The sequence below is a fragment of the Perognathus longimembris genome, chromosome 2, assembly GCF_023159225.1.
Source record: "Perognathus longimembris pacificus isolate PPM17 chromosome 2, ASM2315922v1, whole genome shotgun sequence".
Taxonomy (NCBI): Eukaryota; Metazoa; Chordata; class Mammalia; order Rodentia; family Heteromyidae; genus Perognathus; species Perognathus longimembris.
In genome coordinates this window covers 53438105-53672149 of record NC_063162.1, presented here as the reverse complement: position 1 = coordinate 53672149, position 234045 = coordinate 53438105, and the positions used below count along the sequence as shown (strand labels likewise).

Genomic DNA, 234045 nt, shown 5'->3' with positions numbered 1-234045 from the left:
ATTGTTATTTCTTTTTTTCCCTCATATGAATCCCTTTAATGTTCTTTTCTTGCCTTATTGCTCTGGCTAAGAGTTCTACAACTATGTTGAAGAGGAGTGAAAAGAGTGGACATCCTTGCCTTGTTCCTGATTTTAGGAGAAATGGTTGTAATTTTTCCCCATTCAGTATGATGTTGGCTCTTGGTCTGTCATGTATAGCTTTTACAGTTTTAAGGAATGTTCCTTTGATTCCTAGCTTCTCCAAAGCTTTTCACTTGAATTGATTTTGTATTTTGTTGAAGGTTTTCTTCTGTATCTATTGAGATGATCATGTATATACCTTGGTTTTTAATTTACAAATATATTTTCACTTGCAAATATTTTTGGTTTGTATTATAAATATACAGGTAGGCCAGGCACAATGAGACATACCTGTAATCTCAAATACTTGGAAGGATGAGATGTGATAATCACTTGAGCCTAGAAATTCAAATTCAGCCCTGGCAATAGTGAGCCCCTATCTCAAAACAAGAATAAAACCTGAAGATACTGGATTGCATATCGAGTTCATTAAAAGTCTTCGTTTTTAAGGACCACATAATAATATATTTTCTGGACATACCATCACTAGCCTATCCATGGATATCTGGGTTGCTTTAATTATTGTACTTAAAAATACATATGGTATGACCCAGCCATACCATTTCCGGGCATCTACCCAGAACATCACAAGCCAGGTACCATAAAGACATTTGTATAGCCATATTCATTGCCACACTACTCACAATAGCTAAGCTATGGAAACAGTCCAGATGCCTCACAATAGATGAGTGGATCAAAAAAAATGTGCTATCTATACACAATGGAATTTTACACCATGGTTAGAAAGAATAATATTATGTCATTTGCAGGGAAATGGATGGGCCTAGAACAAATCATGTTAAGTGAGGTAAGCCAAGCTCAGAGAGACAAATGGTGCATGTTCTCTCTCCTATGCAGAGGCTAGATCTAAAATACATAGAACATGATAAATTATTCAGGACTCTGGGCATTCACACCCAGTGAGACCAAAGGAGGATACTCTTAGAAGAGGAACACAAAGGTGCAATGTCTATGCGTCTCTGATCATATAAAATAATATTTACCCAAATTCCAGGAAATGGAAATAAGAGGTTTTTTCCTTGGTTGCTGTTTTCTTTTCTTTTCTTTTTGTCTTGTTTGTTCATTTATCTGTCTATGAGAGGGTAAGGGAGGCACAGAAATGGAGGGACAAAGGGTGAACAAATGCAGCAGTGGTACTTACTAGACACTATGAGGAAAATGAACTATGCAACTTGTGGGTGAGGACAGGCAGGAAAAAGTGGGAGAGAACCAGGGAAGGAGTGACATTGTCCAAAAAGAAATGGTACTCATTACCTGATTTATGTAACGGCCACCCCTCTGTTCATCACCTTTTTTTTTTGTTTGGCCAGTTCTGGGCCTTGAACTCAGGGCCTGAGCACTGTCTCTGGCTTCTTTTTCCTCAAGACTAGCACTCTGCCACTTGAGCCACAGCGCCAGTTCTGGCCACTTTCCATATATGTGGTGCTGAGGAATCGAACCCAGGGCTTCATGTATATGAGGCGAGCACTCTTGCCACTAGGCCATATTCCCAGCCCTGTTTATCACCTTTATAATAACAATAAAAAATTAAAATAAAAAACAACAAACACTCACACACACACACACACACACACACGCTTATGTTATCCCTTTTGTAGTTGCTCTACAATCATTGTTAGTCTTTTTTTTTTTTTTTCTCAAGACTAGTATTCTACCATTTTGAGCCACAGCTCCTCTTCTGATTTCTTTCTTGCCTGGGTTGGCTTTCTCAACCTCTAAAGTAGGATTACGTGCATGAGCCGCCAGCACCTGGCTTTTGTTTCAGAGTGTTTTGATCGCTAACCTTTCTTTTGTTGTCTTAGAATTTCCATCTACACTGACATTTTGTGTATGTCTTTGCATGCTATGGATTTGAGCCATTGCAGCTCTTAGTCTATCCGCCAGTGTTGTTTCCAGTTCTCATTCTGATCATTTCCACACTCCTCCATGTCTGAGTCTGGTTCTGAAGCTTGCCCTGTATCCCCTGACTTTGGTTTTAACTTTTCATATTCCTTACATATTTTTTCTTGATACTTTGATGGAATGTGCTGTAAGTAGCTATTTTTTGTAACATGATGCTGAAGTTTATTCCTGGGAGGGAGGGGAGGCACTCTGAATCTTTTAGCAAGCCCCTACCTCAGGATGGTGACTCTACAAAAGCTCTGTCTCCTCTCTCCTCCTTTGATGGGACAGGATGGCCAAAGTGAGCTAATTCAGGCATTTCTCATGCTTCTGGTGGGTTAGGCTCTAAAAAAGCCCAGCGGGGTTTTGTTTTGTTTTATGATGGTCCTGGGGCTTGAACCCAGGGCTTGCAATTTCACTTAGCCTTTTCTGCTCAAAGGTGACAACTGTATAAATTGAGTCATACTTCCCGCCAAAAATTATGGCTTAAATGATCACTTCTATGTAAAGCAAATTTTTATTGTGGCCTGACTATCAGCTTGCCAAGACAGAGACAACACGCAAGACATTAAGTTACAGGAAGCAGGTTTATTATTTACAGATAAGCCACCAGCAGAAGTCTAGAGTTATTGTGAGCAGTTCTCCTGAGTGCTCGGAAATCTGCCCAGTGTAGATGAAGTCTTGTCTCTGAGTGCTCCATTCAAGCTACAGTGGAGGGACCTCAGAAAGCAGCCCCCTCCCACCCCAATGCTGTGTCCCAGGAAGACACATCTCTTGATTCGTTGTGCTAATGCACTGAAGGACATTATTTTGCTCAGAACAGAGCCTAGTCTGCTCTGGAAATTTCCTCCTTAAGATGTTGGACTCCCAGAACATTCCACAGTTAATTCTTGAGAACTATAAGTGAAAAAGTAGGAAAAGCTGAGTCTGTCTGTTGTACCCAGGATTTTCCCTGTTGAGAAGCAAATCCAAGCAGAGGCATCAGCTGAGGCAGGAAGATCAGAGTTTGGGACTAGTTTGAAAGACCTAGCAAATTTAAGACCATGTGTTCCTTCAGGTGGCTCTGCTGCCCCCAGCCAGCAAGCCTCTATTTATGTTTCTGTATACCTGGAGTGTTGATCCAGGTGTGAGAGGAGGATTTACCAATCTCACATACTCCTCCAATCTCAGCTAAAAGAAAGTTTAGAGCAACTCTGTGATCTTGAAACAACTTACATGTAGCCTGAGAAACAAGAAGTCGCATTGTATGCCTTCAAAACTATATATTATTATTAATTTGTAGAAGCTCATTACATATTAGGTATACCAGCCCTTTGTAGTATGAGCTTCAATTTTTCCCCCAGGTATCTATTGAACTTTTGACTTGGCTATGGCTATGTTTGCCCTTTAGGCTTTATTTTTGACTGAGGGCTAGGCACTGTGAAAGGTACTAAGGAAACCAGCAGGAACAAGGTCAACCTTTCTGCTTTTCTGGCATGTCCAGGCCACTGATCCAAAGAGAAAGAGGAGGGTAGCAACTGTACTGGATGCAAAAAGAGCTAGGACTCCAGATTTGGCCCTGCTGAAGAGTCTGTATTGTCCATGATGGCCAAATCCAGATCACCTGCAGCATGACAGATGGAGAAACAGGCCTAGGAAAAGAAGGGACCAGTTCCACATTTCATAGTAAATAGTCTTAGCTCTGGAGAGTTGACTTCAGAGCCCTTTAATTACTTTAACATCATTGCTAAGGAGGTATTTCCTCCCTCCTCCATAAAGTGAAATGGTAGCCAGGAGCCAGTGGCTCACACCTGTAATCCTAGCTAGTCCCAAAACTGAGATCTGAAGACCATAGTTTGAAGCCAGCACAGACAAGAAAGTCCATGAAATTTTTACCTCCAATTAACCACCAAAATGCTGGAAGTGGAGCTGTGGCTCAAGTGGTAGAGTGCTAGCCTTGAGCACAAAAACTCAGGGACAGCACCCAGGCCCCAAGTTCAAGCTTCAGGACTACAAGAAAAAAAAAAGTGAAATGGTAGAATGTAGATTTTGGTTGACTCTATCTGTGCTGTGGGAGCCTTTGAAAGTAGGAAGCAGGAGCTGCAAGGCTTGTGGAAAGATGAGAGTATAACTAGAGGCATCACCTGAAAGCTGTGCAGAGGGCTGCCTTTTGGACAGGCCCAGAAAGACATTTTTAGGGACTCAGGCCTCTCTCATTCACTGCATCTTGTCCTCCTCCTCCCCTTCCTCTCCCCTTCCTTCCCTCCTCCTCCGGTTGGTCCTGGGGCTTGAACTTTGAGCCTGGGTGCTGTCCCAGAGCGTTTCAGCTCAAGGCTAGTGCTCTACCACTTGAGCCACAGCATCACTTGCTCAGTTACTTTCAAGTAGCAAAGTCAGGGTAAATGTTTATTGTTTTCCCCTTATTATCCAGGCTTCCAAAATTAGTCCTTTCCACTGCCCCCCTCCTTTGCACTAACCAAAGATTTGGTTCAATCAGGGAACTCAATATATAATCAAGCTGGACTTGAACTTGTAATCTTTCTGCCATAGCTTCTTAAGTGTTGCATTTACAGGCATGCAACATCATGGGCAGACTTCCTGACTCCTTTTCTTTCTTTCACTTCTCTTTCCTTCCCTCCTTTCCCTTCCTTCCTTCCTTCCTTCCATCCTTCCTTCCGTCCTTCCTCCTTCCCTCCCTCCCTCTCTCTCTCCCTCCCTTCCTCTTTCCCTTCCCTCCCTCCTTCTTTCCTCACAATGATCTCATGGGTTTAAACACATCTGGTGTGTTTTAATCCACCAATTATCACTCTTGTTGATGCTCAAATCACCTCATCGTAGGTCTCCTGAGTCTGTGTACTACCCCAGTGGGTTTTGAATGTTTGCTTGATATCTGGTATGACGTGCAGTTGCACACTGTGTCCAAGTTCTGCCCCAGCCTCCAGTCAACCACCTCTACAGAGAGCTCCTTTTACTGGAGGCCAATTAATACTAGAAGGCCACAGCGTGGGCTCAGCCACCTTTGCAGACAGTTTATTCATATTTTCTGGTTGGCCATCATGGAATCCAAAACAGATGTTGACCAAGCTTTTGGTATATGAGGGGAAAATTCCTTTTGCTTTTCAAATATTCCACAATTGTTTCTCAATTTAAGGCAGTGGTTTTCCACCTTGCATGCATCCCAAAATCCCTTAGGGAGATTTTGTTTATTTATTTATTTATTTATTTTGGTGCTGATCCTGGGGCTTGAACTCTAGGCCTGGATGCTGTCCCTAAGTTTTATTATTTTGCTCAAGGCTGACACTCTACCACATTGAGCCACAGCTCCACTTCAGGTGTTTTTGTTTTGTTTTGTTTGTTTTTGTTTTTGGTGTTGTTTTTTTGCTGGTTAAGTGGAGATAAGAATCTCACAGATTTTCCTGCCCAGGCTGGCTTCAAACTTGAATTCTCAGATCCTAGCCTCCCGTGTGGCGAGGATTACAGACATGGGCCTGTCCAGCTACCCCCAGGGAGTTTAAATATGATATCATAATGAGTAGATCCATTTCAGAGATTCTATTTCACGGGACTAGGGTGTGGTCTGAGCAATGGATTCTTACAAATGTGAAGTGCTTTGGTGGGGCTCTCAATCCTGGCTGCTTTGATCATTCTATATTTGTCTTTGTGCTTTGCCTACCTATTCAATACTTTGAGCGTGTCTTAAACATTTCTATCAACTGTATCCTGTTAAATGCGTCATTCCTTTTCTTTTTGGGGGGAGGTGGGGTGTCAGTACTGGGTCTTGAACTCAGGGCCTAGATCCTTAGCTTTTTTTTTGCTCAAGGCTGGGGATCTACTATTTGAACTGCAGCTCCACTTCTGACTTTCTGGTGATTAAGTGGAGATAAGAGATTCATAATTTTTCTGCCCAGGCTGGCTTTAAACCATTATCCTCAGATCTCAGCCACCAGAAAGTGCTTCCCTCAGCATTGTTCAGTGTGTACAGGTTGATTCATGTGCCTCTAGTTATTTCTTTGTAACTGTCAGCAGCTTGTAAAAATTCCCATTGGCAGAGCCGGGCTCCTGTAGCTAGCTGATGCTTGTAATCAGGAGGCTGAGATCTGAGGATCCCGGTTTGAAGCCAGCCTGAGCAGAAAAGCCTGTGAGATTCTTCTCTCCACTTAAGCACCAAGGGAGAAGCAGAGATGTGGCTCAAGTAAAGTGCAAAAAAAAAAAAAAAAAAAAAAAAAAGCTTCAGGTTAATGCCCAGGTCCTCAGTTCAAGTCCCAGCCAGAATTAAATAAAAAGAAATGAACAGAACCACAAGCAAATCCTTCTCCTTGAAACCTAGGAAGTATTCAAGACTTCAAATCAAATGCATGAATACACACGGGCCTGCTTGCCCCAAGGGGCTTTAGCAATACAACATGGTGGAGCCAGATCTGGGAGGCTTGTCCAGTCCATCCTCTGTCCTCACCACCCCTGCACCCTTCTCAGCAGGGCTTGTCTTCCCTCCTCCTCCAGTCCCCAGTGCCTCCACAACACAGTGGAAAGAAAGCCCTGCTCTGTGGAAAGAGGGAATGTGTAGACATGCTTTGGAGAAAGGAGATTAGGGGGAAAGGACATAGAGTCAGGTAATCAGTGTAGAAGGATCTTCATATTCTCCCATAACTACAGTCTGCTCTTCAAATCTTTTCCATCTTCAAGCAAGGCCTAACCCACCCACTGATATCCACACAACAAGTAGTTCTCAGGAGCTTACATTGTGGATTTTCCAATCAGCATCAAGTAAAAACATGCTAATCGTTATAAAGCTATGAAGCTTCAAGCCCAAAGACCACAGCACACATGAACACCTTTGATGTGCAGGGTCTTTTGCTTCGCAGAGCAACCCATGTACTAGCATAACATCAAAATTATCTGTAGCTGGCTAGAAATTCAAAGCCCCAATCCTACTCCAGAAAACTTGCTCAGCATGCAAAAGGCCATAGGTTCTACCACAAGAAAAGAAAAGAAAGCTCAGCACTGGTGTTTTACACCTGGGATCCTAATTACTGAGGAGGCTAAGATATGAGGGTCATGGTTCAAAGCCATCTGGGGTTAAAAAGTCTGTGGGACTCTTACCTCCTAATTAACTAGCAAAAAGTCAGAAGTATACGAGGCAAGCACTTTACCACTAGGCCATATTCCCAGAAGTAGAAGTATGGCTCAAGTGGTAGAGTGCTAGTCTTGAGCAAAAACAGGTGATAAATAGTACCCAGGCCCTGAGTTCAAGCTCTAGAACTGGCACCAGAGTGGGGGGAAGGTGAGGGATGAGGAAGGGGAAGAAGACAGGGAAGAGAAAGGAAGGGAAGGGGAAAAGTGAAGGGAAAGGAAGGAGAAGAGAGAAGGGAAGAAAAAGGGAGGGAACAGAACAAGGAAGGAAGAAAAGCAGGGAGGAGGTACACATACAATTGTGAATCCTTTCTTTATCCCTTTGAGATATACACATACCTCTTAAGCCCAGGGTTTTGCAAGGGCTTGGGTGTCGTGCCTTTGAAATAAAAATTACCAAGAAAGGCAAGGCTAACTCCCTGCCTAAGAAAGGCAGGCTGACTCCCAGGCTTGTGGGAGGCTAGGAGTCTAACTTCATAAACTTGCCAGTCACCAGAGAGCCTGGTCACTTGGCCGGACCCCGACTTCCATTTCTCTGACCTTGAGGTCCCCTCCCCCTCCCCTACTCCCTTATCCTTCCTTTAAAATTCCCAGTCACTTACTTTTGCACAGATGAGAGCTCTCTACACAGTTCCATGCCATGCCGAGGACTCTACCTATTGTTCCCTAAAGACAACACAATCTTTCTACCACCTTTTAGCCTTCATTTCTATTTTAATGAGATACTTAGGTGATTTGCATGTACACTGAAGTTGGAGAAGCACTACTTTATGTTTACCAACCCTTCAGGAATTTCTCACTAATGGCTCTGAATAGTAGGCAGGAGCTTTGTGAGTTGCTTTCTGTTTTGTTTTTTGGTGGTACTGGAGTTTGAACTCAGAGCCTCTAGCTCATTTGACTTGTTTTGTTTATGGCTGGCACTCTACCACTTGAGGCACAGCTCCACTTCTGGCTTTTTTTTTTTTTTTTCTCCTGCCTGGACCGACTTTGAACTGTGATCCTCAGATTTCAGCACCCTGACTAGCAAGGATTACAGGCATGAGATGCCAGTGTTCAACTTGGGCAGGAATTTTCACTCTCGCTTTAGCAATGAGTGATGAGTACAGGGGCTTTTATTTAAGATCACAACGAACTGCAAACTGAACTATCTCATGACGCAAGCCAGAGCCCTTTCCACACCATGGGACAGGGGCTACATGGCCTGTGCAGACAGCTGATCCCGACAACATCTACTCAGGCATTGGTGCCAGGTGCTCTCAGGTACTCACCTTCCTTCTGAACTTGCAAGAGAGCTGTTTTAGATTAATTTTTAATTACCCAGTCTCGTCTGGGCTCCAAAGAATTCATTTGGAGTCATCCTATCATCATCAGCTGGACCCAGGGACCAGAGCTTCTTGGGAAGATGTCATATCAACACTGCAGGTACTGTAGAGTGTTTCCTCCGACTGAGGAAACCTAGCCCTCCACATAGCCACCAGCACCTGAAGCCTGACCTAGGCCTATGTGGTTTGAGCCCTTCCTTACTCAGCATACTTAGTTCCTACACCTTTCCTACTTTCTCAACTTGACAGGGATCTGGCCAGGTAGCCCAGCTGGCCTCGTCGCCCCGTGGATCTAGGTGGATCTATAGTTTGTGTCTTCCAAATACTGGGATTACAGGTATGTACCACCACACTTGCCTCAGTCTCCATTTTTGCTTTCCTAAGTGGTAGACCCCCTTTCTCCAGGCTGAGCTAGTTCTCTGAGTAAATCTTCTCTTTCTGATTCTCTGGATTACCCTTCTATTCCTGGGCCAGTTCAGTGCCTTGGGGGAAACTATTGGAGCAGAAGTCCCCTAAGAGTCTGCTTGCCTTGCACTTTTATGACACCATCTGAACATAACAAATTCATGAGTGAACTGTATTTCATCTTTCAGGGCCCTTCTCCTCCTGACTTACCAGATTTAAATGCCAGTCTTTTTCCAGAAAGGGTCAGACCACTAACATGAATGCTGGGATGAATCTTTCTAATCATTTCTAAACCTCTTAGATCACCAGGACTAGAGTCCTCTCCCCTTATTGTATACCTATGGCAAAGACTTTTATTTGATAAATTTATTATCATCATTATCATTATTATTGGTACCCATTCTGGGGCTTGAGCTCAGGGCCTGGATGCTGTCCCCAAGCTTCTTTTGCTCAAAGCTAGTGCTCTACCACTTGAGCCACAGCTCCACTTCTGGCTTTTCTGGTAGTACTTTATTAGAGAGAAGAGTTACATGTACTTTTCTGCCCAGGCTGGCTTTGAAGCACAAACCTCAGATATCAGCCTCCTGAGGAGCTAAGATTACAGAGATGAGCCACTAGCATCTGACTACCATTCATTTTTAAAGAAAAAATTTGCATATACAAGGCGATTTCTGATATACAATTTTATTAAAGCCAGAGATGATTATTTTTAGAAAATCAGATCTCTGAGGTTAGCACTGGTAAAACAATAAAACAAGAGATCTCATGTTATAATTTTCCTTTCCTGAACTAGCTCATAAAACATCAATCCCTTTGTGAGAATTACTTGGACATTCTATAACAGGTCATTAACAGAAGGTAGATAAGCCAAAATCCTTGTATTTCCCAATCTTCAAGTCAATCACCAGTTTTCCTTAGGTTGCTCTTGTTTTGTTTTTTTGTTATTTTTTCAGTGCTGGAGCTAGAACCCAGGACCTTGTGCATGCTAGGCAAGTACTCTACCACTGAGCAATATCTTGGCCTCGACTTTTCCTAGATTTGTAAAGATGAAAATAATAATCTTAAATAATAGCATTGAAACACCGTATAATTTGTAATGAGTTGCTATAGTTGGCTTTAAACCTCAATCTTACCTGCAATTAACTCTCATTAGTACATTCGATTTTTATCAGTTTTGTTTTGGGGCAATTTGCCTTGCTGAGATTAAACAGGAAATAGTGTTAACTACACTGGGGTCCACAGCAAGAATGTGGTATGAGCAGGCTTCTCCCTCCTCAGGGAGGAAACAACAGCTCTAGTGAGCCCAGGTGTATGCCCATGCTTATCCCTGAGCCAGGAACTTTTCCTGTGATCATTTTTTCTCTGAGGCAAGAGTCTCTGGTTTGATCTTGGCAGCAGCTTCCAGAACAGAACGCAATTCTACTTTGTCTCCAAATTCCTTTTCTCGGTGCTCGAGAAGAATGCCCTAGGAAAAAGCAAAAACAAAAAAGAAACATCACTTCTCCTCAGAGCCACATGACACAGACATAAGCATAAGCTGTCCACACATCAAGCCCTGTGTGCAAGCAGCTGAGAACACAGATCTTAATCAGGCTCAACACTGCCCTGATGAGACCAGGCTTCTGGGGAAGAAACATTAGGGAAAGACACAGCACATTGTCTACACTCTACAAACAGCACTTCTGTAGCATGCAACCAGGAAGGAATGATGACAAGGGGACCGAGGAAGAGTTCACAGATGACAAAATATAGCAGATAAACAGGATGTTTATAGATAGAGACAGCAGGTAAAAACATTTTGCCTGAGCCAGGGACTGGTAGCTCAGCCCATAATCCTAGCTACTTAGGAGACTGAGATCTGAGGATCATAGTTCAAAGCCAGCCCAGGCAGAAGAAACTTCATGAAACTCTCATCTTCAATTAACCAGTCAGTCAGAAGTGGAACTATGGCTCAAATAGTAGACCACCAATCATGAGCAAAAAAGCCAAACCGAGAATGTGAAACCTTGAGTTCAAGCCTTAGTATAGGCCCCCCCCCCCAAAAAAAAGGAGGAGGAAGAGGGAGGAGGAAGGAGGGAGGAGGGGAAGGAGGGAGGAGGGGGAGGAGGAGGAAGAGGAGGAGGAGGAGGAGGAGGAGGAGGAGGAGGAGGAGGAGGAGGAGGAGGAGGAGGAGGAGGAGGAGGAGGAGGGACGGACATTTCAGCTGAAGAGAAGACCCTGGTAAACACAGCTCAGAGGCTAGATTTGGCAGGCCCTGGATGGCAAGCTGAAGAGGGGACAGAGGCCTTCCTTTAGTTTTCCTAAGAAACTGGAGGCCACACTTTGATATCGAAAAGCAAAATGCATGAAGATATAGAATACACCACCTTTATCCTACAATGGTAAAAACAAAACATTATAAAACAATATGCTTGAGATTAGCATTAAAGAATCCTTCTTAAAGAGTTCTTTACTCTGGAAACACATCAAGCTGCACTATGCTCTGTTATTATTTATTTACTATTTGTCAACTTATTTTATTTATAAATTAATTCAGTGTCGGTCCTGGGGCTTGAACTCAGGACCGGGGTGCTTTGCTTTAGCTTTTTTGTTCAAGGCTGATAGTATATAGTCCACTTCAGGCTTTTTTTGTGTGTGTGGTTAATGGAAATAAGAGTCTCATGGACTTTCCTGCCTAGACTGGCTTTGAACCACATCCTTAGATCTCAGCCTCCTGAGTATCTAGGATTTCAGGGGAACTACCAGCACCCTGGCTTTTTCTGTCATTATTTATTTATTTATTGACAGTCCTGGGCCTTGGACTCAGGGCCTGAGCACTGTCCCTGGCTTCTCTTTGCTCAAGGCTAGCATTATGCCACTTGAGCCACAGTGCCACTTCTGGCTGTTCTCTATATATGTGGTGCTGGGGAATCGAACCCAGGGCTTCATGTATACGAGGCAAGCACTCTTGCCACCAGATCATATTCCTAGCCCGTATCATTATTTATAAAGACCAAAATAAAACAAAAACTCCTAGCACACTGAGAAATTAAGATTTCCTTGCTCAATAAAGTAATCTGGTGGTAAAAACAAACAAACAAAACACCAAGGAAGAATGCATAATGGCTTGGGAAAATGCTCATGATACACTGCTAACTGAAAAACAAGACTTAGTTTAGCAAGGTATCATTTCGGAAAAATAGAAAAATAAAGCCAAAGGCCACATCCTGGGTGGTGGCTGAACTCACAGCATGCTCTAAGACTTTCCATTGTTCTGCTGTTCTTAATTTTCTACAGTACAAAATCACTTTAAAGCAAATATGCTTCCCACAGTCTTAGAAGAAAAGAAATTCTCGCCAAGTGGCACCTGGTGCAGTGGAACTGCAAAAAGGTTGGAACAGGTGGGTAGCTCAGTGGTTCAGCACTTGCCTAACATGCACATGGCTCTAGGTTCAGATTCTGGTACTTCCAATAAAAGAAAGCACAGATGTTGGGCTCGGGGCGTACCTCAAGTGGTAGAGTATTTGCCTAACAGGTACAAGGCCCTGGGTTTCATCCCAGTAAAACCCCCTCCCTCCGACAAAAATATACACTAAACCCTGATCCTTTACAGTCCACTAGGAAGGGAAGGACAGACTCCAAGGAGAACCAACACAAACGCCACACCTACCAACACCATGAATGTAATAGCTGGGCCTGTGAACACCAGTTGAGTCATGACTAGGCAAGGACAGGCTGCCACCTGTTCCAACCTTTGCCCTAGAGGCCACAGGAGGTAAAGGTAGGAATCCAAAGGCCCCCATGGTGCCAGAGTGGAAAGGGATCTGGAGATCTGGAAGGGATCATGGGACTCACTGTGTGTGTGTGTGTGTATACACACACATGCACCAGTTTGGAGGCTTGAACTCAGGGCCTGGGTGCTGTCCTTGAGCTTTTTGTGCTCAAGGCTACTTCTCTAACCACTCGAGCCACACCTCCACTTCTGACTTTTTGGGCGTTGAGGTTAAGAGTCTCTCAGAGTTTCCTTCCAAGCTGGCTTTGAACTGGGATTCTCAGATCTCGGCTCCTGAATAGCTAGGGTTACAGGTGTGAGCCACCAGCACCTGGCTATGGAAAGCACTTTTGAAGACCATTTATGGACAAAGTAAGCAAGGTCTGTGGAACAAGAGGCATTTGAATTCCTGTTTTATTTCCTCTGTGTTTCTTACTAACCGTCCCTGCCCTTCCTCATAGGACTGGAGCCTGCAAATATGGGAAGTCCTGACCCCAGGCCAGGGCCTCCTCCTCCCCCTGTGACCACTCCATCGAGCTGCAGTGACTCACGATTTACCTGCTTTCCAGACCCCATCACAAAAACTCCCCCAAGGATGATGCCTTCTCCTTCCAGGTTGCCCGAGAAGCCTCCATTCCAGGCCCGGAAGAAGTTGCTCCACACGCCCAGACGGATGAATCCCATAAACAACATCTTACGCTTTTGGGGACCGTAGAATTTTTTCTATGGAAAAAGAGAGATCTCGGGTGAGTAGGCTTGTAGTCCTCCCGGTCTTCCCCAGGGAAGGAAGGTTTCCAACAATGCTTTGGTTCCCAGCTGTAGATGCAGTCTGTAGCTTCAGCTCCTCCCTCTGCACCCCCAGAACCCCATTCAGGACCACATTCAACTGCTGGAGGAAAGAGAGAGCACTGGTAGGTTTAGCTTTCTTCTTCTTCTTTTTTTTTTTCCCCTGATACTGGGCTCCACCCTTGCTCATAGCTGGTGATCTATTACTTGAGCCACACCTCTACTTCCTCAGTTTTGCTCCTTAATTGGAGATAAGAGTCTCACAAACTTTTCTGCCTAAACTGGTTTCTAACTGTGATCCTCAGATCTCCTGAGAAGCTAGGATTACAGGCACTGTACCCCCAAACCAGAGTTCAACTTCCAGTCCAACCTAGTAAACAACTCTGTAACTTCTCGTGTGCCCACACAGTAATAGTGCTCTTTTCTGCAAAGAGGGGAATGAAAGGGAGAGAAAGACACCGCAATAATCAAGGGGACAGGAGCTTGTGCTATAGCCCCAACCAGTAAGGGTAGAGGCACTGGATGGGGTTTAGCTACTTTTTCCTCTCCTTGATCACACTGCAGGAAAAGTTTGTATTAACAATTTTCAAGAGTTTGATGGCTGCTAGGGCACTGGTAGCTCACACCTGTAATCCTAGCTATTCAGGAGGCTAAGATCTGAGGATTGTGGTTCAAAGCCAGCCCAGGAAGGATAGTCATGAGTCTTTTAACTCCAATTAATCACCACGAAGTTGGAAGTGGAGTTGTGACTCAAGCAGTAGAGTGCTAGCCATGAACAAAAAAGCTCTGAGTTGAAGCCCTAGTACAAGATAATTAGAAAAAAGAGTTTGATTACTTTAAAGAGTCTGTGTTCTGCTCAGAGGGCTGGTGAACCCCTGCAGGCTCAGGATAGCTGAAGGGGAGGCTGGCCTCCAGCTTCACGCCAGACAGGCCCTGGTCCACTGAACTCTCCACAGCTGAGCATTGTCCTCGCCTGCCTGCATCTATCCAACCAGCAACCCACACTCATATCCCACACACACCTTTTCATCCAGGAAGATTTCTCCTTTGAAGTAAGGCTGGAAGTCCTTCACCTCGGTGCTGATGTCCTCCTTCACAACTGCATAGAGAGGGATGCCCAGCTCCTCCAGCTTCGGTTTCAGAGAGGACAGGCTGGAAGCCTCCTGTGGAACACAGGGAAGTTCAGGGAAACAAACTCCAGGAGGCTCTGCAGCCAATAAACCACCTCTTTCCCCCACAGGCCCAGAGCATGGTTTGCACGAAGCACCAGATGAACAGCATCAACAACATGCCAGAGACAATGCAGGCCTGGGAATCTCTCTCCTACCTTGTCTCCCGGCCCCTCTCCTGTGCTGGACCAAAGTAGCACAAGGGCCTTTCAGACATGTCATGTAGATCATGTGACCATGGCCTCTACACTTCTGCTCCAAGAGCTTCCATCCCCTACTATAATCTTCCTTCTTCATCCAGATCAAAGTGACCCCTGGAAAGGTATCCACATTCTAGAAAGGTCTCCCTGGCTTGTCCATCATGGAGTAAAACCTTGCTTCTCATGCATATTCTGTCTTCCTTTTTTGTGTGTGCTGAGTCTACATGTTGCTACTATGTTGAGTGTTGTTGATCAGATTCCCAAATGTGTCTCATGGTTCAATACAAGGTCTTCCCCATTTCTTGGGAGTCCTCAGTGCCTAGAACACAGCTGGACAGAGAGAAACAGCACTGGAGAGCAGGTGGACAGATCTGCAGGTGGCTACTGGGGAGAAGGTAACTAAGCCAAGGAGCACAGATATCCTTGACACTGAGGAAGCAGGCACTGGATGCATAAACTAGACTGCGGGACTCATGGACAACTTCCACCTTAAGAATTAATTCCTTTCTCACATTAGGTGTCAGAATTAAAGCAAGGGCAAGAAATCCTTTCAAATGTCTCCTGCTAGTCTCTGGTACAAATGTAAGTAGTGGCAAGTACATTTATCTTTAAAAATTTTGTTTTTGGGGGCTGGGAATATGGCTTAGTGGTAAAATGCTCACCTCATATACATGAAGCCCTGGGTTCAATTCCTCAGCACCACATATATAGAAAAAGCCAGAAGTGGAGTTGTGGCTCAAGTGCTAGCCTTAAGCAAAAAGAAGCCAGGGATAGGGCTCAGGTTCTGAGTTCAAGCCGCAGGACTGGCAAAAATTTTTTTGTTTGTTTATTCATTTATTCATTTATTTATTTATGCTAGTACTAGGGCTTGAACTCAGGGCCTACATGCTGTCCCTTAGCTTTTTCCCTCAAGGCTAGTGCTTTACCACTTGAGCCAGAGCTCCACTTCTGGCTTTTTGGTGGTTAATTGGAGATAAAAGAGTCTCATGGACTTTTCTGCCCAAGCTGGTTTTGAACAACAATCCTCAGAACTCAGACTCCTGAGTAGTTAGGATTACAGATGTGAGCCACTGGCACCCAGCAATTTTTTTATTTTCCAGAATGAGAAAAAATATACCCAGCACAGTGGAAGGGATCATGTCTCTCAAGGGCTCCAGTGATCGAGAGCAGAAGAGGGCCAGACTACAAGTGACTAATGTGGTTAAAGAACATCCATGGAAGATGAGCTTTCCCAGCTTTCTCTGGAAAGTACACCATGCAAAGTCAGAGTAGAAATCGAGTCACCTGGCTTTTCCCTGGGCCTCTCCAAATAATTCAGATTACCATCTGCCTACTATTTTGGCAACAGTAAGTTTCCACAGAATGTTCTGGAAGGGCCAGACTTGCAGAGGAAACTAGGCTACAGCACTCTGTTGCTCTGGGAACCTTCTGGGCTTTACTGGCCTTGTCAGATCAAGCCAAAACAAGCTTTTAGTTGGTATTTAGAGACACAAGAGAACTGGAATGAATCCTGAATTTAAACTTTGACTCCAGCAGGAGGCAGAATAAACAAGCCTGAAAAGATGACCATATCCTAATGCTTAGGACATGTGCACATGGGTTACACAGCAAAAAGGAATGAAGGCTGAGGTGAGATTTAGATTTCTAATCTATAGACCTTAAAAAAGAATGAACCTAGGTTATCTGACTGGTCCCAGTGTAATCACCAAGTTCCTTAAACGGGCAAAAAAGACAGAAAAATTGATGTCACAGAGACGCAGCATGAGAAGAACATGGCCAGCTATTGCTAACTTTCAAATTCAAGGAAGGAGCCACAAGCAAAGGAACACTGGCAGCTTCTAGAAGCTGGAAAAGACAAAACAGCAGATTCCTGCTTCTGCCTCCAGGGGGAATGCAGGCAGACTCCACACTGGAAGTTGGACCTCCAGCACTATAAAATAATTGTATCTGATAAAGTAATTTGTTTGAATGCAAGAAGCAATTAGTACACATCTCCAGGCAATGTGGCTTGCCTACAGCTTCTGCAGCACCAATCTTCTTCTTTTTCATAAAAATGGGAATAGTACTTGCAGGTTGTTCTGCCAAGAGATAAGGAGGAGGAAGAGCCTACAAGTTAACAGGAATGCAAGTGCCAGAAAGGAAGGCACTGAAGGGGATCTGGGGCCTTCAGCAAGATGAAAGACCAGCAGGGCTGACAAGGAAATCCCACTGGGTTGGCCAGGACAACCAGAGGAATGAGGATGACCCCAGACAGTCAAGAATATTGTCGATGCCAGCTTCCTCTCAGACAAGACAGAAATCCCTGAACCAGAGGCTTTTGCAAATACCTGGATTAGTCCCCAAGCCACTCTGGCCTTTATTCCTTTTGTTCTTTGTTTCTTCTTATGCCACTACTGGGGCATGAACTCAGGGTCTGGGTGCTGTTCCTTAGCTTTTTCACTACAACTCCACTTCAAGGATGTGTGTGTGTGTGTGTGTGTGTGTGTGTGTGTGTGTGTGTGTGTGTGTGTGTGATTAATTAGAGATAAGTGTGGAATTGCTTTCCTGCCAGGGCTGATTTCGAGTCCTGGTTCTTAAATCTCAGCATCTTGAGTAGCTGGGATTACAGGCATGAACCACCAGCACCTGGCTCTGACCTTTGTTTCAGTCATCTGTAGAGAGACAAGACTGAGTACAACCCCTGCTTTCCCTTGAAAAGCTTACCATAGACGCAATGATGGCTTCCAATTGAGGGGCCAACCTGAAGCTGACCCAGCTAATGAGCTCTACCAACTTGGTATATTCCAACTTGGTGACAGATACTAGGCATGCCTCTGAGGGGAGGGCAGACAGATAGGTGGGTCCTTAGAGTTCGACCCTGAGGGGCCTCCCTACATGCTGCAACTTCACCATAGACCAAGCAGCATAAGCAGTGCTACAGACCCTGCTGGTAACATGCATGTGTCTGTGCCCACCATCAGAAACCCAGAAAAGGGACCCATGGCTGCTGCAGTCCAATGGGAATCTTGTCCAAGACACAGGTAAAATGCTTGCAAGTACCAGAGGAAGTATGTTGCTAAACCTAGGAGGAGATGGTGAGATGTTAAAAGGCAAGAACAGAACCTGTTAAAGTAAGTATGGAGAATAAGAAACAGAAACCAGCTCAGGAATGAAGGAAACGAATGCACTACGGGTGGCCCAGGTCCTGGCTGGATGCTCCTAGGGACATTCGTTGGGATCTTTCTCCCTAAACAGATCCTTAAAGGCACTCACCTCTCGACAGAGAAAACAACCTGGCCGACGCACAGCCATAATCACAGCGCCACTCTTCTGCCATAGTTCCTTTGCTTTGAAAGTTCTTGGCTCTGAGGGAGAAGAAATGGAAACTTGTGAGCTCTTCCTAGCCTGGCCCAGCTCTTTCCCAAGCCCTACTTGAAATACACCGAGTGAAGCCAGGCATAGGAAAGGACCAGATGGAAAAAGATAAGCACAGAAGAGGAATGCTCATCTTCCTCAGGGAAGTTAGTAAAGTTAGTAAGAATCCTACTGTCTTTATATTCCAAAGCCCATTCCCCCAGAAAAATTTATTTTCAAGGACTCACTCCTATAATACCACCCACCTGGGATGTGGAGATGGAAAGGATGGACGTTAGCAGCTAGGCCAGGGAAAATGCTAGTGAGACTCCATCTTAATAAAAAAGCTAGGTGTGAGGCTGGGTGCTGGTGACTCATACCTGTGACCAGTAAACCTAGCCACTCAGGAAGTGAAGATCTGAGAACCAATCAAGGTTAGAAGCTGGCACAGGCAGAAAAATCCATGAGACTCTTATTTCCAATTAACCAGCAAAAAGCTGGAGGTAGAGCCAAGCAAGAGCTTGAGCCACTAAATTCAAGCCCCAGTACTGGGCACAAAGAAAATATAAATAGCTGAGTTATGATGGCACTCAGCTATCATGCCAGCTACTAGAGAGGCACAGGCAAAGGGATCAGTCCCAGATCAGCCCACAAAATGTATGAGTTCTGGGGCTGGGGATATGGCCTAGTGGCAAGAGTGCCTGCCTCATATACATGAGGCCCTGGGTTCGATTCCCCAGCACCACATATACAGAAAATGGCCAGAGGGGGCGCTGTGGCTCAAGTGGCAGAGTGCTAGCCTTGAGCAAAAAGAAGCCAGGGACAGTGCTCAGGCCCAGAGTCCAAGCCCCAGGACTGGCCAAAAAAAAAAAAAAAAAAATGTATGAGTTCCTATCTAAAATGTAACTTAAGCCCTGAGTCAAACCCATACACCGAACATTGAAAATTGTGACATTTCTGGCAAAATGTCATTCCTTTTTTTTTTTTTTTTTTTTTTTGCCAGTGCTGAGCCTTGAACTCAGGGCCTGTCTCTGGCTTCTTTTTGCTCAAGGCTAGCACTCTACCACTTGAACCACAGAGCCACTTCTGGGTATTTTCTATATATGTGGTGCTGAGGAATTGAACCCAGGGCTTCAAGTATATGAGGCAAGCACTCTTGCCACTAGGCCATATTCCCAGCCCAAAATGTCATTTCTGTTAATAGCCAATGTTGGTAGACATGTAATACCTGTAGGACAGAAGTACTGCCAAAACCAAAAAGGTCTTATACTTTGAAAAAACCTTAAAACATATTCAAAGGAATGAGGCATAGTAGTACATACCTGTAATCTCAACTATTCAGTAAGAAGAGGTAGAAAAATGGTAAGTTTAAAGTCAGACCAGGAAAAGGTTAGGGCAAAGATTAGGGAGATCCATTATAAAAAGAAAAAAATACAGAAACCCAAAAAGAGCTGGAAGTGTGGTTTCAGTGTTAGAACTCCTGCCTAGCAAGCATAAAGCCCTGAGTTCAATCCCCAGTATTGAAAAGAACCTCAAAACTTCCAAACAAAACATCACCCCAACACCCTCCCCCTCTCCCACTCCCCATATTCAAAGGGAGTAAGTCAACATGTTTTTCATTTTGTTTTTGTCAGACATGGGACTTGAACTCTGGGCCTGGGCGCTGTCCCTGAGCTCTTCAGCTCAAGTCTAGCACTCTACCACTTGAGCCACAGCATCACTTCCAGTTTTCTGGTGGTTAATCAATCTTTCCTGCCAGGGCTGGCTTTGAACCATGATTCTCAGGTCTCAGCCTCCTGAGTAGCTAGGATTATAAGCATGAGCCACTGGTGCCCAGCTGGGTGCTGGTGGTTCACACTTAAAATTCTAGCTACTCAGGAGGCTGAGATCAGAAAATTACAGCTCAAAGCCAGCCCAATCAGATAAGTCTGTGAGACTCTTATTCCCAATTAGCCACTAAGAAAGCTGAAAGTGAAACTGTGGTTAAAGTGGTAGAGCCCTAGCCTTAAGTGAAAACACTAAGGGACAGCACATAGACTCCGAGTTCAAACCCTAGTGCCAGCACAAAAAAGAAAAAAAAAAGTTGAGACAGGTATCTGTGGCTCACTCCTATAATCCTTGCAACTCAAAGAGGCAGAGATCTAAGGATCATGGTTTAAAGCCAACCCCCAAAAATCTGTGAAATTCTTATCTTCAATTTACCAGAAAAAAAAGCACTGAAAGTAGAGTTGTGCCAGTCATGAGCAAAAAGGCACTCAAACCCTGAGTTTAAGCCTCACCACCCACACAAAAAGAAAAAAAAAATACTTGGACTTGGGTTCCTAGTCAGAAGATGAGGTGCCAAGAATTGCAGTTTGAAGAAAGCTTGGGCAGAAAAGCTCATTAGACCCCATCTCAAAAATAGCTAGCAAAAGCAGTGCTGGATGCATGGTTTGTGTGGTAGAGAAGCATCCATAAACAAGCAAGTTGGATGAGTACAAAGCTCCTGAGTTCAAACTCAAATACCACCCACCCTTCCAAAACAAAGAAGGAAAGAGAGAGGTTCTTTTAGTATTTCCCAGGGGCATCCATGTGCCTGTGAGATGTTACTTAAACAAAAAGGCAGGAGGAGGAGATGGATATCAAATAAGGCTGGAAAACCTTGTGCTGAACAAGCTTTAGTGGGTAAAGTGTACTCCTCAGGCCAACCTGACTCACAGCTTCTTCTATTTTTTATTTATATTTTTGTGAAGATCCCACAAGCTGGGATTCTTTAGAACACTCTTTGGAAGGGCTGGTTTATTAAATGATGGTAGACTAATATTACATATTATGGGGCAATCAATTTATCATGACAGAGAGACAACAATAGAGTAAAAAAATGATTCTGTTTTGTCTTTTTTAAAGATAAAACAGCAACTTATTTCAAGAGCACACCTATTTAATCACGTGGATTCATGGAAAGGAATCAGCCCAAATCAAAGTGTAAGGGAAATGGTACTGCCAAGGTTCTACCAAATTTCCCTCAATCTGTTGCCTTGGCTTCTTAAGTAAAAAGAGGTGGAGAATACTGGAAGGGGTAGCACTGATCAGGATGCATTGTACTCATAAACTGACCTGCTGAACTTTGTACAACTACTCAAAGATAATTTAAAAAATAAAGAAAAGGGGGGAAAAAAGGAATTTAGGAAGAAAACAGGAGCAAGCCTGTATACTAGGTCCTTGGAAAAGTACTGAGACTAGCAAAGCGGCTCCTTACCCTTCTCCAGAGTCTTTAAATCGATCTCTTCCAGATACTCCAGTGTGGCTTTCTTTGGCTTGGACAGAAACAGGTCTGTGTTGGCCAAGAGCAGTGCCAGGGCTGCAGCCCCCAGGGCACCGGCACCAATGGACCACATCCCCATGGTGAAAAAACTTGGATCCTGGAGAAAAGACATTTCTGGAGATTGAGAGGAAGGAAGATGTTACTGCTCTCACAGGACAGCTGGGATCTGATCTCCTCTGCACAAAGCTCTGGAGGGGCATCCACCAAGAGGCCATGGAGGAGGGGCCAGAGCATCAGAGACTGACCAATCAGAGACAGGCTACTCAGAACCCTTCCTACCAACTCTCCCAGAGCCAGCCCATAAGCACACACAGGTTCTTGGTCCCATGCCCTCTCCCTTTTTCTGTTAATGCCTCATATACCAATCACCTTCTCCCCCCTACAAACACCCTTCAGTAAGAACACCTTTCTTCTCTGTGGTTGCAGGACACTGGCTTACTTTTTAGTTTAAGAACCCTCCACAAGCAAGGACCATGTTTTATTCAAGACCCCAGCCAGCACCCAACCAGTACCTCTTATTCACTGTAAGAGGCAACCTCACTGAATTTCTCCTAAAAGAAAATAGCTTCATTTCAGACTCATTATAGAAACAAAGTAGGTTCGTGATTTAAAAAAAAATAAACCAACAATAAAAAGTAAGCAATACATAAAACCACAGCCGATAAGAAAGCAAGTATCTTTAAAAACAAGCCAGCAGTCGATGCATGTTCAAATCTGGCGCCAGATCTGAAATTTCCGCTAACCTGGGTCAAGGCGAGAGCTTCTCAATGGGCCTTTCCTGTCTGAGTCTGCCTTGTTCCTGGCTGCATCTTAGATGCCCAAGTAATAAAGCTCCCTCTGGGTGGAAAATCTCACGAGTACCCAATCCTTTCCTTCCATTTGGCTCCCCAGCCATTGTAGGGTGGACTCATCCAAGTGCCTTCCTCCCTAAGGCTGAGGCTGACTCCGCATGCTTCAACCACTAGGGACAGGTGTTTGGGGTGTGACCCATCAAGCTTAGACACAACTTCTTCCCTACAGGATCCAGCCAGGAAAGGAGGAATCTGGACATAAGACAAGGATTGGGAAAAGAATTCTGCCAGTGGTTCACAGCTGTAATCCTAGCCACTCAGGATCTGAGGATCATAGTTTGAAGCCAGCAGGAAAGTCATCTCCAATTATCCACCCAAAAGCCAGAAGTGGAACTGTGACTCAAATGATAGAACTCTAGCCTTGAGCAAAAATGCTAAGGGACAGCACCAAGGATCTGAGTGCAAGTCCCAGTGTATTAGCACACATTAGTCCACGTGTGCACATGCACACACGGGCACACACATACACACACACAAGCATGAACAGACAGTCACCTCTCTCTGGGGAGGTAGCCTCACTGCAGGCCCTTAAAGCACGAAGCTATAGAGGAGCCATATCTGCCCTACTGGTGAGAAAGGTTTCTCTCAGGAAACACACTGTTCCCAGGGGGCTCCAGCAGGGGGCTTTTCTGCCAGAACTGAGCAGTGAAAACAGACTATTCCCACCACAGGAAAATAAGGACAGGTTGAGGGAGCTTTAATATGCAGATAGAACTCTCCATTTCCACATGGGTCTCCCAGATCACTGAAAGCTGGTAACCCTGATTTCCAGTCAACTTGACTGGCATGGCTTGAGTTCATTCCCCCAGTAGTCTGTGATGCTGACTGTTCATTTGTTGCTACAAACACCAAGGTTTGGAGAGGTAGGTTTGCTTGGCCACACAACTGTAGAAGTGCCACTTGGGCATGGCCAACAGGACCTGAAAACTTGTCATCTATAATATGCCGTCACCCCTGGCTCACCACACTCACCACACAGTCAGAAATGACTTTGTGAAGGTATGATTCCCCTCTGCCTTCAAAATAATTAAGAATGATCTCTGTGTGTGTGTGTGTGTGTGTGTGTGTGTGTGTGTGTGTGTGTATGCACCAGTACTAGGGCTTGAACCAGGGCCTGGGAGCTGTCCCTTAGCTTTTTCGCTGAAGGATGCCACTCTTCACTTGAGCCATAGATCCACTTCTGGTTTTTTGGTGGCTAAATGAAAATAAGAGTACCATTGGCTTTCCTGCCCAGGCTAGCTTTGAACCCCTATCCTCAGATCAAAGCCTCCTGAGTAGCTTGGATTGGAGGTATGAGCCACCAGTACCCAGCTGCAACATTTTTTTCCTTTCAGTCATAAAAGTCAGTGAAACCATGTCTTCCCTAAAGGAAATTTACCATAAAGCAGCTGTCCCTTCTCTTTCCTCCCCTTCTGTGCCCTGAAGATTGTTTACAGAAGAGCCAGCCCCCACTTGTCATCTACGTCTACAGTATTCCCTTCCTCACTGGGTACTTTATCTGATCTTCCTTCTCCCACAGAAGGTGAGACAGAATAAGACCACAAACAAACAACAGCTGGAACAGCTCAGAGTGGCAGCTGGGTTGGGAAAAAGTTAGCCTGGTAGGAGGAAGGGACCCAGCTGGGCTCCCTAGGCTAAGCTCATTGGATCTTCCCCTAGGCTCCACTTATTTTTTTCCTTCCAAGTAAGGGCAGTCAGGGGAGAGGGGGCGTTCGTTCTGGAGTCCAAACATACTTGGTTCTTCTTCACCTGCATCTCTACACCCACCCTGCCCAAACAATTTCAAGCTCTGAGCCCATCTCTTACACAAGGAACTCATCGGTCCTTCCCACATGGACCTTACCCTCAAGTATCCCACAGGCGAAACCTGAGCACAGGTACTCACCGTGCAGCGCAGCGTCCTCACTCTGTTTCTGCTGAAGAAATCTGGCAGACTCACAAGTGAGCAGACAGGGCAAGAGGAGGCAGGGAGTTTTGCCTAGGCCCCTAAGCTAAGTCACTCCACAGGCAGGACTTGGCTACACAGTAACCATTGGGCTTCACTCAGCTGCCAATAGTTAATCTTCTAGAAACATAGAAGTAGAGGGCAGCCAACCCTCCCCGTCACCTCCCTGTCCCCCCCCCCCCCAGCAAAGCATTGAGTCATTTGCAGTCAGGCAGACTATACCATTTTCTAAGCACCAGCTGACCCCCCCCCCCCTTTTTGCTTTCTGGTGCAGACTAATGAAGTGAAGCCCTTAACCCAGCCCACAAATCACACAAATAGCATCGGAGTCTCTTTCTCCACAGCTCCTTGTGCAGCCAGCTCTATGATCATCCCTCACCTATACCCAGGGGAACTCTCGAAGGCCTTTCTACTGTCGGCTTCTCCTTTCCTCTTTCTCTGCTACTCCACTGGCTTCTCTATCTCAACCCCCACACTCTCCCATTTTCCACCCACTTATCTGGGTTATTGACTTCAAAGTCTTCATTCCTATTCTAACTCAAAGTTTCCATTGGGGGTTTTGTATGGATCTCTGTCTGCACCCTATTCAATAAGGACCATCTCTCCACTAAAGTCAATTTGAGTTCCCTGCCTCATTGAATAACACAGTATCTGGCCCTCAGCTCCAGTTACAAACTAGAGTCACGTTTTACCCAGTGCCCCACACTAGCCAACCAGGAAGCTCTGTGCATTGTGTAAATGTGTTTGCTGGCCAACTTCTCTCACGTCACTGCTCCCATGCTGTGCCTTGCCTATTTCAATAGCCACAGAAGTGAATGGATTCAGCCATAGTCTACTGGGGCTACTTAGTTTGTTCTCCATCCTCCAGCCAGAGAGATCTTCACACATCCCTCTCTGGTTTCAGACTCTCGCTGACAATGAGCTTCTCAGCACAGATAACAGTGCCCTCCAATGCCTTTAGCTTCAGCTCATCATTTTAGCCTCATCCCTGGCCACTAAAGTGCCTTCACCAGACCATTCTGGGTTAAGATTGCACAACTATTCATGATGCTTCCTTTATCCAGAATGCTCTGCCCATCCATGCCAGCTAAACATCGGTGGATTTGGGAGGTCCAGCACAAATAACACTTTCTTCCCCCACATCCTTTCCCCAAAGTCATGCCATATGACTGCTCTCATATCTGGTAGTGCACACATATGTGTGAGCATACATGTACCTTTACACACTGAGCAAATGGACTGTGTAAACTATAGGTCCTTGCACAGAATGAAGACAAGGGCTGTTGTCTTACTCATTCTTGCATCCTAGCTCTTAACATGGATTCTAGAAAATATGTCTAATGTTTAACAAAGAGATGTGAATTTCATTCTCTGATTTTCACAGTGAGGCAGAAATGGAACTTACAATCATCCAATTTTAGCTCAGATGGGAGGCAATTTTGGATAGGTTTGATGGGGCTGTGGTGACCTTACATTGAGTCCTAGCTCCACTGCTAGGTGATCTGACATAAACCATGAAAATATTCTGGGCTTGGGTCTCCTCATCTGAGGAGATGGCAGAGTACAATCTAACTGTGACACACTAAAATACCGAGTGAAGGCACAGGGATCTGATTTCTAGAAAGCCATGGGAGTGTCTGCAATTATTGCTTGCCAGCTGGGTGTACACACTCACTTCTCTGCCGTAACTGCTGCCTGTGGAAGAAGCTGCCTCTGCTCAGGAACTGATAAAGTCTTAATAAGATAAAGCATCAGCAACGTGTAGGTTAATTCCTGTCTGAAACAAGTAGAGACAGCAAGGGTACACCTGCCCAGCTGGCCTCACCCAGGAAATCCTCCCTCCACAGAAAGAAGGGGCCTGAGGCAGACAGGAGACTGGGAAGGAGGGGTGAGGGAAACAAGGGAGAGCAAGAGCCTCTTGAGCCTCCTTGCCTCAGGCCTTAGTGAACAAGGCTGCAAGAATGCTCCATCTGCCCAGCTTTCCTCCACTCCCTTCTCTCAAGGCTCTGATTCAGTTTCTCTTAAATAAGAAAACAGCTCCAGAGGAAGGACTGGTTAGTCCGTGGTCAAATGCACAGGTTACCTGTCACTGGGTCTGGGTCTCCCAACACCCAACCCATGATTCTTTTTCTGGAGGGGCCACTTCTGGGGCTTGAACTCAGGGTCTGGATAAGGTCTCCTCCTAGCTTTTTCTTTCAAGGCTGGTGCTCTACCCACTTGAGCCACAACTCCACTTCTGGCTATTTGGTGGTTAACTGGAAATAAGAGTCTCAGACTTTCTTGCCCTGGCTGGCTTTGAACCCTGAACCTCAGATCTCAGAGGCCTCTTAAGTAGCTAGGTTACAGGTATGAGCCAACAGCACCTGGCCTCTTGGCCCTGCCCACAGGTTTTTTTTTTTTTTCTTTTCTGTCAGTCATGGGGCTTGAACTCAGGGACTGAGTGCTGTTCCTAAGCTATTGAGCATTCTACCACTTTAAGCCATAGCTCCACTTCTGGTTTTCTGGCGGTTAACTGGAGATGAGCATCTCAAGGACTTTCTGGCCCATGCTGGCTTTGAATCAAGACCCTCAGATCTCAGTCTCCTGAGTAGCTAGGATTACAGGCATAAGCCACCAGTGCCTGGCTGCCCATAGTTTTTAATACAGCATCAAACACTCTGGGTACTAGGCCTCTATAGCCAGGGGCTCAGGAGAAGGGAGCTTTGCAGGTACTAAATCTTGATCACTGGCCACAAGCAGCTGACAGTGACAGCATTCTTAAACCATGCCTGGGAAATCTGGTACCAGGAGCAAAGCCCAGCCTCTCCATGGTCCAATCCTGGGCAAGTAGCTTATAAACCAATGTCAAATGTTATCTTAAGGGCCATCCTGTTCATTCTCAGCTGAGAAGCTGGTAACAAAACTCTGGCAAGTGTAGATGCTAAAGAGACAGTTCAAAAGCAGCAGTGTAGAGCCCCTGGGCTCTGATGACTCACATCTGTAATCCTAGCTACTCAAGAGTCAGATCCACAGCATTGCAGTTTGAAGCCAGCCCAGACAGAAGTCTCCGGAGTTCAAAATAACCACCAAAAAGGGAGCTTAGGCTCCCTACCACAGGCATGGCTCAAGTAGTAGAGTACCAGCCAAGCAATCAAGTCCAAGCAAGTATGAGGCCCTAAGATCAAACCCCCAGTACCAGAAATAACTAACTAAATAATAAATACATCAATATATAAATAAATGAAACCAAGGCCAGCTCAACAGTGTAATAATACAGTAACCAATAGGAGACACCCTCAAACCCACCTTTGTCTTCAAGTAGAACCACTCACTTGCACTGAGCTCTCATTTACATGTCACAGCCTCCAGCTCTCAGTGCTGTTCCTTGGACTAACTGGCTGTGGCTCAATCTTCTCCCTGCTCACATTACGAGTCCAGAGAATTTTGAACAAATGCTCAAACCAAGCAAAAGAGACATACCTGAGGGTGGGGTATGTGTAGGCTACCCCGGCCCCCCACTGCACAATGTGGACTTAGAATACCAACCCCATCGAGTTACCTAAGTGCCAGCAGAAGGGCAAGGACCATACTAGAAAGGACACTGGACTACAGTGTCCATTCCTAAACTCTCCCTCCTCCTCCCCTACATGTGATCCTAACCCTCTGTACCTCAGATCTTCTTAGAAACAAGGACATTGTAAAGGCTTTCAAAAAGAATGTTCAAGAAAGGCACATGTGAGAATTAAAAGGCAGCATTGTCTGGTCCCTTTTGTTGTTGTTTGTTTTGGTTTCTGGGACAGAATTTCACTATGCAGCTCCAGCTGAACTTTTTTCCTTGAACTTTTTTTTACTCTAGCTTTTAAAATTATTTTTTTAAAAATCATAATTTCATCATCCTCTCCTACCTTTCCTTCTTCACAGACATGGCTCTCTTCCTAACTTAGTCCATTTGTGTTCCTGTAACAAAATACCTTACATTGGATAACTGGGGACAGCCACTGGCTTCCCCAGTGCTGGAATTATAAGCACACACCACCACACTTTTTCTCTTCTTTGTAAGGCTCCGATTCACTCACTGTCCTATAAGGTCAGGACAGATACCAAATGCTGAACACTCTCTACAGCTGTGACACCACATGTCTTCCTCCTGGGCAGAAGTTCGGGATGGATGGAGATCCCTGGCTTGTCTCCCCTCAGCTGACATTTGTACAGACTTCATGCCACCCTTGAGGCAGCTCCACAGTGCCTTCTGCTCTAGCAAAGCCACAAAAGGCAAAGGGCACTATCCAGTTGCAATCTCCCATGGTAAAGGTCACTGAGCTCAGGGGGGTGATGCTGGCTCCCTTCTCACCATTTCTGGACAGTTCTTGCCATGCAAGTCACAACCAATGGGACCCTTGAAGCCTTGTCCAACATTTTACAAAAGAGCAAGTACCCAACTGGCAGGAGAGTTGCTTTTTATCTTGAGCAACTGATAAAGTCTGGACTTGAGCCTTAAAGTTTCCAGTCAGAACCAAACCTTCTGGGTGCTACAAAAGATGAACAGATGATCTTTTGTGCCTCTTCAGGGGCAACACAGAAGGTCTCAATTAATTCATATGCTCTTATAAAGGAATATGGGAAAGGAGAGGTTCTAATTTCTAGAAGCTGTATGAATAACTGAACTCTAATTCCTACAAACTGTATGAACCTGAACTGTTTTGTATTAGTAATGGGGATGATTCTTGAATCACCTCTATAAGAGACTTTAAAAAACACATAAAGGATTAAAGGAATAAAATGCCATAGATTTGATGTACAATTGATTCTTAGGTCTAGACTTGTCAATGATTGGCCCAAAATACTACTTGTTCAGGGCGGGGTTCCTTTTAACTGAGCAAGATCTCAGGACATCTAAGCTGTATAAGCTGACTCTATGACATTTCTTCTCAAAACTTTCCTTTTCGGTTTGTTTTGAGCCGTGTGTGTGTGCGCGCGCGCGCGCGGGCCTCTCTGGCTTGAACTCAAGGCCTAGGCACTGTCTCTAAGATTTTTTTTCCTCAAAGGTAACGTTGTAGCACTTGAGCCACTTCCAGCTTTTTTGATGGTTAGTAGGAGATAACGAGTCTCAGAGACGGTCTTGCCCGGGCTGACTTGGAACCTCGGTCCTCATATCTAGCTAGCCTCCTGATCACAGGCGTGAGCCAAAGGGACCAGGCAACACTTTCCTTTTTAAGTAGATCATCTGCGGGGTTTAGAGGGAAAATGATTCGAGGGGGCTGGGTAATCGGGCTGTGGCGTGATAGGGGTAAGAAGAACCCAGTGGTTTAAGTATGAACTCTCAGTGCGGCCTCGGGGGCCTCCCGAAGTGCGCCCCCCCCGCCCCCGCGCCCCCCCCCCCTCGGCTCTGCACCTGCCCAGGGTGTCGCTTCGGCCCCGCGGTCTCTGCATTCCCACGCCGCCTCTCGGCACTAAGTTTGGAAATTCGGGGGGGGGGGGGGGGAAGAAGAGGGGCGTCCAAACTTGAAATCGGGGTTGGGGTGAGGGTGTAACTATACTTGGGGAGGAGGACGAGCGCCTCCGAGGCCGGAGAAAGTTCCATTACTTGCACACGGCTGCGGGCACAGGCAGGACCGGCCCCTTGTTCTCTCATCTGAGGTGGTCAGCACCCCTCCTTTCTCCTCCCCCAGCCGTCCCCCCCTTTACCCCAACCCTTACCTCTTTAACCCCCATTCCCGACCCAAGCCCAGGCCAGTCCCTCGTCCCAACAATTCAGACCGGTCGGTGTCACCAGCCTCACTCCAATCATGGGGGCCCCCGAAGCCCAGACTTCGTCCTCAGATCGGCGCCAAGTCCCGGGTCTTCCCTCCGGGAAGGTGGCGTGCACGGTGCTCAGGGAGGATCCAGTCGCTAGACCACTCCGCGTCTACCGGCGCTGCCCACCAGCCCAGCAGGGAGCCTCACCTGCACCCGGCCTGCCCCGCCTCCGCGGACCTCCCAGGCTTGCAACGACTTGCGCGCCACGCTTCACCGCAGGTGCGCCTCTCCTGCCCGCCTACCTCCCAAATGGGGTCTGGACGCCGCGCTCCGCAACCTCCCTAGGTCCGCGCCTGCGCAGTACGCGCCGGCTCCCCACGCGCTCCCACGTGACCTGACCCCGCCCCCGCGGAGGTTCGCGGCCCCGCCCCTCCGCGGGAGCGCTCGCAGCAGCAGCCTCACAGGCTTTTGGCGAGCGAGTGCTCCTTAGACCCCCCCCCCCCCCCCAGCGTTTGTCCAGCCCGGCTTTGATTGACGCCTCTGCAGACGGGGAACGCAGGTCCCCAAGCCTCGCCAGAAGCACCTTTTAAAATCGATCCAAGCCACCAGGTGTGCAGCTGAACAGTGTGTTGTTGTTGCTTATTTGTTTGTTCAGTGTGTGTTTGCTCCCTGGACTCAGGGCCTGAGTACTGCCCTGGAGCTTTTTTATCCAAGGCTGGCGCTCTACCCCTTGAGCCACACTTCCACTTCTGGCTTATTGCTGTTTCATTGGAGATGAAGAGTCCCAGGGATTTGTCTCCCTGGTGCTGGCTTTGAACCCTGATCCTCAGATCTCAGCTGCTGAGTAGGGGCCTGAGCCGTTAGGGCAGTGCCTGAATAGTTTAGTTTTGTGTGTTTGCTTGTTAATGGCTGAGAATATTGTGGAATGATGTGTTTGGTGAGTGTCCCCTCCAGAAGTGACCATCAAATTTGGAATTAGTCTCCCTCCTCCTTCCACATCCCTACTCTAGGAGGTCAGTGGCCAGTGTTACAGGTACGAGGGAGGGGATTTCCCATCCCTCCAAGAGTCTACCACGCGGACACAGTCTCAAGCTAAAAGATGAATTTATTGGGGAAGTTCCAGAGGGACTGGTCCCAGGTTTCAGAAAAACATATAACACAAAACAGGACAGATTTCTAAGTACCCAAAATGATACCAACAAACCATTCCAGCTCCAATGGAGAGCTGAATTGGAATGCCATGGGGACGAGAGATGAGCCAGGAGACAGGACACAGGACACGAACATGGAGACACCTGGCATGGCATAATGACACCTGAGCTGGCCTGGCCCTAAATAGGGTTAGATCAGGGGGCTGTGTCACAGGAAACCCCCAGTCCCAAGCACTTGACTGACAAGTTCAGTAACCTAGAGGGCATGTGCCCACTCCTGTCTCTTGGGATTCAGGAACACCCATTACCTGGGGATGGGACTTCCCTTCCTGTAGGAATCCAGGCACACCCATCAAGACAAGATGCTAGATACAATTGCCATGTGGCCAATATGGTGCTGGCCAGATCTGGCCTCCACAGCCAGAAAGAGTGCTGAGCCTCAGTCCAGAGAAATGGCTTTTGGGAAGCTGCCTGCTCCTCAGATTCTGACAGGACTTTGACCCCCACACATTCAGCTATCTGGCTTTTATTTTTTTCCTTGTCTTACCACAAATGAGTTGTACATTGTGGTATTTTCTTTTTCCTTTTCCTCTTTTCTTTTTTTATTTTTATTTTCAAACTGATGTACAGAGAGGTTACAGTTTCATACATTAGGCATTGGATACATTTCTTTTACTGTTTGTTACCTCCTCCCTCATTCCCCCCTCCCCCCTCCCTTTTTCTCTTCCCCCCAAGAGTTGTTCAGTTCAATTACACCAGTTTTGCAAATATTGCTTTTGTAGTTGTTTGTTTGTTTTTTACCCTGTGTCTGTCGATTTTAGTATTCCCTTTCAGTTTCCTAGTTCTAATACCACATTGTGGTATTTTCATACATACTTATAATATTTTTGATCAAACAACTCCCTCTATGACTAGGTTTCAGCCCTTCTGTTTCATTAAAGAAACAGAAAGAAAAGATATAATACAAGAAAACACCAAACGTCTTCCAAACCAGGCTGAACAAAACAATGATACCCCCTTCCTTTCATTCCCTCAAACCCCAATCCTACCCACACTCACACCAGTGAGAGGAAAGAGGGAGAGGAAAGAAGGAAGGAAGGAAGGAAGGAAGGAAGGAAGGAAGGAAGGAAGGAAGGAAGGAAGGAAGGAAGGAAGGGAGGGAAGGAGGGAGGGAGGAAGGAAAAACTGGGGTGGGGGGGAGGAAGATGGCTTATTTGAACTTGAGTCTCAGCTACGTTATTTAGAAAACTCTACCCTTTTACCTAAGGCAGTCCTTTCCAAAAACCTTGGAAAACAGGATAGTCTAGTGGAAAAGGGATCTAAGGGATAATGTTCCATCTGAGTACTACATTTCAGCCAGTGTAGCCCCTCATCTGGAAATAGCAGCTGGGTTTGTGTCAGGCAGATTCCTCATTCTAGAAAATGGAAGCCACTCTTGCCTTCAGGAACTTTCATTCTTAGAGAGGAAGCCGAGTTTACACCTACAGTTCCAGTTGGGCTTGCAGAAAGAGCTGTTAATACCTACAGGTCCTGCCGGAAAAGAGCCTCTATATCATGCTCACCAGAGGAAAGCAACTAGACCGTGACCTAATTGCCAGTAAACTTTAGGAAGGGAGCTGGAACTGGATTTTTACTCTTTCTTAACCACTCCTTTTTAGATTTTTAGTGGGTTTCAATTCTTTGTGTATATAGTGTATAATACTTTGATTATATTATCCCCATAACCCTTTTTCTTTTCCCTTCCTCCCTCTCATTGGTTCCCCCTCCCAACAACTCAACTTTTATAGTCATGACATGATGTTGTTGTTGTTATTTTAGGTCTACATTCTACATATGAGCAAAAGATAAAAGATGCTTTTCTGAGTCTGGTGGGAATGTAAATTAGTATAGTCACTATGGAAATCAGTAAAAATAAAAAAACAGAAACATAAAAAACTATGGCAGGCACAGTGGCTCACAGTTTGAGAGTGAGGTTCCAGGCCAACCTAGAAAAAGCAATTAGCAAGATACCCCATCTTAACCAACAAGCTGAGTGTGGCTTACTTACCCCTGCGGTCCCAGTATGAAAGAGGTTCTGCTATATCATACCTGGGCATATGTCTGAAGACATATAAATCAACATGCTATAGAGATTTCTGCACATCCATATTTATTGCAGCACTATTCACAGTAGCTATGAAATAAGCCTAGGTGTCTAATAATCAGTGAACACATAAAAAAAGCATACATGTATATGTTGGAGATTATTGTAATGTTTTGTTGTTGTTGTTGTTGTGGCAGAGTGTTGGTATGTATCCAGGCAGACCTTGAACTCAAGGCCCTTCTACCTCAGTGTCCTGGGTATTGGGATTCCAGGTGTGTACTACCACAACCAGATTGACTCTTATGCTCCTCAGGTCAGCCCACACAATTTTTTGAAAGTTAGGTAGTAAAGAGAACATAGTTTTAGAGATTGGATTAGCTAAGTCACGATGAAAGATTTAAAAATATCAGTAAAGAGAGGGTGGGAATGTGGCCTAGTGGTAGAGTGCTTGCCTAGCATGCATGAAGCCCTGGGTTTGATTCCTCAGCACCACATAAACAGAAAAAGCCAGAAGTAAGTGGCTCTGTGGCTTAAATTGGCAGAGTGCTAGCTTGAGCAAAAAGAAGCCAGGGACAGTGCTCAGGCCCTGAGTTCAAGCCCCAGGACTGGCAAAAAAAAAAAAAACCCAAAACCCAACCTCATCATATATGAAGATAAACTGGACAAATCATGGGGCAACTTTTGAAGAAGTAGCCACATAGGCTGGCATGTATACATATTGACCAAAGGTAGTTAGTTATCTGTCTACAGTACCCTCTCCCCTTTATCTCCGCAGGTCACTGGTGTACATAGTACCCAGTGCCTTTCTTGATTTGCCTCTCTGACTTCCAACTCTGGCTGACCATCTTCCATGTGAATTTATGGCAATACTAGAACCATAGAATCAGTTCAAGGGCTCTTTCCCTAACAAGATAGTAAACATATCTTTGCTTCACTCCAGGACCTTAGAACCAGGGACAGCATCCAGTTATACCTGGGAAGCTTTGTGAAAGGAAGGGGTGGGTCTAAATTCGAGAGTGAGAGAAATCAGCCAGACCAGAACCATCATGCAGTTTCCTTTCAGGAGTAGGCCTTTGTTTAAAGGCCCAGAATATGATGGATACAACTCAGTACAACCTGGACATAGTCAAAAGAGGTCATTTACCCCCAGACACCCTTTTCCTGTCTACCTCATTTCTTCCTACCCTGTAAAGAGGTACAAAGAAGGTTCACTGTCTACATTTTGACATAGGAAATTTGCTCAAAGTTGAGGAAATTTGCAGGGAAGTCCACTTAAAACAGGAAGTCACTTTTTTGGGCACCCAGAAATGACCCTAATGACAGCACCATTTAGGGGTTAAGAATAGCAAAATTCTGGGTTGGGGGATGCTCTGAGGCCTCTGCTGGAATACATTTACCAGTCAAGTGCAGAATATCATGATTATATTTTCACTTCCATAATATCCCAAACCTCAGGACTTAAGAAACGAGATGAGCACAGAGAGCTAATTAATATGCATGACACATTCTCAAGCTTCTCTCTGTACAAGAAGGCACAGGCTGAACTCATTAAACTGCCATCAGAACACAAAAATGAATTATGGGCAAGCAGGCACAAGAAAATTTATTTATAAAACTCCAATATATATGTAGAAAAAAGGAACCCTGAAAAATAACCAAAGACCCTAGACAGCCTGCTGAGGTTTAAAGAAAAAACGGAATTCTGAGTTGTAAATATCATAGCCTTGTAGCCTTAGATTATTATTATTTTCAGTGCTTGGGCATGCTATGAAAGCACACTACCACTGAGGTACCTCCTTAGTCCTTTGTTTTGAGATAGGGTCTTTCTCTGTGGCTCATGCTGCTTTTGAATTTGTGTCTCCTGAATGCTGGAATTACAAACATGCATTGTTATACCTGACTAGACTTAGATATTGAATTTTAAGAGGGGTAGAAATTAAGGTTCACTAGATGCTCTGTGACAACTTATATATGCAGCCATCTTGATGAAGGTAGGACACTTTTTCATCACTTGCAAATCTCATAGGCTAGCAGAAGTCAGGCCTGGGTAAGGACTGTGCTGCACTCACCGGTGATCTATGCTAGCACATAACATGGTCTTCTTAAGTTGATAGCCCTGATCTGTCTGCTGCTCAGAAAGAACAGTTCAGAAATCATCTGGCATCAAAATGCAAATTAAAACTTTTTTGGGGGCTGGGGATATAGCCTAGTGGCAAGAGTGCCTGCCTCGGATACACGAGGCCCTAGGTTTGATTCCCCAGCACCACATATACGGAAAACGGCCAGAAGCCGCGCTGTGGCTCAAGTGGCGGAGTGCTAGCCTTGAGCGGGAAGAAGCCAGGGACGGTGCTCAGGCCCTGAGTCCAAGGCCCAGGACTGGCCAAAAAAAAAAAAACAAAACTTTTTTTGGTTGACTCCATTGTCTTAGGTGCAGATTCCTATTCTGTGGATGCATAAAAGCCAAATCATGATCAAGAATCGTAACTCACCAGGCACAGGTGGCTCGCACCTGGAATCCTAGTTATTCAGGAGGCCAAGTTCTGAGGATCATGGTTCAAAGTCAGTGAAGCAAAGAAATCTGAGAGACTCTTATTTCCAATTAACCAGCCAAAGTGAGCCATAAGTGAGCCAGGCACCAGTGGCTCACACCTGTAACCCTAACTGTTCCTGAGTAGCTAGGAGGATTGTGATTCAAAGCCAGTTTGGGAAGGAAACTCTGGGAGACTGTTACCTCAAATTAAGCACCAAAAAGCCAGAGTGGAGGAATGGCCCACGGGGTAGAGCACCAGCTTTGAGCAAAAAGCCAAGCAAGACCAGAAGGCCCTAATTTCAAGACCTAGCACTAGCACACACTTATACACAGATACACAAACAATTGATGATGAAGCACAGACACAGATGATCATAGATCAGCTTCATCTATGTGTGTGTGTATATGTGATGATACTGGGGCTTGAACACAGGAGCTGAGCGCTGTTCTTTAGGCTTTTTGCTAAATATTGGCACTCTGTTACTTAAGCCACACCTTTACTTCCTGTTTTATCTTTTAAAGAACAAAAGATGCTCTACTTCGTTACTATGCCCCACAGCAAAGTCTCTTTCTAGAGCTTGGCCTGTGCTTTGCCAAATTCACTAATGGTGAACTGAAGGCTTGGAGGTGGAGTTATTCTGTCCCAGATTGAGGAAGAAGGGCTACTTCAGTGTCCTCACACCATTTGCACTATTTTGTAACATATTTTATTTTTGTTGGTCATGGGACTTGAATTCAGGGTTTAGGTGCTTCCTCTAAGCTTTTTTGCTCAACGCTAGTGCTCTACCACTTTGGGCCACAGTGCCACTTTTGGTTTTTTGGTGGTTAATTGGAGATAAGAGTCTCACAGACTTTCCTGTCTGGGCTGGCTTTGAATGGTGATCTTTAGATCTTAGTCTCCTGAGTAGCTAGGATTACAGATGTGAGACACTGGTGCCCAGCCCATTTGCAGTAGTAACTAACATTCATTAAGCCATTATTCAGTTTGAAAGTTAGGTTTTCAAATAACAGAACTCAGTCAAATAACAGGAAAACTAAGTCGTATTGTGTTAAAGCAATCCTGAAGCTCAGTAACATCAGCAGCAGCCGAGGTTCTTTTGCTTTGCTGCTAACCATGTGTTGGCTCCCTGCTAAGATTGGTTCTCCTTGTGTGGTCACAGGACACAGCCAGCATCAATGAAAGTATTAAGAGGCTCAGAAATGAGCAAGCCCAGAGTTTGGATCTAATTAGCCAATCACTGTGGCCTAGGCACTGCTGCACTCTGATTGGTCTGTGTCACTGTGTGTATTCTTTTCAAGCAAGGCTTGAACTCGGGGCCTGGGTGCTGTCCTTGAGCTCTTTTGCTCAAGACTAGCCTTCTACCACCTTAAGTGACAGTTCCACTTCTGGCTTGTGAGTGGTTAATTGGAGATAAGAGTCTCACAATGACTTTTCTGCTCAGGCTGGCTGTGATCTCAGTCTCCTGAGTAGCTAGGATTACAGGTGTGAGCCACCAGTGCCTGTCTTTCTGTGTGTATTCTTAAAAAAGAAGTCAAGCAAAAATGTTAAGGCATTCCTTAGATAATTTCACATTCAAAGCACAACTCTACATTTTTTTAGACAGTTACTGTTTTCTGGATTTGCATATACAGTAATATTATCATTCGATCATCAGGGCTGTTCTTTATAATTTTCTGCTAAAAGTTTATAGGAAGTTTCTGTTAAAGAGATGTTTTAATGAGAGTCCTTCAAAATACATGAGTTGCTTAAAGTAAACTGTCATTCTTCGGAATTCCTTTTATGTATCTCAAGAGATGTGGCAACTTTGTCAGTGCTTGCAATTCCTTTGTATGTGTCTCAACACCAGAACATAATACACTTCATTTTCGTGTATATGTCGTTCTTTCTTACTGCCGTAAATCTCTGAATTGTTGCTTTGCAAGAAAATAGGAAAACGAAGTCATTTCTCATGACCAAATTTGCTTTTTTATTATTATGATCAAATTTATGTCCACTGCTCAGATTCCATGAACTTGTGTAGTAACTTTCATTTCAGTTGGTGCCAAATCATAATCATTTAGATTTTATACAGTAATTGAATTTAACTCATGGAATATAGATAGCTTAAAAGTTCAGAGGGTTAAGAATCTCAGTAGCTATGACAACACTGACAGACGTCATCCATGACAAAAATGTCATACCCTCTGTCCAGTCAATACTAATTGTAACATATCATTAACTGCAATGTAGGACCCCATTTCAGAAGCATTAAGATGTGGGGGCAAAGGTGAAATTTGGAAGTTATGAGCTATGGCATTCTATAACCAGGTAAAGTTTAGTCTAGAAATACATGACTATCATTATCTGTAGATCTATCCATCTATATGAACAAAGTAAATGCAACAAAGCTGTCTACCATAGTCATTAGAAAAAGGGATAGGTTAAAATATTTACAGCCTTTCCTAATAATAGCCTAAGTGAAACTGGGATAAAAGCAAATCTCCTAAATATAATAAAGATCATTTACCAAGACCTGAAAGCATTTGCCTTCCATGATACAATGCTAATTTTAAGTTAATAAAGAACTAGCTTTCTGCATCCATGAATTCAATAAATAATTAGTATGAACACTAGAGAAAAGCACTATCTCTTTTTACTAATGGTATGACTGTTTTCTGGATAACCTAAGATGTTCTATTTTAAAAGACTGGAATTAAAGGGCTAGAGATGAAACAAGTGGTAGAACACTCGCCTAGCAAAAATGAAAACTTGAACCAAATGAATAAGATACTGTTTTCTAATAATAGAAAATCCTAGTGCACAATTTCCTATGTGCCAAAGACCATTCTAAATCTGCATTATTGTGGGGCACTGGCCTGCATCTTTAAGAGGCAGTCCTAGCCGGCCCGCCTCTTCTCCAGCCCTGGGGCCAGGTGGCTGTTAGCCCCACCTGCCTTCTCCCAGTCCGAATCTGAAAGGCGGTTCTAATCAGCCCCGCCTCCCGCCTCGGACTGCGTGTGAGCCAATATGGCCCGGGCTGATGAACCCAGAGGCGGTCCTGTGGGCCTTGACGTCAGCTGCCATTAGGGGAAGTCCCTTGACGCCCCACCCTTGGTGGACAGTCCAGCCAGCCTATCACAGCCCCTAGTGAGGCACGCCACATCCCTCCTCTTCCTGGAGCCATTCAGCCTTTATAAGTGCGTTTTTTCTATTAAAATTCGGATGAATGCTTGACTTTCCCCCGAATTGCCTGCATGTCTTTTCTTTTCTGGAAGCGGGCGGTTTCGCGGCTCTGCCTCATGTCGGCTCCACTCCGCGGGATACGCTCCCCGCTTCTCCCGCTGCCCAGAAGGAGAATCCCGACACATTATGTGTTAGTTTATTAAATATTTCTAACAAGTTTTACATCTGTATATTGAGTAATATATACAGAGTATATGTACAGAGTAACATGTCCAGGTCACAGTGAAAAAGTAGTGGGATTGTAATCAAACACCTGACAGTTTAACACCATAATATTAAATATTGTGCTGTATTACCTCTTGTGAGATAATTTTCAAAGATGGTGGGATACAACTGGTATGTGCCAGTAGATAGACATTAGAAAAGCTAGGTACAGCTAGCTCATGCCTGTAATTCTAGCTATTCAGGAGGCTGAGATCTGAGATTGTGGTTCAAAGCCAGCCTGGGAGGAAAGTCCATGTGTCTTCAATTCACCAGCAGAGATTTGGAAGTGGAGCTATGGCTCAAATAGTAGAGTGCCAGCCTTGAGCAAAATAGCTGAGGGAGAAAGTGCTGGCTCTGAGTTTAAGCCCCAGTACTAGCACACACATGCACACACACACACACACACACACACACACACTCAAATACATTGGAAAACGATTTCATTCACATATGTGAAAAATACTGCAAAATATTTATATGGTCCTATACTGTACCAGAGAGATGTGGGACTTATGTTAAGGAAACAGGGTATGTTATTAAAGTAGATATATATATATATATCTTGGGGCTTGAACTCTGGGCCTGGACTCTGTGTCTAGGCCCTTCAGCTCAAGGCTAGTGCTCTACCACTTGAGCCACAGCACCATTCTGATTTTCTGGAGGTTCATTGGAGATAAGAGTTTCATGGACTTTGCTGCCTTGGCTGGCTTTGAACTTCAATCCTCACATCTCAGCCTCCTGAGTAGCTAGGATTACAGGCATGAGCCACCAGTGCCCAGCTTCTTAAAATATATTAAACAATGGAAAATATACCATTTCTTGATGAAAATACTTGAATATCATAAAGATGTACAGTCATAATATTGAATGTACATATGTAAAAATAGAATCAGGTCACTTGAGTGGATGGGTAGAATTGGGACAGAGGTGGGAAGAATGATGGCAGGGGTGACATCAAAATGCAGTGTATTTATAAACTCACATGTAAAATGGAAATCCCTTTGTACAACTACTAAGATAAATCATTTTTTGTTTGTTTGTGTGTTTTTGGCCAGTCCTGGAGCTTGAACTCAGGGCCTAGGCACTGTCCCTGAGCTTCTTTTGCTCAAGGCTAGCACTCTACCACTTGAGCCACAGCACCACTTCCAGCTTTCTCTGTGTATTTGGTACTGAGGAATTGGACTGAGGGCTTCATGCATGCTAGGCAAGCATTCTACCACTAAGCCACATTCCCAGTCCCTAGATAATGTCTTAAAAACAAAATAAAGTCGCTCTAAAGTCACATGTGATTCGAAGTAGAAGCCTTGTTCATTTATTAAAAATACTCTTGAGCCGAAGGCATGGCTCACTTGGTAGAGTGCTTACCTAGCAACTACAAGGCCCTGAGTTTAAGCCCCAGTACTTTGAAAATAAAGAAGGAAACTGTAGGGCTGGGGATATAGCCTAGTGGCAAGAGTGCCTGCCTCGGATACACGAGGCCCTAGGTTCAATTCCCCAGCACCACATATACAGAAAACGGCCAGAAGCGGCGCTGATGGCTCAGGTGGCAGAGTGCTAGCCTTGAGCGGGAAGAAGCCAGGGACAGTGCTCAGGCCCTGAGTCCAAGGCCCAGGACTGGCCAAAAAAAAAAAAAGAAGGAAACTGTAATATTCTTAAATGTATATTGCAGCAAATACAATTGCCTAACTAACTAGATCCTAACCTAACCACTAGATTCTTTCAAACAGAACTGAAGTTGGGTTCAAGAACATATAAGTGAGGCCTTATCCTCAGGGAAAGTTGATTCCTACTTCAGACTGACTAGTGACAACTTGTCTCAACCAGTAGCTGCAGTTTCTATCCTCTTTGAACAGTGATTTATCCAAGACTTGCTGGATATGAAATAATCATGAAAAATATTTCAGTTTATGCCTTTTATTAATTCATACATAATCACTTGTCTTCTGGTTTGTTGAAACAGTAAGTTAGACAATACTTAAAAATATGGAATGCTTCACGAATTTGCGTGTCATCCTTGCGCAGGGGCCATGCTAATCTTCTCTGTATCGTTCCAATTTTAGTATATGTGCTGCTGAAGCGAGCACTGAAAAATATTTCTTATTCTTAGGAAAATGATGGCCTCACAAGGAAGTGATTTCTTTGTCATGCCTTTGGAAGTGAATGCTAGCCACAGATCTGGGCAGCCATGTGATTACAATGAGGCAACAAACCCCACATGTTATCTAGTAAGCTGAGGATGGAACAGGAGGAGGAGGCCCAGCATAGCTCACAGATGATATGCCTGAGATTCTGGTCTCAACCTGGACCATTTACCTTTAGGCATTTTCTAAAGCGAATAGTAAAAACTTGTTTTGTCCGAAATCATGCTGGGCAACTTTCTATTACTTATAGCTGAATGTGACTGGACAGAGTTTAAGAAACAATGCAGCTGGGTACTGGTGGTTCACTTCTGTCATCCCAGCTGAAAATTGAGGTTCAATGCCAGCTTGGGAAGACAAGTTTGTGAGGCTCTTATCTCCAATTAACTGGCAAAAAGCTGGAAGTTGAGGTGTGGCTCAAATAGTAGAGCAGGGGCCTTGAGTGGAAAAGCCACGTGAGAGCTTAAGGCCCTGAATTCAAGCGCCATGTCTGACACCAGAAACATAAACAAAAAGCCAAACCAAGAAACAGTGCCTGAGAGTATCGTTTATTATCACCAGCAATGCATGGGAGTTCCAGTTGCTCCACACCCTTGTCAATCCTCAATGTACCAATCTTCCCTGGTGTATTTCCCACTGATAGCATACTTGCTACTAGGCCTTTGAAGCCACTCAATGCTTTAGTGCTGGTGGCTTCATCTCTACAAAAATCCTGTGGTGATCCAAGCCCTGATAGGACTCAGTCCCCTTCATCAGGCTGTACATGTCTGATTTCATCTCTCCTGTTAGTCTTAGAAATCGTAACATCTGGGCTGGGGATATGGCCTAGTGGCAAGAGTGCCTGCCTCATATACATGAGGCCCTGGGTTCGATTCCCATGCACCACATATACAGAAAATGGCCAGAAGTGGCACTGTGGCTCAAGTGGCAGAGTGCTAGCCTTAAGCAAAAAGAAGCCAGGGACAGTGCTCAGGCCCTGAGTCCAAGACCCAGGACTGGCCAAAAAAAAAAAAAAAAAAAAATCGTAACATCCCCATGAGCCTCTCGTAGCATCCAGTCATTGACTTATTTCTTCTTTCCTGTGAGGATGCCCCAGTGTAAGTCCTCTATGCTGTCTGGGAAACATCTACTCTTGGCTTTCTATTCCCCAGAACATCACTCTTCAGCTCTTCTATTCCTGCACCACAGGTGGAAGCCACAGGCATGAGTTCTGTCTATAATCCACTTTTGTTCCCATCTCTAGCCATCAGTGTGTGATTAAGATGCCCATTACCAAGTCCCTTCCTTTCCTTTGCCACCTCCACTTGAGACTTTATCTGGAAGACACAGGACTTGCTCATCCTGTCTGCATCCCCAGACAAGAGCTTGATGGTTCTTTTTATAATTGTCATTATAAAGGTGATGTACAGAGAGGTTACCATTTCATAAGTCAGGTAATGAGTACACTTCTTTTTGTCCCCTCCTTTGTCCTTGTTCTCTCCCCCCACCATCCCTGCCTAAGTTGTATAGTTCATTTTCAACATAATATCTAGTGAGTCCCACTGCTGCATTTGTTCACCCATTGTCCCTCCATTTCTGTTCCTCCCATGCCCCCCAAAAGACATATAAAATGAATAAACAAAACAAAAAGGAAAAATAAACCCTCTTGTTTCTATTTCCTAGAGTTTATTTCAATAAATATAGGCATCACACCTTTGTGTTCCTCCCTTAAGAGTATCCTCCTTTGATTACAATACCCAACTTCAACCTGTATTATAAAGCTATAGTAATAAAAACAGCTTGGTATTGGCATCGGAACAGGCCTGAAGACCAATGGAACAGAATTGAAGACCCAGAATTGACCCCACAGAACTATGCCTACTTAACCTTTGATAAAGGAGCTAAAACAATAGTATGGAAGAAAGATAGCCTCTTTAACAAGTGGTGCTGGCAAAACTGGCTCAACACATGCAACAAACTAAAACTAGATCCTTATATATCACCCTGCACCAAAATCAATTCCAAATGGATTAAAGACCTTGAAATCAAAACAGGCACCCTGAAAACACTAAAGGAAGGAGTAGGAGAAACACTTGGGCTCCTTGGTGCAGGACGGAACTTCCTTAACAAAGACCCAGAAAGGCTACAAATCAAAGAAAGGTTGGACAAATGGGACTGCATCAAACTGCAGAGCTTCTGCACGGCAAAGGACATAGCTCGCAAGATAAACAGAAAGCCCACAGACTGGGAGAAGATCTTTACCGGACATTCAACAGACAAAGGCCTCATCTCTAAAATATATGCAGAACTAAAAAAATTACCTTCTTCCAAAACAAATCCGCAAAGAACCAATAGCCCCCTCATCAAGTGGGCTAAAGACTTACAAAGAAACTTCTCTGATGAGGAAATGAGAATGGCCAAGAGACATATGAAAAAATGCTCTACATCACTGGCCATAAAGGAAATGCAAATCAAAACAACATTGAGATTCCATCTCACCCCAGCAAGAATGTCATATATCAAGAAAACTAATAATAACAATTGTTGGAGGGGATGTGGCCAAAAGGGAACCCTACTTCATTGTTGGTGGGAATGTAAACTGGTTCAGCCACTCTGGCAAGCAGTATGGAGATTCCTCAGAAGGCTAAATATAGAACTCCCCTATGACCCAGCAGCCCCACTTTTGGGTATCTATCCAAAAGACCACAAACAAAATCACAGTAATGCCACCAGCACAACAATGTTCATCGTAGCACAATTTGTCATAGCGAGAATCTGGAACCAACCCAGATGCCCCTCAGTAGACGAATGGATCAGGAAAATGTGGTACATATACACAATGGAATTTTATGCCTCTATCAGAAAGAATGACATTGTTCCATTTGTAAGGAAATGGAAGGACTTGGAAAAAGTTATATTAAGTGAAGTGAGCCAGACCCAAAGAAACATGGACTCTATGGCCTCCCTTATTGGGAATAATTAGTACAGGTTTAGGCAAGTCATAGCAGAGCATCACAAGGCCCAATAGCTATACCCTTATGAACACATAAGATGATACTTAGTGAAATGAACTCCATGTTATGGAAACAATTGTTATATCACAGTTGTAACTACTTTCAACGTCCTATGTGTATCTGTAGCTTCTATTATTGATAATGTTCTTGTATCACCTTCCTGTGGTTGTGTGTACACTATCTCTGTAATCTTATCTGAGTATATTGGAAACCGTGTTTACTGGTATTGGAAGTAGGAAATTCAAAGGGAATACCAAATTTGAGAGACACAGGGTAAAAAAAGAGAAACAACTACAAAAGCAATACTTGCAAAGCTGTTTGGTGTAAGTGAACTGAACACCTCCGGAGGGGGGGGAAGGGAAAGGGGGGGGAGGGAGGGAGGTATGAGGGACAAGGTAACAAACAGTACAAGAAATGTATCCAATGCCTAACGTATGAAACTGTAACCTCTCTGTACATCAGTTTGATAATAAAAATTTGAAAAAAAAATAAAACCTCTTTACTAAAAAAAAAAAAAAAAAAGAGTATCCTCCTTTGGTCTCACTGTGTGTGAATGCTTAGAGTCCTGTATGATTTATCATATCCTAGTATATTTTAGATCTAAAAAGGAAAGAAAACATGCATTGTTTGTCTCTCTGAGCTTGGCTTACATTTGTTCTAAGTTCATCCATTTCCCTGCAAATCTGTTATGTATAAGTAACACATTTTTATTTTTGATCCACTCATCTGTTGGTTCTATTGAAGAAGAAAAATGGCTTTTAGCTCCCTCCTTACCACTGTCAGTGGATCAAAAATTCCTACTGTGGACAGGAACCTAGAAGGTTTCAGTGGATCCACTCAAGTTCTTGCTGTACTTTCTGTTCATGAGGATTCTGTGATTGATGATTAGTTCCTTCTGGACCCCATCCAGCAGGCACACCTATAGTCACATATTAATCACCTTAATCATCTGACAGGCCCCACCAGCCCTTTGAGTCACTCTGCTGGAGGGGCAGGTTCTTGTGTTTAAGAATGTGCCTTCAAGTCTGATTTGCAGCCAGACCTTTCAACAATGCTACCCAGGAGAGAAAACGAAACCTTTCTTTCAAAGGAGAATGGATGGGTTTGAAATGTTCCCCCCTGGAGGGTGGTATCTATGACTGAATTTGGAACATATTTTTCTGCATACCTGGCCAGCAAGTAATTGCCCATATTTCTGACAAGTCAATGCATGGCTCATTTAGAGTATGGTTTATATGAATAGATACTTATTATCGCTGCTCAAAGGGTTTCCTAGATACTGTTTGTGACCAAAGCTATAATTAAGCTGCACCATGCCAGAATTTTCTCTGCAAGGCCCTCCTCAGCTCCTTCTGATGATACATCTTTAAGGGTTTTATCTAATGCTGAAATCTTATTCTTGAGTCTCCAAATTTCCTAAAATCAATGTCTGTTTGTGGTGTCCAAGATGTCAGTTTCAATTGAGTCACTCTTTGAAAGGCCTGTGATTATTGTGAACAAAGTAATAATAAAACTTGTAACAGAACTCATTCATCACATCTTAAACCTGAAGGTTTAAGCCAAGCCAAGTCACACAAAAAATATCTTTACACTCATATTCAGAGTGGCATCAGTCACGCATCCCAGAGGCAACAGCCATTCAAAGGTCCATCAACCAATGAACACAAACTGTAACATATATCTATTTGTATCATACTCCTCAGAGTGTTCAAATGAACTCAGAAAGTTTTAGTGGATTAGTTCAGCTTTTGTTATGTTGTTTTCTAAAGTGGCTTCAGCAATTAGTGATGACTGACTTTTGCATTCCAACCAGGAAGTAAACCTATGCTCAAATGTTCATCATTGTAGCCTGAAGCCAGTGGCTCATACCTTGAATTCTAGCTACTCTGGAAGCCGAGATATGAAAGTTAGAGTTCAAAGCCAGTACAAAAAGGAAATTCTGTAAGATTCTTTTTTTTGTTCTTCTGTCTGTGGTGGGGCTGGAACTTGAGGCCTGAGCACTGTCCCTGAGCTCTTTTGCTCAAGGCTAGCTCTCTGCCACTTTGAGTCACAGCTCCACTTCCGGTTTTCTGGTGGCTAATTGGAGATAAGAGTCCCAGGGACTTTCTTCCCTGGACTGACTTTGAACTATGATCTACAGCTCCACGTCCGTGAGATTCTTATCTTTAATTAACCGCCAAAGACTGGAAGTATAGCTGTGGCTCAAGTGGTAGACTGCCAGCTTTCAGCAAAAACAACAACAACAACAACAAAAAAACCAAAACCAAAAAGCTAATGGACAGTGTCCAGGTCCCTGAGTTTAACCTCTAATAGCACCAAAAATATTGTTAATCATCTAGCAGTTCCACAGCCTTATTGAGGCAGAGTACTGAATGGACATGCTTCAATGTATATTGTATTGGATGTACTCCAGTGTAATGAATATATATATATGTATATATACACACACACACATATATACATAGTCTATGTGTGTGTTATATGTGTGTACATATCTATAGACAGGCAGATAGATAATGAGTCTATTCATCCAGCCATACACATATATGTCCCTATCTATATACAAATTTTATCAGTCTGTTTATCTGTCTTAGCATTAGTCCTAAAAAGGAAAGAAATGTGGATGTATGCTTCAGAATGGATGAATCCTGAGAACTTTATGTGAAGTGAGACAAGCCACAAGTGTCACACGAAGACAATTGTGATTCTGTAGATGAAGTACTTAAGGAAGTCAAATTCATAAAGACAAAGCAGGTGAAGGGGTTGGGAAAAGGAAACATGGAGAGTTTGGGAATAAATTTCAATTTTGCCTGATGAACAGCTTCTGGCAATGCAATGCAAACATATTTAATACCACTAAAATATACACTTAAATCAGGTTAAGGTGATAAATTTTGCCAGTCCAAGCAGAAAAATTTGCGAATCGTCTTCTAAACCGATAGTTGAGTACAGTGGTACTCGTTTGTCTCTCTAAGCTGTGTGAAAATGCTAGAAAAGTCCACAAGTCTCCATCTCAATGGAAAACTGCTGAGTGACATGTTGTATGCCTGTCATCCCAGCCAGGACAAGAAATCTAAAATAGGCCAATAACATTCCAGGCACACATCCAAGCAGGAAGTGAGAGCCTATCTTAAAAATAAGTGTAACAAAAGGTGGTGGTGGTGGTGGAGACATGGCTCAGTGATAGAGTGTTTACCCAGTAGTGGGGAAAAAAAGTAAATAACGTTGGTAAATCTTATACTCTATTTTTTTAAACCCATAAATCACTGAAGGTTATTCAGGGTCACTCAGGCCATTCTGGTTCCTAATAGTACAGAGACTTGCTCTGTGTCATCATCTGTTAATCTAATGTGGTCTGACTCAGTGGGGGTGCTCATTATACCCCAACAGCTATCCTCCTTCCTCAGTTCTTATGGTATCTCTGCCATCTCTCTGTGAAAGGAGGAGCCCAAGATCCTGTAGTGCTTCTGAACAAAGCGAGGGTATAGGAGTGAGAATCTGTTAGCCTCTAGGTTCTTACCAGTCCCTCTTTCTTCTTTCCCTCTTTTTTATTTAATTAATTATTTATTTTTTTTTACTGAGCACAAATACATGTATCATTGGAAATAAGTCAAATTTTGCCTTGATTGTTGATAATAACCAGAAGCCCAGAGTGTGGCCAAAGAACGGCAGCGTGAAGACCCCTAGCACTCCATGGCACTTTCTCAGCCTCGAATCTCGTCTCCTAACAAGACACAGCGCAGCTCAGCTGAGTTTGTCTGGCCTCCCAGTTAGGTTGGTTGTTGGCCTGGATCTTCTTTCTACTTAGGCTTAGAGAGACTGCTACAAAACTTGGAATTCTTCAAATTGTGTCCACTCTATAGCATTAGGATCAGAATATGAAAAACTCTTTGTGAGGTCTTTCCAAAGCACACCCGGTTGGAACCTTAATCTGCTTTTCTAATCTTCTCCTTTAGAAGGGACTATGGCATAGAGGCCATTACATTTTTGGGTTGGGGGTCAAGTTCTAACTCTCCATTTAACAGACATAACATCTGCAATATATAGCAATTGATTTCACTAAGCCTCCAATTCTTCAAACAAAAAAAAAATTCAGGATAAGAGTATCTGCAGTATGAGGGTTCATTGAGATAGTCACATTCCAGACCTTAATCCCAGAATGTGGGATTACACAAGCACTCTTTAAAACACTTGACAAATCTGAGCCTTTGTCACTGGCAGAAAATATGGAACCAGCCCAGATGCTCCTCAGTAGATGAATGGATCAAGAAAATGTGGTACATATACACAATGGAATTCTATGCTTCTATCAGAAAGAATGACACTGCCCCATTTATAAGGAAATGGAAAGACTTGGGAAAAAAAATCATTTAACTAAGTGAAGTGAGCTGGACCCAAAGAATCATAGACTCTGGTTTCCCTCATTGGGAATAATTAGTACACATCTGGGATAGTCCTAGCAGATAATCACAATAACTCAATAGCTATGTCCATGTGAACACATAAGATGATGCTAAGTGACTTGAACTCCAGGTTTTGGAAATAATTGGCTTATCTTTGTTGTTGTTATTTTCAATGTACCATGTGAAATTATGCCTTTTTCTCTTGTCTTTCTTCCCCATGGTTTTAACCCTGATGTTACTGTAACTGACTTTGGTACCATGGGTATTGTATGTATGTTTATCAGAATTATGGAAGGGAAGAGGAACATCAAAATGGACAGACAAAGAGTAAAAGGTGAACTAATGCAACAGCAATACTTAGAAGACAATATGCTGTAACCCAACTGTACAACTTGGGGGAGGGGATCGGGGAAGGGAGAAGGTAGGAGACAAATGAGAGAGGAGGTAACAGGTTTGAAATGTACTCACTACCTTATGTATGAAACTGTAACCTCTCTGTACATCAGTTTGACAATACATTAATTAATAAAAAAGAAGTGCCTTATAGAATACTTATTCCCCACACTTATACAGGGTCTGCCAATCCAGCCTCTGTCTCTGCTCTGCCTGAAGCATCTTCCTCAAATCCCACAAGGGAGTAAGGAGCTGGTGGCTCACACCTGTCATCCTAGCTACTCAGGAGACTGAGATCTAAGGATTATGGTTCGAAGCTAGCCAAGGCAGGAAAGTCCATGAGATTCTTATTTCCAATTAACTGTCAGAAAAAAGGAAGTGGAGCTGTGGCTTAAAATGGTAGAACACTCTGGCCTTGAGCAAAAAACCTCTGGGACAGTCCCAAGCTCTGAGTTCAAGTTCCATCTCTCTCTCTCTCTCTCTCTCTCACACACACACACACACATACACACACACACACACACACACACACACACACACACACACACACACCCTCACCAGGGCCCAGATCAATGCTTTCCTCTTCTGGAATCCTTTTCTGACTTTCCTGAGAGAAGGGGCTGTATGAGGGGGCTGATTTATAGCCTCTAGGATAGTATGACAACTTGGGGTTGTAATGGGCTTTGCTACGTGTGTCCTGGGGGTAGAGTGGAATTTATGGAATGTAGAGACTCTGAGACTTCAGGTAAGACCTTCACTTTCACTGGGTCTATTGGGAAGTTCCCTGAGCACATTCCACTACTTCTATCTTCACACCAGGTCCGGGAGACCCCAGGGCTATATCTTTAGTGACTCAGTGGTCTGATAGGCCATTGGCAAGCCTTGGAGGAAAGAACACATCATTTACAAAAGTCTCTCTTGAGGACATTTGAGCCTTCTTGAGGTGCTATGTTCCAATTTACACAGCAAATCACACTCAGAGTGGTGAGGCTAGGAACCATTATAGGCCTATAGACTTTACTTCTGTCCTTCCATCTCCTGGCTGTGTTAGACCCCAAAGTCTAGGTCAGTTTTCTTTCCTATTTTCACAATTAATGCCTTTGCCTTGAATTCTTGAGATTTGTGGTTTTTCTCGTGTGTGTGTGTGTATGTGTGTGTGTGTCTTTTATTGGTCTTGGAGCTTGTACCAGGCACTGTCCCTGAGCTCCTTTGCTCAAGGCTAGAGCTGTACCACATTGAGCCACTGCTCCACCTCCAGTTTTCTGGTGGTTAATGAACATAAGAGTATTACAGAATTCCTGTCTGGGATGGCTTTGAACCTCAATATTCAGATTTCAGCCTCTCAAGTTGCTAGGATTACAGGCATGAGCCACTGGCACCCACCTGTGTGATTATTAAAGTGTACAATTTATGCCTCTATTGGCTTAAAAGCTTCTTCGGAGCAAGGACCAAATTTTCTTCCAAGGGCAAAGCCACGCACGGCATTTGGTTCATGCTTGGTATTCAGTGGTTAGATTCTCAGTGGTTATGTGCTGATTTAATTGTTATACTAATAAAAATGATTACTACTGTTACCACATACCTGTTATTTGTCTGGCACAGTGTGAAGTGTTTACCATGTATTTTCTCCCCTATCCTTAGTTCTGTGGAACAAGCATGACTACCAGCTGGGAAGCTTTGAGAGGTTAATTGGCTTGGTCCAGGCCCTAGAATAAGGAAAGGATAGTAGTTCTCACTTCATTTCCATATGAACAAATAGATGAATGGATGGCCAAGTGAAGCATGCACACAAAGCATTGCTGCATTTGCAAAATTTCTATGTCATTTGGGCACTGGTGGCTCACACATATAATCCTAGCTATTCAAGAGACTGAGATCTGAGGGTCAGGATTCCAAACCAGCCCAAGCAGAAAAGTCTTTGAGACTCTTATCTCCAGTTAACCTCCAGAAAGCTCACGTTGAGGTGGTAGATCAACAGCCTTGAGCAAAAGAAAGTTAAGGAACAAGTTCTAGCCCCAGTACTGGCACGCACGCATGTGTGTACACACACACACACACACATACACACACAATTTGACATTACCTCCTAAGCCAATCATGCAACCCTGAAGACAATTGGCTTCCCACAGACAGCTTGGTTCAGCACCAGGGTGCAAGCTGCTGCTTTCTGTTTGGTTTTATGCCATTGGGGCTTATACTTAGGGCCTGGACACTATCCTTAAGCCTCTTTCCCTCCCTCCCTTCCTTCCTTCCTTCCTTCCTTCCTTCCTTCCTTCCTTCCTTCCTTCCTTCCTTCCTTCCTTCCTTCCTTTCTTTCTTTCTTTCTTCTTTTCTCTCTCTTTTTTTTTTGTCTTGCTTACTGCACTGAGCCACAGCTCTACTTCCAGCCTTTCTCCAGTGTTTAATTGGAGATAAGTGTCTCATGGACTTTCCTGCCAAGGCTGGCTTCAAACCTCAATTCTCAGCTCTTAGCCTCTTGAGTAGACAGGATTACAGGTGAGCCACTAATGCCTGACAAGGCTGCTGGTTTGGGGTTACCATTAGCCCAGCTCCAGTCTGAGGATGCTGCATTTGTAGGTGCATGGCCTTCCCGCATCTGCAGATGCAGTGGCTTCTGTCCTTTCTCTAGCTTTGTCCTTGTAGTTGTGGTACTGGTGCTGAAGGAAGCATATGGTGAAGCTGTTGGCACAGCAATAGTGCTGCACAAGCACCACAGATTCTAGGATTTTGATGGGGACCATGATGGACACCTCTGTCTGGACACTGGCCCCAGGGAAGTACCGCACGGGTGGAAAACTGCTCGTCATCTGCCACTATTGCCTTCCCACTTGCTATCATCCCTTCATCAGCCCTCGAACCAGGGCCGAGGCTCATTCACACAATGGGCCCCTTTCTTGGGTGAGGATGAAATCTCTGGATTCTAAAAAGCTGCTTTGGGTAGGGGGCGTTAATATGCAATAGAAAAGTTTTCATGTTATTCAGAAACCTAGTGATGTGTCCATGATTTCTCATTTTATAGATTAAAATAAAAAGTGAGCTTCCAAGAGAATAAATGATTTCCCCAATGTCACTGGCACTGCTAGAGCCAGGCGACAGCTCAGGACTCCGGATTCCTAGACCTGTGTTCTAGCCACCACAGCGCACTTGCATAGGTTTTTGTGTGTTGTTATTTTGGATTGTGTGTGTGTGTGTGTGTGTGTGTTTGTGTGTGTGTGAATGTGTGTGTGTGTTCCGGTACTGGAGCTTTTGTTTTTCTTTTAAATTTTTATTGTCAAGGTGATGTACAGAGGGGTTACAGTTACATACGTAGGGCAGTGAGTACATTTCTTGTTAGACTTATTATGGAACTGGAGCTTGAAGTCAGGGCCTGAGCACTCTTCCTTAGCTCTACCACTTGAGTAACACCTCCATTTCTGGCCCTCTTTTTCTTTTTTTTTTTTTTTTTTAAATTTTTTTTTATTATTAATTAAGCAAAAAAAATTTTTTTACAAGGTGTTGTGCAACGAGGGTACAGTTACATAGTAGGGCAGTGTGTACATTTCTTGTGATATCTTACAACCTGTTTTTCCATCCCTTGTCTAGGTCAGGTAGACCCATATGCAATTTACAATGTCTCAAGCACATATACAGTGTTCACAGACTTGGTCTCTACTGTCTCTCCATCTCCCTTTGTTAACAGTCATATATCAGGGAGATGATGCCCCTTTGTTTTCTGTGTTCTAGGCTTGTCTCGCTCAACATTATTTGTTCGAGATCTGACCATTTCCCTGCGAATAACAATATTTCACCATTCCTAATCGCTATGTAGTATTCCATTGTGTATAAGTACCATATTTTTTGGATCCATTCATCTGTGGAGGGGCATCTGGGTTGTTTCCAAATTTTGGCTATTGTGAATTGTGCCGCAATAAACATGGAAGTACAAATGTCCTTTTGATATCTTGGGTTTTGCTGTTTAGGATAGATGCCTAGGAGTGGTATGGCTGGGTCATAGGGTAGGTCTATATTGAGCTTTTTGAGAAACCTCCATACTGTTCTCCAAAGTGGTTGTACTAATTTGCATTCCCACCAACAATGGAGAAGGGTTCCTCTTTCCCCACAGCCCCTCCAGCATTTGTTGTTTCCTGAGTTCAGAGTATAGGCCATTCTAACTGGGGTGAGGTGGTATCTCAGGGTTGTTTTTATTTGCATTTCCTTTACTAGCAGGGATGTTGAGCATTTCCTCATGTGTTTCTTTGCCATTTTTATATCTTCTCTTGTGAAGTCTCTCTTTAGCTCTTTTGCCCATTTCCTAATAGGTTTATTGGGCTTGGAGGGGCTTAGTTTTTTGAGTTCTCTGTAGATGACAGATATCAGGCCTTTGTCTGTTGCTGTGCTGGTAAATATCCTTTCCCATATCGTTGGCTGTCTTTCTATTTTGGTGGTTATGACCTTAGCTGTGCAGAAACTTTTTAATTTGTAGTAGTCCCATTTGTTGAGTCTTTCCCCTATTTGTTGTGCCCCTGGGACTCTATTGAGGAAGTTCCTTCCTGTGCCTATAAGTTCTAGTGTCTTTCCTACTCTGTCCTTCAGTAGTTTCAAGGATTCAGGTCTGATGTTGAGGTCCTTGATCCATTTTGAGTTGATCTTGGTGCATGGTGATAGGCTTGGGTCTACTTTGAGTTTTCTGCATATGGCTGCCCAGTTCTCCCAGCACCAGTAGTTGAAGAGGCTATGTTTATTCCATTGTATGTCTTTAGCTCCTTTGTCGAATATCAGTTGGCTGTAAGAGTGCGGTTTTATTTCTGGGTCTTCAATTCTAATCCACTGGTCTTCCGATCTGTTTTTATACCAATACCATGCTGTTTTTGTTATGATGTCTGGCCCTCTTTTTCTTTGGAAGTTAATTGGAAATTAAGAGTCTCACAGACTTTCTCACCCAGTCAGGCTTTGAACCTTGACCCTAATATCTCAGCCTTTCGAGTAGCTAGGATTAAAGGCTTGAGCCACTGGCGCCCAGAGAAGTCACATAGTTTTAAAGCCTGTTATAGCTCTGCTTATTTTGGGCAAGGCTATCGGAAACAAGCCACAGTCACAAAATCTCTGAAAACATAGGAGCATTTCTAAACACAGATGCCTCTTCCTGTCTCCCTCTTTGCTGTGAGTTGGGCTTGCTTGATAGGAATAGGGTCAGATGATATTGGAGTCAGATGGGCTGGGGTTCAAAACCTTGGGCTATGGGGGCTGGGGATATAGCCTAGTGGCAAGAGTGCCTGCCTCGGATACACGAGGCCCTAGGTTCGATTCCCCAGCACCACATATACAGAAAACGGCCAGAAGCGGCGCTGTGGCTCAAGTGGCAGAGTGCTAGCCTTGAGCGGGAAGAAGCCAGGGACAGTGCTCAGGCCCTGAGTCCAAGGCCCAGGACTGGCCAAAAAAAAAAAAAAAAAAACCTTGGGCTATGACCTTTTTGAAAATTGCTTTCCCTCTCTAAGCCTGAGATTGTTGCCTGGAAACAGGGAATATTAATCTACCAGGCTGGACAGGCCTATTGTTCTTGCTTACATCTGGATCTCTGGGCAGTATCCCTTTCCTCATGCCCTGACCACTATTGAAAGTGACTTCACTGGAAAGGTTTCTGTTTCAGATATGTAAACAGATTAGGAGTCATTATTCCCATCGTTACAACAAGAAAAAGATGGGAAATTGAAAAAGAAATGAGTTTTTGTAGATGCATTAGCAAACTGAGATTGCACCTCCAATCTGAAAGTCTGCCTGAAAGTCTGAAGAAATAAGCATGAGGCCATTGGAGACAATGCTCCAGCTACTTCCTGCCCCCTGTGAAGAACTGCTGCCTACATTATGACTGCAACCATACCACATCTTCCAGTTGAAAATTTCCCTTATAGCCAGGCGCCTGTAGCTCACACCTATAATCCTAGCTACTCAGGAAGTTGAGATCTGAGGATCATGGTTCAAAGCCAGCCCAGGCCCCTGCCGGAAAGTCCCTGAGATTCTTATCTCCAATTAACCTCCAGAAAACAGGAAATGAAGATGTGACTCAAACTGGTGGAGCACTAGTCTTGAGCAACAGAGCTTAGGAACAACAGCACCCAGGCCCTGGGTTCAAGCCACATGACTGACCAAAAAAAAAAAAAAAAAATCCCCTTATGAAGGAAAAACAAAATCCTTGTAAAGTATGGCCAGAACATTCTTTGGAGTTTCCAATTCAGGGGAAAAGGCGTTTTCATTCATTTATCCTTGCTGAGGAAGGTCACTGATATCCCTCCATTTTCTCTAGCTTTCCTGGCTCACTTAAAAGATGGACTGAGATAGGGTGCAGTGGGTGGGGTACAGAGTTAACAAGAGTTGGATCAAAAAGTTCTGCAACCAGGAAAGAAAGTACAAAGCCAAACTGTCATGCCATTGGAGAAACACTCAAGAAATCCACAGCCCCTTTACACAAGCCCCACAAGAGCTGAGGTTTAACCCAGGGCTGGTAGCTCACACCCTCAATCATAGCCATGCAGAAGGCTGAGATCTGAGGCGCAGGGCCAGAAAAGTCTGTGGAACTCTTGCCTCCAATTAACCAGTGAAAAAGCAGATGTGGAGGTGTGGCTGAAGTGGCAGAGTGCTAAGCCTTGAGTGAAAAAGCTATGGGACAACACCCAAGCCCAGAGTTCAAGCCTAAGTACTGACAGGATAACAACAAAAAGGCTGGGGTTGAATTGAAAGGTTGTAAAGTGCTTCTTTTCCCTCCCACCACTTTACCACTGATCCAACAGGTCTCCAGAGAGACAGAGAACTACAGCTAAGAGATGCAGGCTTTTAGGAAGAGTATGGAATGAAAATCAGGTGGAAGGAGAGAGGCATGAGCAAGGATATTCTGGGAACTTGACATCTGTAGCACTTACGGCTACTGCACACATTAAAAATACCCCAACTGCTACTACTTCGTGGATGGATCTGTGCCCTCATGGTGGGTCAGTGAATTATCTCACCAGTGGATTCTTGATAAAGGAATGAGTGTGACTCTTTTATTTTGCTTCTTTCTTCTGTGCAAATACTGGCATATTCACTTGCCTTCTGCTTTGTAGGGGGTTTGGGGGGGATGCCGAATCATGAAGATCCTCATCCACTGCAGGCTCCTGGACCTCAGATTTTTAGTCTGTAGAACAGTATGAAATAAACCTGTTTTCTCCATAAGCTACCCACTCTCGGGTATTCTGTTATAGTAGCACAGAATGAAGTTACCAACTAACAGAACTGAAAAGAGAGATTACTAGAGATCTATAGTATGTGGGGCGAGGAAGGCTTCAAGGTCTCTTTGTTAGTAACGTATAAGTATGTAGAAAATAAATAAAGATAAATAACTCAAGCAGCATTACCAACCAAGTGGATTTGATTGGCATTTGTACACTATTCCAATCACATGACGATGCATATTATTTTCAAACTACTTGATCTGATTTGATCTAAAGTGGCCTCCCTATGTGGGTAAAGAGTAAATGAACTTATAAACAAACCTCAACATTGAGAGTGTGTTCTTATAAGGAATAATAGTCTTGACTAGCCATAGCCAACTTTCAGCCAGACACAGGCTGGAAACTATTCAGGAATATCCAAATAAGGCAAATGTCAAGCTGAGTCCAATTAGTCTATTTCTGTCCTCCATTTCCTTTTCCAGCCTATAAATACAGCCTGTCTATGTTGATAGGCAAAGTTCTTTGACGTGTGTGTGTGTGTGCATATGCACACACATGTGCACCCAAAACTTGAACTCATTTTGCTCAAGGCTGGCACTCTACCACTTGAGCCACAGCTCCACTTCTGATGGAAAGACTCTTATCTCCAATTAACCTCCAAAAAGCTGGAAGTAAGGGGAAAAAAAGCAAACACTTCTGAGGTTCATGGAAGGTTCAACTGGTGTAGATTGGCTCTTTGTATAAGCCACAAATGTGGTTTCCAAGTCACGGTTTTTGAAAGGCCTGAAATTGAGCACAGAGCATTTCTAGTGGCCGCTACCAGAAGCCAGGCTGAGGCTGTGTGTTGGGGAGATCTGGGTGAAAGGATACAAAATTGCCTTTAGAGGAACAGTAAGTTCAAGAGATCTATTGTCCAGCATAGCTAGTTAATAATAATGTATTACACACTTAACTATGGCCAAGAGAATAGATTTTTAAGTTTGTATGTGAGGTAGAATATATGAGCATTAGGTATCTTTAGTCATTCCTCAATGTATACATATTAGAAAACATTATATTGAACGTTGTAAATATATATTATTTTTGTCAGTTACACAAAAATCCAGCCTTCTAGAGGAAGGTGTATGAGGTGCTACTGCCACCTCATGGCTAAAAGAGGAAAGACAGCTGGACTTTACACTCCAGCAGTGAGGGAGCATGGGGACAAATATTTTCTATCTATGTATCTATGTATCTATCTATTCACCTACCTACCTATTCCTCTCTATATATGTATAGAGAGAGGTATGTATGTATATATAGAGAGGTAGCTATACATATGTATAAAAGAGGAAGATTGTGAAGATGCTAATGCTGAGGAGTTAGGCTGAAGTCCTGTATGATTGTTCTCGCTTCCTGCTTATACAAAGACAGGAAGGGACAATTGGAAATAAAAAAGCAAGGGACAAAGCATCAAGGTAAGAGGAGGATGGAGATCATACTCTGAGCACATTTAAAATGTTCAATTGTTCAAATTGTCTTTTTTTTTAGTGTATACATGAAGTTAGGCAACAATTATAGTTATCTAAAATCTTATGTGTTTGTGTCAGTACTAGAACTTGAACTATTATATTTTCCTGCATTTTTGGCTGAGATTCTGTTGAGAAGTCATCTTTCAATAATGTCACCCCCAGGAGCTAGGAATATGGCCTAGTGGTAGAGTGCTTGCCTCATATACATGAATCCCTGGGTTCGATTCCTCAGCACCACATATATAGAAAAAGCCAGAAATGGCACTGTGGCTCAAGTGGTAGAGTGCTAGTCTTGAGCAAAAAGAAGCCAGGGACAGTGCTCAGGCCCTGAGTTCAGGCCCCAGGACTGACAAAAAAGACCCCAAAAACATAATAATGTCACCCCCATCCTTCATGTCTAAGGACTCTCACTTCCCCATAGTGAACATATCACAGTTGTCTATAGAATAATTACCCCCAGTGAGGGATTTGACTCGGCTCAGTTTTGCTCAACAGCCGTGAGGAGTCTTGTCTCCTGGGGAAGTGTGCTGAGGATCTTTTCTCTTTCTCAGTGGTTGCTGTTTACCAGCCACCTCCAGTGTTCACCTCTCCTGGAGATTCAATCCGTAACACAATGTTAACCTGAGGTGGGGACCCTTGGTGTCTTCATGGATGTACTGTACTGGTGTGCAGGACGCTGAAGGAAGGTGACCTCTGAAGATCTTAGGTTAGGCAACATCAATGGCAACAGTCACACTTCCAGAGGACATCTGCTGGTCACTTTACCTGCATTTATTTGCCTTTGTACAATGAGTAATGTTGATTGTTATCTTGAGAGGATTAAGGGGAGCAGCATATATATATATATATACACATATATTCTGAAATAGAATGTGTATCTCATATATATTAGATAGATAGGAGAGGAATTGAGGCAACAGAAGATACCTCAGCAAAAGACTAATTAGTGAAAGGGACAAAGCATCAAGATTAGAGAAGGATGGAGACTGAAGGATTGACACCCCCCCCCCATGCTGTTGCCTCAGGCCATACAGACACAGGTGGAAACCTCACTATGAGAACCTGCTTTGATATGCAGTCACCAGGCAAAACCTCAACATGGGAACCTGCTTTGATATGCAGGCAGGACATCTCATCTAGGCCCAGCTGTAAACAATCCTTGATCAGACCTCATATTAGCCTGGTCCCAAATTCACCCCCTTGCACAATCTCCAAACCCCTGGGAAGGTCTGTACCCCTTGCTGTTCCTCAATAAACAGTCCTGGCCTGTTGATGATACAGTCCAGCCTATTCTTTTTCTGTTCTCCTCCATTTCCCCTACAGAGACCATACACAGAGCACATTTAAAGTGTTCCATTTAATAGATTTTTTATTTTTTAGTATATTCATGAAGTTAGGCAACAGTGTGGTTATCTAAAAACCTCTGTGTGTGTGTGCATGTGTGTGCACACGCGCGTGCCAGTATTAGGACTTGAACTCAAGGCCAGATCACAGTTCCTTAGCTTTTCCACTCAAAGTTGACTCTATCTCTTGAGCCACAGCTGTACTTCTGGATGCTTGGCAGTTAATTGGACATAAGAGTCTTACAGAGTTTTCTGCTTGAACTGGCTTTGAACCATAATCCTCAGATCTAAGCCTTCTGAGTAGCTGGAATTACAGGCTAAGCCACCAGTTCCTAGCTTTAATAACTTTTTTATTATCAAGAAAGCCCACAGCCATTAGTCATATGTTATAGAAATGGAATCATATATGTGGTCTTTTGTATTTGGCTTCTTTCACTTACTTAGCATAAGTCTTCAAGATTCATTCATGACGTGGTATTATTTACTTTTTCTTTTTCTTTTTTGGTACTAGTACTGTGGCTTGAACTCAGTGCCTTAGGCTCTTGCTTGGCCTTTTGCTCATGGCTTGTGCTCTGTTACTTATCCCATAGCTTTACTTCTGGCTTTTTGATGCCTAATTTGATTTTTCTTTTTTCTCTCTCTCTCTCTCTTTTTTTTTTTTTTTTTTGTCTAGGCTAACCTAGAACTGCAATCCTCAGTACCTGGCTTTAGCATAATGTTTTGAAGATTCATTTACAGTTATGCCGTGAATTAGTATGAACTACTTTTGTCATGGGTGAACAATATTCCATTTTGTGGATTATGCAACACTTTTATCCTTCCATCAGTTATTATATTTTTGGATTGTTCCCACCTTTTGGCTATTATGAAACAATGCCGCTATGAGTATTTGTGTACACATTTTATATGGATAGGTATTTTTATTTCTTTTGGGCATATAATTAAGTCTAAAATGGCTGGGTCATATAATAACTTTGCTCAACTTTTAGAGGAACTGTTTTCTAAGAAAGCAACATGGTACATTTCTAACAGTAATATGTGAGTACTCCAGTTTCTCCACATTTTCACAAAGACTTTTTATTTAAGGTAAACAGATTATATTTGTTTGAAAGTGAAAGCAAAATGGCAGGATTCTCCATTCAGAGAGAGGCCCAATGTGGAGTCTAGTGGAGTCCTTTCACAGGGTGGTTCTTACAGCATGGGGCTCCTCCCAAATCTCCTTCCCTGGGTTTTGCATTGCTTGCTTGATGGCCTGCGTATGCACTGCCCTGGCTCTTTTCATGGGTTGAGCAAATATCCTGGGCATTATGGAAAGAAGTGTTTGAGCAGGAGCCCAAAGCACTATGGGAACAGGAAGTGCCATGATGGGACACGTTATCTGTCATTTGTCATCTCCCTTTTCTGATGAAAGCCATTCTAGTTGCTATGAAAGTGCTACCTCCGCATGGTTTTGATTTTCATTTTCTCATTAATAACGAATGTTGGACATCTTTCACATGTGTAGCGGTTGTCATTTTATATTCGCTCTGGGTAAATGTCTATTTCAACCTTTTGATCAAATTAAAATTGAACTGTCTCCTTATCAGAATTATTTATATATGTTCTAGATACTAAGCCTTTATCAGTTATATGTTTTGCAAACATTCCCCCATTCTGTTGGCTTGATTTCGGAATTTTTGAATGGTGTGTCACAAGCATAGACACTGACAGGCACTGATAGCTTAAGCCTACAATCTTAGTCATTCAAGAGGCTGACATCTGAGGATCAGGGTTCAAAGCCAGCCTGAGCAGGAAAGTCTATGAGATTCTTATGTCCAGCTAACTAGCAAAAAGCCAGAAGTAGAGGTATGGCTCAAGTGATAGAGTGCTAGCCTTGAGTGATTAAAGCACCCAGGCCTTAAATTCAAGTCTTAGTACCAGCATCATAAAAATAAAAGTTTGTATGTTGACATGAGACTACACACATGTGTGTGTCTGTGTGTGTGTCTTGGTATATGTGTGTGTTTTCAGGATCATTTCCACAGAATACAGAAGAAAAAGGCTCAAAGTCTGGGTTATCTATTTTAATTCTTATTCTGAGTCAATTATTATCTTACAACTTAGTTCAAGTTTCACATGATTCAAGGGGCTTGTGGCTAATAGAGCAGCCCTCAGACTGGAGGGTCCCTACAGATACCTCTTTTCTTAGCCTAGCCTGTCTTGCTTAAGGGGAGAATTGTTGTGGCCATTTTCTCTGCTTGAAGTGTTGAGGGTGAGGTCCTTAGAATTCTGTCCGTTCTGAAAGCCTAAGGAGACATGGAACCAGAGGACATTTCATGGACCTAAAATTTTCTAGGCATTTATTTCTTGTGGAGTTTTGAGGTTGAGCTCAGTCTGGTGGGCTGGTGGTGTAGGCAGAACCTGTTGATGTGTTCCTGAAATTGCATTGGAGGGACCTGGTAGCGATGCCTGATTCAAGGCCTTCTCAAGGGATTCTGTGTCTTCCTTCATGAGGACAGCCTGTGTTGTGGAGACCAGCTTCTAAATAGGAAACAAGAAGCAGAAAAGTCATTTATATGTGCTAAACACAGGCCAGGATGGTAAGAACACTAGTTTTGCTGTTTTCATGCCTAAGATGAAGTACAAAGCTATATCACAGAGCAAAAAACAGAGCAAAAAAAAAAAAAAAACAGAGCAAAAAACAAAATTTGCTGGGATTAAAATGAGTTGCCAATAATCTAATAGTGTGTCAGGATAATCCTCAAATTATTTATTTGTTTGTTGGTTGGTTGGTTCTAGCACTGGGACTTGAGCTCAAGGCCTGAGTGCTGTTCCTTTACTTCGCTTTTATGCTCAAAGCTGGGGCTCTTGAGACAAAACTCCACTTCCCCCCTTTTTGGTAGTTAATTGGAGATAAGAGTTTCACCAAGTTTCCTGCCCAAGCTGGCTTCAAACCATGATTCTCAGCCTCCTGAACAGCTAGGATTACAGGCATGAGCCACTGTGCTCGGTTCTACTACTTTTTCAATACATTTACATTCACTAGACTAATGGTATTCAGCTTAAGGAACTCAAAGGCTTGCTAAGGAATACACAAGACGGTTTAAGAGATAGCAAAGCTTTTCCTATGTGCATACATGTCAATCAGATCATCCAGCAGGCTTGTTGAAATTTTATATAACCCATCTTGATCCTCTCTGAAACCAGGTTTTCAGACTTTCTGAAACCAATGGATCAGAAATCAGAACTTGGAGTCTTGTCTCCTTTTCTGGATTCCCTTTCTCTGTCTTTCACATTTTACTTGGAAATTAACTCACACTTTCTTGCTAGGTAAACAATGTGTTCAGTTTTGTTTGAGATCAGAACTTAAACTCTTGGGTTCTGTTTGTTTATTTCTTCTGACTCTGTCTTAAAACAAAGAACAGAGCAGGCATTGTGCTGGCTCTTGTTTCCTATCTCCCCCTACAATTGTCTTTGTTTTGCACTTGGCAAAAGAATGGTAGAGACTTCTACTTATCTAACCCTTGCTAAGAAACATTGCTACAGGGTGTAAAAACTCCAGAGTTCAACACAAAGGGACAATAAAAAACTTTAGTGTGAGCTAGTGGCTGGTAGCTGGTCACTATAATCTTAGCTACTCAGGAGACTGAGATCTGAGGATTGCAGTTCAAAGCTGGCTTGGGCAGGAACATCTATGAGACTTTTATCTCCAATTAATCATCCAAAAAAGCTGTACCACTCCAACTCTACTTAATTAGCAGTTTGGGTCTATTATCATACACTTGTAGAAGAACCATCAGACTTGGCACATTAATAGAATCTAACACTAAAATGCTAAATATGAAATAAAATGGCATATTGGAATTATGCCCTGACAACAACCATGTCTGATTTCTGAAATATACTGAGAAAATTTTGAAAAGGGCTCAAAGGAACTCACATGAAAATATATTTAATTCAGGTGAACGGATTAATTTTTTATTTGTTTTGTTTTGTTTTGTTTTGCCAGTCCTGGGCCTTGGACTCAGGGCCTGAGCACTGTCCCTGGCTTCTTTTTGCTCAAGGCTAGCACTCTGCCACTTGAGCCACAGCGCCACTTCTGGCCATTTTCTGTATATGTGGTGCTGGGGAATCGAACCCAGGGCCTCATGTATATGAGGCAGGCACTCTTGCCACTAGGCCATATCCCCAGCCCTGGATTAATTTTTTAATTCTTTCAATCCAGTAACATCAGTGACATTTCCTGAAATCTGAAATAATCTACTTATTTATCTATTGAGGTATCAGGAATTGGATTCAGAACCTCATAAATACCATTTGAGTCAAGCCCCCTAGTTCTCCTTTCTTCCTCACTGACAAGGATTTCATGGATGAGACTAAATAAACATCGGTATGTCCATTAAGATGTGACCATGAGGAAAGGGCAAGCTGAGGGGAGCTCACACACTTGCCAGGCTGCCTCATGGGTTCCCTGCAGTGCATCATGGGAATATGGCCGAGTGCACTGGTTAGCCTGCCTTCTAACCTTGTGACACCGTGCACACCTCCGTTGTGTCTGATGCGCTTCTTGTTTCAGCATTTCTTCGTCCTTGAGGCCGCAGTCACATTCCTCTTGCAGCTGTATCATCTTTTGCTTATTCTGAGTGATGGGACAAACACTAATAGAATGAGGAGCCCTGGGAAGTTTTACACACAGGCCCTCCCTTATAGGGAAGAGACTGGGATGGTCTTTTCCACACACTGGGTGTCTTCCAGTTACTAACTTCAGCTCTAAACTCACCATCTCTACAACCCACAGAACTGAAATGCCATTTTAGTCCCCAGACTTCCAGCACTTTAGGAATACCTGAGCCTAAGCTATCCTTGCAAAGAGGTTGAATTGAGAAAAGGCTTGGCCAGCCCCAGGATTCTGTCTTAGGTTTCAAATTACTCTGGAAAAGCTGAGCCCTCACTAAACAGATTCAGTACACACACACACACACACACACACACACACACACACACACACACACACACACATACCTCTTCATCTGCTTTAGTAATTTTCCTATAATGATAAAGCCAGTGAGCCAGGTACTCTATTGGGTCACTGGGTCGAACCTTTGCCACCTCTGCCAGTGCTTGGGTTAGGGAATTTCCAAAGCATCTCTTCAGGTAGGCACTTTCCATCCTGGAGATCTGAGCAACAACAACACAAACACTATTTTACACATATAATCAGCCTTTTCAAATAGATACATGGTAGCCACCTCAGATTTATCTCAAGAGAAATATGAGATGATTTGGAATCACACTTGTACCAGTCAACATTCAGTATTGTGACAAAATATCTGAGACAATCAATGAACAGAGGAGACGTTTTAGGCCATGCCTTCAGCAGCTTTGGTTACTTGACGGCATTGCTTTGTGCCTATAGTGAGGCCCAAACACCATGGCGGGGAATACATGGTGGACTAGAGCAGTTTACCACAAGACAGCCAGGAAGCAAAGATAGAAACAGGAAGGGGTCAGAGTCCCTCAAGTCCCTGCAAGGGCACACCCTTAGCAGCCTAACTTATCTCCAATAAGTAACCCCTCTTAAAGATTCCACTACTTCCCATAGCATCACAGCCTGGCAACCAAGGCTTTTGCAACCAGTCCTTGGACAACATTTAAAATCCAAACTCTAATATTATGCTCCTGGCTGCCAAAGGTTTATGTCCATCTCACAATAAAAAAAATGTCCACCTCCAAGAGACCCTGAAGCATAATAACAACTCTAGCTTTGCTCAAAGATCACAGGTCTGGCTGAGTGCCTGTGACTCACACCTGTAATCCTATCGACTCAGGAGGCTAAGATACAGGAATCACAGTTTGAAGCCAGCAGGGGCAGGAAAGGCTGTGGAGACTCTTATCTCCAATTAACCACCAGAAAACAGGAAGTGGAGCCGTGGCTCAAAGTGGTAAAGCCTAGCCATTAGCAAAAGAGTTCAGGGACAGCTCCCAAGCCCTGAGTTCAAGCCCCACAACTAACAACACAACCACCACCACCAAACAAACAGACAAACAAAAAACCCTAGTACTTACTCTCCTGTAAAAATTAAAAGGAAATAAAAGGTATGGTGATAACTGAGTGTAATCCCAGCATTAGAGGGTGAAGTAGGAGAATCAAGAGTTGAGGTTAGCTTGACATAAGACTGTCCAAAAAAAAAAAAAAAAGTGACAGACTAACATACAGTTCTAAAGGGAAAAAAAATAATGAGAATTTGGACCAAGAGCAGCAAGACTGAAACCCAGAAGGGCAATATTAAATCCTGTAATGGTGTCTTTAGCAAACATGGCGCCCAGCAGTGTTGTGTGTTCCAGGCAGCTTTTGGACTGCTCCTCACCCCCTAGACCCATGACCTTTCTGGCGGCAACCCAATGGCCTCTCTTTTGGGTTGACTTTACTACTGTTTACATTTCTGGCATCTCCACTATCCAGATCTCTATTGTAGCTTTAGCTTTACATTCACAGCTTCAAGATCATCCTGTGGGGGCTGTTGGCAGGGACTCTGACCCTGCCAAAAAGCCTGGCCTCCCGGGATTTCCTCTGACATCTCAGTGGAAGCCTCCAGAGCCCAATAACTCTGCCAATCTGCATTTCTGCAAAACAAACAAACAAACAAACAAAACCAAATGCAACTCTAGAACAATGTTAAAATCTGACACCTGGCCTGAGTAGTAGCTGGAGCCACAGTTAGCTATAACACAGCTTCTCAGTGCCTAGATGGTTGAAATAGGTAAATGAATCCCCAGGACACAGGTCCTTGGCCATTCCAGTGCTGAGAGGGCACCTCGGGGATCCTTTTTTCAAATGTGAGTCTTTGAACACATGATAAGTGAAGTCTTCTAGATTCTTGAGATGCCCCTCCAGAGATCTTTCCTACTGTGCTAGTATAAGACTGCTTCATTTGTTTCTTTGCAGTGCTGCGGACTGAACTCAGGTTCTTTCAAGTTCATGTTCACTGAGCAACATTCCAAGCTTTCATGGCTTCTTAGCTATTCTAATCTCTTGCAAATACACCTTCGTTGGCCGTAACTAAACACATTCATTTTTTGCCAGACTGAAAGTGTGTGTATGTGTGCATGCACATGTGCATGCGTGTGTGCATATATGTGTATATGTGCCAATACTGGGGCTTGAATTCCAGGCCTCAGGTTCTTGCTCAGTTTCTTCACGCATGTCTAGCACTCTACCACTTAAGGCAGGGCTCAGCTTTTTGGCGATTAATTGGATGTAAGTCTGATGGATTTTTCTGCCCTGACTGGGCTGAAATTGTAATCCTAATATCTCAGCCTCCCGAATAGCTAGGATTATAGGTGTGCATCACTGGTACCCGGCCCACTGTATACCCTGTAAATCTAGCCTAAAGCAGACAGCAATACCCAAGTCATAGACAGACAATTGTGCTGCCTTGAAATTTCCTCTATCGGATCCATTGATTCTTCTCTTTTAAACTTAGCCTCACAAAAATCTCAGGATCAGGATGAACTATAGATAGGTTCTTTGCCAGATTATAATACAAATGGCCTCTAGTTCCATTTCCAACCCCCAGTACTCACTTCTACATGGAATTTCATGAGTCTTCTCTCACTGTCCACATTTTTATCAGCATTCAGGTCTTTTGAGCCCTTACCAGAATCAGCATGGGCTTTCTCTAGCCTACTCCTCCAAATGGTTCCATATTCATTCCACAAACAAATCCTGAAGGCTTCTGGACCACACTGCCAAGTAGAGCTAACTGCACTGGTAACGTTTTATTTTATCTTTGTGTGTGTGTATGCTGGCACTGGAGCTTGAACTACTAAGGGCATCTCACTATCACTGGACCTTTTGTGTGCTCAGGTCTGGTACTGTACTACTTGAGCCACATATGCAGTTCCATGATAGCATTTTTTATGCCAATTTTCCTATATCAATAAGGCTTCTGTGTTATAACAAAAATCCAGAGATAATCAGCTTAAAGAAGCAAGTGTTTATCTTGGCTCATGGTTTCCATCCCCAGTCATTTGGCTCTAGTGTTTGGAGACCTGTGGAAAGGCAGAACATCATAGCAGATAGCAGGTAAGTAAAGAGAATCTGTTCACTTCATAGTAGTCAGGAAGCAAAAAGAATGAGGGGCAGGGGAAGGGAACAAAGAGAAGGAAAGAAAGGGTTAAGGTTTTATATTCCTCTTCAAGGTCCCATCCCCCAATCACCTAACTTGTTCTCGATAGGCCCCACCTCTTAAAGGTTCTTCCACTTCCATTAGCACTCCAGGTAGGCAGCCAAGCCTTTAGCACATGGACCTTTTGGAGGACATTCAAGACACAAACCATTACACCATACTTTTCAAAGGAGCTAACAAATGCATACTTGCCAATAGTGCTGATATTCAAGTGGACTCTTTCTTAAGGTTCTCCAGTTAGGCTACATTGGTACTCTCATTAAGCTTGAGAGGAGCTTGATCCATCTGTGGTGTGGGCCTTGGTGAGGTGCACAAGTCCTTCCAGGTGTCTACCTCTTTTTCTCCACTCTTAAGAGAAAACAGCTGATCAGGGTAGGGAGTCCCTGGGAGCGGCTCTGAGTACCCCACAAACTATGTTATTGTGAGGTTGGTGGCTACAGTCTATGACACAGTAAATATAGGCTCATTTACAGGGGGCCCTGGTAAATCCCTGGGGAGAAGAAAGGGGGGGGATGCTGGGCCATGCAGCTACTGGTAACACAATATTCCACTGTCTAGTCCTTAAACAGGTTACTATTAGTCAAATTTCCAGAGTCAATGCTAATAAAATCCAAGTTAGAATGGAAAGTTAGGAGCAGCAGGGAACCAGAGCAGTAAAAATAGATAGATGCCAGGATCAGGCAGGCTAAGTTCCAGTCCTCGAGTCACTGGTAAGAGCTGTGTGATCTCCAGCAAGTTGTTCAGACTCTCTGAGCCTAAGTTTCCTTCTCCTCTTGATAACTGAAGCACAGGCAGGGCACTTTTTCATTCTTTACCTCTGTCAGGCCTGTGAAATCATTTAGTACATGATGGACAGACAAGTAAGCTTGTCCTTGGCTGCCGGAAGCCCATCTGCCACCATTGATAATTCAGTATGGTCACAATTGGTGTTATAAATACCCAAATGGTCATTGGCAGCAAAAATATCTGCCACCTTGAATTAAATGATTAGTAGAGATAATAAACACATGAAAGGCACTTAGCCTAGCAGCATGTAGTAAGAATAAATCAGCTCTTCTAATAGAAGGATTTGGTGTTGTAAATCACTAGTGTACCTCTGATCAATTCTATAGCCCCATTTTTCAGGCTAAGAAAGGAAAGTTAAGTAGAGAGACCAATATATATGGACTTAGAATATATATGTCCTAGCATACCATAGCAAGGGCCTAGAATACCAAACATTTTGGGAGCAATGAACACTTCGAGAATATGAAACTTGTTTTTGAATAGTCTTCATCACGTAAAAGAAATCAAGCTAGGCTCCAGTGGCTCACACCTGTAATCCTAGCTACTCAGGAGGCTGAGGGCTGAGAACTGTGGTTCAATGCTAGCCTGGGCAGAAGAGCCCAAGAGATTCTTATCTCCCATTAACTACCACTCCCCTCCCCACCAGAAGCAGAGGTGTGGTTCAAGTAGTAGAGCTCCAGCCTTGAATGAAAAAGCCAAGTGAGAGCATGAGACCCTGAGTTCAAAGTCCAATATTGGCACTAAATCAATCAATCAGAACTCTTTAAAGAAATGGCTGATACCAGAGCTGAGACAGGAGAAAGACTAATAAGCCTGAACCATTTTGTTGTTCAAGCAAAAATCATACATACAAATAAGTCTAAAAAATAAAATGTGTGTGGCTTGCATCTTGAAGCCATCTTGAAAGCTTGTCCCAGGACTAAATGATGGTTGCCCAAACCTACCCATGTCCTAATACATGGAACCTGAATGAGTTACTTTCTAGGGAAAGAGTGCTTTTCAAATGTGATGGCATAAAGGATTTGGAGATGGGAAGTAAACTGGACAAGTAAGGCCAATGGTCTCATAGAGTCTTTTTAAGGGGGACATAGTAAGATCAGATGACATATGGTGACAGGGCAGAGAGAGAAGCAATGTGACCAAAGCCATGAGCCAACAGTACCCACTAAGAGTTGAGAAAGACAATGGACTCTGCACAGAGCCAGCCCTATCCAGACTCTGGGTTCAGCCTTGTAAAACTTGTTTTGTACTTCTGTAAGAGAAGAAGTTGGTGTTGAGGGTATGGCTTGGGGGAGCATGGTGTCTTTCTGCCACACTGGCCCAGATGAAACCATGTGCTGCATTCGATGAATAATGATAGATGACTGGCAGAATTCCAGCCTCTGTAGGATTGTTGAAATGCTGATTTCCAGGTCTCTTGTATACCCATAGATTCAGAATCTGTATTTTAATAGAAGTCTTATGTTATTTTGAGCTGCTAATTTACTGTGCCTTTGTGCCTCTGGACCTGTCTTTTCCACAGAGGAAAACCATCAACTCTCAATTCCCTGATCATTGAGTGGCTGCCATACTGCTTAGATGTGATTAAACCCTGAGCTTAGCACTGAGTATTCTTCTTCTTCTTCTTCTTCTTCTTCTTCTTCTTCTTCTTCTTCTTCTTCTTCTTCTTCTTCATCAATAAAGATTATTAAACTTATATGAGCATGTTGATTTATGCCTACAAATCCTTACTACTGGGAAACAGAAATCAGAAGGATCATAGTTTGAGGCCAGAAAGGCAAAAAGTTAGGGAGACCCTATCTCAACCCCAAACCCAGCTGCAGTGGCTTGTACTTGTGATCCTAGCTACATGGGAAGCAGCAAGAGGAGGATTTAATCTTTTGCAGCTAACCCAGGCAAAGATGTGACCCTGCTTGAAAAAATAAGTAAAGCAAAAAAAAAAAAAAAAAAGAGGGGGAGAGGGCTGGGAGTGTGTGTGACTCAAATGGTAAAGCACCTGCAAGTGCCAGGCCACAAGCTCAAACTCTAGCCATGAAAAAGCAAGTTTGGCTTAGGGCTCTGGTCATTGTGATGGTCACTGTGAGCCCAGGGCGAAGGCTCATGCTATGATGTATCCTGTCCACCCTGACCCTTATTCCTCAAGCCCGGTTCCTTCGGGCTTCTCCTTAGAGCAACGTCAAGACCCTAAGTGAGAAGGAACATGAGAAATCCTTCAGAGTGTTCTGCACACAGGGTGAGGCTAGGAAAGAATGCAGATTCCCAGGGCCTGGTGGAGGGTGGCCTCAGGCTTCCTCGGGGTGAGAGATCCGAGGTCAACTACCCAGCACAGAGGCGCACAGTCACCGGCAGGCCTCAGAGCTGGGGGTCGCCTGGCCGCCTGCCTGGCTCCATAGCTCTTTTCCTCCTCTCCCTCATCTTGGCTTCTAAGCTGCAATTCTTCCGCCCTTCCCCTGGATGCTTCCTCCGCTCCCCCACCCCGAGCTCCCTTCCCCGCAGGCCCTCCCCTCCCAGGTTCCGTCCCCTCCCCCACCCTACACTGCGCACCAACTTACAGTTCAACGCCTACTTCAACAGAGCTCCATCTGCTACCTAGCAACGAGACGGACGCGCAGCCGGCCGGGAGGGCGGTGCGTTGGGTGTGAGCACTTGCGCAAAGGAGGTTGGGAGTCCTGTAAGTCTTACTGAGATCCTCCTCCCCCTCCTCCTCCTCTTCCTCCTCTCCCCTCTCTCTACCTCCTCCCCTCCCCTCTCCCCCCTCCTCTCCCTTCTCCTCTCCCTCCCTCCATAGGAAAGGTAACCTAAAAATGCCCCAGGTCCAAGGGGGCCAGATAAAATACTGCACCTCTAAATTTCAGATAAGCCATTTGCTTTGTTTACTACAAATAGAGTAGATAGCAAAGTCATTATTTCTCTGACGTTCAAAATTGACTTGTTAAGTTTGGCTCCCTTGCTGCGGGCCTTTCTCTTCCCGTTTAACTGGTGGACTATCTCCCAAGAATGGATAGAGGACTTCTATCGATCACTTGTGGCTTCTTCCAGCTGCTGGCAACTGTTTCTGTGGGAAGGTTGTGTGTGTGTGTGTGTGTGTGTGTGTGTGTGTGTGTGTGTGTCTGTCTGTCTGTCTGTTTGTCCTAGGACTTGAACTCAGGGCCTGGGCACTGAACTTTTTTTGCTCAAGGTTAATACTCTACCACTTGAGTCGCAGCTCCATTTCCAGCTTTTTGTAGTTAATTGGAGATAAGAGTCTTATGGACATTCCTGACTGGCTGGCTTTGAACTGCAACCCTTAGATCTCAGCCTCCTGAGTAGATTGCCTTGCAGAGCCTGGCTGGAAGGGCTTTTGTATGTTGGGCTTAGATACCTGCAGACATACGTGAGAAATGGCATTATTTTCAGGAGGAGAAGTGATGTTGTCATTGTGGCAAGGGTAAGAAATGGAGGTCAAGTGAATTGAGCCTAAGTGCCCACTGATAATACTACTGAACTCCACAAACCCCAGAGAGACCTTGGACTTGACTGACCTTAAGTCTAGAGACTTTCTTCCCCTTGGGAATCACAGTTCCCTCCCTATATTTCATCTTTCTACAGCAGTGTCACAAGTCTCAGTGTAACTTCCTTTTCAATGACAGAGATGTCTGTCTGTCTGTCTCTACAGCATATCCACTAGAGAAGCACAGTGAACACTATTTCAGAACCTGTTGCCACCATGTTTTTCTCTGTGTGGCTGGGACACCCATGCCAACTTCATTAGTTCCTTTGTGCCTGGATGTGGCCAGCTCTTGGAGTTTTTAGGAGGACATTGTACATACTCATCCACCTTCCTTTCCCCACTGTGTGTGTATGTGTGTGTATGTGAATCCTGAGGCTTGAACTCAAGGCCTGAGTATTGCCTCTTAGCTTTTCCACTCGAGACTAGCTCTGTACCACTTGAGCCACAGTTCCAATCCCAGCTGGAGATAAGTCTCACAGAGCCCAGCAATTGAATACAATTTATCAGTGTCTCAAAAGAGTCAGGATTTCTTAAGCTATGAGGAGTAAATTTGAAGATGACCACTATTTATCATATACATATATGTACAGTACTGGAATTTGAACTTAGGACCTCATACTTCACATTAGCTGGGCAGCCCAGTGATCGTTTTTTTTTTTTTTTCCTTTTCCTAAACCATATGCAGAGATAGTAGTTGTTGCATTTTATCTATTTTTTAAACCTGGTCTGAAATTATTACAGTTTTTATGATGCAAAAGGCTGGACCATAACTAGGAGAATGGAGAAACTCATTTACTTCTGAAAAACCTAGAGGAGCCTGTCCCCTAGCAGAGGGCAGACATGTACTTGTGCATACAACAACAGGTAATTCTCAGCAAGACAAGGGTTGCAACAGCTGTTGGAGCAAGTGGAAGTTCCTGGCATTTCCTAAGAAAGCCCAGGAAAAACCATCTACATCTTTTTGATAAGGAAATATTTTTTGGAAGTAGAGAGGAATGGGTTAGCAGGATGAGGCAAGGGTGTCTCCAGAGAGATGGACATGATCAGAAGAAAGGCATGAGTGGAGTGAGAACCTGGGATGTATTGGAGGTGAGGAGGGTTCTAGAGATGATCCTAGATGGCCTAGATGATTCTAGAGGCCCAAGTGCGAGTAGCCTCTTATACAGTTCTTTGGAGGCTGAGTTTTTAATGCTCTAGCCTTTAAAAAAATACATGGATTTTAAAAGAGAGGTAAACTGTTGTGATATTTTATAAAAAATGGCTTTCAGGTCTTAGAAAAGCATCTTTGTTGTCATTAGAGTGAGGGTGTGGCGCTCTGGTGGGTAGAGCCCTCATCTTCTTCATCTGCCAGCTGTGTGCTCTGAACCATTTTACTCCTGCTCTTTGAAGGTGGAATTCCTCGTCTGCACATGGGGGTCATGCTACTATTTTCAGGCCTGGTAAGAGGATTGGCTGACAGAAACCAAGCTGGGCATAAAGCCATCACACATTCAATAATGAGAGTGTGTTTTCTGACTTCTGGACTGAACTTTAGAGCCCTTCAGGCTCTCATGACCTCATGATTTCTGAAGAGCCCTTTTGGAAACTATTAGATGTTCCCTGGGGTTGGACTCTTTGTCCTCCTTGGCTGGTGAGGAGGTGGAAGTGCTTTGTTAGCCTCCTTGGAATGCCATTGTGCCTTAATTGAAAACTTTCTACACGAATACACATTATTGTTATTTTTTTATTTTCTAGAGATCGTGGTTTAGGAGTTAGAAATGGAGTCAGCATATCTCCAAAAGCACCTTGGTACATGTCTAACTCAAGGTCTTGCAGAAGTGGCAAGAGTTCGTCCAGTGGATCCAATAGAATATTTAGCACTGTGGATTTGCAAGTATAAGGACAATATAAACATGCAACAGCAGGTAAGCATAGGCCTCCTTAAGGAAATAGGAGTGTTCAACTTATCAGCTGTGTGTGTGTGTGTGTGTGTGTATGTGTGTGTGTGTGTGTTTTCTTGCAGCTTGAACTCAGGGCATTGCATGCTTGCTCATCTATCTTGTACAAAATGGGTGCTCTACCACTTGAACCATGCCTTCATCCTGATTTTTTTCAAAAGTTTAATATTTATTTCTATATATAGAAGATAATATTTATTTTGTTAAAAACTTGGAAACATTAAAAAGTAGAAAGTTTTTAAACATACCCAAAGAAGATTTCTATGTAGGTTTTTAGGGCTTTTCTTTGTTTAATTTTGATTTATGATGTGTGATCATGTCTCCCTATATATTTTTCTGAAGATTTTTTCCCCCTTTTTCCATACCTGTGGTCATACTCAATATAGAATGTTAGGTTCCTTGTTCAGGTAGAATGCATATTTCCCCAAATTGTCATACAGTTTCCAAATGGATAGACTATAAATATGCTTACCCCCTTTTCCTGTTATTGGTGAAGATGTTTTCAAGGTTGTTTTTTTTACAGATAATTTGGTCTCTACTATGTCATGGTACTCTTGCTTTTCACTATACTAGAGAGAAAAGGAAATGGTTGACTTGGAACGAGAAAGAGAACGAGCACTGATGGAGCAGGAAATGCTGGAGAGGCTCAGAGCAGAGGAGCTCTTGTTTCAGCAGGTAAGATGAGAACCAGAGGTAGCTGGGATTAGTGGGAGGCATGGTGGGGGGGAAGTGTGTTGATGCTAGAAAACTCTTCTCTGGTCTCTAGGATCTGACTTTCTACTATCATCATCTGTCTGTCTCAGTCTCTCAATCTCATTCCGTGTGTGTGTGTGTGTGTGTGTGTGTGTGTGTGTGTGTTTATGTGTTGCTTGAGAAGCATCAGTATTAAGACAACAACTCAGTCTGTGTACCATCATGGAAGCCTAGGGAAGAAAGCCTTGTGGTGGACTAGATTGGTCAGCTGCTCTTCAGAGTGCTCTTTCAAGGTCACCAGGAACTGGGTGGGACAGCAGCAGTCCAGTGTGTGTGTGGGGGGGGGGGGCGGGTTGTGGTAAAGCAGAGAGATGATAGGTGAATGTAAAACTTTCAGGAAAACTTGGGGTGGAAGGAGAGCCATTTTTATTCTCATTTAGGAACACAGCTTGTCTTCCAGGAAGGCAAGGTGTCTCTGGCAACAACCCCAGCTTTGTATGAGGGCTTGTCCTTGGTCTCACAGCTCCTAGGGGCTGGTATCTGTCCCATGTTACATCTCACAATAAGGAGAATTCTCAGCATTCTTGTTCCCCAAGGCAATTCTAACCACAGACGGAACACATTAACTGTTTCACTTATCAGTTTCATCTTACCTAGATAAGATTTGGCAATAGTACAAATCAAATATTTCTCAAGCCATGTGGACTAGTACAACTAGTCAGCCGTTCACTGAGCCTGATGCCGTGTCTGGAGGGGTGGAATATAAAATAATGCGCTATAGGAGATGTCTGAAGAGCTGCAGAAGTAGATTGGTGGGTAGAAGTGGATGGCAGGGAGAGGAGAGATCCATCAACAGGGAGGGAGGCTGAGAGGGAGAGACAGAGACATCTGTTTTAAACTTGGAGTTTTTCTGACCTTTTCTTTTATGTGGCTTGAGAATATCATGATGTGTGCTTAGTCTGCTGGTGTTGTTTTCTTTTACCATAGTGTCACTGGATAATTAAAAAATTTTTCCACTTAAGATAACAAAAAATCCATATACCATTGTGCCTTAAAGGTTCAACATGCAGAGTTTATTTCTTTTCTGTCTTTGACATGATTTGGATAATAAGGAAATGTCACTGCTGAGGTACAGTGGGCTGAGCAGCAGGACATAAACCCCACATGGCTTCTGCTGTAGCTTCTCAGCTCTGTTGTCACAAAGGAATCTAACAACTGAGTGAAGGAGCACCACTGGGTGCCAATAAATCTGCCTCCCTCCCTCCCTCCTTCCCTCTCTCCTTCTCTCCTTCCTTCCTTTCTTCTTTCCTCCTGCCCTCCTTCTGTCTCTCCCTTCTTTCCTTCCTCCTCTTCTTTTCCCTTCTCCTTTCTTCCTTCCCTGTGTTCCCCTGCTCTCCCCTCCCCTTCCTACTTCTCCTTTATGCCCTCTTGCCCTTTTCTCTCCCTCCCTCCCTCCCTCCCTCCCTCCCTCCCTCCTTCCTTCCTTCCTTCCTTCCTTCCTTCCTTCCTTCCTTCCTTCCCTCCCTCCCTCCCTCCCTCTCTCCTTCCCTCCCTTCCTTGCTTCTTCCCTTTCTTCTCTCTCTCTCCCCTCTCTCTCCCTAGTACTGCCAAGCAAGTGCTCCACCACTTGAACTTCTTCCTAGCCTTTCCCGGTGCCAGTCTTTTCTTCATTTTCATATGCTATGGATTGTATTATTTTGATTTTTTTCCTCAAACTGTTTGAAAATGTAAATAAATAATTCTGTTAGCTCCTGAGCTGTACAAAATGAGCATGGACTCAGATTTGGCCACAGGCTCCCTTTCTGACTTGTCATGTGACACCTGTGTTGGGGTTGGGACCAAAAATACGGTTGGTCATTTCTAGTTTCTGATATTCTTCAGATTTGCTTTGGTTTTTGTATCCAAGGCTTGGCTCTTTGATGAACCATCTATGCTTACAGATATTTTATCTGAAAGAATTACGGCAACCTCATTTCTAGCTTCAAGAAAAACAGGAAAATGAGATGATTTTGCACAAACTATACTCTCTAAAATTAACAATTAAATAGGTTTCTGCCTCTGTTTTGTACTTCAGGAAACATTTGGAGAAGCAAAATATTATGTGTCTGTAACCATTTATTTTTTTAAGTTTCTGAAACTTAGATGGACATAAATGAAATCATCCAAGGACACTTCAAAGTGTTCAAGCTGTAGGCTGGGTGCTGGTGGCTCATGCATAAAAACCTAGCTACTCAGGAAGCTGAGATCACAGTTTCAAGCCAGTTCAGGAATTAAAGTCAGAGGGATACTTGTCTCCAATCAACCAGCAAAAAACAAGTGGAGCTGTGGCTCAAGTGATAGAACTCCAGCCTTAAGAAGGAAAAACAGCTAAACAAGAGTGTGAGGCACTGAGTTCAAGCCCACTACCACCACACATACAAAAAAAAAAGGGCAATAGAGTTCCTTCTTTGAATTTCATCTGACATAATATGGCATATATATTTCTGACTATTCAGCAGCAACTGGCATTCCAGCTGGAGTTAGAGATGCAAGAGAAGGAGAAACAGAAAGCTGAAGAACTTCAGAGAGCCCAAGAGCAACTGGAGAAGGTAATCTGAAATTTTACAAATGTCTGCTTGTTTGCAATCCTCCAACTGTTTCTTTCAGCTGTCATAGCAGAAAGGCTATGGAATTCACAGTCTCACGACCTGGCCCCCATTGTCTGTGGGACTTCAACAAGTCTCATAACCTTTGCAGTTTCAATTTACCTGATTTCAAAACAGGAATGGCAGTGTAACATTATGAGACTGTCATGAGTTTCCAGGACAGTTATGAATGTGACATTTCTCTGTGGGTAGTAATGTTCTCTTGCAGAGACCTTAACAACATTTCAGTCAAGTGCCAGCTGTTCCTATGTATGGCTGATGTTCAAGGTTAAGTGTTTGGTCAAATTGAGGCTATTTTGATCTCCCAAATAGCAATATGTCTCTTTGCTTCACCTTAGATGTATTAATAATAATTTATACTTCCAAACTATGCTTTGCATGGATTTCCATGCCTTTGATTAAAAATAAACTATACAGTAACAGTTCAAAAAGTAATCTAGGGCTGGGAATATGGCCTAGTGGTAGAGTGTTTGCCTTATATACATGAAGCTCTGGGTTTGATTCCTCAGCACCACATATGTAGAAAAAGCCAGAAGTGGCACTGTGGCTCAAGTGGTAGAGTGCTACCCTTGAGCAAAAAAAATAAAATAAATAAATAAATAAATAAATAAATAAATAAAAACAGGGACAGTACTCAGGTCCTGAGTCCAAGTCCAGGACTGGCCAAAAAAAAAAAAAAAATAGGAATCTATCTCTCATTATTGTATCTGTAAAATGTCAAATCTCCAGTTTTGCTAATATTGCTTATGATCTAGAAAGGATATGACATATAGACTTCACTTGGGAATGACTGCTTTCATATTTATTATCTCCAAGTATTTCTCCACTTATCAATTCTATAATTAAAATTCTCTAACTAAAACTGAAGTAAAAAGCAGGTTTTATACAATGTGTTTTGTATGTATATTTATGGTTTAGAGGCAAGTATCATTATTGAAAGCAAATCATAAAAAGTGTGGAGGGAGAATTGAATTAAAAAGAGACTTTATTTTATTTTGAATATAAAACCATTTATTGACCACTGTTCACCATTATTTACAATAAAGTAAACAATATACAGTTGGGTAACATTCTGATTACTACGAAGTTGTTTCTCTGGCTTTTGTGGAACCAGTAACCCAATACTGAAAAAAATTGAGCCTACATGTAAGGAATGAGTTGGGGTAAAGAAAAAGCATGCAGGTCAATAATAATAAAATTCTGTTAAGTCATTTAGGCCAGCAAGTCCTAAATAGTCGACATCTCTAAGCAGCTGATTTTACATTTCCATAAACTGAGTGTTAGATAGCCCATGACCCAATCAATATTCTGTAAAGGAATGCTCACTACAGAAAATTTTAGTGTAAGGAAATCAAAATTTGTCTTTTTCATCTGGGTGAGGGAAGTTGTTGGTAGTGTAAATTTTTTCCTTTCAAGAAGTTTTGCAAACCTATTAAATTTGCATATCTATGGCAGAGACAGGAGGACCTAAAGTTTGAGGCTAGCTTGGCTACCTAGGAAGTTCAAGGCCAACCTGAGCTGCCTAGAGACCCTGTCTCAAAAATCAACAAAAAACTAAAACAAGGGCCAGGGATGTAACTCAGTGGTACATCATTTGCCTACATATGCAAGGCTGTGGGTCTGATGCCCAACACCTCTAAACAAGCAAAATCTCCAAAACAAAAAACTACCTATGTAGTTTGTTTACACACACACAAAGACAAAAAAGAAAATTCAGGATGGTTCTTCAACAGAGCAGTTAAAGACAAGTTGTTCTGATTAAGTAATGACCCCCCCCCCCAAATTGCCTAAAATTAAAAAAAACCATAATCTGTTCCTGAATGCAGAGGAAATATCTCATGGTATTAAACATTCTTTTCTGATAAAGTCTTTATTATATTTGTTCAAAGTAACCAGTGCTATTGAGGAAAAAATCAAAAAAACTCAACTCCCTCAATACTACTTTCAAAACCAATATATCATACTTGATTTTCATTAGAATGTAGTTATTGTTTCATACCATTAATTCAAAAACCAAGACTCAGATTATATATGTGTGTGTGTGTGTGTGTGTGTGTGTGTGTATCTCAATGCAAACAATTTATTGAGCTTCATCTTCTGGACAAGAATGCCAAGTTAGTCTCTCTTCATAGAAAGCAATCACAATCTGAGGACACTTCAAATCGCCTCTTTTGCCAGTGCAAAGTCAGCTTCATCTGAATCTTTCCATTCCTTGAAAAACATCAGTTCTCCACTGCTGTCTGTGGCATCAATTATTTGTTCAGGATCCAGACTCCTGGCAAAGCCCCTTGGTTTGTCAGTAGTATCTCTTTTCTTCTTTGATTTGCTATCATCAGATTCACTGCCCAATAAAGATTTTCTTCTTGTACCATCCTTTTCTTTACCAGCTTTTTGAGAATTAAAAAATGCTTCAATTAATTCTGGACAATCTAAATTTTCTTCAGGTTCCCAAGTATTATCAGCATCTGTAAGTTCCTTTCACTTCAGGAAATACTCTATCTTCCCATTCACTACATGTCAGTCCAGTACTTTTTTTTTTTTACAACAAATTCTTCAGGCTCTGCTTCTTCCGCTTTTTTAGTCTTTCCATTCTGTTTCTTTCCCATTTTTTGCAATGTAGTCTTGTTAGAAGCCCTTTTTTAATTATAGACCTGAAGAGCTATTACTCATACTCCAGTCGTGATCCTGCAGCAGCAGAAAAGATAAGATTTTAAAGAACAAAATCAACCTCTCTTCACAGTTTGTGTGTGTGCGTGTGTGCAGACATGCACACTCATGTATGTTCACACAGTCCTGGGGCTTGATCTTGGGTCCTTGGATCTTGGGCACTGTCCCTAAGCTTTTTGAGTTAAGGCTAGCACTCTACCACTTGAACCACACCTCCACTTCAGCATTTTTGCTGTTTAATCAGAAATAAGAGTCTCGCAGGTTTCCCTTTCCTGAGTTGGCTTTGAACATGGTCTTCAGGTCTCAGCCTCCTGAGTAGCTAGGATCAACAGGCGTGAGCCACTGGTGCCTGGCCCTGTTCACAGTTTTGAGAACTAGGATGGTGCCATGTTAGGCTGAGTACTGGATCCCCATAGATGTGTACACGAACTCACCTTTTCCCTCTAGCAGTTTCAGTGAACAAAGATTAGAGCAAAAACCCAGAAAGATATCAAGAAAAAAATGATGAAAAGGGAATGTAACATATTTTTTTTATCATGATGACTTGACAGCTCTGTTGGGATGCTTGGGAAGTGGACTGGACTCCTGTTGTGTATCCAGAGGGTGCACTGCATTATTTCACTATCTCCAGACATCCGCAGCCCAGACACATGGTATTATTAATAATCCACATCTGGCTTATCGTCTACTCCCCCAAACACACCCCTGCTTTTCCCACTTTTCAGAGATGTGTGCATTTGTGTCCTTTGCCCTCATCATGCTGTGACTGCAGACACCTGATTTAGACTATGGCTCCCAAGAAGAAATTGATTGGAAAAGCAATGAGTTGAGGAAAGGGCTTAACAGCTAAATGGCATAGGACTCTGGTACATTTGGGCCTCTAGAACCTTGAGAGAAAGAGAATCAAACATGAACAGCACCCTCCCCTCTCCTGGCCTCTGGGTCTCGGTTTCAGCCTCTTTCATGATGCTCTCCTTGTCTGCACATGGGTGAGGATGTGCCCCCCTTACTGGCTCTTTTGTTTTATGTTGTGTCTCCAACCATCAGAGAGGAATAGGTTTTCTTTTTTTGGTTTGAGTTAAGAACTTTAGGGGCATGATTCTGACTATATATAGCTAGAGACCCTAGTCTGGTAAGAACATAGACATGCCTCAATCCTCATGAATTGAAGGTAAGAAATGCCTTAGAGAATGGAGTTGTCTTTGGAAAACAGAAGCACGTAAGTCTTTATAATTAGGGTAAGCATCCATGTGGTGACACGATCATGAGGCTCCCAACAGCAGAAATGAATCTGTTCAGGCTCTGACAGGCACCCTGCTGGATGTCACAGTGAGGTTTGGCTGGGATGTCACCTGCTGAGGTATTTCTACTGCTATGTTCAGGTATTAAAGACTGTGTTGCTGAGGTACCGTAGAAAGGTCTTGTGGGTGGACAGCAATTTAGACAAGATTAATTTCTTCATAAATATTCAGTTCCTATTATGGGTACAACTCTACTTAACTTGCAAATTCTATTTGAAAATCTCTTGGTCTGGCCTGGTCATAGGAATGCATGCCTATAATCTCAGCATTCAGGAGGCAGAGACAAGAGCTGTTCAAGAGGTCAAGGGCAGCCCTGACCACAAAGTCAAATCCAAACACTCTAACAGGAAATTTTATTTCTATGTTTTGTGACATTTTATATTTGTTAATAATTTGGATTTAGTGTGTTGGTGTGTGTGGGTGTGTGTGTAGGTCCTGGGGCTTGAACTCAACAATCTTCTGCTTTTTTTTTTTTTTTTTAAGATAAAGGCTTGCTTTATTTCAATGACTGATCTGTGTAACCAGAGGCCACTATGTACAGACTTGAGAAGGGAGCTTCATTTCTTGGTCTCTTCCTCCTTGGATATAGAGTCTTGATGATCTTCTTCTTGGCCTGAAGGCGCTCCTCACTACGCTTGCGGGCTTCCTTCCTCTTTGACCTGCGAGCCTCAGCCTGGTCAGCCAGGAGCTTCTGCGGGCCTTGTGTGCCTTCAGCTTGGGGGTGTGTTCCATGAGAATGTGCTTGTTTTTGAACACGTTCCCCTTTACCTTTAGGTACAGGCTGTGATACATGTGGCGGTCGATCTTCTTAGATTCACGGTATCTCCTCAACAGCCTCCGCAGAATCCTCCTCCTCCTCATCCAGGCCACCTTCTCCTGCACATGCGCGTTGGCTGTACCCTTCCGCTTCCCTGTGCCCATATGTCTGCCCTTTGGGCGAGCCAAGGTGTATTTCCAGCATCGAGCCCGGGAATGGACAGTCACAGGTTTGCAGATGATCAGCCCATCTTTGATCAGCTTCCGGATCTGCTGAGGAGAGTTGGCATTGGTGACTTCATTGGTCTCATTGGGGTCCAATGGAGGATGCTAGAGGCAAGCCTCTTCTGCAGCCTGAGCATACTCGTGGATGCGGCCGCAGCAGCGAAAGGAGCATCTTTCACTCTTGTTTGGCTTTTCTGCTTTAAACTGAAGTTCTTTCAGTTGAACCACAGCTCCACTTCTGGCTCTTAGCTTGTTATTTGGAGATAAGGGTCCCACAGATTTGTCTGCCCAGGCTGCCTTGAACCTCTGTACTCAGATCTCAGCCTACTGAATAGGTAGGATTACAGGCACGAGCTACCAACCTCCAGCCTTGGCTTTTATTTCAGTATTTTAGCCCACTTTTTAAAAAGTTTTGATTATAAATAAAACACTATTGTCATCTGTAAATATAGAGTATTCAATGAAACTCTGAAGTTTTATGTTAGTTGGAGTCAGGTGATGCCTTTAAGAGTGACAGCATGTTGCAATTAATCAAAAAAATAAAAATGCTTGACAATTAAATATGAACTCAAAATGAAATCTATTCAAAATAGTTTCATGACTGTTATGCACTCTAGGACCTGAGAGTAAGTCTGGATAGTGCAAGTCAGAGCAAAGAGTCTTTACTTTCAGAGGTGAGAGGACATTACTCTGTTGTGTGAAGTAAATATATATCCTGAAATATAAAGCTTAATTTTGATCCATCAGTAGGTAAAGTTTTAATAAAGGTAGGATAAAATATGAAAGTCCAGATTAAGTTGGTGGCCCCTGCCTTTGATCTCAGCACTCCAGAAACAGAGGGAGGAAAATCAGGAGTTTCAGGTCAGTTTGGGCTACTCAGAGAACCTCTGTCTCAAAAACAATACAAAGAAAAACCAGAAGTGTAAATGTATAATCTAGTAGCTGGTTACAAGTATGATGTGTTTCCTAGCAAAATCTCAATGTGTAATCTAAAAATTAGACATTTGGTGTGTGTTCATATTTTAAAATGCTAGAATGTTCTGAGATATTGAGCAAGACTTACTTATGAATTACATATTTTAAAATTATAAATGTATTTTAAAATAAAACTCAGCAGTTATTGATACTGAAAAAGTACAACATCTGCATCAGGTCCTTTGTCTTGATGATCTTGAAGAAGAAATCCACAGATACAGAAGGAGAGGCAAAATGTCAACATTGTATTGAAGAAAAAGATGAAACAGAGTTCCCACTAGATGGGAGGGGTCCCACAGGAGAGTACTACCTGGGATGCATTGTGCAGGGGTGAACAAGGTGTCTCTAGGAGATAACTATGTGACTCTCAATATGGGATAGCCTGTGGGCCATTTCAGTCCCCAAACCCAGTCAGAGGCTCTACACAGCCTGTATGAGCTTTCCACAGATCATTTGGTCTCACTTGGTGCCCATTCTGGGACATATCTCTGTGCTCAAGCCAGTCCATTGTTCAAAATCAAGTCTTCTGGGGAAATGGGTGGGGATGTGATGCCAAGGGACACACTTCAACTGATCAGGATGAGGGTCAGGGATGCACAACCTCTGTGGGAGAGGCCTGATTACTGAGCCAGGCCTACTCTCAATCATCCCTCTGATGAGAAGAAGAGGTGATGACTGCTCTGCTTACTTCCTGTTGAAAAGAGGTCCCCAAGGAAAGACATTCAGGTTACTCCCACCACCCAGGGTCTATCTGGAGTTTTATTACTAGGGTTCTTTTGCTAGTAACAGGCATTGATTCATTCCATTAATTAGCAATGTTGAAATTTGATGTTGTCATTCCAAAATTTCATATCAACATTGAAAGAAAAGTATTAAAATTGTTTTGAAAGTATTACTTTTTTTTTTTTTTTTTGCCAGTCCAGGGGCTTGAATTCAGGGCCTGCGAGCTGTCCTTGAGCATCTTTTGTTCAAGGCTAACACTCTACCACTTGAGCCACAGAGCCATTTCCAGCTTTTCCTGTTTATGTAGTACTGAGGAATGGAACCCAGGGCTTCATGCATGCTAGGCAAGCACTCTACCGCTAAGCCACATTCCCAGCCAAGAATGACTTTTATAATTATAGGAAGCAGCAGTGGACTCAGGCAAAACGCTGGCTGAAATTAGTGACCGATATGGAGCACCGAACTTGAGCAGAGTGGTCGAACTTGAGGAACCCATGTTGTCTGATGTAAGTCTCACAATGTCTTGTAAACACGGATTTTTTTTTAAAATTGCATTATTACTTTAATAAGCTATGGTACATATAATGCCAGGGTTGGTTGGCAAATAAGACTTGTTTGAAAACCAGTTTCCTGGTTGTTAATGCTGCTTGTCTGAGCTATAGCAGGGATTTATTTTAGTAGTAGAGAGAAACAGAAAGAGAGGAATATCTCCTGTGAAAAGGAAACCTGCTTTTATATTATGTAAGGGCATTTGCTCATCTCACAAGTGTGTCTTCTGTGTGCCAGGTGGGGCAAGAACAAGGCAGAGAGTTTTGATTTGTGGAGTTTAGTGTCTGGGGGAAGTGGGGCTGACGATTAGATAGCAAATCTATTGTCTAGACCAGAATGCTTATATAAAGGAGGAACTGTTCAATTATGCTGGATCAGCAGGTGGAATTGGGGCTGTCCTGGCAGGAGGGACCCTCAATCCACTTTTCTCCTTAAACTCTGACAGGGTGGGGCCTTCACAGGCTACAGTCAAGGAGTCCTAGAGAGGAGCTTAGTGGTGGCAGGGCAGTTACCTCAAAAACATAATTTAGTATTACTTTCTATTGGGAAATCATTGCAAAAGCATCAGAAACTCTCCACAAGCCTGGTGTAGCCTGGCCTGGGCGGCTGGCTCCTGTCATCCTAGCTGCCCAGGAGGCTGAGATCCGAGGATGGGGAAGCACAGTGGTAACCCAAATGCCATTGTGTGGATGCCTCCGTGGGAAAGTTCAATTCCAGTTCAATTCTTCTTTGTTGGCTCTTTCTCTGTCTCTGATTTCTTCAGAAAGAGAATAGAGGGGAAACAGATCTGGTATTCTGAAACCTGGGTTCAAATCTCATCCTGGCTCCAATTGCCTACAAACATGAAGAGAACTGCTTCTCTCACAGTCTTTACTAAAAACAAAAACAAAAACACAATAACAAACCAACCAATTACCCAACCAACTAAACAACAACAAAAACTGTCTCTAATCCTATTTACTTAGGAGGCTTAGATTTGAGGATTAAAGTCCATGAACCCCTTATCTCCAATTAACCAGCTAAAAGCTGAAATGGAGCTGTGGCACAAATGGAAGAACTCCAGCCTTGGGTCAAAAAACTAGAGGATAGCACTCAGGCCCTAAGTTCAAGCCCCAGTATTGGTGCGTGTGTATGCACACACACACACACACACACACACACACACAAAACAACTTAGTTTATAGTCATAGAAATTACTAACATTCTCTCTTCTTTGGCTTGTATTTTTATATTTCTTATTGTATTGAGTAAATTTATGTTTTATTTTGCTTTTAGGTTACATTAAACATTGATCAAGATTTGTAGGACTGATGGACATGAGAAAAATAAATATTTCTCCTTGTTTTAAGTTTTAAATTACCAGATTCCTGATTTGTATTTTTTTGTCTTCAAACCTAAATATTCTACTTTCCCCTCCTCTAAATACATATTTATAAGTGGGCTTCAAGAGTAGCCTTAAAATATGGTTTGGAAGCCAGGCTCTGGTGGTTTGCCTATAATCCTAGATACTCAGGAGGCTGAGATCTGAGGGTCAAGGTTCAAAGCCAGCCTTGGTAGGAAAATCTGAAAGACTTATCTCCAAATAACCACCTAAAAGGTAGAAGTAGAGTTTTGTATCATGTAGTAGAGCACAATGCTTGAATGATTTAGCTAAGGGAAAGCACCCGGGCCCTGAATTCAAGCCCCAGTACAAGGCAGAGAAGGTGAGAGGGAGGGAGGGAAGAAGAAACAAGAGACAAAGGCAAAGCAAGGAAAGCAAGGCTGAACCTGGGTGAGAATCAGTTCTGTGAACATTGGTTGTGTACATACTCAGTGCCAGATTGTATCTTGCACATGTGCTAGCCATGGTCCCTGCTTTCAAGTAATTGACAACATGATGGTTCACATATCAGAAGTGGGTTTGGCAGCTAGTTGGATGGAGATAAAGGATAAGGAGGGGTGTGGGTCCTGCCATGTTAGTGGAGCACTGAGAGCTCAGAGGGGTCAGGCAGTGACCTGCAAGCTGAGGGACACCTGCCCCACTGGGCATGGCTGGGTTCAAGGTAGAAGCCCTCACTAGCCTGGAGAGCAGCAAGCAAGGAGGGAGGGGGGCACCTGTTTGGAGCCAGGAGAACAAACATCACTGATACTTTTTCCGAGAAACCAGTAGCTGAGCCACACGTACAAGTGTATACAAGGTAATAACATTATTCCAGAGTATTACTTCCATCGAAGATATCAGGGCACATGAAATACACTGCATCTGTGGGTGAAGATGCTGAAACAAAACTCGCTGAAAGCGAGTAAGGGAGAGTTAATGTGATGATCACAGATGCACATGTGAAATGCCTTGGTGAAAGACCTCTGGACAATAAGTCTACACTTAAAAATGCCAGGAATGGGGCTGGGGATATGGCCTAGTGGCAAGAGTGCTTGCCTTGTATACATGAGGCCCTGGGTTTGATTCCCCAGCACCACATATACAGAAAATGGCCAGAAGTGGCGCTGTGGCTCAAGTGGCAGAGTGCTAGCCTTGAGCAAGAAGAAGCCAGGGACAGTGCTCAGGCCCTGAGTCCAAGGCCCAGGACTGGCCAAAAAAAAAAAAAAAAAAAAAAAAAAAAATGCCAGGAATGTAAAACAGATCCTGTCTGGGTTGGGGCTACTAGTGGGAGGGAGGAAGGCACATAGGCTGAGTATGGTCTAAAACTTCAGGTACGCACATGAAAATGTAACAATGAAGTTTGTTAAGATTATTTTGGGATAAGAGGGATGAAGGAAGGTGACAGAGGGATGAGTCTGATCACCTGGTATATTATACACATATAGGGACCTCTCAAATCGAACCCCCCTTCCACAACTAATTGGTGCTAATGAAAATGTGGGGAAATTTTCATGTATGGACTCTCAAAAACAGAAAATGAAACTAGGAGAGCCAGGTATGGTAGTGCATGCCTGTAACCTCACATATCAAAGCAGAGGCATGAGGATCTCAGTTCAAAGTTAACCTGGGCTATGAAGCAAATAAAAGGCCACCTAGTGAAACACTGTCTAAAAATTAAAAAAGAAAAAGAATGAAGTTTTTGTACAACAAACGAAACCAAACATTCAGATGCAACCAAAATGTGTTTCTAGTTCTGTATTGAATTGTAACAGTTTAAGCTGCCACTAGATGTCACAAAGACTCAGTTTTTAGCAATTGCTCCAAATACTCTTTTTGAACCATTTCTTTTGCTGTGAATTTCCTTGGTGCCCTAGTTAAAACGTTCTCTGTCTCAACTTTTTAACTTCCCTCTTCTTCCAGTACAATGCATTCTTCATTGGAAAGCTTTTCAGCTTGAATGCTAGCAAGCATTGAGAAAAACCTCTTCACCATCTTCCAATACTAGATGCTTCCAAAACATGAATATTTTCTTTATTGCAGCAGCTGTAGAATTTTCGTAAACCTTTCAAATGTGTTCACAAATGTTTTCTATTTTTCCAAATGCCATTTATGTGTAACTCCCCCTCCCCCTGATGCTGCAGCAATATTTCAGATTGCATTTCAAATGGTAAGGTCATTCCAAAATTCTAGGAGCATCCAACCACACAGTCACTTCCAACAGCCGTTACACCAAAGTGTTTGGTGTAAATATGATGCTTTGAACTCCGTGATTGAACTGTGGTCCATTGGCTGACTGAATGCCACTGTGCTTAGGAAGAAAAGCACAGTAATTACATTGGACTTACAGTGGGCTGCCTAGTTGCTGCCAATGCCCTTCAGAATACGTGAATATTGAATGAGATGTGGTTTTTGCCCATAGCATTTTTCTTGCTGGTGGAATGAGCTGGTTCCAATCCAGTCTTCAAATAGTGCTGATGTTGTCCTGGCTTTCTTGTCATAGTGATAATACATGGATGTGTGTGCCTGCTCATGTACTTGATGGCTCGGTCTCTGAGCAGAAGATGAAGAAAGACTTTAATTTGAGGCGCAACAATTGCACCCCAAAGCAGCATCACACAGTCTAGTCTGAATGCCTAGAATATGGCAATGTTGTGTATACTTCACCACACGCTTCCAGGAACAAGATCATTTCACCAACGCTAAGTATTTGGTTTTGCAAACACTTGTCATCTACACATATTCTATTCTGCTCTTCCTTAAAAGCTTTTCACCTTCAGTCTCAGCACTTGTTATCTTGCTAACCTGCGTCATCTACCAGTGTTAGGAATACTTGTCACTTTCTATAAACATTTGTGGACTCATAAATGCTTCCAAATGCTGTTACAGTGTTTAGAACCGATTTCCAATTTCTCCTCCTCCTCTTCCTCCTCCTCGTCCTCCTCATCTTTCTCCTTCTACCTTCCTCCTCCTCCTGCTTCTCCTCCTTCTTCCTCTCCTTCTTCTCCTTCCTCTCCTTCCTCTTCCTCTTTGTGATATTGTAGCTTGCTTGAATCTAGTCTCCTTTCTAGGCAAGTACTCTACCACTCAAGCCATGTCTCCAGCTTTACATTCATTTTAAACTTCAGTTCAATCTGTCAATTACCCTTCCTTCTATCGATGGGTATTTAGATGGTTTTTAATACCCGATTATATATATACACACATTTGTGTATATGTCTATATATCCCTTTGTGCTAAAGCATTCTTTTGAGGAAATCAGGTTATTTTTACACTTTCCTTTGACTTTCAAGCGACACTGTCTCAGTAGACCCTTCCCAGAGTCTGAATCAGGGACTGTTTCCCCAGCAGCCTTCTGATGCACACTGCTGTTGGAACAGGCAGAGTTTGGCTTAAAGTTGCTATAGAAAATGGATTCTTGTCTTTTTTCTCCTGAGTGTTGGGGTTCTGGACACCCCCTTTCTCCCCCCACGGGGAGAATGGTAACTACAAACTCTATAAAAGAGCACCCAGCCTGGCCCTCCGCCAGCGGAAGGCCAAAGGCGTGCTCACATGGGCAAACGCTAAGTTGAGGACGGGTTGCTGAAGCTTCCCCTCCCCCCAGTTCCCCCCACATGTTACCGAGGGCGGAGGCGAAAGGAAGGCATCAGGGACACGCTGCGGTGGTGGAATGCGTCTCAAAGACTTTAATATGGAAGGGCACTTATATAGAAGTAATGGCGGGAAGGAAAGGGGGCTGGCCAAAGGGTCAGTCATAGGCTAGGGGTCACGTTCATCAAGTGACATCACGAAACTTCCCTTTGTGGGCGGGACAACCCCATCATGGTGGCATGCACGTGTTCACCTCCCAAGGGGTGGAGGTCAAAAGGTGGGAGGGGCTTCTATTGTCCCAAGGCTGGTGGAAGGGCAGTCTTTCCCAGGCCCTAATAATCCCCAACATCTCCCCCTTTTTGTTTTTTTCAATAAGCAGGGGATGCTGTAAACACATGGCATGTGTGGGCATAAGGCAAATGCTGACATAAGATCTGTGGGGCCCCTTCCACAAAACTGGGGTGAGGGGTAGGTAAGGGTCCATCCATCTGGCTATGTCCAGAAGTCAGAATCCTCAGCTGGTTTCTGCCAAGTGCAGGAAGGTGCAGACAGCAGCCCTCTTTTGTTGGTGAGGTAGAAGCTGAAACTCTGGCATTCCCGGCAGTTCACAGTAGCTGATAACTCAAACATAAGTGATTAGTAAAACATTCTTTTATATAAACATTGAAGCCAAGGTGTTAAACCTTTGCATTTACCCTTTTAAACATTTCTATCATAAAACATTGGGGTTGAGTGTCAATACCCTCAGCTCCTATTTTCTTTCCAACGGGACTCCCCAAGTCTAGCAGCAGGGGGAGAGGAAAGGAAGAAGCATGGTGCAAAATTCCTTTGGTTTCTTTGTGTGACGCTGTAGGCAGTATTGCCACAGCAAAACATTGAGCCATGAGATGCTCAAGAAGGAATCTAGAAAGCAAACAAGGAAAGGAAGCTTGGTTGCTTCCTACCATAGGTAGTCCTACTTTCCATGAGCCATGAGATGCTCAAGAAGGAATCTAGAAAGCAGACAAGGAAAGGAAGCTTGGTTGCCTCCTACCGTAGGCAGTCCTACTTTCCATGAGCCATGAGATGCTCAAGAAGGAATCTAGAAAGCAGACAAGGAAAGGAAGCTTGGTTGCCTCCTACCGTAGGCAGTCCTACTTTCCATATTTTCATGGGAGAGCAGAAGTCCAACATGGTCCTCCTTTTCCTGGAGAAAACAAGAAAACATTTCTCCAGAGTGGGTGCTCTGGGTTTAATTTTCCAATCTGGAAAAACACATATACTGTACTCCATCCCACACTGATTCGGGGAAAAACACATATACTGTACTCCATCCCACACTGATTCGGGATGATTTAAAATTTCTGGATAATTAACATAAGCATAACTAATCCTTAATTAATCCTAGGGAATCCTTAATTAATCCTGGGGAATGCCTCCCCCTTTTGTTTTTTAAAATTATGACACCGGCGGCCACCAGGCAGGGAGTATGGATGGAGGTCTCGTCTTCTGTAGCTACTTCCTGCTGTCAAGGGGGCGACGTAAATCAAGGGCCCCTGGTCAGCCTGGCAGTCCGGTGTAGCTGGCAAAAAGTCCCCATCATTACCATGAGTATGGTCACTAGGGCCAGAGAGCGCTATGGTTTTCTCCAGCCCCCCCTGAGTCTTTGGGCATACCCAGAAGTTTCCAAGGCTGGTGCCTCCAGGGTTCAGGCCTGTGTTAGGGTGACGACTGTGAACGGCAAATTCCCCATTGGTGATCTCAGCAAGAGATGTTATTCTGTCAAAAGACACTTTTGAAAAGGTCAGGCAAAGTATCGACAAGTTCTCAGAGCTGGTTGGCATGAATGGCATAGAACACACCCTGGGCATAAGCCAGGAACAGTTCCCTTTTGGAGCATAAACCCAATTGTAAAGTGAACGAGTAAGGAGAAACGACTGAAAGAAGTGGTTAATGATAGAAAACTGGTTTGGCATAGCCAGTCAGAGGCAAAATAAATAAATATATATATACACCTATATACAACTGGCAAAAGAGAAGGAAATGGACAGGAATTATCTCTCTCGATTTCCCGGCTCTGATCCATTTTGAAAGGGTGAAACAAGGCATCTCCCTTTAGGATAATATGGCACCATTCTCCTCTCACTCCACTCCACCTTTCCGTCTCCTGGACTGGCCAAGTCCCAGGAATTTCAACGTTTGTGGCTGGAATTGCATTTTTCCATCCGCATTTGAACTCGGGGCCTGAGCACTGTCCATGAGCACTTTTGCTCAAGGCTAGTGCTCTACCACTTGAGTCACGGTGCTGCTTCAGCCTTTTGCTCGCTCTCTGTGGTTGAGCTCTCAATCTGGCTCTTTGCTGTTTAACTGGGAGGTGGGATTTTGGAGAGATTTTTTCCTTTTGCCCGGGCTGGCTTTGAACTATCCAGGGAGTCATAGTCCTACAAGCCCTTTTTATTCCCAATTGAGCAACAAGGAAAAAACACAACAGAGATAATCCATTTGTAGGTCGTTGAGAACTGACCAAAAACTGCTTGTGAAGGTTTGGCTATAACACTTAGAAAACATGAGATTTACATGCCATCAACTTGAATCACGCCGTTGAATCCCACTGGCAAGTGAAAGAGAACACAGATAAATGACAACCAAGGGCAAAGGGTTAAAGCATTGTGGAATCCTCAGTCTCGGAAGTGGCTGCGTCCCTCATCCCCATTTGGCAAGTTCCATGCCATGCGATGGGGAACTCGAGGCAAAGCTGTAGTGGTATCTCTTGCTCACATCTTGCTCTGGGTTGCCTGCAAAATTTCTATATAGATTGGTTAGGGTGTTCAAAATTTTTCAGCACTTCTGGCTCTGGTATATCGAAGCCCTTCTGGTGTAAGCAGGGTGAAAGGACTTTCTTAATCACAAAATTTTAAGACTTTTTTAATCCCAAAATTTTACCTGGCTAGCTGTGACCACTAACATAACTATGGTGATTTAACCTGGAGTAACTGTTAAGATGGAACTATTCACATCCTACTCAAGGCTCATAAATCATTCGAGCAGCTTCCAATGGGAGAGAGAGCAAAGAATCATTAGTAGTGAAACAAGGCAGTTCGGGAACAGAATATGGTGGCATCTTCCTATCCAGGAGCTGCGACCGTCCATGCGGCTAGAACATCTGTCCACCTGTATCCTATAAAGCAGTATATTAATCCTGGGTCAGGAAAGTTGAGGTTAATGGTCACATTTGTATGAAGCAATCTCAATTTCTTGATCTTGAGAGTTTATGAGAACACAGGAGAGAAAATGGGAAGGTAAAATCTTAATTTATGCCAAAGAGTTGTTAAGGCTACATGCACACTTAACTTTTAACACACTGAGTATAAAATAACATACTGGTGAACTTTTACCACATGTTGCATATTTGAACCTTATGGAAATTTTTATAGGCACCTTTATCTCCATCGAACACCGGGATGGAAACCTATTGTTATGCTTTTAAATCTTACCAACAACCACACGCGTGCACACACACACACACACAAAAATACCTGAGCGCTCTTTAAAATTGCTTTGATTGGCCATTTAAATTTTCTGGAATTCCAGCGGCAAATGATATTAATTTGCCCATTATAGAACCACGTGGTTGAATAAAAAACAAAAGGGAAACCTGTTAATTACACACTCCCAACATGACAATTTTTAAATCACAGTGGACAAGCAAACCCTTTTATCCATCTAGAAAAACTCCAGTTGATTTTATCTCTTTGAACCGGTAAACATGGAAGTTTAATCAAATTACCTATTGCTGTATCAAAACTCTTTGTTTTCCTTTCAATATTCCATTTTAGTTCATAACTTCAGACTTAACCCCGTCTGCAGCTGTGAGTCTGACACAGAGAACGTGCAGGCAAGCACAGCGGGGTGCTTGCCTCTCTCACCTGCAGTGCAATCGGCCGGCCCAGGCGAGCCTGGGCACGCCCCTCACCTGGGGGGAATGGGCGGGGCCCCGCCTCCAATATGGCGCGCCCCATTGTGCTCCACGTGTGTGTTAAGTCAGAGAAATCAGGATTCAACCAACTCACCCGAATTTCTGAGCTTAACGACCATCGGCGGGCATAAAGCAGTTTGCCGGGCTGCAGCCGCCGCTGCCGCCCGCGCACCCCAGCGGGACACCGTCCCATGGTCTAAACTGCACGCCACGCCTTCTCCTTTTTTTTTTTTTTTTTTTTTTTTTTCCATCCGCGGGCTGGGGCCGCACTGGCTCCAGCCCAGCCATTGTAAATACAAGCCTTGCCAAAGCAGCAGCCATCCCCAACGCTCTGCCGCCGCCATGCCACAGCTTCCCACATGGCGGAGGCCGTACTCGGCCCGCCACACTCGGCTGCCGAAACGCTACCGCAAAGGACGCCTGGTGCCACGCGGGCTCCAGCGCACGCAGCTCGCGAACCCGGGCCGCGCAGAGCCCAGTGTACTCAGCTCAGCCCGCGCAAGCCAAACCGCTCCGGCGCTCGGCCACCCACTGCTTCTCAAGCGCCACTGCGGGTGCCTGCCGTCTGGCCCGGGGCGCACAGAGCAGAACTAACCGACCCCAGCCCGGGGTCGCATTCCTCTTGCTCCGGCCCCACTGCTCCACTGACATGCTTCCGCGGGAAGCGCGCCCCGCTCCCTCCGCCGCCCGGCGCCAAATCGCCACAGCGGGGCAACTCTCTGGCGCCGCGTCCCGCGAGCCCATGTCTCCATGCTTCTGCCCCGTCTGGATGGGCAGGACCCTCCTCTAAAATCCTACTTAGCAATCTGTGGGGATACTGTACCCCGAACTTCTCGGCCGTACAATTCGGTCCCCGTTCGGGCGCCATTTATGTTGGGGTTCTGGACACCCCCTTTCTCCCCCCACGGGGAGAATGGTAACTACAAACTCTATAAAAGAGCACCCAGCCTGGCCCTCCGCCAGCGGAAGGCCAAAGGCGTGCTCACATGGGCAAACGCTAAGTTGAGGACGGGTTGCTGAAGCTTCCCCTCCCCCCAGTTCCCCCCACATGTTACCGAGGGCGGAGGCGAAAGGAAGGCATCAGGGACACGCTGCGGTGGTGGAATGCGTCTCAAAGACTTTAATATGGAAGGGCACTTATATAGAAGTAATGGCGGGAAGGAAAGGGGGCTGGCCAAAGGGTCAGTCATAGGCTAGGGGTCACGTTCATCAAGTGACATCACGAAACTTCCCTTTGTGGGCGGGACAACCCCATCATGGTGGCATGCACGTGTTCACCTCCCAAGGGGTGGAGGTCAAAAGGTGGGAGGGGCTTCTATTGTCCCAAGGCTGGTGGAAGGGCAGTCTTTCCCAGGCCCTAATAATCCCCAACACCTGAGTACTTAGAGATCTTAACACCTGACCATCATAAATAGTCCAATTGTTGATAAATGATTGATGCACAGATGAAAAGATTGCAATCTGCTATTTACTACCATATTAAATAAAAGCGACCTTGTTGAATACTTTTCTTCTTTTCTTGGTGATGGTGCTGGTGTTTGAACTCAGGGTCTAAATGCTGTCCCTTAGCTTTTTCACTCTGGCATTCTACCAGTTGAGCCACAGCTCTCCACTTCCAGCTTTTTTGGAGAGTAGAGTCTCAATTTTGTACTTTTCTGCTAGAGCTGGCTTTTTTTTTTTTTTTTTTTTTGGCCAGTCCTGGGCCTTGGACTCAGGGCCTGAGCACTGTCCCTGGCTTCTTCCCGCTCAAGACTAGCACTCTGCCACTTGAGCCACAGCGCCGCTTCTGGCCGTTTTCTGTATATGTGGTGCTGGGGAATCGAACCTAGGGCCTCGTGTATCCGAGGCAGGCACTCTTGCCACTAGGCTATATCCCCAGCCCAAGAGCTGGCTTTTAACCTTGATCCTCAGAACCCAGCCTCTTGAATATTGAGTATTACAGACAGGTGTGAGCCACTGGCAGCCAGTTCTTGAAGACATCCTTGACAAAAGGAATAGTAGGTGTCAATTGTAAGATTTTTTTGTTCTAAAGAAAATAGTTATGTTCTATAGACATAAATTATCTAAGTTAAAGTTGTTTTATACCAAAAATTGTTTTCCTTCAACTTTAGTATCTATCAGAATCTGCAACAGGGTTGCCCAAAACCTACTCCCAGTTAATTCAGAACATTTGCTTTAGGGTTGGAAATTTGCATTTCTAACAAGCTCTCAGATTCACCACTTCTCACTCTGGAACTGAATATACAGGCTGTACTGGTGAAAGCTGGGAGCACAGGTTCGCTCCATTCTCATCATATCCCATAATGGTAAGTGGTGGTCACGTGATTTTAAGCTCTTCTGGGAGTTCCTGCCATGGCTTCCTTGCCAATACTCGGTAAATTAGACATTTCGGCTTTGCTGCTATCGTAAGCATGGAACACATTGCTTCTTTGTGGCTTAATTTGCATTTTCTTTGACTGCTAGTGGGGTGCTGCCTCTTTCTGTGTATATTGGCCAATGGACTTGCTCTTCTGGGAATTCATATCAGATTTTTGTTTACTTATACTAGCTATTGATTTGTCTCTTCTTGACTTGCTTTGTTGATGTATTGGGAAATTATTATGCTAGTGGGATGACTTTTAACTTGGCTTTCAATGTTTTGGAGATTTTTTGTTGTTGTTTAGCAATGCATAAGTTTTATTTACATGAGTCACTGTTTCATTCATGTCATAAAGCTTTTTAGGTTTTGTGTTTCATAAATCAATGAGTTTTTATTCTATAAAAGTTTTGGGGCATGTTATTTGATTTAAGGCTTATCTTTTCAAGTTAATTCTCTTCAAGTAGAACCAATAATCAAACTGACAACTTAAAACTTGAGGCCAAGGTATACATAATGTATACAGTATGGTTAAAAACTAAAAACTCTTACTAGGCACTGGTGGATCATGACTGTAGTATTAGCTACTCAAGAGACTAGGATTTAAGGATCAAGAGTCAAAGCCAGCCTGGACAGGAAAAGTCCCTGAGACTTAAATCCAAAGATTATCGACATGAGCCATCAGTTCTCTGCTGGTCCTTTTCTTTTTTAAAAGCTTTGGTAGCAGAAAGCATTATAATATTTGGTAAAAAGTAAATTAGTGATCACAACCAATGGGCAGTTACTTTTGATTATTTTAAAAATGGCATTAGTAGGCAATACTAAAATTTTTGGAAGAGCTGATTTCAAAAGACTGTGTTTTGTGTGACCCCCAAATAAACCACCTAGTGTCTGTAGTTCTCAGCTTCGTCCTCTATTAAATAGAGCCAATATTACCCATGTAATAGTCATGGCTGAATAAATCAACATTTGTAAGAGTGCTTTAAAAACTGAAAGACTCTCTCTCTCTAGTTGTAAATACTGGGTGATCCTGGGGTTGGAACTTAGCTTGGCTCTTGCCAAGCTGGCACTATAACCATTTGAGTCATGCCTTCAATCTTGCTTTATGCTAGCTTTTTTGAAGGTAAGAGTCTCACTGGCTTTTCTGCTACAGCTGGCTTGAAGCATTATCTCAGCCTCCTGAGTAGCTAGTTACAAGTGTGAACAACCAGCACTTGGCTTTCTCTATATAGTGTTATTAATATAGAAAACTGCTTTCAGAGAAGGAATGTGAGTAGAAAGCTGCCTTCTACATGTCATTTTAAAAAATCTGCTCTTAAATATGCAAATGAGATAACTGTAAAGGCATTTCTAAATATGAAATCGTTTCAGCCAGGTTTTGTGTATATTTTGCAGTGAATGCTTGGGTAGGAGAGACAACTTGGATTGAATTATTAGCTTATTTCACTTAAATAAGACTCCACAATGGCACTATTTATTAATATGAAATTTTCTGAAGCAAATAAGGACATGATATAATATCAATTATCACTTCATGGCTGTCCTCTTTTTTTCTCTCTGCAATTCTTGCTTTTGTAATGTCCTAATTTCCCGTCCTGTTTGGGATGGGAATTTGTTTGGTGAAGAAATTGATGGCTTGCTTCTTTCTGCCATAGCCTTTGGTGTAAACTTAGGCCAAAGACATAATCTCAGCATGTGAAAATGGACTGAAATCATTCCTTTCTCTGTCAATCTTTATTTTCAGATGTCTTGAATTTGCTGAGTGGGCTTGGAAGGAAGGATGGATAGCATCAATAAATTTAGCAGAGTCAATTGAGATCATGTATGGTTTTGATAATATAACTGACTTAGGGTGAGTAGCTGTGGCCATGATTTTATTTCAAATTAGAAGTTGTGTATGGACACATACATCTCTAAGGATACCAGAAGACAAAGAATAAAAATAGAAAGGGAAGAGGTTTTGAGTTGACAGCTGGTGGCTAAGTCCCTAAGACCATGTGTAGCACATTTAACATACTGATTGCTACAAATTGATTCACAGGTTTGATCCAATTATTTCTCTATTTTAAAAATGCTAAAAGCCATTCTACCCCTGGGCTAATGTTAGCTGAGAGAAGAAGTCCACAGGGGCATCCATAAGTCATAATGTTCTTATAACATGTACTTCATACAGCCCTCCTTCTTGCTCCCCTCCCTCGAGATTCCTTGAGTTGGGAGATGAGCTGACCAATTATATCCTCTTTTCCTCTCCCACCCAAAGGCATGATCCTCCCTCTGAAATTACTGGCTGATACAAAACACACCCATGCCGGTTCCATTTTGACTTCCTCAGAATGTTTATCTTGGTGAGCATGTTTGCTTATGCAAGATGAGCACGATTGGCTAACCTAGACCAGCTCACTGACAACATCCCCCCTTTCCCCAAGGGCATGGAGAACTCACATCCTGGCCATGACACATCCTGGCAACACACAGCGTTCACGTCTATTTTCATTATTACTCTGTTCTGGAACCTAGCATATTTACAGAAACTTGGATGTCCTTCCCTAAATCCTCCTATCCCCCTTCTTAGCAATATTCAATGAGACATCACTTGCTACTTTCTAACTATGCCATCTAGTCTTCCTGCCTCCAGCAGCAAGCAACATAGCTTCTACATCCGATTCTATGTCACACACATGCACCTGTTTGGGCTTCAAGTCTTTCATTTGTTTCTCTCGGTCATCATGATGAAGTCCAAACTCCTTATGAACCTGCGGAGCTCTTACTGAACTGACTTTTCTCACTCTTCAGTATTGTCTATTGTCAGTTGCCTGCCCCAGTCTACACCTGGGGCTCTCTGAACCACTTGAAATGTCCTGAAAGTTCCATGTGTTGTCTGTCACATTGTTTCCTAGTGTCACCTAGAGTAGGCCCATCTGCTTATCAGGCCTTTTAGTTGTGGAGAGTCTACCCTGGCTAGGTGTTTAGTTAACCTTCAGAGAATGACTGGGTGGAATGGAAGAACGGGAGGATGAGTGCTTGATTATGCAGCTTGAGCAGAGCCTATCCTGTTCAGGGCTGCCTATGTTCCCTTCCCACCTGCACAGCCTGTCCAGAGACCACCCTCCAGTAGGGCTGGATGCTTCCTCAACATCCCAGCATTGACCTGGCTTGCAGAGGCCAGCCTGGCCTCTGACACAGTCCAACTCAGAGTCATTGTTCCTATGAGTCAAGGTCATGGACTTCCTCCTAAAGATTTGCAGTCTTTGATTCAGGAATTGTCTTTGTTTCTCTTGGAAAATCATGGTCCTCAGTGGTCAAATTGCCAGATTATGTAGTGTTCAATTTCTCATCCAGTAAAAAGAAAATTCCTCAAACATGGATCAGAGATCTTTGAAACTATTTACAGGAAAGCATAGGGAAAACATTTAAATATATAAACACAGGCAATGACTTTCTTAGTAGGACTCCAATAACTCAGGAAATTATAGCAAGAATTAACAAGTGGAATTGTGTCAGATCACCAGAATGGGAAGATTATAACTTATTTCAGAAAAGTCCCACAGTAATGATGCATATCTTGAAATTGATCCTAAACAGGATTGTTGAACACTCTTTCTTTGATAAGTGAACAAAAGCACAGGTTATTTCAAAGGTCCAGCACTTATTAATATATACTATGATTGGAAAACAAATATTTGATTTCAAATTTTATAAATTTATCAAGAATCATTTTTTGGCCTATTGTACATATAGTCTTTCCAGAAGCATATTTCATGTGTGTTGTATGGATTATTTATAATTGTCCATTTGATTGTTAGTTTATAAAGTTGTTCAAGTTATTTTTTCTGTCTTTGTATATTTTTTATTTTTATACATCTTTGATGGTTTCTGCCTAGTTTTAAGCATAAATTAGTAGGAACTGAGTAATGGAATCTCTTTTCCTTTCCTGAGCTGTTTATCCCTCCTTTCAATTTTTTTTTTAGGCCTTTTGAAGCCCTGTTGTTAGGTGCATAGGTTTATTATATAATGACTTTGACCCATCTATTATTATGTTACTCTTTTACTTTAACTTTTTGAGACAGAGTCTCACTAGGTAGCTCAGGCTGGCCTGGAACTTTCTTTGGCTTGACTCAAACTCATGATCCTTCTGCCATGGCTTCCCAACCACTGACTGGGATTACAAGAATGCATCACTGTGTTAGGCTTGACTTCAGTATTTTCATTTTAAAATGTATTTCCATGGCATTCATGTTTCTGTAGTCTAACAAAAGTCTAATAGTTTAACAAAATTTAAATTTAAACGTCTAACACAATTACACTGAAATGGGAGAATTTTCTATTTTCAGTAGATATCCATGTGAAATCATCTTTAATATAAATACATACAGATACTTTCTATGCCCAGCACTGATGACTCAGGCCTGTAATCCTCGCTACTCAGAAACTGACTTTTTTTTTTTTTAACAAGATAAGAGATGGGAGTCTATGTTCAGTCGTCTACATAGGTATATCCAGTTTTCCCAGCACCATTAGCTGAAGAGGCTGAGTTATTATCGCCTGTATCTTCTATATATATTTTTTACTTCTTTGTTGCTGTATAGGTTCACTTCTAGGACCTCTATTCTGTTTCCTAAATAGAGGTCTAAATGTCTGTTTCTGTGCCAGCACCATGCTGGTTTTGTTACTGTGACTGTAGTATAATTTAAATTCAGGAATTATGCTACCAGTGTTATTCTTTTTGCTCAGGATTGTTCTGGCTAGTTAAGAGTCTTTTATGCTCCCATATGAATTTTATAATTATTTTTTGTGTGTATCAGTACTGACTGGGACTTTAACTCAGGGCCCCTGTGCTCTCATTCAGCATCTTTCCTTCATCACTAATGCTCTACTACTTCAGCCATGCCTCTACTTCTGGCCTTTTGCTGGTTATTGGAGATAAGAGTCTTGCTTGATTTTTCTGTCTAGCCTGGTTCCAAATCATATCCTTAGATAAGCCTTCTGAATAGCTAGGATTTGGTTTACGTCCCTCGCATCCAGCTTTTAAAATTATTTCTTGTATTTCTGTGAAGAATGACAATAGAATTTTGATCGGGATTACACTGAATTTATGTGCATAGCTTTTGGTGGTAGAATCATATTCACAACATTAATTCAGCAAATCTGTGAGCAAGAAAGGTCTTTCCATAATCTAATGGCTTTACTTTTGCTCTTCAGTATTTTATAATTTTTGTTATGGAGACCTTTTACTTTCTTAGTTGAGTTTATTTCTTGGTATATTTTTTCGGAGGCTGCTGTAATTGGGATTGTTTTCTTCATTTCTTTCTCAGTCTGCTTATTGTTAGTAGAAAAAGCATTGATTTATAAGCGTTTATATCCTGCTACTTTGCTGAAAGTGTGTATTAGATCTAAGAGGCTTTTGTTGGACACTTAGGGTCCTTTAATTACAGGATCTACAAGAAGGGATAATTTGATTTCTCCTTACCTATTTGTATCCCTCTATTTCTTTCTCATGTCTTTTGGCTCTGGCTAGAAATTAAAGAAAAATATTGAATAGAAGTAGAGAGAGTGAATACCTGCCTCATCCCTAATTTTAGAAGGAATGATTTTAGTTTTCACCAGAATTCAGTTTAATAATGTTGGCTACAGATTTTTCATGTATAGTGTTTATTGTGTTGGACTACATCCATTATGTTCCTAGATTCTTCAGGGCATTTACCATAAAAAGATGTTGAATTTTGTCAGTTAAAAAAAAAATCTATAGAGATGGCCATATTACTTTTGTCCTTGATTTTGTGTTACTTTACGTTTATTGATTTTTCATATGTTAAACTATCCATACATGCCTGGAATAAAGCTAACTTGATTGTGATGTGTGATTGTGTGTGTGGGTGGGTGGGAGAGGAGGGCCTTGACCTCAGAGGCTTGCACTCTCACTTGGCTTTTATGTTCACAGCTGATGCTGAACCACTTACGATATACTCCCAGTAGGGTAACTATTTTCATTGGTTTCTTTAGAGCTACAATCTTTTGGTTTTTCTGCCTCAGCTGGTTTTGAATTGTGTTTTTTATTGTTGTTTGTTTTTTGTTCTTTGTTTTTAGATCTCTGCCTCCTGAATTGCTAGGATTACAAGTAAGAGTTCCCTTGCCTGGCTGGGTGTGATTTTTTTTTTAATGTGTTGTTAGGTTTGGCTTGGTAAGCTTTTTATTGAGGATGTTTGTATAAATATTCATCAAAAAATTAGCATACAATTTTGTCTTCTTAAAATGTCCTCACCCTTTTTGGTATCAATACAACACTGATTTCATAAAATTAGCTTGGTATCATTTCATCCCTTTATATTTTAGAGAATAATTTGTGTTAGCTCTTCCTTATAGGGCTGGTAAAATTTTGTCAGTGAATTCATTCTGTCCTGACCTTTATTTTCTGGGAGACTTTTATTGCTGCTTCAATCCCATTGCTTGTTATAGATCTACTGAAGTTTGTACCTATGAGGGTCATTTTAAGAAGATTATGTTCATCTGTTTGTTCTAGGCTTTCCAGTCTATTACAATATGTTTTTAAATCATTCCATAATTATCTTCTGAATTTTGTTATCTGTCTCAATATCTACTTTTTCATTTCTAATTTTATTACTGTGGCTTATCTTTCTCTATTTTTTTATTAGATTGGCTAAGGGCTTATCAATCTTGTTTGCCTTTTCAAAGAACCAACTTTTTGCTTCATTATTCTTTGTACTGTTTTTCAATTACCATCTCATTAATCTCTGCCCATGTGGTAATTATTTTAAACCACTAACTTTGGATTTGGCTTATTCCTGTGTTTCTAAGAGTTTGGAGTACAAAATTAGGTTATTAATTTGAGATCGTAGACTTTCTTGGTGTTTGGTGTTGGAGATTGAACTCAGGGCTATGTGCTTGCTAGGCAGCTGCTCTACCACTTACAGCCTGTGTTGCTTTCATTATTTTTCAAACAAGGCCTTTCTTTTTTCCTGTGCTGATCTAGACTTCTATTTCTATTTCTCATGTAGCTGGGATGGCAGGCATCGGCTATCATACCAATTATATTTTTATTGTTTGAAATAGGATCTTATGCCCAGACTAACCTCAAACTGTAATTCTCCCAATGTTATTCCCATGTGTAATCTAGGTTTTTAAATGAAGAAGCTCATACCATAAACTTCTTGTCACTGCTTTTATGTGTCCAAAATATTCTGCTAAGTTGTGTTTTCATATTCATTTGAGTTTAGAAATTTATTTTGTATTTCTGTAGTTTTCTCAACCACTCATCATTCAAGAGTGAATTGTCTATTTAGTTTGAATGTTTTTTGACAACATTGGGATTTGAACTCAGAGCCTCACACTTCCTCAGTGTGACCTTTTAGTGTTTGAATATATTTTTTAGTTTCTTTTGTTTTTTTATTCCAATGTGGCCTGATAAAATACAGGTTATGTTAATTATCTTGTATTTGCTTGAACTTACTCAATGTGCTAAAATATGGTCTGTTTTCAAGAAATTTTAGAGACTGCTGAGAAAAATGTGATTTATGAAACTGTTGGGAAGAAATATTCTAATATTTTAGATTTAATATTTTTCTGATATTTTTAATATTAAAATATTCTAAACTTTTTCCTGAATAATTACTTATTTATTGTCACAGTGATGTACAGAGGGATTACAGTTTCATATGTAAGGCAGTAGGTACATTTCTTGTTCAATTTACCTCCTCCATATTCTTTTGTTTGTTTGTTTGTTTGTTTTGTTTTTTCTGCCAGTCCTGGGGCTTGAACTCAGGGCCTGAGCACTGTCCCTGGCTTCTTTTTGCTCAAGGATAGCACTCTACCACTTGAGCCACAGCGCCACTTCTGGCTTTTTCTATATATGTGGTGGTGAGGAATCAAACCCAGGGTTTCATGTATACTAGGCGAGCATTTTATTGCTAGGACATATTCCCAGCCCACCTCTTCCCTATTCTAAACTTTTAATTGTTTTTGCCTGGTGACCAATATAATGCTGATAGTGGGGTTGCTGATAGTGGGGTATTGAAGTTATCCACTGTTATTTTGTTGGGATCTATGCTTTTATGTCCAGTACTGTTTTTTCATTGTTGTTGTTTACAAAATTGGATATACCAATGTTTAGCATCAATATAGTTACTAATTGTTGGAGAAAGTTTGCTTGTAGTAGCAGCTGGACATTGTGCTGCTGGAGCTTTAGTTCATCAGAGTCATGCTTTCTTTGCTGTGTTCACCAAGCATGGCATTGCAGTATCATTGAAGGAACCATCTGGCCAGGTCTTTCCCTCTAGCTCTGCTGCCTTGTGATACTTCTGAGAGTCAACTTCCCCCTGCACTGAACTTGTTAGAGTGATGTTTATGCACTGCTTATTAAAAATGATCTTCCATTTTAAATCGAAACTCACAGGGATAAATTTGACTGAAAGTGTGAGCTAGTTTCAAAGCCACATTTGTTCAGTGGGTTTTCTATGACATTTCAGAGTTGAAATTTGAGTTTCAGAGTTGAAGGTTGCTGCAGGGAAGTGAGATCAATTGTGTACCTTTGGCACATTGAACTTAGGCAATCAATGGGGCTGGGACACATGAGAACAATTTATGTGTAAGAGAGGCCAGGACAGTCTGTGCATAAGAGATAGAAAATTAGGGCTGGTAGGTCCATTGTGGGTCTGGCTCACAAAATAATATCTTTGCCAAGATCTGCTGGTTCTTTCTGTAGACTGAACCTACTATTTTAACTTGGGTAGATTGCTATTTATTTTATATAACTGGTAAACATTTCTTATAGAAGTGAAATATTTTGGCTAATTCAGCATTGTCAAGCCTTTCCATTTGTATATTTTACAAACAACTCCTGGGATAAACGTTGTGACATTAAATAGTTGGAGAAGTAAAAAAATAGTTTTGAGAAATAAGAATGCATAGGTAATTTTGCCTAATATGACATGAACAACTCAGAGCCTGTTCCTTATTAGGGTATTTCTGAATCAGGCCTGAGTCTCAACTCTTTTTTCTGATTTTGAAGTTTTAAACTAGCTTCCAACTTCTATTTCCCTTCCTTGGTGGAGATGAAAATAAGTGATTAAATAATTTATGATGGAATAGTATTCAAGTGTTGAAAATGAGTTCTATCTGTAGAAGTGAAAAAAAAAAAGCAGGGCATCAACATATCATGGAGGAAAAGCAAGTCACACATATACATACACTATGATTTCATTTTGTTCAGAAGAAAATCACATATATTCATGACTGCTTAATAATAGTAATCAACATTTATTATATTTTGATTATTTGCTAGTGGTATGACCTGCTACCTAAATGGCCTGATGTGTGTGTGTGTGTGTGTGTGTGTGTGTGTGTGTGTGTGTGTGTGTGCTGGTACTGGGGCTTGAAGTCAGGGCCTTAGCTTTTTTGATCAAGGCTAGCACTCTACCACTTGAGCTATACTTTCACTTTCATCTTTTTGGTCATTAATTGGACTGTGCTGCTAGGCTGGCTTTGAACCACAAGCCACCAATCTCAGCCTCTTGAGTAGCTAAGCTTACAAGTATGATCCTCTGACTTTGATTTACTTGATATACAATGCTGTAAGATGGATAATTATTCATGCTGATTTATAGCTCAGGAAGCAGTGGCATGGACAGGCTTAGGAACCTACTCCAGAATGTGCAGTAAGCAGGTGCATTGTGGCTCTTGACTTGAAGCCTGTACTCCCAACTGCCATGCTGCCTTTTCTGTTCCTTGAACATTTATTTTCTGAAAGAGCATAGTCATAGTATGTAGTAAGGGTGCTGGAAGTGGAGGCGTGGCTCAAGTGGTAGAATGACAGCCTGAGTAAAAAAGTCAAGCTAAGTGCAAAACTCCGAGTTCAAGCCCAGTACAGGCACAAAATAAATAAGAAAGAAATGTATCATCTGACCCATGAGATGGGCCCTGAACTGGATGACTTCTAGATCCTTCCCTCCCTCTGAATTGGTAGCAGTCTACAGAAGCTTCCCCCCAACACAGTTCTGAAGCCCCACTTCTGAGAACAGGATGTCCCTTGTCAATCCTGGGGTCTCTCCACCTATCACACTACGACTTACTTTGGAATTCAAAGAGGTGGGTGTGGGACGGTTGTTTTCTTTCTAGATTTAAGAACTTTGACAGATTTGACACTTGAACTTCAACTTGCTCTTTAGGACATAATAGCTCTCAGACCATTCTAACTGCTAGAGCAAATGAGGTCTATGGTTCAAATTAAATATTAGTTCATATATTGTCTCTAGGCTTGAAGCTAATGTACCCAAAAGAAAATTTCCAAAGGGACTAAGATGTTGAAATATTTTAGGTATAAACAGGAACAGTCTTGTGTGATAACAATGACAATGCCTTTTTGTGTTTTTTGTTTGTTTGTTTGTTTTTGTATAGTCCTACTTTGAGTCCATCTTGGTCCAAGCCATCCATCAGCCCTTTCCTCTGTAGTTTTAGCAGTCTTGGGACTGAGCTATTCAGTTCACTCACTGTTAAATGCCTTTGTTAACTATGCATATGTAAATCTCTCACATTATTGCAAAAGACATCATTCTAAGATAAGTTTAATTCCCTGGAGGAATTTTACTGTCACTGCTGACCAGTTAGCAAACTTGGAACTTGAAGGCCCTGGAATTTATGCCAGAAAAAAAAAGAATCTCAGTGATTGTATACTAAACCTAGAGGAGATTTGTCATCAGAATTGTTTGTCAGACCTATTGCCTAACTTTTTGGCTTTTCATATTTCAATGCCGATTCACAAAGTTTTAGTAGATTACCTTTTCTATGCTTATTTTCAGATTTTTATTTTATTATTATTGTTATCCATAATTATTTGGACAAAGGAGTTTCAATTCATCGTGTCAGCTTTTAAGTACAATGCACCTTGATCGATGTCACCCCTGCCCTCGTTCTGCCTCAGTGGGAACTGGCTTCTCCCAACATTTGTATTCTCTCTAATCTCAGTTCCCTTCATTCTATGAGTGGGAGATGCAGCCAAGTAAGAGAGAGTGAGAGAGAAGGTGAGGGATGCTATCCTTCAGGATATGAGCTTAAGTTACAGCCCATTTCTGCTTTCCTTGACTGAAGCAAAGCTTAATGCAGAAATTATGTGGACAAGATGTTAAGTATTTAGAACCAAATATATAGGTGTTTTACTTCTTTCATCTGGAAGATTTGTGTAACTGAACTGATGATTTCTCTGTAAAGGATATGTCCCTCAGAAAACCTTTATTTAAGAAACAAAACATTTTCTCTGTTATCTGCCCAGGTGATTTAAGACAAAAACAAACAAATATCAAAAAAAAAAACATTGCTTGTTAATTTTCCTAAAGATCTCTTAAAGTTGACCACTTAGGTGATTTATCTTAGCAGAAAAATATGAAGACTCGGAAGTTTCCCTCTAAAATGAATGTGTGTGTAATATCCTAGCTAGCTGGGAGTACAGGTGGAACCTCCTGCTTTGCCCTGAGGTAGTAGAGGGGGATGAACCCAATCCAGATAAGATAAGGGGGGTAAGGGGGGAGCACTTGCCAGCCAAGCCCCAGGGTTGCAATCTTAGTGTCTAAACTGTGTCTCTGTGAAACGGTCCCTTACTGCCTACCTGTACCCTCTTGTCCTCACATCAACCACCCCCCTCCCCAAAGTGGGATGTTAACTCTAGAGCAGTTCAAAGATCAGAGTTAAACAGCTGGAGGAAGTCCCAGAGAGACCTTTGGTTCTGCAGAATCTGTACAGCCTTCTTGCTCTTGAATGAACAGATACTTAGCATTTGGGACATCAGAGCTAAAGACTAAACATTCCTCAAGGTAAGAGATGACTCCCCTCCAGGAAATGGACTCCTCCAATGTTCTCTCACATGATTATTCAGGCACTTTCACTTTTCCTTATATAGGAGCCACTCAGGAGCAAGCTCTGACCAGCCAGAGGGAGTGACAGGTCCATCGATTATATTTCATCCACTCCCTCCTTGCTTGCCCATCCTCACCTGGCTCTCACATGGGCACAGGCAATTGAGCAGAGGCGATCCTGGCTCTGCTAAAGACAAGCCTGCTGGGTTTATAGGAAGAAAAAAAAAATCTCAGGCAAAGTCACAGCATTGAAATTGTCACCTTTGGAGAAGCCAAGTGGAAAATTGTGACACAATGAATGGACCTGTGGATGGCTTGTGTGACCATTCTCTGAGTGAAGAAGGAGCCTTCATGTTCACATCAGAATCTGTAGGAGAGGGACATCCGGGTAAGTAGGTTGTCCTGGGTTCATTGACAATGTTGCCATTCCCAGCTTATGCTCAGGGAAATCACTTTTCTATTAGGTATCTTTGAACAAATTTGCAAATTACTTATCTTGGAGAAACCATGTGAAATTGTTTTGTAAAACAGTCATACGTTTTGAAACCGAGGGTCCTGATCCATGTTGGCCCACCACCTGCCTCTCAGAATAGTGTGGGCCAAGACAGTGAACCAGGGATTGGTTATGTGCAAAGATCCTTATGTTGTACATACTTTTTTTAAGTAAAGTTTTAGTCTATTATCAGTGATCTATTTAAGTCAACAGGAAATGTTTTCCCAAATAGGATCCTAAATAATGCACATGCAGTTCAGAAATGAAACTTCCTACATTGGAAACTGTATATACTGGTATTAAAACTAGGAAAGTGAAAGGGAATACAAAATCGAGAGGCACAGGATAAAAAGACAAATGACTACAAAAGCAATACTTGCAAAACTGTTTGGTGTAAACCAACTGAACAACTCGGGTGTGGGGGGAGAAGGAAAGGTGGAGGGGAGAGGGGGCAATGAGAGAGGAGGTAACAAACAGTACAAGAAATGTATTCACTGCCTTACGTATGAAACTGTAACCTCTCTGTACATCAAAAATAAAAAAAATAAAAAGAAATGAAACTCCCTGAATCCTGAGAGAGGCTGAGATGAAACTCCAGGCACTGAGCCATCTCAGGGATAGTCTCTAATGGAAGTAAACGAATGGCTTCCCAAAGAAAAAAATCTTGAGTATTGTTTAGATTCCCTGAAGGTGGCTGGACCATGGTGTGGAGAAGTGAGAGGGACTTCCTCGGCAACAGCGAGGACATTGCCCAGATTTTCGAAGTTTCAGATGGTAGGGCAGATGTTCTGAAGCCTTGGGGTGCATCAGTATGACCCACAGAGCTGGTTGAATCAAACTGTTAGACCTCATCCCTAGAGTACCTCTATTCAGTAGATCTGAATAGAGACTAAGGAATTTTTGTTTTTAACCAGTTCCTGGGAGATGCTAGAAGTAGTGTAGGAACTCCACTTGGAGAACTATTGTAGATACACTGATGCATATACATACATATGTGTGTCTATGTATGTACGTATATATACATATATTTGTACATATATGTATACATATATTTCTGCAAATTAATTGGAGCATGGAGGTATATGGTAACTTGTTTCTAAGTCTATCTGTTCCCATCTTTGTTGTTGTTTTTGCCAGTCCTGGGACTTGAACTCAGGGCCTGAGCACTGTCCCTGACTTCTTTGTGCTCAAGGCTAGCACTCTACCACTTGAGCCATGGTAGCACTTCCAGATTTTTCTGTATATGTGGTACTGAAGAATGGAACCCAAGGCTTCATGTATGCTAGGCAAGTACTCTACCACTAGGCCACATTCCCAGCCCTTCCTTGTTTTTTAATAGTTTTTTTTGTGTGTAGATGATAATGAGTATCTTTTGCTTTTGGGATGTATGTACTGGTACGGGGGCTTGAAGTCAGGGCTTTGTGCTCTCACTTGACTTTTCCTCCTAAAGCTAGTGCTCTAGCCCTTGAGCCACAGCTTCACTTCTGGCTTTTTGCTGGCTAATTAGAAATAGTCTTATGAACTTTTTGCCCAGGCTTGCTTTGAACTTCAGTCTTCAGATCTCAACCTCTTGAGTAGTTAGGATTAAAGGTGTGAGCACCGGCGCCTGGCCTCAAGGCCTCACACTTGTCAAGCAGGCACTCTACCACTTGAGCCATGCCCCCTGGAATTCTCAGAGGGATTTAATTTTGTAACGTGGGTTTGGGCATTTCAAAGTACCACCACTCTTTGTGTGCATTAGCTAGTGGTCCTCAGCTGGTGTGTGTGTGGGAGCAATTTTGCCCTCTTTTCTTTCTAGAAGGGCTGGGTAATGACTAGGGATAGTTTTGATTGTCACAGCTTTGGGATGGGAGAAGAGGCGTACTGCTAAACATCCAGCGCTGCAGAAGACAGTCTTACCACAAAGAATTATTTGGTCCAAAATGTCAATAGTAGTGCTGTTAAAAAAAAATCTTGGGATAGATTGTTCTTGTATGAGACTTGTAAATAGCAATTGTGTATTACGTTACAGATATATTATTTAGCTTTACTGTATTTAAAATCTCAAGTACCTTACTGGTGTCTGACAACTTAAAAAGTTTATCTACAGGTTAGGAGAAGGATTTACTCCACCCTGTTGCACACAGTAGCTCTATGCAGCAACGTGTTCAGTGTACAAAGAATGAAAATTCCTACCAATCCAATGATTCGCAAGTCCATCAGCTTGTCTGATTTTTACTATATATTAACTGTCCACATAGGTCATTTTCCCCTTAAGGCTTGGTGACTTTCTGCTTATCATACTATTGCTGATAAACTTTGTATTTGGTTTTTCAGCTTCCAAGATAGCAAACAGTTGGCTATCTGAAATCTGTTGGGTGCAGATAGCCATTAGGAAGCCTGAAAGAACTGCTTTAGGCTTCACCTATCGGTGGAGCTATCTTGATGTCCTTTCTGAACTCTAGCTTGTCCCTTTATCTATTTTATTTTCCTACACAATTTGTGGGACTTGTGATCTGCACCCTTGAAATAAACAGACACTTCCAGATCAGCCGAAAATAGCTTCTCAGTTTCATGGTGGGTAGGCCTGAAGTGGCTACTGTAGTTTTTTTCAGGCTATTTTTGGAGGCCTTTATTGGTTAGGATCTACAGAAGGTATGGATCCTGACAAACCTAGATTGACAATCAGGATCTGCCACTGGATAGAAAGATGCAAACATATGTTTTGTAGTCATTTCTGAGGGAAAATTTGGGAGCTCCCATTTAATGGCAGATTAGCCAATGTCCTCAGTTATAGAACTTCATATCTCTTCTTGAGTGTTGAACTGCTTGATTCCGGATTAACTCCAAAGCTAATGAACCTATTCAGAAACTGGCTTCTCCAGTTTTCAATACTTAAATAAGATGCAATACATACAAATAAGGTCACTTTTATCTTTTTTCATTAGTGCATATTCAGTTTGTAAAACCCCAAAGTGGAGTACATTTTTCCATAGTGCCATTTAGACCATGTTGAGACTTTTAGGCTCACAGCAGAAGAGTGAGATCAAATCCCACCCCATATTGAACCCTTCTCAGTCCCTGTGTGGTCCAGATTGTGGTCCAGATGTCCTAGTAAGGACACCTGGCTTTCAGGGTACTGAGTGACCAGGGGAGGATTTTTTTTTTTTTTTTTTTTTTGGCCAGTCCTGGGGCTTGGACTCAGGGCCTGAGCACTGCCCCTGGCTTCTTTTTGCTCAAGGCTAGCACTCTGCCACTTGAGCCACAGCGCCACTTCTGGCCGTTTTCTGTATATGTGGTGCTGGGGAATTGAACCCAGGGCCTCATGTATAGGAGACAAGCACTCTTGCCACTAGGCCATACCCCCCGCCCCCAGGGGAGGATTTGAGAGCTGCTCGTGGAAACATTCTGTGAAACAGCAGTGGTTATGTGGGGAGGTCCTGTAGAATTTCCTGAGCAGCACTGATAACTTAGGTGTGGTATTTTACATACAATGCATCTGATTTTGTAACTGCAGCTCATCTGGCTGTTGTGATTAAAGACTTAACTCTTGTTTCTGGGGCCTTTCTAGATGTTAGAATTCATGGACTAAGTTGAGGAATAGGAGAATTTCTCATTAATAAAGAGAGAGAATTGCTCTAAATACATGCTCAGTTGATTTTGACAAACATTTTTTAAGGGAAGTCTATGTTTGCATATAACATCATCTATAATTAGGCAGAAGTTTGCTGAAATGAAATTTTTACAAATTAGGGGCTGGGAATATGGCTTAGTGGCAAAAGTGCTTGCCTTGTATATATGAAGCCCTGGGTTCAATTCCCTAGCACCACATATATAGAAAATGGCCATAAGTGGTGCTATGGCTCAAGTGGCAGCGTGTTAGCCTTGAGCAAAAAGAAGCTAAGGACAATGCTCAGGCCCTGAGTCCAAAACCCAGGACTGGCAAAAACAAAACAAAACAAAATTTTTAAAAATTATTTTAGGTAGTTGTACAAGAGTTTTGAGTCAACATATCAGTTTGTCTTGATTAGCCTTACCCATCTTCTCAATTTATTTCATACTTCTTTTGTTTTGTTTTGTTTTGTTTGTGCCAATCCTAGGGCTTGAACCCAGTACCTAGGCACTGTCCCTGAGGTTTTATGTTCAAGACTAGTGTTCTGCCACTTGAACCAGATCTCTACTTCCAGCTTTTTGGTGGTTAATTGGAAATGAGAGCCTCATGGACTTCCCTGCTCAGGCTGGCTTCAAACTACCATCCTCAGATCTCAGTCTATTGTGTAGCTAGGATTACAGGCATGAGCCACCAGCCCCTGGATTATCACCTTTTTATATTTAAGAAAAGTTTCTCTTGTCTTTGGTAGGTAGATTTGACATGTAAATGGACAGAATAATTACTTGTTTTAATATTTCATTTTGTTCTTCTCAGACAAGATCTGTGACCAGATCAGCGATGCAGTGTTGGATGCCCACCTCAAGCAAGACCCCAATGCCAAGGTGGCATGTGGTAAGAGATGTGATCTCTCTTCGTAAAGACACAAGGGTGGGACTGACAGACTCACATGTGCATAAAACCACAGAGTTGCACAGTTTCAAAGTCCCTGGTGTCTGGACTGCAGGGGGCTACTTCGTTTCAGTGACTTTTCCTATGTTGCATGGTGTGTGTGTGTGGGGGGTGTGCATTTCTGACCATGAAACAACTTGTTAATTATTCCAGTAAGTATTTGGCATTTGATTTCTTAGCTACCATAGGTAGCAGTGTGCTGGGTGGGAACCTTGCCTTGCTGCTACCTAGTCTTTCCAAGAGCAATGCTTAGACCAAGCCTCCAGATGAGATACAAGAGCTGCCCAGCTGGCCATGACCTGGGGCCCTGTTGCAGGTGCCTTTGATAGCGCCATACAAAGTCTGGCCCCTCCCACTGTTTTCCTTCCTTGTGCTATGACTCTGGGTTAAGTGATTCACACCTGCCATTTCACAAAACAGTAGGTAACTATTTTGCTGATCATCCATAGCTAAACTCCACAGCATTCCTAAGAGATTTAATATTGAACTAAAACATTGAGCTCTTCTGCCCCCCTAAGTCCAATATCATTTGGAGGCTCTTGAAAGCTGAAGATCTTCACTATGGTATACATCCTCTAACAGCCGTTCTTGGCCTGGGTTGAAGGTCTCAACACAGTAGAGCCAGGAGCTCTATGGGGTCATGGGTGGGATCATAGGGCTAGCTGGACCAAGACCTTGGCCAAGACCATGGGCATTGGGTGCCCAGCACCAAGATCAGAGCCTTCACTGCCCATACTCTGTGCTGTCCACTGCACAGACTGATTCTTTATCTGGTGGCATCCTGGCCTCGGTCTTGAGTACTTCAGAGCCCCATGACCTTCTGAGAGTAGATCATACCTTGACATCCTTGTAAATGGCTCAAGAGAAGGTTGGTCTGTCTTTATCCTTTAAGCAGGATCCCACTGCCCACAGCCAAGGATGGAGTTGGGATGGCTCAAATACATCCACTAGGATCATTATGACAGCTTTGTCAGCCATTGTCTTATTTTAATCCACATAGCAGTCTATTATCCTCATGGGATAGTTAAGGAAACTAAAAGGTTAAGCAACTTGTGTAGCTCTCTGAGGAATAAGTACTTGACACAAAACTCAAGTAGAACTGATAATTCCTGAAGTATTTGAAGATGCTCAGTTCTTAGTGCTGGACTTAACATGCTTATTGACATTACTATTTTATCTCTGGAATCTGTTGCTCATAAATAAAACCCTTGCAAGTCTTCCTGTTGGTGTTATGAAGAGTCCAGGTATTTGGCATCCCTCTGCTGGCCTGTGGTGGCTATCTGCCCTTGTTCCATTACAGAGACAGTGTGCAAGACAGGCATGGTGCTGCTTTGTGGAGAGATCACCTCAGTGGCCATGGTGGACTACCAGCGGGTAGTGAGGAATGCCATCAAGCACATTGGCTATGATGATTCTGCCAAGGGTGAGTGTGGGTTCCAGGGACTGGAATGCATGTAGGTCTTTGCTGAGAGAGCTCTCTACCCCATGGCAGGAGCACTCTGAGCATTGGGTTTTATGAAAGTACATATCCTGCCAGGATAAACAACGCCCCTATACTGAAGCCAGTGGAACTGGCACATACTCACCAACTTTAAGATCCTGACATCTTGGGGCTGGCAGAAGCTTTGGAAAAGCAAGAAGATCCTGGTGATGGGAGATGCCCTCTCCAGATGGGGTGTGTGTGTGTGGGGGGGGGAGATGTTCTCTGCAAGACACTGATGCTAGACCCCCCTCATGAGCTGTCTTGCTCTATCATTCCAGAAATTCTGGCATGCTTTGCTGCAGATAAAGACAAAGTGACTTAGGAAAACCATTCATGTGAGGTACTGCAGCCAGTGACAGGTTACCACAATTGGAATTCCTGTGCTTTTCACTAATTTACACTGCTTCCCATCACCCATGGCATCGTTGTGGGACATAAATGAGGAGCACTCATGACAGTGTAGAAACTCAGTCCAGCCATAGTTCTGATATGGCCCAAAGCAATCATAAGCAATTACATTCACTTAAATTAATAAAACCTGGAGGAGAAGAGGTGTCACGAATCACAGGGAGCAGGCACCAGTGGCTCATGCCTATAATTCTAGCTACTCATGAGACTGAGACCTGAACAAAAAGCCAGAAGTGAAGGTGTGGGCCATGTTGCAGAATGCCAGTTTTGAGTGGAAAAGCTAAGTGAGAACACAAGGTTCTGAGTTTGAAATTCAGTACTGACAACAAAATAATAATAATTCTTTAAAATATCACTGGGAAAAAATAGTCAATGTAATCGAAAATTTCCCAGTCAAGATGTGAGGGATTTACAGCAGAATTCTATTGTCCTGAGCATCTGAGATGTCATCATGTGTAGAGAGGCTCTGCCCTGCTATGCCCAGAAAAGCCTGTTTGTTTGTGTATTTAGAACTTAACAGCAAATCTTGTTCTGTCTCAGATAGTGGGGGACATTTCCAGGGGTGCTATCCTGTAGTAACAGAGGAGTGACAGACAGCCCAGCACTTGCTGAATTGCACTCAGTTCTCTGGGTCTCCCTATACTCAAGCTAGTCAGTGGCCTGGGCCAAATGGACTCTCTCTGGATGGTTTATGCACATGGCTTTGATCCCTATATCAAATACTTGGGCTCTACACACATCGGGAGTTCTGAATTGGAATGCTTTTGGGTTTCACTTCCTCCAGTCATTTTTCAAATGAGAGTCTGGGGACTTGCTCGCTGAGAAACCAAAGGGATAGGGTCACAAATCTGATTTGTCAGCCAGAGCACCTTTGGTGCTATATAGTTTTTAATGTCACAGTTCTGTGCAGAATATAGGATCTTACCAAAATATAATTGAATAGTAAAGAAGATTGAGGATAACTTTCTTTCCTCCTTTCTTTGTTTCTTTGTTTGTTTCTCCCTCCTCCTCCTCCTCCTCCTCCTCCTCCTCCTCCTCCTCCTCCTCCTCCTCCTCCTCCTCCTCCTCCTCCTCCTCCTCTTCCTCCTTCTCCTCTTCTCTTTTTTGTGTGTGTGCTGGTCCTGGGATTTGAATTCAGAACCTGAACCCTGTCCCTTAGTTTTTTTGTTCAAGGTCGGCACTCTACCACCACTTCCAGTTTTTCCATGGCTAACAGGAGATAAGGGTCTTGCAGACTTTCCTGCCGAGCTGGCTTCTAACCATGATCCTCAGATCTCAACCTCCCAAGTAGCTAGGATTACAGGTGTGAGCCACTGATGCCCAGCTGAATATTCTTTAATGAAAAAGTTCCACATGATCATGGGGGAAGGAAGGATCCATGGCTTTCCCATGCCATCCTGGCTTTCAGCTGTGGACCTAGAAGACCTCAGCTGGTTACAGACCTCCTACTTGAACACTAAACTGAACAGTCCCCCAGGAAGCTCACAACCCTGCCCCGAGTGACCCCTGGCCCTGCTCAGGCTTGCTTTCCCTCTGCTCAGGCTTCGACTTCAAGACCTGCAATGTGCTAGTGGCTCTGGAACAACAGTCACCGGATATCGCCCAGTGCGTCCATCTAGACAGAAATGAAGAGGATGTCGGGGCAGGAGATCAGGTGTCAGCAATGTGGGGAGGGAACCATAAGGGGGGAACTTCACTCCAGCATGGTCTGTCTTGGTCTGAGCTATGACCTGCAGAAGAGTGAACCAGTAAATTCATGAGAAATGGATGCATGACACTGGAGGGTAGAGCCATCACCCCAGGATCAGAACTGAGGAAGAATATGCTTGCACAGAATGGCTCTGCCTTGTGGCAGCCCATTCAGAATCTGGCTGCTCTGTGGCAGGCTGTGGTTCTAGTGCCTGCTTCAGCTTGTCTTCCGGGTTCTTGAGTACTGACTGGGGGGGGGGGGGCGGGCGGTCAGAGACCATACCCCATCCCCCTTTAAATACTTGGTGTCATCTGTTCATGTAGGAGGCACCCAGTAAATGTTGAGCCATCAGGAAAATTTGGAGACACCTGTCATCCAGCTGGTCTGAGGTGGGTGTTGCTCAGTTGGCCCTGATGTTCTGCTGCAGGGTTTGATGTTTGGCTATGCCACGGATGAGACAGAAGAGTGCATGCCCCTTACCATCATCCTCGCTCACAAACTCAATGCACGGATGGCGGAACTGAGGCGCTCTGGCATCCTGCCCTGGCTGAGACCCGACTCTAAGACTCAGGTGAGCAGAGCTCTCTGCAGTAACTATAAGCACTCCCTAGCCAGTTGAATCTAGTCTTTATTTTTAAAGGTCTGAGGCTGAGATTTGAACTCAGTACCTGACACTTTCACTCACTGGCTAGCAGTCTACCGACTGAGTCACACTTCCAACCTCAATTCTTGCCATTTTTAAGATCAAAATATCCCATCTGGGTACTCAGCATACTGTCCTTTTGAGTAGATTTAGTTATTTTAAAATTCCTCTAGTCTAACTATATCCCCCATCCTCACTTTCAAGTTTATTATAAAATTTTTTCAAAAATTTCCAGGCACTGGCAGTAGCTCATGCACATAAACAGTAGCTACTCAGGAGGTTGAGATTTGAAGATCATAGTCCAAAGCCAGCTGTCAGAAAAGTCCATGAGAGTCTTGTCTCCAATTAACCACTGAAAAGCCAGAAGTGCAGGTATGGCTCAAATAGTTGAGCACCAGACTTGAATGAAAAAGCACCCAGGCCCTGAATTCAAGCCCCAGTACAGGCACAAAAGAGAGGGGAAAAAAGGTTTTCCCTTTGCCGTGTTTAGTTCCAACCCCATAGGCCCTGACCTCTCTACTCCCTGTTCTGTTGAAATCTGTCCTGAAGTCCCTATTTGAAGGCTGATGGTGATGCAAGTGTTAGCATATGTGGAAATGTCCTGTCACCATTCACTGCCCATGTCACCCTCTGTTTAACCCTGCTGACCTTTGACAATGGCCCCCACCTTGGCTCATTTCATGTTTCAACATGTGATGCCGAAGGTCTTAGCACTTTGTCCCCCATGTGCTCTGTCCCTCTATTCTGCTGTGGATTGCTGTTCCTCCATATCCCACCCATACATCCCTCTAAATCACTTCATTTCTTCCTCACCCTGCAGGCACACATGCCTGAGAGCTTTGCTTGTGCTGCTCACTACCATTTCCTGCTCAGCTGAAGGAGTGGATTGAAGAAAAACCAGTCCCTGAGTAGGACTAAGGACATCTTACTTGTGCCCCTTATTTTCTCCAGCTGAGCAACCTTTGCTCTCAGCACAGCCTTTCCAGAGCTGCCCCCATGCCTGCCAGCCAAGCATCAGCCCCCTACCCTCCCAAAAGTTCTTCCTCCATGGGAATTCCAGTTAATTTCTCCAAATCTCCTAATAGGTTCTCTGTTTCCTGCCTTCTCTGCAGGCAGAGGAAGAGCCACTCATCATCCTGTCATTCAGTCTTTGATGTCTCCCCAAATTACCTTCTGCTGCCTGCCCCATCCACAGCATCATTCCTTAACCCATGTCATTTCACTCAGGTTCCTATTGTTTCTTAGAGCTTCCTGGGTATGCCCCACCCTTATTTAGTTATTTAGGGTCCCTTTTTGGTCCTCATCTGTCCACAGGTTTTCAGCAAAGCTCATCACTTTTGAATGTCATTCCCAGCCACCACTAGACAACTTATTTTTCCCCTTGAATTTGGAATTGGTACTTCTGGTGCTTTAGCTCAGTGTGGTCCAAGTGACTGTCCTGTGATCTCGGCCACACGGAGCCACACATCCTTCTCACCCCAAATGTAGCGCCATACCCAGGGCAGAGGCCATACCTTGGCTATATTTGGGGCAAGACCAGATGCTTGTGGCCCAAAGACACCCCTTCCCTGATGCTTCCTGTGCTATTCCACATGACAACCCCCTCCCAAAGTGGGAGGTGTATCCACTAACACCTCTCACGTGTCATTGGAGGTTGTGGGCAGGTTGTGGGGGCAGGAAAACTAATTTTGTAGATTGTTATAGTGCCAGAAGAAAGTACACAGAAATATTGGTAACTTCAGGCCCAGACTGTACTGGGATGGTGGTACCGTCTAGAAACAAAATGGAAAAGAAAATTCTTGAACAGGTGTGGAAGAAAGCCAGTAGATTTCACCAGGCTTTCCTTTTCCTTGGGTGAAAGAAAAGAATGGAAGAACAACCCGTCAGACTAACCAACCTTCATTCTGTTTAGCTAAGAAAAAAAAGATGGGTCACACCTGTAACCCTAGCTACTTACAAGGCTGAGATCTAAAGATCATGGTTCCAAGTCAGCTCAAACAGGAAAGTCTGAGTCTCTTACCTCCATCCAATTAAACAGAAAAACAGTCAGAAGTAAAGCTGTGGCTCAGGGGGTAGAACACTAGCCTTCAGCAAAATAAAAAAGCTCAGAGAAAGCACCCAGGCCCTGAGTTCAAGCCTCAGGCCCAACACCCACCCACCCACCCACACACACACACACACACACACACACACACACACTCACTCACAGTAGATGCCTGCATAGGTCTGAAGTGGACATCATTCTCCCACCATAGGAAGCCCTACACCAGCTTCAGGAAAAGTGTGCTGACTGCTGGTGGAGTGCAGTGCAGGCCACAGGGCAGCCAAGCTCTCCATCCATACTACCTCCATGCAAGGGCACCATGTGCAAGGGCTCCATGCTGGGCCCAGTGGCAGGCCTCCTCCTCCTCCATACCCTGTTTGTAAAGGATTTTCATCATCTGTCCATGTGGACTATGAACAGGATGAATCTTTCCACCTGAACAAATTCTTGCTGCTGATATTGACAACCGGGTGGCTGTACAAGGGCTATTTTTGTACTGGGTCAGAGCCGTGTTTTCCATGCTGTATTTTTCCTCCCTTTGCTGACATGATGAGATAAGAGCAGAGCTGGGCCTTTTGCTCTGTCACCCAGTTTTATGTTTCTACAAAGACGCCACATGGGGTTTATTAGGGGTGTGGGGGTAGGGTTGGAGTCATCCAGGGAGCAATAGAGCCAAAGTAAGAAGGGGTAACCTCCTCCTTGAGGCTCCATGAAGCTCCCCTCATTCTACAGCCTGCTACAGGTATCTTTTCCTGAGACCCACTGCACCACCCCTCCCTTTGACTCCAATTTCCTTTGGAGTCCTATGTATGAGCATCCCAGAATTTAGAGTTGATCGTAGATGATATGTGCAACCCACTCATCTCTCTAGGGTCACGCAATTGGCGATGAAGGCTTTTTCCCCCTTCTCTGGAACTCACCCCATTGAACCCAGAAGAGAAAGCTTGATAAGATCCACAACTGATGGCTGGCTGACAGGCCTTGGGAAGGCCAAGGTGTGGCTGCAGTATAGCCCTGGGGGAGGGGGAGGACAGTACTGTGTGCAGTCCTGTGGTCCTCACCGGCTGTAGGAGGGAACAGTCCTGTACAGCCAGCGGCATAGGTAGTAGCAGACTTAAAACACCTCGCACACTCTGGGTACTACTATCTCAGATGACTTAAGTAGCATCGGGCTTGTGGGTTATGGTTTTATGTGGTAAGCTTCAGCTAGGCAGTGCCCCTAGCTATCAGGCCACAAATTTGCAGGTCAGACAACTCCAGCTCACATGTGATTCTAAGGCCTTTGCATTCTGGTTCCTTCACCAGCCCTGGCTTTTCTTCCCATTGTTGTCTGCCATCTTCACCACTTCCTCACACTCTCCCTGCAAAGCCAGGGTTTCCAGGCACTTTCCTTCATCCCCACAGGCAGTCTGTAATGACAGATTCCTGGGCTCAGAAAAGGACAGGGAGGGGCAGTTTGCAAGCTTTCAGGTCACACTGAGTGGGGTTCAGCTCTTCAGCCTTTTACAAACTGACTGTGACAGGAAGGCACATTGTTTTGCTCCCCATTGCTTTGTTCTGTAGGGCTAATCATGCCTTCTCCATTGCAGTTTCTTAAATATTAGATAATGCACAAGTTGGGCACAGAACACGTCTCTGGGGGTATATGTTCAATTCATGCCATGGCCTGACCTTCTAGAGCAGCCTCCCTCCCCCACCAATGCACTCTCCTCTTCCTTCCTTGATGAAACACTCAGGTGCTGGCTTTCTTGCTGTCCTTTCTTATGTCGGCCACTCTTGCAAGGGTCCCTCCCATCCCAGTAGGCAAGTCTTCTAAGTCTGTATACACATTTAGGGCTCCTCCATCTGTCAGGCTCCTTGCTTCTGTCTCAGAGGTTCTGGATATTAACAACTATTTCCCGTCTAAAGGCCTCTCTTAACCCTTCATGGCCCAGGGCTGACAGACCCCCATCCCTGTCAGCAAATGGCTATGAATTCCTGCACTTACTGGTAGAAGCAGGAATACTTTGGTCCAATGCCCTGGAGAGGCGGAAGAAGTCTTGGGCTAGGAGACATTTGTTGGTACCCTGCAGCCTCTGGAATATCAGGGGAAGAACCTTGTTGGATCACAGATGAGAGAAAATGCAAGTGTCCTGGTAGTACTTACTGTGGTGACACATGGGAATAGCTATGTCTTATCCCCAGTTATCCCATAATGTGGGGCAACTTTTCAAATGTGTTCCATTAACTTTCCAAAGGCCCTCAGAGGAGAAGAGGCCCTAGTCGGTCCTGGGAGCCCTGGCCTGCTTCCCAGGGATCTGTGACCAGCAGTGATGTGCCCCCAGCACAGGCCTGGCTCTCACAGCTCCCTCCCCCTGTCCTTCTAATGTGCAGGTGACTGTTCAGTACATGCAGGACAATGGCGCTGTCATCCCCGTGCGTATCCACACCATCGTCATCTCTGTCCAGCACAATGAAGACATAACATTGGAGGCCATGCGTGAGGCCTTGAAGGAGCAGGTGATCAAGGTTGTGGTGCCTGCCAAGTACCTAGACGAAGACACCATTTACCACCTGCAGCCCAGCGGGCGGTTCGTCATTGGAGGTCCCCAGGTGTGCCCTTGCCTCTGAAGGAGGCCCTGTTGCTGGGTCTTGGTTACTGGGGCTGCTTGTATTTCTAAACAGACAGCAAGAGATAAGCTCTGAGTGGCTCAACTAGGTCTGGCTAGGCACTCAGTGTGCAATCTCATTGAATAAAATCTGGGAGGGTCTCCTAAGGTCAAAGGCTAGAGGCTTGCTCCAAATAGTAGGCCTGCCATTTGAAAGGAAAGAAGGAAGCAAGCAAGCAAAAAGGTCAAGTTTAGGCTGTGGAAAGGAGTATTTGAGTAAGTGGAGTTTCACCTGATCATTTAACAAAGAGTCCTCCCCCACAACCTGGCTTCAAAGGCATCCAAAGGCATGTCCACTGATGGCTGCTGCACAGGATACCTTGGGAAGTGGGCCATTTCTGGTAGCTAGGGTGAGAGCCCGTGCAGTGCAGTTTCTATCATAGGAAGATGGCTCCTTATAATATTCAAAAACAGAGGTATGAGCCAGATGCCAGTGGCTTATGCCTGTAATCCTAGCTACTCAGGAGGCTGAGATCTGAGGTTCCAAGCCAGCCCAGGAAGGAAAAGTCTGAGACTTTTATCTTTAATCAACCACAAAAAGCCAAAAGTGGAGCTATGGTTTTTGAGTGCCAGCCTTGAGCAGAAAAGCTCAGGGACAGCACACAGACCCTGAGCTCAAGCCCCATATCCAACAAGGAAAAAAAAACAGGGACAGTGCCCAGGCCCTGAGTTCAAGTCCCAAGACTAGCATAAAGACAAAACAAAACAGGCATGACCCGAGATGGTCTGTGGCTTATCTTGTGCATTTTTCAGTCATCTGATTTCCATTATGCACCACTGAAAGAACTCGGATGGATGAGAGCCAGGTGTTTCTAGATAATCCCCAGGCATGGAGTCTTTGAAAAGCACCTTCAGGTGGCTTTGGGGCATCCTTTCTGGGAGTTGCAACTCCTCAAACAATTCAGGGGGTCTCTGTTTATCACTGTTCCTATTTCTTTCCCTCTGTAGGGGGATGCAGGTGTCACTGGCCGCAAGATTATTGTGGACACCTATGGCGGCTGGGGGGCCCATGGCGGTGGGGCCTTCTCTGGAAAGGACTATACCAAGGTAGACCGCTCAGCAGCGTATGCTGCCCGCTGGGTGGCCAAGTCCTTGGTAAAGGCAGGGCTCTGCCGGAGAGTACTTGTCCAGGTAAGTCACCCCCTCTTACCTTCCTGTCCCTGAACACCCACTCCTGGTCTCACCCTGCCTTCCTGTCCCTAATGAGTATCTGGTTCTGTTTCCACCAGGAGTAAGGAGATGTTGGCCTGGTGGGAAAGCCAGGCATTTACCCATAGTCGTGGTTCTGTGTGTATTGAGCTGGGCACTGTAGCTAGCCAGCATTCTGGAAATCTAGGGAGGGAAAATGAATGTTGGGGAAGAGATACACATGCAGAAACAGCTCTCTGCAAAGACAGCAGGGCTGCTGGACAGAGAAGGAGAGGAATCTGTTGGGTTGGGGAAGCATCGGTCTGGAGGTCTCCAATCCCTGATCCTGCCCTTTCTGCAAGGTGTCCTATGCCATCGGTGTGGCAGAGCCGCTGTCTATCTCCATCTTCACCTACGGGACCTCAAAAAAGACAGAGCGCGAGCTGCTAGAGGTGGTGAACAAGAACTTTGACCTCCGGCCAGGTGTCATAGTCAGGTAAGAGAGTTCTGCCACTCTGTGCTGTGTAGACCTGGCTCCTGCTCTGCCCAGAGGAACAGCTCAACTGGGAGGAAAGCAGGAAGAATACTTTCCCAGCCTCCTATGTAGGAAGGTCTCAAGAATTCAGCCCAGCACTATGCATACCCCTGCTAAGGAGTGTCTGCTTCTCAGGTTGAAGGAGGCTGTGTGAGATTCCCCACTGGTCCAGTAGATAAGAACTTCAGTGGAGCATGTTTAAAGGGCTGGGGGATCTCAGAAGTCTGAGAATCCAGTAAGCAGGTCCATTCTCACAGACTCTGGCCCCATCCCTGATTGGAACTTGGTCCCTGATGGAACTTGGTTGTGAGGACCATGGCTCTGGGCCAGGCCAGTGAAATGAAATGGAGTGGAGAAAGGTACCCTAAGGCCAACCAAATGTGGGTCTCTGATCCCTGTGTGTGCTCAGTGGTCCTTGCACCTCAGACCCTCTGTTGCCTAAGTTACAAAGGATTAGGCATGTGGATGGTACAGTTCCCCATAAGGGCTGCTCTTCCAACTGTCAGTGGCTCCTGTGCTCAAACTGCAGAGAGAGCTGTGTGTTGGTGGCTCATACCCACTCAGGAAGCTACTCAGGCTAGCTACTCAGGAAGCTGAAATATGAGGATCATGGTTCAAAGACAGCCTGGACAGAAAAGGTCATAGCTCCAGTTAAACAATTAAGAGCTGGAAACAGAACTATAGCCCAAGTGATAGAGCACCAGCCTTGAGAGAAAAAGCTAAGTGAGGCTCTGAATTCAGCTGTAGTACTGGTGGATGGGAAGATGAATGAAGGAAGGAAAGAAGGAGAAAAAGAAAGGAAGAAGAAAGGAAAGGAGAGGGAAGGAAGGAGGAAGGAAAGGAGGGAGGGAGAGAAGGAAGAAGGGAGGTAGAGATGAAGGGAGAGAGAGAGAAGGAGGAAGCGAGGTAGAAAGAGAGGGAGGGAGAGAAGGAGGAAGGGAGGTAGAGATGAAGGGAGAGAGAGAAGGAGGAAGCGAGGTAGAAAGAGAGGGAAGGAGGCAGAGAGGGAGGGAGGGAGGGAGGAGAGAGAAATGCAGAGAGAAAGAACCTTGGCTATTGTCCAGCTCCAAATGACCTTGTCTTCTGCCAAACCTGCAGGGACTTGGACTTGAAGAAGCCCATCTATCAGAAGACTGCCTGCTACGGCCACTTTGGAAGAAACGAGTTTCCCTGGGAGATCCCCAAGAAACTTATGTTCTAGAGTTGATAGGAACTTGGCCTAGCCCTGTCTCTGTCCTCCTCTCCCCAGAACTCTAGCTTTCAGGTCTCCCAGCCCCTCCTAGATGTACCACTCTCCCCCCTACCTTCAGGGCAAAGCCACACCCCTCTAATTTCACCCGATTTTATAATCCTTGGGCATGCCTGGAAGCAAGGTAGCTTCTCCCTAATGGGAGGAGAAATGTTGCCTTACAAGTTTAGTCACATTGATCAATCAGCCTGTCCCTCAGACTAATGCAATGTTGATGTAGTGGGAAAGCCACCCCTGTCAGAAGGGAAGTGTTTTACTCCCCTCCTCTCACAACCAGGACTTGACCCTTGGCCCTCCTGGGCTATGCCCAGGTGACTGAATTTCATAGGTCCCAGGGCTCCTATGGGCCTGGGCACACTGGCCTCTTCATACATGGTCCCAGCATGCCTGTAAAAGGCTTCTACCTTTCTGGGCACTGGTGGCTCATGTCTGTAATTCTCACTACACAGGGGGCTGAGATCTGAGGACCACAGTTCAAAACCAGCCTGTGAGACTCTTATGTCCAATAAACTACCAGAAAGTCTGAAAGTGGTAGAACACTAGCCCTGAACAGAAAAGCTGAGGGACAGCACTCAGGCCCCGAGTTCAAGCCCCAGGACCAGCACACACACAAAAAGGCTCCTTCCAAGCTGGGCTTCCATCAGAGGTAACAGTTGATTCCTGAGTGCCTGCAGTGCTCCAGAGACTGAACTAGTGACTGATCTCATGCCTTCTTCACCCCAGTGAATGATACAGTCTTCTATTACCCTCTTTTATAAGTAGAGAAAATTAAGGCACTGAGTCTAGATAGCTTTCACAGGGTTCCACAGCCATACATGTGAGGGTCTAGATATGAATCTAGGAGCTTCATAGCCTTTCCCAAGCCAGAAACAAACCCGAGCAATGGTAAAGCAGACTGAAGTAAGGGCCGGGAACTCTGTCCTGCAGACTTGGGCCTGGGCAGACTGCAGATTAAGAGATTAACCCCTCAGCTCTCACTCAGTCCTGGGCAATGCTCTATAAAGCCAAAATGGAACCAAGGGACTTTTGTATTGCTTGATCCAGAAGAGAGTTCATGGCAAAGTAGACAGGCCTGCCCCATCAGGCTGGGAGCTAGAGTTGGGAATGAAGAGGCAGCCTTTCCATCCCAGCACCCCCCCTCCCCCCATCAGGGTCACGAAGGCCTTGGCTATTTGGACCTCTGGGGCACAAGGGAAGTCACTGCACCCTGTCCTAGGATGGTTGCCAGCCCTCAGGCAGACCTTTGAGTCCTTCACGTCTCTCTGTCTCCTCCTGGAGTTCCTGAGCTACTTGCTGAGAAGCCAGGCCTCCCTCAAGCCCAGACACCTACTGTTAACCAGTGACCCTGGCTCAGGGCTTGTCTCCTAGTAACGGTCAGGTCACAGGTGGTAGGAGATTCTGCCTGTGTCAGGAGAGCTTTGGGGGATGGTTGCTTCCTGAGGAGCCAGAGTCATCCCAGGGTCTTCTAGCAGGGGCCTGGAAGCTGCGTGCTCTTTGACTTGCATATTGGGGCTGGCCCTGCTTGCCTAGCTGTCCCCTGCTTGGGCCTCACAGAGCAGACATCCATCTTCTCCTCAGCCTCCACGGGAAGACTCAGCAAGGCATTTATGGCATCTATCCATGGCACACAGTGCAGGTTCTGGCCAGGAGGGTTGGCCCTGGAAGCCTCCCTCAGAAAGCATACAGGCATCCATGCCTTGTCTGGACCTTGGCTCTCCCTTTTCTGCCAAGGAAAGGAAACTGCAGGGGCGTGGCGGGGGGGTGAGGAGGGATGGTGGCAAGTTCCAATTGCTATTGAATCCTGAAGCTTAGCTGGGAACTGGTGGATCACACCTGTCATCCTAGCTACTCAAGAGGCTGAGGTCATGGTTCAAAGCCAGCTTGGGCAGGAAAGTCCATGAGACTCTTGTCTCCAGTTAGCCACTTAAGAAAATTAAGCTGAAAGTAGAACTGTGGCTCAAGTAGTACAACACCAGTCTTGTGCATAAAAGCTAAGGGACAGTGTCCAGGCCCTGAGCTCAAGTCCTAGTACTAACACTCACACACACAACCCTGCCATGTGTGCATGACAAGGAAGTTCCAGTCTCTCCCCAGAGCTCCTGGCTGCCACAAGATGTCTGAATTCCAGAAGTTTATACTTCCCTCACCCTCTAGAGAAATACAATTTTCCTTGTCAACATTGTTTATGTAAAACTAAAACCTTTATTTGATAACATTGCTAGGATGATGAATAAAAAAGTCAAGGAGAAACCCCAGAAATGCTTGAGTTGTAAAACAATACTGTGATCCCCACCAACCTCTCCCCCCACCCCCCCACCCCCCCCACACACCCGGAGCTTCTTAGGAACCCCATGTCACATGCGGGGGACCTGGGGACCAAAGAGGGTTGGGAATGTGACACTGATGGCACTAATGGCCAGTAGCTCCTCAATCTCAGGGTGCGCTCTTAGCCACACATCAGCCTTGTCTGCCTCATTCTCCAGCTCTTAGACATCTGCTGAATGGCTGAACAATTGATTAAAGTTGAATGCAAGGCCAGGTGCTGGTGGTTCATGCCTGTAATCCTAGCTACTCAGGAGGCTGAGATCTGAGGATCACTGTTTGCAGGAAAGACCGTGAGACTCATATCTTCATTTAACCACCAGAAAACTGGAAGTGGTGCTGTGGTTCAAAGTGGTAGAGCACTAGCCTTGAGTGCTAAAGCACCCAGGCCCTGAGTTCAAACCCCACGACCAACAACAAAGTTGAACTCAGTGAGTGAAGGAATGTGAACTATAGTGAGAGTGTGGGTGTGGCCTAAGTGGAGGGGTGTGGCCTGCAGTTAGTGAGGGGAGCATGGTCTGTCATGAGTGAAGTGGTAGGACATACCCTTCAGTGAAGGAGTGGAAGTGCATGACCTTCTGGGAACGAGTGAAGGGGCATGGCCTGAGCAGAGGGAAAGGGCCTTCAGTGATTGAGTGTGGCCCAAGTGGAGCGGCGTGGCCTGCAGTGAGTGGAAAGCCTGTTCTGCCTAATCTTTCTGTGGGTGCTCCCTTTTACATTTCCCACATTTTCAGCTATGAGGAGAAGGAGCGAGTGGCTCTTCTTTATTAAAACACTGTCCCTGCAGTAACTCCTGGCCTGGGGAAGCTTGGTCAGGCCAGGGCAGGAGCTGGAACTTACCCAGTTGCCACAGGAAGGCAGTGAGGGAGGAAGAAGTCTGGTTGGGGCACCGGGTGCAGGCTGAGAACAGGTCTACATGAACCTCCCAGCACTCACTACCTGAAGACCTGATCTGAGTTCCAGGAAGAACAGGTGCAGCAAAGCCCAGGACAAGAGGAAGGCAAAGGCCAAAGATGGTCAGTTCCTCTTGAAGTTTTGTGTAACAGAGCTGTGTGCCCACAGCCACACTGCTACATGCACTGGAATACTGCACATGACAGAAAGCAGCACCCATTTTGCCAGAACTCATATGAGCAGCTAGACACTCACAAAACGCATTGGAGTACCTGTCTAGTTTTGTCTGTATTGTTTGCTGTTTCATTCCTGGCTCCAGCGGGGGGCAGGGGGCTGCACAGACCCAAGCTCCATGTAGTACTGGAAACTCAGGATGAATTTAAGAAGGGTCCCTTTTTCCTGCTTCTTGAGTATCTTAGCAACCAGATTGTGCAAGATGAGGAAGCTGCTTGCCCTACGATTGGCACCTCCAAGCTCAGGTGTCCAGAAATATACATTACAGTCATTCTAATTATTTTATAAAGGTGTTTGGTTTGCTTTTAACACCCGTTAAAAGGTAGCACTGAGAGCAAGGGGTGTGGCTCTAGTGGCAGAGCTTTTGTCTGAGTTCAAACCCCATGCCAGAGAAACAAGAGACAGACAGTGAGAGAGTTCTGTGGAGTTAAAACTGGAGTTTTAGATCCCACATGTCATTTCCAGCCTCTTCTTTCTACATGAAAGACAGCTGTGGTATGGGGCAGAGAAAGGAGACTTGTTGCATGGCAGCCATGGGAAGACAGCACTTGGGCCCATCTTCAGTTGTCTTTGGAGTGCAGACATAAGCAATAGGTTTTACAAAGAACGGATGGGGCATGCATTATAAAAAGGCCTTATCAAAGTATGGCTGGCTGGTCATTATTTCACTCCTCTGGGAAGAGCTTGGGAGAAGCTGCTTGCACTGTCATTGCTGATTGGGATAAACAAGTCATCATTTGCCTAGTGGGTATCTGTCTTGGCTCTGCTGTTCCTTAGGGCTAGTTTCAGTCCCTTGTCATGAAGATGTCATTCATCACTCCTGTCCCTTCCAGATTCCAAGGTGACTGCAAAGTAACCTTGCAAAGTAACATGGAAGCAGGGGCATCAAGCATTTAGTTAATTCATGAGCCAAAGGAAGTCGTAGAATTGTCACTCATGGATCTCGGGGTGCAGGGGTGGGGGGAAGACATCAAGCCCTCACCAAATTTGCTGTCATAAAAACATAGTTCCTATTCACAAAGAAAAAAGAAACCACAAATAAAGGTCATAGATAAGTGAAAAATAACTGCAGTGCCAAATTAAAGTATGGCAACAGAAACCTTAGTAGGAAATGCACAAATAGAAATAACTAGTGGGTTTCCCAGTTGCACTTACATTTCAATAAATAAAAAGTTTTAAAATACAATGTGTGGTTGTTTTTTTACAAACTGATGGCAAAAAACTAGAAGAGGGAGAGAAGGGAAGGAGGAAAAGGGGGAAAAGGAAAAGAAAGGAGGAATAACAAAAAGGAATAAACTCTACATGATTCCAGAGAACTTCCCTACAAAATAGCCATTATTAACAATAGACTGCTGAATCATTTTGTTATGAAGGAGGTTGTTTGGTGAATGTGTGTGTGTATACATGCGTTCACATGTGTGTGTCACCAGCACCAGACAGTATTTGGTGAATTTTGTATGGGAACTTGGAGACACTGTATAAGTGATAATTTCTTGACTTTTGTGGTTGCTTTGTGGCCATACAGGAAAACATATTTATACTTTACACAAATGAATGTATTAGAGTGGTTAAATCTCAAGTCCGCAACCTACTCTGTTTTTCCCCAATGTGGGAACTCAAGCTTGGAGTCTCCTACATGATACATAAGTGTTTAGTCACTGAGTTAAATACCCAGCCCTGAGCACTTACACTCATATTTTCAGAAAAAAAATTTGTATAATATCTGCAACTTTTCTGTAAATTTTGGTATCATTTCAAAGTAATAAAAAGAAAAAGAAAAAACAAAAAAATCACATAACCTAGGTCAGATGAAGTGTCTCAGCATTTGAGGACTGAAGCGAGTCAGCCTGAGCTACATAGTGAGTTTAACAAGTAAATAAAAAAGGACTACGTGGATACTAAAGCAGCAGCTCCAGGCTGAAACTCAAAAGGCATGTTTGCCTTCTAATGCAAACCCTTCTGGCCAGCCACCAGGGCCAGGACATCCCAGCTGCTTGGTTCCCATTTTTTGCCTGAAGATGGCGCAGCTCCTCCACTTACCCCAGCCCCACACTGGCTCTGGCTCTCCTGAACCCAGACCTGGCCCAGAACCCACCATAGGGGTGTGTGGCAAACAGCACCAGGACAGCTGGAAGCACTCAGAACTCTGGTGGCTTCCTATTGGTTCCCATCCCTACCCCCTATACCCCACCCCGCCTCCTTTAGGAGTTCAAAATTCTTCACCTACAAGGGAGCATGGGGATTTTTCTTTTCCCGGTGGCTATTGTCTACAATTAGAGATTCTCTCTTAGTTAAGTGGCTTCGAATAGGGATTCTCACATATCAGGGTTTCACACACCATTTGACAACCTAAAACAGTCAACATGGTAGGTTATGGCGCGTCATCCATGGCCCAAGCCAGAAAGTGCTGCCATCCTGGGACCATCCAGGCCTGTCCTGCCTCCCTGTGGCTGAACCTACCACAGCAAAAGGTAGAAAATGATGCCTGTCATTCTGCTCAGGTGCCATCAGTTCAGCTATAGCCTCCAGAGGCAGAGAAGAAAAGGCTTGAGGTTCGATGGCAAGCCAGGTCCCAAAGGACAGACAGAATGGTCAGAACGACCACCTTGAACTTGAATGATTTGAACTGTGGTCACTGCATTGCCTGGGACTAAACCAGGAGGCAAAAAAAAAAAAAAAAGACTGGTCCCAGGGTATAGGCTTTCATCCATCATTAGTGTGAAGCTTGCTGTGAGTAGCACAGGTGTCCTCCGCCAGAGAGAGGTTTCCCTTCCTGCATACCTGGAATTTCCCTTAGCCTATTCTAAGTTCCCCTCAAATTTCCTTAAGTGCTCTTAGTGTTGAGTGCTAGATGAGGAAATGAGCTATGTAAACAAGATGGCTGCTTCCTGTCCAGCCCTCCTTGGAGCATAGCCCTTGTGACAGGGGTGGGGAGGAAGCCTAGCAGCCCACATCCCTATAAATGGTGCAGCCCACCGCCCTGATATGACTCAAAGGTGGAGAGCCCCACGGCCTGCAGGCTCTGTGCATTGGTGAGCTCAGTCCCTAGCCCCTGGGTGTTCTTAGTGGGCAGGTTTCCGGCAGTAAGATCCAGCCTAGGAGCCTCCGGCCGCACCAAGGGCCAGGAGAGAAGGCAGAGATGCCCTCATTACTGAACCTTTGCGTGGGGGAAAGGCTAAGGAGCACAAACCTCAATCCAGTGAGATAGCCCATGAGACGAAGTTAGATCCCAGATGATGCCGGGGATTTCTGTGCATAGCTAACGTAGGCCTTCCCAGGGCTTCTGTCTCTAACTGCCTGGCCCTTATACTCTGCCACGTTCCCAAGTCCTGACAAAAACACCGCAGGATGGTGGGTTAGAGACAGAGTTTTGTAAAAGCTTCCCTTGGGCCAATGGTAGCCCTTTCCTTCTACAGGAGCAGGAGCCATGTCACTGCGCTCCTTGGCCCTCACATTCATCTTGACGACAGTTTCTGGTATCATGTGCAATGGGACTGAGGTCTGTATCGGAAGCTCAGGCATTCCTGGCACTCCTGGAACCCATGGGCTGCCTGGCAGGGATGGGAGAGATGGTGTCAAAGGAGACCCAGGACCTCCAGGTACTGTGTGGGAGACACCTACTCTTCACCAAGGGACAGAGACCCATCTTCATGAGGCCCTTTGTCAGTTCAGGGCTTTGGCTGGGCCCTAGAGTTGGCTGGGTGGGGCTTGGTGGAAGTTTCTGGGAGCCCTTAGGCTGGAGTATCATGTCCCAGTGCTCACAGAGTGGCAGATGTGTCATCCTAGATGACAATGGAGGTTTATAACTGTATCCTCTTCTCTCTGCAGGCCCCATGGGTCCTCCTGGAGGAATGCCAGGCCTCCCTGGGCGTGATGGGCTGGTTGGGGCCCCTGGTGCCCCCGGAGAGCATGGAGACAAGGGGGTGCCTGGCGAGAGGGGCCCTCCAGGTGAGCAGGCCCTGGAAGGGGCAAATTGTCAGAGGTGATGTAGCCCCATCATCTACATCAAGGATACACGTTTTCAAGCAGTGGAGGTGCCCAAGGTGTAGTGCTAAGTAAGACAACATGAGATTGAGAAGAGGAAGCAGAGGTGTCTGGGTAATATAGTCACAATTCAGGATGGACAAATGTAGGGAGTGCTCCGTGCACCATGACTACTGATGTAGAGACCCAGGTGTTAGACATCAAAAGGGTGACAGTGCTGCAAGGTGGCAAAGACATCTTCCTGGGTGCTGGGGCCATTCTGAAAGATACACAGGGTTGTACAAACCTGAGGCTCAGACAGAGGAAGTGATTGGGAGGCCAACAGGCAGAGCGGAGCTCCAGGGCTCTGAGAAGGGAAGGACAAAAGTTCACCAGGAGTGTGCAGAGACCATTATGGTGGGGGGGGGGGGGGGCAGGAGGCGGGTAGCATACCACTTCCAAGGGCCAGAAGAACCTGTCCACAGATGGAGATGGGGAGACCTTCAAGAGATCCAGTAGGAAAGAGGAGCAGGCATTGAACAGCTGCAGAACTGTAATGAAAGATGTGTGCATAGGGTCAAGGGAAGCCTTGAATGTGGGTTTATAGTAAAGGTCAGTGCTCTAGGCTTGTAGCTGGTCCAGCACCTGTTTGACATAAGTAGGGATCTTTGACAGCCTGAGGTTCCCTCCACAGGACTTCCAGCATATCTGGATGAGGAGCTCCAAACGGACCTCTATGAGCTCAGACATCAAGCCCAGCAGTTAATGGGAGGTAAGGGGATGTGTTGGGGATTCATGGGGTAGAGGTATCTCATAGATTCCATCAGCACCAGCCTCCAGAACCTAGAGGCCTGACAAATGTGGACTTGTTGGCCCTGGGGGAAACAAGGGGACTTTCCTCTTCCTAGTGTCTCTACTGGCCCAGAGGAGACAGAAGTGGGCATGGATTTGCTCCTAAATCATATCCTGGGAGCACATTCTCTGTTTATCTTGCCTTCTGTTGAATTCCAGAAAATTGGACTAGTTCTCCCAGTCACTGATGAAAAAGTGAATGAATGAATGATGAATGGAGGTATGGATAGATAAGAGCAGAGAGGAATTTAGAAAACAAGGTTTGAAAGAGGAAGGGAAGGCATAGATAGCCCAGAGGCAGAGGATGGTATCCTGACCCAGAGTCCTCTGCTTTCAGTCCTCCGCTTGCAGGGTTCCATGTTGGTAGTGGGAGAGAAGGTCTTCTCCACCAGCGGGCAGTCGGCCAACTTTGATGCTATTAGAGCGACGTGTGCCAGAGCAGGTGGCAACATTGCTGTACCAAGGAATTCAGAGGAGAATGCGGCTATCGCAAGCCTTGTGAAGAGATACAACATTTATGCCTACCTGGGCCTGATTGAGGGCCAGACTCCTGGAGACTTCCATTACCTAGATGGGGCCCCTGTAAACTTCACTAGCTGGTACCCTGGGGAGCCCAGGGGTCGGGGCAAAGAGAAGTGTGTGGAGATGTATGCAGATGGGATGTGGAATGATAAGAGCTGCCTCCAGTACCGACTGGCCATCTGTGAGTTTTGAGCAGGTACACAGACCACAAGAGAGACAGGATCCTGCCTGGCCTTTCAGCCTTCAGCTCAAGGGTCTGTTTTGTCTGTAAGATGCTACAGGTTCTTTCCACCAAATTTGTTTCTTGCTAGTAGAGCTAGAGGCATCCTTAGTCCCTTCATTCCCTAGATGGGCCTGAATTTTTCCCCATAATCGTTACAACATCTTCACATTTCCTTGGAAACTGAGCACCCACCCAATGCAGTTGCTGCCACCCTTGACCTTTGGTAGGAGATGAAGATCCTTCTTTCCTCCTTCATTTCTCTTTGGTGGCCTTGAGGTATCAGGAAGAGAAGATCCTCCAACCTGCCTCCCAGCCCTCTAGTGTTCCTCTGTAGCCCATTCCCTGCCCTGTCACATCAAGATTTAGCAGTCTTGGTTAAACATACTAGCAGGCAGAGAGATTGTCTAATGTGCAGAGCTAAGCATCCATTCAAGATGATCCAGTACCAGGATCTCTAGGACAAACTTGGTCTCCGTGAGGTGTCCATAGTCTCCACAGGAGCCATAGCACACTGCTGGTGGAACTCAGTCCCATTGATTGATATGCATGCTTCAATCCCTTGAGTTTCTGGGGTACCAACTCAGCCTCCTAACCTAACAATAACCAGCCTAGGAAGACATCCTCCTGCTTTAGAGCTAACTCATGTACTACCTTGCTAAGTAAGGGACATACCCCCAGTTCACTTCAGAGTTCATGGAGTAATTCATACCACTAGCCCACCAGTGCATTCTTCTTTCATCAATCCATTCAAGCTGATATTTCATTGTAAGCAACTGTGTGCTGGGTCTTAGATTGTGTCTTGGGATAGCTTAGATACCCTGTGACTCTTGGGGGTTATTTGTTTTACCCAAGACTATTTCTTCATCTTTGAAATGAAAATAAAATATGTTGTGGTTACAATTAATTTCCAATTACTCTGACTCCCAAAATCAATATCATAACCACTACTACAAAGTGACTGTTTATACAATATAAAATACTTATACAATCCCCTTTGTAGAAAGTTTTGAAACTTGTCATATACATGATGCCATGGGACCTGTTTTATGGTTTATGTGAGGATACACGTATGAAGTTTAAGGAAGTAAATGTTAGTTGGGAATTTGTAATCCTACCTACTCAAGAGGCTGAGATCTGAGGATCGAAGTTCAAAGCCAGGCCAGGCAGAAAACTGTATGAGACTCCTTTCTAGTTGACCAGCAAAAATACAGAAGTGGAGGCTGGGGATATGGCCTAGTGGCAAGAGTGCTTGCCTCCTATACATGAGGCCCTGGGTTCAATTCCCCAGCACCACATATACAGAAAATGGCCAGAGGGGGCGCTGTGGCTCAAGTGGCAGAGTGCTAACCTTGAGCAAAAAGAAGCCAGGGACAGTGCTCAGGCCCTGAGTCCAAGCCCCAGGACTGGCCAAAAAAAAAAAAAAAAAAAAAATACAGAAGTGGAAGTATGGCTCCAGTGGTAAAATGCCAAACGTAAGCAAAAATGTCAACCAAAAGACACTAAGTTCAAGTAAAGAAAAAAGTGAAACGTTTTGAAAGAAAATGGCAGAGGCTAGATTCAAATTCATCTGCCCGCATACTCAGCCCCAGCAAAAGCTGAGTGGACATGAGAAGGATAAGGTCAATGAGGCTCCATTGCTTTGCTTCCAAGAGATGCCCCATTTCTCTACTTTTTTAAGTCCAAGTTGTTTTGACTCTGGGTCCTTCCTTGACTCAAGAATGAAAATTCCTAAGCCAGACACCAGTGGCTCATACCTTTAATCCTAGCTGCTCAGGAGGCTGAGATCTTAGGATCATGGTTCAAAGCCAGCCCAGGCAGGAAAGTCTGCAAGACTTTTATCTCTAATTAACTACCCAAAATGCTGGAAGTTGAACAGCTGGCTTTGAACTGCAACCTTAATGATCTTTATGACAAAACTAGAGTACACAATCATTTGCTTGAGAGGTATCTTAAATCAGTACCAAAAGTTTCACAAACAAAGAACATGTATGAAGAGACTGTAATCTTGTATTAGTTTTGAGAATTAAGTGAGCTTCAAGTTGCAAGCTTGTACATATCTGAATTGAGACTTTAAATAAAACCTGTGATAAGTTAGTGAGTTGATTTATTTTTGCCGTTGAACTGACCTTGCATTCCTGGAATATACGTTCTTGGTCTAATGACTGATACTTTTATCACATTAACTCTGTGCCAGGGACTCTTGCATTAACATGTTAATCTATAAATGCTATTATTCTACTCAGTGGCAAATAAGATGGAAGTACATTGACGTTAAAGTGATTTGCCGAAGATCACAGAGTCAGTCAAATTCTAAAGACTGGAGCTGGGAATATGGCCTAGTGGTAAAATGCTCGCCTCATATACATGAAGCCCTGGGTTCGATTCCTCAGCACCACATATATAGAAAAAGCCAGAAGTGGCGCTGTGGCTCAAGTGGAAGAGTGCCAGCCTTGAGCAAAAAGAAGCCAGGGACAGTGCTCAGGCCTTGAGTTCAAGCCCTAGAACTGGCAAAAAACAAAAACAAAACAAAACAAATTCTAAAGACTGCTATTAACTACCAATGCATTACTAGATTTTAAAAGGGATTTTAAAATAGGCATATATATTTTTTCTGACATATGTGTGTGTCAGAAAAATCCCTTAACTCCAATAGCAACAAAAGAAAGAACTCAGAAAAAAAAGCTGAAAATGGAGCTATAACTCAAATGATAGAGCACTAGCCTTGAACAAAAGAAGTTCAGGGACAGTGCCCACGCCCTGGGTTCAAGCCCCAGGACTGGCACATACTAAAATAAATAAACAAGCAAATAAATAAATAAATGTGTGTGTCACCTCTGCTTATAGTTCATTCTGATTTATATGCTTTGATAATCACTTTAAGTTATTTTTTCTTTAGTACAAGCTACCTTGGTACCTATCTCTACTCTGAAACGCCAATTAAAAATAAAAGAAAAACCTCACCTCACAACCATTTTCTTAGCCAGGTATTATTGTTTCAGACTTATAATCTTAACTAAGTAGGAGGCTGAGATCTAGAGGATAGTGCTTTGAGACCAGAAAAGGCAGAATGGTTTACTGGACTCTTAGCTCCAAAATAATAGCAAAATGTAGGACTGGAGAACATGACACAAATAATAGAAACCAGCCAAGCAAGAATGAGGCCCAGAGTACAAACCTGAGTATTCTCCCTTCAGAAAAGAACACAGTTTTAATAAAGATGTCTGATACACTTTTTACTTCCATGTCTAGACTGTATTACTAATGATCTGTCAATCACTTGAACCCTTCTTGGGCCAGCTTGATTTGTTATAAATTGTCTTCTAGTATCTATGCTATCTAGATTTCAAACCTACTACTATAAAACATGTTGCTATAAAATCAGTTGTACATAATAGTATTATGTTATGTTGCTAATCTTGTCTATAGGCTGGTTGTTGGTGGTTCATGCCTGTAATCCTAGCTATTCAGAGGCTGAGATCTGAGGATTGCAATTCAAGGTCAGCCTTGGAAGAGAAGTCCCTGTGAGACTCTTATCTCCAATTAACCATCCATAAACCAGAAGTGGAGCTATTGCTCAAAGTGGCAGAGTACTAGTCTTGAGTGAGAGAGCTCAGGGACAGTGCTGAGGCCCTAAATTCAGACCCCACAACCAAAAAAACAACATATACTAAACATTGCTGTCAAAAGTTCTATATCTGACTACACTTCATCTTCTTTCCTAATTTACCTATCTCAACTACTTTTCTATTACTCACTGATCATGTGTCAGCCAGCTCATATGTAACAGATTTTTGTCTCAAGTGCCCACAACAACATTCAGTTTTCTCTCTTGCTTTGGTTTTGCTAGTGAGATAAGGCTTTGTCTGATCTCAGCTGGGCTTGCCTGATCTCAGATGCAGTAGGATGAACCTCTCCCACAAGTTCTTATCTGTTCTTGTTTTTGCTGTTGTTTTGTTGATTGTGGGGCTTGAACTTGGGCTTGGGCTCTGTCCCTGAGCTCTTTTGCTCAAGGCTAGAGCTCTACCACTTAGAGCCATAGCTCTGCTTCCTGTCTGTTCTTCACCGTGCAGTTATCCCAACATTTGTGGCTAATGAGGATGTATTTTTTCCCATGATTGGGAAAGAAACACAAGAGGCTATTTTCAACTCTGAGTACCCTTGAAATTCCTGCTGTCTTCCGATACATTCCTGGTCACAAAGCCAAGCCAAATATCAGAGGGTCTGGGTATTTACTCCACAGGCCAAGTACTTCAGCGGAGAGTTATGGGTACCTAACTCTATAATTAGAAGGGATAAAAATTGGTAAACAGTAATGTAAAGTACCACAGTCATATATGCCAAATGTTATGGGAGTTTCCCAAAGAACCAGTTTTTATTTCATTGGTAGTTATTTCTTTATTCTAATGCATTAATTTAATTTAGATCTATTTGTTAATTACTCCCTCTTCATTTCAAGATTTCTGAAGATCCCTCAATCCACAAATGCCCAAATCTTTTATATACAATGGTGCTGTACTCCCCTAGAACCTACACAAGTCAGCAGCATACTTCAAGCCACTTCTAGATTGTTCACAACACTTAATGTTATATAAATAGTTGTGCTATTGTTAGGAAGTAATGACAAGGAAGAAGACTGAGATGCTCAGCACAGACATAATCATCATAGGTCTACCTATATTTTTGATCTGTAGTTGGATGAGTTGGCAGATGCAGAACCAAATATGCAGGACTGGTAGATTAACTAATGATTGTGTAGAACTCACAGCCCTTAGTGGACCATTTCTGAGGATCCTTGCTTCTGTCAACTGTCACTCTAATTATTTCCTCCTGTGTTTGGTGATTGTTATAAGGTGAATGAATGCTAATTCAATCCCCACCTGAAAGAATTTTGATATGTCTGGGTTATTGACAAGGGTCTCTGTTGCTTTTATGTCTCCACAGTCCATTAGACTGTGACAATGCAGGACACTTAAAACACAGTTCTTCCTGGCATAAATAGAAAATTTTGATGATGAAGATGATGTTATTAGTAATATCAGCATAAATCCAACCTCAAACCCTACATCTATAAGGAATCAGACCTACGGACTTGTTAAGAGAGAATCTTTATCCCCACTGAATCAAAGCTTTGTAGATCTTTAAAAAGTTTTTTTCTTTTAATTTTAAGCCAGGGTCATGTTATGTAACCTAGCCTAGTGTTATACTCTCAATCCTCTTGTCTCAGCCTCCTGAATACTGGGTTTCTAGGTATATGTTACAATACGGTCAGATCAAGGCCTTATTATTGTTTCTTTGCTCACAAATGTACTTCTAACTCCCCCCCTAACTCCCCTCCTGCAGCCATACTTTCTCTTAGTCTAGTCTTAGTCTTAATAGGGGCCTGGTTTTATGTAAATCATTCTAGACAGTTTTAGATACCCACTTTTAGGGGGAAATCTGTCTTATGCTGTAAGGATTGTCCTTTGAGCTCATGGATAAATTGCATACATTGTACTAATACTAATGCTTAGGAAGCACAGCCTGAGAAGGGTTTTCTTAATAATGGGGGCCCCTCTTGGTGCCTGGCAAGCTCTCTGCAACTGGAATAGGCAGGCCTTGACTGTACATGGACTGATGGCCTTTGCAAAGCCAAACTGCCAATCATAAGACAGAAGCCAAGGGAAGTGGCCTGGCCCTGCTCTCCACAGGGAGAAAACAAACCTCTGGAGTCATTTGTGAAATAAAGTGATTCAAAGTGTGAGTGTGAATTTGGGAAAAGGCTGGCATCCAAGATCACATCAGGGACTTGGGCCACTTGATCAGGCTCTGGTGATAAACCCGAACACTCCTGGAAACCCAGGCCTGGAGGAGCCATGGCCTTGCCAGGTGTCTGTCTTGCTCCAAGCTTCTCTTTTCCTCAGTCTCTCATCAGCTCCTTGCAGTGTGCCCAGCCTTGTGATGTACCCTGGGAACAAGGAAGTGAATTGAATATAATTTCTGCCCAAGGAACGTGACAGAAGCCAAGAAGGCTGCCCTGAGGGTGTGATGCTAAAGGGCGCATTTGGTTCATAACTCGTGTGTGTGCGCGCGCGCATGCGCGCGCATGCACGCACACGCACTGACTTTGAACCATGGTCCCTAGATCTCAACTTTCTGAGTAGCTAGGCTTTCAGGTGTGAACCACGGCACCGGCCATAACCCTTTCTTTTTTTTTTTTTTTTGGCCAGTCCTGGGCCTTGGACTCAGGGCCTGAGCACTGTCCCTGGCTTCTTCCTGCTCAAGACTGTCTGCCACTTGAGCCACAGCGCCGCTTCTGGCCGTTTTCTGTATATGTGGTGCTGGGGAATCGAACCTAGGGCCTCGGGTATCCGAGGCAGGCACTCTTGCCACTAGGCTATATCCCCAGCCCCATAACCCTTTCTTGAGCACTGTCAAGTTGTAGGCATTTGCTGGCAGGCACATACCAGCTGGAGACCAAGATCCCTGTTCTCAGGAAGTTCTCCTTTTAAAGGGGTGGGGCAGTCAATAAGACAGCAAACAAATAAACAGGTAATTACATATGGAAACAAGTATTAGACACAAATTTAGATTAAAAAATGAACATTTATTGATAGATTGAGTACTTCAAATTAAACCGTTAACTGGAGGAAATGGTTTCTCAGATTTATCTGCCTGGGCTGCACATAGTCAACAGTGGAGGGTTGCCCTAAGAGGTAGAGCACCAGTTTTGAGCCAAAAGCAAGTAAGAGTGCAAGGGCCTGAGTTCAAGCCCCAAGACCAACATAGAAATGTTTTTAGTAAAGCTCTCTGTCTTTTTCTCTCATGGGATTTATCTCTGTCTGTGAGTCTGTCTGTGTCTGTCTGTGTGTGTGTGTGTGTGTGTGTGTGTGTGTGTGTGTGTGTGTGTGTCTTTGTACTGATCCTGGGGCTTAAACTCAGGGCCTTGGGAACTGATCCTAATCATTTTTTGTTCAAGTGGTCTACCACCTGAGCCACAGTTCCACTTCTGACTTTTTGGTAGTTAATTGGAGATAAGATTCTTACAAAGTTTTCTGCCAAAAGTGCTCAGATCTCAGCCTCCTGAGTAGCTATGGTTACTAGCATGAGCCACCAGTGTTTGGCTGACCTTTCTCTTAAAATATTTTAGCTGAAATGTAAATGACAACAACCAGCAGAGCAAGGATAGGGGGACGTGGCTGGGCAGAGAGATCAGCCCTGCATATATCTACATTGAGCTTTGACTTAAATGATCAGCAATGAGTTCTTCCTCTGTGTCCAGCCCTATGCCATAGCCAAAGAAGACATTTGATAGATGTTTTGAATGAGATGATCCAAGATTGTGGGTCTTAATCTCTTCACCCTAGCCCTCTAGTAAATGAAACATAAATGGTGAGGTTGAGTCCTCTCAACTGATATAGAGCCATGCACATGCTGTGTGTGAGTTCATGTGTGTGTGCAGGAGTGGCATGTTTGTCTGGTACAACTTCTACTTCTTTTGGGATAAGTGCCTGGATGGAGGTGGGCTGAGAGGATGACATTGTATAGGTTCCGAGTGACTGGGCTGTCAAGATGGCCGTGTGAGATGGGGGCAGTCCAAGGAAGGATATAGGGTAAGTAGGGAGCTGCTCCATGCTGTGCTGCAACCCTACCAGCAGCCTTGGAAAGTTGCCTAGTTATGGCCATTCCAAGGATGGTTGTTGATTAATCTGAGGTTGAAGTCCAGTCCAGTGTGGTCCCTTGTCACCAGGCTAATTGGGCTTGATGTTGAGGAGACATCTCCCAGATACCTAGTCTGAAGAGCCAGCTTCTCCATCACTACCTCTGTGCTACACAGACACCTTAGTAAGTCACTTTGGAGGACAAAAGGGCTTGGGCTGGTGTCTGGGCTGTGACTCTGACCTCCTGGCTTGAGGTTGATGAGTCCCAGGCAGAAGCATTAGAGGGTGGTGTCAGCTGGGTCTCTGTTTCTCTCTGATCTAAGGCACCTGTATCCTTCATGGTCCACTTGACCATAGAGTGGTCTTTCCAGAGGAGGGTCTTTCCCAAAGATTAGACTAGACGTGATATCAGCACCAGGAATACGACCTCTAGCACCATCACAAGAGGGTTTTATTTAAAAGACAAAGATGGTAGAAAGAGGGAAGTGGAGAAGGCAATGATCCCCTTGCAGATAGTCACTACTTACTGAATCCAGGATTCAGGGAAGGTGAAGGGAGCTGACAGGCAGGTTAGACCAGTACAGGCGCAATGGTGAAAATCACGGACCTGGGTGTGGGGATCCAAGGCTTGAGCAGAGCAGAGAGAGAGAGTTCTGAGGGTGGAGGTCTGGCCGGCCAAGGCTTCCCACAGGAAGACTGGCCTCTAGCCAGGCTCACTAGCCACCTGATGGCTGCCTGGGGGCTCAGAGCTGGATGTGGGTAGCATATAGAGGGTTGTTCCATGGTGCCTGCCAGGCCTGGCTGAGGAAACTCTAGGATTCTGGGTGTCTTTGCCTGGCAGAAATGACTTCTCGGTGGGAAATCTCAAACCAAGAGACATCTCTTTTGGGTAGGAATAGTGACCAAAGAAGTTTCCAGAATCCTGTCTCATGGAATATCTGGAGCCTCTAGGAAATTCCTATCACAACACAAAGATATTGTACAAAATGGCAGGTGTGCTGTTAGGGAAAGAGCTCTGTGGATGGATTGTGTATTCCAGCACATAAAACAGGGTTGTTGTTGTTGTTTTCCAGGAGAGAAATACAAAGGCACCATGCCTATGTGCACCTGATCATATAAAGTAATGTTTATTAAGATGAACTCCAGGAAATGGAAACAAGAGGTTTTTCCTTGGTTGCTGATTTTCTTTTCTTTTCTTTTACATAGATCCAAAAATGATTATTTATTGTTAGATTGAGTACATAAAATTAAACCGTTAACTGGAGGAAACGGTTTCTCAGATTTATCTGCCTGGGCTGCACATAGTCAACAATGGAGGGTTGCCCTAAGAGGTAAAGCTGAGGGGTGTGATATGTGATATTGTCTCTGCATAACATTCTCAGCACAGAGTATAGAGCACTACAGATAGTATTAGGTGTTGTCTGGGTAAAATGATATGGAATTTCTTTCTTTCACTTTCCAAGGTGTAGGACGATGCTCCTCCTGTTTTCACTTCTCTTGTGTGCCGTGAAGGCATCCTCCTCAGAGCTGACCACCTGTGAGGATGTCCAGAAGGTCTCTGTGCTCGCCTGTGGCAGCCCAGGCAGAGATGGTCGAGATGGAGCCAAGGGAGACAAAGGAGATCCAGGTACAGGGCAGGTGGCTCCGGCTTACTCAATCTTCACCAGAAGGAGATGTTTTGTGTGGAATAGAGCTTAGAGACCTGTGGGGGAGGGATGGTCAGCTGTCATTGTTTTGAGTGGGAGCCCACTCAATCTTGGTAAAAATGTCACTGTCTCACAGAATCAACATCTAGATCTTCATATCCCGTATTTCCACCAATGATTCAGTGATGTGTAATTAATTGTTCCTCTGGCTGGATCTTCCAGGTAGAACTTTTTCCAGAAGAAGAACTTTTCTTTTCAGAGTCACCACTCACTCCTTGGCTGAGTTTTGGAGTCTGTGAAAATCAAGTGTTGAGATTCTAGAGAAAAAGAATGAGCAGTAGCCAATGGAAGACAATGTTTCCTTTGTCTTCCAACAGGTGAGGGGCTCCGGGGCTTGCAGGGCCCTCCAGGGAAAATGGGGCCTCCGGGACCTTTAGGAGCAAGAGGCCCCAAAGGAGACCCTGGAAACAGCTTTGGTAAGAAGTGCACCCCATTGCATTTGGCCTGTGGGAAACCCAGACCTGTGGAGACTGGGGTGGGGTGAGTGGGGTGGCAGGTGCCCTAGGTCCTGTGGCTTCACTGGAGCTTCCTGGCCCAGTGTCACTTGGGGTCTGGAAGGGTTCCTGGAGGTGCAAAGAGCAGACTTTCAGACTGAGAAGGGCCACTCCTTCATCAGGCCTGGAAGGAGATGAAAACTGGCTTTTCTTCCCCTGAAGAAAGTCTGGTGTGCAGCACTAGGCGATGGGGAGGAAATGGGTCCTTTCAGGAGATACTCTTTATCTGTTTGTTACCAGAGTGGCATGAATATAATCAGCCTCATACAACTCCTACCCAGGAGTTGTACACTAAAGTGGAATAAAATAGGCAAATTCAGTAGGGTAAAAGGTTTTATTAAACTTGAGGGGATAGATGGGGTTGGATAAACATGGGGGAAGAATGATGGAAGGGGTAGCATTGCTTAAGATGCATTGTACTCATAAGTTGACATGTTGAACTGAAAAAAATATAATAAATTCAGCCAGGTGCTGGTGGCTCATGCCTGTAATATTAGCTACTCAGGAGCCTGAGATTTGAGGATCATAATTCAAAGTCAGCTTGGGCAGAAAAGTCCATGAAAAAAAATACACATATACACATATATAACTATATATATACACAAATAAAACTATATATAACTATATAAAAAACTATATATGTATATATACAACTATATATACATATATGTATATATACATATATAATCTTTATTGAAAAAGTCATGATCAGGGTGTTACAGTTACATAAGTAAGGTAATGATTATTTTTTTAAAAGACAATGTTACCCCATCCTTCATTTTCTCCCACTTACTCCTCCCTACTTCCCTCTCCCCAACTTGTAAGGTTGATATCCAACCTAGTGTTAAGTATCATTGTTGCATTAGTTCATCCTTTGGACTGCTGTTTCTGTGATTCCATTTCCCTTCCCCTGTCGAATAATCTTTTTTTTATTATTTATTAATTAAATTTTGTTGACAAGGTGTTGTGCAAAAGGAGTACAGTTACATAATAGGGCAGTGAGTACATTTCTTGTGATATCTTACATCCTCATTTTTCTTTCCCTTCCCTAGATCAGGTAGGCATATATACAATACCCAGTGTACCAAAAGCACATACAGTAGCCAGGTGGCATGCGCCAAAGGAAAATCACCTAGAACTTTAAATATAACGTCAACAATAGAGTTTGCTTATCCTTGTCTTATATGATCATACATATATAGCTTTTGAGCTATTGTGATCCACTGAAAGGTCTATTTTAGACCTTTTTATGTTTAGTAGTTGTTTGGTTTTAGTTACATAATGTAAGGTCGCTGACCCACACCTGTGGGAAATACCATTTGACAAGAAGTTTTTTATTTTGCAGACCTGGTCTCTAGTGTCCCCCCCCCCCACCCCACCTTAACAGTCATATATCAAGGAGATCATGCCCCTTTGTTTTCTGTGTTCTAGGCTTGTCTTGCTCAACATTATTTGTTCAAGTTCTGACCATTTCCCTGCGAATACCAATATTTTATCATTTCTAATCGCTATGTAATATTCCATTGTGTATAGGTACCACAGTTTTTGGATCCATTCATCTGTAGAGGGGCATCTGGGTTGTTTCCATATTTTGGCTATTGTGAATTGTGCAGTGATAAACATGGATGTGCAGATGTCTTTTTGATATCCTGAGACCTGTTGTTCAGGATAGATGCCTAGTAGTGGTATGGCTGGGTCATAGGGTAGGTCTACGTTGAGTTTTTGAGGAACCTCCATACTGTTCTCCAAAGTGGTTGTACTAATTTGTACTCCCACCAAGAATGGAGAAGGGTTCCTCTTTCCCCGCATCCCCTCCAGCATTAGTTGTTGCCTGAGTTCAGAGTATAGGCCATGCTAACTGGAGTGAGGTGGTATCTCAGGGTGTTTGCATTTGCATTTCCTTTACTGCCAAGGATGTTGAACATTTCCTCATATGTTTCTTTACCATTTTTATCTCTTCTCCTGTGAAGTCTCTCTTTAGCTCCTTTGCCCATTTAATAATTGGTTTACTGAGCTTGGAGGGGGTTAGTTTTTGGAGTTCTCTGTAGATGACAGATATTAGGCCTTTGTCTGTTGCTGTGCTGGTGAAGATCCTTTCCCATATGGTTTTCTGTCTTTCTAGTTTGGTGGCTATGTCTTTAGCTGTGCAGAAACTTTTTATTTTGTAGTAGTCTCATTTGTTGAGACTCTCCCCTATCTGTTGTGCCCTGGGACTCTATTCAGGAAGTTCCTTCCTGTGCCTATAAGTTCTAGCGTCTTTCCTATTCTGTCCTTCAGTAGTTTCAAAGATTCAGGTCTGATGTTGAAGTCCTTGATCCATTTTGAGTTGATCTTGGCTCATGGTGATAGGCTAGGGTCTACTTTGAGTTTTCTACATATGGCTGCCCATTTTCCCCAGCACCAGTAGTTGAAGAGGCTATGTTTTTTCCATTGTATGTCTTTAGCTCCTTTGTCGAATATCAGCTGACTGTAAGAATGTGGCTTTATTTCTGGGTCTTCTATTCTACTCCATTGGTTTAAGGTCTGTTTTTATACCAATACCAGGCTGTTTTTGTTATGTTGGCTCTATAATAGAGCTTGAAATCTGGTATTGTGATACCTCCTGCACTGCTTTTTTTGCCTAGAATTGTTTTGGCTAGTCTAGGTCTTTTGCTGTTCCATATGAATTTATGGGTTGCTTTCTCTATTTCAGTGAAGATCTTGATGGGGATTGCATTGAATTTGTATAACAATTTGGGCAATATGGCCATTTTCACTATATTGATTCTGCCTACCCATGAGCATGGGAGGTCTTTCCATCTCCTGTGTCCTCTTTGATTTCCCTTTTTAGATTTTTATAGTTCTCATTAAATAGGTCATTCATGTCTTTAGTTAGGTTGATCCCTAGGTAATTTATTCTTTTCTTAGCTACTGTAAATGGTATTTTTCCATAATTTCCTTTTCTGCTTGTACATTGCTGGTGTACAGAAAAGCTGCTGACTTTTGTGGGTTGATTTTGTATACTGCTACTTTGCCAAAATGGTTTATTAGGTGTAGGAGTTTGGAGACTGAGTTTTTTGGGTCCTTCAGATATAAGATCATGTCATCTGCGAATAAGGATAGTTTGATTACTTTTTTGCCAATGTGGATCCCTTTGATACCCTCCTCTTGCCTTATTGCTATGGCTAGGGATTCCAGCACTATGTTGAAAAGAAGTGGGGAGAGTGGGCATCCTTGTCTTGTTCCTGAGTTTAGGGGGAATGGTTTTAGTTTCTCCCCATTTAATATGATATTAGCAGTTGGTCTGTTGTATATGGCTTTTATTGTCTTAAAGAATGTTCCATCTATTCCTGTTCTCTCCAGGGCTTTTAACATGTATGGATGTTGTATTTTGTCAAATGCTTTTTGGGCATTGACTGAGATGATGATGTGATTCTTGGTCTTAGCTCTGTTTATGTGGTGAATTACATTTATTGATTTACGGATGTTGAACCATCCTTGTGTCTGTGGGATGAAGCCTACTTGATCATGATGTATAATTTTCTTGATCAGTTTCTGGATCCTGTTAGCTAATATTTTGTTGAGGAGCTTTGCATCTGTGTTCATTAGTGATATTGGTCTGTAGTTCTCTTTTTTTGTTGGGTCTTTGCCTGGTTTGGGGATGAGTATAATATTAGCTTCATAGAATGAGTTTGAGATTTCTCCCTCTGTTTCTATTTTGCAGAAGAGTTTGAGGAGTATTGGTATTAGCTCCTCACTAAAGGTTTTATAAAATTCATTGGTGAATACATCCAGGCCTGGGCTTTTCTTTGTTGGGAGGCTCTTGATTATCCCTTGTGTCTCTCTGTAAGTTATTGGTTTATTTAGTTGATTTATTTCTTCTTGATTCAGTTTGGGCAGTTTATACTTCTCTAAGAATTGATCCATTTCTGTAAAATTATTGTTCTTTTGTGAGTAGAGGTTCTGGAAATAGTTCCTTATGATTGTTTGAATATCATGTGTATTTGTTGTAATTTTTCCGGTGGAGTCCCTGATCTTATTGATATGAGTCTCTTCTTTTTTTTGTAAGTCTTGCAAGGGTCTGTCAATTTCATTTATTTTCTCAAAGAACCAGCTTTTAGTTTTATTTGTTTAATGGTCTTTCTATTTTTAATCAGATTTATCTCTTCTTTAATCTTTGTGATCTCTCTCCTCCTAGACATTTTAGATTCAATTATTTCTTGTTTCTCCAAATGTTTTAGTTTCATTGTGAGGTTATTCACCTGCTCTGATTCCATTCTTTTAATGTGTGTGCTGAGGGCAATGATCTTGCCCCTCAGCACTGCCTTAGCTGTATCCCATAGGTTTCTTTGTGATGTATTTTCATTATTCTTGTGGCTTATGAATTCGTTAATTTCATCCTTAATTTGCTCTGTGACCCAAGTGTTAGATAACAGTGAGGGGTTTCGCCTCCAAGTATTTGTGTAACCTTTGTGGTATCCTTTGTTATTGAGGGTTACCTTGACTCCACTGTGATCAGATATAATACATGGGATGACATCAATACTCTTGTATTTGCTGAGGTTCTTTGTGTGGACTATGACATGATCTATTTTGGAGTATGTTCTATGGGCTGCTGAGAAGAAGGTGTATTGGGTCTCTGTAGGGTGGAAGATTCTGTACAGATCTGTCAGATCTATTTGGGATATGGTGTTACTTAGGTCTTCGGCTCCCTTGCTAATCCTCTGGGTGTTGGATCTGTCTCTTGGAGAGAGTGGAGTATTAAAGTCTCCCACTATGATTGTGTTTGGGTCTATCTTGGTCTGTAGTTCTGTGAGAATTTGTTTGACATATGTAGGGCCTCTTTGGTTTGGTGAGTATAAGTTTATCACTGTGATGTCTTGATTCTGGATTTTTCCTTGTATTAAAATGTAGTGCCCTTATTTATCTTTTTGAGCTGATTTTAATGAGAAGTCCAGCTTGTCTGAAATCAGGATGGCTACCCCTGCCATTTTGGTAGGTGCGTTGCTTGGAAGATCTTGCTCCATCCTTTCATTGGGAGCCTGTTTTTGTCCCTTGCTGTAAGATGGGTCTCTTGAAGACAACAAATAGCAACTTTTTGTTTACGGATCCACTCAGTCAGTCTGCTCCTCTTTATTGGAGAGTTTATACCATTTATATTCAAAGAGATCATGGGTAAGTGTGATTTTTTTCCCTTCCATTTTCCTGTTAGGCTGTTTTTTCCTTTCCCTTCTTTCTTGTCTTTATTGAGCTGCTCTTCCTGTTGTGCTCTGGCTATTGTAGTTTCTTTCTGTTTCTGTCTGGGGGTCCTGTATGTTTTCTGTTGGGTGAGGTTCCCCTCTTAGAATTCGCTGTAAGGCTGGTTTTTTATTCACATAATCCTTTAAATCCTCTTTGCTATGGAAAGATCTGGTTTTTCCCTCAAAGGTGAATTCTAATTTTGCTGGGTATCTAATTCTGGGTTGGCAGTTGTTGGCCTGGAGGACTTGGATTGTGTTCTTCCAGTCTCTTCATGCATTGTAAGTTTGTGTGGAGAGGTCTGCTGTGATTCTGATCTTTTTTCCATTGTAATATAGCTCTTTCTTCATTTTGGCTGCGTTCAAAATTTGCTCTTTATTCTTGAGATCTGAGATCTTGATAATTATGTGCCTAGGTGAGGATTTTCTAGAGTCTGGTCTGCCAGGTGTCCTATAAACTTCCGTTATTTGGGTGAGGTTATCCCTTGTGAGACTGGGAAAGTTTTCTGCAATAACTCTATTGAATATGTGTTGTATACCTCTGCTCTGGTACTCCTCTCCTTCATCTATTCCAATTATACGCAGATTATATCTCTTCTCCCTGTCCACTCTCTCCTGGATTAGTCTGCCCTGGAGTTTGACAGTTTCTTGGAGTGTGGTAATCTTCTGGTCCTTATCAGCTGCATTGTCGTCCAAAAGAGAGATCCAAGATTCAATATGATCAATTCTTTGTGATGTGGCTTCAAGTGGGGTTTGCATTGAGGCGAGTGAGATGTGTATGGTTGCCAGATCAGCTCTCATTGTGGTAATTTCTTCTTTTAATGAGTTGTGCTTTGAATCTATTTTTTCATGCATTTCGTTTCTCAGGATGTTAAGGTCTTCTTTAACAGAGGAGTAGACTGTATCCATTTTTGCTTCCATTTCTTTCTTGACTTCCTGAAGGTCCTTCGAGACTTCCATTCTAAACTCCTGGAACTGTTTTCTGAATTTGGTCCTGAGGCTTTCGATCATTTCTTCTATCTTACTCTCACTTGTTTTTTTTATTCTCCATCTCCTCCTTGGTTGTACTACTTTTTGGAGTTGGCGAGTTGGCTTGACCTTTCATGAAATTTGTAATATTTCTTTGTGATTTATGCATCTGGAGATCTGCACCTGTAGGTGGCGACCTTGGCTTGGCTTTGTGCCGGTTCCCTCTGGTCCGTCAGTGGGGACTTGTTTGTGACCTGGCTCTGGGTTTGAGTTTGGCTGTTGAACCTTACTGCCCTATGGGTGAGCGTGACCGTATCGGTTGTTGCCGAGGCGGTCACCCTCACCGCAGTTAGGGGTGGGTAGGTTCTGTGTCTTTCTCTGCAGGACTGTGCTCTGCCGCTGTGTTGTGCTGACTCTTGTGGGCCCCTGTTGGGGGTTCGCGGGTCGCTGATTCAGCGTGGCGTGGAGACTTTTCTCTTCTTTGATTCTTTCCCCTCTAGTTGTTGTGGGTCAAGAGAGCTCACCTGTTAGATTGAGAATTGCCACTGAGGGGTGGCTCGCCCAGCTGTGCGGAGTGTTCCTGTCAGATCAGGTGTTGCTGTTGGGGGGTGGCCTGCCCACCTGTGCGGAGTGCGCCTGTCAGAGCGAGTGTTGCTGCTGGGGAGCCCTGCTCACCTGTGCGGAGTACACCTATCAGAGCAGGCGTTGCTGCTGAGGGGGCAGCTTGCCCACTTGTGCGCTCCTGCGGGGGGGGGGGTGGGCACGAGATTCTCCTGCTGGAGGGCTAGCATGCTGACCCACATTGGCCCTCTGTGGGGCGCATGCGTGTGCACTCTTGTGCTTCTTTTGGGGGTGCGCTGTCCTGGATTGTTGGAGGGTGCTCGTGCTCTCTCGCGAATCTACTGTGGGGGCGGTATGCATGGTCCCCAGCAGGTTCCAGTGTCTGGGCATGGGTTGGTGCCCGCAGGCTCTCTACACCTCTGCTATGAGGAGGGGGGCGTGTGCTCAGGCCCAGGTGTCCCTGCTGGGCTCGTATTGCACACAAGCAAGCCTGTGACTGTTGTTCAAAAAGTCCGTGCAGACCAGGGTGCCTCAGGTGGCATTCAAATGCCTACCAGTCTCCGGGTCCCTGCTGGGGGCAGGGGGCTTGTGTGGACAGATTCAGGCTCCCCAGCTGGGGCTTTGGGGGACGCTGGCCTAAGGTGTCTCCCGGTCGCCTTGTTGGGCACTGCTCCACCTGCTGCTAGCTCCTGTGTCCTCCCAGGAGCTGTAGGGTCCTAGAGTTGCCAGATATGGAGCTCTTTTGTTCCCTCAGGGTAGGGAGGAAGAGGGAGAGAGCTCTAGTTTCTTTGTCCCCTTGTGATGAGCTCTACATGAGGTTTTGGGTCTCTGCTAGAGCTTATCTTCCGTGAGGGGGGGCAATGGGGAACTTACAGGCTGGGGTGTGGCAATCGATTGTTTGGTGGTGGTGGTCCCGGCTCTCCCTGTCCCGCTCTCCCTGTCTGCACTGCCCGGTCTCCTGCTGTTGTTGTCTGGTCCAGGCTGTTCGGTCCTGCACCTCCGGTTCTGCACCTCCGGTCCCACACCGCTTTCTGTCTCGGTCCGGTCTGCCCGTCATCTGGGGCCCGTGGAGCTCCTGCTGTCTGGACTATGCACTCGCAGTAGGACTTTTCAGCTGTTGCTTCTCTGGTCGCTGATGGTCTGTGGTCCCATTTTATCAGTGCCAGGCCACTTTCCCAGCCTGGCCCTGTTCGGGTCGGGGTCAGCGGAGAGCAGGGGGGAGGGGGTCCCTGGAGATTTTCCAGCTCTGTGCAGGTTGTAGACTTTTCTTTCTTTGTTCTTTTCCATTTCCTGTGTTTCTCTGTTTGTTCTAGTTGTTGGGTTTGCTGGTCTCTTGATGGGGCGTTGGGTGTTGGAGTTCCCAGCTCACTATTTGGTTGGAGCGAGTTGGGGTGCCTCCGTATTGTGACGGTGCCATCTTCCCTCCTCTCGAATAATCTTATATACAAGACACAAGGTACAAAAAATTAAGAGAGATGAAATAAAAATAAAAATGAAACCTCTACATACAGGACATAATAAGAACCTTTTGTTTCCATATCTTGGAGTTCATGTTGGTACACTTCATTATATATGGTCCTATGTATTAAGCAATTGGGTTGTTGAGATCCCCTATTAAAAATATCACAGACCTAGTCTAGTTCTTACAAATGAAGAAATCATGCAACCTACTTTTCTTTGGACTTGGCTTACTTCACTTAATATAATTTTTCCAGGTCTCTCCATTTCCTTATGAATGGGCAATATCATTCTTTGTGATGGAGGCATATAACTCCATTGTGTATATATACCACATCTTCTTGATCCATTCATCTACTGAAGGGCATCTGGGTTGGTTCCATATCTTGGCTATGGTAAATAATAGTGCAAGGAACATGGTTGTGCTGGTAACTTTAGTATGACCTTATTTGTAGAAAGTTGGGTAAATGGCCAGAACTGGGATTACTGGATCAAATAATCTATGTTTAGTCTTTTGAGGAACCTCCATACTGCTTCCCAGAGTGGTTGTACAAGTTTGCATTCCCACCAACAGTATAGTACCATTCCCCTTTGGCCATATCCCCACCAGAATCTGTTGTTGTTATATTTATTTATTTATTTTTTTTTTTTTGCCACTCCTGGGGCTTGAGCTCAGGACCTGAGCATTGTCCCTGGCTTCTTTTTTGCTCAAAGCTAGCACTCTACCACTTGAGCCACAGTACCACTTATGGCTTTTTCTATATATGTGGTGTTGAGGAATCGAATGGTCATTCTAACTGGTATGAGGTGGAATCTCAATGTTGTTTTGATTCTCATTTCTTTTATGGCCAGCAATGTTGAGCAGTTCTTCAAATACCTCTTGGCTATTCATACTTCCTCTTCAGAGAAGTCTCTAAGTGTTTAGCCCACTTGTTAATGGGGTAATTGTTTCTTTGGAGGTTTGTTTTTGGGGTACTTAACTTCTTAAGCAGTAGGTATATTTTAGATATAAGGATTTTGTTTGTTGTATGGCTAGTGAAGATCTTCTTCCAGTCTGTGAGCTTTCTGTGTATCTTGCTAGCTATGTCCTTTGCCATGCAAAAGCTCTAGTTTAATGCAATCCCACATGTCCAACTTTTCTTTGATTTGTTGTGATTCTGGGTCTTTATTGAGAAAGTTTCTACCTGTGCCAAGGATCCCTAGTGTTTCATCTTTTCTTTCCTATAATATTTTCAGGGCATCTGCTTTTATCTCCAGGTCTTTAACCCATTTGGTCCATGAAGCTCTTATCTCCAATGAACCAGCAAAGATCTGGAAGTAGAGGAATGGCTCAAATGGTGGAGCTCCAGCCTTAAGTGAAAGGCCAAGCAAGAATTCAAAGCCTTGAGTTCAAGCTCCAGTACTGGCACACAAAAAATTACTAATATTTATCTCCCAATCCATCAAAATAATTTTTTAAATGAAAGCATTTTCCTGGAATGCAAAAGAATAACAAAGAAATATTTTCCCAAACAAAGGACACATGCGGATTTTCATATAAATCACTATAATGTCACAATATTTAACCACTATGGGAAGGGTGACATTGTCCAAAAAGAAATATTCTTATTACCTGACTTATGAAATAGTAACCCTTCTGTACATCACCTTTATAATATCAAATTTAAAATACAGTTAGTCATTTAACCACTACAAAAATACAAAAAACAAACCACACTGGGCACCAGTAGTTCACACCTACAATCCTAGCTACTCAGGAGGCTGAGATCTGAGGATCAAGAGCCTGGACAGTCAGGTCTGTGAGACTCTTATCTCCAATTAAATCACAGAAAAAACTGGAAGTGGCACTGGGGCTCAAGTAATAGAGTGCTAGTCTTGAGCAAAAGGAGCTCAGAGACAGGTCCCAGGGCCAGAGTGCAAGCCTCAAGTCTGGCAAAAATTAAAATAAAATAATTAATATTATTAATTACTTTGCACAAAATACTCTCTCTAATTTAATGTCTGCTTCTTGTTAACATACCCTCATCCCCATCACTTGACAGTTTCCCAGGCTAAGCTGGATGCCTTAGAGAAGGAAATACACAAGCTAAAGTCAGAACTGGACCAGGTCAAAAAATGTAAGTGTTTCCTTTGCCCCCATGGTGGTTTTCCTGACTCGGTGTTCTTCCATGATTTAGGTGTAGGGGAAAGAGAAGAGAGCTAACTTTATGAGTACAAGTACTGAATATACTATATCAACACCTCAACAGGGTTGGCATCTTCTTGCTATACAATACCATTCTATCTTCTCACAAACTCCATTTACAGTTCTTACACTTACTTTATTTACAGGTAAGGAAAGAAGAGAAGCTCAGGGGATATAGGTATCTCCTTCCCTACCATTCAGCTAGCAAGGAGCAGGAGGAAGGTTGTGTGGTGGTTTCTCCTTCTCCAATCCCAGTTCTCAAGTAGCTGTTGGTGTTTTTGCTTTTCCGCTGCCCAAGCTTGGTAGCGAGGCCCCTGAATATCTTCGTGTGTTCTGGCAGGTTTTAGTTGGGGTGGATCTGCAAGGTGGGATATCCCAAAACAGTCAGTCTGCCAGGGTTGGCAACCCCTCCCTGGGTGTGCAGCCCTGGGCTGCCTTCTTCCTAGGCTGTGTGCCCTGATGGGGTTTGTCATGGGATGACTTCAGTTACAGTCCTTACCTGGGCTTCAAACCTGTCAGCTCTGTCTTGTCTTTGTGATTTTCAGTGCAAGCCTTCTCTTTGGGCAAAATCCCTGAGACGAAATTCTACATGAGCAGTAGCAGGAAAGTGCCTTTCGCCAAAGCAAAGGTTCTGTGTGCGGAGCTAGGGGCCACAGTGGCTGTCCCCAAGAATGCTGAGGAGAACAAGGCCATTCAAAGTGTGGCCAAAGACACAGCCTTCCTGGGCATCACAGACGAGGAGGTCGAAGGCAAGTTCACCTACGTGACTGGCGGCGGGAGGCTGGTCTACAGCAACTGGAAGGCGAATGAGCCGAATGACCACGGCTCTGGGGAAGACTGTGTGTGCATGCAGGTGGACGGGCTCTGGAATGACATCTCCTGCTCCAACTCCTTGCACTTTGTCTGTGAATTCCCGGCCTGAGGCAGTGGCTCATTTCTGCTCCTCTCCTTGGGTCTATCCTAAGCCATCTGCTGCTGCTTCTAAAGAGAACCCAGAGCTGGCTTTCCCGTGTGTGTGAATGTTCAGTCTTTGCTAGGTGAGGAGGTGGGGGGAGACACATAGGATTGTGGGCTGAGGAACTGAGGAGAAGCTGAGGGTATGTCTGAGTCAACCGAGGGAGGGCCAAGAGAAGCCCCTCCTTTTACCTCGAGGACACTATGGTTCACCAGAGGAGACAGAAGATGGATCATTTTGGTGCCAAAGTGGGCAGTCCAGCTCAGTCAGGGAATTCTCTAAGAATTCCCATTACAAGATGACAAACTCTCCTGGCCCAGGCTGTGGTTGCCATGGTTGCCAAGGTTACGGTCTCTGGCATGTGAGCCTCCCTTCCTAGGTCTCCTGCCCGCCTGGCAGTGTCCTACATAACAATGTTAAGTTCTGAGGATCCTTCACCTTGCCAAAGCAGCTGTGGGCTGTGTTTAGTCACTAAGCGATCTTGAGGGCAAAGGGGAGCTTTTCCTTCCAGCTGATTTCAGAGAACTGATTTGAGATGTTAGTGTAAGCTCACACCAGAGGAGAAAGCAATGGACAGGTGGGGTGTGCCCTTCCCCCATGCTCCTATGATCCAGGCTGCTCTCCCTCCCATCTCGGTTGCAGCCTCCTCCCACATGGGTCAGGAGGTCCCATTATCAACACACACGAGGCCAGCCTTCTCTTCAGAAGTGAGCTTTACGTTCTGAAGGTAGAATTATTCGGCACCCACAGTCAGCCGTTTGCGCATCCTCCAGGGCAGGTATCTGTTCTGTCTTCATTATAGCCCCACTCGGGTTTTCAGTGATCTCAGAGTGTGTTGCTAGGAGCCCATAGAGTCACGCAGGACACCAGAAAAAGAGTGTGAATTCTGGCCCCATTCACAATAGGATGTCAGGAAATATTTCATGAATGGTCAAGGGCCACTCTCACGTAAGTGAAAAGCTTTCATTAACCTCATTTTGTATTGTATTTCTCTTTGGATCTGAACTCAGGTAAAGCAGTCTGTAGGCAATATGTGCTTTGGTGAATATTTGCTGAATGGATGCTTCCAAAAATTACAAATGGATGGACAGGTTGGCTACTGAGAAGAAAGAAATGGAGGTCGGGCAGTGAATGTCTTCTACTCAAGAGGGCAACTTTTGCAGGCAAGAACAAAGTCAGGCTGGGCCGCGCCAAAGGCACTGGGGCCACCAGGGCTACCTGTAGCCTCTAGCACACGTAGACTGTCATGCAACTGACTGCTCTTCAGGTACTGCATACTTTGGGGCCATAAGAGGAACGGGTTTGTCTTTTAAGATAGAACAATCTAGTGCATTCAATTCAAATCCAGATTGCTTGTCAAAGGCATTGGAAATTGCTTAAAATTTACCAGCAGCATGGAATTCTAGGTTAAGGTAAATAGAAAAAGCAAAGATTAAATAGAAAATTCATAGAAATGAGAACAGTATACACAAAAGACAACCCAGGACAAAGGGTTAATGCAACAAACACAAGAGTTCTCACATCTAAGATAAAAAATGAGAGAACTCATTGGTAGGTGGGGGTGGGGGTGACTGTGTATGTGCCAGTACTGGGGCTTGAACTCAGAGCCTGGGCACTCACTGTCCCTTAGCTTTTACACTCAAGGCTGATGCTCCCATTGGAGCCACAGCTCCACTTATGACTTTTTGTGGTTAACTGAAGATAAGAATCTCATGGACTTTCTGCCTAAGCTGGCTTCAAACCATGATCTTCAGGTCTCAACCTCCTGAGTAGCTAGGATTACAGGCATACATCTTTCTTTTTTACAATAAGAATTGTCCTGCCAACCCTGATGAGAATGCAGTAAAAACATGCAAGCAAGCTCAGGTCCTTCCTTCTATTCTCTCTCTCTCTCTCTCTCTCTCTCTCTCTCTCTCTCTCTCTCTCTCTCTCTCTCTCTCTCTCCCCCACCCACATCCCTCCATCACTAGAGCCTCACATTCCAGCTCAAAGAGCTCTCTCTTGTCCAGGACCTATTCTCCCTGCTCATAGCACAGCCCACTCCTGCCACTCATTCTGCGCATTCTTGCTGAGTCTCTCCTCTCCCAGCCCACCATGCAGGGTGTGTGGCTTTTCTATAGGCTTGAGATGGGTAGAGCTCAACCAGCACCTGACAAACATTCCTCTAGGTGTCTCCCATCACCATTCTGTCTTCAGTCTAGACTAGAGACAAACTACCCACTAGATTCATTTCCTAATTCTTATCAGCCAGCAATGGGGACCTCAGGCCATTTAGCATGGATAAGGGCCTAGTTAATCCAAAAATACAGGCAGAAGTTACAGGCTGCCCAGATCCTCCCACAAGAAGGAAATGATCAATGTGAAGTATCCTTCTACATAATCTCTCCTCCTTACCTTCTTTTCCTGTCCTCATCCCTCCCTCCTGCCCAAGGCATGTAGTTCTTTACTAATGATTGACCTATGACATGGCTGACACAGAACAGCCTATGAAGCCAGGCACTCCAAAGACATACCTTAGTTGTGGAGATTCCTGCCACTCATTCTCCATGGTGGATGGTGGAGCAGGGAATAGGCAGTCATCTCTGAGATGCCATCTTCTTTTGCTGTCTCTTGCACCAAGTAGAAACCTGGAGCCCATGCTTTAGATCATCTCTGGAAATCTGGGTTCTGAATCCTCAGCAACCTGTGCTCTGGCCTTGGAGCAATGACCATGGGGAGAAAGGCATACGTGTCTGTGTGTTATCTGGGGTTGAGGAAGAGCTGGTTTGGTGGATAGGAAGTTCCAAGTTTGTGAGTAGCAGACAAGGTTGGGGTTCCCACCCTGTTTCCACACTGCAGGTCACGTTGGCTTCCTGGCCTGTTTCCGTGTCTATACACCAGTCTCTAAAGGCTTCTGTTCTAGAGCATCTGAATCAGTGATCCAATGGGTGTACAGACTGGGGGAATCCCCTGTGGGAGCAGGTGCTGCTGAACCTGAGGACAGTTTTCAATTTTCTTGTCTGTTTTGTCCATACTAATTGTGGATTAAACATATACCAACTGCTTCTGAATTTTATAGCAAGCCAGGCTGGGGATGTTGGAATGGCAAATATAACTTGCCCTTGAGATGGGGACATTGAGATAGATTGATAGATAGATAGACAGACAGACAGACAGACAGACAGACAGACAGACAGATAGATAGATAGATAGATAGATAGATAGATAGATAGATAGATAGATAGACAGATAGACAGACACACATATGTATATTATATATATGTTTTATGTATTATATACATGTGTGTATATTAATTTTCTCATATGGAAACAGCCAGTGTGAGCAGTATTTGCTTTGTATGTTAGAATGAAAACAACTACTAAAGTTTGTAACATTCAAGGCTCAGGTTCTGGACCCTGAAATTGCAGGACCTTGATGCTACAGGATATGTATGTATGTATGTATGTATGTATGTATGTACACATATACATACAAATACTGACAGATAAAATTTGTAGGTTACTGAAGCATGAACTCAGGGCCTGGATGCCATCCCTTTATCTTTTTTGCTTAAGATTGGCTCTTTCTACTTCTGGATTTTTGGTAATTAATTGGAGGTAAGAATATTATAGACATTTCCTTCCCAGGCTGAACTTCAGTCCTCAGATCTCAACCTCCAGAGTAGTTGGGATTACAGGTGTGAGCCACTGGCATCAGCTTTTTGTTTTCAGAGTTCTTCAGCTCTGCTGCCTTAGGCCATGTTCCAGCCAGACAGGGACATACCATTCTGTCTGAAATCCCAGCCATCCACTTGTCTCTGTAGCTATGGAGCTCCCCCAGCACAGGTGATAGGCCCTGGACTACCTCCCCCACAAAAATACAGGGGTCACAGCAGAGCCTCTGACCTGGATGGTTGTTTACTTGTTATTGTGTAAATGTTCTGTACTTTGGAACTGGGGCTTTTTACACACACACACACACACACACACACACACACACACACACACACACCACACCACACCCCATTAACTAGAAAAGGATTGGTTGTAATTACGGGATCTAGCCTGGAGATGCCAGGAAGAATGTTTGTGAAATAGATGATGACCTGGTAACTCCGAGTTGCTGACCAATTTCTGGGAAGCCGGAGGAGTGCTTAGGACAGAAGTCCATCTGGGAAGGGACATTCCAACCCTGCTAGCAACCCCAGTGGAAAGAAGACAGTTGTTCCCAGCAGTAATCAGTTGGTTCAGGCAAGCACAGGAGTCACACATAGGCGAAATGGGGAACAAAGAGCCATGCATTAACTAGCAAGTGTTTTAGACTAGCCTAGCAGCTGCTTGTCTTGGCCTGCAGGCAATGATGTTGTACAGTGAGGCTCTTCAGAACTGTGCTTAGCAGAATGGGCTGGAACCTGGATATCATAGGACTATGGCCTCATTCTGCTCCTAGCAAATTAAAATCTTTCCTATTTACCTCTCAATTTAAAGCATCAGATCCTAAACAATCTCTCTCAACCAACAACTTCAGACCCAAATCTTTTCCTTTCCCTTCCAGGATCTAACTGCCTTTTGTGACCTTACTTCATTTGATATAAATTCTTCCAAGTCCATCATTTCCCCATAAATGACATAATATTATTCTTCCTGATGGATGAACAGAATTCTATATATATATATACCTATAGAAATATATATAATTCCAATATATATATGTAGTTACAACATAATAATCATATAAAATAATTATACATTATATAATAAATATAATTATATGTATAATTTTCTTGATCTACTTTCCCACTAAGGGGCATCTGGGCTGTTTCCATAACTTGGTTATCATGAACAGTGCAGAAACAAATGTGTCTTTGCTGTATCCTGACTTGTAATCTTTGGGATAATGCCTTCATTTTTGGCCGTTTGTTTAAGTTGTGTCTGTGTGGCAAAGTCATTAAGAGAGGGGTCTCTGTAATCAGATGGCCTGGGTCTGATTGGTTCCTGGCCTTCCTACTTGAAGCTGTGGGGCCCTAAGCAGATCACATACACTGTGTGCTTTCGTTCCTTTCTTGGTAAAATGGAGACAATACTGGTTGTTGAGAGGAATCTACCAGATGTGCTGGTACAAGAAGAGCAGTCAGGACCATGTTGACCCATGGCACACACCACACAAGCAGCAGCCCTGTTGCTGTGATTGTGCAAAGACTGCACCCTCACTAGCACCCCAAGAAAGGGCAGAGAACCAGACACACTCAATGCATGGCTGCTGAGTGTATTAATAAATGAACCAATCGATGAATGAATCTGAATCCTCCTCAAGTCCCATCTTAAAGCTGAACTCAGTGCCAGACTGGATCCAGCAAAGCATGATCTAGATGACTCTGGGTAGTACCTCCTTCCCAGGGCAACTGGGAATCCCAGATCAGCAGTGGCCTTGGGCAGCAGGTACTACAGTCTCATGCTGCCCTCTGCTGGTTGTCTCTAAGAGACACGCGAAGAGATGCACACATGATGGGTGTCATAAACCCGTTGTCTGTAGCTTGAGACTTTCCTGCCCCCTGGCCACTGCACCCACTAAGATGAAGCCCCCCGTCTTGCAGGGCCAGTTTCCAAATGCAGGCTTCCTCAGACAGAGGGGAAGGGGTAGTTGCACAAGTGTCCAGCTTGCTGAATCCTGATGGCCATCACTGTCCAGCAAGGCTAAGATTCTACCGGAATTCATTGCTTCTTGTCTAGGTTTCTGTCTCATTTCCAAATCTAAAATGTAAACCTTTTCAGGGCAAGATCCACACTGTTTCCTTTTCCTTTCTCCCTCTCTGTCCTCTGCCTTCTCCATATCTCTCTGTCCAGATAACGGGGGGCGGGGGGGAGGCAGGTAATTAGAGTTAATTAACATGGTGGTTAATTTGGCAGAACTATCCTGCCCAGGATGGCAGACCTCAGTTCCCAGCTCCCTGAGTAGCTAGCATTACAGGTGTGAGCCACAAGCATCGGACTCCAGGTGACAGTCAAATTCTCTCATTGCTGTGCTTGCCAGCGCCCTCAGAGGCCACAGTGGTGAGCTTCTCCCTCGGCTCCCTCTGGGGACTTCCCTGGGCACTTCTCTGAAGTGCACTTGCTCTTTTCTCCTCCAACATCACCAGGCAAGGAAGTGGGACATTTCTCAGAACCAGATTCTTTCTGAAAACAAGAGCTTCAATGGCCTCATATCCTCTCCAAAGAACAGAGGGGCAGGTGCCAGTAGCTCACACCTGTAATCCTAGCTACTCAAGAGGTTGAGATTTATTTTTTTCTTGTTTATTACAATAATTTTTTCTTTATTGTCAAAGTGTGATACAGAGGGGTTACAGATTCATATGAAAGGCAGTGAGTACATTTCTCGTTCTACTTGTTACCTCCTCCCTAATTTCTCCCCCCCCCCGCCCCCTTTTCTTCTCCCCCAAGAGTTGTGCAGTTGGTTTACACCAAATGGTTTCTAAGTGTTGCTTTGTGAATGGTTTGTCTTTTTGTTCTTTGTCTCTTGATTTTGGTATTCTCTTTCCCTTCCCCAGTTATATTACCCGTATCAGACAATCTCCAGGGTACTTGGATGTAGTACAGTGGTAGTGAGGGTACAGCCACAGGAAGAGACTACAAGAGAGACAAAACTAGACAAACTACTCAGTCAAACAAACAAACAAGGAAAAAGAGAAAAGTAGTATGAGTTCACATAGCATGTTGTGAATAATTACAACAGTGGTATAACTCTTATTTCCGTAACATGGAGTTCATTTCACTTGGCATCTTCTTATGTGGTCATATGGGTGTAGTTATTGAGGTATTTTGGTCTTCTACCATGACTAGCCTATTCCTGTACTAGCTATTGCCTATGAGGGACACCATAGGGTTTATGTTTCTTTGGGTCTAGGTCACTTAGTATGATTTTGAGGTTGAGATGTAAAGATTGTGGTTCAAAGCCAGGCTGGGCAATGGCATCAATGAGACTCTTATCTCCAATTAATCACCAAATATCTGGATCTGTGGCTCAATTGGTAAGGTGCTAGCCTTGAGCACAAATGTTCAGGGACAGTGCCCCGAGTTCAAGCTCCACAACCAATATGCCTCCGTGTGTGCACACACGTGTGCATGCATGCACACACATACACCCACACCCCAAGTACAGAGGGGCTCAAGCTGAGGACTGAAAACTAATACTGAGGGGTTATGAATACGGCCTAGTGGAAGAATGCTTGCCTCACACACACTAAGCCCTGGGTTCGATTCCTCAGCATCACATGTATAGAAAAAGCCAGAAGTGGAGCTGTGGCTCAAGTGGTAGAGTGCTAGCCTTGAGCAAAAAGAAGCCAGGAACAGTGCTCAGGCTCTGAGTTCAAGCCCCAGGACTGGCAAAAAAAAAAACACCAAACTAATACTGATTTAGAGCCTCTGCCTGGGACCCCTTAGGCCACTTGAACGGGTCAGTGCACAGAGGGATGGTGGGCATTTCCTACAGATCGCACATGATGACAAGGCTAGCACACCAGCTGACAGAAGGATTCTCACAGGACTCCCTGGGATCACTTAGAAGCTGGAGGAATCATCCCAGTTAGCTGCCCCCTGGTTTTGCAGTCCAATACTTGCTAAGCCAAGAATGGTGAACACATCCCACATACGTGCTGCCCCTCTGCTTCCAAGAAGGAGGAAAAGGACAAGGAGGGAAAAGGAGGAGGAGGAGAAGGAGGAGGAGGAGGAGGAGGAGGAGGAGGAGGAGGAGGAGGAGGAGGAGGAGGAGGAGGAGGAGGGGGAGGAGGAGGAAGAGGAGGAGGAGGAGGAGGAAGAAACGGAAGAAAAAAGGAGGAAGAATAGAAGGAGAGGGATGAAGGGAGAAGGGGAAGCAGAAAAGAAGAAGAAGAAGAAGAAGAAGAAGAAGAAGAAGAAGAAGAAGAAGAAGAAGAAGAAGAAGAAGAAGAAGAAGAAGAAGAAGAAGAAGAAGCGGAGGAGGAAGAGGACGAACAACAAGAACAGCTTCTCCTCTAAATGCTTAGGTTTTTAATCTAGCATTCTTAATTGACAAGTCTGTTTCCCTATAATCTTGATGCCGTTTCTTTACTTTGTAAATCTTTGGGCCTGCTTTTAGATTCTGTCTTTCATTATTCTACCTATTCTTATATCAGTGCTATTTTAATCATACCAGTTTTCTAACACCCTCTTACATAGAATGGGCCATGTCCTTTCTAATTATATTATTTTAAACAAGTTTCTTGGCTCTTCCACATGTGTTCTTTGCTAAGAACTTGAGTCATGTCCAGAAGTCCTCACAGCCTCAGTCATGCCTTTTGCTCAGTGAACATTTTCTAGAGATTGCATGAAGTTTCTAGATTCTTTGGAGAATCTCCTCTCCTCTGCTCTGTTTGATCTGTCTACTCTCTACTCTCTTGGTCCCTTCCCTCGGCCCCCCCCCCCATCTCTTAGTCTCTCAGTCCCTCTCTCAGTCTCTCTGTTTCTCAGTCTTAATCTTTCTCTGTCTCTCGATCTCTCTCTTCATCTCTCCTTGTTTCTCTCCCTCCCTTACCCCCAACTGAGAACTCAGCATGTCAGGATGGCTCAGAGCCCAACTTTCAACCTTATCTTTCCTGCTCTGATTCATCCCACTAGTCACAGGATGTATTTCTTATCCTGAACTTAGCATCTGGTCTGTTGACCTTGGCTTGGCTCCAGCCACTCAAGCCTGAAATGAAGTATTAGGGGAATTAAAAAGCAAATATGCAGAAGCACAGGCAGTGAGGTCACCGAGCTCCTTACCTCAGATCAAAGGGCCTGGTGACAGCTTAGAAACACTTCATTCAAACAAGACTCACAAGGAGGAAGAAATGGTCTCATTCACTTGACTCTCTCCCTTACTCCATTCATTCTCCTCACTGAATAAATATAACTGGGGTCATTGCACTCAGGCAAGGCCCTTATAAGTTCCTCCATATGGCCTAAGGATGGCTCTCAGGCAGTCTGATGGAGACTACTGACTCTGAAATAATGGAGGTCAAATAGGTTTGCATTTGAAATGTATCAGAGTAAGGACCCTAAAATCTCACTCCAAGTCTAGGTGGACCCAGCCAGACCCCAAGGGCAGTTCTTCTCAGATGACCACTCAGGGTTCTGGGATTGTACATATCCATCAATCCCTCTGCAAGCCCCAGAAGAGAAAGCATGATGAAAGCATGATGAAAGAGAAAGCATTGTATCTCCTGGCTCTTATCTGAACACCTAGAAATGGCATGGGCCAGTCTCATGCTTGCCTTCATGCTTGAATTTAAAAAAAAAAAAACACTGAATATCTACCATAAGATTGTTGAGATTGTATATACAGAAGCAACCCACCAGTCCCACCCAGGCAAAGTGAAAAATGTCCTGGTCTCTGAGTATCTTGATGACAGCACAGAAGACGATGCTCAAAGCTCTTAGAATTCATCCATTCTTTCTAAATCTACTTGTTGAGTACCTCTTGTGTCTATTGCTGGGACACAATACTAGATTCCTTCTCAAATGTTCGGGCAATAAAGAACTAGCATGGTTAGCCATTTGGGTTTAGTGCCTGGATAAAATATTAGACATCTAACTTTACATTTCATTTCCTCTAGTATATCCTTAGTTCCTTTGCCCTAGTACATAAAATGTAGATAACCTGGGAAGGTTAAGCAAGCCATTAGGCTTGAACCATGATAGGTTTTCCAGGAGGTAAGAGTGGTTAAAAATTCCCTTCACCAATACGGTTGCCAATGTTGAATGTAAGGAAGTTCAGAACAAAAATAAGATCTAAGAAAGGCAATGCAAGCGGCTTGTGCTTGTAATTCTAGCTACTCAGGAGGCTGAGATCTGAATATTTCAGTTCTAAGCCAGCCTGGGCAGGAAAATCTGTGAGACTCTTATCTCCAATTACCTACCGGAAAACCAGAAGTAGATCTGTAGCTCAAGTGGTTTGGCACAAGCCTTGAGCAAAAGTTCCAGGACAGTGCCCAGGCCCTGAGTTCAAATCCTACAACTGATGAGAGAGAGAGAGAGGAAGGAAGGAAGGAAGGAAGGAAGGAAGGAAGGAAGGAAGGAAGGAAGGAGAAAAGCAAAGGTCAGAGGGCTCCCCTGTTGCTGTTTATTTCCAGATGTATCTGATTTGGTGAACAGGAGGGTTGAGAACAGAATATACTATCATCCTTGAGGTTTTACTATCAAACTGAAGCAGAGCTTTCCAGCACAATTACTATAGAAGACCTTCTGAATGTCAAGCAACCACAGTGGCTTCCATGATGTTACCTGACACTGTAAGGGTCATTGTATCTCCTGAGATCAAGCCTGAGAACTATATCATCGTGGCCTCACTTGACACCTAGATAACTAAAAGATGGACCTGTGAATATAGCTGAAGGAGTGCATACTGTTTAAGATCCAGGTTAAAGGTCCATGTTGGTGCAGGGAGTAGTCTATGCTCAAAAATGTGTTAGGCCAGGCACTAGTGACTCATTCCTGTAATCCTAGCTACTCAGGAAGCTGAGATCTGAGGACTGAGGTTCAAAGTCTGTCTATCAGGAAAGTCTGTGAGACTCTTATCTCCAGAAAAAAGAAAAGCTGGAAGTGGAGGTGTGGCTCAAATGGCAGAGTGCCAGTCTTACATAAAAAAAACTAAGGGAGAGTACCCCGAGTCTAAGTTCAAGCCCCAGTACTAGCCACCCCTCCAAAAAAAGTGTTCTGGTGGCTCATGCCTGTAACCCTAGTTACTCAGGAGGCTGAAATCTGAGGATCACAGTTCAAAGACAGCCTGAGCAGGACAGTCCCTTAGACTCTTATCTCCAAAGAACTGCCAAGAAGCTGGAAGTGAAGCTGTGACTTACGTTATAAAGTACTACTGCTATTGAGCAAAAAACCTCAGGAACATGGTCTAGGCCCTGAGTTTAAATCCCAGTACTGGTACCAAAAAACCCACCCACCCCCCAAAATAACCCCAACTTTTTAGGACTTGAACTTCTGAACTATTTGTTTCAGTCCTCTCTTGAGTAAGCCTCTGACAACAGAGCCCAATGGACTGTCCTTGTGTTCTCTGCTGAGAGTAAACCACGGCACAGGTGGATTTGAAAGCCTTTGGCACTAAGGGATATTGATTTTCATTTTTTAGAGTTCTGTAGTTCTTTTCTTCCTCTTGTCAAGAAATTAGTTTACCATAAGTATCGCCGTGGGTAGTGATCCTCAGCTGGGTCTCAGTGGCCACACTGTATAATGTGATTGCCCTCAGAACTTAGTTGATTGGACCAGAATGGGCCCCTGTGAAGAGCAAACTCATTTCCGCAGGAGTTTCACATTGAGAGCCGGTGAGAATTTCTTACCTCTTGATGGCAGTTTTCAACACACATTCTTTCTTGTCTTTGTGCCGTAGAGAGACAGGAAGCGAAGGGGCCAGTGTGCAAAGGAGGGAAAGAGGCACAGGAGAGACTGAGGCAGTGGATAGCCTGACTTTGCCTGTGCTCCCTCCCACCTTCCAGCCCCTTCACAACCATCTACTCATAGAAACACACTTCTAAGTTCCTGCCATGAGGTGCTCACTGTGACCTCTGTGCTGAGGAAATGGTACACCAATGGGCAACTGATTTGTATTTCAGAAGGTTCCAGGAATTGTAAATTTTTTTTCAATAACAGGAGAAAGATCTTGTCAGAGAGCTTAGGGTTCATGAAGTGAAAGTATGGCTTGGCGTGGGACACATTGACTGAACGATGGTGGTAGGGCTTCTGGAAAGAGATATGAGGTTTGGTCCCCATAAACAAAGGGAAGAGTATGTGGGTTTTTTTTTTTAATCTTAGCAAGAGCTTTTTGTACCTCATTGATGGGCCTCTTCGATGGTCATCCAGGTGCCCTTCTCATCTTTAAATAATTCTTGTAACATTTTGTCATTAAAATCAGTCAAATATAGATGGTAGTCCTTGGTCTATGCATTTACAAGCTAAATGTATAAGCCTTGGGATCGGAAAGAGCTTGTTCACATCCCAGCTGCGACCCTACAACCCACTGCATCCCTAGACAAGTCCTCTCCCCCTCTCTATGCCTTGGTTTCCACATTTGGAAAATGAAGAGGAAGATTTAACAAGATTATCTTCAAGGCAGAGGCAGGAAAGAACATTCCTGGAACTGCCAAGCAAAGCATTTGGGGCAAATTTACAACATGGCCAGACACTTTGTTCCAAATGTCCCTGAGATTCACAGATGGCTTCAGAGTTAGGCAGTTTGGTCCCCTTCTCAGATGCTAAGACACCATGACATTGATAAAGCTGGAGAGGAGAGCTGAACATTGCACAAATCAGTGGTCCTGGGTACAGGGCAAATCTAGCAAAGGAGGTAGACAAGTCTCTGTCAGGTGACCCTGCTGAGCTAGACGGTTACTAGGACTCAGGCCTTGAAACAAGAGGCAGCCAGAGGCCTTCAGCCATAGCTCAAGGAGAAGTCCTGATCAGGAGTCCTGATCAGATCTGTCACCTCTAGGTGGAAAGTAGTGGAGCTAGGGCCCTCATTTGTCTTAGCAGAGAGCTTAGTGCGCATGCCGTCTAAAAGTGTGGCTTGTGTTTAGGGACAAGAAAAGGAAAGGAACTGGCCTTATTTTTGTAAGGAGAGAGAGGATTGATTGCTGAGGCCTGGATGCTCCAACATGAGTGGTCAAGGAGGGCAAAGGAGTAATCCAACCAAGAACGCTCAGAAAGATCAAAGAAGCACACCAGCAATCACAGCATGCCCAAGCCCAAAGGAGGAGGAGCTTGAAGCAGGAGGGTGTGGTCAGCTGGGCCAAATGCTGCTAATAGCTTCAGAAAGCAGATTGCGCCCTTCTCCAAGATGTTCTACTGTGGGAGCCATCCTTAAGTAGCGCTACTTTGGGGCTGTTCCATAGAGAATGTTGGGCTGGCAGAAGTGATGACTTTTTTTATTTGCCAGTGCTGGGGCTTGAAGTCAGGGCCTGAGCACTGTCCCTGGCTTCTTTCTGCTCAAGGCTAGCCCTCTACTACTTGAGCCACAGCTCCACTTCTGGCTGTTTCTATATATGTGGTACTGAGGAATGGAACCCAGGGTTTCATGTATGCTAGGCAAGCACTCTACCACTAGGCCATATTCCCAGCCCATGATCACTTTTTTATTAGGATGTTGTCAACATTCAGGTCTGGATTGCAACATCATTGACCAGGTTACCAAGCTCTGCCCCTACCACATGCCTCCGTGGGGCTCAGAACTCGCAGACCACAAGGCGCTCTTCTCCACAAGTCTTGTCATTCCACTGGCCGTTGGTGAAGATCTCCACACAGTTCTCCGACCCGCCATTGTTGTTGGGCTCCCCTGGGGCCCAGTTGGAATAGACTAAAGGCTCCCCGGTGGGGTAGGTGAATTTGCCTTCTGTGTCATTGTCTGTCATGCTTAGGAAAGCAGCCTTGTTCTGGGCTGTGACCAGCTGCTGCAGGGCCTTATTCTCAGCTGCAGAGCGTGGAGAGGCCAGCTGTCCACCAGCCTGTGTGCACAACTCTTGGGCACCCTGGAATAATTTCACAGAGCCTGCTGTCTTGAAGATCTTGTCCCCCACACTTTGGCCATCAGGGAAGAGCATGGCTGGAAGAAGACAGTCAGGATGAGGTTGTGGCAGCCCCCTAAACCAAATTCAGGGGTGGCAGGGTGGCAGTGGGTGGCTGAGATCTCAGCTTTGCAATCTGAGTCTTTAAACCTTCCCATGCAATGCATCTGGGCATCAGAGCCAGTGTGAGGGGCTGGGTTCCTGAGTAGCCCCGACACCCTTGAGGAGGGGCATGTCATGGCCCACTATTCACAGATGGGAGTTGAGAAAGGTTAAGTTCAAGGCCCCATGTCCTGCAGCCATGAAATGTGAAGCTACAGGGGAACTTCTGTGACACCAAGCTCAGATGTAGGCTTTCTGCTTCAGCTCACATTGTATGCTGGAATTGATTTTTCCTCTTACTATATTGAACTTAACAGCCTGTTCCAAGGAAATAATTTTTCTCTCTTCCTCTGCTCTCTCCCCCACCCCCGTCTCTGTTTGCACTGGAACTTGAACTCTTGCTTGGCATTTATTCTCAAGAGTAGCCCTCTACCATTTGAGCCACACCTCAGCTTTTGGCTATTTTCTGGTTAATTGGAGACAAGAGTCTCTCAGATTTGTCTGTTCAGGCTAGCTTTGAACCATGATCCTCAGATTTCAGTCTCCTGGGTAGCTAGGATTACAGGTATGAGGCAGTAGCACCCAGCATAGGAAATGATTTCTGCAAGTGCAAAATCCAGAGCAGGGAGCCCACCATGCCCCTGTGGTTAGGGTGCTGAGGGGGGTGAGAAACCTATGCTGTGTGAGGGGGTGAAATAACAAGAGAAGATAGGATGGAACAGCTGAGAGTTGTAATGTGCTAAGTTCTGCTGTGGAGCAGACCCCACTGGTTTCAGTGTGTTTGTGAGCGATGCTCCACTAGCCTCAGACTGTTGGCAGAGGGGATGAGGAAATCTGACAAGCAGATGTGGGGAGGGTGGATATAAGAAGGTGTGGTTACTACCACTACAAGAATCTGGCATTAAGACCCACAGTAGCATGACAGGAAAGGCAAGGTAAGGCCACTTCCCCTTCCAGGGTTTCCAGTCCCTCAGCTCTAACAAAAAGCAAGGGGTTGCTTCTCAAAAGAATCATCTGACAAACATCTCTTCTTCATCTTCTTCTTCAAACATCACTATCCTTGTGACTTCTACGCCATTCGTGGAAATCTGCAAAGGACACTAGACCCTCAGTTCCAGAGAGAGCTGAGCCCCAGAATTGTTGGGCTGTACTCCGACACATGATCCCTTCTCCTCTGCGCATCTTTAAAAATATCTTGTGGAGAAGTTTCTCCATGGGTTCAGGATGGTGACCCTGGACAAAAGGAATCTAAGACTCCTGTGCCACTGCTGGATTTTAGCTCCAAGGTGGAGCATGAATGAACACTCAGTATTTATTCAAAGGCCCTTGACAGGATGCAAGTTGCAACTGGATGTGCAGGTGCCTATCTGTGCACATGCACTTGTGTATGTAGATGAATAGAGAATAAATGTCGTTTAAATACACACATGGCATGTACATAGGCACACATTCTTGGTGCTGGCATCAGCTTGTCTATGAACAAATGAACACTTATATAAATGTGTTTGTGGTGGAAGAAAAATACTGAATAACCAAATTTCTCATCTCTTAGCTTGAGTACTTAGAAGTCAGCCCTCTGTTTTATCAAAGGAGGCTCTTTATGTTCTAATCATTCAGAAATCTTATTTTTTATTACTCACTGAAAGACAGCTGCATAGCAGTGGCTCGAGAAGTTCTCAGGAGGCTGAGATCTAAGTATTGAAGTTCAAAGCCAGCCCAGACAGGAAAGTCAATGAGATTTGTATTTCCAATTAACCAGCAACAAAGCTAGAATTGGAAATGTGGCTCAAGTGGTGGAGCACCAGTGAATAGGCTTTGAGTTCAAGCCCCAGGATGCACGTGTGCACGCGTGCACATGCACACACACACACACACACACACATACACACCACAAAACCTGTATAAGGGGAGAAATGCAATAGCTATATACTAAGGACAGGCCCCACCTACCTTGTACCTCCAGAGCAGTGTGCCAGCCCCAGTCCTCAGGAGAGAACCTAGATTCTTTGCTGTCACAGGCTGTGTAGCCACACATCTGGACATTCCCATACCTGGTCCCCCAGATGTAAGAAACACCATCATGGATATTTTCTTGTCTGCCTCAGGGATCAGCATAGGAAAGCCAGGCATTCAGTTCTACTGAGGATCTCCTGGACCCAGCTTAAGTGGCATTATGGTTGGAGGGTGCTCAGAAACTTAGTAGTTGGTCATGCTTTACCCAGTGAGTTGGTGACACGGGCCACATTCTCCTACATGTCTCTTGGATCTACTTCAGCTTCTGGTGCTTGTGACTTTCCTTCTCTGACCTAGTCCCAGATTTCTCTCTATTCTCTGCCCCAGACCAAGTCCACCACATACACAGACTCTGCTCATTATCATCCTGGAACTGGGGCAAGGTTGAACCTCAGCCCCTGCTCAAGCTTCAACCAAGGGACTTGAGAACCAGAGCCAGCTTGGAGCTCAGTGTTGATGTCAGACTCAATTTTAGATCCAGGAACTCACCTTTCTTATGGTGAGAGAAGTCAGCCTGGAGCTTCTGTAACTGTCTCTGTAAGGTCTCCACCTGCTGCCTCAGAGCAGCAATATCTGTAGGGAGGAAAATGGTCCCTTGATGACCTATCCCTCACAGCCTAGGGACCACTCATGTCTGGCTGATGGTACATATCAGAGATGGTGATGAGGCATCTCCATCTGCAGACACAAGTGGTCCGTGTTGCCCACAGGTTTCCTATGGTTTTTCTATGGATTAACTGGTCCCTGAGCAAGTCCCTGAATCTCTCTGACATTGACCCAGATGACCTTTGGCCTCACCTCCAGGAAGATAATAGCCTCTCCATTCCTGGGAGGAGGGGCAGGAATACATATTCCACATACAATTCCCATCCATTTGGGTAGTTGGACATTCAGAGATATCCTAGGCATTGGGAAGGCAGCTGCCATTTTCCCAATGATCAGGTTAAAAAAAAAAAAAACAAAACTGCCCAGGTTCACTTTCCTACAGAGCCTAATTCTTGCCCCACTCCTAGCTTTTCCTGTTTTATCCACTACCTGTAAATAACAGGACTGTTGTCCCAGAGAGGATCTCTTGAGAAAAAGGGATTTTTTCCCTCTCTCCCACCCATGCGGACAGGAGTCATTGCCTTACCTTGAAGCCCACTTTCACCTTTGGCTCCTTTGTCTCCAGGAGCACCTCTGTCTCCCTTCAGTCCTGGGGGACCCCTGGTACCTGGAGCTCCCTGTGGACCCACAGCCCCAGCAGGTCCTGGAATCCAAGAAGAGCTGGGTCAGCTAGGTACCTAATATCCAGCACCATGACCTTCTTTGTCCTTGGACTATCCTGTGGTTAAGCAATATACCCTCCCCTCGTATATTCAGAACCCTGTGCTCTATCTCAACATGATAGGCTCCTTGAGCTGCCAATCAACCTCCACTGTGTACAACTGTCCCTGCCACCTGTGACTTACCTTCCTCAGATACCATCCATCCTGGCGGTTTAGCGCTGCACCCTCCCTACGTAAGTCACAGTTCCAAGAGCCCGAGATGCACCTACCTTGGATAGTGCTTCTCCATGGCCCAGCCATGCCAGCTCTGTTTGCACAAGTTGTTCTCATAGGGAAGGGGACATGCCTTGGGCGCTTCATGTGGGCACAGTGGAAATAAATCCAGCCCCAAATCTCTCCATCACTCACCTGATGCTCCAGCATTTCCAGGGGCTCCACGTTCACCAGGGGTACCTCTCTCTCCTTTAGGTCCTGTGGGACCTCTTGCCCCTGAGGCACCCTGAGTGCCTGGGGCACCTACTTCTCCTTCAGAAGAGACAAACAGGGGTTCATCATGGACCTCACTTTATGTCCCTTCATGGACCACCACCATCATTCCTCACATCTCCACCCCAGACCAGCCACATCCCATCCTCCTACCTTTGGGTCCAGCCTCTCCCTTTGGGCCTGGTTTTCCTTGAGGTCCTATGTTCCCCTGCTTTCCAGAGGGACCATCTTTTCCAGCTGGACCAGGAACACCTGGAAGTCCAGGAGGTCCTGGGGAATAGGACCAGCCCGATCAGTGTCACTAAATCTCAATGGTAGTGGGATGTATGAGAATAACAGTAGAAATATAAAGTGAAAGAACAGCATCTTACTACCCTACAGGAGGCCCTAGTTATCCAAAAACAACCCAGTGCCTCCTGCAGAACAATCTTCTTCCTTTTTCCTAGGCTGGGTGCTGAGCATCCCCACTGGCACATCCTAGCAGCAGAGGTACCACTTGGAGATGTCTGAATTCCATGCCCATTTGCTCACCACCTGGTCCAGAGTCTCCCTTTGGTCCTGGTTCTCCAACAGAGCCATTATCCCCTTTGGGTCCAATTGGGCCAGATGGTCCAGGCATCCCTGTTAGTCCCACAGCTCCTGGTGAACCTGTAGCAGTAGAAGAAATGGACATGACATTGGCCCTAGGCCAAGGAGGGGCCAAATATCTGCAGGGTCTAGGTCCTGGCACTCTTTCAGGATTCTGTAGAGCATAGGCATTCCAGGGTCACACACCCTAGTACAGGTGATCCAGGAAATGGGTTTCTTTCTGCAGCCGCATTTCAAGGAAATGGCCTTTCTGGAATTGGAGATGGATTCAAGCCAAGATCTCTTTGAGTTTCTGTTTTTTATTCCTTCTCTCTGTGGCCACTGCACTGACATATGGCAATCACTTGACATTTAATGGTGCCCTTGAACTTCTCAATTTCTGTGAGTGTGTATCAGGAAACCAACTATATTTTTATCCAAAATGGCATCAGATAGGTGTCAACTTGTTTATTCCATGCTTCAGTCCACTTATCATATATTTATTCATGAAGAATCTCAAAAGCACAGAAAACAAAATAAAGACTTGACCAATGGGCTTATATCAAGCTGAAAAATTTCTACACAGTAAAGGAAATCATCAACAGAGTGAAGACACAACCTACTAAGTGTGGGGACATATTTGCCAACTATTTATCTGACAAGGGATCAATGTCTAGAATATACAAGGAATTCAAAGTCTTACCACAAAATCATAAACATAGAAAACAAGTGACCCAATTAAAAATTGGCAAATGATCTGAACAGACACTTTTCAAAAGAAGAAGTACCAATGGCTAGGAAGTATTTTTAAAATGTTCACTATGTTCAGCCATAAGGACAATGCAAACCAAAATCATACATGATGCCATCTCATCATGGTTATAATGACTGTTACCAAAAATAACAACACATGCTGTTGAGGATGCCAGGGTAAGCACTCCTTAAGCTTCTTCTTCTTCTTCTTTTTTTTTTTTGGTTCCCTGACCGGGAAAATCTTCTTGAATTTTAGTTCAAACACTATGGAAATCTGTGTGGAGAATCCTCATAAATATGAAAATAGAACTGTATTAGCTATTCACTCCTGGGTACACATCCAAAGGAAATTATCAGCATAGAAAAACACCACTTGCATATCTATGTCAGCACTGTTCACAATAGCTAAGATATGGAATCACCCTAGGTGCCCATGAATGAATAAACACATTATTTTTTAAAGTGTAGTAAACATACACAATAGAAGATTACCCAGTCAAAGAAGAATGAAATGCTGTCATTTATAATAGAATGGATGGAACTGGAGATCCTCATGTCCAGTAAAATAAGCTAAACATAGAAAGACAAATACTATATACATTCTTTCTCATATTCAAGTGTTTAAAATGTGGACTCAGCTGGGCACTGAAACTGTGGATCATTATTTGAAGCCAGCCTAGGCAGAAAAGTCCCCAAGACAACATCATCAACATACCAAGCAGAAAGCTGGGCTGGAGACATAGTTCAAGTGAGAGAGTGCCAGCTGAGCAAGTTTAAGGCCTTAAGTTGAAACCTAGGTTCAAACCTAGGGGGAAAAGAGTGGACCTGAATGAAGAATAGTGATTAATAGAAGTTGGGAAAGGAATGAGGGAGATAGAGCAAAGGAGGTTGGACATGCTGATTTGTGTGTGCCTGTGTAGGGACATCACACTGAACCCCCTTAATATGTTTAACTCATGTATGTTAATACAAGTTTTTGTCTATGAATGTCTACTACATGATTTGCACTTAGCCCAGTCCTCAGATCTTGCTCTGCAAGAGATTTAAGACCAACTGTGAGACAAGGACAACTGGCAAGGAAGACAGTCCTGAGGTGTTTTTTCCTGATGTGTATGCCACGAGGGACATACACATCCTCAGAAGTCATCCTGAAGAGAAAGTAGGACTTAAAGATCAGGGACAGTTTAGAGGACTAAATCATCTCCAACTTTCTGTAGAGAGAAGAGAGAGGTATTTCAGACTTGGAAACTAATCTCCTATGACAGGAAGAGTCACATTTTTCTGGCACATGAGTATACTTGAGATAGAAGTAACAATTTGCTGAAAGATTCTGTGCTTGGCACTGTGTTTTGCCATTGGTTAAAGGATGGAATCTTAGGGATGAAATGGAAGCATAGAAGCTTGGTAGCAGACTGGCCCACATCCCACATCCAAACTCAGGCTGTACATCTCTGGGATCCACCAATCCACCATAGCCAGGTTGACAAAAGGCTTTTTGGCCAGGGGAACAAAATCACCCTCTCTCTAGAAGGGAGTGCTAGAGGCCACCCATTCTTGGAGCATAGAGTATGAAAGCTATAAGACCCCCAAATTGGAGGAGGATTCCCCTCCCCAAAAATAGCACTCATTTGCCTTTGCCTTCCAGTATTATAGACCCAGCTTTGTATCCCAGTGCTGCCAGCACTCCATCCAGTTTGATGCATTCATTCACTTGTTTCATAAATATTTCCTGTATACTTAAAGTGTATAACGCATGACTTCCTAGATCCCGAAAGAACTACAAGGATACATTACAACTGAAAGGGTATCCTGGCACTGGGAGCTCATGCCTGTAATCCTAGCTACTCAGGAGGCTGAAATCTGAGTACCGAGGTTCAAAGCCAGCCTGGGCAGGAAAGTCCATGAAACTCTTATCCCCAGTTAACTACCCCAAAACCAGAAGTGGAGCTATAGCTCAAAGTGGTAGTGTGTTAGACTTGGGCTGAAAAGCTCAGGCCTGGAGTTCAAGCTCCAAGACCAACAGAAAACAAAAACATAAAAACCTTACAGAACATTGGAGGTGGTGGTGTGTTAGTTATGGTGGCTCTGGAACTTTGTTGTGAATGAAGCCCTGAAAAAGATGAAGAAGACGAAGGCACATGTATATGAAGGTCAAGTGTCAGGGCCCCAGGAGAAAGGAACAAATGTGGTTAAGGACCAGTAAGCTTGAAGCCAGAGTGTCACTAAGTAGATATAAAGAAGGACTCGTGGAGGCCAGAGAAGCAAGCAGGGGTGGAGAGCAGTCACAATCGGGTGCTTTGAGGTATGTGGTTTCACTCCAAGGGAGATCAGTATCCTTAGAAGAATTCTGGGTGAATCTCTTGGACAGGAACGCTGGAACTGCCTGCAACCTCACCACAGTGATCCCAGCTCCATCATCTACTCCTGCTCCAGCAACTTTCCTCTGAGGTCCCAACTCCACTTTTCAGTATGTTCTGGAGACCAGACCTTTCACAGGTGGTCACAAGTAGACTTGGACCATACACAGAGCTTCTTGGATCTGAGGATTCTGAGGAAGTTTCAAATCTCTCAGGACATAAACCAATAATGGTCAAGTGACTAATAGGACTGGGATTGAAAGGCCAAAGTGGAGCTATATTTCTAACCCAGCTATATGTTGATCTCTGCCCAATATCAACTCAAAGGCAGGTGGGAGTGTACAGAAGGCAAGTCAAGCATCCCCATAGAAAATGCCTCCAGGATTCAATATACAGCCCCCTTCAGAAGTCGAAGAGAACTGGGATCCCTGAGAAAAGGGCCACATTGTGTCCTCCCTCCCTAGATAGCCATCTTTCCCTGGGTGAGCCCAGTCCATTCTCTTTGGGAGCCACTATCTGTCTGTAAAGGATAGAGGTTCACTTGTGCCTTGCCTCATAAAGCCTTGGGATGTTTCTTAATTCTGTTTTGTATTGCCATTATTCTCCCTCCTATAAATCAAAATGCGTATTTCAGAAAGATAGACTGAGCTTTCTCAGTCATCAAAGCACGGGCCTAAGGCCCTCTTGTCCCTTGTCTCCTGCTATGGATTCATTGTTTTTTCCTTCCTTGCCAATAAGACTCAGATCCTTTCCTGCACTGCTGACTCATGCCTGTAATCCCAGCTACTTGGGAGGCTGAGATGTGAGAATCAAGGTTCAAAGCCAGCCTGGGCAGAAAAATCCATGACACTATTATCTCCAATTAACAAGCAAAAATCCAGAAGTAGAGATGTGGCTCAAGTGATATAGCACCAGCTTTGAGTGTAAAAGCCAAGTAAGAGTGCAAGGCTCTCAGTTCAAGTCCAAGTAATGGTTTGAAAAAAAAAAAAAAAAGAGCCAGGTGTCAGTGGCTTACATCTGTAATCCTAGCTACCCAGGAGACTGAGATCTAAGGATCACAATTCAAAGCCAGCCTGGGAAGGAATGTTTGAGACCCTTTTTCCAATAAATAAACTACCAGGAAGCCAAAAGTAGAATTGTGGCTCAAGTGGTAGAGTGCTAGCCTTAAGTGAAAAAGCTCAGGGGCAGTGCCCAGACTCTGGGTTCAAGCTCTAAAACTAGTGTGTGCGTATGTGCGCATACACGCACATGTGTGCACGCATGCACACACACGACCCTGATCCTCCCTCAGGGCTTGGTCAGTTTTCTTAAGAACAATTTTCATATTTATTAGTACCTCTAGTAGCCTCAGGAGAATTCATCGAATTGTCATCAGGAAGGTGCAGTTCTATTCACGAAGATTCAAAGAACAAAAATTAGGGCTAGGATATAGCTCAGGGACAAAGCACTTACCTAGCAAGTGAAACATCCTGGGTTTGAACCCCAATACCAAAAAAATTTTTTTAAAGGAAAGGAAACCATTGTTAATTATTTGTCGCTGGGTGGCAAAATATTGTTCCCATTTGCAGATGAAAAAACAGAGATGCCATGACACCAAGTTCCCCGTTGTGAAGATGGAGCCAGCAGTCAAGCCCATATATAAGGAGGCCCCTTGTGTCCTTTCACAAAATGTATTTGCCCTCGCTTACCTGCCAAAGGAGATCGATGCATTCCTTGTAAGGCTTTGGCGGAGGATGCCAGGGCACAGAGCTGCACACAGAAGCACAAGCTCTGCTCTCCTCTTGTAATAGACAAGGCAGATCCATTTAACTAGAACTGTGTAGGCCTCTATAAGCCTCATTTTTTCCCCACCCTTTGCTATGTAGAGATTAATTAACTATTAAAACTCTTCAATGCTAAGTATGAACAAATGCAGCAATGGTACTCACTAGACATTATGTTGAAAATAAACTGTACAACTTGTGGGTGGGAACAGAAGGGAAAAACTAAGAGAGACAGAGTGAAAGAAGGAGTGATGTTGTCCAAAAAGAAACATACTCATAACCTGTCTTATGTAACTGTAACCCCTGTACATATCACCTTTTGTTAAATTAAATTTTATTGACAAGGTGACATACAGAGGGGGTACAGTTACATAATAAGGTAGGGACTACATTTCTTGTCTTATTTGTTACACCCTCCCTCATTTTTCTTTCCCTTCCTTAATTCAGATAAGCATATATACAATATCCAGTTGTACATATCACCTTTATAATAAGGTGAGGAGAAATAAGAAAAATCTTGAATACTTAGATTGGGAGGTATGGGGGAGAATGATGAAAGGGGTGATATTGACCAAGATACATTGTACTTACAAACGGATTTGTTGAATGATAACCCCTTTGTACAACTACCTAAAGATAAAAATATAATTTAAAAAATCTCTAGCACACTGCATAGGCACCCCTTAATCAAAAAGAATTGCTGCTAAGTGCTGGACCCCCAGTCTTTCATCACAGCATGGGGAGTTGCTGGCTGGTTGTCATTCCAATTCTCCCCACTTCATCAGCTGGATAAACCCCTGCTGCCAGCTCTACCTGGATCTCCCTTCTCGCCCCTCGGGCCCTCTCTCCCGTCTCGTCCATCTCGACCAGGTAGGCCATTCTCCGCAGGGCCGCACATGACCAGGGTGCAGGCGTTGGTCACTGACCTCCGGACCAAGGTCTTCATTTCTGCTCCCAGGTACCCCCAGGGCTGTGAGAACAGGACTAGCATGCAAAGGAAGAGCAGCATGGCCTGGAGGGTGGAGGAGGAGAAAAGATGCAATGTTGGCTCCAGGACATGGGTGAGAGCTCAGCCCAATTTCAGGAAGTCAGGAGCAGTCTACCTCCCCACATTCTCTGCCCTAGAGTGGGGCCCAGGAAAACAAGACTCCACAAAGCAGTTTGGCAGCTTAGTCAGGCATATGGTCTGGCCTTGGAGGGCCTGAGTCACATGACTAGATCCCTGGCATAGCTGACAGCCTAGTCTATCTATTAGCAGGTGCCCTTTGAGAACAGTGGCTGCAATGTAGTGCTCCCCTGAGGCCCTTCTTCTCCCTGTCTGTGCCACTGAGGGATCCAGCCCAGGTTGGATAAGGCAAATCTGCCTCCTCTCACTGGCTGCCTGGAGTGGATTATACTGGTAGCCTACAATGCTAGTGTGAAGCCCAGCCTGAGCCAGAGGCTTTGGGATGAATGTCCTGCGCTCCTGCTGGAGTGTGATTGCATGGATGCCAGGCAACTGGTCATAAAGTTCCAGAAAGAAGCCTTGTGAAGAGCTAAGGCTCTAAAGCAGCAGCTAGAGATCCCTAGAAACACCTAGAAGCCTACCATCTGAGAGGGCGTGGAGGAGGGCCTCTTAAAAGGAAGAGGACAGATGGAACACTACTTTGGGGAAGATACAAAAGGAAACTCTACTCAGACACCATCAGAGAGGGACTTAAGAAATAATACTGGGGGCTGGGGATATGGCCTAGTGGCAAGAGTGCCTGCCTCATATACATGAGACCCTGGGTTCGATTCCTCAGCACCACATATATAGAAAATGGCCAGAAGTGGCGCTGTGGCTCAAGTGGCAGAGTGCTAGCCTTGAGCAAAAAGAAGCCAGGGACAGTGCTCAGGCCCTGAGTCCAAGCCCCAGGACTGGCAAAAAAAAAAAAAAAGAAAGAATACTGGAGTTGGGGTCACAGGGCCTGTGTCAGTATCTACACAGTGCTCCTAAGTTAACTTTCTGTCATGATGGTAAACACCAGAAATCCTGATTAAGGTTCCTTTATGGTTACAACATCCAAAGTCACCTGCAACCATCACCCTGGGTTTATGGTGACATAGTATATAATGGGAGCACAGGCCAGAGGAGGCCTGTTCCCCTCATGGAAGCCAGAATTGAGACAGGCAGATGAATAAGGAAGTGGAAGAGGAGGAAGAGAAGCAGGAGGAAAAAGAAGGAGGAGGAGGAGGTAGAGGAGGAACAGGAGGAGGAGGAAGAGAAGGAAAAGAACCAAAGAAGAAGAAGAAGAAGAGGAGGAAGAAGAAGAATAAGAAGAACAACAACAACTAGGAAGGGGAGCCAACATCTCAAGTCCCAAGATCCATCTCTTTAACACAGCTCCCAAACTTAATATCTTTCCATGAGATACTGTGTCCTTAAGGTACCACAGGCCGGGAAGCAATTCTTCAATGCACAGGCCAAGGGGAAGATTTAAGATCCAGAGCATAGTGGTGTCTTTCAAGGAAAGAAAACTGTGAAGTAACATGCATCGAAGGAGCCTGTGGAAGTCAGGGGCTGGACCAAAGCTACAGGGACCTGCACAAAGATGAAGTTCACTAACTACCCAGGGTGGTGGCAGGACAGAGAAGAGCTGAGATTCCAGACTGTGTTTGACTCTTACTTTCTCCCAGCTTCTCTCCATTTTGAAGTCACACCTTCCTTGGTTTTCCTGGGAGTCTCTAGAAACAGCCCTGCGAGCACACTAGCCAGTAGCAGTAGCCACTCAGTTTCCATGGTTCTAACAAAGACTCAATGGTGTGCACTTAGGGCCAGACCCAAGCCAAAGCAGGGGTGCTGTCCCTTGGCCCATAGCCACTTGCTTGACCCTGGGGTCATATACCTCCCTCTAGGGATCATAAAGGCACTGGAATTCTGGGTGGAGGGCATCACCCATTTACCAGAGCAGGAAGAAGCTTGCAGAGAGCAGAGCAGGCTTGCAGACCCCAAAGCCAGAAGGAGCAGCTCAGCCAGAGCTCAGGATGAAATGTGCAGAGCCACAGCCCCTGACCTCAGGCTGTGTGCGGTTGATGCTATGATATCAAAGTGAGAGTTTATTGGAAAAGAGGATGGTTCTGAACATTAGAAAATCAGACACCTAGCAGGGAGCCATTATCTCTCCCCTGGAGTCCTTGCTACCTAGGAGGCTGGGGTCTGAGAATCATGGCTCAAAGCTGTAATTCCAGATGTTTTATCCCCAGTTAACCAGCAAAAAGCCAGGACTAGAGGTATGGCTCCAATGGTTGAGCACTAGCTGTGAGTATAAAAGCCAAACAAGAGCTCAAGGACCTGAGTTCAAGCCCCACCTTCCCTCCCATCACAAATACCAGAGATCTAATGCAGTAAAGGCGTCTTTTTAGTAAAGACTTGAGACTATGAGAGAAGCAAGTGTGTCTGCATTTCTAGAAAAATGAAGCCAGGGTGGGATAAGAACCTAGGTCTGAGAATGCCTGGTCTGTTTCTCTTCCAATATCCTTTCTGAAGAAATCAAGGACAGAGAAGGAACCAAGACAGAAGCAGGACTTTCACTTTCTAGCTGAGACATCCACAATGGCACCTGTGTCACAATCTACTCTACTCCAGGTTGGAAAGCAAGCCAGGTGCTGGTGGCTCACACCTGTAATCCTAGCTAATCGGGAGACTGAGATCTCAGAACCATGGTTCAAAGCTAGTCCTGGCAGCTGGCAGGAAAGTCTGCGACTCTAACCTCCAATTAACTACCAAAAAGATGGAAGCAGAGTTGTGGCTCAAGTGATATGAGCATTAGCTTTGAGCAAAAGTAAAATAAAATAAAGATAGTGTCCAGGCCCTGATTTCAAGCCCCAGGACCAGCACACAAAAAAAGAGAGAAAAGAAGGGAGGGAGGGAGGGAGGGAGGGAGGGAGGGAGGGAGGGAGGGAGGGAGGGAGGGAGGGAGGGAGGGAGGGAGGGAGGGAGGGAGAGAGGGAGGAAGGAAGGAAGATAATATTCCACTGAGCCAGGGAGCTGACCACGGGTGGCAGAGTACCTTCCATGCCTCCATGAGGGCCCCACCTCCCACACTAGAACTCCTAGAGCCTAAGTCCAGACCCCAGAACCCTCCTCCCTCAAGATCAAATGGGCCAGGGAATAGTCACAGGACGTGGGGGAAATAAAATGAGAGGCAGATACACAGACACTCACAGGTTGCTTCCTGTAGGACCCCAGAGCTCCAGGTAAATGAGCCAGGGCTTGGCCGCACCCACTATTTATGCTTACCCTGTCACGGGGGCCGCCCAACCTTGGTCTTCTGCTAACTCCCCCATTCAAGAGGTAAAAGAGAAAAAAAAAAAGAAGTGGAACAATTTTCTGGTTGGATCACTCACTCTTACCCCACCTGTCCTTTGGAGAGCTGCCACCAGCAGGCATCAAGCTAGGCATAGTTGCCACCTCAGAGTTTACAGAGCTCTTTTTAGTCTGTAATCCAATCTATAGTGTTCCCCAAAGCCCCAAGCGGGAACTGATATCTCCCGGATCTGTATTCTGTAGATGTCCAGAAATCTGAGCTCCAGAGACCAGCGTGTTACACAATCATCTACACTGTTCGAACAAAAACAACCCCACAATTCACAGCTGCATTGCTCAAGAGCCAGGACCTTCCGTGTCCACTTCTCCCTTTATCTCGAAAGCCATGCCCAGATATTGGGAAAGAGCCAGGAACTCCTTAGTATGCCCAGGAAAGGCTCGGCAAGGTTGAGGGGCCACAGAAATGGTAAGCTCTGGGGGCAGGGCAGCAGCCTGAGGAACTGTCATCCAGAGGGTGATCTTGGTAGGACTCCAAGAGTCCATCTTACCTTTCATGGGGTGGGCCTCCCTTAGCAGGTGTCTGCTTTGCCCTTGTTCAGACATGTTCTGTCCGTCTTCCCAGCTGCTATTTGCCTTCTGCATTGTTCTAGTGGTTAATTAGCACCCATGAGAGCTTGAGACTCTGTTGAAAACACCCTATGGATAGCTTAACTCCCAGGACACCTCAGGGAAAGTTGTCCATCCTGCTGTCCATCCTTGCTTACCTCTGGAATCCTGTGACTTGAGTTCTTTCATCCACTCTACAGAAACTCATGTACCAGCAGACTTATGTCTCCATTCTTCCCCTTTGGTCTCCCCACTGATGGTGCTGACCTGCTTTGGGCTTTTGGTGCTTTCGGTGGCATCTCTGTTCATAGTATCGGGCCCGCCATAACAAACATTCCCATTTGACTGAGAATGGTTCATTTTTCTTACTGCAATATATATTTTTTCTTTTTTCTTTTGTCAGTGTGGGGCTTGAACTCAGGGCCTGGGTACTGTCCTTAAGCTTCTTTTGCTCAGGGCTAGCACTCTACCACTTGAGCCACAGCACCACTTCTGGCTTTTTCTGTGTATGTGGTACTGAGGAATCAAACCCAGGGCTTCCTGCATGTTAGGTAAGCACTCTACTACTAAGCCACATTCCCAGTTCCTGCAATATATTTTTTTAAAGCAAGATCTCATAACATAGCAATTCATGACTCTGATCATAGACATGTTTTATTATTGACACCTAGCTGTCTTTAGTCTAGAATATGCATATGCTTCCTAGAGCTCTAGGTCAGCATGGAGGTGGCATTGAATTACTGCTCTCTTCTCCCCTGAAAAGAAAAGTCAAGTCTTACCCTTATGACTGGTTTAACATTTAGAAGACTGCTTAAATAATAATAATAATAATAATAATAATAATAACAGTAATAACAGTAATAATAATAACAACCCAGGAGTTTATGAGCTATAAATCACATGATAAGCCAGGTGCCAGTGGCTCACACCTACAATCCTAGATACTTAGGTGGCTGAGAGCTGAGGATCACAGTTGGAAGTCAGCCTGGGTAGAAAAGTCTGTGAGAATCTTATCTCCACTAAACTACCAAAAAAGCCAAAAGTGGAGCTGTGGCGTAAGTGGTAGAGTGCTAGCCTTGAGCAAAAGAAGCTCAGGGACAGCACCCAGGCCTGAGTTCAAGCCCTAGCAAAAGCACCAAAAAAAAAAAAAAAAAAAGAGTAATATTAAAACAAAACAAAAACCTCAGGGATAGTGTCCAGACCCCAAGTTCAAGCCCCAGGACTAGAACAAAAACATTGCAGTGTGATAATGTAGAAAAACCATAGGATCAGTCCATCTTGAAGACTTCCTTTAGAGACTTAATTTATGGCTCTAACTTTAACTTTTTTGTTTGCCTTTCTCTAAAGACATCAGCTCTCAGAGACCCAGACCTGTTCTTTGAATTTGCCCACCCTACAGAAACCAGAGCTGTGCCCAAAATGATGTCCCTGCAGTCACACTTGAGCTACCACGAGCAGGTCCTCCTAGGGAAAGCAGCCTGGCAGGGTAGAATCGCTCCACTTGTGTAGTGTCCTGTGCTGGTGCAGGCCCCTTCCCAAGCCAACAGAGAGGGCCTGGGTGGAAAAGAAGCCTAAGTTTGCAAGCTTGTTCCAGCTCTGTTGAGCCAGAGTTACCCAGGCTCTAGGCCAGAGCCCAGAAAGGGGATTCTGAGAGTTCAATTCACTGCATCTATTCCCAGATTGTAGCCATAGACCCTGTTATGCCAGGACAGCGAGGGACGTGGGTTCACCTCCAGTCCCTGGAAAAGCATGCGAGGGACTCCATGCACTCCAACCTTTCTTTTGTCTTTATGATTGGTACTCACACCCTGCCTTCATGGTGAACCAGACCATAGGATCCACTGTATTACAACTCTTCCATTCTTCTGGGACCTTCTCATTGATTTAATGCATTGTTGGAGAGAAACAAAACAACTTTATGTCCTGACTTCCTCCCTCTGTGGATGCAAGCACATGTTCTTCCTCTCTCTGGAGGAGGAGCTCTTGGATTCCTTCTCATTCAACCCTGCACTCTTCCTTGAGATTTTACCCTCACCCTGAGGTTCCCTCCTGGGACCCATTTCTCCACTACAAAGCATTTTAAAAGTTGATTATGGCAGGCCAGGCAGCCAGTGGCTGCCAGCCTAGGAAGGAAAGTCCTTGAGACTCTTTCCTCTAACCACCAAAAAGCTAGCTGTGGCTCAAGTGGTAGAGTGCTAGCCTTGAGCACAAAAGCTCGGGGTCAGTGCCCAGGCTTGAGTTCAAGCCTCAGGGCACGCACACACACACACACACACACACACACACACACACACGATCAGACTTCTCTCCCAAGGTGCACTGCTTGTTCCTTGCTAGCCCCAAAGAAACATCCTTCCCATTCTAAAACCGTGGGAAGTGAAAGGGCGCTTGGTGGCCTGGGGCCCTGGGTACAGGCTACAGCTCTGAAGCCTTAGACTGGCAAAGGGCGTGGCCCAGAGCTGTGCTCATTGACTTTGAGGATTCTCAGATACTAAAATGTCCTCTCCTTTCTCTGGAAAGAGGGGGATGCCCAAACCTGGGGGAGGTGAGGCCATAGAGGTTCCCACTTTGGAGATGATTGACTACTTTAGTCCCTCTTCTCTTCTCCCTTTAAAGAAAAGCAAAGGAATAGACTTATCTCAATAAAACACTTCCCTTCAATACTGCCAGACTCTTCATAAAGCTGCTCAATCCACAAGTGAAAAAGATCCCCAGTCCTCAGGGATCCCAAATACACCTTCATTTCTGTTTGATCTCTAGCACTGACGTCTGACCCATACCTTCTTGTATCTAGCGTTGATTTGGTCTCTGGACTAGGCAATTCCTCCTGCAAGCTATATAAGCTGGGCTTCTAGAGAGCTGAGAGTTAAACTCCCTGCTCAGGTTTATGTTTTCTATAGTCCCTTCTTAGCATTAAAATCAATAATTTGTTTAATAAGTACAGCTTGACCTAAACATTTAAGAGTGTCTTCAGATTAAATATTATTGTTATGTGTTTCTTTAATTTCCTGTTAGTCTGTGTTCCTGTAATTATTGATCCAATATCACTGTTTATGTGTCATTTGGCCTGTCAGTCTGTGTCTATAATTGGCTTGATAAATGCTAAAAATCAGGCTGGGAATGTTGCTTAGTGGCAGAGTGCCTGCCAAGCATACATGAAGCCCTGTGTTCCATTCCTTAGTATTACACAAACAGAAAAAGCCAGAAGTGAGGCTGTGGCTCAAGTGGTAGAGTGCTAGTCTTGAGCACAGAGACCAGGGAGAGACCAGGCCCTGAGTTCAAGCCCCAGTATCAACATGCACGCACACATGCACATGCACACACAAGCTAAAAAATTCTGATGGTTGCAAAAATAGTTTGATTCATCTATGTGAGGGTTCCCAGATTCAAGGGAGGAGACAAATGCTCCCTCCAGTCCTCTGGGTGACTCTAGGTGACTGGGTTTTAATAGTGGTGTCATCAGAGGACTGGTCCTAGGTCTGATCCTTTTTGAGGTCAGAGGACCGCACCCCATTCCCAGGGTGGAAGGAACTCTGGCGGCTCTGCTGACACACACATATCAAGGCATGGTCGCCCACACCTTCAGCAATACCCCATCCCTTGGTGTTGGGATGTTCTGAGACTTGTAAATGGGGTTCTGGCTGATGCACTGGTGAGTGTGGAGGAAGAAATCTCGCAGCACATCCTACTGACCCCAAATACTACCCTCACGTTCATCACTCTAGCTCCAAAATGACTCCTAGTGACTTCATTGGTCATCTGCTGGAGCTGCTTTGTTTTCATGTGTTTTAAACTCATTTTATGTTTGGAATGGAAGCTTGTGCTTCTATTCATCATTTTTATTTTTGTGCCTGTCCTGGAGCTTGAACTTGGGGCCTGGGCACCATGCTTGAGCTTTTGTCCTCAAAGCTAGCCCTCTACCACTAGAGCCACAGCTCTATTTCTGCCATTTCTGGTGGTTAATTAAAGATAAGAGTTTCAGAGGTTTTCCTGCCCAGGCTGGCTTTGAACTATGGTCCTCAAATCTCAGCCTCCTGAGTAGCTAGGATTACAGGTGCCTTGCTGTCTCTGAACTTTTTTACTCCTGTCATATTCTTGTTTTGTATGTGTATGTGAGCATTTCTTAGACTACAATATACAGGTATTTCCCCTTTAATCTAACTACATAGGGTTGTTTTTCCTCTTTCTTCATTTCCTATTGTATTGTCTAATTGTCCAAATTTGTTTATCAACCCAGTCCCACTGAAACACATGAAAGAGGCTATACGAGCCCCCTTGAGTAGGAAGTTACCCAAGCCCCTCTCCCTCCGGGACACGAGGACAAACCCCCCATCCTGCCATCTATTGTCATCTGGACTTTGCAGTTATCTGAACTATGCAGCCTGCAAGCAGTCACCCAACCCCACCTTGAGGGGAACAAACAAAAGGCGCCAGCCCGTCCAAAAGGTCACTTGCACATTCCAAGAATCCTCGTACACATACAACTTGGCACGTATCCCTTACCAGCCCAAATTAGGATTCCTTAAAATGATTGGTAAATGTATGTGGCTCAGTGTAAAATGATTGGCTGCCTGCGTGCAGACCACGATGTGTTACTTTAAATCTATTGGTTACAAATGCGCGGGCTTTACCCTAACGGATAGTAGAGTCCTATATAAGGTCACCCTCAGAAAAGCTCGGGGCTCTCAGTTGTTGACTGGTTTACGGTCATGCTGTGAGCCCGAGCTTACTCGAATAAACCCTTTGCTTTTGCATGAGAACGTCTCTTGGTGTCCTCCATTCCGTGGATGCGCTTCTCGACCCTTTCACACAGACATTCAAGAGGTCATTCTCAGCCTGGCTTATGACTAAAGAAGGAAAAAGGGTGAACAAGAGAATTTCATATGCAAACAGCAATGAGGCTTACACAAGTCTTATAACAAAATACATAGTTTAGAATTTGGCCATGTAAACAAGTGAACTTAATGTCACTCATTCTGTCATAAAAAGAATCTAGAGTTAGAGATCCTTTATAAAAATTAGTGAATTTGTTTTGCTCTATTGCTTTATCTTAGGACTGAAGTTTAAATAATTAGTTTAAATAATCTTGTTTTGTGTGTCATATGTGTATGTGTTGGTGAATACACACCTCCAGATATATGTTACATGATATGTTTTACATAGAAAATCTACCCAAAAGGGTCTACTAAAACTGACATATACATACATACATACATACACACACACACACACACACATACACACACACACAGAGAGAGAGAGAGAGAGAGAGAGAGAGAGAGAGAGAGAGAGAGAGAGAGAGAGAGGAAATTAGCCCAATGATGGGCACCAGTGGCTAATGCCCGAAATCTTAACTACTCATGAGGTAAAGATATGAAGGTTGCAATTCTAAGCCTACCTGGGCAGAAAAGCTAAGAGAAACTTCTCTTTAATTAACCAGAAAAAAGAGAAGTGAAAGCATGACTCAAGTGGTAGAGTGCCAATCTTGGGTAGAAAAGCTAAGCAAAAGCATAAGACCCTTTGAATAATTATCAGTCTAACAAAGTAAATACCAGAAAGTGGAAACATGTCTTGTGTGAGAGAAGTATAGCTTATGAGATGAGTGGAAGAGGAATGGAGAGAGGAATGGTAGGTAAATATAGTCATAATATTCAATGCCCATATGTGAAAACAAATGGAGGAGGACAATGGAAGGGGTGACTGATTAAGAGGCATTGCACTCATAAATTGGTATGTTGAATTGAAACTCTTTGTACAACTATTTGAATATAATTTTATTTATTTATTTATTGCCAGCTGTCAGGCTTGAACTCTGGGCCTGGGAGCTGTCCCTGAGCTCTTCAGCTCAAGGCTAGTGCTCTACCACTTTGAGCTGAAATGTCACTTGCAGTTTTCTCGTGGTTAATTGGAGATAAGAGTCTCATGGACTTTCCTGGCTGGGTTGGCTTTCAACTCTGACCCTCATATCTCAACCTCCTGAGTAGTTAGGATTACAGGCATAAGCTACTGGCACCCAGCTTAATTCTAAATTTTTTAAAAATAAATTAAAAGCTTGTTTCCAACCCTATATTAGTGCAGCAGCAGCCACAGCACTGCTGTGCCCCTCTGGCCATCTAGCTCCTGCCATAGCTCCTTTATATCAGCATTAAATAGACAGTTCTTTTTGATCCTAACCTCCTGTCTTGGTAAATTACTTTACCAATCCATGACCCATGTGAGCGTACCTACATTTTTCATGACAGTCATCTCAACTAACACCAATCTAGTTATGTAGAAACTGTAAATAGAAAAACCACAGACCAGGCTAGCCTGAGCATACATTCAAGACTCTATTTGAAGAATAACTAAAGTAAAACACAGCTGGAGGTATAGCTTAGGTGGCAGAGTGCCTGCCTAGCAAATACAAGGCTCTAAGTTCAAATTTCAGTACTGGAAAATAAATAGAGTTTAAAAAGAAAAGAAAAAGATTGTGAGATATATCCCACATATTTTTAAATGTTATATATATGCATATATATACATACATACATATCCTTCCAACTGGTACCTATGGCTTATACCTATAATCCTAGCTTCTTAGGAATCTGAGAGCTGAGGACTGTAGTTCAAGCCACCCAGAGTAGATAAATACAACATATTCTTATCTCCAATTAACCAGGGCCTGGGGATATGGCCTAGTGGCAAGAGTGCCTGCCTCATATACATGAGGCCCTGGGTTCGATTCCCCAGCACCACATATACAGAAAATGGCCAGAAGTGGCACTGTGGCTCAAGTGGCAGAGTGCTAGCCTTGAGCAAAAAGAAGCCAGGGACAGTGCTCAGGCCCTGAGTCCAAGGCCCAGGACTGGCCAAAAAAAAAAAAAAATCCAATTAACCAGTAAAAGCAGGATGTGGAGGTGTGGCTCAAGAGGTGGAGTGCCAGCTTTGATTAGAAATGCTAAGGAACTGCACCCAGGCCCTGAATTCATGTCCCAGGACTGGCACACATACACGCACAAAAATTCAAAACCACATGGAGATGGGGAACGCAGAACAGTGTAGGAAGCTTTGGAGAACTGAGGAAGATGGATTATTAATGATACATGGGCTCAAGAAGATGGTGGGCTAGAGATACCTGGTATTTCTTCCTGTCTCCCCCAAGTCTCAGTGGAAGGCTGCAAGGGGTGCTGGGTGGCTTGAGAAGGTAAGGAGAGAGAAAAGACATTAGGAGAGTTAGAGACCAGGTGAAATCCAGAAATGTTTGTTTGGTGATTGAAATACCCTAACACCAGATGCTGGGCATCATGGTAAGGAGACATACTTTCCCAGTCCACAGAAATTTAAGGAAAAGAAAAACTCACTAAGACGCACAGGTGCACAATCTGACTCTGCAAAACTGTAGGTTAGGATGGCAACTCTGCAATCTTCACAGCTACCAGACACTGGGCAAAGGGATTCTGCATCCCTCACTATCTCAGTAGTAGTCACCCATCTCAAGAGAGATCTGGTACACCGTCAAAACTTTTGGTGGGATGTAGAGGAGGAAGAGAAGAGAAACACTGCATTGTTCTATCCTTAAGCCCCCAAAGCCTCCCTGGCTAAGCGAATACCCCCCCCCCTCCGAGAATCAGTGCAGACCCAGAGACCTGGTTGTGACTTAGACCCAGACCTAGTGACACAAGTCTACATGGAGCAAAGTATTGGCTGTGCTTGAGATGCAAAACTGGCTGTGTGTGGAAATGACTTGGGAGGCTGCCATAGAGACCAGAATGGTCAGGATTACTTGGTATCTGTGCGTTTGACCCCACCAAGCATTCTGCTTTGGTAGAATGGCTTTTTACATCCTCACAGCCCAAGAGAGATTTAGTGGAAACACAACCACTTCTGGAGCATTTCCCGCCCCTGTGCATACACAGGCTGAGAACCTCTGGTGCACAGGGCAGCCACCAGGCAACCCCAGGGCTCAGCTAGCTGGTGATGGCCATGTGGGGCAGAACACTGACAGGAACTCAAGCACCAGCAGCAGGTGCAGGAGCAGGCAAGCCCAAGAGGGAAAGGCAGGGCAGGGCTCAGCATGCAAACAGATAGTTCTGGTCTGACCTGTTTGGATTTCAGAAAGAAAATGACTTTCTGTGACCTTCCTTCCTCATTCTCCACACCAAGTAATCAAGCCTGTGCAGAAAAAGATGTTTATTTCTCAGCAAGAGGCATATTGACTGTTCCTTATTTATTTTTTGTCCTATACTTACTTTATTCTAATACGTATTCTAATATGTATTTCTTTTCCCTTCTCCCACTCTTCCTTTTTTAAATTTAGTTCATAAACTGCTTTTTAATTTTTATTAAAACATTCTTCATAGTAGAGAAATATACCTGGAAACATCTTGTTAGAATTAAACCATCTTGGAACATACATAAGAAATATATCGGGGCTGGGGATATGGCCTAGTGGCAAGAGAGCTTGCCTCGTATACATGAGGCCCTGGGTTCAATTCCCAGCACCACATATACAGAAAACAGCCAGAAGTGGCGCTGTGGCTCAAGTGGCAGAGTGTTAGCCTTGAGCAAAAGGAAGCCAGGGACAGTGCTCAGGCCCTGAGTCCAAGGCCCAGGACTGGCCAAAAAAAAAAAAAAAAAGAAAAAGAAATATATCCATCCAAATTCTGCTTTATCAGAATTTATTAATCTGCACTTATACATTTTTGGAAAACACAAAAAGGCTACAGTTGACAGATTCTTCTAAAATGGACAGAATTTTCTGACAGATTCTTTGCTTCCCTGGTAAAGGCCGTAACAACTATGAAGGCTGTGAAAGACAAGCTGGAAAGGTCACGGCACTAACCAGCAGAGCCAGGAGTCACAGATGGAATGCGCACAGGGTCCAGGAGGGGGTGGGCCTCAAGAGAGGTGCCAGTCCCATTTCTGCTGTGAGCAAACAACACTACAAGGTAACACACACAGAGGAAGAGGCACTCCCTGTCCAGACAGAGGCCAGAATCACAAGACACCACACTCAAGGGAAGAAAGGAAAAGAAAACGCTTCCCATGGCCGAGCCTCCTTCCAAGGATCAATGGACAGCAAGGTGGGACTGTTAGGAAGTTTGCCATTGAGGATGCCCACCTTCTTCCCTCCAAACTTGCTCAAGGCAGCTAACTGGCTCCATCACGTGCCACTCACAAGAACAGAACAACACACTCCAGGAAGAAGAGTAGGGAGGGCTGACACTTGATCTGCCCTCCTGAAATGAAGTGTTGGGTTTGAATTCAGCCTGATAAATCAATCACAAAGCAAACTGTGAGAGCCCCACTCCACCCCCCAGCCAAGCAGCCCAAGATCCTGCCCCCTCTCTCCCTCTTCCACCCACTGTGGCTCCTACTGAAGCACTGGGAAGGAAGAAATAGCTGCTCACCTGGGCTAGGTGTGCCATTGGTATTTTATAATGGTAATTTCTAATGGTTTGGTTCATCTGTCCGTGGGAACAACAGTCATATAACACAATGAAAATAAGACTGGCAGTCATCTTTGCCAGGCTTTTCTAAGTTTTGGGGGGAAGAATCTTGGGTTTGTTTTGTATTTAACTGAGCAGAACCGGAATTTGAATTCAGGGCCTCATGTTTGTAAGGAAGGTACTCTATCGCTGAACCATGCCTCCATACCTAGGATCATTTTTTTTGCCAGTTCCTGGGCTTGACCTCAGGACCTGGGTACTATCCCTGAGCCTCTTTGTACTCAAAGCCAGCACTCTACCACTTGAACTAGAGTGCCACTTTGGCTTTTTTCTGAGTAGTTTACTGGAGATGAGAGTCTCACCAAATTTCCTGCTTTGGCTTGGCTTTGAACTGCAATAGTTAGATCTCGGCCTCCTGAATAGCTAGGATTATTGGCATGAGCCATTGGCACCCAGCTAAAAATCATGTTTTTTTTTTCTTTTTGTTTTTGTCAGTCACAGAGCTTGAACTCAGGGTGTAGGCACTACTCCTGAGCTTTTTCACTCAGGGTTAGCGCTCTATCATTTTGAGCCACAGTTCCACTTCCTGTTTTCTGATGGTTAATTAGAAATTTCGAGTCTCAAGGACTTTCCTGCCCAGGCTAGCTTTGAACTGCAATCCTTAGATCTCAACATCTTGAGTAGCTATGATTACAGGTGTGAGCTACTGGCACCTGGGTTGGAATTATCTTTTCTAACCAAATATTTTTAACTTGATATTTCCAAAGGACCCATGTTGAACCTGGGTAACTGCAGTCGAAGTCAGGACACGGGGGATGCAAGGCAAGTGAACCAATGCATACTTTATTCCAAGAGGGCCAGGGTTTATATAGGGTTAGAAATCAATTTTACAACTACAGGGTAATAGATCAATACAGCATGACATTTGTCTCAAATACAAAAGTGGAGGAAGTTACTACTGTGAGGGCAGAGATACAAATGCTTTTCCTATTACAGGAGGTAGTGACTACAAAGATTGTTGATATCAAAACAAGGAACTATATTCAATCGAGGTAGAACTATAATTATCTCCTAGCTACTATCTCCTCAAGGCTAGACAACTTTGATCTTGACTTCTCCAAAGACTTGTGAAGAGACTTGTGAGGAGACTTCCCTATCTACAGTGAGAATCTAACACTAAAGGCAGCTGGTCAAGCAAGTCTCCTCCGGAGACTTGCTAAGCAGGGGGCAAGGGAGATTCTCACAACAAAAGGTGGCTTCCTTTGGCCCGCAAACACAAAGGAACTCCTTACTGGGAATGTGTTCCCAAGAGCCTATTAGTGTGCTAATGAGGCATCGGAGTAACCGTGCTGGGGCTGTTTTTCCACTGGTCGGAGACTTTAATTCTCCAACAGACCCAGGTGATTCTATCCTAACATTGAATTTTTTTTAGCTACCTTGAGTTCCAAAAGTGTTCCTAGGGAAATTTCCAATATGCTTTATATTATGCTTTGTACTTTATGACTGGCACTTAGCACTTTTCATGGAGAACCATGTGTGAAAGAAAAGCCTAGGGGTCATGGGCAATTCTTAGCCTGCCCCACTTCCAAGCTTCTCATTCATTTACTGGGAAAACAAAACATTGGAAAATAATGCAGTATTTTCCAGCCAACACTGACTGGCACTGGCACTGGACTGGGAAAGGGAAATGGTGATGTAGAGGGTCAAGATAAGCAAGAAGAAAGGTCTCCCTCAGCCTCAGCCCCTCAGCCCCTGGGCACATGGACAGGTCTGGAGAGTTGACCCTTGGTTACATCCTAGAGAAAGGGAAGAGAGGTGTGGGGAAGGAGTGAGTCAGGCAATGGTGCTTCTCAGGAAGCCATGAGGAGTGCCTTTACCCTCTCCTCCATGGGCCAGTACTTCCTAGTTACTATATTTATGTTACCCTAGTAGGTGTCTTATTTGTAGCCACTGCACACTATAATTATCTAGGGACTTTAAGGGTGTCCTGCTCCCTTTGAGCTCTCAGACCCTCTTCTACCTGTGTGTTCTCTGCTGAGCCCAGGGAAATGAGGAATCCCCCCAAATGCACAAGAAAGTACCCACCCAAGACCTGTTCCAAGGGCCCAGGTCACACCCCATAAAGAGCATGGATGTTGCTAAGGATGAGGATTACTATGATAAATGCATATACACCCTTAGTAAAGGGGACCTCAGATTTGACACAGCTTCTCCTTCCTTTCAAAAGCCCTGGCCCACTACAGCGGGTTGCAGTGAGAGACCACACAGCTCCGATGCCAACATGAAGGGACTCAGGAATTCACCTTTGGGAAAATGCTCACTTTGTTGTGTCTGCTCATCTTCCACTCCACCCTGCCAACCTTGGGCATCTTCATCTGGATCAACTCTTTGGGTGTATTGCCCAAGGTGGGAAGCAGCCTCTTCTTACTATTCCGGGTCTCTGAGAGTCACTGAGGGGGCAACTCAAACGGCCCCAAACCAAACTGAAGTGAATGCTTGTCTGGAAAGGTCTCTGGCTCTGCAGAGGTGGCTGGGGCCACCTGAGATATGGAGTCTACTGAGCCCAGGGGTGGTAGCACTAGGGGTGCACACTGTGGCCCTGATTCTCCTTCCAGGCAGCAGCTAAGCACCTCCTTAACCTGGAGGTCTCCTGGGCCAAGGAACTTGGCTTCACTCTCCTCATTGTCTGCGGGCTTAAAGATCTGCTGCTGGCTGATGTGGAACATCTCAAGGAGCTGGCTGCCCGAGTGCATGCTGGGCTCCAGGCTGGCTTCAGGCACCCCAGCCCCAGTACTAATCACATTTTGGCAACTGTACTGGTGGTGCAGCTGCACCAGGGTCCCCACCAAGCACTTGCGGACAGATTTGTTCACAGTTAGAAAGAGCACAGGGTTGGCCAGCAGAGAGACTTTGGGCAGCCAGATGGCTGTGAGCAGCAAGAAGACGGATGTGTCGGGTTCATTGAGCACAGTCTGGTACACGACCAGGGTGGCATAGGGCACACTGCACAGGCTGAACACCATGACCATGGACAGCAGGGTAGCATGTAGGAGATAGTGCTCTGCAGGGTTCACAGAGCTGCTATAATGACCTTCTTCTTCTGGCTGTCACTCAGCGCCTCACGGATGAGGATCAGGAAGAGGAACACCATAGCCACAGGCACAATGACCGTGGTGATATTATAGATCAGCACATAGACCAGGTGACCCAAGGAGTTGTTCCAGAATTCTGTGCAGGTGGACATGGCATAGATGTCAGCTACATTGGTGACTGCAAACCACTGCATGGGCCCAGATGTACATCACCAGTTCCTGGGATCGGGCATCACTTATTTTCTCTCCAGAGGGTAGAGGACTGAGTAATACCTGTCCAAGGCAATGGCCGGGAAGCTCAGGATAGTCACAAAACAGAAGACTTTGTGCAAAAATTGGACGACATTGCAGAAGTGTATGGTGTGGATCTACCAGCAAGAGTGAGGGCTGGTGCTGAGGACAGTGTCAAAGGGCACGCAGAACAGGCTAGCATAAATTCCCGAGCAGGCCAGGTTTTTTTTTTTTTTTTTTTTTTTTAATGAACCTATTGGTGACAGATTTGAACACAGTTGTGGGGCATGTTGACCATAACACCATGAAGTTTCCGAGCAGCGAGCCGACAAAGATGACGAACCCTGCACGGTGGTGGTGAACTGGCGGGACAGCTGCGCCTCGCCCAGCTCCCCAATCCGCGCAGCAGTTCGCGCCCCCGCCTGGGCGCTCGACGTGTTGCAGGGCTCGCTGGCGTTTTGGGGGACCCAGCTCCTGTTGTGCCCCGTGGTGACTTGGGGGCCCCAGAGCTACCAGGCTCCTTGGGCTGAGCCGCTCCGGCCGGCCCGAGGGCGCGGAGGGACGGCGCGGGAGCCTGGCGGAGTCCAGTCGGGACGGCCGGCGGGTCCTCACGTCTCTGCATGGCTCGGCCCGCCGGCCCGGAGGCGGGAAGGGGGCGAGGCCGGGACGTGCCAGACACGGGGACCTCCTGGGTCCCTATCAGCGGCCACGTGGAGGCCGCGCGGTGAACCCCTTCTTCCTTTTTGAGTACTTAGTGATAGTTTTGCATTTATTTATTTATTTATTCATTCATTCATTCATTCATTTTTGGAGACATAGCCTAGGCTGGTTTTGAATTCATAACCTTCCTGCTTGTCTCGTAAGTGCTTGGATTACATGTGAGAAATAATACCAGGCCCTGCACTGACTTTGCTAATTGGGTGGAAGGTACTTAGATTTGAACTCTAGGCCTTGTGCTTGTGAGGCAGGCATTCTACCTTACCTTTCCTAATTTTTAAATTCCAGTCTATTAATTGAGTATTTTAGTTCATATCTTTCCTTCTTTCTTGCTTGCTTGCTTGATTGCTTTCTTATGCTTTTTTTTTTGTAGTATTGGAGTTTGAACTAAGGTTGAATATACTCTTTGCTTGTCTGATACTCTACCTATTTTTTTTTCTTTTCTTTCTTTCTTTTTTTTTTTTTTAGAAGAAAGAAGTTTATTAGGACACTGACAGCAACATTCAAATATTGCTGCTGCACTGACATGAAGGTTAGGGTGGGTTTGTTAATGCAAAGCAAAGCTACCTGCACCTTCCAAAGTTTGCATTGGTGGAAGTGGTCTCTCCTAGAAAATGGAGTTGTGTCATCAACTCCAGCCAAGGGCAGAGCAGAGGCTGGCCACAGTCAGACTGAGGCTGTTATTTTCTGGAGGCTCCAAGGGCTTCAGGTCAGCAAGAGTTTGCTGTATGTCAAAGCCATTCTGCTAATATCAGCAATTTAGGATGTGATTCCTATCAACACCAGAGCTATGTAGTTCTCAGTCAGCAAGCTTCCTAACTCCCTGCCAGCCCCCCCCCCCCCATATTACCTACCGGAAAACTAACCTAATCAGAAAGGGCTGGAAGTGAGGCTCAGGTGGTTCAGCACTTGCCTAGCAACCACAAGGCCCTGAGTTCAAGCCAAGATGAAGAGGAGGAACAATCTCACATGCAGCCAGCTAGAAGCCAAATTGGTTCTGAAGGCAGAAAGTAATCAGTTACACTCAACCAATCACTTCAAGAGTAATTAGATTAAGTGGGTGAACAGAGCAGCCAGAATCTCGCTAGGAAGTCATCTGCAGAGCAAATCCATTTGCCTCATTCCAGATTCCAAAACACTTAAAAACCTTTCCTGAAAACAATCATGATTTTTTTTTAAAGGCTGGGAATCCACCAGTCCTGTAAAATGCCAAATTAAGCCTTTGCTGGTGAGTTATGAAATGTCAGCCAAAAGGAACCCAACAGTTATTGAGACAGAACCTAGAAAGAATGAAAGGATGAATGAGATCTAAAGAAGCCTTCTAACTTTCTGGACAGTTCAGTGGTCACAATAAAGGTAATGTGGTCACTCAGAAAGGGAGAAAAAAAGTTCTACTTTTGGATCCAAGAGGTTTTAAGCTTAAACAATTAGGTGTTCCACTCCATTTTCACATTTAGGTATTTGCTCAAATGTTACCTTCTTACTATGTAACATGAGATGTGCAATTTATAATTTGCATGGCATGAATCTATTTATTCTAAAGCTTTCCGCCAGAGTTGTATCCTTTCTTTAGCATGGTCCCAGCTTTGCCATCCTTTGAGAAAAATCACTTGGCTTGGGGCATTTCAATTACAATTCATTCCTTTTTTTGGCTAACTAGGCGAGAAATCTTATGCTAACTACATTGATTTTAAGGATGAGTGGATGCTAATTATATTTCAAATCATTTACATGACAAGTTACAGTATAATGCATTTACTGAAGTACATGATTCAAAAAAAATAAAGATGTAAATTTAAGTTCTAAGCAGAGTAGCTGAATAAGGTTTCCTCTTAGTCCCTGGTTAATGTGTATGAATGGTTGGTAGGGAAGAACTGGAGTGGAATCGCCATGAGGAAGTGCTTTGTGTGGGTTCTACCCACTGCGCAGCAGGTGTTGGAGGAAGCTGAGCGGGGCTGCGGGGCCTAGGCAGCTCTGGAGAGGACAGAGGAGTGGCCGTCTTCCCAGACCGACCTGCCAGCCCTTGTTCCTCTGAGCCGGCTCCTGCAGGACAGAGCTCTGCAGGCTCCGAACTGCGGGGTGGCCCCGGTAACCCCCGGGGCTCACCAGGACCTGAGACCAAAGATGGGTCGGTAGTGGCCAGGCGGGCTCCAGCACTGACCTTGAGCTGTTGGGCCACCTGGGCCTCACAGAACAGCGGTGACAATGGAGCTGGTGCCCAGGAGGATGAACTGGCCCACGGAGAGCCCCTCCCCCCCACCGGCCCGCCCCCGGGTGCGCCCTGCTCTCCAGGGCCGGGCCCAGCTCCTGCGGTGGAGTAGGATTGCTGAGAGCCCTGTGAACCTCACCAGCCGCCTCCCTCCACCCAGGCTCGCCTTCGCCTAAAACGCTCTGCCTCTTGGGTCACATCTTCAGCCTGGCTTCTTGCTGGTGGTTTTGGAGAGGTCTCTTGAATGGCTAGAATTACAGGTGTAAGCCACCAGTGCCTGGCTTAGCTCCTCTCATTTCCAGTTGTTTATTTGGGTAGATTTAAACATTTGGTTTTGTTGGTGGTTTTTTTTTTTTTTCATTGTTGCTACTGTTCCAGTAAAATCAAAATTTAACAAGCAAAATCAGTAGTTTTTCTGTTCATGAATTTGAAACAAAAATAGTAGAAAAAGAAGTCAGGAAAACAATCTCATTCATAATAGGTTCCACAAGATAAAATGTAAACTTAACCAAAGATGTTAAAGAGTCTATGATGAGGGGCTGGGGATATGGCCTAGTGGCAAGAGTGATTGCCTCGTATACATGAGGCCCTGGGTTCGATTCCCCAGCACCACATATACAGAAAATGGCCGGAAGGGGCGCTGTGGCTCCAGTGGCAGAAGGCTAGCCTTGAGCAAGAAGAAGCCAGGGACAGTGCTCAGGCTCTGAGTCCAAGCCCCAGGACTGGCCAAAAAAAAAGATTCTATGATGAAAACTATAAAACATTGAAAGAAGACATTATAGAAGACGTTAGAAGATGGAACAACCTCCCTCCATTTTCATAAATCAGTTGAATTATTATTGTGAAAATGGCCATATTACCAAAAGCATATTTCAACGCAATCCTCATAAAAATTCCAATGACATTCATAGAAATAGCAGAAATAATTCTCATTTCACATAGAAACATAAAATGTCCCAAACATTCAAAACAAGCCTGAAGAATAAAACCTGACTTCACACTAGACCACAGAGAGCCATGGTCTAAAAACCATAAAAACAGATTCATGAATCAATGTCATAGGACAGAAAACCCATTAGTCAGCTCACACAGATACATGTAATTTAACTCCTGACAATGAAGCAAAAAAATACATTAGTTCTCCCTCTCTTTTTCCCATCCTACTTTTAACAGTTGGTGGAGTTAATTGTTACGCATATATATAATGTACTTTAGTCATAATCTCCCCCCTTTCCTCTGTGCCTCCAGCTGATTCCTCACTTTCTAGAAGTCCTCTTTAAACAATCTTATATTAGGTTTTTGTTTCTTTTTTTAGGTCTAGATTTTTCCTAGAGAAAAGCATATTTGTCTTTCTAAGCTTGTATTTCTCACTCCACATGATGATCTCCAGTTCCATCCATTTTCTGAAAATGACATTGTTGTGCCAAGTCGCAAGACCACCACCAAGAAGACCACCCAGACTCAGACATTCCGAAATGCAATAGCAAGGCAAGACTTTATTCAAGCGGGGCTGCGGCCCGGGCCTTGTCCTACCCACTGACACAGCGGAGGTTAGGAGGCAGCCCCCAGCTGAGATTACACAGAGCTTATAAAGGCCAAAAGACAAAGTTACAGCAATCAGGTGTTTAAGCAAGCAAGATTACGGGTACAAATCTGATTGGCTCAGGGCTCGAGGTATTCTAGGGGCAGTTAGAGTTAAGCATTCCCAGTCATTAGAGTTCTGACCGGCTGGGCCCTAATAAGCTTGTCCTGGGTTTGCTCACAAGGGCCTGCTTATTTTCAGGTTCACGTGGTAAAGTGGGGTTCGCGTGGTAAAGTGGGGCCTGACTTCAAAGTCTGGCACTTCAACATAATTCCATTTTTCTTTATGGCAGAGTAATACTCCATCACCTACATGGACCACATTTTTTGTGATCCATTTCCCCCCCCCCCCCTGTCTCTCTCCCTCCCTCCCTCCCTCTCTTTCCTGGTCCTGGGGCTTGAAGTCAGGAACTGGGTGCTATCTCTGAGCTGCTTCTGCTCAAGGCTAGCACTCTATCACTTGAGCCACAGCACCAATCCCAGCCTTTACTGAATAGTTTATTGGAGATGAGAGCCTCAGGACTTTACTGCCCAGGCTGGCTTTGAGCCATGATCCTTAGATTTTTCAGCCTCCTGAGTATCTAGGATTACAGGCATGAGCCACTGGCACCAGTTGTGGTTCATTTTTTTTCATAATTTATTTCTTTTAAAAAAATATTTATTAATTAATTTTTTGACAAGGTGCTTTTGACAAACTGCAAAAGGGGTACAGTTACATAATAGGGCAGTGTGTACATTTCCTGTGATATTTTACACCCTGTTTTTCTTTCCCTTCCCTAGATCAGGTAGACATATATACAATACACAGTATACCAAAAACATATACAGTAGCCACGTGGCATGTGGTTCATTTTTGATGAGCACCTAGACTGGTTCTGTAGGGAATTCTGAAGCTGGGCTGTGAGATTTGGAGAAGGCTTGAGAAGTTGGAATAGTACCTTAACAGTACTCAGAATGCTGAAAAATGGCCTTGATAAGGTCAAAACAGCCATCTCTTGAGAGGGTTAAGGGCTGAGGAGCTGGACCTTGTAAGCTAGACAAAGTAGAATACATATTTGAGTTATGCCTGGGTTGCAGTCTTCACTCTCAAAGCAATAAGGGGGCCAGGTATTTATACAAATTCTGTATTGTCTCTGAAACTGTGTGCACTCTCTCTCTCTCTAGATGCTCATTTTTTCTCATTTCTTTGGCTCCAGTACCCCATTGTGCTATCCCAGGTGTGGGTAGCCACAAATGGTGCCCAATATGGTGCTCCAGTGATGGGTTGAAATGCTCAAGTTCAGGACCCCGGAGAGACCACCAGAGACCAAGACCAATGCAATCAGCAAAAAGGGCGTTTATTGCGGGCTAGGTCGGTCTTCCCTGCTCGCAGCATTCCGGTGATGCTCTAAGAGGCCCTGAGCTTAGGGCTTCCCGCTATTTTATACATTATTTGGGGAAGGCAGGGACTTAGCATACATTATAGCAATGTTTTAACAAATCCACACGCACCGCGGGAAAATCATAAAACAATTCTAAAATATGTTTGGCGCATTTCCTGGCGGGAAGGAATCTGGAAAGGGTTACTGGTCAGATCGAGGGGCCGATGTAATTAAAGTTGATTGGTTTAAGCTATAGGGATGTTACAAGGGTGCACAGCTGCAGGGTTTTTAATTAGATACTGGAAACCACACCTGGGTGGGGGAGTTCTGGAGCTTGTTTTTCTTCTCTAACCAACCCTTAATCAGTTTTAGCCATCTGGTTACTCTGTCCCTGGGCGTTTCCTGTTCCCTTACTGGAAAGCGAGGGGTGGGGTTAGGGTTGGTTTACAGTAAGGGTAGGTTTTCTACAAGATGGAGTTGTTCAGGGTCGCCTGAAGAAAGTTGAAGAGTTGGTGATCCCAGAGACACACGCTAGGACTATGCTTCAGGACTGCCAAAGTTAAAACGGGGAAAACAAAAAGCAAAAGGGCTGAATGCAAAAGATGTTGCTGGCAGCATCAGGAGTGGAAGTAAAAAGAAAATGATTGAGTATTTAACACATTATGTGGAAAGATACTGTAATTGGTTGCCTACACATTGTTGCAAATGCAGCAGTGGAAGGAGGTTGTCAGATCATTTAAAAAGGCCAAGAAACTGGGGTGGGGGGAAGTAATCTCATTAAAAGTTTGGTCTTTTGGCTGAATTTGTTTGGTGAAAGTTATGGTTTTCGTTTTGTCTTGTACTTTCTGTTGTTTCTGTTGTTTAGTCTTTGTTTTTCTCCCATTAACCACAGTTTTATCACACAATAGGCAAAACTGTCATTTGCCAAAGGAATTCCCAAAAACTCCCTACAGCTGGTCAATTTTAAAACTTAAGTGTACCTTAAGACTTCTGTACACAAGTGTTTGTGTGAACATGTTCAAAATAACATAATATTTTAATACATAAAAACTGTCATCATGGTGTGAGAAAAAAGTAGTCTTTTCTATCAAACTAAAATGCCTCAGTCCTTTATACTAACATTTTTCAGTACTGATATTTCCTGAAATTACTTGTTTTTGACTATTATCTGTACTGTTGTGACCAACAGCCATCTAACTCATGTACCAAAGGAGTTTAAAAAATAGGTTGCGGGGCTGGGGATATAGCCTAGTGGCAAGAGTGCCTGCCTCGGATACACGAGGCCCTAGGTTCGATTCCCCAGCACCACATAAACAGAAAACGGCCAGAAGCGGCACTGTGGCTCAAGTGGCAGAGTGCTAGCCTTGAGCAGGAAGAAGCCAGGGACAGTGCTCAGACCCTGAGTCCAAGGCCCAGGACTGGCCAAAAAAAATAAATAAATAAAAAATAGGTTGCAATTACTGGGTGTGCCATTTCTGACCAGCTAGACAAGTTAGGGAAATAAATCCTTTATCAAAGGAGTTAAAAATAAAAATAGGCAGTTTTAAACTCAAAAATCCAAAGAAAGTCATCATATTTAGGTATTAATAAATGTCAAAGGGTTATTAAATTACATTTTTTGAGTTCAAAAGTTTTGTTAATTCAAAATATAAATTAAAGAAAATATCAGTATGGAGATAAGGAAGTAAAGAGGAAAATGGATGTTTTCAGATTCATTAGACAGAGCCTATAAAATGGTACTTTAAAAGGCTTTAATTTTTTAATGGTTTTCTTTCAATTTAAAAAGATTTGGGGATTAAAAATTGTCTTAAACATATGTTCCAAAATAGAAAAAGGGAAAAATTAGGACAAACCACAGAATGTTCAAGTCACAGATGGTATAAGTAGTAGATGGTGTGTGTGTGTGTGTTGAGTTCTATAAGATAGACTTATAAGACAGTATTTAAAAAGGCTTTAAAAAGCACATTGAGGGCTGAGAATGTGGCTCAGTGGTAGAGTGCTTGTCTAGCATACATCAAGCTCTCTGTTTGATTCCTCAGTACCACATACACAGAAAGAGCCAGAAGTGGTGCTGTGGCTCAAGTGATAGAGTGCTAGGCTTGAACAAAATGAAGCCAGGGGGCTGGGAATGTGGCTTAGTGGTAGAGTGCTTGCCTAACATGCATGAAGCCCTGGGTTCTATTCCTCAGTACCACATACACAGAAAAATCCAGAAGTGGAGCTGTGACTCAAGTGGCAGAGTGCTAGCCTTTGAGCAAAAGAAGCAGCCAGGAACAGTGCTCAGGCCCTGAGTTCAAGCCCCAAGACTGGCAAAATAAATAAATAAATAAAAGGACATTGAGAAAACAAAAAATGTTTTCCTTTAGATAAGGGAGAAAATGGGAAAATGGAAAGTAAAAAAAAATTAAAGCACAAATGTTTAAGTATCAAATGGTGTAAGTAATAGATGGTGTAGGTATGTGTTAAGTTTTATAAGATGGCAAAATAGGCATGTAATTGTCTGTAATTTAAAAACTAATCTAAGACTTTTTTCTGAGGTCAAAATTAATACATTGATGTAAAAGCATTGTTCCTAATAGCTCCGGTCCCAAGTATATACGCCACCTTGGCTACAAAACTAAAAAATAAAATCAAGCAAACTGGCATATATGTGTTCCTTGTAAAAATTCTAGTGGTATCTACAAAGCTGCTAATCTTGCTTATTATACAATAATTAAATTGTTTAATAAGCTGTTTCAAACTTCCAACATAACTACTCTTTAGTCTTTTGTTATTACAGATTTAATCTTCAAAAAACAAGCCATTGTAAAATGCTAAACCATACATTCAAATCTCAACTGAATAAACAAAAAGGGGGAAGGAGCGTAGGTCACTGGACACCCAAAGAAAAGAAAGCCATGGCATTATATAACCTTAATTTTGAAAATTTGACTGTTTCTGCCCAATATTTCAGAAGCAAATAAACACTGAAAAAATAAAACAAATTACAATCTTTATGCCTGGCCTATATGATGGAAGGATGATACCAATAATAACTGGAAACCCAGAACTGTCAAAATATGGGGTCATGCTTATGCTTGTCTCTCTTCAGGTTCTACAGCTGTTTGGCCACCAGCCTGGAAACTAAAACCCAGAAATAAAAAAAAAATGATTGTTTACTTTCAAGGAATCTTTGGAGGAGTCCTTCAAGAGGATGAAGATAACTAAAGACATGACAGAAACAACACAGATCAAATCAGCAACCATTACCATCTCGGGACAGATAAAGAGGCTTTCCCCAAAAGCTAAAAGACATCTAAGGGACAATGGGCATACATTTAATGCAATGTCTTTTTTTCTGATGATGAGGGTATAGTGCCTCCTGCACATACAAGCCTCTGTTTGGGGGACAGTTGTACGTAAATTGTACTGAGATACATTATAATTCAAAAGTAGAACCTGTTCACTGACACAAAGATGGAGTTAAAATATTTAGTCAGCAAGCTTGTCTCTTCAACAAAGCAACAGATGTTACAGCTATCATCTTGTAAAAAGAATCAGGAAATAAAATAGTTGAGACCAGGGATTTTATAAAATTGAGCCACTATGGATTTATTTGCTGATAAAAAAATCACTTACATATAAACAGTTTAAAAGATTATGTTGTTTTTAATATAACTGACAATTCTCAAAAATACCATCAATGTAGCTCAGAAAGGAATGGAGCAAGTTGAAACTTGGTGAAAACGGGGTACTCCCAAGATGGCTATCTTCATTATGGCCTTTCTTGGGACTGGTGACTGAAATCCTTGATATCATTTTGTTGGCCCTGGGTCTCTTCAAGTGTTTGCTCTCTAGCATTTAACTCATGCTAACTCAAGCAGAAAGGAAAATAATGACTTTTCAAATAATTTTTTTAAAGAAAGAGGGAATGTAGGGAATGCTGAAGCTGAGCTGTGAGACCTGGTTTGAGAGATTGTAACACTACCTCAACAAAGCTGGCCATGCAAGGGTTAAAACAGCCAGTTCTGGAGAGGGTTAAGAGGCTGGAATGAGTCCCTCTTCCTTGGTGCTGGAAGGGCTAAGAGCTGGATCTCCAAAGCTAGATGAAGTAGAAGGTATATTTGAATTCTGCCTGCATTGCAGTCTTCACTCTCAAAACAATAAGGGGGACCACCAACAGCATCTGAGGGTTCCTTTCCCCACACCTTCATCAATGTTTGTAGTTTGTTTTCTTTTTTCTTCTTTTTTTTTTTTTGGCCAGTCCTGGGCCTTGGACTCAGGGCCTGAGCACTGTCCCTGGCTTCTTCCCGCTCAAGGCTAGCACTCTGCCACTTGAGCCACAGCGCCACTTCTGCCCATTTTCTGTATATGTGGTGCTGGGAAATCGAACCTAGGGCCTCGTGTATCCGAGGCAGGCACTCTTGCCACTAGGCTATATCCCCAGCCCCTGTAGTTTGTTTTCTTGATGATTGCCATGCTAGGGGTGAGATGGAATCTCAGCATCGTTTCAGATCGACATTTCCTTTATGGCTAAGGACGTTGGACATCTCTTCATCGATGTTTGACATTTGTTCTTCTTTTGACAATTGACCATTTGCTAATTGGATTGTTCTTTATCCTTCTTGCATTCTGGATATGAAGTCCTTGTCCAATAAACACTTTGCAAATATGTTCTCCTCATTCTGTTTATTATCGAGTTCAATGTGCTAAGCTTTTAATTTGTTGCACTCACATTTGTCAATTCTTGCTCTTACTTCCTGACAAAGTCTTACTTTTACTGCCTGAGTAATCAATGTCTTATGAGCAAGTCATTGTCTATGTCCATTTCTTCAAGTGGTTTTATTCTTTAATGAATGCTTGATTACATGAGCAAGAAAAGTATATCTATATTTGTTGTAGATTTATTTATAATAGCCAAGATGTAAAACCAACCAAATGTCCCATAGTGGATGAATGGATAAAGGAAATGTAATATGCACATGAAGTGGAATGTAATTGAAAGATTAGAAAGAAAATCTTGTCACAGGCTGGAACATAAAAAGCACCTTTGTCCCTCATGGGTGATGATGCTGTAGCATTTGAACCATGTCTTCATGAAAGCACCTTGAGTGAAATAAACCAATTACAAAGAGCAAATAGTGTATGACTCTTAACATATGAGCTGTGGAGTCATCAAACACAGAACCACAAAGCAGAATAGTGGTTGCCTGGGGCCAGAGAAAGGAGAAAAGGAGGGTTGTAGTTCAGTGGTACTATGGACTGAATTGTACCCCTTCCAAATGCACAGGCAAAAGTCCTAACCCCACTGGGACTGTATGTACAGACAAGGTCTTTAAATATGCAGTGTTCTATGAGGGTACCTGTGTAAACTCTAGTCCAATACAACTGATATCCTCACAAGCAGAGGAAAAGATACTGGAAATGAACAAAGGGAAAGCTCAGGAGTCAGAGCCCAGGAGCCAAGTGAGGAGGTTCAAGTCCTGCAGAGACCTCATGCTATCTTCAGATGTGAGAAGATAGAGTTCTACTGCTTAGAACATCCAGCCAGTGGTATTTGGTTATAACAGCCAGAGCACACAAATACAAAGACAAATGTCACCACATTTTCTCTTTTATGGGAATCTAAATTTTAAAATGATAAATATATATATGTGTGTGTATATATATATATATATATATATATATATATATATATATATATATATATATATGAGAGCTAAGCTTCAATGGCTCATGCCTGTCATTTAACTACTTGGGAATGATTTTGGTTCCAAGGCACCTGGAGGAGAATCAATGAGACTACATCTCCATCACTGGCTGGGTCTGGTGACACTGCCTGGTACCCAAGTGCAAGGAGATACACAACTTACATACCTGTCATCTGCAGTGGCACAGGGAAACACAGCGAGAGGAGGACAGTCCAGGCTGGCCCACACATAAGGTGAGATCTTACCTCAAAGATAGCCAATGTGGAGCTGGATGCTGGTGGCTCGTGCCTGTAATCCTAGCTACTCGGGAGGCTGAGATCTGAGGATCTCAGTTCGAAGCCAGCCTGGTCAGGAAAGTCCTTGAGACTCTTATCGCCAATAAACTACTCAGAAAAAGCTATATGTGGCACTGTGGTTCCCGTGGTAGAGTGCTAGCCTTGAGCAAAAGAACTACCCAGGCCCAGAGTTCAAGATCAACTAACTAACTAAATACATAAATAAATACAACCAATTTGAAAAGGATTAAGGGGGTGGCTCAAGTGGTAGAGTGCTTACCTAGCAAGCATGAGGCCTCGAGTTCAAATCCCAATGCCATAAAAATTAAAATAACATGACAAACATAAGAATAAAAGTTTAAAGCAAGGGGCTGGGGATATAGCCTAGTGGCAAGAGTGCCTGCCTCAGATACACGAGGCCCTAGGTTCGATTCCCCAGCACCACATATACAGAAAACGGCCAGAAGTGGCGCTGTGGCTCAAGTGGCAGAGTGCTAGCCTTGAGCGGGAAGAAGCCAGGGACAGTGCTCAGGCCCTGAGTCCAAGGCCCAGGACTGGCCAAAAAAAAAAAAAAAAAAAGTTTAAAGCAAAAGGGGACAATTTGGAAAGAAATGAGAACATTACTAAATGACATTATCATAATAAAACCCACTATTTTTAATAAAACTAATCATAACTAGAAATAAATATGTAAACATATTGTCAGACAGTCTTAATACAAACACTATACATTATATTCTCCCAATGGGGAGAAAAAGTTACAAATACTTGCTGTACATGAATACAGTTAACCCTACTGTGATTGTTAAGATAGCAAATCAAATATTGTGCAGGGTGTACTCTCACAATTAAAGATAAGGCAGATATGGTGATACATGCCTGGAATCTCAGTTACCTGAGACTCTGAGACAGGAGGATCACTACAGTGTTTGATTTCAAGACCAGTTAAATAACATAAGAAGTCCATCAAAACTAAACAACAACAAATGGTCCCTTTGGGTGTACAAGTATTTTGTGCTACTTTCTTTCACACACTCCAGAGCTCAAGTCATTGTCTATTCTATATAACACTAAAATTGTGTGTGCAGGTGGTGGAGCTTGAACTCAGGACCTCAAGCTCTCACTTGGCAGCCACCCTTCCAGCTTTTTGGTGTTTAATGGTAGACCTAAGAGTCTCACAAACTTTTCTGCCTGGGATGTTTTGATCTGCAATCTTCAGATCTCACCCTCCAGGTGTGAATAGCTAGGATACCAGGTGTGAGCCTCCAGCACCCAGACATCACCTGGAGTTTTTGCATCCAAAGAGAGAAAGCCCAGATCTGGGTTCTGTGATGCTCCTTAATCTGAACTTTCTCACTATGTGAAGGTCTGAAACCCTCACTGAGAAGCTGTCAGGGACACATGGAGGGCCATCTACCGGTGGCTCAGGACTCCCCAATACTTTTTGTCTTCTGCTTTTAATCTGTGGTTCACAAGTCTTCTCCAAAAAGGTTCAAGATTCACACCTCATGCTGTTGAGATCTCTCAGAGAGCTGAGATGCATTTTCAGGTGATTGGCCCTGAACCTGTATCTCAGTCTGGCCAGGAGACCAGTAGCCATTCTCAGGTTCCCATTCAGCAATGAACGACTGGAACCACTCATCCCAACAGCGCAGAAAAAAATATTTGTCTTGGTGCTGCAGCTCCTGCAATGGCTGGTTACCAGGTAGAGGCTGAGCAGAGTCTCTGAGAGGCAGCATCACCAGGCCCCTGTGCTCACTGGACCCACATCCTCCTTTGATTGGGGGGCAGAATGGAGGCTGAGTATGTGAGGACTCCCCTCCCGAATTCATTTCTGTTGACAAGTGACCAGTGAGTGTTGAAGGTCTAGAAACCCCTTTTCCCCACACAGCGGGGGAGGGCTGGACCACCACAGCCATTGGTAACTGCCTTTCACAGCCCTCCAATGATTCCAAAGGAACTGAGTCTGTGTTGGATAGAGAAAGAGCTGGTTCAGCGGACAAGGTCGTGGTGGAAGCTTTGGCAGGAGACAGATGAGCAGTGTTGTCTAGAGCAGTGCACTGGCTGCTTTGGGCTGGTTGATCAGACTCAGGAGGGCTCTCATTTGGGCCTTTCACCAAAGAAGCCACAGGTCCACCTCGGCTCTGGCCTGGATGCCGAGATCTTCGGTTTTGAAACCATGTCTTAGAGAGAGAGAATTGCTTTTTTTGTTATTATTGTTGATGATGGCGTTTGTTTGTGCTTTGGGATTTTTTTTAGTGGGGGCAAAGTGAGGATGCAGAAAGGGAGGGAGGAAGGGTGAACAAATTCCATCTTGCTTTTCAGCATACACTATGGAAAATCAACTATGTGATTTGTGTGCAGGGAGGGGCAGGGAAATTTGGAAGAAGGAAAAGGAAGGGGTGACATTGTCCAAAAAAAGAAATGTAGTGACTTGTAAAATTGTAACCCCTCTGGACATACCTTAATAATAACAATAAAATTATATATTTTTAAAAATAAAAGAGAGAGGGAGGTCTAGGTAGATATGAGATTCTACCTGTTTCTCATCTTTTAATCAGAAGAGTATCAGGGGACAAATATACCTTCCAAAGGCATGACCCCTAGCAATCCATTTCATCCAGCCAGGTCTGTCTTCCCATAGCTTCACCAAAAGTCTAGAGGTCTCAAAAGTCTATTCAAAGTGCAAACTCATCAGTGCAATAAACCGGTGACTCAGTCACAGCCTTCAAGATCAAATATCTCTGGCAATGCTCTCAAAGACACCTAGAGATGAACTTCCTTAAACTCTGAAGACTTTCTCAAGCCAGTTGACAATCAGGACTAACACAGAGCTCAACTAGCACATGCTTATGCATGAAATAATACTGTGAATGTAAAAGGAGGCCTAGAATTTACCTTCTAGTCTCCAATACTGGGTCAAAAGTGAATTTCTCCTCTCCACCAAGGATCCCTTAAGAACACACAGCTTATGAACAGGCTGTAAGAGCAGTTTTCTTTTTGAGTACACTTCTTGTACACAAAATAAAAATCTTGTGACTTACAAACAATAGGGTTTGTTGGCCTGGGCCTCTTGTATCTACCCTCATTGGTGAAGGTCTAGATTTGTTTACATTATACCAAGGGGTGGGATGAGGGAAGATGTGTATGGTGCCTAGGTCCTAAGAGACAAGAAATGCTGCTTACCATCCCCCTCCCATGGGGAGATGCCCTCATGACTGCTGACAGGGCTTCCAAGGATTATAAATACCAACACAGATTGTATTATCCAGGTATTCCCACTTTTGTCCTGGTACTCTATTCCCAGTGCCTGCACACCTGCCAGTCAGATGAAAATATTTCTCTTTTTGCCAGACTCCTTGTGGTGAGTATCAGGCATATGCATGCCATATCTTTTCTCCAGAGCAGTGGGATAATCCCAAACACCCCACACCTGTCAAGCTCAATGTCAGGTTCAAGTTGAGTAGCAGCTGAGAAGGTAGGACAAATAGAATGCTGCAGATACAATGTGTACCTGGATTCTGGATTCTGGAATGCCTGTTTGTCTAGCCAGGGTTTCCCGGGTTGCAATCCCAGGGAAGCGGTTCTTGTTAAAAGCGTGCATTAGGATACTGGTTTGACATCTTGTGAAGTGTGTCCGGGTTCTTCTAGCTTGTTTAGCTGAGGAGAACAGTGACACAAAATAGAGTTGGTTGGCTATTTTTCTTTTTTTTTTCTTTTTTTTAAACTATATTAATTTTTTTATTAATTTTTATTTATTTATTTTTATTTTTATTTTTTTGCCAGTCCTGGGGCTTGGACTCAGGGCTTGAGCACTGTCCCTGGCTTCCTTTTGCTCTGCCACTTGAGTCACAGCGCCACTTCTGGCCATTTTCTGTATATGTGGTGCTGGAGAATCGAACCCAGGGCTTCAAGTATACGAGGCAAGCACTCTTGCCACTAGGCCATATCCCCAGCCTGGTTGGCTATTTTTCACACTCAAATTTGAACCATCTTTTTACTCTTGGTATAGCCATTCTCCCAGGATCTTTTTAACCTGCCCTGTCCCAGGATCCAATCCCAGAGGTGACAGGACACACTCTTTCACTGCACAGCTGCAGGGTATTGACAAGGTACAAAGTTTATCTTGCTAAGGCACTGCTTTCCCCCTTTCAAATAGTGAGAGAATGTTCATCTCTGACTCAGCATTAGTTCTGATTCTTTACAGAAATTTGAGCAAGCAAAATAAAACTATTGACACTCTTTTAAGAAAAGAGAGAAAGACTGGAGGAAAGATTGAGGTACTGGCTAAGTAGCAAATGTGAAGTCCTGAGTTCAATCCCTAGTGTGGCAAAATAAGGAAGAAGTTGGGGGAGGGGGGAGGCAGAAGGGAGGATGGAAAGAAAAAAGGAAGGAAGGAAGGAAAGAAAGAAAGAAGGTAGTAAGAAAGAAAGGAAGGAAAGAAGGAAGGAAGGAAGAAAGGAAGGAAGGAAGGAAGGAAGGAAGGAAGGAAGGAAGGAAGGAAGGAAGGAAGGAAGGAAGGAAAGGGGAGATGGAGAGAGAGAGTAGGAGGGAGGGAGATAAATGTATGGAGGGAATGATTGTATTTGGGCCAGGAGTTTCTTACCTTGAGTCTTGAATTGAACCTTGTCCTGTCTCTGAGGTTGATTCTCTCTAAAGGAGTGCTTAGACTCGAGTCGTTTGAGCCTTCTGTGATTTTGAAACCAAGTCTAAATGGGAAAAGAAAATGTACAACCTTCACCTTTTTCCACTTTTGTCCTGGTACTCTTTCCCAGTACCTGCACAACTGCCAGTCAGATGTAAATATTACTCCTTTTGCCAGACTCCCACTCATGATGAGTGTCAGGTGTATGCACGCCATGCCTCTTCTCCAGAGCAGCCCACACCTGTCACATTCAATGTCCAATTCAAATTCAATAGCATCTGAGGAAGTAACACCATTTCTATGTAGAACAAATATGGTGCCACAGATACAGCATGTTCTGGATTCTGGATTCTGGGAGGTCTGTTTGTCTAGCCAGTTTGTCCCTGTTTGCAATCCCAGGGCAGCGGGAAGAAAATGCAAACCAGTGAGGATCCCTCAGATGTCAATCTAACTAAACAAAACCTTTTTAGCATCTGTCCTTGAAGCAATGTCCATAAGAAAAAAATCAATGAATTATTCAAGGAATATCATTGCCAAAAAATACCAACATCAAATTCAGGTAAGACTTGGTCAGCATTCTGCTTAGCATGCCTTCTGTGGTAGTTTTAATGGCATTTGAATTAAACTACCATGATTTGAGGTACTGTCTCTCTCTGCCCTCCCTCTCTCTCCTCCTCCTTCCCTCCATTTCTCTCCCTCCTTCTCTTTCTCTCTCCTCTCTCTCTCTCACACACACATACACATACTTCTCTCTCTTGTTTTATTCACTAGCATACGTTAGTTACACAGGGGTGTTGGTGGGTATTTTATTGTGACATTTCCACACATGTATACAATATATTTCGATCAATCTCACCCCTCTGTCACATGCCTTCCCCTCTTCCCAAAACAATTTTAACAGGTTTTAATGCTCAATGTTTATACATGCACACCATCTATTTGGATCACACCTATCCTCATTCACCCTCCTTGTTCCCACCCACTCCCGTCAGTACCTACCCCCTAGAAATGTTTATTTCCTTTTCCCCCAAGCCACCATTTAACACTTGTTAAAATATTCAATGCTTCTCTTGGTCCTCATCTCTTCATAGGAAATTACAATTACACAATCTAATATATACATGGAGATAATCTTTTTTTTTCTTTATTGCCAAAGTGAAGTACAGAGGGGTTACAGTTTCGTATGTAAGGCAGTGAGTATATTTCTTGTTCAACTTGTTACCTCCTCCCTCATTTTCCTCCTCCCCCTTCTCCCCCCCTTACCCTCTGCCCCCATAAGTTGTACAGTTGTTTACACCAAATGGTTTTATAAGTATTGCTTTTGTAATGGTTTGTCTTTTTATCCTTTGTCTCTCTATTTTGGTATTCCCTTTCCCTTCCCTAGTTCTAATACACGTATATACGTGGAGATAAACTTTGTAAGTAATTTCTTTCTTTCTTTTCTTTTGGTAGAACTAGGGTTTGAACTCAGGCCTTACACTTGGTAGGCAGATGGTTTTACCACTGAGCCATACCTACAGCCTTGGCCTTTTGCAGTGTGTTTTTGAGATAAGATTTCACTTCCTGTCCAGGTATGTACCTGGGCACTAGCCTACACAAGGCTTCCTTCCCATGGAGGTATGATAACAGACTTGTGCCACCCCATTAGCTCTCCACAGCAAACATTCCAGTTAAAACCATTATAGTAGGCCTAGTGCCTGTGGCTTACCATACCTAGCTACTCAAAAAGCTGAGATCTGAGTATCTCAGTTCAAAGCCACCCAGCAAAGTCCTTGAGACTCTTTATTTCCAATAAACTACTCAGAAAAAGCTGGAAGTAGTGCTGTGGTTCAAGTGGTAGAGTGCTAGCCTTGGGCACAGAGAAGCTTAGGGCCAGAGCCCAGGCCCTAAGTTCAAGCCCCAGGACTGGGGGAAAAAAATCAATATAATTAATATTAATTGCTGTTAATGAGATTTATACTTTAAATAATTGAATTGATTAATTATATTGACTATTACAATATTGAATTATGTTAATTGATTATATCATATATTTAGTGGTATATTTAATGACACAATTTACATAATTAAATTAATTTACTATATCAGAACAGAAAACAGTTATACACCCATGTTCATTATAGTACTATTCACAATAGCCAAGTTTATGACAACCATGATGGCTTACAACTGAAGAATGCATCAAGGAAATGTAGTATATAGACATAATGGAATATTACTATTCAGTCATAAAGACAAATGAAAGCATGTCATCTGCAGGAAAATGAATGGATCTGGTCAACACCAAACTAAAAGAAGTAAGTCAGGCTCAGAAGGGCAAATGGCATGTTTTCCCTCATATGTGAAAGTTAGTCCTAAAATATAAACACCTACAGAAGCACCCAGGGTCAATCTGATTGCAGAGTGGTATATGCATGTGTATGGGGAGAGGGGTTTATTGGTGTTGGTGTCTGTACTGGTACCAAGTTTGAACTCAAAGCCTTACATGCTCACAAGGCTTTTTACTCATTGTAACTAGGGTGACAGATGAGCCACCAGTGCCTAGCTAGTAATTTTTATCTGACTATATATATACATATATATTATAATTAATAAAAGAGGATTTTGTTATCAAACTTATCCAATGGCCCATATTCTTGTTCTTTCAAAATATGAGGAAATTATTAAATCATTGAATTGTTCCTATAGAGAAAGCAAGCTACTTATCCTTCCCTATTTGTTCAAACAAGCAGTCAGCCTTCCCAACTTCAACAAAAGAAACACACAGCTCCTCTTCTTCTCTTATCTTTCCATTGTATATGGACTAAATAAACCTGAGAAGAAGTGCTCAGCCTTAAGTCTGTCCCTTCTTCTTGAAAATAAACAGAAATATGTGCATCTGATCATATAAAGCAACATTTATCTAAATGAACCCCAGAAAATGGAAACAGAGGGGTTTTTGCTATTATTTTCTTTCCTTTTTGTCTTGTATGGTCATTTATCTGTTTTTGAGACAGTAAGGGTGGGCACAGAAATGGAGGGACAAAGGGTAAACAAATAAAGCAGTGGTACTCATTGGACACTATGTGGAAAAATAACTGCTCAACTTGTCGGGACTGGGAATATGGCCTAGTGGTAGAGTGCTTGCCTTGTATACACTTTTCCTCAGCACCACATATGTAGAAAAAGCCAGAAGTGGCACTGTAGCTCAAGTGATAGAGTGCTAGTCTTGAGCAAAAAGAAGCCAAGGACAGTGCTTAGGCCCTGAGTTCAAGCCCCAGGACTGGCAAAAAAAAAAAAAAAGAAGTATTCACTTTGTGGGTGGGGATGGGAAGGGAAAACTGGGAAGAGAGTGAAGAAAATGGGTGACATTGTCCAAAAAATAATGTACTCATTACCTGATTTATAACTGTAATCCCTCTGTACATAACTTTTATAATAACAATTTTAAAAATTAAAGATAAATAAAAATAACAGATCAGAAAAAATACAAAGAGCAACAAAGACCTAATACCTACCAGAATTTGAGACTCTGAGATGCCTATTTCTCTGGCCAAACTCTCCCTGGCAGCTAAGTCAGGATAGGGGTTCTTTTCAAACCAAGCCCAGAGAGTATCCTTTTGACTCTGGCTCAAAACAATCCTCCGTCGACGAGTTTCTCTTTCTAGGGAGCCCAGAAGGAATGAAAGAGCATAAAGTCAGTTTATAGATTAAAATCACTAGCAGGAGCATATACTTTCTGTATTTATGCCACACTGAAAGGCCTAACATGATGACATGCTATAGACATGAACCTAAGCAGATATAGACATACACACAGGTATAAACTCCATAACCTAAGCAAGAATTAACAGAAATCCTACAGCAGTATCACACAAAGAAAAAAAAAGAGGAAGCAATCTAAAATGGGAAATCTGCATGTAAATCAATGACATTAATAAATAAGAGAAACAATTAAAACCCTGAAATAAAATGTTAAAATTTGTATGTTGAACTCTAAGCCAGCATGCAATGGCATTAAAATACAAACCTCAGGAATTTTATTGTCTCCTTAGTCTCAACAGATAGACCCAGCTAACTGTCCCTGATGTTGGAAAATCCCAGAATCCAATTTCAAAATGCTCAGCAAGCCTCTGTCCCAATTAATCCCAAAAAGGGAAAAAACAACCACTTCCCTCTCAAAAGATATGTTTTTGCAATCATGGTTGTTATATAAAAGTTCCCAAGTTCTATCACTGAAAACCAGCAAGGTCAGGGAGAAACTTACTATTTGGAAGCATTCTGGGAATTCATGTGAACTCCTCCAAGATCAGAGCAAAAACCAAACTGCTCCCAAGATCTGGAACTGGGCCCACCTTCTCTTAAATACCCATTGATTTAATCCTTTCACTAAATATTCCACCAATTGTGAGGACTCTTGATTGTCAATTTGATTGGATGAAGAGATTCCTAGGGGATTAGGAAAAGCTAATGTTGGGTGTGTTCATGAGGGCGGGCCTGGAGTAGATTAGACTGTCAAGTGAGAGCACTGACTGTATCACTGATTTCACCCCTCCTTGGGCTCAACATTTGAATAGACCAATGAAAAGCAGAGAAGAGAAAGGCAGAGGGGGCAGGGCTGACTTTCCCAGGGTGTGTCTTGGCTCTGTCCTTGTCTGTCTCTAGTCTGTATAAAGAGAGCAAACTTCACCACACATCCCTGCTGCCATGATGCTTTATCAAGCCCAAAGCAACCTTCAACTAAAACCTGTAAAGCCTTAAAGCAAAAATTATCTTTGCTCCTTGAAACTACAGGTTATCTGTCACAGCAATGAAAAATCAAGCTAACACAACCATTTGAAGTAGATTTATAAATTAAATCTGGGCTAACAGTGATAACTCCTAGTGGGTAACAACCATGGTAACGGACAGTAAAAAATGATCTTAGTCATAGACTATAGAAATAACCATAATATTAGTAGAAATGCCATGGTAACTGTTGGGTTGGTTTACTTATGATTGAGTACTGGATTGTTTTAGCCCGTTCAAGCTTGCTTAGTGGTAATGGGAAAACATGGTCGCAATTGTTAAAATAAAGTTGGTACTAGGTTAGCCTGACCGCAATAGTCTGCTTCTGTAAACGGCTTGCTTAACCCATTTGTGACTTGCTCTACCCCCTGTACTAGCCCCCTGCATCAGTGCTACGTGACCACCTGTTGTCAATTCCTGATATCGAGGCCAGGTCCTGATATCAACACCAAAATAGATAACTGAAAGGGTAGATAGCCAATAGAAATAGGACAAGACTTGCTTGCTAAATGCCATCCAATCAAGTATTTGCCAAGTTGGAAATACCCTGCCCATATTGTAATCACAATAAAAACCCTGCCTATCTGAGGGTCGGGGCTCTCAATCCAGATCCTCTGTGTTAGTGACGGTTGGGAGTCCAGGCTCGAGCTTGCAATAAAGGCTCTCGTGTGTTTGCATCGCTATCGGCTCCTTGGTGGTCTTTGGGGACCGGAAATCTGGCATAACACACTACCACTCCCAACTCTACTCGATAATTTTATGTCTATCCTGAGGCTTTGGTTCTGAGCTGTCTGGCTCACATAAAGATTTTTTTTCCTCTCTTGTCACTCCTATTGATTTGGGCTTGGCTATGTTATACAATGTGTGGAGTCTTACCTAGTTTCCCAACACATAGGCCAAGTTTTCCTAGTTTCAGCTCCTCAGTGTATTTACTAACAGGGCTGTTGCTGTGACACTGTTTTGCATATCTGATTACAGAGATCAGGTGATAAGGTGCCAGACTTTGAAGTCAGGCCCCACCACATGAACCCCATTTTAGAATCGAACCCTGAGCCAATCAGATTTGTACCTGTGTTCTAATCTTGCTTGCACAGCTGATTGTTGTAACCTTGTTCTTGGCCTTTATAAGCCTTGTGTAATCACAGCTGGGGGCTCCCTCCTAACCTCCACTGTGTTGGTGGGTAGGACTAGGCCCGAGTTGGCAGCTCGTTAAATAAAGCCTTGCCTTGCCTTGCTTTTGCATTTCGGAGTGTCTGAATCTCGGTGGTCTTCTAGGGGGTGGTCTTGCGACTTGGCACAACAGTGAACTGAACTAAAATAGATTATATCACGTGGGTGAGAGGAAAAGGAAGAAAGTCAAGACTTGCCTGAAAATAACCACATCAGCTCTTACTTCAGCCTTTCTTTCCAATATTTTTATTTTATTTTTTCCTCTCATATGGCTTTAACTTAGGCCTGAATGCTGTCTGAGCTTTTCTGCTCAAGGTAGTGCTTTACCACTTTGAGCCATAGCTCCACTTCTGGTTTTCTGGTGGTTGACTGAAGATAAAGAGTTTTACAGACTTTTCTGCTCAGGCTTGTTTTGAACCACATCATCAGATCTCAACCTCCTGCATAGCTAAGATTACAAATGTGAGCCACCAGAACCCAGCTTAAACCAATTTTTGAATTAAAACTTCTACTGGAAAATTATTTCATACTGGAAACCAGTGGCTCACACTGCAGTACTAGCCGTTCAAGAGACTGAGACTTGGAGGGTCAACGTTCAAAGCCAGATGACTTAGAAAAGTCTATAAGACTCCATATTCAACTCACCAGCAAACTGCAATATTGGACATCTGTCTCAAGTGTAGAGTACCAGCTGTGAGCAAAAAAGTTGAGCAAGAGCGCAAGGGCCTGATTTCAAGCCTCAGTACTAGCACAAAAAAATAGTTATTACTGGGTATATCACATATCTGTGTGTTACACAGATATGTGTAACATTGCCAGAAATGTCACATGTTTAAACTAAATGAAATAATAATATGTAGAAAAATGATAGTCTCTGAGCCCACAGGATTTACAAAAATGGCAAAATACCCAAAGACCCATAGCATCTAATGCTTCTAGCAATGAAGCCATGCAAATTAAGTGAATGCCATGGTTCTAGTCTGGGTGCTTTATTAAGACAGCAGAAATGACCTAATTAGGGGGAAAATAGCATCCTAAACTAAATGATATCAAAGATATCTCCCAACAGCATTCTAGTGTCACCCTAGTGCTGTACCTACAACCACAGCCTCCTTTTGCATCCTAAGAGAAAATGTTTGGTCCTAGTGTTAGGTCTGCTTTGGAGAACAGCCCCCTTCCCCTCACTCCTCTTCATGAAGGACAGCATATGGCCTTACCAGAAATCACTTGCCTGAAACTTGGAATCACCTGTTGAAGGATTGATTCCTGCCTCTTTCCCAAGGTCAAGCAAGACAACAAGCTTGATCACATGCCTGTCCAAGGCAATTCTAATCCAGGCCGGGCCAAGGACACCACCCTTTGTCCCTAAGGAACAATAGCCCCTGACCCCACATGGAGCATTCCACTGTGGGGCTGGTCAAAGACATCACCTTGGGACCATAACCCATTTTCTGTTTTCTATTTCCTTGTCAAGCCCTATATAAGCCCACCCCCAAACCCAATCCACAGCACAACCTCCAAACCCATGGGAAGGTCTGTGCCTCTCGCTGTTACTCAATAAACAGTCCTCACGGGCTGGGGATATGGCCTAGTGGCAAGAGTGCCTGCATCATATACATGAGGCCCTGGGTTCGATTCCCCAGCACCACATATACAGAAAATGGCCAGAAGTGGCGCTGTGGCTCAGGTGGCAGAGTGCTAGCCTTGAGAAAAAAAAAAAAAAAAAAAAAAGCCAGGGACAGTGCTCAGGCCCCAGGACTGGCCAAAAACAAACAAACAAACAGTCCTCACCTGTTGAGGATCAAGTCTGGCCTATTCTTTTTCCAGTCTCTTTCATTTTCCCAACACCTATAACTGTCAATCACCTGACTGGGAGTCAGCAAAAGGACCCCAGGCTCTGAGGTCACTTCTGCATCCTTTGTGGCCACACTTCCTCCTGGCCCTGTCCCATATAATCTCTCTTCACCATAAGTTCTCCCTCTGCACACCTACATCTGTTGCAAGCCGGCGGTTTGGTTCTCCTAATAAAATCTCTACTGCCTGAACCACGTGGTGTCTCCTTTCAGCAACCCTTATACCTGGTGCTGAAACTGGGAGAGGGTAGTCACAAGTCACTGGTGTTAGTATTTCCCCCACCTTAGGTCCTCAGCTCCTCCCATTGGCCCCCAGATCCACCCCTACCTAAACTTGCTGCCCTAGAACTATAATGGGCCACTCCCACTCACAATTAAGCCCTACCTACTTCCCCTTTAGCCCCAGAGAAGCTACCACTTGGATAAGGTGCAGAAGCCACCCGCCATGTTGCTCCCTCTCCCGTGGGAGATATGGCCCCACTAATAAACCTCCTTATAAACCTTCTTCTCCTGTCCATGACTATCTCCACATGGTCCCCTGGGATGGCTGGCACATATCCTTTCAACTGGGTCCCCTCATTTCTCTTTCTGAGGGTCAATCTGCCTCCTGGCTTCCCCCCCACCTCAAGCCCAGACTGCCAAAGTAACCTATGTCAGACATCTCCCTAAACTCTCTTCTGCCCGAACCATGTGGTAGTTTATTTTCAGCAACCCTTATATCTGGTGCGGAAACCTGGGACAACTTCACCTTCTATCCCTAATTCCAATACCCCTTGTCAGCAGAGAGTAGTCAGAGAGTGCCCCTTTATAACTATCAAAAGGCTGGGATGTTAGGTCTGCCAGGGGAATAGCCCTTTCCCCTTCATGAAGAACAGCACAAAGCCTTACTAGAAATCACCTGCTAGGAACTGTAACTGTACCTGTCAACTGCCTGCTTTTGAGGCTGCAAAAGGACCCCAGGCTCTGAGGTCACTTCCACATGCACTGCTGCCATACCTCCTCCTTGTCCCCACATATACAATCTCTCTCCACCATAAACTCTCTCTGCCCACCTCCATCTGGTGCAGATGGAGGTTTGGTTCTCCCAATAGACTCTTCTGCCTGAACTGCATGGAGGTCTCTTTTTGGCAACCCTTAATACCTAAGGTGATGCATCAAGTTCAAAGCTTTCTCTGTGAGACTCATGAATGACAAGAGTCAAGGTAACAAAGGGAAGCACTATATTCCAGGGAGAGAAAGAAAGGAAGAGTACCTGGAGTTCAGAAAGAGGTGTTAGGACAGCTAAGAGGCACAAAGAAACAGGAAGGTATAAGAAATACTCTGCAGTGCACACCTGACTGGGGGAGAAGTAGAGGGAGAAAGGGGCACTACAAGATCACCCAAGCCACCATAGGGACCACAGATTTGGCACAAGAAGAAGCCACATTTATCTCAGTCCCTAAATCCTGTGCAGAGATTTGGCATGCCACACTATTCAACATAGCCAAGCTATTGAAAGCAGCCCAGATGTCCTATAATTGATGAATAAATCAAGAAAATGTAATGCATATATATAGAATGGGATTGTACTCAGCTATCAGAATGCTGTATTGTGTCATTTTCAGGAAAATGGGTAGAACTAGAAAAATATCAGATTAAGTAAAGTAAGTCTGGCTCAGAGAGACAAACATGTTTTCTCTCCCATGTGGACATTAGATCTAAACTATAAACATACATTAAAACATATACATGGGTATATGCATATATACACAAACAAATTGACTAAAGGACTCAGGGAGGAAAAACTAAGAGGCAGTTTAACTAATGAATACCATGAACCTGAAATAGGTTCTGTCAAGAGAAAGCAGGAGGTCAAGGGGATGGAAGACAGACAAATACAATCATTATATTCAATGTACACATGTAAAAATAGAACCACATAACTAGAGAGTATGGATGGGATTAGGAAAGATGGCAGAGAATGATGGAAAGGGTGACTTTGACCAAGAAGCGTGGTACTCATGTAAGAAAAGCCATCTTTCCTATCAAAGTGGCTGGCTTAAAAGTTCCTTCTTAGGCCTGGTGGCTTGGCACTTTGATTATTCTGCTAAGACAACATCAGCAAGTAAAGAAAGGAAAGAGGAACTACTTTGGGATAGGAAGGATTTTTTTTAATGTGTTGTTTGAACTGGTTGTTCTACAATGGAATTAAGACACGCCTCAGGAGTCAAACCTCAGTTCCCAGAAAAAACAGAAGGTGTGAGTAAGTTTTGAGATTGCTTGTTACTATTAATCTTATTTCAGAATCTTTAATAGTCACCTCCTATAAATACCCTCTTTAATCTAGCCAATTGGGAGCAGACTGTGAACCCGAGTGCAACCAATCTGAGAGGAGGGGTGGGGCCTGATGTGTTAGGGATAAATAGGGGGCATCCTACCTGTTCTGCGTGCTTGCCAGATTTTGGGATGTTGGCACACCCTTCTGCAGAAGTAACTTTTGCCTTGTTGAGACAATTATTTGTTTTCGTGTCTATCACTGTGACTCCAAGTCCTTGGAGAGCATATTTATAATAGCTCTTAAGGAAAAAACTACTCACTAGGAACTCTTCCATATACTTGAAGTGGTACCCACCCAAAACAATGCACAATTGTAACAGAAATAATGAGAAACCGGACTGGGAATGTGGCTTAGTGGTAGAGTGCATGCCTAGCATGCATGAAGCTCTGGGTTCTATTCCTCAGTACCACATAAACAGAAAATGCCAGTAGTGGTGCTATCTCAAGAGGTAGCTCAAGTGCTAGCTTTCCGAAAAAGAAGCGAGAAGCAGTGCTCACGCCTTGAGTCCCAGTCCCCAAGACTGGACAAAAAAAAATATGAGAAACCTTGTTCAGTATGACTCCTCCAAAAGTTTTATTTTTTTAAATCTCTTTAGTAACTGAATCCAAAGACCTTGATATGGTCAAATTATTGGACAAAGAATTCAAAAGCATAGCTTTTAAGATGATCATTGTTCTCAAGAAAGATTCAAATAAATAGATGAGTCAAGAAGTCAATTTAAGGCTTGGGAGAGAAATTCAATAAGCTTGAGTGAGAAATTTACCAAGGAGATATCAAAAAGAAAACCAAATCCTGCAAAGGTAAAGCTCAATAAATAAGATTTTATTTATGGCTCATGTCTGTAATCCTAGCTACTCAGAAGGCTGAGATCTGAGGATCAAGGTTCAAAGCCAGCTCAGGCAGAAAACTCCCTGAGACTCTTACTGCTAGTAAGTGAGCAGAAAGCCAGAAGTGGAACTGTGACTCAAATGACTGAGTACTAGCCTTGAGTACAAAACCTTAGGGACAGTGCACAGTCACTGAGTGCAAGCCCCAGAACCAGCACCAAGAAAAAAAATGTTGTTATAAAATTATAGAGCAGAGACCGAATGGTGGAAACCAGATACACAGACTTTCAAATACAAACTAAACTATAACTTTTTCTCAGTCATGGGCCCAGGCACGACTCCTTAGTGAGCTCTGGAAAAGTTATGATACTCATAACCCACATTCTGGAATTGGCCACTTCTCAAGAACGTTCAACTACTCTGCCTCCCACCTGCTTGAGACTGCAAAACAAATTTCCACAAAAGATATTATATAAACTTTCTTTTGGCAATGACTGAACCAGGATCCCATCCGATTATCTCTTACCACACTGGCTAATGTCTAATAAAAACCATGTCTTCTCCTGTCACTCTATCTTGAATTCTTGGCTCTCTTGGGAAATGAATCAGACCTTCCACCATTTCACTTCCACCTTGATTTCACAGGCAGGAAGGCCGGAGAAGTCAGGCAACGAGTGGGAGGGTCAGAGTCCATTGCAAGCAGACCCTCAGAGGGGAATGCCTGGAGCTGTGAGGATTCAGAAATGTGACAGTGCAGATCACAGGATGTTACAGGTGCCAGGAACATCTGCTGAGAACAGCTGCAGGCAGGGACCAAAGTTAGCCTTCCAGTGTGAGCTGTGACAGCAAAGATACAGGGCCAGGGGTATGTCAATTTTCAGCATTCACACCATGCTATGAGGGCTAGGGCTTCCAGGCAAGGCTAGACATTGTTGAGATGGGGGTCTCTGAGAGGCATTTTACACTATGACATGGATGTAGGCCTTTCATGGAAAGGATTGGGATCTCAAATATCCTCCAAAGGTCACGTGCTAAAGCTGTTGTGATCAGCCTGTAGTGTTCCTGGCAGTGGTAGTGCCTTTAGGAGGTAGATTATGATTGGAAGTAGAGCCAGCCTTCATCCTTTCTCTCTCTCAGCCTCTTCTTACTTCCTGGCCAACACAATATGAACAGCTATTTCTCCACTGTGAATTCCTCATCCTGATGTTTGGCCTCACCAAAGGCCCCAAACAATGGAGGTAGGCTGCTATGAAACCATGAGCCAAAATAAACCCTCCTTCCACTTATGTTGTTGATCTCAGGGACAGAAAGCTAACAATCTGAGCTTCTGTTAATCTCAAGAGGCTTTTAAACCAATTAACCAACCAAGCTGAACCAATTAAATTGTCTCTATGCCTCACTTCTGGTTTATATAAATGATGCTTGATTATGCTGCTGGCCAAAGTTCTTAGAGCTTGTTCTGATTGTGAGGGTTGCCCAATTTGTCAGTCATTTTTGTTTTGTTCCTTAAATAAATTCAACTTACTTTAAACCTGTCTAAGGCTTTTTCAACAGAACCAAAACATTAACTATTTATCACAGACTATAGGAATATGTTTACCCAGCTTATTTGTGCTATGTGAATATGTTATGTATCCAAGAATAATGTTACTACTTTATTATGATCATACTGCAAAAGTAACTTAGGAATTTGATTTTCTTAACTGGGCTAAGTATTCAGGAACACGAAAAATTACACAGGTCCTGTTTACTGTCTCTGTGTGTGTCTGTGTCTGTGCGTGCACACACACACACACGCGTGCCTGAGTGTGTCTGTGCCTGTGTGTGTTTCAGTCTTGAGGCTTAAAATCAGGGCCCTGGTTCTGTCCCTGAGCATGTTTGTGCTCAAGGCTACTGCTCTACCACTTTGAGCACCAGCACCATTATGGCTTTGTAGTAGTTAACTGCAGATAAGAGTCTTGCTGACTTTCCTGCCTAGGCTGGCTTTGAAGCTTCATCCTCAGATTTCAACCTTCTGTCTAGCGAGGATTACAGATGTGATCCACCAGTTCCAGGCCCAGTTTATTATTTTTAACTGAGCTAGAACTCCTATAATTTGGACCTTAAGTGCCCCCCAAAGGAACATGTGTCTGTCTATAGCATGGGGTGATTGGTGGGGGGGACTTAAAGAGGTGAACGCAGTAGGAGGTCAGGCAGGTTATTGGTGGGAGGTCTCCAAGAGGATTATGGGACTGCTTCCTCTTTTCTTCTTTGAATTCCTGGGCCTCCAGGGAGGAGCTTTGATGCTTCATGTACTCCCACCCTGGTGTGCTGACTTGCCACAGGCTCAAAGCAATGGGACAGCCAACCACAGGCAGAAAACTCGAGAATTGGGAACCAAAATAAGCCTTTTCTCTTTCTAAGTTGATTGTCTTTGGTAATCTGTTACAGTGATGGAAAGCCAACTCACACAGCCACCAGCTTTACTTTATGAGGCTCATGGGAGGGTCCTATATTCTCTGAGAGACACTGCAAGGGCTTCTCTGTGGGATACATCCAGTAGCTGACTCATGGTGAAACTAAAACTTCTGTAGACATTCCAGCAGCTATTCAAAGCCATTGTGCAGATCAGGTTCGTCACCTGTGTTAGAGAACGAATGTTTCCATTTCCCCACCTGCACAACCTTACAACAGTAACAAAGAAGGAAGTCACAAAACCAACTAGACCTTGGAAATAAAAGACACACTGTGTTTTGCAAACACGTTGTGTTAAATATAAAACCAACTACAAACCCTAGAAGGTTTATCAAACTCTTTACAATAGTTTCCTAAGACTGTAAACAAAGTACAAGAATAAAACTCCTAGTTTTTGCTTTATAATTCTCTATGTTGCTTAAATTCCCATAGCCAGCAGATGTTGCACTGTAATTAAATATTGCCAGAGGAAAACAGAAATTAAAAAAAAAAAAAAAAAAAAAACACAACCATAACCATTCAGGATGTGGTGTCAGACGCCACCTAATGGTCACTGGTTTCTATGGCAGTGCAACAGGCGTGTCTAGCAGACAAGCAAACTCCCTGCCACCCACCCATCCATCCATCCACCTCCTACCTACCTACCTATTTATTTGCAGAATTGAGGACTGAACTCAAGGCCTTGCACTTGCTATGCAAGTGCACTTCCATGGAGCTAACTCTCCAACCAGACAAGAAAACTCTCTGGAATAATTGAACATATTCTTTTACCCTAAAGCACAAAGTTGTGAGGACTGTTTCAGAGTTCGATTCTCACCAGGATTGTCTTCAAAACTCATTCATGGGGCTGGGGATATAGCCTAGTGGCAAGAGTGCCTGCCTCGGATACACGAGGCCCTAGGTTCGATTCCCCAGCACCACATATACAGAAAACGGCCAGAAGCGGCGCTGTGGCTCAAGTGGCAGAGTGCTAGCCTTGAGCGGGAAGAAGCCAGGGACAGTGCTCAGGCCCTGAGTCCAAGGCCCAGGACTGGCCAAAAAAAAAAAAAAAAAAAAAAAAAACTCATTCATACGTGACAGGTGCTCATCTGGATCCTCTTAGATCTGTTCATCCTCCCCAAGTGATAACACTGAATTCTCAGGCAGCTGCTCTCAGCTTGGCTGGGAAGAGCTACACCTGCTCACACCTAGGAGTGTGGATCAAGAGGTAAGGCACTTGTCTTGCCTTTGTTTCAACCTCCCTGTACCCCCCAAAACACCTCTAACCCAGAGCCCAAAGGTAAGTGCTAATTGGTCCTATAAGGAATGACTCAGGTGGCTCAACACCTTTAATCCTAGCTACTCAGGCAGCCAGGGCAGGAAATTCAGTGAGGCATTTATATCCACTAAACAAAACAAAACAAAACAGACAAACAAACAAAGCCTGGAAATGGAGCTGCGTCTCAAGTGGTAGAGAACTAGGCCTTGAGTAAGAAAGAAACTTAGAGTACCCAGGACCTGAAATCAAACACCAGGATTGGAGAAAAGAAAGAAGGAAAAAAAGAAAAAGACAAACAATGAAAGAAAATTGAAGCTGGCCACGCTGGGCACTGGAAGCTATCTTCTAGCCTTGCTGAGATATATGTGCAAGGAGACCACCAGTGAAGAAAGCTGCATGCTCAGTAGGTGTCAGTTCAGTCCTTTCCCGTTCACCTCTGCCTTATCTTACCTAGGGGAGATTTTGAAGTGCTGAATCAGTTCTTCTTTGTGATGGAGATGAAGCCTAAGCAGGACCCCTGCCTCAACTCAGGCTCCTATAGACAAAGAAATCAGAAGCAGATGCTGCGTACAGCCTTCCCAAGGACACATCAAAGGCTGTTCGATATTCTAGTTTTCTAGTTAGAGAGATCTGCAGTGCACCTAGCAGAGCTTTTTACTGACAGTTTTACCTCCTGTCCTGTTTTGTTTCTATGTTTTGTTCAACTGGGGCTCAAACCCTGAGCCCTGTGTGCCAGTAAGGATGCTGCCACCAACCCATGTGCCCGTTCCATCCCACTAAATTCTTAACCACAGGATAGCACAGAGCACAAGGCCTGATAAATCTACTAGCCAACCTGATTGCACAGCAACCCACAGAACACAACAGATTCTACTTCCTCATCCCCCCCATCTAATTCTCTCCACGGCTTTCCTCATTCACTGGAAGGATTCTCAGGTGTGTTGTTTTACCTGCAAATCCTGCCACATGTCCTTCTAAACTCGAATATACCTCTTCCAATGGAACCACAGAAACATCTTTAAATATCCAAGTCTATGAGAAAGTCCTCCTGTACCCCAATTCATTCCAATACCACACACAGTTACAATCATGACCTGCGCTAGATGTCACCACTCTCCATCCTACCAGACTAGGTTTTAGCAGATTAAAAGTCCAACTGTTCCAACAATCTTAAGACATTGGAGTGAACAGTCACTTTCCAAAGCAAACACACTTCAATTCAGCATAAGACAAACTCACTTTGGGGAGTCATGTTGAATCTTTCCTCCAGGATCTCACACAGGTAAAAAGAGAACAGGTCCAGGGCTTTTCTGAGCTTGGAAGAGAAAAGAGCTCTCAGCTGGCCGAGTGCCTTTATGTGCTTGGGAGAGAACTCTAGTCCCTACCCACAGATTATGTAGGACACTGAATGAAGCCCACCGTAGGCCCACCTTGGGTGTCTCTGCCCATGGACACTCTCCCCCCCCACCTTTGGTCCATCTGCTGCCTTCACCTAAGCAGACCCTTTCAAATCCTACCTTCCATGGGGAACCCACGGACACCAACTCTCCAGAAGATTCTTATTCTGTCAATATCACTGTATCCTCACTGAGAGGTTACCCCAGAAATTGTCAACACTGAACTTGAACACCATGCTTATTGCTGTCAATATAATGTGTCAGCATGGTATATTCTTCTGTGTGAGGAGGGCAGGCTGCCTGAGACCACAGATGATTCTTAACACTAGAAAGAAAAAAAAAAAAAAAAACAACCACACATTTAAGGAATAACTGAAATCAGAGGTGGGAGAACTCAAGGATGTGGAAGAAAGACATTGTAAGACAATATATTATTCACATGACATCATTTTGTCTAATTCACCTTCAATTCATTCCAAGATAGTACAAGAGCATGTCCATAGGAAACTGACAGAAGAGGATTAAGAGTTCCAGGCCAGCCTTGTCAAAGCAGGGATACCCAGTCTCAAAAAATAAGAGAGCAAGCAGGCTGGTAAAATAGCTAAAAGCTCCATTGTATCGCTAAGGAAACTGTAGGCCCTGGAGTTTTCTTCACAACGAGGAACTCTGTATTCCCAAAAAGGAGACCTTGAGAATACTTGCAGGTTATTTTTTAGGTGTGTGGGAGGGGTAGAGCACATGAGCATGTGTGACAGTACTAGGACTTGAACTCATGGCCTGGGCACTGTCCCTTGCCTGTTTTGCTCAAGGCTGGTTGGAGCTTAAGATCCTCTACTGGCCTTTTTGGCTCATTGGTGATAAGAGTCTCTGGAACTTTCCTAGCTCAGCTGGCTTCAAAACACAATCCTCAGTTCTCAGCCTTCTGAGTAGCTAGGATTAAGGGCTTGAGCCAAGAGCTGGGCCTCCTCCCACCTCCTTTCTACCATGCTGCATCTACTCCCAGCTGTCGGTCAGCAGTGGCCATCAGCCAGCTGCAAAGTCAGCGCCAGGGACCTTAATGGAAAGATGTGCAAGGGAGAGTTAATGGGAGGGATGACCCTTCCCTGGGAGAGCTTGTGAGGAAACAGGGAAGCAGGCTGGCCATGAGGGAGATGAAGGGGAAAACCCCTCAGGACAGCTACACAGTCAAGGAGAAAGTGGAAACGTAACAAAGTAAAAAGTATGGAAGGAAGTCAACCAAGCACCAAGCACTCTCCACTGCAGGACTTAGATCCTTACCACAGTTGCCCAGGACCAGAACATGGGTTTGGACACAGGACACTGAAACCCCAAGAATGTTCCGGACTTCCTGGGTTCTACATCACTGGGAGAGGTCTACTTAGCTCCCAATAGGCCAGATCTTATAATCAAACTTCCTCAATGGTCAAACACTGTGGCCAAATCCTTCATTCTTGTTTTACCTTGAAAAGTTTCCTTTCACATACATTTTCCTACAGAAAATCTAATGCTCGTCGTCACTGGTCATCATTGCTTGAATGTGAAGGGTTTTTTGGTGTTTTTTTGGAAGGCGAGGCAAACACACAACATCTTCCCACTATCACAACCTAGAGTCCTCCTAGGTCATGCCTGCCGTATTCCTTCACTCCGTGCCCTGAGGCCCTTTAATTCCTTAGCTCATAGTCTCAGGTCATATTGGCTAGAGAAGCACTTGTGGGCCATCTCAAAATCTTGTTTTGCGAGTAGGACCTCTGTAGGTCCAGTGTGCAGTTTGACAATTAGCATGGTTTTCTGTGTGTTGGCGGGGGGTAGTTTTGTTTGCCAGGATTAAGAGCTTGAAAACAGAAGTTTTTGCTTTTATTCTGTTGGCACTCTTTCTTTTGAGCCACAAGTTCACTTCCAGATTTTGTAATTACAGATAAAAATCAAGGGCTGTGAATGTGGCCTAGTGATAGAGTGCTTGCCTAGCACACCTGAAGCTCTAGACTCAATTCCTCAGCACCACATATACAGAAAAAGCCAGAAGAGGTGCTGTGAATCAATTGGTAGAGTGCTAGCCTATTACAAAAAGAGTCCAGGGACATTGATAAGGCCCTCAGTTCAAGTCCCAGAACTGATTTTAAAAAATAGCCAAAGTTTTGTCTGCCCGGCATAACATCAAACTTGGATCATTTGACTTGAGTCATTTAATTAGCTAATATTACAGCCATAAACTAAGATCTTAGGCACCTAGCATTATTCTGACTTTCTTTTTAAAGATTTCTGGAAATCCTGAGAGATTAAATCAGGACGTAAATGTACAGGAAGTATCTTAATGAGTTGCAAAGATATTATAGGTGTGTGTGTGTGTGTGTGTGTGTGTGTGTGTGTGTGTGTATTTGTGCTGGTACTTGAGTTCAGGGCATGGAAGCTGTCATTAGTTTTTGTCCCTAGAAGCTGGCCCTCTTCCACTTGAGCTCCACTTCTGACTTTATGTTGGTTAACAAATATGTGTACATGGATTTTCATGATTGGCCAAGTTTGCAATAGCAGTCTTCATATCTCAAGTACACAGTAGCTGGGATTACAGTATGAACAAATGATGATTATTTCACTGCCCCACTTCTCTGACTCTACATACAGTCATCATGTCCTTTGGGAACTCTCTGCAATGACAGTAGCTCCCATTCCCTTGGCCTTAGCTGGGCAGCTGGCACCTGTTCTCATACTAGTGGTGAGGCCTCACACCTTGCTCAGCTAGGTGTCCTGCCCCTGTCCATTGCCACAACTGTCCTAACTACATATGCATCTACAGAGTCTCTCCTTTCTCATCAGAAAAAAACCCAGAACATTTCTTTTAACAATTATGTATGTTTCTGCCAGCGTAGGGCTTAAATCAGGGCCTGGGCATTGTCCTTGAGATTATTAGGTCGAGGCTAAGATACTACCATTGAAGGGTTAGCTTCACTTCTGCCTTTGGGGGATTAATTAGAGAAAAGGGTCTGGTGGACTTTCCTGCCCAGGATGCTTATGAGCATCACATCCCTGCTTCCTGAGTAGCTAGGATTACAGGCCTGAGCCAGCAGCACCCAGCTTTCTCTGGGGTCTTATAGTGCGCACCAAAGACTCTTCCAAGATAAGCTCTTCACTATCACACTGCATGAAAAGCCCCGCCTGACCTCATTGCTCTTGACACCTGCAACTCAGGTGTGATCATTTCCTTCCCTAGATCAGGAGCTTCCTGCAGGAAGACACTGACTCTCAGAATGACCATGAATACCACTGAGAAATGCACATAGTGTCTGATTTCTCCCACTAAGAGTCAAAGCTCCCCTTCCTGGGGAGGGTAGGCAGCTTGGCCTGCCTAAAAATGATTCTGGAACTTTCTATCTCTAATGTCTAGGCCTGTGCTGTTTCATAGAGCAACCATGATCATGTGGTAATCAAACACTCAAAAGACGCATTTGTGGCCAAGGAATTTGATAGTTTATTCAAATGATGATTCATTTACATGTATACTTGAACACTTCCAACAACTAGAGTATGTGAATTTAGATTTCCCAATATGAGCTATTTTTATAAAAGAATGAATTGGTATTGTAGTGTATAAACTGGATGTCAGACTTAGTATGAAAAAGTAACCTCTATTTTATACCTGTCATTTGTTGAAATAAAACATAAGATACAGTGAACATATGGAATTACAAGTCTTTTCATAGGTTGAAAACAAGTCATATATATATATATATATATATATATATATATATATATATATATATAAAAGAAGTAATGCTGAGAGTCCTTCCTTCATAACTCCGGAATAGGGCTTATGTAAGCAAGTCCATGAGCCCTGAGGGCTTTGAGAGCTGAGCTATGTTGGGACATCCTTTCACTTGTGGCTCTGGAGGGAGGCTGCGCAGGGGCACAGATGCTGTCTAGAAGCTTGGAGGCTTCTCTGGATGATGCTGTCCTAGTCCTTGGAGGAGAACTTTGCAGTGTCCAGGGTGGAACCCACACAGGGTGCTGGGCAGAGTGGGGTTCTGCCTGATCTTACAGTTCTTGAGACCTTGAGAGTCGGAGCCTCTGTCCATCTGAAGCCCATGGCGTTTCTCATTGCACTTTGCCAGTTCTGTGCTTGTTGGTTTGGGTTCCATGTTCATGCTCTCTTTTTTCATAGTCAACTATAAAAGTCATGGTTGCCAAGCACCAGTGGCTCACATCTGAGTCCCAACTACTCAGGAGACTGACATCAGGAATCACAGTTCAAAACCAGCTTGAGGAATGAAATGTCTCCAAGGCTATTGTTATCAATACTTAATCACCAAAACTGGCAATGGACCTATATGTCAAGAGGTAGAGCACTAGCCCCAGCTCCAGCATCCTGAGTCAGTTCAATTCTACAAATGGAAACTCCTTCCTATTCATTGGTTCACCCTCTGCCCTCCTCAGTTCTTGATTCAGATGTGGGGCCTAGAGCTGAAAGTACTGTTTCCCCTGTTGCTCTTCATCAGCTGCCTGTATATATTCTGTGGGAGACAAAGGTGGAGAACTGACGACCAAATGTAGTGGCTGCATCTGAGGACCAAGAGCAAGTTGTTCACCTTGATCCCACTGAACCTGCTGCCCTACCTCCTTAGGATGCTGGTGCATTAGAAAGAGATTCTGAGATGGCTGTTGCTGTGGGTAATTTGAAGGCTGTGGCCGGTGCTGGAAATATTCCCAACCATTCTGTTGCTGTCCTTGCAATGGGGAATAATAATCATGGGATGACTGCTGCCACTTTTGCTGCTGCTGCCACTGCTGCTGGGTGGCTTCCTGTGGACTCTGAACCAAATGCCATTGAAAGGGTGGGGTGCGGGGCCTTTCTCCCATCCCAGCACCGACCCTTTGCAGATACAGCTCTGATGTGTACGGATGAACGCTGAGAGATGAACTGAAGCTGCAGGAAGGGCTACTTCCGGTTTCTCCTCGAGGCTCCAAAGTACAGCTTGGTCCGTCTTTCTTGCCCTGCACCGCAGGGTCGCACTGGCCGGCATTCTCCTTGCAGGAAACCCTGGGAGGCTCCAAAGGCAAGGGACTCCCAGGGCCCAGTAGGGACGGCTCCAGGGCATCAGTGCAGCCTAAATCCACACCGACCTGGGTACGTTTCTCCCATCGTTTCCGGTCGGCTAATATTCTCTTTTTCTCTGCATCTGGTAGTCTGGCTCTTTTATTTTGGAACCAGTTCTGAAAAGATAAAAATATAAATATATATTGTTGCTCGCCGGTATTCAAGCAATATCCCATAGGACAACTCAATTGTGTCAGGAATATCTTGTAGTTTACCATGGTCTCAGCACTATCAATGACCCCCTTCCTGGCCTTGAGAAGGCATGAAATTTAAGGCAATCTTTGATGAATTCATAATCTTACTGTGTGGAATGTATAATACATTGGTAGGAAGGTGCATTACTGTTCAGTCGTCCAAACCCTCAACTGACCACTGGTTCACAGGAGCTACCTAGACATTCCAGGAAACCTGTTAGAATCCTCTGCACTTAAAAAGAACAGATCTTTCTTATCAGTTACTACACATGTTCCTACTTTTAAAATTTTTTGCTCAAGGTACCCCAAAACAGTAAATTCATGAGGCTATATATTCTAGATGATAATTTGGTAATGCTGGGGTTTGAACTCAGGACACTTGGGCACTTGCTCAACTGGTACTTGAGACACAAATAGAGCATCATTTTCTTATACAGGTCCTGAAGTCTAATGGGCTTTAATCAAACTGTGATCCCTCATATATCAGCTTCATATGTAGTGAAGATTAGAGACATGAGCCACTGGCACCTGCAAATATTGACAGATATACACACATCAACTCCAATTGTAGAATTGCTGTATGTTAAGGGATTTTAAAAGCCAGGTACTGATGACAGATATCTGCAATCTTAGCTACAAACATAGTGCAAATTGACAATTATTCACAAGAGCAAGTTTATCAAAAGTATCTCAAGGGCAGGGTGCATAGTTCAAGTGGTAGTCTGCATGTAGAGAGCTGAAGGTCTTGGACCCAGAGGACAGCAACACACATACACACACACATAGATACCCTAGACACACACACACACGAACACACATACACACACACACACACACACACACATACACCAATAAACAGAGTTCTCTTCTCATAATTATAAGGAATTCCCAAAACAAAAGAGAACATGGCAGCCATAAGTATCACTAGTGGGTACTTGACACAGTCAGGCCAAATGTTTCTCCTGAACTCACCATTTGAGCCTCTTACCTTGTAGTGACTCTGTCCTCTTACAGATAATTAGCACACAAGACTTCATGTGACCCAGGTCAACATCAACACCAAAGGTCTCTGACACAAACTTTGAACCTCAAGTAGCCCTCTGTGAGTTGAAGACAACGCCCGTCTTCTACTTGCTCAAGCCAGAGTTCTAGAGTCTTTCTCATCTCACCTTCTCTCCCTATCCTTATTCCACCAATATCCAACATCCTAACTCCATTCAAATTATTCAGTCTAGGCTATGAAGTATAATTAAACACCAAACATTCGGTCAACACCATTAAAGTCTCAACGACTTCCTTATATATCTCTGCATCCTGACTTGACCCCTAGTAACTGACTTTCCATTCAAAGCATGAACTATACATCTACACCCCCAAATAACATCCAAAACAGTGACCAAATATTGACTCTACCCTATGTGATGAAGAATGATGAAACTTTCCCACAATTCTTTACAATTCCGACCAAAGAAAGAGAGAAATTCCCACAAAGCTTCACCGATTACACTTACATCAATTACAGTTAGGCAACATCCCAACTGTTTGACCAGCTCATCTCTGGCTGTAAAATCTGGGTAGGGGTCCTCTTCAAATGATTGCTTAA

At 44.0% G+C, this 234045-nt stretch overlaps 8 protein-coding genes, 1 non-coding gene and 2 pseudogenes across 10 annotated transcripts; 4 read left to right on the top strand and 7 right to left on the bottom strand.

Annotated features, from left to right (window-relative positions):
• Positions 1-9524: 9524 nt before the first annotated feature.
• Positions 9525-30259, bottom strand: Prxl2a (peroxiredoxin like 2A). Of its 2 annotated transcripts, none has more exons than XM_048339160.1 (6): positions 30120-30259; positions 21336-21515; positions 18017-18108; positions 14418-14558; positions 13168-13332; positions 9525-10323 (listed from the first exon to the last, which is right to left on the bottom strand). In XM_048339160.1, exons 2-6 carry the CDS (start codon positions 21511-21513, stop codon positions 10210-10212), a joined length of 690 nt encoding a protein of 229 aa, XP_048195117.1. In that variant the 5' UTR covers positions 21514-21515; positions 30120-30259; the 3' UTR covers positions 9525-10209. The 2 variants fall into 2 exon arrangements, with proteins under 2 accessions (XP_048195117.1, XP_048195118.1); XM_048339161.1 differs by having other exon boundaries at positions 21336-21498.
• Positions 30260-41080: 10821 nt separating this feature from the next.
• Positions 41081-41187, bottom strand: LOC125347502. The gene has a single exon (XR_007210253.1). It is a non-coding gene; the product is annotated as a U6 spliceosomal RNA (small nuclear RNA).
• A 20212-nt stretch (positions 41188-61399) lies between these two features.
• Positions 61400-64216, bottom strand: Dydc2 (DPY30 domain containing 2). Its single transcript, XM_048336834.1, has 3 exons — positions 64070-64216; positions 63573-63686; positions 61400-61588 (listed from the first exon to the last, which is right to left on the bottom strand). Exons 1-3 carry the CDS (start codon positions 64214-64216, stop codon positions 61400-61402), a joined length of 450 nt encoding a protein of 149 aa, XP_048192791.1.
• Positions 64217-73269: 9053 nt separating this feature from the next.
• On the top strand, positions 73270-85288 carry Dydc1 (DPY30 domain containing 1). The gene is made up of 6 exons (XM_048339159.1): positions 73270-73416; positions 74023-74124; positions 76638-76730; positions 82354-82410; positions 83836-83940; positions 85259-85288. The coding sequence occupies exons 1-6, from the start codon at positions 73270-73272 to the stop codon at positions 85286-85288; spliced, it is 534 nt and encodes a 177-aa protein (XP_048195116.1).
• Positions 81298-81873, bottom strand: LOC125346520 (annotated as a pseudogene).
• Positions 85289-106901: 21613 nt separating the features above from the next.
• On the top strand, positions 106902-124247 carry Mat1a (methionine adenosyltransferase 1A). The gene is made up of 10 exons (XM_048339154.1): positions 106902-107058; positions 107145-107488; positions 111999-112076; positions 113434-113556; positions 115566-115678; positions 116142-116285; positions 120775-120993; positions 121998-122180; positions 122540-122673; positions 123811-124247. The coding sequence occupies exons 2-10, from the start codon at positions 107395-107397 to the stop codon at positions 123911-123913; spliced, it is 1191 nt and encodes a 396-aa protein (XP_048195111.1). The 5' UTR covers positions 106902-107058; positions 107145-107394; the 3' UTR covers positions 123914-124247.
• A 6591-nt stretch (positions 124248-130838) lies between these two features.
• LOC125346518 (pulmonary surfactant-associated protein A-like) lies at positions 130839-132940 on the top strand. Its single transcript, XM_048339156.1, has 4 exons — positions 130839-131010; positions 131240-131359; positions 132069-132146; positions 132564-132940. Exons 1-4 carry the CDS (start codon positions 130839-130841, stop codon positions 132938-132940), a joined length of 747 nt encoding a protein of 248 aa, XP_048195113.1.
• Positions 132941-140719: 7779 nt separating this feature from the next.
• LOC125346519 (mannose-binding protein A-like) lies at positions 140720-154119 on the top strand. The gene is made up of 5 exons (XM_048339158.1): positions 140720-140792; positions 142072-142235; positions 142632-142730; positions 153055-153129; positions 153743-154119. The coding sequence occupies exons 2-5, from the start codon at positions 142082-142084 to the stop codon at positions 154117-154119; spliced, it is 705 nt and encodes a 234-aa protein (XP_048195115.1). The 5' UTR covers positions 140720-140792; positions 142072-142081.
• A 13229-nt stretch (positions 154120-167348) lies between these two features.
• Positions 167349-178005, bottom strand: Sftpd (surfactant protein D). The gene is made up of 7 exons (XM_048339155.1): positions 177810-178005; positions 172088-172204; positions 171710-171826; positions 171479-171595; positions 170935-171051; positions 170292-170375; positions 167349-167725 (listed from the first exon to the last, which is right to left on the bottom strand). The coding sequence occupies exons 1-7, from the start codon at positions 178003-178005 to the stop codon at positions 167349-167351; spliced, it is 1125 nt and encodes a 374-aa protein (XP_048195112.1).
• A 14706-nt stretch (positions 178006-192711) lies between these two features.
• Positions 192712-195263, bottom strand: LOC125344204 (annotated as a pseudogene).
• A 1074-nt stretch (positions 195264-196337) lies between these two features.
• Positions 196338-227017, bottom strand: LOC125344194 (double homeobox protein 4C-like). The gene is made up of 8 exons (XM_048336820.1): positions 227005-227017; positions 214617-214762; positions 211081-211183; positions 209989-210125; positions 208592-208657; positions 208040-208168; positions 197372-197470; positions 196338-196355 (listed from the first exon to the last, which is right to left on the bottom strand). Exons 1-8 carry the CDS (start codon positions 227015-227017, stop codon positions 196338-196340), a joined length of 711 nt encoding a protein of 236 aa, XP_048192777.1.
• Between the last annotated feature and the right edge of the window lie 7028 nt (positions 227018-234045).

Coding starts and splice junctions, on each gene's coding strand:
- Prxl2a (XM_048339160.1), bottom strand. CDS start 21,513: ATGTCTTTTCTCCAGGATCCAAGTTTTTTCACCATGGGGATGTGGTCC. Junction 18,109..21,335: donor TTTAAAGACTCTGGAGAAGG/GTAAGGAGCCGC, acceptor CTTCTCCCTCAG/AGCCAAGAACTTTCAAAGCA. Junction 13,333..14,417: donor AAATCTTCCTGGATGAAAAG/GTGTGTGTGGGA, acceptor CTTTTTCCATAG/AAAAAATTCTACGGTCCCCA.
- Dydc2 (XM_048336834.1), bottom strand. CDS start 64,216: ATGGAAAGTGCCTACCTGAAGAGATGCTTTGGAAATTCCCTAACCCAA. Junction 63,687..64,069: donor TTACTAAAGCAGATGAAGAG/GTATGTGTGTGT, acceptor CCCATCACTCAG/AATAAGCAAAAGATGATACA. Junction 61,589..63,572: donor GGTGTGCACGGTGTCACAAG/GTTAGAAGGCAG, acceptor TTTCCTATTTAG/AAGCTGGTCTCCACAACACA.
- Dydc1 (XM_048339159.1), top strand. CDS start 73,270: ATGGAGTCAGCATATCTCCAAAAGCACCTTGGTACATGTCTAACTCAA. Junction 74,125..76,637: donor AGGAGCTCTTGTTTCAGCAG/GTAAGATGAGAA, acceptor CTGACTATTCAG/CAGCAACTGGCATTCCAGCT. Junction 76,731..82,353: donor CCCAAGAGCAACTGGAGAAG/GTAATCTGAAAT, acceptor TATGCACTCTAG/GACCTGAGAGTAAGTCTGGA.
- Mat1a (XM_048339154.1), top strand. CDS start 107,395: ATGAATGGACCTGTGGATGGCTTGTGTGACCATTCTCTGAGTGAAGAA. Junction 115,679..116,141: donor ATGTCGGGGCAGGAGATCAG/GTGTCAGCAATG, acceptor GTTCTGCTGCAG/GGTTTGATGTTTGGCTATGC. Junction 120,994..121,997: donor TCGTCATTGGAGGTCCCCAG/GTGTGCCCTTGC, acceptor TTCCCTCTGTAG/GGGGATGCAGGTGTCACTGG.
- LOC125346518 (XM_048339156.1), top strand. CDS start 130,839: ATGTCACTGCGCTCCTTGGCCCTCACATTCATCTTGACGACAGTTTCT. Junction 131,011..131,239: donor AGGAGACCCAGGACCTCCAG/GTACTGTGTGGG, acceptor TTCTCTCTGCAG/GCCCCATGGGTCCTCCTGGA. Junction 132,147..132,563: donor AGCCCAGCAGTTAATGGGAG/GTAAGGGGATGT, acceptor CTCTGCTTTCAG/TCCTCCGCTTGCAGGGTTCC.
- LOC125346519 (XM_048339158.1), top strand. CDS start 142,082: ATGCTCCTCCTGTTTTCACTTCTCTTGTGTGCCGTGAAGGCATCCTCC. Junction 142,236..142,631: donor GGGAGACAAAGGAGATCCAG/GTACAGGGCAGG, acceptor GTCTTCCAACAG/GTGAGGGGCTCCGGGGCTTG. Junction 153,130..153,742: donor ACTGGACCAGGTCAAAAAAT/GTAAGTGTTTCC, acceptor TGTGATTTTCAG/TGCAAGCCTTCTCTTTGGGC.
- Sftpd (XM_048339155.1), bottom strand. CDS start 178,005: ATGCTGCTCTTCCTTTGCATGCTAGTCCTGTTCTCACAGCCCTGGGGG. Junction 171,596..171,709: donor GGGAGAGGCTGGACCCAAAG/GTAGGAGGATGG, acceptor TCTCTTCTGAAG/GAGAAGTAGGTGCCCCAGGC. Junction 171,052..171,478: donor TGGAAATGCTGGAGCATCAG/GTGAGTGATGGA, acceptor CTTGGATTCCAG/GACCTGCTGGGGCTGTGGGT.
- LOC125344194 (XM_048336820.1), bottom strand. Junction 208,169..208,591: donor GTGGACCTGTGGCTTCTTTG/GTGAAAGGCCCA, acceptor CCTGGTAACCAG/CCATTGCAGGAGCTGCAGCA. Junction 197,471..208,039: donor CTGGCCAGACTGAGATACAG/GTTCAGGGCCAA, acceptor CTTTGGTCTCAG/GTCCTGGTGAGCCCCGGGGG.